This window comes from Pongo abelii, chromosome 15, assembly GCF_028885655.2.
Source record: "Pongo abelii isolate AG06213 chromosome 15, NHGRI_mPonAbe1-v2.0_pri, whole genome shotgun sequence".
Classification (NCBI taxonomy): Eukaryota; Metazoa; Chordata; class Mammalia; order Primates; family Hominidae; genus Pongo; species Pongo abelii.
The window spans coordinates 96,690,692-96,979,049 of record NC_072000.2 but is presented as its reverse complement, the minus strand read 5'-3'; the positions used below and the strand labels follow the sequence as shown (position 1 = coordinate 96,979,049).

At 47.9% G+C, this 288,358-nt stretch overlaps 2 protein-coding genes across 2 annotated transcripts in view; both read right to left on the bottom strand.

Annotated features, from left to right (window-relative positions):
* The window catches only part of RIN3 (Ras and Rab interactor 3), a 174,589-nt gene extending 87,848 nt beyond the window's left edge, over nucleotides 1-86,741 (bottom strand). Inside the window, exons 1-3 of the mRNA XM_002825039.6 lie at nucleotides 86,373-86,741; nucleotides 44,758-44,962; nucleotides 23,309-23,426 (exon numbers count right to left, since the gene is read on the bottom strand). Of these exons, the coding sequence (XP_002825085.4) occupies nucleotides 23,309-23,426; nucleotides 44,758-44,962; nucleotides 86,373-86,416 (367 nt within the window). The 5' untranslated portion in view covers nucleotides 86,417-86,741. The remainder of the gene's footprint in view (nucleotides 1-23,308; nucleotides 23,427-44,757; nucleotides 44,963-86,372) is intronic.
* A 19,889-nt stretch (nucleotides 86,742-106,630) lies between these two features.
* On the bottom strand, nucleotides 106,631-282,245 carry SLC24A4 (solute carrier family 24 member 4). The gene is made up of 17 exons (XM_002825038.6): nucleotides 281,856-282,245; nucleotides 279,821-279,931; nucleotides 170,547-170,623; nucleotides 165,256-165,330; nucleotides 162,501-162,585; nucleotides 161,850-161,953; nucleotides 161,194-161,268; nucleotides 159,349-159,374; nucleotides 157,251-157,304; nucleotides 155,462-155,604; nucleotides 150,592-150,761; nucleotides 148,004-148,208; nucleotides 121,924-122,090; nucleotides 118,064-118,178; nucleotides 113,231-113,343; nucleotides 112,769-112,834; nucleotides 106,631-111,535 (listed from the first exon to the last, which is right to left on the bottom strand). Exons 1-17 carry the CDS (start codon nucleotides 281,983-281,985, stop codon nucleotides 111,383-111,385), a joined length of 1,869 nt encoding a protein of 622 aa, XP_002825084.5. The 5' UTR covers nucleotides 281,986-282,245; the 3' UTR covers nucleotides 106,631-111,382.
* Between the last annotated feature and the right edge of the window lie 6,113 nt (nucleotides 282,246-288,358).

Genomic DNA, 288,358 nt, shown 5'->3' with positions numbered 1-288,358 from the left:
CCTGGCTACCATATTGGGTGGCACAGCCCTAGAGCCGTGGTTCTCAACCAGGAGCAAACTGATCCCCCAGGGGGACATTTGGTGATATGTAAAGATACTTTTGATGGTTACAACTCGGAGGGTGATGCTACTGGCATCTAGTGGACAGAGGCCAGGGATGCTGCTAACATTCTCCAATGCCCAAGACAGTCCACACAACAAAGAATGACCCAGCTCCAAATGCCAACAGTGCCGTGTTTCAGACACCCTGCTCTAGAGAGAGAACCAGTTTGTGCTCGAGTGAACTGGCAGGAGACCAGGAGTGCCATGGACGCCAACACCTAGCATGCTGCCCGGCACATAGTGGGTACCCGAAATCAGTGCTTGGAACTGAATTCAATGGAAGACAGCAAGGCCCATGACTCAGTCTCAGAGGAATCAGGCTCCATCCTCTTCACCAGCAGTGCAGACACCAAGAGCCAGGAAATGAGTTGTGAAATCAAGAACAAGGGATCAGTCTCAGTGCAACTGATAGTTCACTTGCTTCGAGATGCTACTGATCCATGCTTGTAAATATCCAGCCTGCTGGGGTCAGGGTGCAGCTTTCTTCCCACTCCCCTTAGGCATCGTGGGGCAGCCCCAGCCCTTGGGACAGGGAGGCCTGCAGCTCGGGGGAGCAGTCAAAGAGGGTGCGTGTTAGGGCACTAGATTGTGCCCTAACTGCATCCCACAACTACATCCCCATCTAACTGTGAGGCTTCCTCTCAATTTCCTTATTCATTTTCCTCTTTATCATGTGCCCACACTGCATCCTTCAGCTCAGCCCATTGCTAAGAAAGCTGACACTGATCTGCATTTTCCTCACCTTTGTCTATTTCCTCACTGGTTCTGAGCGCAGGTGGTGAAACAAGGGGTGTTATTTAGAGCACTGCTCCTATCCCTAAATCCACCACAGGCATAGAACTGGAGGGTCTCTGAATCACTATAAATGCCCCAGGTCAGCGATGGCGACATCACTATGGCTGCAAAGAGAAGCCTCTCAGTTGGCACGGGGACGTTCCTTGTGACTGCCCGGGGTCAGGGCTCAAAGCTCCCAGGCAATTATATCCACAGAGTCATAGATTTCTCTAGCTGGTCATCTAACTCAAATCCCATTTTAGCGACAAGATGGGAGTTGTACAGCCCCGTAGGAACAGAGTAGCCTTGTCTCTAAGAACAGAGGTGGAAACAGGTCTCTTCAGTCCAAAGGTCAAGAACACAATGGAAGGATGTGGTGTAGTTTAGCATTTCACTGCTCCAGCTGCCCTTGTGCTGGTGACGCTCAAATCTCTACCTTGCACTCTTCCTTCCCTCCAGAGACCCAGACCCAGGGGTCCATTTGATCTTCCTTGTCAAGTATTTGCTGAGCACCCACTCCATCACAGGCACCAGGGGGATGCTCTCTTTCTCCCAGGCACTGACGCTCACTGTGTCCCTTGCTGTTACCCTCTAACTGCTCTTCCCTGGGCCTGGGGTGATGCTGTCCCACAGTCCCTGACACCAGGTACCCCTGAGGCACCACTGGCTCCTCTTCCTTCATCATGCCATTTCTGTCAACCAGGCCCAAGAGTCCTCCTCCTAAATATGTCTGGGGCATGTCCCCTCCCCTCCATGCCTGCCATAACTGCCTGGTCTGGCCCCACCATGCTGTCACCAGACTGCTGCCATGGAGCTTCCTCTTGTCTTCATCCTCGGCAACCTCCCCTGCACTCCAGCCTTCACACCCCCAAGGGCAGGGGGCTTCTGTTTAGCAAGCACATCAGATCGTGTCCCCACACTTAATGTCCTTCGCTGGGGTTCCCCAGAGCCATTTAGACAGAGGCTGAGCTTCAAGGCCTGGATGCACATTGCCCTGTGAGTGGCTCCAGCTGATGCTCCTGTTCTCGGCTTTCCCTCCCTTCCACACCGGCCACACTGGACTCTCCCTGGATGCACCCCACCATTCTGCCACTCTGTGCCCTTGTGTGGACTATCTTGCCACCTCGTGTGCTCTTCCAAACAGGACACTTCTATTCATCCTTCAGGACACAACTCAAATGCCCTCACCCCTCAGAGTTGTTCCCCTGGGGTCTCACTCACCAGTCAGTGTTGTGGGGTGGTGGGGGTCCTTCCTCTGACTGCAGTAGAATCCTAACATCATTTTAATATAATCATTCCTGTATCCCTAGGGCCTAGTGTCCTTAAAGTGAATAAATGAATGTCTTCTATAATTCTCTATTTCTGCCATAACTGCTATTTCTGTAGCGTGAGTGATTCTTGCATCCCAAAGTAAACAGAAGTCTCCTTGTAAGCAGAGACATGTTTTCAACTCAAGAGCAGTACAACACAGTGTTAACAACTCATGTTGGGAACCGGGTGTCTGGGGTTTAAATCCTGTCCCCACCACTTACTAATTAATGTGCGATCTTAACTAAGCCACTTCAACTCTCTGTGCCTCTGTTTCTTCATTTGTAAAAGGAGGGTGAGCATGGTTCCAGTTATCTATTGCTTTGTAACAAATCATTTGCAAAATTTAGTGGCTTAGAATAACAGCTATCTTATTGTAGCTCACAATTTGTGGGTCAGGAATTTGGCAGGGCTCAGCTGGGTGATTCTCCTGCTCTTTTTGGCACTGACTAGGGCACTTAGTGGTATTCAGCTGTGGGCTGGTCTGATCTGGAGGGTCCAAGGCACTTTTGCTTATGCCTGGTGCCTTAGCAGGAATAGCTGGAAGGTTGGATTCACCCAGGCCTGTCTTCCTCTTGGGCCTCTCTCCCACCTTATATAGTGTCCAGGCCTCTCCACATGGTCTCTCCAGTATGGTGGTGTCAGTCATCAGATTTCTTACATGACAACTCAGAGCTCCCAGAGTCCAGGCAGAAGCTGTCAGTTCTCTTAAAAGCTACATCTGCGACTGGCATAGTGTCACTTCTGCTTTATTTTATTGATTGGTCAAAGAAGTAACAGGCTAGCCCAGATCCAAGGAGAGAGGCAATAGAATCTTGATGGGAGAATTGTCAAAGAGTGCATGATCATCTTTATTCTGCCACACTGTTCTGTTTATATCCCAGGGCTGATATGCAGATTAAATTAATTCATATAGAATGCTTAACAAGTGACTGCTATTATGATTCTACTTCCTTAAGACCTGAGCACCCAGCAAAGTCTCAATAAATATTTTGCGTCATAACTCAGTAGAGAAGAGGCACATAGAGAACATTCTAGGTTGGGCTACACAGAGCAGGCTTCTTGTACCAATCTGGAGCCACATTCTGCAAACTAGGGATCCAACTGGAGTCCTAAGACCATGATATAAGAACAGAATTCTGAGGAAGCCCAGGAGAGAGAACAGAACTAACAGAAATCCAGTAGAATCTACCCCACTCTAAGGGTCTCCCAAAACTCTATTTGGGAGGTACCATATTTTATAGATGAGGAAACTGAGATTGAAGAGGCTCAGGAATTTGCCCAAGTTCAACCAGGTAGTAAGTGAGAAAGCAGGTTTCAAATCTAGGTCTGCCTGTCTGTTGGCTTCTTTCACTACAGCCACTGCCACTGGCGTTCCTCAAAGAAAACCATGGAAAACAATGACCGATCCTCTCAATGAATGACAGGCCTTTGGTCCTCAGGACCCTGGAGCCAATGAGAAGAAGCCCCTCAGACTTGATGATTTCAAAGGTCATCCCATGATCAGCTAATAGTCTCACATTATGCATCTGATTTCTCTGGGAATCTATGCTACACGTGTCCTATCGCGCCCTGATTGAAATTTATTTCCTGTTTCTGTAAAGATACAGCTAAAAAAAGATACAGCTTTTCATGTAAGAATTATAAAAAATTATATATAAACACACATCATCCTATTGACCCACATACACGTCATGTTTTTCGCAAAATGCTCACATACGTGACACCTCTCCATGGTTCTATGAGATGGATATTACCATCCGCATTTTCTAGATGAGGAAACCGAGCAGTAGTGTGCTGGTAATTGCTTAAATCCAGCTCTCCAGGAGGGAAAAAGAAAACAAAAAAAAACCCCCTGATTTATAGCATTTGCCAGTTTCCATAAGGTATTTACCACCAAGTTGGGAAGAGATTCACACAATCAGCTGTCACCAGTTGATATGAGTTGGCTCCAGCATGCCACCAAAAACACAGTTCAGGCACAAACCCACCTCCACTCAGTTGTTACGAGGGAGAGCCAGGCCTGGAAGTTGAGTGACCCTTCCTCACCATGGCTGTCCTTGTTGAAGCCATCTAGTCCCAGCCTGCCCCCTTTCTGCACAACTCTGGCACTTTGCAATGAACACAAAGCACGTTAGTATACTCTTAGCTTAGGCTTCAGACTCCAAGGGTAATTCCAATGTTCTTTGTTAAATAAATGCCCTGCTAAAAGAGGAAAGGATAAGATACAACCACAGAGTATAAAGGATTGATTATTAACTCCTCTACTTCCTCTCTGGAGTCCTCCACCTTCCCCTGTCTTGGAGAGTCATTTGGATGAGGAATATGGGAGATAAGACAGGAAACAACCTGGCTCAGGTCAAAGAGCTGCATGTGGCATTTACAGACCCAGGTTTAATCCCAGTTACATCCTTTTGTAGGTATAAAGGGCAGCCTTGCACTGGGAACTACATTAAAGGAACATTCCAGCAGGGGAAATTCCTCTGGGGCAAGTTCCCTAAAAGTTTCCAATGTGAAAACTAAGACTGAGACAACAATAAGCACAATAAAACATGTAACAGGATCAGGACTGATGACAAAAGCAGTGTAAACTACTCATTGATCCTGGGCAGATAAGGGGAGATGGACACAAAGAGACACAGAAAACATCAGTTTATTTCTATGGAACTTTCCAGAAGGTCTCATGTCTGACCGCTTCCTTAAATAGTTTAGGCAGAAAGAAGCTGGTGAGACAGGCATAAGAATGTGGCTTCCTCTGGACCAGGTGGGCTGCCTGGACACTGAGCAACATGTATTTTCCTTTACCATCCATGTGCTTGGGACATCTGGGGTTAGGCAAAAGAAGAACGGCGCCTTCTGTCTGTGTGGGGCTTTATTTTTCCAAGGCATTTTGTATCCATCTCTTGCCAGGTGAGGTCAGGCTCAGAGATGTTGAGTGACTTGTTTAAGGCCACATAGCGAGTTACTGGGGAAGCCTGATTAGAACCAGGTTACTGACACACTCCCATGGCTTTGCACAAGCTCATCTTGGCTCTAACACTGCTCACACTTCCTAGAGATGAGGCCGCCTAGGAACTCCCAGAGCAGAGCAAATCTGGGAGGTGGGTTCAGAAGTGCTCAGAGGTAATAATCAACTTTCTCTTTTGGGAAAACCCCCTCAAAGCCAAGTTCCCCTAGAAACATCTCTTTAGAAGTCCTCTATATGATGTGATCTGTCCAGGGCAAGCTGAGCATCCACACAGGATGCTGTGAGAACAATAAAGCACTTGCAAAGGCTCTTTGTCTTGTTTCTTCCACTCTTGCCCCAATCCACTCAGCTACCCAAGTGATCGTTTTGAGAACAGAAGCTGGTCCACCTTCATCCCTTTGCCTGTAATACCATTCCTGCAACCCTCTCTTTTTTCCTTCTCCCTTGGCTGATTTTGATCACAAAAGCCCTGATTACACTGTGTTGCAATTGACAACTGGGCCTCCTTGACTAGATTTGAGCTCCTTGAGGACACAGACACTGCCTTATCATGATCCAGGGTTCAATAGATGCTAGTTACCTATATGCATGAATATGTTATCAATGAATGCAGCAGTATTCAGCTCATTCTTGGATTTCTGTCAGATTTTAGGTATGTTCACATATATTTTCTTGTCTGCTCCTCATAACAACAATATAATCCCAAGCACCTGGATTATAAAGGAAAATACATGTTGCTCAGTGTCCAGGCTAGTCCACCTGCCCCAGAGGAAGCCACATTCTTATGCCTGTCTCACCAACTTCTTTCTGCCTAAACTATTTAAGGAAGAAGTCAGACATGAGACCTGGAGGTATCATTAACCCCATCATGTGGTTGGTGAAAACAAGGATCAGAAGTCAAATAACTTGCTTTAGTTCACAGAGCTAGTTAAGTGGGAGAAGTAAATATAAAACCAGGTTTTCTTCTTTTGTAATATATGCATTCAATGCTATGAATTTCCCTCTAAGCACTGTTTTCGCTGCATCCTACAAAGTTCGGTAAGTTGTGTTTTCATTTTCATTTACATCAAAGTATTTTTAAATTTCTTTTGAGATTCCTTCTTTGACTGTATGTTGGTTAGAAGTGTGTTGTTAAATCTCCAAGTACTTCTGGATTTTCCAGCTATCTTTATGTTATTGATTTCTAGTTTAATTCCCTTGTGGTTTGAGAGAAGACATTGTATGATTACAATTCTTTGTTTTTGAGACGGAGTTTCGCTCTTGTTGCCCAGGCTGGAGTGCAATGGCATGATCTTGGCTCACTGCAACCTCTGCCTCCCAGGTTCAAGCGATTCTCCTGCTTCAGCCTCCCTAGTAGCTGGGATTACAGGCATGCACCACCATGCTCGGCTAATTTTGTATTTTTAGTAGAGACAGGGTTTCTCCATGTTAGTCAGGGTGGTCTCAAACTCCTGACCTCAGGTGATCCGCCCGCCTTGGCCTCCCAAAGTGCTGGGATTACAGGCGTGAGCCACCATGCCCGGCCTGATTGCAATTCTTTTAAATTTTTTTTAAGGTGTGTATTACGGCCCAGGATGTGGTCTATCTTGGTGAATGTTCCAGGTGAGCTTCAAAAGAATGTGCATTCTGTTATTGTTGGATAAAATAGTCTATAGATGTCCACCATCTCCAGTTGATTATGGTGCTGCTGAATTCAACTACGTTCTTATTGATTTTCCACCTGTTATATCTGCCCATGTCTGATGGAGGGGTGCTGAAGTCTCCAACTATGATAGTAGATTAATCTATTTCTCCTTGTAGTTCTAACAGCTTTTGCCTTAAGTATTTTGATGTTCTGTTGTTAGGCACACACACATAAAAGACTACTAGATCTTCTTGGAGTACTGCTCCATTTTAATGCCCCTCTTTATCCCTTACTTTCCTTGGTCTGAAGTCTACCCTGACTGAAATTAATAGTTACCTCAGCTTTTTATTATTATTATTATACTTTAAGTTCTAGGGTACATGTGCACAACGTGCAGGTTTGTTACATATGTATAAATGTGCATCATTTACATTAGGTATATCTCCTAATGTTATCCCTCCCCCCTCCCCCCACCCCACGACAGGCCCCAGTGTGTGATGTTCCCCTTCCTGTGTCCAATTTAGTGTTAGCATGGTATACCTTTCTCCATCCATTTACTGTTAATCTATATGTGTCTTCATATTTAAAGTGGATTTCTTGTAGACAGCATATAGTAGGTCTTGTTTCTCGATCTACTCTGACAACCTCTCTCTTTTAATTGGTGCATTTGGACCATTAAAATTCAAAGTGATATTGATATTGCTGGATTGACATCTACCATATTTGTTACTGTTTTCTATTTGTTGTCCTTGTTCTTTGGTCCCACTTTTGTCTTCCACTCTTTTTCTGCCTTTTGTAGTTTTAATTGGCATTTTATATGATTCTATTTTCTCTCCTTTATTATACTTCTTAAAAAATTTTTTTTTTTAGTGGTTGTCCTAGAGTTTGCAATATACATTTAAAGCCAATCCAAGTCCATTTTCAAATAACACTATACTGTTTCACAGGTTGTGAGGACAGTTGGCCCTCCATATCTGCAGTTTTCACACATGTAGATTCAACCAACCATGGATTGAAAATATTCAGGAAAAAAAATACAAATTTTGGTTGGGCATGGTGGCTCATGCCTGTAATCCCAGCACTTTGGGAGGCCGAGGCGGGTGGATCACCTGAGGTCAGGTATTCGAGACCAGCCTGGCCAACGTGGCAAAACCCCACCTCTAAAAAACACAAAAAATCAGCTGGGCATGGTGGTGCAGACCTGTCATCCCAGCTACCCAGGAAGCTGAGGCAGGAGAATCTCTTCAACCCAGGAGGCAGAGGTTGCAGTGAGCCAAGATCATGCCACTGCACTCTAGTCCGGGCGACAGAGTGAGACTCTGTCTCAAAATAATAATAATAATAATACAAAATTTAAAAGCAATACAGTATAACAACTATTTACATAGCACTTACATTGTATTGGGTATTGCAAGCAGGTGATTTAAAGTATATAGGAGGGTGTGCATAGGTTATATGCTAACACTACACCATTTTTTATCACAGACTCAAGTACCTATTGATTTTGGAATTGTGAAGGTGGTCCTGGAATCAATCCCCCACAGACACCAAGGAACAACTGTACTTTTTTTTTTTTTTTTTTTTTGAGACAGAGTCTCATTCTGTTGCCCAGGCTGGAGTGCAATGGCATAATCTTGGCTCACTGCAACCTCTGATTCCTGGGTTCAAGCAATTCTCTTGTCTCGGTCTCCCAAGTAGCTGGGATTACAGGCATGTACCACCATGCCCAGCTAATTTTTTCTGTTTTTAGTAGAGACGTGGTTTCACCATGTTGGCCAGGCTGGTCTCAAACTCCTGACCTCAGGTGATCCACCCACCTCAGCCCCCCAAAGTGTTGGGATTACAGGCGTGAGCCACTGCGCCCGGCCAACTATAACTTCTAATAACAAAACAATCTTCATTTCTTTCTCCCATTCCTTGTATCATTGCTGGGCCATCATTTTGCTTATACATAGATATACACACACACATAAGCACAAGTAATAGAATATACTGTTGCCATTATTTCCAACAAACTGTTATCTGTTAGGTCAATTAAGAATAAGAAAAGTAAACATTTTTCTTTTGCCTTCACTTATTCCTTCTCTGATGCTCTTCCTTTCTTTATATGGAACTGCGTTTCTGACCTTTATCATTTTCTTTCTCTCTAAAGAAATTTTAACATTTGCAAGGCAGGTCTAATAGCAACAAATCCCCTGACTTTTTGTTTGTTCGAGAAAGTCTTTATTTTTCCTTCACTTTTGAAGGAACAATTTCACAAGATACAGAAATCTTGGTGTTTTTTTTTCTCTCAACACTAAATATTTCACTCCACTATCTTCTTGCTTGCATGATTTCTGAGAAGTCAGATGTAATTCTTATCTTTGTTCCTCTACAGGCAAGGTGTTTTTCTCCCACCTCTGGCTTTTTTTCAAGACTTTTTCTTTGAATTTCTGTAGTTTGAAAATAGTATGCCTAGGTTAGTTGTTTTGGCATTGATCTTGCTCAGTGTTTACTGACCTTCCTAGCCTGTGGTTAGGTGTCTGATATTAATTTGAGGAAGTTCTCAGTCATTATTGTTTCAAATATTTTTTCTGTGCCTTTCTTTTTTCTCCTTCTGGAATTCCCATTGTATGTCTGTTACACCTTTTGTAGTTGTCCCACAGTTCTTAGATACTCTGTTCTGTGTTTTTGTTCCGTTTTTTTTTCTCTTTGCTTTTTCAGTTTTGGTGGTTTCTACCAAGATATTATCATGCTCAGAGATTCTTTTCTCAGCCATGTCCAGTCTATTAACAAGCCCATCTAAGGCATTCTGCATTTCTGTTACAGTGTTTTTGGTCTCTAGCATTTTTTTGGTTCTTTCTTGGAACTTCCATCTCTCCGCTTACATTCCCCATTTGTTCTTGCATGCTGTCATCTACTTTAGCCATTAGAGTCCTTAGCACCTTAATCATAGTTGCTTTAAATTACTGGTCTGACTATTCCAACCTCTCTACCATATGTGAGTCTGTTCTCATGCTTGCCATACCTCTTCAAACAGTGTTTAATGCCTTTTAATATGTCTTGTAAGTTTCTCTTGATGGCCAAACGTAATGTACTAGATAAAAGGAACTGCTATAAACAGGCCTTTAGTGATATGATGAGAAGGTGTTGGGGAGGGGGAGAGTTCTAAATCCTATGGGTAAGTCTCAGTCTTTCACTGAGCCTGTGCCTCTGGACTGTTAACTTCAAAAGTATGTCTCAGTTTTCTCCCCCTTTAAGTTGGGCAGGATGGCTAAAATGGGCTGGAGTTGGGTATTTCCCTTTCCCAGGCAGGTTAGGCTCTGGTATTAGGCCATTCTTGCATTGCTATAAAGAAATATCTGAGACTGGGTAATTTATAATGAAAAGAGGTTTAACTGGCTCATGGTTCTGCAGGCTTTACAGGAAGCACGGTGCTCGTATCAGCTCAGCTTCTGGTGAAACCTTGGGGAGCTTTGAATTATGGTGGAAGGTGAAGTGGGAGCAGGCACTTCACATGAAAAGCAGGAGCAAGTTAGGTTGAGCAGGAGGGTGTCATACACTTTTCAACAGCCAGATCTCACCAGAACTCATTATTGGGAAGATAGCACCAAGCTGTGAGGGAGCCACCCCTGTGACCGAAACACCTCCCACCAGGCCCCACCTCCAGCATTGGGGATCGCAATTCAACACGCAATTTGAGCAGAGACACAGATCCAAACTACATCAGCTCTCAAAGCATACCTTATTGAGAAGAACAGCGTGCTCTGGCATATTTCCAAACTGTTCCTTTTCCCTTCTTCCTGCAGGATGCATGAGATCTTTGATATTCACTGCAGGAACCTGGTCAAGCTACTGGTGGTAAAACTCACAAAAGTGTGGGGGTCCCTAGATGACTGGGTTCCCTGGAGTTTTAACTCAGGCCTGTCCACAGTGAACATCCACTAGTTCATCAGTTACACATTGGGTTTCTCTATCTCAGCACTGGTTCCCATGGGAGTTTGTGCCTGTGGGTTTCTGCTCTGGCAAGCTACAGTTCACTGCATTTGCCTATTAGTCTCTCCAATTTTGGGGGCAGTGACTTGACCTGTGACCCCACCTTTATGACAGATCCAAGAAGAGTTGTTGACTTTTCAGTTTGGTCAGGGTTTTACTTATTAGGACCAAGTGATGACTTCAACTTTCTAACAAGCCAGACTGGACAGAAGTCAGGTTTTCTAATCTTAAACACCCACATCACATGGAAAGGGGGACAATCAGGAAGGGAGGAGAGACAACTAACTTTTTATGAGCACCTACTGTGTGCCAGGTACTATTATTGCACAAAGTTTCAGTTAATCACCACTATGATTATGAGCCCATTTCACAGTTGAGAAAGCCAAGGCTTAGTGAGGTAGAGGTTTGAGTGGCATTGTCAAGATCTCACAACTGATGAAAGCAAAGGGGTGGGATTTTACTTTGGATCCACTGGGTTCCAAAGCCCACCCTCTCAGTCCATCCAGATCAGGCCGTCTCCCTGCACAAGTGTGAGCTGTTATTAGCCAGTCGACCAGTATTTGCTGAACACTTGCAACAGGCTCTGCCCTCTGCTGGACAATGGACCACAGATGTTGTGAGACACAAAGCTTCCAGCCCAGCTGGGGAAAGAAGATGCGACAATATGAAACAGACAATGAAGGATAGGGAACACCTGATGAGCTGAGAGGAGTGGTGAGACCAACCCAAGCAGAGGAAATGGCACAAGCAAAGGCTCAGAGGCGGGAGTGAACACAATACATGCAAAAGAGAGGAGAGAAATGAAGTAGGGTGGTTCTGGAGGGGGCTGTAGGGACTGCTACTCTTCCAGGGGGCTTTGCACTGTGATAACCTGGAGAAATCACTCTGAACAGGCAAGAACAGGCAAGAAACCAATAAACTTCACTGTGCACCTAAGTAGCCTTGCAGGGAAGTCAGAGGGTCTGGGTGAATGTGGGCTTGGGGAGGATGCTGTCAGTCAGAAAGAGCCTTACATAGAACAGGTTCCCGCTCCTTTGCTATTTCAGGATGGCCAGGACAAACTAACTCCCACACTTCATGGGCTAATGACTGACATTCCATGATAACACCAGTACAAGAGCTTTTATTCCTGCTAAGATGCACACTGCCCTGGCAGAGAGCTCTGCTTTATGGTGGTGTTAGTCTTGCACGTGCTAGTACTAGTATGGTTATTGAGTAGAGAATTTCCACAGAGGTTTTCAGGGAGGGTGGGAAAGGGAGGCAGGCACAACCTGAAAGGAAGGTGATTGCCCAGATGTTGCCTCCTTTCACGCTGCTATGATCTGAATACTGGTGTCCCCCCAAATTCCTATGATGAAACCTAACTCCTGATGCAAGAGTATTAAGGGGTAGGGTCTTTAGGATATTGATTAAGTCATGAGGGTGGAATCATGAGGGATCCACCCTCATGAATGGGATTAATGCCCTTATAAAAGAGTGCTACAGCGGCTGGGCGTGGTGGCTCACACCTGTAATCCCAGCACTTTGGGAGGCCGAGGCAGGCAGATCACCTGAGGTTGGGAATTCGAGACCAGCCTGATCAACATGGAGAAACACTGTCTCTACTAAAAATACAAGATTGCCAGGCATGGTGGCACATGCCTGTAATCCCAGCTACTCGGGAGGCTGAGGCAGGAGAATTGCTTGAACCCAGGAGGCAGAAGTTGCAGTGAGCAGACATCGCGCCACTGCACTCCAGCCTGGGCAACAAGAGTGAAACTCCATCTCAAAAAAAAAAAAAAAAAAAAAAAGAGTGCTATGGCTTGAATGGGTCCCCTCCGAAATTCACGTGTTGAAACTTAATGGCCAACATGATGGTATGAGGAGTTGAGGCCTTTAAGATGTGATTAGGCCATGAGGGCTCCTCCCTCGTGGATGGGATTAAGACTCTGACAAAAGAGCCTTCACACAGTATTCAGTTCTCTTGCCCTTCTGCCTTTGGCCAAGTGAGGACATAGCATCCCTCCTCTCCAGAGAACGCAGCTTAAAGGTGCCATCTTGGATCAGAGAGCAGCCCTCACTAGACAAGAGAATCTGCTGGTGTCCTGATCTTGGACTTCCCAGTCTCCCAAATTGTGAGAAATAAATTTCCATTCTTTATAAATTACCCAGTCTTGGTATTTTGTTAAAGCAGCACAAATAGACTAAGACATGCTGAGCCAAGATTACCCAAACCCGGTGCTCTCCTGTGACAGGAAGCCCAGGAAGCACTGTGGCCTGGGCCCTGACCCCTGACCCCTCTTGTAGTCACTTCCAAAAGCAAGGTATCTGTGCAGTGGTTTCTGGCCCCTCAAGACAGTTGAGTTGGGCTGCTTTCCCAACTTAGATGTATTTTCTAAAGCTGCAAGGCCCCTGAAGGTGGCAGCCCATGTACACTCAGGCTTGGCCACCCACAATACTAACCCATTTCCCTCATCTCTCCCTTTTCTCTTGCCTCTGAGGCCATGTGTTCTAGATCTTTCTCCATCTCTGTCAAAACTTCTTCCTGTGTCCAGTTCTCTCCTTGCAAAACAAACTCCTCCACTGTTCCTATGTTCCCGTTTCCTGGAGAGGCATTACTGTACTGCAGCCCCTCACAGGCCCCAACCTACTGAAAGGGCTTCCCTTCTGGTGGGTAATGGCTGCCCCAGGGCCTGCCCCTTATCTTAGCTCCCCAGTCCCAGTTCCTAGGCAGCCATGAAGGCCATTACCTGAGACAGGTGTCTCAAGCACCTTCCTCCTCTTCCTCTGTCCTGGCAGAGTAACTGTCTTGTTCAGGTCCCACACAGTCAAGCTCTACTCTGAAGCACCAATCTCATAGGGCTACTTCCTGCTCAAAACCTTTGCGTGGCTTCCGATAACACTACAAACCAAATCTCTAACACCCTGGGGTGGTGGCTAAGGTCTTTCATGACCTGGCCGAATCCCACCCTCTAGCCTCAACTTTGACTCTACTTCCAATCCACCTCTCCCCCAACAGAGTTCTACCCTTTCCTGATTTTTTTTTTCCTGCCTCTGAGCCCTGATGCAGGCTGTGGACTCAGCTTAACACATCTGTTCCTCAATTTCTCTTTTTCACAAATATTTTCCATCGTCCAAGGCCCAAAGTAGGCCTGGGTGGATTTCCCTGAGTGTCATTGGTTTTGATGACCCAGAGTACATGCTTACATTCTAACATTTAGGACAGTTCGAACGACTTGTATTTCTGGTTATGTATGCATGAGCCTGTCTCTCCCACTGGTTCAATGCCAAGAACCCTGTCTTGAAGCCTGTCATACTGTCTTCCTTCAGAAGCCATCCAACACATATTTAATTGGTTGCAAAGTCTTTGAAATGTTCAATAACACAGAGAAAGCTCATAATAAAATGTCTAAGTGAAAAAAAAGGAGGCTAAGAATACACCACTATGATTCAAGATCTTTTTTTTTTTTTAAAGAAATTCACCGCTGAAGTTTTACAATAAAGTTCTTGGAGTTAAATTATCTCATGATGTATTTTTTTCCTGGCCCAACTCCAGTGTTGGAGGCTGAAAAGGGGAATGCTGAAAACAGAAAGAAATAAACTGTGGTTATTTTAGCCAAAACCTCTATGAGTAATAACCAATGTGAGATAAGAAGAACGAATCAACATCTTACAGGAGTTCTCCAAGAGCAAAGTGTTGCAGGAAACGATGGGTTTTGTGGTATGAACTGCATGCTGCTCAAACTCCATAGCTAATTATAGCTGCTAGTATTTATGGTGTGCTTACTACACACAGGCTTTTTCCCATAAATGTCCCCATTTCATCCAGGAGACAAAGTTGTGGAGCACATCCCATGTGCCAGGCAACACGGTCCCAAGCCCCTACGAGTAGTCACCGATTGATTTGCTCATCACTCTTCCCAGTAGCTGTGTTGCAAATGTTCCCGTGTTGCAGATGAGGAAAGTGAAGCAGAGAAATTAAGTAACATGTCTGATGTCACAAGGTGACAGAGAATTAAAAGCCAGAACTGCCAGCCTTTCTAAAGCTTAAGCTCTCAAAAGAGGTTTGCATTAACAAGAGTGCAAGATTACCACGAGGCCATCAGTACTTCCTCATTGCTGAAATATCAAGAGGCTGCCTTCTCGACACCAATCTCTCTTTTAATAATAATCACTCCTTACTTTTTATGGACTGCAACTGCACAACATGATGAAACCCTGTCTCTACAGGAAATACAAAAATTAGCCAGGCACAGCGGCGTGTAGCTGTAGTCCTAGCAACTCAGGAGGCTAAGGTGGGAGGATTGCTTGAGCCCAGGAGGTCAAGGCTGCAGTGAGCTGTGATCACACTACTGCACTACAGAGCCTGACAGAGCGAGACCGTGAAAACAAACAAACAAACAAACAAACAAACCTGCTGGACTAGCTCAGGTAGGATTGCTTCTTGCACTGAACAAGTCTCCCACTCTAAGGCATGTGCTCTTAGGTTAAGTAGTTGAAGTTGACACATCTGTCCCTGGGAAGGGAGCCCGTCTCATGGGCAAATGTAGTGAACCCTTGTGCTAATTGGCATTGGTGGTTATCACCACTGGACTATGGGGACGTTTTAAATTCAGGAAAGGAGAAATTCTAGATGAGTCCTCCTGGGCAGTGGAGATCCATGTGCATGGATGTCAGTGTCACCCAGAATGCCTTTGAGTTCTGCTCTTAGGTTTGACCCTTTCACCAGCTGACCCATTATCCTAGAAAGAGATTTGACTTGGATTTAAATCAAAATGTAAATCCAGCACTTGGGGAGGCCAGTTTGAGACCAGACAACAAAGAGAGACCCCCATCTCTACAAAAAATAAAAAAATTATCCAGGCACAGTGGCACACACCTGTCGTCCCAGCTACTTGGGAGGCTAAGGCAGGAGGATTGTTTGAGCCCAGGGAGTTGCAGCTGCAGCTGCAGTGACCTATGATTGCGCCACTGCACTGTAGCCTGGGCAACAGAACAAGACTCTGTCTCTATAAATAAATAAATAAATAAATAAACAAATAAAGCAAGCCAGGGGAATAGACAGGGAATGAAGAGGGGCTACCTGGGAAACATGGGGCAAATGACTCAGATCGTGAGTGCTGGGCAGCTCACTTCCTGTATGGGCATTTGTCACTGTCTCATGGTTCCTCTTCTGGAGATGGGAGATGGGGCCAACTGGCCTTCTTTTTAAAGCAGCCAGCAGAAAGATACCATCACCTGAATCTGTCATTGTCACCATCTTCAAAGCCCATGAATGAAAAAGTAGCTAGTGTCCTCCTGGCCAGGTGGCTCGTTTCAGCCATAAACGGGCAGGCTGCAGCTCAGCAGCTGTGCTAGCCTCCCTTCCACCCTGAGTCTCGGCCCTTCATCCCATACATCCCCTGCCCCCATGCCTCTTCTGCTGGTCCCCTCTCTCTCCACACACATCGGGCCTCTGAGGGTCCCCAGTGAGGCCAAGTGGTGACCAAGACATCTCTTGTCACCTTTGTGCAGCAGAGAGGAGGACTGGGGATGCAGCAGATGGTTGTTCATAATAGTGCTTGTTCAAAATGGTGGCTACCCCGCCCTGTGGGTCACATGCTTGCCGGAGGATTAGACTTCCCATCCTACTGGAGGCTGGCCTGGCCATGTGACCTGTTTCAGCCAATGAGATGTGAAGGGAAGTGACACCTGCCTTCTCTGAGTGGAACCTTTGGGAACAGTCATGGATTCTGCTTTCTCTTCCCACCTGAATGCCCCAGATGGGTGCTGCTCCTTCAGCCTGCATTGCAATATACACAAGTTGTTGCAAAGAACCTCAGATGGCATGTCACCTGAGTGAGAAATACAATTGTCCCTTGGTATCTGTGGGGGGTTGGTTTCAAGACCCCCCCACCCCCTCAGAAACCAAAATCTGAGGATGCTCAAGTCCTTGATATGAAATGGTATAGTATCTGCCTATAACGTATGCACGTCCTCCTGTATACTTTAAATCAGGGGTCCCCAACTCCTGGGCCAGGGAACTGGTAGGAACTGGGGCGCACAGCAGGGGGTGAGCATTGGGAGGGCGAGCTTCACCACTGGAGCTCTGCCTCCTGCCACATCAGTGGCGGCATTAGATTCTCATAGGAGCAGGAACCCTATTGTGAACTGCGCATGGAAGGGATCTAGGTTGCAGGCTCCTTATGAGAATCTAATGCCTGAAGATCTGAAGTGGAACAGTTTCACCCAGAAACCATCCCCCATCCCATCCATGGAAAAATATGGTGCATATATACCCTGGAATACTATGCAGCCATTAAAAGGAATGAGATCATGTTCTTTGCAGGGACATGGATGAAGCTGGTGCCAAAAAGATTGGGGAGCTCTGCTTTAAATCATCTCTAGGTTACTTCTAATACCTAATACAATGTAAATGCTATATACGCAGTTGTTATACTATATTTTAATTTACATTATTTTTTATTATTGTGTTGTTATTTTTCATCTTTTTTGTTCTTTGAATATTTTTGATCCATGTTTGATTAAATCCGTGGATGTGGAAACCACAGGTTGGAGGGCCAGCTGCACACTCATTTTACTTTGTGTACACACCCATGTGTGTGCAAGCAACTGGGGTTGGGGTTGTTTGTTACCACAGCAAGACTAGCCCAAGCTGACTGCTTCAGGGAGTTTCAAGGAAACACTTAACAAGAAACTAGAGGACAATCCAGGCACATGGAAACAGAAGTGGTCAGAGCAAGTGTTTCTTCTTCAAACACAGCAGGGTCACAGATCAAGCTGGCTACCCCTTTTGGGGTATCCCCACATCTCCTTCCCTTGCCTCAGCTCTTTGTGGGGAACCCCAACACAAGGCTCCAGTTCCAGGCCTGGGCCTTTCCCTTGACCACTTCCCCCTCAGATCACCCCGCACTGCAGTCACTGTAGCCACAGTGTCTAAAGTCCTAAGCAGTGTAGACACACGAACCCTTTCCAGCGCCCTGTGATGGCGTCACCATCATTATCCCCATCTTACAGGCAAGGCAACTGAGGCCTGGAGAGGTAAAGTAACTTGCACAAGGTCACACAGGCAGGAGAAAACAGCTGGGATTCAAAAAGCTGTGTGGCTACCATGGTCTGTCTCAATTGCTGTGCCAAGGAGGAGGGCATCAAACAGCAAGAGAGCAAAGAGGCAGGAGCAGCACATTAACTTGGCAAAGAAACAAGTTACCTGCTGCTTTCTTAATGTTCTCTGGGTGCACCCGAGTGGCTCACCTCAGGGGAGTGAGGTTTGGAGAGCAATGGAGTAATACAAGGAGATGGCAGGCCAGGCAGGGTGGCTCACGCCTATAATCCCAACACTTTGGGAGGCTCAGGCAGGCAGATCACTTGAGTTCAGGAGTTCGAGACCAGCCTGGCCAACATGGTGAAACCTGGTTTCCACTAAATACACAAAAATTAGCTGGACGTGATGGCGCATGCCTGTAGTCCCAGCTACTCAGGAGGCTGAGGCTGGAGAATTGCTTGAACTCGGGAGGCAGAGGTTGCAGTAAGCCAAGATCACACCACACCACTGCACTCTGGCCTGGGCAATAGAGCAAGACTCCATCTCAGAAAAAAAAAAAAAAAAAAAGTAAAAAAGGAAACAGCAAAATCACACACACACAAACTTATGGATGACATCTGTGTATTTATAGTGAATGCACATGAACGATGATGGAAGTGTTAGGTTACACGAAAGAGTTTTGGTTTTCATCATATTTTCAGCAAATTGTGCACTGAATTTTTAAAAGTTTAAAAACGGAAAGTGAGATTTGGCCACACGGCCCTGGGTGGAAGAAAGAACCCATAGAAGTAGGCTGGCCATCTCTGTCTCTGAGTGACCCGATTTGTCCCTTAGGCTTGAAAAAATTCTTTGCTTGACCAAACTTTAGTCAGGCTCCTGAACCTTCTCCTAGGCCCATCTGTGCCTCCTAAAATCCAGTTTTAGCAAGAATCCTGCTTCACTGGTTTAGAAAAACCCCTCTCCCTTGATATCTGATCACTGTCGATATCTGATGAGTTTTCGTCCTCCACCATCCCCCGGGTGCTGTCTGATCACCCTGCCTGCCTTCAGCAAGAATCCTGTTGGGTCAGTTTTGCCAGAATCCTCCCTACCCCTGATGTTTCCCCTTAGTGATTTTCCATCCACTGCCACCCACCCTGCTCCTTGGCTATAACCCCCACTTGCCCATGCTGTATTCGGAGTTGAGCCCAGTTCTATACCGAGGTCTCTTTGTCCTTATTGCAACAGTTTTGAGCAAATCTTGTTTTTACTGCTTTAACGACCATCCAGCTCTGGTTTTTCATTGGTGCCTAATGGGAAATGAGACATGAAACCAGACACAATGTCCTGGTTTCCAGGGGTGTCATTGGGTTGGAGAGACAGTGGAGTGGTGACCCTGGAGGCTGGGTGGGGAGGTGGGGAAGGAGTATGGCGCAAAGGACGTCGGCAGAACTTTCAGACAGTCTGCTGGTCCAGCCTGATGTGCCTTTCCTCCAAGAAGCCTTCCTGGCCACCATGCCCGTGAACAGCACTCCCTCCTCAGGCTCCTAGAGCACTGGCTGATAAGCTCAGCTCATCATAACCTCCAACCTCAGCTACTTTCCCAATGTTGCTGTGGAAATTCAAGAGCACAGCCGGCTCTTGGGTTTCTGAAAGTTGTAGGTAACTGGTAGGTGGCAGCCGACTCCCCGAAAGCCTGGCTGCTCTTAGTAAGAGACAGGTCTGCACCCTCCTGGTCTCTATTATCTACTAATAGATAGGCGATGGTCCTCTCTATCTCCTGGGAGACCATAAGCACAGCCAGGGGCTGTGTGACCCCAGGGGCACCTGCTAAGAAGGCCTGGCCCTGGCCAAATGAGAAGGGACTCAGGTTCTTGGAGAGCAGTGGATGCCCCAAACAGCCCTACCTCTTCTGCTGTCATCAGAGGGTGCTGTATACTTGGTCTGGGAAAACCATAACACTCTCTTCCTTCTTTGAGAACCTCACACTTTCTTCCCTGCTGGACTTCACAAGACGGAGAGGTCAATCAAGTTTGCCATATAAATGATTTGCCCCAACCCTACACTGGCTATCCTTACTACCCATGGATCAGGCTTCTAGCAGTTCAAAACCCAGGTGCTGTTCTTTTTCCTGGGCATGTGGCTGGACCCAGTTTCCCTTGCAGTTATGTGTGATCTTGTGACCAAGTTCTAGCCAACGGAATGCGGCACAGGTGACACACCCACTCCTAGGCCTCGGCAGGAAGACCCGACCACAAGCCTTCTCCATGCTCTTTCCCCCTTCCAGCCTACTGGCTTGGAGTCAGTCCTAGGAAACTGGAGGCTGCACGCTGAAGGTGGCAGAGCCTCTTCTTCCACTGGGGTCCCTGTTCCTTCCCCACTGGCCAGGAATCTTGCCTGTGAGTGGGAAACCAGCTTCTGGGTTTAAGCCGTTATGCTGGTTCTTGCAGTAGCTAGCTAATTACCCATGTTCACACGTTCCCCATAGCACACCTCTCCATCTGCCAGTCATCCTGGATGGTTACTTGCTTATCATCCCCTCCCTCCATCTGAAGTGAGCTCTGAGAGGCAGTGAACAGTGCCTGGCACAGAGTGGGCACTCCATAACTCTCTGCTGAACACATGAATGCGTGGGTTGTGTTTTGTTTTTGTTGTTATTGTTGAGACGGAGTCTCACTCTGTCGCCAGGCTGGAGTGCAGTGGTGCAATCTCAGCTCACTGCAACCTCCGCCTCCCAGGTTCAAGTAATTCTGCCTCAGCCTCCCAAGTAGCTGGAACTACAGGTGCACGCCACCACACCCAGCTAATTTTTGTATTTTTAGTAGAGACGGGGTTTCACCACGTTGGCCAGGTCAATCTCTTGAGCTCGTGATCCGCCCACCTCGGCCTCCCAAAGTACTGGAATTACAGGCTTGAGCCACTGTGCCCAGCGAGTTGTGTTTTATCCATTCTGTGGGGCTCTGGGTCTCTGCGGAAAGACCTCCTTATAGCAGGAAAGGTAACCTGCTTCTGCATTCCCTTCCTAGTCTACTTCTAAGGCTAGAAGATTAACCTTCAATTGAACTAACATACTCACCTTCAGGACCCAGCCTGAGGCTTCTTCCTCTTTGACACCCTCCTGAATCCTTCCCACAGTGACCTGTATCCTCTGTGTCCCCAGCCAGAGGTCCCTTTGCAGTAATGCAAATGCAGTAATGCTATACTGCACAGCAAGTGATGTCTGTCTCCCATGCCAGTGTGTCCCCACCCTCCAACCAGACTTGCAGGCCTCTGAGGCCAGGAACTCTGTTTTCTTCATCTTTGCATCTTCCCAGTGCCAGGCACACATGTTTCTTGAGAAACAAACACTTGAGAATATTTAATGAATCTTAACTGTTGTCACTCTGCTGCTAGCCGAGGGTAAAAGGCTTCCATTTACAAGAGATGGATCCATTTACAAGAGATGTAAACCAGTGCTTAGAATATTCTATAGGTTCTTCTAACAGGCTGTTTGGATCTGAATGCCTGGCATGTATACACATAGCCGTTGAAACTGCTTTTGCAAAAATTATGACGAGGAAATGATGACAATGAAAGAGATCTGACCTAACCAATTCCATCTTGCCATTAACCTCCAAACTGCCCTTGTTCATTCCTGGGCAAAGGCCGAACTAACTCTGGGAGGAATTTAGTTTATTGCTTAACTTTGAAACAAAGACGGTAACAGCCTCTCCCTGAAACAAACCTCCTCCTTGCCTGGAGACCAGGCCGCCTTTGTAAAACTAACAAATTAGCCACAAGATTAGAAGTTATGGCTCAGGGTCGGGCACGGTGGCTCACGCCTGTAATCCCAGCACTTAGGGAGGCTGAGGCGGGCAGATCACCTGAGGTGGGGGGCTCGAGACCAGCCTGACCAACATGGAGAAACTCTGTCTCTACTAAAAATACAAAAATTAGCCGGGTGTGGTGGCACATGCCTGTAATCCCAGCTACTCGGGAGGCTGAGGCAGGAGAATCGCTTGAACCCGGGAGGCGGAGGTTGCAATGAGCCAAGATCACGCCATTGTACTCCAGCCTGGGCAACAAGCGTGAAACTCCATCTCAAAAAAAAAAAAGAAAAGAATAAAAGAAATTATGGCTCAGGAGTCACGTAGCCAGAGGCCACAAGATCACTAATGTCCCCAATTGCTCCTGTAGATAATGTTACTATTATAAAACCTAAGATTGGTGTTTGAGGTCTGCATTCTTTCTTATGGATCAGCTGGTGCCAGCCACCCGGACCAGTAAACTGGCTCATTTGGTCTTGTGGCCCTCACCCAGGAACTGACTCAGTGCAAGAAGACAGATTCAACTCCCTGTGATTCCATCCCCGACCCAACCAATCAGCATTCCCCCTCCATACCCCTCCTACCCGCCAAACTGTCTTTAAAAAACCCTAGCCTCCGAATTTTCAGGGAGGCTGATTTGAGTAATAATAAAACTCCATCTCCTGTTTAGTTGGCTTTATGTACATGAAACTCTTTCTCTGTTGCAATTCCTGTCTTGATAAATTAGGTCTATCTGGGCAGAGGGGGAGAAGTACCCAATGAGCGGTTACACCACATGAGGAGGAGAAAGCTGGCACAGATGGGTGCCCAGCAGTCCACAAGAGCCCCAAACCTGGTGACACTGTATTATCAGAACAAACCCACCCTAGAGAGGGGGCCCCCAAACATTTTCCCACTGAGGCCCATGCCTACTTCCAGCAGCACTACGCACACACAGGATTTTTGTCTTTTTTTTTTTTTTTTCTTTTTCTTCTTTTTTTTTTTTAGGCCAGATCTCCCTCTGTCACCCAGGATGGAATGCAGTAGCACAGTCATAGCTCACTGCAGCCTCACCCTCCCTGGCTCAAGCCAATCTTCCACCTCGGCCTCCCAAGTAGCTGGGACCACAGGTGCATGCCACCACACCTGGCTTATTTATTTTTATTTTTTGTAGAGATGGGGTCTTTCTGTGTTGCCCAGGCTAGTCTCCAGATCCCGGGCTCAAGAAATCCTCCAGCCTCTGCCTTCTAAAGTGTTGGAATTATAGGCGTGAGCCATCAAGCCTGGCCCAGATTTTTGTCTTTCAAAGTGTTTGTCCCTTTGACCCTCCCAAAAGCTCTGTGACTATTATGTCCACTTGATAGAAGAGAAAACTGAGGCTCAGAAAGATTAAGTGACTTGTCTGCAATCATGGATTGAGTGTGTGTTGAGCTGACACTAGGACTCAAGGGTGCAGACATTTCTTCTCGTTTTCTTCCCTTTCTCCAGCGTCCCTGCATCGAGCTAACAAGAGGAAACTTCAATGTGGCCATGAGAATGCAAAGCCAACCAGCTGCAATGAGGGTGAGTGGAAATTCACACTGACTTTGGATGATGAACTGAGTTCAAAACAAGTCTGGCTAAGCAACTTCAGTGACTGAAAGCTTTTCCTCCTTCTAATTTTAAACACCATCAGTGCATACAGGAGAGTCTGTGGTTAGAAGGTGCAGCCTCTCTGCTGCTGCTGCTGCCGTGTGGTCAAAGTGAAATCAGAGAAGACGGGTACTTACTCAACTTTTCTTCCTTAATGGTGTATTCGAGCACCTCTGCCGAGCTCTCGTTCAGGGAAGGAAAGTGGACACAGAGCACCAGGTGCTTCGAGCTGCTGTCCCGGCGGACCAGGAACATCTGAAACCAAAGAAGGGGATGCAGCTCTGTGAATTAAAGATTTGGGTGAAGGTGAGGAGGACAACCATGAGATGGAAGTCATCTGGAAGGTTCCTGAAATGATGAGGCAGGCTAGGGAGATCAAGGATGCCTCAGGGACACTGCCCCAAGAGCCTTGTGTCACCTTGCCCATGTCCACATTGAAGATCCTGCATGCTCCGTTTCACATTTGCCCACTGAGGGGTTCAATGAAGTCAATGTTTCTGTAGGGGTATTGGAGGCACAGAGTCCATGGTGGGGGGAGGTCTTAAAATTCCTATGCCCCCGCCCCCTGAGATGCTGGTTCTGTAAGTGGGGCTGGAATTGGCTGGCTGTTATGTGAGCGGTCCTGAGTCTACACTCAGAAAAGCTCTAAGGTACAGGAGTCAGGTTGAATTTCAACTCTCACCCCAGCACGTACGCTCTGGGGGAGGCTGCTGGAAACAATCACAGATATTAGTCAATTTACACCATTTTTTCCCCTGAAAAAATAAAAATAGCTAATACTTAATATAGAGCTCTTGCTGTGACAGGAGCTGTTATGACACTCCACATATAGTAACTTGCTCCATCCTCTCCATCACCCCATGAGTTTTATTATTATCCCCATTTTACAGATGAAGGAACTGAGGTACTCTCTGATTATAACAGGACGTCCCCTCCTCAAGCTGGTGTGATGACTGACTGAGTTAATACCCATTAGGGCTTGACCCACAGGACACGCTCTGGAAGGTGATCCTGGCCAAGGTCTCACAGCTGTAAGGGAAGAACTGGATTCGGCCCCCGGACACTGGTGTCAATGCTTGGGACCTCCATGCCACGAGGCCTCTGCATGCAGACCCCAAGTCCTGAGCAGGAAGACTTGCTTCTGCTGTGGGTTTACTCTCTTTTGATAAAACCATGGCTCTAGGCTGTGAGGACGCAGCTGTGCGCTAGAAACCAAACACTAGCCGAGGTCTCACCCAGAGCCAGCATGTTCACGGACGCTCGCTTCTCTTTCTCACGCTCTGAGCAATGCTTCTGCTCCAGTGAGGGTCCTGAGGGCAAGCATGGGGAGTGGGATTCTGCTGCCTTTCACAAACTTTGCTGTTTTGAAATGTCCTTTGAGTCTTGGCAGGTCTCAGCAAGCTCATCCCTCCTTGGCAGGTGACACCTTCTGGAATCTCCCCAGCCTCCTATGGCACAGCTTCCCCAGGAAGGGGGAGGGGACATCCCTCAATAGGGGAAGGACTTGGTCCATGTCTTCTCCTCCCTGCTCCTGTCTTGACCCCACCCCTGGAGCTTAAGCCTCTCCCACTCCAGCCCTAAGCTTCTGGGTTAGAGTTTGGAAAACTAGGTGTCTGGCCAAGTTGCTGAAGAAAGGCTGGGGAGCAGGGACACTGGGATATCTGAGTGTCCGTTTGAACCAGAGTGGCCCATCTTGAATAGGGGCTGGGTAAAATAAGGCTGAGACCTGCTGGGCTGCATTCCCAGGAGGTTAGGGCATTCTAAGTCACAGGATGAGATAGGAGGTGGGTACAAGATATAGGTCACAAAGACCCTGCTGACAAAACAGGACGTGGTAAAGAAGCCAGCCCAAATCCACCAAAACCAAGATGGTGACCAAAGTGACCTCTGGTCGTCCTCACTGCTCATTACATGCTAATTATAATGCATCAGCATGCTAAAAGACACTACCACCAGCGCCATGACAGTTTACAGCTGTCATGGCAACGTCAGGAAATTAGCCTATATCTAAAAAGGGGAGGGACCCTTAGTTCTGGGAATTGCCCGCCCCTTTCCTGGAACACTCATGAATAAACCACCCCTTGTTCAGCAAATAATCAAGAAATAACCATAAGCATAATCAGTCGAGCATGAGTATGAGACAGTGTACCAGGACAGAACAGCCATCTTTTTGCTTCTTTACTTCTCTAATAAACTTGCTTTCACTTTATTCTTTGGGCTCACCCCAAATTCTTTCTTGTGTCAGATCCAAGAACCTTCTCTTGGGGTCTGGATTGGGAGCCCTTTCTGGTAACATGAGGATACGGCCCCAAGCAAGGAGGCTCCTGAGGAGCCCTCTGTCCTGACCCTGCTCTGGTGATATCCCAAATTCTGCTGCCATTGTATTGATTACTAATATTACTATATTGCTGTATCATCATAATCATTGTTATTCTATAGTTGTTATATATAATTGTTAATAAAATACTATAACCATATTAATATTATTGATTAATGGCCTCCCTAGTCTGGCCCAAACCCAAATACTAGTGCATTAGATTCTATGATCTCACTTAATTCTCCTATTAAACCTATGGGGGAGACACTATAGTTTTCCCCATTTTATAGACGAGGAAACTGAGGCAGAGAGAGGCAAGTAATGCTCATGATCACAGGGTTGTAAGTGGTGGAGCTGAGACCTGAAACTCAGGACCTTCAACTCTAGATTCTGAGTGCTCAATTTTGCCTCCACTTGGCTTACAGAGGGTGTCCCTGTGGCTTAAGATTCTGGTCTCCGTGAGAGTGTATGGCCCTTCCAGAGCAGCAGCACAATGAATCATTAGTCACCAAACCGAGGTTGGAAATGAGTTTTTAGCAGCCCCTCTCCTCCAGCAGAGCAGGATGAAGAGAGAATTAGAAGCAGGAGCAACAGGGGGCGATGGAAGGGGTACTCCTGGTGATACAGGAGCTAAAAAGAAATTATTTAGGCAGATAGTGAGGGTAACAGAGTCCTCTGCTGAACTTCCCTTTTAACAAAAAGCAGCCCCCAAATCATTTCTTTTTTAACAAAGAACAGCCTGAAAACTCAAGCTGCAAAAATAGACAAGCAAGCTGGAAGCTTGCACGGGTGAATGCCGGCAGCTGTGCCAACAGAAAAGGGCTACCCGAAAGCCAGGTATGTTTAACATGGAGGCTCCATCTTCCCTTTTCTTTGTCACCACGTGTACAGTAGAAAAGCAGGCAACATAGCCAGGTAGAGAATCCATCTACGTAATAAAAGATTAGGGTGGGGCTGCCAGCTTCTTTGCATGCAATGCAAATGGCACACCTGTCCAGCCAATCTCTGGTACTCTATGTAAATCAGATACTGCCTCCTCAAGCTCATCTGTAAAACCTCCTGCACTTCACCATGGACCGGAAGACCCGTTCAGGACCCCCTCTCTCTGCAGGAGAGAGCTTTTCTCTTTCTTTCACCTTTTAAACCTCTGCTCTTAACTTCATTCCTTGTGTGTCCGTGTCCTTTATTTCCTTGGTGTGAGGAAACAAACCTCAGGTATTACCCCAGACAAACGACACTGCTTCACGGCAGGGGTGGGGGTGGTGCCTGCCTGGAAGGTGTTCCTGCTGGACATTGGCTTACCTCTAGATGCCTCCGCCAGGCCTGGCTCTCCGCTCAGAGGCTCAGAGACAAGCCTCGGCTCCTGCCAAATCATCACCCTACTTGGAGCTGCAGCATCCATGAACTAGTGCATTCACCTGAAATTAAACTGACACCAGGACATGGTGTCTTTCAAAGAAATGAGGTTGCTTTGCCTCTATGGAGGTTCAAGGTGGAGCTGCCTCCTTGGCCACCAGGCCCATGGGAAACAGCAGCGTGTGAGGGAATGTGAGTGTGTGTGGTATATAGTAAGACAGAAACACATAGCCAGTCTTTGTACCCAATCCTGGCACAGAGCTTCAAAAACCCTTGGAATTTCCTGAGAGATGAGTGTCTTTTATTATTCACAATGAGCCCCTTTTGACCTTACCTGAGTTTCTGCTATTAAACAGGGACTCCTGGTGGGACCTTAGATTCAAGGGAGGGGCTGGCCACAGAAAGACTAAGCACCTGCTTAGAGGGTTGGAACCTTCGGCCCCCCATGTGATCAACAGAAGGGGACTGGAGAATGAGTTCAATCACATGGCCAATGATTTAATCAATGATGCCTCTGAAATAAAACCTGTGGACTTTCTGGCTGGTGAACACACTAATGTGCTGGGAGGAAGATGCACCCAGCTTCTAGGAGTGTTAGCTACCTGGGTGTGTCACCAACCTTGGGATTTTTTGGAGCTGTCCTCACCCCTTATTTTGTTTTGACATTCTTCTAAATCTCATAACCTGATTTGTCTCCAGCTGATCCTCAGTGAGAGATGCCATCCCCTCAGTATTAAAAAGTCACCCTTCTGGCCGGGCACGGTGGCTCATGCGTGTAATCCCAGCACTTTGGGAGGCCGAGGCAGGTGGATCACTTGAGTTCAGGAGTTCGAGACCAGCCTGACCAACATTATGAAACCCCAATTCTACTAACAATACAAAAATTAGTCAGGTATAGTGGTGCGTGCCTGTGATCCCAACTACCCAGGAGGCTGAGGCAGGAGAATAGCTTCCATCTGGGAGGCAGAGGTTGCAGTGAGCCAAGATTGCACTACTGTACTCCAGCCCGGGCAACAGAGCAAGACTGCATCTCAAAAAAAAAAAAGAAAAAAAGAGAGCAAAATAAAGAGTCACCCTTCTACAGGAGACCACTAGACTTCCCATCAGTGGGACATGACAGAGGCAAAGTTCTGCCCATCTCCCTTGGACCTGGCTGGATACTCCTTTCACCAACCCACGGAGCCACACTGCACGGACAGCTAGCAGAGGCCAAGACCCACAGAACAACCACCACCGCCCCTCTCTATAACTGCAGGATGCAGTTACAAAAGACTGACCATCCATTTTCCCCAAGGAATTGGGGTCTTAGACTCTTGAGGGGAAAATGTTACAGTAGGTAGTCAGGTATGAGCAGGGCAAGAGAGTCCCCTCCCCGACCAGGAATGTCAGGCGACCATCAGATGATGGGCAGGCGGTTATTAACTGTCTCTCTAATAATTGGTTGCAGCTGGCACGCCAGGGAAACATAGTCTCCCAAGAGATAGAAAAAAATCTGAAAACTGGTGATCAGCATCTTCTCGATAACATCTCACAAATTGTGCCCGTGGGCTCAATCATGAGCACTAAGAGGCAAAATGGCGGAGTGTAACTGGTATAGGACCTTCTTCTAGAAACACCGGACTGGTAAGGGAAGAAGGCCTCAAATGAGTATGCGCACAACTCCAGTAAACACACTGCGCAGGCGGCCCCTCCCAAGTGCTGGCGGACCACTGCGCATGTGGACAGCCCACCCCAAGGGAAGAAGCCCACTCTGAGACTCAGGGGAGAAGGGACACAAGACCCTGGAAGCATGCTAACACAGAAAACCCTAAGTCAAAGGTCAAACCATGCACTTGATCTCTCGAGTCACCCATCTGGCCCTCTTCCAAGTGTACTTTCCTTCCTTTTGTTCCTGCTCTAAAGCTTTATTAATAAACTTTCACTCCTGCTCTAAAACTTGCCTCGGTCTCTCACTCTGCCTTATGCCCCCTTGGTCAAATTCTTTCTTCTGAGGAGGCAAGAACTGAGGATGCTGCAGACCCGTCTGGACTCCCTCTGCGAATAGGAGGAGAGGTGATGGGGACTATGTGGCTGCCCCGCCCCAGACCTCACCCTGTGTGCCTTATCTATTTGGTGGTTCCTGTGCTGTATCTTTTATACAAAACTGTAATTGGAAGTATAACACTTTGTGAGTCTTTGAGTTGTCCTATTGGATTATCAAACCTGAATAGGGATCATGGGAACTCCTGAACTTGAAGCCAAATTGGACAGAAGTGCAGTTGCCTGGGAAGCCCACTTGTGGCTGGCATCTGGAGGAGGAGCAGCCCGTGGAGTCTGCACTAACTCTGGGTAGTGTCCAAATTGTTGGACACCCAGCTGGTATCAGAAAATTGTGAGTGAGTGTGTGTGTGTGTGTGTGTGAGTGTGGGTGAGTGTTGTGAAATTAAATTCAAACTTAAAATAATTGGGACTTAAAGCTGTTGGAACTTCAAATTATTTAGAGCCTTGAGAGGAATGTGGCTTTGTAGCCTGAGTAACACTGCTTGCAACTGCAACTTCTGCAGCTGGTTTCTTGTAAATATTGAAGACCAAACAGCAGCAGAGATAAGACCCCGTCAGAACACTCCCCCTCTTATGGAGTATTAAAAGAAAAACCTTAGACCAATTAATTTCACAGAATTTAATTGAGCAAAGAATGATTCACAAATTGGGCAACTCCTGAGCCAGAATAGGTTGAGAGAGACTCTAATATAGCCATGCAGTGGAAGATTTATGGACAGTAAAAGGAAAGTAATGGACAGAAACTGGAAGCAAGGTACAGAAACAGCTGGATTGGTTATAGCTTGGCATTTGCCTTATTTGAACACCGTTGGACCAGTTGGCCACCTTTGACTGGCCAAGACTCAGTGATTGCCACAAGAGTATTTTACAGTCTGTTTACACCTCCAGTTAGGTTACAGTTCACTATGTCCAGAAAAACCTTTAGACAGAACTTCAAATATGTAACGAGGCAGCGTTAGGCTAAACTTCATTTAACAGGGGTAATAAAGTAATCTTCCTGGGTTGTAGCAATCTGTAACCAATCAAATCACTGGGGCATGTGGTGGTCTCATATGGAAAATGTCATCCTGCTAAAACTTCTCTGTCTCTGCCTGTATAAGTAAAACCTTAACTTCACCTTCAACGCTGGCCTTGTTCATTTGGAGTCGGTGTCTCCCAGGTGGTTACCCTCAAGCTTTGTGGTAGAATAAACTCCATAATTAATCACATTTTCTGAATGTCACTTCTTTTTTTTTTTGAGACAGAGTCTCACTTTGTTGCTGAGGCTGGAGTGCAATGGCGTGATCTCAGCTCACTGCAAGCTCTGCCTCCACAGTTCAAGTGATCCTCCTGCCTCAGCCTTCCAAGTAGCTGGGATTACAGGCGCGTGCTACCAGGCCTGGCTAATTTTTGTATTTTTGTGGAGATGGGGCTTCATCATATTGGCCAGGCTGGTCTCTAGCTCCTGATCTCAAGTGATCTGCCCACCTTGGCCTCCCAAAGTGCTGGGATTACAGGCGTGAGCCACTGCGCCTGGCCTGAATGTCATTAGTTAAGGTGGACAGTGTGTGTGAGAGTGTGTGTGTGTGTGTGTGTGTGTGTATCTGCCATGAGGGAACTCTGGGGTGCCCCCAGGGCCTCCCTGCTGAGCAGGACATGGAAAGAAAGGCAGAGCAGGAGCCAGTGGTGCCCCTGGGAAGGCAAACTTTGACCCCTGACCCCGAGCCAGGGCAGGAGCTGAGGCTGGAGCCCTCCTAAATTGCAACCAAACTGCGGATTTCTGTCCACACTGGGAAAGTGCTCCCTTTGTGGTGCACGTGTTGGGGATACACACCCTGGTCACTGGTTAGAAGCACAGGCACATGGCAGGGCTGCCCCATCTTTAGGTATCAGGGATGGCACAGGAAGGAAGGGCAGTGTTTTTCAAACTGCAGGTCATGACCCATTAGTGCGAATGCCACCCAAAATTTCTTTTTCCAGAATGAAACAGAAGAAAATAAAATAGAAGACCCTTGCCTATAATAAGGGTAGACTTCTTGTTGGAGGGCGCAGGTCTACATGGGCCACGGTCACAGTACAACATATATATTTTTACTCTACTGATGGTTACTTTCTCCCCTTACTATTTTGACACCCTTAGTCCCCACTAATCTCTCCCTAGGGTGACTGGCATGACAAATCCTGGTTGCTGGATTCAACTAGGCTGTCCTTCGATGCTGCTCTGCATTGAATCGGCTCTTTCACACCCAGCCCATAGCTATTTCTAGGTTTTCTTGCTTTGTTCAGACATGGAAGACCCTGTTCTTCATCCTCACATTCCAAGAGAGAAAGAAAAAAAAAAAAAAAGGCAGGAGTTCTCAGAGTGAGCTCCTCCAGCTGGGGACAGGCCCACAAACTGTATTTCTTTCTGGGCTCTCAGATGGCCCTGAGCAGCCAGTTACCAGCCCTGGGACCCTGCGTGATTGTATGGTTTCTCTGAGCCTCTGTGTTCTTGTCTATAAATGGGGGTGACAACACCTGCCACCATCCAGCAGAAACAAAAAATGAAACCAAGGCCCTGCCTCTCTGGTTGTAAGATGTATGGAGAAGCTGCAGAGGAAAGCACCCAACAGGACGCTCACTGAGGACCATGCTCCACTCACCCCACCCACAGCTGGTTTTGTGCTTCTGTCTCCTGGTCTCAGGTTCCACCTAGATCTGGGAGTCTGTCCACCATGTGTGTTTACTGTGAAAGAGAATCAGAAGGGATTGCCTGACCCCAGAAGAGATGAAACTTACAGATCCAGGGCAAGAGGAGGTGAATGCAAGATTATCAACTAAAGAGAGAGTGGTTCAAGTCCACAGTACGGAGGCAGAAGTTAAAACAGCAGCTGGCGTGTGCACACTGGGCCAGGCGCCTTACAGGCACCAGGACTGGTATCCCTCAGTCCTTCCTACCCAGAGCCACACAGGTGGCAACTGCCAGAGCAGGACCAGGGCCAGGCATCCCCACCACATGGTGAAGCATCTCGCTCCCCTCTCGCTGTTGGGCTGTGTTATCTACACAGCGTGTCGACAGGGCTGGAAAGTCCCCGAGGTTGGACTCTGCCAGCTCCCCAGTTCTGAACCCATCACCCACCCTTTCAGCATGGCCACAGGGCTCTCATGTGGCTCTTGTCTTCTGACTAAAAACCATGATAAGGTGCTGGCCTGGCGCAGAGGAGGCTGGAGGCTGTGAGTTCACGATGGAGAGTGGGGCAGGGAGGGACTCTGAGTTTGGCATGGCTCCAGGAGTCCTCTGACGTTTCCTGCCCAGGTGGCCATGGGTGAGGGTGACACTGACAGGTATCTGCTGTGGGCAGAGCCCAGGTCAGTGGTCTGCCCTGGCCAACTGGAATAAGAGGGTCTGTTCTGTTCCTCTCTGGAGAGGTTTAGCTGCTGAGCTAGTCATGGAGACCCTTCTAGAAGGTATTCACAGACAGCACCTCAAAAACAGTATCACAGCGCAGTGGTGCCTGAAGAACATTTTAGATTATGGTGAATTATCTCAGCTTAAACCTGGCAGAGTTTGGCCCAAGTCAGTGTCAGGCAGCAGCCATCTTCATGAGTTGTTTATATCTACAGTGCCCCCTGCCCACTCACTGATCGGGTGTCCCCAGGTCATACTCCAAGGGGATGTTGCTCATGATGGCTGTTACAAGTGAGTACATGGTGGGATGGAGAGCTGAAGGACCACCCAGAGCCCTTTCTCCAACACCTTTGGGGTTTCCATGTGAAAAGTCTCAAAGCCCACCTTACTTCTCCCTTTCTGCCCACTGTAGCCAGCTGTTTAGAGACACAGTGAAACACAAATACTACCTTTGCCCCTCACCAGCTGTGGGCAAGTTACTTTTACTTCTTGGGGTCTCAGTGTCCTCATCTGAACATGAGGACAATAATATCCATCATTCAGGGTTGCTGTGGGAATTGCTGATCATGTATATAAAATGCCTGGCACAGAAAATGTACTTAATAACTTATAATCCTAATTATTAATTATTATTATTATAGATTGCTCTCATTTACTGATCCAAATCACATGCTATGATTTTAAGTGCCTAATATCATTAGACAAATAAATGACAACTATTAATAGGATTATTACTATGCTTGCAGCTGAACCAAAGAGACAGGAAAAAGGACTCAAAGAGCATTCACCTCCACAGTAGATTAAAGACAGCCACAAAGTCTTTGCTGCTCCCCCTATCAAGAGATGGAGTCTATTTTCACCTCCTGGTGAAAAGAGCATGGCCTTGGGACCGGCACTGACCAAGAAAAAAAAAAAAAAAAAAAAATGCAGCAGAAGAGGGATGGTGGAGTTCTGAGCTTGGGCTTCAAGAGGCATGCAGCTTCCATGTCACCTTTTGGACTATGCTGTCACGTAAAGAAGCCTGAGCTAGCCAGCTGGAGTTGTGTGGCCCAGCCAACAGCCAGCACAAGACACATGAGTGAGGCCATCATAGACCATTCCCCTCTAGTCAAGCTGCTAGATGATTGCAGCTGCATGACTGACCCCAGAAAAGACCAACAGAAGAACCACTCAGCTGAACCCAGCCCAAATTGCTGAGCCATAGAATTGTGAGCAAATATAAAATAGTGACAGTTGTAAGCCACTGAATGTTGGGTTGGTTTGTTATGTAAAATAGGTAACGGTATAGCCATGAGGTATACGGACATGGGGCCTCCACCTTTGGGTATCCCCCTACTGTCTTCCATCAGGCATTGCTGATGAATACACAGAGCTCAGTGGGAAAGTTTCAAAGCCAGTGATGTGGTCCAGCCCCTCACTCTACAGCCAAAGAAACCCAGAGAAGTAAAATGACCTCCTGAGGTCACATCACTTATTAGTGTCAGAGCCAGAACAAGAATGCAAGACACGTGACCTCCAGGCCACGTTTGTGATCACTACAACACATAACCTCTAGCCCAACCAACCCACTGGTGTTAAATAAGCACATACTCCATGCCAGGCACCAGGCTAGGGATTTTAGATCCCTGCAACAGCTCCTTCCCTGAGGCTCTGAATATCACACCCTCTATGCAGATGAGAAAATAGTGTGAGGTACAGGTTGGTAAGGAGACGGGAAAGGGGATGGGCATTCAAGCAGCAGGTCCAGGGCGCTGGGCCTCGAACCCTTTCATGTAAGACCTTCTGCCCGCATGCTCTGGAGCCAAACTTTCTAAGTTTAGTCCTTAGTTAGCCACTTGGAGCTATCTGAGCTCTCTGGGCAGCTTCTTTTTCTGTGAAATGGGGTCAGAATAGTCCCTGCCTGTGACACTTACTGAGTTAGCTCCCCCAAGAACCAGTCCCCTCTCCCCTTCCTTGCTAACAGACCCTGATTCTGGCTCCAGTGGCAATGTGCCCTGACTCAGGAGATGTATCACATTTGGTCAGAGCCGATCTTGACCATCCTGCTCTCCTTGGCCATTCACCCCCTTTCCCAGCCTTCGTCACATCAGGGGTGGTCAATAAAGCATTTGGAACAACATGTGTTCCCTAACAATAATGCAGAGCCTAGGAGGAGAAAGCCATTTGCCTGTGACCTCCTGCCTTTGAATGGGTGAGGTGTCTGGAGCTGCAGCTGCCATTTTGCAACCATGAGGTGAGAAACCTGAGGACCAAAAGCCAACACCTTGAAGATGGAGGAATAGAAGGATAGAGAGAAGCCCAGGCAGAGTAGTGAGGGAACACAGTGGGAACTGAAGGCATCAAAGAGCTGCTAAACTAGCCCTGGACCCCAACTTCCAGACTTCGCACTAGATAAACAATAGCATCCTTATGTCTGAAGCTACCATAGCCGGGCTTGCTGTTACTTGAAGTTGAAAGCAGTCACCACCAACCCAGTGCCTCAAAGGATCATTGAAAAGGCTACACAGGTGATATCAGCAGAGTGCCTGCTACATAGTAAGCCGTCAATATGTGGTACTTCTGTCAGAGGTGATCCATCTTGACTTTCTTACAGCTCCAGAGCAACTTTCTTACAGCTCAAGAGCAGCTCCATCTTGAATAGGGGCTGGGGCAGCTGAGACTGGCTGGGCTGCATTCCCAGGAGGTTAGGCATTCTTAGTCACAGGATGAGACAGGAGGTCGACACAAGATACAGGTCATAAAGACCCTGCTGATAAAACAAGATGTGGTAAAGAAGCCGGCCCAAACCCACCAAAACCAATATGGCAATGAAAGTGGCTTCTGGTCATCCTCACTGCTCATTACGTGCTAATTATAATGCATTAGCAAGCTAAAAGACACTCCCACCAGCACCACGAGAGTTTACAAATGCCATGGCAGTCCAGAAGTTACCCTATATAGTCTAAAAAAAGGGGGAAACCATTAGCTCCAGGAAATGCCTACCCCTTTCCCAGAAAACTCATGAATAATCCACCCCTTGTTTGATCAAGAAATAACTCTAAGTATATTCATTCGAGCAGCCCATGCTGCTGCTCTGCCCATGGAGTAGCTATTCTTTATCCCCTTACTTTCCTAATAAACTTGCTTTTACTTTACTCTGTGGCCTTGGCTCTAATTCTTTCTTGCCTGAGGTCCAAGAACCCTTTCGTAGGGTCTGGCTTGGGACCCCTTTCTGGTAACACTTCCTTCCCCAGACACCCTCTACCTGCCTCCTGGCCCTGAGAACGAATGTCACAAAGCCCCTAGCATTACTGATGTCAGTGTTCATGGATGGCTCCATGAATCAAAAGGGCAACAGGGCAGGACATGGGGCACCCTGGACAGGGAAAGGAATGCTGATGGGCAGCTCCAGACTTCAGGGCTCAACCTCGATGGGAAGATGAGCCAGGCAGAGCAGATGAGCCAGGTGGAGCAGTGAGGGAACACAGGGAGACAAGTGCCAGTGCCAGGGAAACCTTTGTCCACCTCCAGGACACTCACAGGGGGCTGCCTGGGTTTCCTACAAACAGAACAGTTCACATTCATGCCCATGGTAGGGCCCTCCATCTGCCACTGCTCCTGAAAGCCTTCCCCGATTAGCCACTAACAAAGCTTCCTAGGCCCAGTGTCCTTACTCAACCTCTCTCCTCTCTGGGAACAAGCCTGGTCTGGTGCCTTGCTGAGTCAGCTGTTCCTTCGCGTGTGTGTGTGTGTGTGTGTGTGTGTGTTTCCTCCATTTTTCATCCCTCACTGCATTGCATTAGGGACCCTCAGAAAGCAGAAAAATACTCTTCCATCAATTGTGCAAACTGCTGGGCCCTTGCCACTGTGAGAGTCCTATTTTCTTTGAAGATTTAGGATTCCCCCATGCAACCCCCCGCCAAAAAAACAGCGGGCAGTGGTAAGAGCACCGGACTGGGGGTCAGATACTTGTGTCCTTCCTAGTTCTGACGTTGGTTTGCTCTGTGTCCTTAAGCAAGTCACTTCCCCTTTCTGAGCTGGCTTTTTCCAGTCTATAGCAAGGGAGGTAGGCTGAGCAATTCCAGGACTCCTTTCTTCTAGAAGATACTCTTCTAGCATCAGTGCCCTGGGGGTCTTTCCCAGTCCCTAAGAGGCTTGCAAGAGGGTGAGTTTCGTGGTAAATTAGCGCAATCCAGGAAATGGTACAGCCAGTCTTCAGACCCTCTTCCTGTCTATCTTCAGCCAGGGCGAGTTTTGAAAAGGCCAACTTATTTCACTAACAGCTGGGACAGAATATGCTTAGGGAGAGAATTATGCAGCCACCACACTCCCCTCTTCCTCTCCAAATAAATACATTTGGATTTTTATCCAAAGCTAAATGCACCATAAGAGGTTTTGTTTTTACTATTCATTTTTGGCCTGGACAATTCAGAGCTATCTGCTTTTCCACTTCTGTTATTTTAGGATTATTTTCCAGCTGCTTGGGGAAAATTTCCAATCATGCCCATTAGGGCAGAAACAGAAGTGTCTGGCTCTTCTGAGAGGCTACGTCCACAGGGGTTGTGCCTGCGGAAGTTGGCAGTCCAGTGGCTGGGGCCCATCCTGGACAAAGGTCCTCATATCCTCAGTCCTGACTCTGACAGCTTAGGGGTGTGTGTGTGTGTGTTTGTGTGTGTACAGAGATGTAAGAAAATCAAGCCACAAATCCTCAGAACCACTGAGGACTGGAAATGGAATAAAGGGACATACTGCCCAATATCTTTATTTTACATATGGGGAAACTGAGGCCCACCTTTCCCATTAGCATAGCACAGAGCAGCAATTCTCAATTCTGGCTACATAGCAGAATTACCCAGGAAGCTTTTAAAACATGCTGATGGCTGAGGCTCACTCCAAAACAAAAAGAGAAGCACTTCTGGGGGTGGGCCAAGACACCGTTTTTTTTAAAGCTTTTGGAGACAGTCAGTTGTGGGTTTAAATCAAGTTCCACAACTTGGTAGCCATATGACTCAGGCAGGTTTTTTACCATCTCAGAGCTGAGTTTCCTCACTTATAGAATAGAGATCACACCCCTGTTTTGCAGGGTTGTTGGAAAAATGAGAGATGGTGCTTAGTCCAAAGTAATCCTGCAATAATTGATGATTGTGCCTTTTTCCCTGGTCTCACAACAGAGGGGCTTCACTGAAGGGTTTTTTTGTTTTGTTTTTTGTTTTTTGTTTTTTCGAGACAGAGTTTTGCTCTTGTTGCCCAGGCTGGAGTGCAGTGGTGCGATCTCTTCTCACTGCAACCTCTGCCTCCCAGGTTCAAGCGATTCTCCTGCCTCAGTCTCCCAAGTAGCTGGGATTAGAGGCGCCTGCCACCACTCCTGGCTACTTTTTTCTGTTTTTAGCAGAGATGGGGTTTTACCATGTTGACCAGGCTAGCCTTGAACTCCTGACCTCAGGTGATCCACCTGCCTTGGCCTCCCAAAGTGCTGTGATTCCAGGCAGGAGCCACTTTACCTGGCCCACTGAAGGTTTTTACCAAACTAATACTGAACAGAATTGGTACTCCTTGGGCTCACACCTAGGGAGGGTGCCTTGAACCACCTAGGTGGCTGGTCTATATCACAACTCAGGTTACTACAACTTTTGACCCAACCTTTCACCTCCTTCACCACCAAAAGCAACCTTAAAAGAGGTTTCTTTTATGAAAAACCACCTTGGCCTAGAAGCAACTGACACTCCAACAGCAACAAACACCTGTGGTGCCCAGATCTTGGTTTCTAATATCATTCTCTATAAAAGGAACGAGGGCTTCTTGGAGAAATGGCTGATTCTAGGACTGGGGCAGGAAATATATAAGATGAGCATGGAGTATCTTATATTGCCAGGAAATAATGACGTGTTCCAAACAACAAAACACACACCCACATGCACAGTGAGGGTGGTGTGTCATAGGCATACAGGAGCCAACTGAAGGACTCCCAGGGGCCAAAGTTGGAACACTTTGAGCAACAAAATAATTAAAGTAGTATTGGATTATAGTCCAAAATATAAAAGTACCCCTGATTCCACAATGATATAAGTAAATGGCTTAATAAATAGATGGGAGAGAAGAGGCAAATCTCTTGTACAGACAAATTCCAAATCATTTATTAGATACCAAATCAAGGAGGCGGAACATAATTCCCCATTCCTTAAAGGTGGGCTGAGCACACCGACTGCCTTCCAAAAAGTACAGTCTAGAGAGGCAGTGGGGGAAAGAGTCACTTTGAAGTCAGAAACCCTACGAACACTACCCCAGCAGTTGATCAAGCTCAACATCACCAGTGGTTAAGTCATTCCGAGAGTCTGTTGCCTTCATATGATGTGATTAGAATATTTTACCAGTGTGGTCTTCCTTCCCAAACCCCTAACCCCAGTCTAACCATCAGACAAGTCCTGGTCGAGGAACATTCTACAAAATACCTGATCACTGTTCCTCAAAACTGCCAAGGTCATCAAAAACAAAGGAAGTCTGAGCAAATGTCACAGCCAAGAGAAGCCTAAGGAGACAAGATGACTAAATGTAACGTGGGATGGGATCCTGGAGCGGAGAAAAGACGTTAGGTAAAAGCTGGCCGGGCATGGTGGCTCACACCTGTAATCCCAGTGGTATGGGAGGCCGAGGTGGGAGGACTGCTTGAGCCCAGGAGTTCAAGACCAGCCTGGGCAACATAGGGAGAGCTCGTCTCTACAAAAAGTAAAAAATAAATTAGCTGGGCATGGTAGTGTGTGCCTGTAATCCCAGCTACTCAGGAAGCTGAGGCAGGAGAATCACTTGAGCCTAGGAGGTAGGCTGCAGTGAGCCATGATCACGCCACTGCACTCCAGCTTGGGTGACAGAGCAAGACCTGTCTCAAAAACAAAACAAAACTCAGGAAATCTGAATAAAGTATGGGTTTTAGTTAATACTAATGTATCAAGATCAGTTTCTTAATTGTGGCGAATGTACCACACTAATGCTAGATGTTAAAAATGGGGGAAACTGGTGTGGAGTATTTGGGAACTCCCTGTACCATCTTTGCAACTTTTCTGTAAATCTAAAACTATTCTAAAATAAAAAAAAAAAAATCAGCCTGAATGCAGAATAAATAAAGGTGGCTGTTTGGTTGCCTTGCTTCTGGATACACACAAATCAAAAAATGGGCCAATATGTTCCCAAAACCTTATCAGAGAAGCAGGCTGCAGGGAGGGGAGGTGGAGAGTGGGGAAGGGGTGGGATGTGGTCAAGGGCATACAGATATTTGGAACAAAGGGCCTGGATCTCCAGCCTCCTGAGCACCAGCACTAGATACAATGAAGCACTATCTCTCATCGGTGCCAGCAGGGGTAGACCCAGGTGGTCTCTGAAGACCTTTTGAGTTCTCACAGCCTGGGGACCACCTATGGTGTCTGTGTGTATATATATATATATATATATATATTTTTTTTTTTTTTTTTTTTTTTTTTTTTTTTGAGACAGAGTTTCACTCTTGTTGCCCAGGCTGGAGTGCAGTGGTGCGATCTCGGCTCACTGCAACTTCTGCCTTCCCAGGTTCAAGTGATTCTCCTGCCTCAGCCTCCTGAGTAGCTGGGATTATAGGCACCCACCACCATGCCTGGCTAATTTTTTGTATTTTTAGTAGAGACGTGGTTTCATCATGTTGACCAGGCTTGTCTCGAACTCCTGACCTCAGGTGATCCACCTGCCTTGGCCTCCCAAAGGGCTGGGATTATAGGCATGAGCCACCGCACCCGGCCAGGTGTCTGTATCTTTAGAAACAATGACATCATTGCATGGATGCCAGTTCTGTGGGAGCGCTATTGTGCAGCAAGTGCCTTGCCAGCAGAAGATCACACCACACAGACTCTGCTTTTACCAGCTGTGTGACTTCGGGCAAGTGAGTTGATTTCTCTGTGCCTCTGTTTCCTCATCTGAAAATGGGAACACTAACGCCTACCTGATAGAAATCGCTGAGGATCAAGTAAGATCATGCATATAGCAACTCTGGGTAAAAGTTGCCAATCTTTGTACCAGCACATGCACTAAAGGCCTTCCTTATGCTTGAAAATATAGAGGTGCACGAGGAGGAGTAGGGCGTAAAGGCAGAGAGCAGGGAAGGCAATAGATGGCACGGCTCCTCCACTCTGTTGTTCTCAGGGCTGACCCAGCTGCTGCGCCCTCAGAAGGGGGTGGCGAGTGGGCGGCAGTGGGAAGGGAATGGTTGACTCCTTTAGTGCAGTCACCTGCGGTATCAACATCTTTTATACTCAGCACCTGGATTGTAGCAGAGTTCTCTGGGCCTCGGCTGCCTGCGTGCCTACCCTGTTGGGGCTGAAGGAGTGTCTGGCCTTCTTGCATCACTGAAGCTGGGATTAAGGCCTAAGGCCTTGCTTTAACTTGTGCTCACCTAGAAAATGAACTAAGCCCCATGGCCTTTGCCTCTTGCCAGAGGCCCTGAGCAACCTAGCCTGGCTTTGTCAGTTTGGAAGAAGCAGACCTGCACACCTGCTGTCCTCATTCATTTGTTCCAGTGAACAGTCAGAGCCAGGTTCACTCTGTGCTCCCAGACCCGAGTCAGTCAATGGTGTCACAGGTAGATAAATGCAACATGGTCCTGCCCTCCAGGGTTCCGGTAGGCTCTATTCCGTCCACTCTCTTTCAGCCCCAAGGGCCTCAGCCAGGTTCACGTCCACCTCTGGGCCTTGGCCCTTGCTGTTATGTCACCCGCTACTCTCCAGCAGACTCTGTCAGCTCCCCCATCCCAACCTGCCCATCCATCCTTCATGGCCAGGCTTGGTGTCTGCCTCCTCCAGGAAGTCTGCCCAGATCACCCCACCTGGATGTGCTCTCTTCCTGCTCCAGGTGACTCGCTGCCCTGCCTTTCACAGAGCACTTAGCTAACCCCTCCTGGTGCCTTTATGGTTCATTTTTGTGCATAGAGTCCCCACCAGACCCTCAGAGAGGACAGTGGTAAGATTGTATCTCACCCATCTTTATAAACGTGGCTCATATCCAAACCCATCCAGCACTGGCTGATCTCAGAAAATTACTTTTATGTCTCTCCTGCTACTCTTCTGGAGGGATGGGCTTAAGCCTAGCCAGGCCTGGGCTCAAACCTCAGCCCTGTACCTCACTAGCTGTGTGATCTTTGGGAAAGTTAGCCCACTCCAGTGGTAGGTGTGGCTGGTGTCCCACCCATCCCTGTGGAGACTTATCTTTTCAGTGGACTCCAGCCCTCCTTCCACTAGCCAGCTCTGCATCTCTTCACCCAAGGACTGTTTCTGGCAAGAGTCAGATCTTACAGTCAAGGAAGACAGAAGGGGGCCGGGCGCGGTGGCTCACACCTGTAATCCCAGCACTTTGGAAGGCCAAGGTGGGCGGATCACCTGAGGTCAGGAGTTCGAGACCAGCCTGGCCAACATGGTGAAACCCTGTCTCTACTAAAGATACAAAAATTAGCCAGGCGTGGTGGCACACGCCTGTAGTCCCAGCTACTTGGGAGGCTGAGGCAGGAAAATCGCTTGAACCCAGGAGGTGGAGGTTGCAGTGAGCTGAGATTGTGCCACTGCACTCCAGCCTGGGCAACAGAGCAAGACTCTGTTTCACAAAAAAAAAAAGAAAAGAAAAAACAAAAGGAAGAGAGAAGGTGCTGGAAGATGCATCCTCACACCCCACAGCCTTTGACCCACGACTATCAGGAGTTGGTGAATAATACGCAGCTCCCTCACCCCTCGGGTGGGATAACCACGAGATGTGTGTTCCACACTGGCTCCCAGAGTTCCCCAGGAGGATTCAGCTCCAGCTGCCCCCAAGAGTAACTCTCATGACAATGTACCTTTTACTGGCATCAGTCCCTTCCCCTGGCTTGGTTCCCCTACTGGTGCTTCCTGGGGTTACTACCCAAATAATCCACTTACTCAAATCCTTGTCTCAGGGTCTGCTTCTGGGGAAACCCAAACTAAAGCACTCCTCTTAGCCTCAGTTTCATTATCTGTGAAATGGGTATAATGGCAGAGTTGACCTCACAGGATGATTGCAAGATGATATCTGCAAAGCGCAGAGCCTGGAATTACTAAGCATTCTCCAAAAGGAACCACTACAGTTATTTTTAGTTGTGCTTATTTTAAACTTTTTAATCTTTTTCTTTTTTTTTGGGGGGGGGGGAGAGTCTCACTCCATCACCTGGGCTGGAGTGCAGTGGCGTGGTCTAGGCTCACTGCAACTTCCACCTCCCCGGTTCAAGTGATTCTCCCACCTCAGCCTCCTGAGTAGCTGGGATTACAGGTGCACGCCACTGTGCCTGGCTAAGTTTTGTATTTTTTGTAGAGACAGGGTCTCGCCATGTTGCCCAGGCTGGTCTTGAATTCCTGGGCTCAAGGAATCCCCCTGCTGTGGCCTCCCAAAGTGCTGGGATTATAGGCATGGGCCACCGCGCCCAGGCTAATTTTCTGAGGAGATAATTGAATCTTTTGACAGAGCAGTCATGACTATGTCCCACCCAGCTTGCTCTGGAGAGCCAGCACCTTCTCCTGGGACCATCCCCCACTATCTGGTAATTCCCATCCACACACCTGCCCTACACATGCCCTTCTTGATGACCAAGAAAAATCCAGAACATGGCCATCCCCTGGCATCAAAAATTTTCCCCTTGGGCTGGTTTTGAGCTGCATCCTCCCAGCAAGTGTGGGAAGCTCATTCCTGAGAACCTACCAGGGGAGCTGGGGACCACAGGGGGTGCTGGCTGAACACTCACTGGCAGGAGACCCTGGTTTTATTTTCTACCCAGGCCTTGCCAGGCCAGTGGTCCCCCTAGTCTTGGCAGGACACTGCTGTGCTTCCAGGCCACCACAGTCCCCACTCCCTGTGACAGGGGCCTCTGTGGCAAGCGGAGGTCAGGACTTTGCAGAAGGCCCCATAAGTTCTAGTAATTCCGATTTTCAGGTACAACTGGCGACTTGATGCATTTTACCTTGTCCGAGGTGAACGAGTCCATTCGCCATCTGAGCCCTGTACTTATACGTCTGGACTCTTCCTGGGAGGCAGACAAGCCCTGCAACCGCAGCAGGGGACAGACCATCAAAAGTGCCCGGTGGCTGAGGGACATGAGTCCAGCTAAGCCAAATAAAGCGTGTGTGCTCAACATAGCACAGGGCACCCAGACTGCCTGGGTCCAGATTCCCACTCTGGGGGAGGGCACTCAATGTCTTTGTGTCACGGTTACCTCATCTATAGAATGGGCAAGGTGGCAACACCTACCTCCTAGGGCTGCTGTGAGGTTAAATGGGCAGATTCACATGAAGAACTTGCAAGACTGCCTGGAGCAAAGCAAGTACTCAGGGAATGCTTGCCGCTACATGAATATGCATGCAAAATGTGCGGACAGACCTACTGCATGCAACGTGACTTCGGAGGCAGATTGGTGGTTACGGGGCTGCAGGAGGGGAGAAGGGGGAGGGAGTGTAGGGCTTTGTTTTGAATGATGAGATGTTTTGGAACTAGATAGATAGAGGTGGTGGTTGTACCACATTGTGTCTGTACTAAATGCCACTGAACTGTATACTTTTAAATGGCAAATTTTGTATTATGTGAATTTCATCTCAATTAAAAAAAGAAAACACTTCTGGGGAGTGAGTTTGGTTACAGTAGGTGGAAAAGATCTTTACTTTTTACACGTCTGTCCAGCTTGGGTTTTTGTTAAATAATGAACACATATGTGTATCGCTTTCGTAATTAAACAAATTCAAGTTGTTTTTAAAAGGAAGCAGCGTATAGGAGAAAATGTGTGTGGGAGGTGAAAGGAACAAATGATGAGCTCTGACTCATATTTCATCATCTATCACCCACTTATCTGTTGTCTATCTATCTGTATGTCCATACGTCCATCCATCTATCTATCCATCTGTCTGTCTGTCCATCCATCTGTCTGTCCATCCATCCATCATCTATCTTCCCATGCAATAGGAACAAGAGCCTCAGGGGTGGTGTGAATGCCCCTATTTCAAAGCAACAAAAGTGAGGCTTAGAAAATTTAAGCCGCGTGCCCAGCTCACAGAGCCTGACCTCCAAAACATCTTTTGACTCCATCACACAGCCCCTTATTTGCATATGTAAAACAGGGAGCATAAAGCCATTTTTTTACCCTGGCTCTGATTGACACTCTCTGGACCCTGGATGCCTGGCTGAGCTCTCAAAGTCAGAGCAGGCCAGCATGGTCTTCCTGACTGCATCAGTCCTGCCTCTCAGGTGCCCAAATGCCCTGAGAGCCTGCAAGCCACCCACTCCCTGCTCTCCAGCCACAAACACCTGCTCCCCAAAGAAGAAACCAGGCCTGTCACCAGCCCCCCATGCCTGTGTTCTGGGAAAAAATTGTGGTGAAAAAGCTGACAAATGTAGGAAAGGGAAATAAACATGCAGTCATCTGCATGGTAGCTGCTTCCCTGTGGGAGCCAGGGCAGGTGTGGAGCACGCCTGAGTTCCTCACAGGTGTGTGTGCCTACCAAGTGGGAGACGCCCCCACTCACCCCGGCCACCACCCGGTGCAGGATCCTGGCCACCTCTGCCTGGCCCAGACTCAGCTGCAGCCACACTGGGCATGTTTTGATGAGCTTCTCCAGGATGCTGATGCCCCGGCGGCGAGGAAGGCAGTTCTTTGGGGTGGCTGGCAGACAAAGCCGCATGCCATCTTCCTCTTCCTCTTCCTCTCCTTTGCCAACAACTGGAACCGGACTGAAAAACAGAATTCAATGATCAGCCATCCTGCAGCCAGCCCAGAGAAGGTTTACAACACCTGGGGATTCCATTCAGCCACGCTTACTTATTCAGCATGAGGTAGTCAGTGGCCCTTTGGGGAATTAAAAAAAATCAACAAACCATGGTCTTCATCTTAGGGTGCTTGTAGGAAACACACATCAGCCCACCCGACTCAGGATGTGAGGCTCCGAGATGTTGTTCCTCCTTTTCTGGAATCAAAACCGGCCTGTGTGTGTTGGGATTGGGTAGGCAAACGTGAGGGTCTTGGGGAGGGTCTGGGATCTCTTAAACCAGACGGAACTGTCAACAGTAGGCAGTGCCCACTTCCCAGTGAACCCCTCAGTTTGATTTTGTTGTTTCTTGGGTCTGTGAGATCCAAGACTCAAGTCTGTGAGGAAATGGCAAGACACAGCTATAGTACAAGTATAAATCTAATAGAAGCACAGTACAACAGAAGCAGCTAACTGCAACCCAGGATGGGTTCAGGAAAACGAGTAGCATTTGAGCAGAGCCTTGAAGAGGCTTTTTAAAAACTTTTAAAGAGTAACACACACAGTAAAATGCACACATCTTGAGTGTACAGCTAGCCACATTTTTACATATGTCTACACCTGTGTAACTACCACCCAAATCAAGATAGAGAGATCTGTGCTGCTGTAGCCACTAGCCAGAAGTGGCTTGTCTGAATTGACAAGTGCTGTAAGCACAAAATATACACAGGATTTCAAACTTACTGTGATAAAAAGAATATAAAATAGCTTATTAATATTTTTATTGTTTACAAGTCGGTATAATTTTTTTTTGAGACAGATTCTTGCTCTGTCACCCGGGCTGGAATGCAGTGGCGTGATCTCAGCTTACTGCAGCCTCCGCCTCCTGGGTTCAAGCGATTCTCCTGCTTCAGCCTCCCGAGTAGCTGGGATTACAGGCACGCACCACCATGCCCGGCTAATTTTTGTATTTTTTTAGTAGAGAGAGGGTTTCACCATGTTGGCCAGACTGGTCTCAAACTCCTGACCTCAAGTGACCCACCCACCTCAGCCTCCCAAAGTACTGGGATTACAGGTGTGAACAATCGCGCCCAGCAAGATAATATTTTAAATGTGTCAGGTTAAATAAAATTTATTAAAATTACTTTGCCTGTTTTAATATGGCTGCTAGAATATATAAAATGACATATGTGGCTTGCATTAGATTTCCATTGGATGGTGCTGATATAGGACAGTTCTAGAAAGTTCCTTCTTACCCCTTCCCAGTCAACAGTGCCTGAGCCCCCCAGAATGAGGATGTGTCAACACAGCATGGTGGGGGAACGAGGATCACAGACCCAAGAAACAGCAAAGTCAAACTGAGGGCTTCGCTGGGAAATGGGCACTGCCTACTGTTCACAGTTCTGTCTGGTTTAAGAGATTCCAGACCCTCCCCAAGACCCTCATGTTTGCCTTCCCCATCCCAACACACACAGGCTGGTTTTGATTCCAGAAAAGGAGGAACAACATCTTGGAGCCTCACATCCTGAGTTGGGTGGGTCGGAAGGTCTGTGTGCATTCTAAGGCACCAAGTCTCTCAAGGTACCTGCAGGGGTGAAAACCTTAATCAGACAGATGAGGGTACTCAGAAAGCCACGAAGCTGTGGGTGGTGCCTTCCATCTTGCCCTGTGTCTCTGTGATGTTGCCCGGGGGTACCAGGGATCAAGGTTGGCATTGGTTCCAGAAGCATCCAGGGCATGTGCTGTAAGGAGCCCCTTAGGGGAGGCGGGGGACGAGGCCAGGGTAAGCCCTGTAAAAGGGCACAGGAAAGTGGAACCACCCCTGAAGGCAGTGCTGTGGGGGTCCTGGGGGTTCTTAGGGTGGTGGAGGGGTCAGGCAGCGCTGGATTAAACAGGGGCAGCAGTGTTGTGAATTTTGAGTGGTGGTTTTCGAGAGAACTGACTGGGACTGCCTGTCATGAGGAGGGGTGTGTGAAGGTCAGTGTGAAGTCTGTACCCAGGGAGAAAATTCCCTCCCACATCCTCCGGGGAGCCCTGACTCTCACGAATGTTGTGTGTGCTCCCGGCTGCCTGTGGATTTCCCCTTTCGGCCCACAGCCTGCAGCCTACCTAGAAGAAGGAGCCACGTCACCAGGAAAATATGAGTGTCCCGGGGAATGGCAGGAATCCTGGGGCTGGTAGGGGCGGGGTAGGATGGCTCTGTGGAAGTCCACAGGCTATGGAATTGGGGCCGAACAGTCTCATTTAGAGCTCAAGGCCAGGGCGGCCTGGCTGATACTGATGTAACCACTTCCCAGGCCCTGAGTGTGGTCCCAGCATCTCGTCTGGGAAAAGTTAAAATGATGGAGGTCTGAATTTCCCAGAAAAGAAAAGAAACCCCTGGGCTGCAGGCTCCTCCAACCCCACTTGGAAACACAAAGATATGTTCTGGCACCAAAAGACGCTATAATCATCCTTAAACATCCCTGCTTGGGCCCCAGCCTCCCCCAGGCCAATTAGGACTTTCAATAGCAGGGAGTGAGGGCAATCGCCTTCATTTCTTCTTTGCCACAAACTATGGCTTAGCACTTGGCCAAGTCCTTTCCCTCTCAAGGTCTGTTTCCTCATCTGTGCAATAGGGACTGGGAGAAGGAAGCTTCCTCCATTTGCTGGGTGGCCCTAGGCGTGACCTGGGCTCATCCCCATTTTTTTTTTTTTTTTTTTTTACCTGCAGAACCAAAGCTGTGATCAAACAGAGAGGTTCTGGGAGTAAGAAGGGAGTGGGCCTCTCATTCACTCGGGCAGTGCTTAGTTTCTGTAGACCTGCCAGTGTCAAATGCTGTTCCAGGCACAGGTTAGAGCAGTGAACAAAAGAGTTTAAAAAAAAACCCAAAACCTTCATGGTATTTATATTCTAGGGGAAGAGAGGGGCAATAAACAAGGCAAATGGGTGACTAGAGGATGTTAGATGGTTATACCGCCAAAGAGGAAGAGGAAAGGGTCCCCGGGATGGGGGACAGTTCCAAACTGGGTGGCCAGGGAAGATACCCAGAAAAGGTGACTGTGAAATAAATGCCTGGCTGCAGGTATCTGGTGAAGAGATTTCCTGGCAGAAGGAAGAGCAAACTCCCAAGCCTCCAATTCCTGCTCCCGGAGCAAGTGCAAGGAGGGACAATGAGAGAAGGGTGAGAGTGGCAGGAGGTGAGGGCAGAGGGGGTCGGGGGAGGGCCCCATGAGCATCTGGAGCCATGGGGAACATCGGCCCTAAATCCACATGTATAAGCACTCCCCAGGGCTGGGGGAAGGGGCTGGGCTTCCAGCTAGCTACATGCTTAGCCCAGCACTCAGGCTTCCTTGGCAAGAATAAATGGGCCCATGAAGATCTGGGGGGACCTGGGTGGTCTCAGGGCCCAGGAGGGTCTGCAGGAATCCACAGAGATAAACCTGCTTCCCAGCCCGGCAGCCCCACCTGCATCCTGAAGCACCAGGCTGCTGCTCTCAGGGTGACTGACTGAGTGGAAACTCTGCCCCAGCTCCAACATCACGAGGACTGTACATTTCACTGTCTTGTGATCACATCCCTTCATGCTCTAAAACTTGCAATGGATTCCACTGCCTAAAGAATCCAGTCCAGTCCCCTCATGTTTAAGGCATTCCCTTTCTGGGCCTCTGCCCCTCAACCCCAGACACCCCCTACAAAGGGCTCCTCTCCATCACCCAACAGAACATGCACTTCTCCACCCGAAGCCCACGCTCATGCTGCTCTGTCCACCTACACCTCCTTCAGGGTCTATTTCTTCCTCCCAAGATTCTTTCCAACTGGTAGGCAAAAGTATTAGACCAGACACAGAAAGCAATGATCATAAAAGAAAAAATAGATAAGTTAGACTGCATCACAATTTAAAACTTCTGCCCATCAGGCTGGGGGAAAAATATCTGGAAAACATATATCCAACAGAGAGCAAGCAAATCAATTTTTAAAATGGGCAAGAGATTTGAACAGATACTTCAAAGAAGAAGACATACAAATGGACAACAAGCAGATGAAAAAATGCTCAAAGTCATTAGTCATTAGGGAAATGCAAATTAAAACCACAATGTGATACCACGGCACAACCACTAGAATGGCTAAAATTAAAATGACTGACAACATCACATAGTGGTGAGAATGGGAAATAATCAGAATGCTAGTGTACTCTTGGGGAGAACGTACATTAGAACGAGCACTTTAGACAAAGATATGGCACTTTTAAATAAATCTAAACATATACCTACCCTACGGCCCGGCGACTCCACTCCTAGGTATATACCCGAGGGAAATGACAGTATACGTCCAGAAAGACTTGCACACAAATGTCAAAGCAGCTCTCCTCCTAATAGCTCAATACCACCTGGTTCCAGTGTCCATCAGCAGCAGAATGGATAAACAAACTGTGGCATGTCCACACAACGGGCCACTAGTCAGCAATAAAAAGGAATTACCCACACGCACAACCACGTGAATGAATCTCAGAAGCATTATGCTGAGTCAAGGAAGCCAAATGCAAAAAAGTACATATGGCATGAATCCATTTATATGAAGTTCAAACAGTACACTTAGATGCATGCATTCACTTTTACCACATGCAAATTTTATACCAAAACTATAAAAGCTAATCCTAACTAAATACTGAACTCTAGTTAACTCTAGTCATGCTAACATTCAGGGGGTGGTCTGCAAATTCCTATGAAATACATTAAAAAGTAAGGTGCATTCATGGATATGTAAAGATATGTAACAAAACAGATAGAGAAAAACATTGAGGGTTACTGGTGGGTGTATGGGTGTTTACTGCAAAGTTCTTTCAAGTCTTCTGTATCTTGTAAATTTTTAATAGTGAACTACTGGGAAAACAGTTCTCCCCATCCCTTAAGTCCCCTTCAGATGAAGCCTGCCTGCTGTATTAGAAGTCTTGGGTTTGAATGCAGGCTGTATGACCTCTGGCCAGTTATTAATACTTCACCTCTCTGGGCTTCAGTTTAATCACCTGTGAAAACATAATAAGCTGGGTGCTGTGGCTCACGCCTGTAATCCAAACATTTTGGGATTAAGGCTAAGGCAGGAAGGTTGTTTGAGCCCAGGAGTTTGAGACCAGCCTGGGAAATATAGTGAGACCACATCTCTACAAAAAATTTTTGAAAAATTAGCCAGGCATGATGACGTGTGCCCCATGTAGTCCCAGATACTCAGGAGGCTAAGGTAGGAGGATTGCTTGAGCCTGGAGGCGGAGGCTGCAGTGAGCTGAGATCACCTCATTGCATTCCAACCTGGGTAACAGAACAAGACCCTGTCTCAAAATGAATAAATAAATAAATAAAACTAAACAAAAATAAAAATAAGTAAAAACAACATAATTGTCTTTATTTAAGAGGGTTACTGGGAAAATTTCATGAGTTGTCAACTACTTAGCACAGTGCCTGACACACTATTCAGTAAATGTTACAGTTTTTCCAACCCTCCAACCCGAGTTATAACGCTTCTCTTCCTCTTCCTGCTACAGTTCTCTCACTTTAAAACCTTGATTTTGGGACTAAGCACATTTGATTGACGTGACTTGAGGCAAGATGGCAAAGATGGAAGTGCCCAGAGTGGGTGACACGCAGGCTTTGTTTTACAGCTGTGATGGCGCCTATCAACTGGACTGGCCACAGCAGCTCCAACTGCCAGGAACCGTCGCTAAGCCCACCCAGCATCGGATCAGCCGTCTGTTGGCAGAGCCAGCCACTCTGACACCCACGCCCTCCCTCTCACCAGCTGAACTCCCACTCCGCTAAGGACCCTGCAAAGGCAGAACCAGGGACCTTGGACAATGAAAGGCATTGTTAGAGCCTTGGAAGCTTTGGAGCTGCTCCACCAGAAAGAGAAATTGCTCCACAACAGGTTGTTCTCCCACTCACGGGGAACAGAGCAATGAGCTCAGAGCAGCAGGCCCACAGGCTTCTGATCCTATGGCTGCCGCCGACACCCACCCAGACCGCCCTGCCAGACGCAGTGCCAGCAGACACTCAGGAAAACCCAGCCCCTAGGCTGCAGGACTTAACCTCTCAGCTTCTATGGGGATTTTCTCACCCAGCTCCCTAAAGGGGGGCGGGAATTGGCCTTGAGTGTGCCCAGCTCCTGGGCATGGTGCCTGTGTCTACATTCAGGCCTATTCAGCCTGGGGGGTAGAAGAGGGAAGCTCCGCTCCAGGGTGGATAGCTAGCCCAAGGGGCTGACCAAGTGTGGGGACACAGCGATGAGTATGGCAGCTTGGGGTGTGGGGCCCCGGCTAGATGCTGCCTATTAGGGGTAGAGGAAAGGCGCAGAAGTTTCCCAGCTCCACAGGGTGCCGGCTTTGGGCTGCCTATGTCAGCCCCAGGAAGCAGCTCAGAGAGTTCCAATGCAGCCTCACGGTGGGAACCGAGGCCTTCCTGTATAGACTTGGCCAGAACACGCCAGGGGGCGGGAGGTGGGAGAGTGTGACGGAAAGGGAGGACCGGAAAAGGCCGTCACTACCCCACCTACTATCCTGACCCAAGGCAGCGTGGCCTCCCAGCTTCAACAAGACAAAGGGGGTCTACAGGAATGGAGAGGCCTGGTCCCTGGCCTTAGAGGGCTTTCGGGCCAGTAGAAGCCAGTGTGGCTCTGGTGATAAATGTTACAGGATGGCACAGTCCCTCCAGACAAAGCACCATGAGTACACAGAGGGAGTGCGGGGCCGGCGTGGGAGGGAAGGAGCCCTGGTGATGTCAGCCAGGGCAGCAACTTGCCTGTTTCATGTACTCATAGTCCACACCATACAGTGCCCACTGTGGGCCCCCAAGTCCTGTTAATTCAGTCATCCTCACACCTGCCTGATTCAACCTCAGATGTTGAATTGTGTCCCAGGAGAAGATCTGTCCAAATCCTAACCCAGTACTTGTACATGTGACCTTATTTGGAAAAAGGATCTTTTTCTTTGCAGATATAATTTAGGGCTACTGAGATGAGATCATCCTAAATTTAGAGTGGGCCCTAACTCCAATGAGAGGTGTCCCTATAAGAAGGAGAGACACAGGTGAGGTCCGTGTGAAGGCAGAGGCAGAGACTGGAGTTATGATGCCCCAAGCCAAGGAGTGCCAGAGGTAGACAGCCACTACCAGGAGCCAGGGAAGACGCATGGGACGGATCCTCCCTTAGAGCCTCCAAATGGAACCTGCCCAGCTGAAACCTTGGTTTTGGATTTCTGGCCTTGAGAATCGCAAGAAAATAAATTTCTGCTGCTTTAAGCTGCAAAATTAGTGGTAACTTGCTACTGCAGCCCTAGGAACCAAATATACCTACCCTACCCCTAGTGGTCTCATGTAAAGATGAAGACACAGAGGCACAGAGAGGTTAAATAATTCACCAAAGGTCACATGCCAATAAGTGGCAGAACTGGGATTCAAACCCTGGCAATCTGGCTCCAGAGTCTATGCTTCTAACCACTCTACTCTTCCAGCTCTTGAAAGTTTAAAAAAAAATTTCATGTTTACGTATCCTGGCAAAGAAAGGGTATTCAATAATGTTCATTATTCCACTTGGGAATACACACAAACATACACAGTGACATAGAAATATACATAGAAATAATTTCCAGAAGGCTATGTAAGATGTCATTAGAGTTATTTCAGAGAAGTTAAGGGGGTTTGTTTCAAATTTTTATAATAATTATGCATTGCTAACATGATTTAAAATCATCTTAATAGGTCAGGTGCAGTGACTCATGCCTGTAATCCCAGCACTTTGGTAGGCCGAGGCGGGCAGATCACCTGAGGTCAGGAGTTTGAGACTAGCCTGGCCAACATGGTGAAACCCCGTCTCTACTAAAAATAAAAAAATTAGCTGGGTACGGCTGCACATGCCTGTAATCCCAGCTACCTGGAAGGCTGAGGCAGGAGAAACGCTTGAACCAGGGAGGCAGAGGTTGCAGTGAGTTGAGACTGTGCCACTGCACTCCAGCCTGGGTGACACAGCAAGACTCTGTCACAAAAAAAGAAAACAATCATCTTAAATAGGCCAGGCACAGTGACTCACGCCTGTAATCTCAGCACTTTGGGAGGCTAAGGTGGGAGGACTGCTAGAGTTGAGGAGTTTGAGACCAGCTTGGGCAACATGGTGAGACACTAACTCTACAAAAAATTAAAATAATCAGCTGGGCACAGTGGTGTGCACCTATGGTCCCATCTACTCGGAAGGCTGAGGCAGGAGGATCGCTTGAACCTAGGAGGTTGAGGCTGCAGTGAGCTGTGTTCACACCACTGCACTCCAGCCTGGGTGACAGAGCAAGACCCTGTCTCAGTAGTAATAATAATAAAATAAATAAAAATCATCTTAAATAAACAGTTTTCTTATCTGTACAATGGAGCTGGTAATACCTGGCCCATGTTAACACTTCTAATAGGTCACGTTTTTCTGGATGTAGCAACCACACATGTGGTCGTGCCCTGTCTCTCCCAGGGACACCTGTTGCTTTGGGGATGCTGGCCAACCTAGTCCACCGGGGACATCTCATTCCCCCAAACAGGTCCTACTCACCCCAACTGCTTCTCACTTGTTACCGCAGGAGGAATGGTCTGAGGCCGGGGGCGGGGGGCAAAGCTCCCCAGAGAATGAAAACAGTTGCGCCCACTATCATAACAATCTATCAAAATTTAAAAGAGAAGAAATGCTGGAGCCCAGATTCCAGCAGCCCCACTCCCTGAACACCCGCGTTTACATGTTTACAGATGGCCACTGCTGCTGCAGCATTTACTACATGGAGAAAATGGGGAAAGCCAATGGTACCACGGGAGAATGGATAAATAAAGCTGTGACTCAGTCCACCCTGGACAATCACACAGCTGTTAAAGGGCAGGAAATGCAGTAAATCAGTGGAGTGGCTATAGTAAACATTAATCTATTGTATACTTCAAAACAGCAAGTAGAGAATAGTTCAAATGTTCCCAGCATAAAGATAAACATTTAAGGTGATGGATATCCCAATCCCCCTGATTTGATTCTGATACATTATATGAATGTGTCAGAAGATCCTATGTTCCCCCAAAATATGTACACCTATTATTTATCAATAAAAGAAAAGGGCCAGGGGCCAGGTGCAGTGGCTTAAGCCTGTAATCCCAGCACTTTGGGAAGCCGAGGTAGGTGGATCATTTGAGGTCAGGAGTTCGAGACCAGCTTGGCCAACATGGTGAAACCCCGTCTCTACTAAAAATATAAAAATTAGCCAGGTGTGGTGGCGGGTGCCTGTAATCCCAGCTACTAGGGAGGCTGAGGCAGGAGAATCACTTAAACCCGGGAAGCAGAGGCTGCAGTGAGCCGAGATCATGCCACTGCACTCTGGCCTGGGGAACAAAGCAAGACTACATCTCAAAAAAACAAAAAAACAAAAAAAAGAAAAAAAGAAAAAGAAAAAAAAAGGGCCAGAATCAATGCTACACAGATGGTTAAATCTCAAAATTCTGTTTATTGCATGAATGTTAATTTCCTGATTTTGATCCTTGTCCTTGAGAAATACCCACTGAAGTATGTGGGGTAAAGAGATAAAATGTCTGCAACTTACTCTCAAATCGTTTAGAAAAAAATTAGAAGCCAGGTGTGGTGGTGCATGCCTGTAGTCCCAGCTACTCAGGAAGCTGAGTTGGGAGGATCACCTGAGCCTGGGGAGATTGAGGCTGCAGTGAGCAGTGATCGTACCACTGCACTCCAGCCTCAGTGACAGAGTGAGACCCCATTTCAAAAAACAAAAAGAAAAAGAAGAAAAAAAATAGGGAGAAAGAAAGAGTGCAAACAAGCAAAAGTGACAAAATGTTAATAATTGATGAATCTGGCGAAAGGAGTGTACAGACAAGAATTCACTGTACTATTCCTGTAACTGTTCTGCAAGTCTGAAATCATGTCAAAACAGAAAGTTAGGCCGGGCGCGGTGGCTCACGCCTGTAATCTCAACACTTTGGGAGGCCGAGGCCGGTGGATCATGAGGTCAGGAGATCAAGACCATCCTAGCTAACACAGTGAAACCCCGTCTCAACTAAAAATACAAAAAAATTAGCCAGGCATGGTGGCAGGCGCCTGTAGTCCCACCTACTCGGGAGGCTGAGGCAGGAGAATGGCGTGAACCCGGGAAGCAGAGCTTGCAGTGAGTGGAGATTGTGCCACTGCACTCCAGCCTGAGTGACAGAGAAAGACTCCGTCTCAAAAAAAAAAAAAAACAAAAAACAAAAAACAGAAAGTTAAAAGAAAACGTTTTAAAAAGCAATCAAACAAAAAAATCAACCCTAATGAGTGAAATAAGCAAATTATGGAAGGAATGATAACATTTATGTAAAGTATAAAAAAACACACACCACAGTTCTGTATCCTGTTTGTGGATACATGCACACACCAAACTCAGGAAGATGGCTGCCCTTGAACTGAGGAGAAAAATAGGATCAGGGAGGGGTGCGAAGGAGGTTTCAACCAGTTCTGCAATGATTTATTTATTAAACCAAACAAAAAGATCTGAAGCAAACATGGCAAAGTGATAGGAATTAACAAAGCTGAATTATGGGTGCACAGGGCATTGCAATGTTGTTCTCTAGACTTCTCTACACTTGATATTTAATTTAAACAAAAAAAAAGCTCACATGTATACACACACATACCCCCCGGGTCCCAGAGCATGCCACAAGTCGAGGAAATGTGGAGTGGAGCACAGCCCAGGCACCCAGGCCTGTTCCTTCTGCCAGTGCCCTGTCCCCATGAACACTCCAGCTGTTTTTTCTTGGTATTTTAAAGTCAGTTCAGAAGCCGGAGAGTCCCATGCCGGAAGGTCATCAAGATGAGTCTAGCCCCGGGAATAGATTCAACTGGCCATCCAAAGAATCAGCCCCAGGGGACTTTTTGGGACCACCCCCCCTCCGCCCACAGCTGTCACAAGCCACCAGAGCAGAAGCCAGAGAAGGTCATTGGAGCCAAAGAACAGCTGATGCCAGAGGACATCTTACTCTGAATTTCCTGGTTCCAGGTGTAGATGTAGGCGGGAAGAGTGCGGTGTGGCCTGCAGGCATTTGGGGCTGGGAGAACTCCTCACTCCTCATTCCATAGTGTGATAAACAGGTACAGGCTTCAGGCTAGATAGGGCCTGTGATCCTCCTGAGCTCCTCTACCTCTTTGAGCCTCAGAGTCCTCTTGTGTAAAGCAGGGAGACTCTGCCACTCAACTCAAGGATTGCGTGAGGATTGAATGGGACAGTGTAACTAAAGAACCCAGCCCACAGCTGACTTTTAGCAAATGGTAACTACCAAATGAGATGGGGGGGTGGGGAGGCTTCACGAACAGTTCATGGAGGAAGCTAGGGCTGAATTAGACATGGGACAGAGTGGAGAAGGAATTCCCACTGGGCAGGGAGGTGGATCTGAGACTGTTAGGAGGCAGGTGAGCACGCAGAGATACCTGTTGGAGTATCTGGTTTGGATCAGAGGTGTGCCAATAAAACACCTGTCTAGGACAATGAATAAGTAAATAAAGAGCAAAAGCCTTCCAGCCTGGCCAACATAGTGAAATCCCGTCTCTACTAAAAATTAAAAAATTAGCTGGGTGTGGTGGCTGGCGCCTGTAATCCCAGCTACTTGAGAGGCTGAGGGAGAAAAATTTCTTGAACCCCGGAATTGGAGGTTGCAGCGAGCCAAGATTTTTTTTAAAAAAGCAAAAGCCTTGATGTGTAGCAATTGCCAGTTTCCAGGGTGTGGGGTGTAAATGCTCCCACCAGTGCTAAGGTCAAGCTCTCTAAAGGTTTGCACCTCGCTAGCAAAATTTCTGGATAGTTAACAATAGGCTTTTGAGAGCCTAACCCTAACACTTCAGTTCCCTCTCCACCATCCCTAGCAAGCAGCAGTTGTATCTGTTTGAAGACCTTTAATCACGTGAGCTAGCTACCTCACCAGGCAACCCATTCTGAGAAGCAATTCTCAATTTCTATTGAGATGAAATCCGTTCCCCTGAAGTGTTTCCTCTTGTTGCTTTTTCTACATTTTATAGGTCCATGAGGACTACTTCCCCCCACCCCCTATAAAGCCTCTAAACTATGTGAAGATGGCTTGTGCATCTACCGCCCTAGAGTCTTCTGTTTTGCAGCTGGAACAGCCCCAGGCTTCCACACAGCAACCCAGAGGGAAGGTTCGTCAACTGTGGTTGATGCTGAGCTGGGTGTCTCCAAGAATTTCCAGATAGGGCGGTTCGTTTTTTAACAGCATTTAAAGAATCCAATTCAGTGGTTTTTAACACAGTCACAGAGTTGTGCAACCACCACCACAATCAGTTTTAGTACATATTCATCACCCCACAAAGAAACCCCTTACTCATGAGCAGTCACTCCTCCCCGGCCCTGCCCCCTTCCCTCTAGCCCGAGGCAACCACTAATCTTTCTGTCTTTATAGATTTGCCTATTCTGGACATTTCCTACAAACACAGGCATACACTATGTCGTCTTTTGTGTCTGGCTTTCACTTGGCATCATGTTTTCAAGGTTCATCCATGTAGTAGCAGCTAGTGGAATTTATCAGTACTTCTACATCAATGTTTCATTTCTTTTTATTGCCAAGCAATATCCCATTGTATGGAGATACCACATTTGACTTTTCCATTCATCAGCTAACATTTGAGTAGTTTCCAATTTGGAGACATTACGAATAATGCTGCTAATATTCATGTGCAAGTTTTTGTATGGAACCTATGTTTTCAGTTGTCTTGGGTGTGTATCTAGGTGTGGAATTGCTGGATTATATGGTAATTCTGTGTTTAGTATTTTGAGGAGCTACCAGACTGTGTTCCAAAGTGGCTACATCATTTTACATTCCCACCAGCAGCATATGAGGGTTCTAATTTCTCCAGCACCTTTCCAACGCTTGTTATTGTCTGTCTTTTTGATTACAGCCATCCTATTGGTTGTGAAGTAGTATCTCATTGTGGTTTTGATTTGCAGTTCTATGGTGGCTATTGACGTTGAGCATCTGTTCAGTTTTGGCCTTTTTTTTTTTTTTTTGAGACAGGGTCTCGCTCTGTCAACTAGGCTGGAGTGCAGTGGTGTGATCGTGGCTCACTACAGCCTTGACCTCCCAGGCTCAAGTGATCCTCCCACCTTAGCCTCCCAAGTAGCTGGGACCACAGGCATGTGCCACCACACCTGGCTAATTTTTTATTTTTTGTACAGACAGGGTCTATGTTGCCCAGGCTGGTCTCAAACTCCTAGACTCAAGCAATTCTCCTGCCTCAGCTTTCCAAAATGTTGGGATTACAGGCATAAGCCACCATGCCTGGCCCATTATTGGCCATTCGTATATCTTCCCTGGAGAAATGTTTATTCAGATCCTTTACCTATTTTTGAATTGGGTCTTCTATTACTGAGTTGTAAATTTTTAATATGTTCTGGATATAAGTCCCTTATCAGATATATGATTTGCAAATATTTTCTCCCATTCTATGGACTGCATTTCTACTTTCTTGAGGGTGTCCTTTGAAACATAAAAGTTTTAATCTAAGAAGTCCAATTTGTCTAGTTTTTCTTTTGTTGCTTGTGGTTTTGGTGTCATACCTAAGAAACCATTACCTAGTCTTAGATCATGAAAATTTGCCCATCATTTCAGTTCTTACATTTAGGTCTTTGTCCTATTTTGAGTTAGTTTTTATGTATGGCATGAGGTAGGGGTCTGACTTTATTCTTTTGCACGTGGATATCCCACATTGTTCCAGCACCATTTGTTGAAAGATGATTCTTTCTCCATTGAATTGTTTTGGCAGCCTTGTCAAAAATCAATTGACCATAAAATAAGGAGTGGTTCTGAGCCTCCTCATCATACTGCTTTTATCCTTCTGAGTATAATGAGTATCCTTTCTTTGCACTTCTGAAATGTGGAGTCCCAAATAGAAACAATACCCAGGTGTGCCCTGAGCAGCACAGAAAGAAGTGTGACCATCACCTCTCTAAAACTAGATACTCTACTTGTATTAACATGACCTAACATCAGTTTTTCCGTAGCTCCACAATGCTTTTGGGAAATTAATTTGGATTTGGAGGGTGGAATCACATTGTGGAGATGAATGGAGATAACAAGGGTTTATGAGATGGGTAGTAACATGGCAAATGCTGTAACCATTACAAGAATGGGCATGATATAAAGGAAATGACACTGTCTGGTTCTGTTGTTTACTATGTGACTTTGGGCAACTCACTTTCCTTCTCCAGGTTCAGCAGCCTCTTAATACAAACAGTAGGTTGGATCAGATCTGGGATGGCAAGTAGGTGGAACTTCCCATGTGAACCCCAGTTGACTGACAGCAGCTGCCTAGACTGTTATGTTGAGGGCTCGACTGAAAGAATGCAGGGATCTACTAGTGATGTCTGCCACGGGCTCTGCCTGGGAGAGCAGCAGCAGCTGTGCTAGGTATTTCCTGAGCATGGACCAGACCAAGGACTAAGGTTCCTTCCAGCATTATGAATTCTGCAGTTCTGTGACTCAACCAACCCTTGGCTAGCTGCCACCTGAAGGTTTCTCTTCCAAGCCAGGCTGGCCCTGCCCCAGTGAACAGCCTGGGAGAAGGCAGGCGGCCAGGCTGGCTTCTCCATGGCTTTGTGTCTGCCAGATCCTTCTTCCTAGACGTGTGTGAAGCTGAGCCACAGCTGCTTCCTAGTTCCACCTCTGGCCCAGGCTTTGGTGCATACAGAAACAAAAACACAGTTCCAGGCTGACCATGGAGGTCCCGTGGGGATGGAAGAGAAGTAGCAGTTTCAGAACTAGGATCTCTCACACATGCACAAAGCACAAACACTCAACAAATGCCTCCAGCCTATTTCCAGGGGCTAAATAACTGTATAGGGCCCTGGCAGGTTCTCACAGATGCTTGTGGCTCCAAGAACAGTGTCTGGAAAATCTTGTGAGAAAGTTCCCTGGGTTTCTTCTCCTCCCTTGGGAAACCAAAAGACCTTCCATTAGGAGGTGGGGAATAGAGTGTAGCCTAAGGCCCCTGACCCTCGGTGGGTCAGCCCCAGGAACAGGGGACAGGCTCTATGGGCCCCTGCCCACAGCCTCTAGCAGGGGAAGTCAGTTTAGGCAGGTCTTCCGGACCTCGGAAGCGCTGAGAGCAGGCCAGACTGCCTCAGCTCACACATCACAGCCCACATCAAGGGGTCTGGCAGGTCAGAGGCCTTCAAACTTTCCACATCTGTGTGCGCTGCAGGCCTTCTGTCACTTAGTGTGTGCCCAGCACTCTCCAGCTACCAGTCTTGCCTTCCTGACTCCAGCTAGGTGCCCCGCTGTCCCTACTGGGCTCCACCTGCCCACGCTGACCGCAAAGTGTGGAGACCTGGTAGAGCCGGCAGAGGCAGCCAGATTCAGCCCCAGGCCCTTCTGGTGGTGGCTCCCATCACGCCAGGCCCATCCCAGGCCCGTGCTCAGCCACTGTGGTTGACGGCTCATGGCTTTGCTTTGTTGGGCCTCTAGTCCCAGCTGCTCTGTCTTCTCCTTGGGCTCTGCTCTTGCGAACCCTGTACACCTCCAGCCTCCTAGGAACCTGGACTGAGTTCCTCCACCCTCCCTGCCTCTGGAATCTTCTTTGGTTCAAAGGTCCTAGCCACTCTGCCTATCTGGGTCATCCAGGTCTCAGCTGAATCAGCCTGCCTGTCCTGCTGACCCCACCACCTGTCATGGGCAGGTCTGTCCACTCCCGCTAGGCCCGAGCTCACAGGTGACGGTACCAATCCTGTCCTGGTACTGCATGCAATTTGGCCTTCAGTCATCAACCAGAGCTATGCAGCCTCGTGGTTTAAGCAAGGGCTTGAGAACCAGGCAGCCTGGGTTAGAATCCCAGCTCGGTGGCTTCACAAGTGACTCAGCCTCTCTTTGCCTCAACTTGCCTATATTTAAAATGGGAAAGATAAGCATGACTACCTGATGAGTTTGCTATAAAGAGTTCAGGATAGTGCCTGGAGTCCAGCAAGCATTCAGTGATGTTAGTATCCACCATTCATTCGCCCAGTAAGTATTTATTCAGCACTTACTATGGGCCCAGACCCCACTCTGGGCTTAACGTAATAATAATTACAATAACAGTCATATGAAAGAGCAGCTGACATTCCCCCACCCCAAGATCCCCAGAAACTTCACTGAACATGGAGATAGTTACTGGAGAAGACAGGATTTAGGGGCCAATATCTTGGCTGGGACTGAAGCTGGGGGCAGCAAGGACACAAGAACCAGGTCACCAAGGGCAACGGGCAGGCCCTGAGCATACCTGTCACATATACTGGGAGGAGCTGAGGCCATCTCTGCAAGGACAGACCCCTGGGAGGGGGCCTGGGAGGCTGGGGGACAGGGTGGGAAGGGGGCCCTCCCCTGCACAGGGGAGCATTGTCTGTAATGGAGAAAAGAAGAAACCGAGACATAATCACTAGGGCTACAGAATTAGCAAGTGGCAGAGCTGGGATATGAACCCTTTTGTACCTTTGGAATTTGAACCGTGTGACTATATCGCCTACTCAAAAAACAATTAAAACAACTTGAAACTTTGAAAAATAAAGTTTCCCTTAAGAGTATTCATATGTGGCACTGAGCTGGGCTGTGTGCAGGCATATTTAGAGAACTCTGCGCTCTTGTTCTGGCTAAGACCGCACAGTGTAGGCCATTTCCCTTCTAGAATAGATCTCAAAGAGATACTTTTAAAATGCAAATGAAGCTTAACAGACAAAGATGTTCACTGCCACGTGACTTGCAGTTGTGGAAAACTAGAAACAATCAAACAATATTGCCTGTAACATGCTGGTCTCCCCCAAACTCAAGCTTTGTGTTCCAGTGTCTGGGGCATCTACCACTGTGTGCCCAAGCCCGGCATAGAATAAGGGCTCAAGAAAAAGTGTTCAACAATGGAGTGGTTAAGGAAATATTAGTACCATATGAAACTGGCAACATCCAACCATTTTTGACCTATAAAGAAAGCAATTTGGGATGTTCAGCCTCATACAAACTATGGAATAATATACAGCCATTAAAAATAGTCCCTAAGGGCCAGGCATGGTGGCTCACGCCTGTAATCCCAGCACTTTGGGAGGTCAAGGCAGGCGGATCACCTAGGTCAGGAGTTTGAGACCAGCCTGGCCAACCCGGCAAAACCCTGTCTCTACTAAAAATACAAAAATTAGCCAGGTGTGGCCGGGTGTGGTGGCTCACGCCTGTAATCCCAGCACTTTGGGAGGCCGAGGCAGGTGGATCACGAGGTCAAGAGACTGAGACCATCCTGGCCAACATGGTGAAACCCCGTCTCTACTAAAAATACAAAAAAGCTAGGTGTGGTGGCTGGCGCCTGTAGTCCCAGCTACTTGGGGGGCTGAGGCAGGGGAATCACTTGAACCCAGGAGTCGGAGGCTGCAGTGGGCCAAGGTTGCACCACTGTGCTCCAGCCTGGGTGACAGAGCAAGTCTCTGTCTCAAAAAAAAAAAAAATTAGCCAGGTGTGGTGGCGTGCACCTGTAATCCCAGCTACCCAGGAGGCTGAGGCAGGAGAATCTCTGGAACCTGGTGGCGGAGGGGCAGAGGCTGCAGTGAGCCGAGATTGTGCCACTGCACTTCAGCCTGGGCGACAGAGGAAGACTCTGTCTCCAAAAAAAAAGTCCCTAAGGCACTCACTTATAGCTGGTGGAAGCATAAATTAGTACAGCCTTCATGGAGGGCAATTCAGTAACTTCTATCACAATTGCAAACGCATAGGCCCCTTGACCCAGCAATCGTGGGAACTTATACGTACAGTTGCGTATATGCAAAATGATGCACAGACAAAAGTACTCACTGGATTCAGGGGAGCATTGTCTGTAATGGAGAAAAGACTGGAAACAACCTAAATGTCCATCAATAAGGGACCAGGGAAATGAATGGAATACTATACAACTGTAAGAAGAATCATGAGAATGCCTTCTGTGTACTGACATGGAAAGATTCCTAGGGTGGGTGTGTGGTTGAAGGACAAAAGCAATGTAGGAAATATTAGTACCATATGAAACAACCCAACCACTAAGTGGTTAAGGAGATATTAACCACTTACATACATATAAACCAGTATGTATACTGTACTCCCTTGTTGGAAAGAAAAAGAATAATTATTTGTATTTGCATAAAGAAACTCTGGAAGAAGACACAGGAAACTAGTTTCAGGAAGGGGTATAAACAGGGACATGAAGGGACCAGGTGGGAAGACCTCTTCACTGTACATCTTTTTCGTTATATATATATATTTTAAATCCTATGAGCATATTACCTACTCAGAAATAAATTATGTTTCCAGAGTTTACCATTTACTGTGTGCCATGCATTGCTGTTGCTGGTTAACATACATGAACCAATTTAATCCTTTGAAAGAATGCTATAAGGTTACTCTGGTTATCATTCTCATTTTAGAGAGGAAGAAACCGAGACATAATCACTAGGGCTACAGAATTAGCAAGTGGCAGAGCTGGGATATGAACCCTGGCAGTTTCTTTTTTTTTTTTTCTGAGATGGAGTCTTGCTCTGTCGCCAGGCTGGAGTGCAGTGGCGCGATCTCAGCTCACTGCAACCTCCACCTCCCGGGTTCAAGTGATTCTCCTGCTTCAGCCTCCTGAGTAGCTGGGACTACAGGTGCCCACCACCATGCCTAGCTAATTTTTGTAGTTTTAGTAGAGACAGGGTTTCACCATGTTGGCCAGGATGATCTCGATCTCTTGACCTCGTGATCTGCCCACCTCAGCCTCCCAAAGTGCTGGGATTACAGATGTGAGCCACTGCTCCCGGCTGAACCCTGGCAGTTTTTTGAGTCAATAGTCTATGTTTCTAATCACTGCCAAATGCCTACTGATGAGTGCTTATGATATAAACATTACACATCACAGATACACAATAGACGAATGGAGAGATGGAAGGACAGATCTTGTCCATGGCATGGAAGACAACACTGTCAAGCTATCAGTTCTACACAAACGGTCTACAGAATCAATGCGATCCCCGTTAGAATCCCAAAGGTGTCGTGTGAAAAGGCAGAGGGAGATGAAAGGGGCTGAGAAGATCCAGGCTGCACCTGAAGAGGGGTTATTAGTTGTTCTGCAGGATATCAAGGCTTATGATAAAGCCGAAGTGATTAAGATGGCGTGGCATTAGTGCAGGGACAGACACACAGGTCAGTGGAACAGAAAAGTCCAGAAATAGAGCCGCGCACACATTTACAGTCACCTGATTTCCGCACAGCTGCAATAGTAGCACATGAGGAAAAGACAGTCTTGTCAATAAAGGGTGTTGAACAACTGGGTATCCAACTGAGGGAAAAATGAAGCCTGGTCCCTTCTTCACAACTTAAAAAATCAGTTCCAGCCTGACCAACATGGTAAAACCCGGTCTCTACTAAAAAATACAAAAAAAAGTAGCCAGGTGTGGTGGCACGTGCCTGTAATCCCAGCTACTCAGAAGGCTCAGGCAGGAGAATCGCTTGAACCCAGGAGACGGAGGTTGCGGTGAGCCGAGGTCACGCCACTGAAATCCAGCCTGGGCGACAGAGCGAGACCCTGTCTTAAAAAAAAAAAAAAAAAAAAAAACAACTCAGTTCCAGGTAGACTGTGTCCTAATTTAAAGGTGGACGGTAAAACAAAAAAGCTTCTAGAAGAAAGTAAAGAATGTCTTCATAATCTGATAGTAGAGAGACTTCTTAAACAGTATGCACGTGCATGCACGCACATACCCACACCCGCCAATCTTAAAAGAAAGGACTGATAAAATTGAATGCAGTAAAACAAAGACTTCCTGTTCATTAAGACATCATTAGGAGAATGAAAGCTCGCCCAGGAGGCGGAGGCTGCAGTGAGCCAAGATCATACCACTGCACTCCAGTCTGGGCGACAGAGCGAGATCCTGTCTCAAAACAAAAGAAAAAAAAGAATGAAAGCACAAGCCCTGAGTGGGAGAAGATATTTTCACACACACACCCAACAAAGGGCTCATAACCACATTGTACACACCGATAAAGACAAGACAAGACAATGAATAGGGAAATAAGCAAGAGGCTTGACCTAGCGCTTCTTACAGTGAATCTCCACATGGCTGTGAGCATGTGAAAAGATTCTCAACAGCATAAGGATCAGGGAATCGTAAATTGAACAGCAAGAGCCCATCCCATGGGTGTCACGATGGAGGCTGACACTACCAAGGCCTGGGGAGGATGCGGAAGAACCAGAGCTCTCCTATTCTGCAGGTGTGAGTGGAAACTGACACAGCTGTGGTGGTTCATCCTGAGATGAAGTGATTTCTTTCTCCTTCTTTGCACTTTTCTGTACACTCCAAATTTTGCAATAAATGTGTATTACAATGACAATAAAAAAATAACAGGTGAAGACTTCGGGGGAACAATAAAAATGGGAGAATAGACACCCAGGCATGAGTCTTCCCAGATCAATGTGCTTGTCAGAGCCTCTCACACACAAGATAGTAGAAGGTGTAGGGATTTGAGAGGATCACCAAAGACCCCCTGCCTGGCTGCCCCTTGGCTGCCCTGGACAAACTCAGGGGAAGGACCTCTGTCCCTAAGGAACAAACTCATTCCAACCTCTCCTCACTTGTCCATATACTTTCTTTCTTTCTTCTTTTTTTGAGATGGAGTCTCACTCTCTCACCCAGGCTGGAGTGCAGTGGCACAGTCTTGGCTCACTGCAACACTGCAACCTCTGCCTCCCAGGTTGAAGCGATTCTCCTGCCTCAGCCACCCGAGTAGCTGGGATTACAGGTGCCTGACACCATGCCCAGCTAATTTTTGTATTTTTAGTAGAGACGGGGTTTCACCGTGATGGCCAGGCTGGTTTCGAACTACTGACCTTAAGTGATCCGCCCACCTCAGCCTCCCAAAGTTTTAGGATTATAGGCATGAGCTGCTGCGCCCAGCCCCATTTACTTTCTATGAGCCTAAGTTTCCTCATCTTTAAAAAAAAAAAAAAGAAAAAAAAAAAGATGACATGACTCAAAGGATATAATTTTTTTTTGATGGGGAACATCATTCTCATACCCATAGGGCTGAGATGCTGGGCAGATCAGATACAATCGTTTTGTGGAGGGGTTTTAATAAACTCAAGAAGGCTATCTCTATGGATAGCCACACATACGTAAATATATATAAAACAAGTCCAAAAGAACCAAACTGATTCCAAACAGTATTTTTTGGCTGGTGGGGTTTTCCCAGCTTCTGGTCTAGCCAGCGCTATCCAATAGAATTTTGTCATTGCTGGAAATTCTCTTTACCTGTATCATCCAGTATGGTCACCACAAGCCATATGTGGTTATTAAGCACTTGAAATGAGGCTACTGCCACATTTTAAAACAAAATTTTTATTTCTGTAAGTTTTTGGGGAACAAGTGGTATTTGGTTACCTGAGTAAGTTCTTTAGTGGTGATTTCTGAGATTTTGGTACACCCATCACCTGAGCAGTATACACTGTACCCAATTTGTAGCCTTTTATTCCTCACTCCCCTCCCACCCTTTTCTCCAAGTCCCCAGAGTCCGCTGTATTATTCTTACGCCTTTGCATCCTCATAGCTTAGTTCCCACTTAGGAGTGAGAACATACAATGTTTGGTTTTCTATTCCTGAGTTACTTCACTCAGAATAACGGTCTCCAGTTCCATCCAGGTTGCTGCAAACGCCATTAATTCACTCCTTTTTATAGCTGAGTAGTATTCCATCATATATAGAGAGAGAGACCACAATTTCTTTATCTACTTGTTGACTGATGGGCATTTGGGCTGGTTCCATACTTTTGCAATTGTGAATTGTGCTGCTATAAACATGCGTGTGCAAGTATCTTTTTTGTATAATGACTTCTCTTCCTCTGGGTAGATACCCAGTAGTGGAATTGCTGGATCAAACGGTAGTTCTATTTCTAGTTCTTTAAGGAATCTGCACACTGTTTTCCATAATTGTTGTGCTACTGCCACATTTTAATTAATTTAGCTTGTAAAATAGCTACATGTGACTAGTGGCTATCACACTGGACAATGCTGATTTAGACTTTTCTAAAGTTTACATCTTTTCAGTGTATATGTGAATTCATGTGTTATTTGTGGGATTTGTTTTCAAATAGAAGGAAAAAGGAAGTAAAGAGGAAAACTATATGCGCGTTGAGTGTTAGTACCTTTGGCCACCACCCTGTTTGGAAAGTTCTTCCGGAAAGCAAATCCACTCCTATGCCATCTGTTGCAGTGTTTGCTGGCCCCTCCTCCTGGGAGCTTCCACGGAAGGCTGGTACATGTCAAGGCCACTTCCTGGACCAGGTCTTTGCCTGAGATGAGCCTCCTGAGTCTCGTCCCCTCCAAGCTCCCTGGCCTTCAAGAGCCTCCCAGCTCCCATGCCCACTTCCCTTCGGCTGCCTTCTCCTGCCCAGGGATGGACCAGGCTGGGAAAATGAGCAAGAGGGCAGGAGGCTCAGACGGCTCTGAGGAGACCACCCCTCCTCTAAGAGTACCTGCAACTGTGGCAGCCCACACATTCCACCGTGGTCCCGTGACCCCTGTCTCTGTCCTGCCTGCTGCTTACTCAGCAGTTCCTCATCATCTGGGGTTCAGTGGGGGACATTAGGGAGGAGACGGCAGCCTCCCCCTCCCCTGCTAGCTGAGAAGGGAGAGGGAGAGGGGAGGAGTTGCACCATGGTAGACAGGACTTCCCCCCAGAAGGGGAGACAAGGAGCCTGGGTGCCCTGCCTTTCACTCTGAGGCTGGCCTTTCAGCGTCTAAAATGAGATGACCCCATAGGATTAGTTGTGAGGACCAGAAGGACTAAGGCATCTAGAGCTTAACAATGGCTCAATAAAGAGTGGCTGTGGACATTACTCATCCTGGGCAGCTCTGGGTGGTGCAGAAAACACTGTATCCTGGAAAGTTAGCTGGGGTCTATTCTAGCCTGTTGCTGTTAGCTTGCTGTGTGACCTTAAGCAAGTCTCCCTCCCTCTCTAAGCCTAGGTTCTCTTAGCAGTAAGATAAGAGAAGGGAGTCAAGCCTGTAATCCCGGCAATTTGGGAGGCCAAAGCAGGTGGATCACTTGAGGTCAAGAGTTCAAGAATAGCCCGGCCAACATGGTGAAGCCTCGTCTCTACTAAAAATACAAAAATGAGCCTGGCATGCTGGCATGGGCCTGTAATCCCAGCTACTCAGGAGGCCGAGGCAGGAGAATCGCTTGAACCCAGGAGGTGGAGGTTGCAGTGAGCTGAGATCACACCACTGCACTCCAGCCTGGGCAACAGAGTGAGACTCAGTCTCGAAAAAAAAAAAAAAAAAGATAAGAGATGGGAGATTTGCCTCCACTTACTTCATGGGCTTACTGGGGGGAGGGGTTTAAAATAACTAGGGCGGGGTGGGAGTTGTGCTTTGGCAGAGTGAACCACTGTTTCTACGCTAGGGAGGAGGTCAGAACGCACTGCAGGTTCTCCATAGCTGCCCTTCCACGGGCACTGCCAGTGTCGTGAGGGTGCAGGCCAAGGATAGCAGCCCTGACACGCCCATTGCAGGAAACTACATCAGCGTCACATTGTTCCCACCCCCTGGTGACACTGAGTCACCCTGCAACCCACCTAACAGTTGCTGTGACCACATTTCCTCTGCTGGGGAATAAGTGTATCATGTGCCCACCCCAGGCCGACTACAGTCCTGACACTTCTTGACAGGGGCCACCTGCCAGGCCCAGGTGCCCTTGCAAAGCCAAGTGGATTCCGCACCCCCAGCTAGAAATTCCACCACCAGGTTTTTGTTCCCTGTTAACATTTGTGTCCACCTGCCCCCATCAGATTTTAAAGCATGCAAAGTCCCTTGTGCTAAGGCATGAAGTCACTGTGGGTGAGTTTTCAAGAGTGAGAGGTTAGAGGAAGCTGAGGACACTGGCTGTCATAGACTGAATGTTCGTGTCCCCTGAGAGGATCGGATTTCAACACATACATTTTGCGGGGACACAGACATTCCATCTACCACAGGGTTTGGTGTCTAGTGACTGGACCTCGCCAGACACAAAATCTGCTGCTGCCTTCATCTTGGACTTCCCAGCCTCCAGAGCCACTGTTTGTAAGCCACCCCATCTGTGCTATTTTGTTACAGTAGCCCAAGCTGACAAAGACACTGGTGAATTTACTTTGGGGACAATAGGGAGGCAATGAGGAGGTAAGATGCTGTAAGGAGGAGTCCTGAGGCATGACAGGCACACCCATCCCACCCAGGTTACAATGACCCCCAAAGACTCCAAGGACAGTGACTATAGGGTGGGACTTTGCCAGCAGATGACAGGAGAGAGACTGCTGGGTGGGGCTGGATGCACCCTTCTGCGCCTCCCAGGTTCTTCACCTGGGTTGTCCACATAGAACCAACTTGGGGAGAGGACGGGGAGGTCATCCCCTCAGTGGGGCTTGGAAGGTTGCAGAGGTTCCGGCAGCATCCCTTCCAGAATCCAGGCACACGTGGATGTAGAAAAGGCAGTAGAGCCCTAGAACCTTGGGATAAAGCACAGAGATGCAGGGAGTTCAGGGGCTAGGGCAGAGGCTCTGGACTCAGAGAAATCTGGGTTCAGGTGGCTGAATCCACTGAGAAGTGGCCACAGCTCTGCTATTGCTAAGAGCTTTGATCAAGTCATTTGCTGTGCCTCAGTTTCCTCACCTGTAAACTGGGCATTGTAGTCTCAGCCTCAGGGGGCTATGACTATTAACTGATAAGCAAAACAAAACAAAACAAAACAAAACAAAAACTCGACCCTGAGTAAATGCTCGACATAATCACTGCGATTAGTAGTGTCAAATCTGTGAAAGTCAAAAATTCCTGCTTTTTATTTGCCTTGATTGATACACTACTCCCTACAAGAGTCTTTCTGTTAGAAGCACAGAAAATAAAATATTAGCATTGACCACTACCTTTCTTGGGAACTGTCCTTTCCAACCCTTCAATGTCACTGAAGGTGAGAGGGGACCAAGGCCCCAAGACTGGAGGGATAGTGCATATCCCAAGGATTTGTGCATTTTCAGGAAAGACCATAGCTAAGACAGGGCACTTCTTAACCCAGAGGCATGAGCTGCTGATGGTGGAAGTGTGCACAGTGCAGGGAAGAGGTTAGGGGCAGATTTACCTACACAAGGTAGATATAGTTGATTCTCGTCATTCATTGTGGTTTTGTTTTGTAAAGTCACCATGAACACTGAGCAAATACTGAGTCGTTGCTCCTAGGGGAAATACAAAGTTAGGTTCCTGCAAGCCTCTGGTCACAACATTTTTATCAATCAATCAATACATAACCTTGTTTTATGTGTGTCTCTGTTGAAGGGCACCTTATTAAATATATAATCTTGATTCATTGACACTGAACTCACAGCAACAGAACTAACTCATGCCTGAATAAAGCTTATCTAACACACATATTTTCTCTGGAAGGCACATCACAGCCTTCTTGCACTTAGGAACACAAGGCAGCCCTTGAACACTACGCTTTGGAGCCTAAAAAGTGAAACCACCAAAAAAAGCATGAAAATGAGAAAACGTGACACAAAATAGACCTCAACAAGGACACTTGTTTGCAGCACGGGAACTGAAGGAAAACAGAATGTCGCCCTGTTCAACCTCAGCTGGGAATGTGCCCGTCGGACAACTGGAATATTTCATCACTCTGCCTATGTCCTTGAATGGCTTCAAAAGTGATGATCTGGGCTGGGTGCAGTGGCTCACGCCTGTAATCCCAGCACTTTGGGAGGCCGAGGTGGGTGGATCACGAGGTCAGGAGTTCAAGACCAGTCTGGCCAGCATAGTGAAACCCCGTCTCTACTAAAAATACAAAAAATTAGCCTGGCGTGGTGGCACGCGCCTGTAAACCCAGCTACTTGGGAGGCTGAGGCAGGAGAATCGTGTGAAATGGGGAGGTGGAGGTTGCAGTGAGCCGAGATCACACCACTGCACTCCAGCCCAGGTGACAGTGCGAGACTCCATCTCAAAAAAAAAAAAAAAAAAATTGCTCTGGGGCTTACAAATGCATTTTAGCAAGTAGGCTGATTTGCAAACACAGAATCTGTGAACAATGAGAATTGACTGTAAGTATCCCTTTGATAGGCTGGTATCAATCATAGCCAAACGGGATATGAACTCTATCTCAGAGCAGGGGGATCTCCACCAGCCGGCCTGGATTCTGGGGGCTGCTGTAGCATTTGAACCAGGACCCACTACACCTCCCTCCTTGGAACCCAGGCCAGGCACCAGCTCAGGCCAGGCACCAGCTCACCATGGGCCGTGTAGCTCAGAGGCTGCTGGGCCACCACCTCTGTCAGCTTCCATCAGAGGCAGAGGACAAATCTGGGAGGAAAAGGGGCTACTTGTGGCAGCAGCATGGGGAGTCTCTGCCAGCCCCAAAACTGGAGTGTGTCCTGTGAACTGCTCACCGAGGCCTCTCCCCATCATGTCATGCACACATCATGAAGCTGCACATTTTCATGCCTCCTGCAAAGTGCCTACTGTGCGGGGTTGCTGTGCTACACACTGCTCACACTCCACCCGGGACACGGTGCAGCCCTGTATCTCCACACTGCGTGAAGGGAAGAAGCAATGATTGGAGAGGTCTCACAGTAAGCAAGGGCAGACCTGGCACTGGGGACCTGCCCCCCAGTTCCCAGATGATCATGCCGTCCACACCCCCACGGGGTCACAAGAGGCAGTGTAAACTGTAAGTGGAGTGGACAAGGGGGCGTGGAACCGGGGCCCTTCAGAAGAGCATGGAAACAATGCCTTCTACATTCTTGACTCTGTTCTAGGTCCTTACATACGTCCACTCATGTGATACACAGCAACTCTGAATTAGAGGCTGCCATTTTACAGATAAGAAAACTGAGGCAGAGAGTAGAGCGTGAACCCCAGCAGTTTGCTCCAGGGCTCACAGCCCTGACCACCACACCATACTGTTCTACCACTCAATGTCCACATGTCTAGACAGCTACACTCAGCCACGATGGCCATCTCCCTGGGAGGGAGGAGGTGGGAGAGAACAAAGGCGGCCTCCCCGCCCCCACGGGGCACACCCAACTCCCGCCAGGCTCCATTCACTCAGCCTCCTCAATACACTCCAGTGAGCCCTCCTGTCTCTGAGCCCACCTTTCCCCTCCTTGATGCCGAGGCCTTAGTCCAGGCACCAGCCCTTACCTGGACCCTCCAGCAGCCCCCTTCCACGCCCCCCTCCCTGAGCTGCCCCCACATCCTTCTTCACATAGCAGCCCAAATGCAAGCCTGCCCGCGTGGCTCCACTATGAAAAAATCTACATGCAAACATTTGTTAGTGCCTGTGTTTGTCATCGCCCGAAACTGGAAACCACCCAAACAGGCCTGAGCGGGGAAGGGATAAACACACTGGTAGATCCACACAACGAAATATTCTCAGCAACAAAGACGAATGGACTCTCGAGTCACACGACAACCCAGGCAGACCTCAAATGCATGTGGGCTGAGAAAAAGCCAGGCACATGGTAACACACTGTGATTCCATTCACAGGACGTTCTCGAAACGGCAGAACACAGGGACGAAGCAGAAACGAGGGGGTCTGGGGAGGAACAGGCCCTGACTACAAAACGGCCCAGGGGGCTTTTGGAGGGTGATGGAATTTTCTGTCTTGACTGCAGTGGCAGTTGCATGGCTGTTTGTCAAAACGTGCAGAAATGTACACTAAAGAGAGTGACTTTTACTCCGTGTAAATTATAGTTTGTTATAGGTCCCATCACATCCCCCCAAAAGATATAGTCCTATAGCACCCCAGAAAGTGACCTTATTTGGAAATAGGTTTGTTGCAGATGTAACACTAAGACGAGGTCCTATTGGAGTAAGCTGGGCCCTAAATTCAAAGCGACTGATGTCCTTATAAGAAAGGGAGAAACGGCCAGGTGCGGTGGCTCACACCTGTAATCCCAGCACTTTGGGAGGCTGAGACGGGCGGATCAATGAGGTCAGGAGATCGAGACCATCGTGGCTAACACGGTGAAACCCCGTCTCTACTAAAAATACAAAAAAAATTAGCTGGGCATGGTGGCAGGCGCCTGTAGTCCCAGCTACTCAGAAGGCTAAGGCAGGAGAATGGCGTGAACCCAGGAGGCGGAGCTTGCAGTGAGCTGAGATCGCACCACTGCACTCCAGCCTGGGCGACACAGCAAGACTCTGCCTCAAAAAAAAAAAAAGATGGGGAGATACACAGACAGACACAGAGAGAACACAGCCAAGTGACAATGGAGGCCGAGAATGGAGAGGTACAGCTGTGAGCCAAGGGACCCCAGGGATTGCCTGGGCCACCAGAAGCTTGAAGGATCCTCCCAGAAGGCCTTTGGAGGGAGAATGGCTGTAACTTGATTTCAGACTTATGGCCTCCAGGGCTTTGAGAGAATAAATTTATATTGTTTTAAGCCACCCAGTTTGTGGCACTTTGCTACGGTAGTCCCAGGAAACTGAGACACAGCTCAGTTTTAATTAATTAATTTATTTATTTATGAGACAGAGTCTTGCTCTGTCGCCAGCCTGGAGTGCAGTGGCACGATCTTGGCTCACTGCAACCTCTGCCTCCCAGGTTCAAGCGATCCTCCTGCCTTAGCCTCCCGAGTAGCTGGAACTACAGGCACACGCCACCACGCCCAGCTAATTTTTGTATTTTTAGTAGAGACAGGGTTTCACCATGTTGGTCAGGATGGTCTCCATCTCTTGACCTCAAGATCCACCTGTCTTGGCCTCCCAAAGTGCTGGAATTACAGGCTTGAGCCACTGCGCCCGGCCCATTTATTTTTTTTTGAGACAGGGTCTCACTCTGTCACTCAGGCTGGAGTGCAGTGGTGTGATCTCAGCTCACTGAAACCTCTGCCTCCCGAGCTCAACTGATCCTCCCGCATCAGCCTCCCAAGTAGCTGGGACTACAGGCATGCACCACCACGCCCAGCTAATTTTAAAAAAATTTTTAGTAGAGATGGGGTTTCACCATGTTGCCCAGGCTGGTCTCAAACTCCTGAGCTCAAGTGATCCACCTACCTCGGCTTCCCAAAGTGCTGGGATTACAGGCATGAACCACCTCGCCCGGGCAATAGCTCAGTTTTTTAAACGGGGGAAAAATTCCTGCCTATAGTCTCCATTGCCCTCAGGATATGGCCCTAGAGCCTCTGCTATCTGATCACCTCTCCTGTCTGTCCAGCAGATTGTCAATGACAGGCACATGAAGCTTGCAGCAGCCCCTCCACCCCCACCACGAGTTTACCTGGGAAACTCCCAAGCATGCCTTTGTGTGGCTCTCATGCCGCAGGAAAAGTTTCCCCAGATGCCACCCCAGTCTGAGCAGGATGCCCTTCAGCCAGCCGGGGACCCCTGGCACTCCACAGCACCATCCTGCACCCTGCGGCCACAGCACTGCATATCACTCCTGCGTCCCCACAAGACTGAGGGCCCCTGGGACAAGGACGGGTGATCACATCCTGGCTGGCGCAGTGCCGTGCAGGCCACAGCGGGGCTCCAGGGCATGACACTGCCTGAGAGTCTATGGCTGAGGGGAATGTGGGGGGGCTTTGGCACCTCCCCAACACTGTGGCCGACCCTGCCCTGTTCCTGTGGCTGGATCCTCTCCATTGGCTGCCCACCCTGTTTCTCAGATGTTCACAGCTCACAGTCCCCTCCACCCTGGCAGGCCTCCCAGCAGGCCCCATTCCCTCTCCCAGAGGCCCTCTGCCCTGGGCAATTCCCCTCTTTGGCATCAACCCACCATATATTAACTCAGCAAACACTTACCGAGCCCTGCACTAGATCCTCCTTCCCTCCCCTTAAACTCTCGCTCAGCACCAGTGTTCTTGGTGGAGCATTCTGTGTGCTATATGGTGCTGACCTGGCAATACCATCCCCCCACACCCTGCCAGGAAGAGCCACTGTCCCTGCTGGTGGGAGCTTACAGTCTAGTGGGGCTACACACAGAACGAGCTGCCACAGGCATCAGGGGCGAGCGCCCAGCGTGCTGCCGGCTCTTCTGTGGCTGGGGTCCTAGGTAGCCTGTAGGGTGCCTCTGCATAAATTAGAAGAGGGTGCTCCTTGCTGCCCATGGGTGCAGGCCAACCCCCACCCCAACCCCATACATACCTACCATGATACAAAGCTTGGCAAGGGAATGAAATTGCAGCCCCTACCCAGCTTTGCCTCAGCCAGGAACACGTGAGCAGTAAACAACCTGCGCAACGGTGTACAGCGGCCCTGCAGGCCTCACACAGCCTGGGAGGCTTCTTGCAAGAGGTAGAGGTGGGACACTTGCACTTAGGCACAGAGGCAGGAAAGAGCTCAGCCCCTTCCAGGGGCTAGAGAGGGAGGCGGCTAGTGAAGGCAGATGTGCCCACATTCCATCTCTGGGGCCTCGTGCCATGGATCGGCCTGGGTGCTGCACAGAGCCTTGGAGACAGCCTTGGTTGGAGACACCCACAGGTCTGGAGACCTTGGGGAAACCACTTCCCCTCTCTGAGCCACCAATTCATCTGTAAGCAGGGGCTGGATGAAGAGTTTCCAGAGTGACACGAAGCTCTGACGCCTGAGGACTGCAGAGCTAGGGCTGGGGCAGCCTTGCCCAGCGGAAACAAGACCCTCACTGTCCTTCAGGCCACTTCAACGGGCTCTGGCCCAGCTAGCTAAATCCCAGGCCATTCTTGGGGCCTCTTATGTCCCAGGAGTGGTCTTAGGCTGTTGTTGAGCAGCTCCGGGCAGGCTTTTACAGGCTCAGAACAGGCCTGTGCTGTCTCTGGAAAGGGGAATTCAAGTCCCAGCCGTTTCAGGACAAACCTTTCCCAAGGCTAGGCAAAGAGGTGAAGTGGCCGCTGAAGACTCCCAGTGGCCAGTGGTCAGCACAAACCCAGCTTGACACTCAGCAAGTGCCAAGATACGGCCCAAGAGACCCCAAGACTGTCTCAGCGAAGAGATGGTGAATGAATGAGTGACGGCAGCATCCAGCAAGAACGCAGGCATTGTTGAGACTGGGCCCCGGGTCTTTATTTTCGTTTAGTTTTTTGGATACAGACAGGATCTCACTCTGTCACCCAGGCCGAAGTGCAGTGGTGTGATCACAGCTCACTGTAACCTCGAACTCCAGGGCTTGAGTGATCCCCCTGCCTCAGCCTCCCAAGCAGCTGTGACTACAAGTGCACACCACCATGCCCAGCTCATTTATAAAATTTTTTGTAGAGACGGGGTCTTGCTGTGTTGCCTAGTCTGGTGTTGAATTCCTGGCCTCAACAGATCCTTCCACCTCAGCCTCCCAAAGCACTGGGATTACAGGCATGAGCCACTGCACCCGGTCTCCAGGCCTTTCTTGTGCTGGTGTGGTGGGGACACCAACTCTCAGGAGGAGCTGGAGAACACTGGCACAGGGAGGGTTAACCTAGGCGAGTTCTCAGCCTAAAGCACAGAACTGAGGCTGGGGGAAGAGGCATGGCTGCCTTGATCAGCAAACCTAGCCCTGTCAAAGCACAAGGATTTGAGAGTCAGAATAAACAGTCCAAAGCTTCTGGCAAAATCTAAAACTCATAAACACTTAATATGAAAAAAAAATGTTTGCAATCTAGTCCTTGAAACAAGAGCCTTAGTGGGTGCAAAGCTGCCTCTCCTCTCTCCCCTCTCTTCCTCCTCCTTGCCTCCACTAGGAAATGCGGACTTGCAGGTCGCCCTGCAAAGCAGCTGAGTACTTTGGACATATAATCTGGTGCTACATGACAGAGACAGAAAGCTCTGTGTGTTCATTAGAACTGAGCTTATAAGTGACAGAAAATCTAAAATAAAAAAATTAAAACAAGATAGTATGGCCGGGTACGGTGGCTCACGCCTGTAATCCCAGCACTTTGGGAGGCCGGGATGGGTGGATCATCTGAGGATAGGAGTTCAAGACCAGCCTGGCCAACATGGTGAAACCCCTGTCTCTACTAAAAATACAAAAACTAGCCAAGAGTGGTGGCAGGCACCTGTAATCCCAGCTACTCGGGAAGTTGAGGAAGGAGAATTGCTTGAATCCAGGAGGCGGAGGTTGCAGTGCGCCAAGATCGCCACTGCACTCCAGCCTGGATGACAAGAGCAAAACTACATCTAAAAAATAAAATAAAATAAAACAAACAAACAAGATAGTATGTATTCCTCTCATAAAAAACTGGTAAGCAGTCTGTAGCTGGGATGATGGTCTAACATGTTTGGGACCCTTACTATAATATATTGTTGTTCTATCCTGCATAGCTTCTATGCTTAAGTTTGCCTCAGAGTCCAAGATGGCTGCTTCAACTCCAGCCATCACATCTGTATTTCAGGCAACAGGAGAGAGGTAAGGAGAGAAGGACACCCCCCTTAAGGGGTTCTCCAAGCAAATTATACTCCCCACTTATATCTCACTGTCCTGAACTTAGTCATATGGCCACACCTAGCTGCAAGAAAATTGGGAAATGTTCAGCTAAAACTTACACCCAGCAAAAATTCAGGGGCCAATCAGCAGGTTCTGCTTCACTCTTGGACTCAAAGGCTCCAGGATGGTGACAGATCTCAAGGAAATGGTCCCTAAACCCTAGACCCACAGAAGTTTTCAGGAGCTTCATTTAAAACAGAGGGGACTTGGAAAGAAGTCGAGATAGGCACATGAAATAACTCTGACCATTAAAATCATCATAATATGATGACACCATCGAAGATGGCAGGTAGGCAACATAGGTCCACAACACAGCACATAGGAATGTGTACCAGAGGTAACACTCAGTGAAAAAAGAACACAAGTTAACAGGTACTTGCACCGGGTGACAAAAATGTTTGCTGCTTTAAATTTCCCTATTTTGGGTGTGTCTGTGTGTGCACTTTTAAAGTCTATAATACATTTTTTGGGAAATCAATAGCACGTGCATACACACACACACACACACACCACATACATACAGGTAAGAGCCCCCCACCGGTCTCACAACCCAAAGAGACAAGAACATCATCATCTCAGGTAACCCTGGCAACAACAGCGGGCGATAGAGATTGACTTTTGCCTAACAGAGAAGGGGAAGAAGGTGCTCTGGCAGGTTCCGTTTCAGTGTCTTGCCCGGAAGAACAGAACTGTGGTCTTCACCACAATGGTAAAAGTCAAACTTGCCCACCCATAGCCAAGGGGGCCCCAACCACCTTTCCAGGCCCATCACACATGGAATCTTCTCCCTGCCCCCACCCCAGATTCTTAGGGCTCCCACACACAACTTGTCCTTTCCCACTCAGTGCGTTTCTCCTATCTGCAATACGCTTCTCTGCATATGCTTGATTTCAGTGGTTAAAATCCTACATATCTTTCAAGATCCAATTCAAATGCCACCTCTGTCAGGGAGTCCTCCCTACTCACTCTGCACAGCCAACTGTAACAGAATTTCGGCAGCTTTTTATCTAGTACCCTGTGCTTTAAATACGCACATATTTCTCTTATTTTCTGTGTTAGTCCATTTTGCCTCACTATAAAGGAATACCTGAGGCTGGGTAATTTATAAAGAAAAGAGGTTTATTTTGGCTCATGATTCTGCAGGCTGTATGAGAAGTATGGTGCCAGCATCTACTCCTGGTGAGGCCTCAGGAAACCTCCAATCATGGTGGAAGGGGAAGGGGGAGCAGGTATGTCTCATGGCGAGAAAGGCAGCAAGAGGGAGAGAGCAGGGAGGTGCCAGGCTCTTGTAAACAACCAGATCTCATGTGAACTGAGAACTCACTCATCACTGTGAGGATGGCACCAAGTCATTCATGATGGATCTGCCCCCATGACCGTAACACCTCCCACCAGGCCCTACCTCCAACACTGGGGATCACATTTCAACATGAGATTTGGAGGGGACAAACATCCAAATCAAATCATTTTCCTTAGTAGATAAACTGGAAACTCCTAGATGTTCAGGTGCTCAGTAAATAGATGGATTGATGGATGGAAGGATGGAAGGGTAGGTGGGTGGGTGGATGGATAGATGGATGGATGGATAGATAAATGGATGGATAGAAGGGTGGGAGGGTGGATAGGTCGATGGGTGGATAGGTAGATGGATGGATGGATGAAGGGTGGGTTGGTGGGTGGGTTGGTGGGTGGGTGGGTGGATGGATGGAAGGGTGGGTGGGTGGATAGGTGGATGGGTGGGTAGGTGGATGGGTGGATAAGCAGATGGATAGATGGATGGATGGTGAATGGAATCGATAGGTGGATGTCTGGATGATGATTAGGAGGATGGGTGAAGATAAATGAGAAGATATCCATTGCGAGAAGAGTCCTTGAATATAGTTTAGATGGATGCTCTGTCAAAAATGTCAAGAACAGAAAGCAGCAGCAATAATAAATGCTGTCACCAGGTGCCATCGGTAGAGAGATAAGTCCTTGCTTTGAACTGCAACATCCCTAGAGAAATTTACATTACCAATCTCTGACATTGACTGAGATTAAGGAAGCTGGAAACACGGAGGTTAGGGGAAAAGGTCCCTGGTGACTTCTTTCTTGACAGCTTGTTCTCTTTAGCCAGAGATCATCAGATTGTGAATTTCAGATGCAGAGCCCTTTATTTCTTCAGTCCGTGAAGATGGGTGAAGAAGCACACTTATTGACTCACAGAACAATTTAGTTCTGGGAAACTTTGGAGGAGGGGAAGGCTTCCCTGCTACTGTTGGGGTGCCCTCTGTCCACCCCTCTCTCCAGCTTATCTTTCAGAAAACAGGCTTTCGCATCAGTCCCTGACACCCCGTGTTAAATGTCAGTCGGGAGGTAGGGTGGCGCATCTGTTAACTAGGGAATAAAAAGTTCTCAGCTTTGATAAAGATCCCAGAGTCAGTAGCAAAATGGGGGGCACCTTCACAGGGGAGTATCCTCTAGGAGAGCCCCCCTAGGGCAGCCCCTCGAGGATGGGCTCAAAGGCCCCACTCCCACCCCCCTCTACTGGAATCCTTGCTTCCCCACGGCTCCAGGCCTGTGTGTAGAGCCAGGCTCTGGGGCTCTCTTAGTTCCAGAAGGTGGGGATGCAAGCGCCATTACCCCATAGGATGTGGCCTGAGTGTGTGCCGTCACATCACATACAGACAACAGGCCTTGACCACAACCACGGCCTAGGCCATTTCTGCTAAAAAGAGAACCGACATTTCATTGCAGGCTTGTTCATTCCATTAAACATGTACTGGTTGAGGTGGGGGCACCCCTGGGTATTACTGAGGTCAAATTGGGGCACGGGGTTCTGCAGCCATGTTCAAAGCTTCTGACCATCAGCACTGTTTCTGCTTTGGGGGCAGTCCTTCCAACCCCTACCCCTGTGGAGAGGAGACATGCCACGGCTGCACAGAGGCCCTACTGGCAGGAGAGTAGAGGAGAGCACACAGTGGTGGCTTCCAGACTCTTGTATAAACGCTGACACCACACAGACGGTAATGCCTTCCCACTGCCCTGTGGATGCCAGGCTGAGGGAAGGCCTCCCATGTACCCATCACTCCTCTCTTCTCCATCAAGGCCACGCTGGCAGGAGGGAGGGACTGGCTTCACTGTACTACACTGTGTGTGGGGAGGGAGGCACACAGCGTCACTGCCGCCCCCACCTGCACAGGGACGCGTTGGCTATCTCTGGGCAGCCCCGGGCAGGGAGACCGAGGCCTGGCAGAGAGCACCCTCCCTCAGCCTGGACACCTGTCTCATCCTCCCTTGGTAGGGCCGCCCCTCAGACTCCAACCCTGACAGGGGCAGGCTTCACAAACGACCTCTAAACAGCCACGCCCCCTACCCCCGGCTGCCCGCCATCTCCTCAGCACCTCCACAGCTCCCACAGTTGATGGCCAGGCAGGCTCCACCTCACCAGCCCAGCCACCCTCCAGAGGCTACTCCAGCCACGCCAGGGCTCCCCACCTGAGAAACCTTCCCAGCTCACTGTCCACTTGGCAAGAAGCCATGGGTCCTGCCCCAAAGTGGGCTCCCAAAACCAAACGTACTTTTTTCAAGACTAGGTTTTTCAAAATAAAACCACAGCAATAACAAAAAGAAAAAGAAAAACCATTTCCTTCCAGGTAGCTTGGTCAGGGTAATGAGCCAAAAGTCTCCTGGATGGGTCTTTGTTTCTTGTGAAAGTGCCTGCATGTTCTAGACTGTTCCATGGGCCACTTCAGCTCCAATGCGCATTTTGATCCCCCGAACGCTATTACTCTAGGACACCAGCTTCCACTGCCTGCCAGCTGGTAACTCGGGGAGCCGACTGTCAGAGCGAGCACGGACCTTGAGAACATGGAGCTCTTTTCTCAGATGGGAAAATGGGGTCCAGAGAGAAGGGAGCGGCTTCCTAGAATAAAATCCTAAAATACTAGAGGAGACAGGACCCCAGATTCTCTAGCCCTACCGATGACCTGCAACATGCAAGTCCCCAGGCCTCTTCCAAACCAGCAAAGGACAGTTCTGCCTAAGAAAAGACACGCTGGCAGCCATGGCTGACACTGATGCTGACATACACAAACACACACACACACACACACACACACACACACACACACAGAGGCCACCGTTATTTTCCTAGTTTTTCAGTGGTCTAGAGACCCGCATTTGGGACCCACTGATGCCCCAGGGCTCCCTCAAGTCTGTACACCAAGCTATTCTCCATTCTTCTGGCTGAGACACAGTATCCAAGGCTGGCCTCTCCTTCCCCCATCCTTTCTCCCTGACAAGTATCAGGAGCACAGCTGGGGAGGATAAAATTAGGGGAGTTGGGGCCAAGCAGGGTCCCTACTCAATTGCCTGGGTGGCCTCCACTTTCCAGACTTGGAGAGGAGTGTGGTAGCCTTGTGGTGGGGGTCACCAGCTGCTGCAGAATGGAGTTGGTCTCCTAGACCCCCAAGCCCTGGGTCTCCCCCTACTTAGCCCCACCCTGTGATCTGGGCCACCTTGTAAACACCTCCAGAAATTCAGGGGCTCCAGGGACACAAAATAGGCTGTGCAGCCTTCAATCAGTGTATCATTGGCCTCAAGCATTTATTGAGTGCCAAGTGCATGCAGGACACAAGGATATGGAACTAAAAGACCTGACCCCTTTTTTTTGGAAGTTTGTAACTGAAGTAGGAAGTCATGATATTAAAGAGGTTTTGGCTTCTTTCAAATTGCTAGACAAACAAGTGGTTCATGTGAAAAAGGCTATGAATATTCAAAAAGGAGGAATCTCTGTGAGCTGGCACGGATAGAAGGCTACATGGAAGAGGTGAGCCCTGTAAAAAGGGCAGAAAGAACCTCATGGGCAAAGGTACAAGACCACAGACAAGCTCTGCATGTTGGGGAGGACAGAAGACGTGAAGCTGTGCATTGGCTTCCAGCAGGGCTGGGCTGGGGTACGGAGGGCAGGACTTTCTTGAGGGACCTTTTAAATAGGACAGCATGTCACCTGAGGGTAATTAGGGGGTTGTTGGGGGACACACCACTTTCCCTGCCTGGCCTGAGAGTCCCTCTAGCTTGATTGGCAACAACCAAACCACCAGAAGGGCCCACTGTGGGGTAGGATGGAGGGGAGATCCAGTTTGGAAAAGTCATTAAAGTTGTGATTTTCATCTTTGGCTCCATTCTTGGGGGAAAACATTCATGTTTCAGACACTCCTGGTGGGCAGGAGAAGTTCGACTTCCTGGTTCTCAGAATAAATGCTGGTTTGGGGCAATAGTTGTATCAACAGGACATTCTGGAGTTGGCCATCAGAGCAGCACCAACAAATTACCCAATAACAAGATGATAACGCACAGCCCCCTACTCTCTTCTAAAGGTTACTCCCTAATGGGATCAGATAGGTGGGGGCCAACAGGAAGTTAAGGGGCCTTGGGTGTCATTTACCCCATGTTAAGGCTCTTTCTGAACACACAGATGCCCCCAATGCCCTAGATGACCCAGGCCCCGAGGATGGGGTTCTGTGGGCAGCCCCCTTTATACTTTTGCCCCTCTTCTGTAATTCTCTCCCCAGCCAAAATTTGTCTTCTGTTTCCTCAACCCGTTATCTGATAACAGTCACTTTGTAAAGCAATGTGTGTCATGTACTTGTGGGTTTTGAAGGGTGCACTCCCTGCCCCACAAGCCCTTCCACTACACTTTCCCACCTCCCAAGCCTTTGCTCAGGCACTCCCCTCCTCCGAGCTGCCTCCCCTCTTCCTTGCTGCCCACCCAACTGTGCTCACTCATCACTGCCTAGATGACACAGCTTGCCATGTCTTGCCATGACAGGTGGAATCTTCCAGCGGGTCACAGAGACAGGGTTTGTGGTCATCTGTCACCTGTTCTTGCCCTGTCTCTGCTCTGGCAAGGGACTGGGAGGCACCACAGACCACCTCAGACTCCTGTCTCCAAAATGGAGCTCTAGGGAGGCCTAAGGGGATGGTGAAGGGTCTGGGTGTCCTCCTTCAAATATCATGCCTCTCTCTGCTTCCAGCTGAGATCAATTCCTGGCAGGTTTCCAGTTTTGATTTCTGCATCTCCTGGGTTAAAATGCGGGTGCCCTGTGGCATTTCAAGCTTTTCACACTTGCTGCTTCCGTGAAGATCATGGATCAGGGACCCAGGGCCAGGATAGAGGTGCACCAAGGGGTAGGGGAGATGAGGAGGGCCTCAGGTATAAATGTGCTGCGACTCCTTCATCCCAAGGGGACCCTGCACCCCCAGCCCCTTGCACTCCTAGCTGCTTCTCAGAGGATGTACTGGGGCTTCTCGGGGTGGGGGGGCAGGAGTGCAGGCTGGAGCTGGTGAGGTGACCCTTTGCTCCTGTGCATCAGAGCCTCTGTTAGGATCTGGAAAGGGCTAGGTCTCCTAGCTAAGTGCCAGTCAGGACCTCCAGGGAACATTAGCTCCTTGAATCCAGGAAGCCAAGGTCAAGGGACAGAGCTGGAGCTGCGAGTTCACACCCTGAATCCATCATTGGCCCTGCTCTAGGTGGGCCCCACCCAGAAAAGCCCCGTCTCAGCCTGGAGTGGTTAAGGGGCTCCTCTTCAGGGCTCCAGCAGGACCCTTGTATTAGATCAGGCCAAGGCTCAGGAGACATGAGTTCCACCACCACCTCCCCCAATACCAGGGAACCCATTTCCCCTTTCTGGGTTTCTGGTTCCTCATTGTTAAATTAGGGGATTGATTAGGTCAATGACAGCCACATTTTTTCCGTCAGTGGAATCCTTTTCCAAATGAAATCTTAAGCAGACCTTTAATATAGCAAAGATGTGAAAAGGTGACTGGTCTACTTGCCATGGTGGGGCTGCATGGGGGTGCCTGCTAGGTCTCTCCCTACCCCCTGAAAGCTACTGGCCTGAGTGGACTCTGAGAACCCACTCTCAGCAGAGTCCGCAGTTTGGCATCTGTCCCTGACGCACTGGACCCTAGGCAGACAGAGCCCCACCAGAGTCATCCTCCACTCCTCTCTCCCTCTAATCCATCGGCAAATCCTCTACCCTTCAAAGTCCTTCCAACCCAAAAGGTCCTCCAAAACAAAGCCATGTTTTAGCAACAAACCAATATTAATACAGTGCTAGAATGTACCAAGCACAGTTCTAAGCAGGCCTGAACGGATGTGTTTCCCCTAAGCTGCCTGGGGGCAGCTACTCAGCTATGAACTCAGCCAATCAACGAAACAATTCTATGTGGTGTGTGTTGCTAGTACCCCCAGTTTACAGGTGAGGCAGGGGCCGGGTCATTTGTCTAAGGTTACACAGTTGGCAAATGGAGGGATCATACCCAACAAATGATAATAATGGTGATAATTATGATTAAGGGTTTACCATATAGTCTAATGTATTCAACTCTATGTATTTAGTCCTCAAAACAACTCTAAGGGGTAGTTACTATTATTTATCATTTTATCGATAAGTGAACTGAGATACAGAGAGTTTAAATAACCGACCCAGTAATGAACAAAGACAAGAGGAAGTGGGTCACACTAGGTCATCTCTGGGGAAAATGAGAAGCCGGTGAGGCCAGCGCCCTGGCACCTCACCTCCCCTTCCTCCCTGAGAAACTCCTCTCCGGCTTCACCCTGCCATCTTGGGTGTGGCAGATACTTGCAAGTGGGTGTGAGGGTGGGGGGGCTCTTCCCCAACGAATTCCCAGTTCCTCCCACCGGATGGCATTTGTCTTTGCAGAGGTCGCTTTCGAGAGAAACAAACCAGCATCCAGAATTTCCGGGCTGGCAGGAGGGAGGGAGAAGAAAGGAAGGGAGACGTTCAGATCTAGATGAGCTTAAGGCCCCCTCCCAGTCCCTCCCAGCTGAGTGAGAGCCAGTCACCTCCAGCTGTCCCCCAGTTCAGGACTGCACAAGATGGGCCCAACTCTCCTGTTTCACAGAGCAGAGAACTGAGGGCCTGGGAGATGAGGGCACACCGCCAAGCCAGGGAGCGGCAGGGTGTCCATCAGAGAAGTAGGCCCGGGACTTTTAAACCAAAAAGCTGAGAATGGCCTCCCCAGACGCGCTCTTGGGCACCCAGAAACAGGCTTTCCCCGGGAATCCGCCTCCGACCGGGCGTCTCTACAACACCTGAAGCTTCTCAGGACGCCCTCTGAGCTGGGCAAGGCGAGAGGACTTTCTCCCAGAGCCCAGCCCCGAGCAATGCCCGAGCTCGCGAGGTGGGGCTGGGGGCGACAAGGAGGCGGAGCGGGGACTTAGCCACCGGGGACTCCTCTCCAAGTCAGTTCCCAAACCATTCGGCGTCATGCATTCCACGCTGCGCCTTCTCCCTCGGGATCCCACAGCCGGCGCGCAGCCCGTGCGCCCTGGATCCTACCCAAGCACCAGGCTCGGCCAGGGCCGGTCCGAAGGTCACCGTCTACGGCCAGGACAGAGGGGCGGGGGGAAAAGGGACCAGTGGACCCTCGTCCTGGAGGGCCGGTCAGCTGTTGGGCCGCGGGCACCCAAAGTTGCGGGGGTCCGGGTCTCCGACCCCACGCCCGGCGAGGCTCCAGTGCCCGAGGGCGCGCGCTGGGACTCGCAGAGCAGCGGGTGCAGCAGGCTGGCGGGGCTGGGACCGCGAGTTTGTTTGCAAAGTTCAGGCGGGGCAGAAGCTGGGGAGGGGGCCGCGTCCACGCGGGCAGCCCCGGCTCTGACAGGTAGAGACGCACCACTCCCTCGTAATCCGTCCGCCAGCAGCCTAAAGTGTGCACTGGGTTCGCAGCGAAATGCCTGGCCTTGAAAGTTTAGCCAACGTCGGGTCCAGCGGAGTCACCAGGGCCGCCCCCTGCCCGGCAGAACCGGGATCTGGCCTCGGCCACGGTGGGGGTCCCGTCTCAGCCCGACAACCCCGTGGTCACGCGTCCGGAGGACTCTCGGGGACAAGAAGTGGAGTGGGGCGACCAGGACGGGGGCCGTGGGGATCGCGAGGGAGGAGCGGGCGGCCGCCCGGACTTACCCCGTGGGGTCCCCGCGCGCGGGCGCCCCGGCGTGTCGGATCATGCCGCCGGCAGCTCCGGGACGGGGAACGGAGGCGCTCAGGCGCCGGGCCGCGCGGAACGCGGAGTCCCGGGCGCCCGCATGTCCCTGGCTCTGGCCCTCGGGAAGGGCCGGGCCGCCGCTGCCGCCGCTGCCGCCGCGCTCTGGGGCGCTCGCTCCCTTCTACTTCCTGTATCGGAGCGAGCGGGGCTTTCAGGAAGAGGCTGGCCTTGGTGGTCAAGGGTTTTTTTGTCAAAAGCCATTCGGCAGCGGCTCGCGGCCCGGAGCCCCCTGGGGCACACTGAGGCCCGGGCGGCCGCGCCCCCGGGGCCGGGCCTGGGGGTGGGGGGTGCTGGGGCCAAGGCGCCGCACGGGCGCCCAACCTCGGGGTGCCGCCTCCGCAGGCTGGGGCTGGGGCTGGGGCGCGGGAGGCCCGCGGGGCTTCGGAGAGGGAAACTTAGAGAAAAGTCTTCCACTTGGCTTGGGGCCGCAGGGGAAGGAAGACGCCCTCCGCTTGTGCCGGCGCCGACCGCGGGCCGGCAGGTGGGGAGGCCCAGAGCTGGCGGGGAGTTCGTCCCACTCGGAGCCACAGCCTTGCCCGAGGGAGCCTCGAAATCGTTCAAGGGCACCCTCAGACCAGAGCCAGGGCGCCTCCTCCACATTCCTGACAGATGTGCACGCCGCCTTCTCTTGGCTGCTTCCCGTGACAAGGAGCTCACTCCTCAACAAGGCGGACTGCTCGTCCATCAAGCCTGGCATCTAATTCACCTGTGCCGGGTACCGCAGATGGAGAACGCCAGACAGCTTACACAAATACAAGACCCACAGCAACCCCAGGTGGGACCGTGAGGCCTCTCTTCTAAGTGCCTGGGTGTTCAAAAATGCCTCCCGAGCCTAGTCTTTTCCCAGAGCATTTCCCAGAGTGACTGAGCAGGACTGGACCCTATTAGGTCACCTCAGTCTCATGCAGGATTTCTTTACCTGGCCACTACTGACATTTGGGGCCTGCTAATGCTTTGTTATTGGGGCTGCCTTCAAAACTGCAGGAGGTTTAACGCTATCCATGGCCTCTCCATGATCCATAAATACCCATAGCATCAGCCTCTCTCTGTAACGACCAGAAATGTCTCTAGATATCACAAGTGTCCTCCGGGGGCAAAATCGTCCAGGTCTAATACCATCATTTTAGAGATAAGGAAACTGAGGCCTAGAGAGTGGAGGTGACTTGCTCAAGGCCATATGGCAAGTGAGGACCAGACAGGACTGAGCCCAGGGCTCTGGTGAAAGGATCCCCAGGCCTCTCTGCCCTGCTGCTCTCTCCTCACACCCTCCTCCTCCATCTTCCCTGGATTTCCACCAAATCAGCCTGTCAGAAGTTAGAAAGAAAAGAATTCACATCTGAGCATACACGAAAAGTCCAGCCTCCCCCCAGGATATAAAATGGTGCAGCCACTTTGGAAAAGAGTCTAGCAGTTCCTCAAAAAGTTAAACATCCAGTTAAGCATATGGCCCAGTAATTGCATTCCTAGTTATGTAGCCAAGAAAAATGAAAACATATTCAGGCAAAAACTTATACGTGAGTGTTCATGTATAAGTTTATAAGAGTAGTATTGTTCATACTAGCCAAAAGGTGGAAACAATCTAATGTCATCAGTTGACAAATGGATAAACACAATGTGATACATCCACACAGTGGAATATTATTAGGCCATGAAAAGGAATGAAGTACTGGCACATGCTACACTATGCATAAACCTCAAAAGCATTATGCTCAGTGAAAGAAGCTAGTCACGATGGACCACATTCCATTTATATGAAATGTCCAGTATACGCAAGTCCAGAGAGACAGAAAGTACTCTAGTGGTTGTCAGAATCTTGGGGAAGAGAAGAAAATGAGGAATGACTGCTAAGAGTTATGGGGTGATGAAAATGTTCTAAAATTCATTGTAGTGATGGTTGTACAACTCTGGCTACAGTAAAAACCATTGAATTGTATGCTGTAAGTGGGTGAATTGTACAGTATACGAATTATACCTCAATAAAGCTGTTATTTTTTTTAAGGGGGGGAAAAAGTACAGCCTCCAGGAGGCCACCCTGACTACTCCAGCTCACATCCCTTCCCCCTCTGCCCAGATTCCTACAGGTTCTCTTCGTTAGGTCATAACCACCCCCCACTGACTTTTTCTCTCCTCCAGAGGCTAAATTATTTCCTCCTGGATGGGAATGAGTCATCTTCTCCACCATCTCCCTCAACAGGGCTGTAACATGTTTCCAAGGGTTTCAAAGCCCTGTTTGAAAACATGGGCTTTGAGGACAGACCCATGTTCAACTTCAACCCCAGCGGCTTCTGGCTGGGTGGCCTTGAGCAAGTCTCTTCCCAAAGGCTCATCTTGCTCATCTATAAACACAGTGAGTACGAATGAGATGGACAAGAAGACCCATGCCTCCAGGGCCCCATTAATATTCCTTAGTGGTTTCTAAAACAAGTCTGCAGGTCACTCTCAGGCCTCCCTGGACCCCAGGGAAGTGGTCTATATAACTACTGCACCTAGAACAGTCCTTCAGCCCCTCCCAGACTGATCTGAAAGGTTTCCTTCAGCTCCCTGGACCACTGCTGAGAAACACAGGACAAGTCTCTCAAAGCCTGGCTTCCATGGGCCTAGCCCCAGTGCTCACCTGCTCTGAGAAGCCAGAATTCCTCAGATGGACACCAGATGGAGCCCCGCTGTGACCCTGTTGCTGATAAATGACCATAGAGGAGACGGTCACAATTCCAAGAATCTGAACAGCCCCTTTTGGCTGTGGCCCATGGTGCACCTTGGCCAAGCTTGCCCTCTGCTCTCTTCCTGGGTCCTCTTTTCATTCCCGAGTCCTCATGCTCTGAATTCCTGACCAATAAAATAGTTGCTGTTTGGGATATTTTGTTTGGCAAAAGTAGATCATCAGAAAACAGCTCATCTTGCGAGGGTTCCATCTTCTTCTGACCCCCAACAAGGTTCTACATGTCCATTTCCTCCATTTTAAAGATTTGGAGAAATCTTTAAAAGAGAGACGGACAGAGACAAGCTCTATTATTGCAAAATCAATTAGTGTCCTCGGGCCAGATGCAAATAAAACTGTCTGCACCGACAGGGTAGAGTTGGGGTCAACTGGGAACCAGGCAAAAGGGAAAGCCTCTTCTCTGTTCTCACCAACAGCTGTCCAACAGGAATGAGGGCCTGAGCACCCTAGCCCTTACAGTTTAAAAAATGCTGAAAATCTGGAATTTTTAATAGGAAAGTTTCCGATTTCTAAACTTTTTTTTTTTGAGACGGAGTTTCACTCTGTTGCCCAGGCTGGAGTGCAGTGGCACCATCTCGGCTCACTGCAACCTCTGCCTCCCAGGTTCAAGTGATTCTCCTGCCTCAGCCTCCTGAGTAGCTGGGATTACAGGCACCTGCCACCAGGCCCAGCTAATTTTTGTATTTTTAGTAGAGACGGGGTTTCGCTCTCTTGGCTAGGATGGTCTCAAGCTCCTGACCTCAGGTGATCGACCCGCCTCTGCCTCCCAAAGTGCTGGGATTACAGATGTGAGCCACTGCACCACTGTGCCTGGCCCCAATTTCTAAACATTGTACTGGCTAAAGAAGCACCTCTGAGAGCCAGGTTGCCCCATGGGGGCTGGCCTGGCATCTGCCCAGATCTCTTACCTCTGCCTGTTCTGAGATTCTGTGTGGCAGGAAGGTGAATCTGACACAGGTGTAGGTGTGCCTTGTGGTCCCCATGGGTGGTCAGGGATTCCCCCAGTTCTGGAAGGGAGGGGGCCCAGACAGACATGCTGGGGGTCTCTCCCATGGGACGATAGAGACCTTCTTTTGTATGGCTGTCTGGGATTCTGCCTCATTGTCCCTCCTTTGCAGGTCCCAGGCCTCTTTCCCTCCTCTACTGAGAGACCATCCGGTAACTCCCAAGAGTACATGTCTCCATTGCAGCTGTACTGAAACTGACCAGCACTTCACAGTCCCAATTCCCAATTCTCAGGAGGAGTAATCTCATGGACCCATCTTGGCTGTGAGGGGTGGGCAAACTCAGAGAGAGGGTACTAAGTTGCTGAGAAGACAAACAGCTTTCCAAGCAGCCCCCAAACTGTATTATTGGGGAAGCTCCTTGTCTGGTGTCCCGGCGTCCCATTCCTCCTTGGCTAGCCCTACCCATCACTGGAGGCAGAAACTGGAGGCTTCCAAGTTCTTTCTCAGGGAACTTCTCCCTGCCCAGACAACCAGCTGCATTTGTTCATCTGACTCCAGGTTCTGTCCCTGAAGCCTGTCTGCTCCCAACTGAAGTGCCCTATTAACCTGCATGTGTTACACACTGCTAGACACTGTAGGGTTCTCATACTTCAATTGTCCTTAGCATGGGTGCAAGCTCCTTGGGGGCAGGGAATACATTTCTCACCCCTCTCCAATATCAAGTAGAGGGCTCTGTAAACAGTAATAAACTCTTGCTGGCTAAATAAAAATGACTTGTAACCAAGGACAAAGGCTTCTCCATTTCTCAGTTTTGTTCCATTCCAATTGTTGCTGGATTGTGCTGTCAGAAGAGAAGCTAAAATCAGGGCCAACAGTGTTCTTAATTCAAACAGTCTACAAAGTTACCGATGCCACTGAGACATTAGGAGGTCATGAAGTCCTGCTTTTGAGCAGCTTAGATGCTAGTGGGATGAATATGCCATAGGAAGATGCTCTTGGGTATTAAGTGACAGAAAACCCTAACTAAGTGGATTGAGTACATAGGAAATGGATTATCTCATTTAACTCAAAGCCTAGAGATAGAGTGGTATATTCATTATCTATTGCTGTGTAACAAATTAACCTCAACTTTCGTAGCTTACAATAACACACTTTTTTTTTTTTTGAGACAGAATCTCACTCTGTTGCCTAGGCTGGAGTGCAGTGGTATAATCTCAGCTCACTGCAACCTCCACCAGGAGAATTCAAGCAATGCTCCTGCCTCAGCCTCCCAAGTATCTGGGACTACAGGTGTATGCCACCACACACAGCTAATTTTTGTATCTTCTAAGTAGAGATGAGGTTTCACCATGTTGGCCAGGCTGGTCTCGAACTCTTGACCTCAAGTGATCCTCCCACCTTGGCCTCCCAAAGTGCTGAGATTACAGGTGTAAGCCATGGCACCTGGCCTTAACACACATTTATTATCTCACAGTCTCTGTAAGTTAGGAGACTTGGCACATGTTGATGTTTGCCACTGCTTCAGGCTGTCTCACACGGCTGCAATCAAGTTGCTAGCAAGGGCTGGGGTCTCATCTGAATGCTCAGCTGGGGAAAGATCTGCTTCCAAACTCACACGGTTGTTGGAAGGATTCAGTTGCTTGAGGGCTGCTGGACTGAGGGCCTCAGTTCCTTGCTGGCTATTGTCTTGAGGCCACCCTCACCTCCTTGCCATGTGGAAATCTCCAACATGGAGATTTCCTTCAAAAAACTGTGCAGGCTGAGAAGGCAAAAGAGAGAGTGCAACATGCAAGTCTCAGTCTATATAACCATATCACGGACATGACATCCCAGTTCTATTGGTTAGGAGCAAGTCACAGGTGCTGCCCACACTCAAGGAAAGGGGATTGTCAAAGTCCTGAAGACCAGGAGGCAGGAATAATTGGCAACCCTCTTAGAAGCTGCCTACAGCTGCCTGCTATAGGCAGGCTCCAGGTGCAAAACAATCAGAGACTTAATGTTGCCATCAATCACTCAGTGATTGATTTAGTCTCTCTTTCTATTCTGACCCCTTCAGTGTTGACTTCATCCTAAGGCCAGTTCTCCTATGGTTCCAAGATAACTTTCAGTGACAACGGGGATCATGTTCCCTGGGTCCATCCTGTAGGAAGTCAGGAAAAGCCTCTCTCCTAAGCAGTCCTTCAGCCCCTCTCAGGCTGATCTGAAAGGTTTCCTTCAGCTCCCTGGACCACTGCTGAGAAACACAGGACAAGTCTCTCAAAGCCTGGCTTCCATGGGCCTAGCCCCAGTGCTCACCTGCTCTGAGAAGCCAGAATTCCTCAGGTGGACACCAGATGGAGCCCTGCTGTGACCCTGTTGCTGATAAACGACCATAGAGGAGACGGTCACAATTCCAAGAATCTGAGGAGCCCCTTTTGGTTGTGGCCCATGGTGCACCTTGGCCAAGCTTGCCCTCTGCTCTCTTCCTGGGTCTTCTTTTCCTTCCCAAGTCCTCATGCTCTGAATTCCTGACCAATAAAATAGTTGCTGTTTGGGATATTTTGTTTTATTCCTACGGAATAAAATTCCGTTCAGTGTGATTGGTCAACATAGGTCACATCCCTGCCCCAGTCTCACTAAGAGAATGTCATGCACTGGTTAGGTTAATTAGGATCTATGCCTGGTCCTGGGGTAAGAGTAACCTTCTCAGATCATGCTGTGGAGGAGTTGAAACCTCATCAAAATTAAGATTCTATTGGGAAGGATGAAAAAAAATGGATATTGGCATTAGAATAGAACATTGCCCACTACATTCGTGTAGAAATGAAAAAAAAAAAATCAAGGCCACTGCGCATGAGGAAACTTTTGGGGCTGACTGATATGTTCATTATCTTGATCATGGTAATGGTTTCATGCGTCTATACATAGATCAAGACGTAGCAGACTGTACACTTTAAACTTGGACAATTATCATGTGTCAATTATACTTCAAAGAAGCTGATTTTTTAAAAGTACGTCATGTCTTTAGTCATTATGTTGCGAAAAGCATAAAAAACTAAGAACATTTTCTTCCAGTTTTCAAAAACTATTGTCTTATTCTGCAGTGAAGTCATTCATGTTGTTGATGAATGAGTGAAGTTCTGACTTATATCTTTATTGTCTCCCTTGGATTGTACCCAGTTAGTATAAACAAAAATGTCTTCATTTACAACATTCAGGTTATTCATCAATTGCAACCATAGATTGGTTAGAGATACAAGAGTTTGGCAAAAATCAGTGAAAGCATTCTGTGAAAACCAGTCAGCTATGTGGAATTTATAGTAAAGAGTATTACATATTTTATTATTTAAAAAAACGAGGCCATGAGTTATAGAGATAATTTAAGTTGCTCTGATGATACGGTTCATAAAGGTTCAGCATAAGAGAATCATTTTTCACGGTTTTCTTTGCTTCCTACCATTCTGTGAAGGACAGTCAGGGAGTCCTGAAGGAGGGAGGAGGTGGCCCTTGAGCGGGCCTTGAAGGACTCAGCCCCTTCAAGCACTGGCTGCGGGCAATGGAAAGGCAGTTGGCTCAGGAAGGCCTTCACTTGCTTGGTTACCATGTTCTTTTCCCTGGCAGTGCTTGCAAGGAGAGAATGAAAATGGACTTTGAAACAATGACCTCTGGGAAACAAAGTCATTGTTTTTTTGTTTTTTTGTTTTTTTTGAGACAGAGTCTCCCTCTGTCGTCCAGGCTGGAGTGCACTGTTGCGATCTCAGCTCACTGCAACCTCTGTCTCCCAGGTTCAAGCAATTCTCATGCTTCAGCCTCCCGAGTAGCCGGAATTACAGGCATGTGCCACCACGCCTGGCTAATTTTTGTATTTTGAATAGAGATGGGGTTTCTCCGTGTTGGCCAGGCTTGTCTTGAACTCCTGGCCTCAAACGATCTGCCCACCTTGGCCTCCCAAAGTGCTGGGATTATAGGCGTGAGCCACTGCACCCAGCCCCAGAGTCACATTTTTGACCAAGAGCCAGATGATTAAGCATTAGCAGCTCATCATCTTTAAGTCGGCTCATCTACCAGAAAGCAAACCAGGAGGTTGGGGCTTTCTTCTGGGAAGCAGAGCTCCTACTGTGTGCCAGGCACTGCAATCCTACTGTGTGCCAAGGTTGGGGGAGGACACCAAGGGCAAGAACACAGATGTGATTTCTGCCCTCCCTCAGGAACTTGTGTTCTGAAAGGCAACCTTTAACCATGTCTGATTCACTCACATATGCCTTGGATGGAGGCTCAGGATAGTGAATAAATGGGGAAAAAACCTGTATACACAGTATTAGTTACTCCTTGATGCATAAGAAATTACCCCCTAACTTAACAGCTTTAAATAACAATGAGCATTTAAAAAATCTTACCTGGTTTCCGTGGGTCAAGAATTCAGGTGCAGCTTAACTGGTTGGTCTGGCTCAGGCTCTCTCATGAGGTTACAGTCAAGATGACGTCAGGCAGCCGTTGTGGGCTATGAGGCAGAAGCTATATGCTAAGGAGTGCAGAGCAACAATACAGAAGGAGTCTGGGTTGCTGGCACCACGGAGTGCCACATCAGCCCTGCACTGAGCGCCTTCATCTTCTACAAGAGGGAGAAATAGAGCCCTATCCTGTTTAAATCACTGTACTTTGGAGTTTTCTGGAATAGGATTTCAACAGGTAGAAATTAGGGAAGGGCATCCTAATGAGATGAGACGGTATACAGAAAGGTCTAGAAGCAAGACCCCTTTTACCTCTCAAGATAGTGATGAGGGAAAGAACCGCAGGCCTACCTTGATTTACAGTGCTTCATTTTACAGCACTTTGCAGATACTGCATTTTTTATAAGTTGAAGGTTTGTGGCAACCCTATGTCAAGTCTATCAGAGCCACTTTTCCAAAAGCATGTGCACACTTCATGTCTCTGTGTCACATTTTGGTAATTTTCACAATATTAAATCTTTTTCATCATTACCATATCTGTTACGGTGATCTCTAATCCATGATCTTTGATGTTTCTATTGTAATTGTTTTTAGGGTGCCATAAACTGCACGCATAAATGTGGTGTTCTGACTGGTCCACCAACCAGACATTACTCCATTACTCTCTCTCTCTCCTCGGACCTCCTTATTCCCTGAGACACAACAATATTGAAATTAGGCCAGTTAATAACCCTGCAATGGTCCCTCTCTTGCAATGGAAGCCTGCAAGTGTTCAAGTGAAAGGAAGCGTCACACATCTCTCACTTACATCAAAAGCTAGAAATGATTAAGCTTAGTGAGAAAGGCATGTTGAAAGCCAAGATAGGCCAAAAGCTAGGGCTCTTTGACCAAACGGTTGGTCAAGTTGTGAATGCAAAGGAAAAGTTCTTGGAGGAAATTAAAGTGCTAATTCAGGGAACACACAAATGATAAGAAAGCAAAACAGCCTTATTGCTGAGTTGGAAAAAGTTTGAGTGGTCTGGATAGAAGATCAAACCAGCCATAACAATCCCTTCAGCCAAAGCCTAGTCCAGAGCAAGGTCTTCACTCTCTTTTATTCTCTGAAGCGTGAGAGAGGTGAGGAAGCTGCAGAAGAGAAGTTTGAAGCTAGAAGAGGTTAGTTCATGAGGTTTAAGGGAAGAAGTCATCTCTATAACATAGAAGTACAAGGTGTGCAGATCACCAAGGGGTATTTAAAAAAATAAAAATAAAAAATAAAGTACAAGGTGAAGGAGCATGTGCTGATAGAGAAGTTGCAGCAAGTTATCCAGAAGATCTAGCTAAGATCACTGAGGAAGGCAGCTACACTAAACAACAGATTTTCAATGGAGACACAACAGCTTTCTAGTGAAAGAAAATGCCATCTAGGACTTTCACAGCTGAAGAGGAGAAGTCAATGCCTGGTTTCAAGGCTTCAGAGGACAGGCTGAACTCTCTTGTTAAGGGCTAATGCAACTGGTGACTTTAAGTTGAAGCCAATGCTCATTTACCATTTTGAAAATCCTCAGGCTCTTAAGAATTATGCTAAATCAACTCTTCCTATAAATGAAATAACATTTCATTATTTCTATAAATGAAATAACAAGGCTTGAATGACAGCACATCTGTTTACTGGTTTACAGTAAATAGCACATCTGGTTTACTGAAAATTTAAACCCACTGTTAAGACCTACTGCAAAGAAAAAAAAAGATTCTTCTCAAAATATGACTGCTCATTGACAATGCACCTGATCACCCATGAGCTCTGATGAAGATGTACAAGGAGATTAACACTGTTTTCATGCCTGCCAACACGAACATTCATTCTGCAGCCCATGGGCCAAGGAGTAATTTAGACTTTCAAGTCTTATAATTTAAGAAATACATTTTCTAAGGCTATTGCTGCCACATATAGTGATTCCTCTGATGGATCTGGGCAAAGTAAATTGAAAACCTTCTGGAAAGGACTCACCATTCTAGATGCCATTAAGAACATTTGTGATTTAGGGGAGAAGGTCAAAATATCAATACTAACAGGAGTATGAAAGAAGTTGATACCAACCCTCGTAGATGACTTTGAGGGGTTCAGGACTTCAGTGGAGGAAGTCATTGCAGATGTGGGAATAGCAAGAGAACTAGAATTCCATGGGCTTCCTGAGGATGTGACCGAATTGCTGCAATCTCATAAAACGAATGGATGAGGAGTTGCTTCTTATGGATGAGCAAAGAAAGTGGTTTCTTGAGATAGAATCTACTCCTGGTGAAGACACTGTAAACATTGTTGAAATGACGACAAAAGATTTATAATATTCCGTAAACTTAGTTGATAAAGCAGCAGCTGGGTTTGAGAGAATGGACTCTAATTTTGATACAAGTTCTACAGTGGGTAAAATGCTATCAAGCAGCGTTGCACGCTACAGAGAAATCTTTTACTAAAGGAAGAGTCCTTCAATGCAGCAAATGTTATTCTTGTCTCATTTTAGGAAATTGCCGTAGCCATTCTGACCTTTAGCAACCACCACCCTGATCTGTTAGCGGCCATCAACATCAAGGCAAGACCCTCCACCAGCAAAAAGGCTCAGATGATTGTCAGCATTTTTTAGCAATAAAGCATATTTTAATTAAGGTATGCACATTGGTTTCTCATAATAGATATACTGCTATCGCACACTTAATAGACTACAGTATAAATATAACTTTTATATGTACTGGGAAACCAAAAAAATACATATGACTTGCACAATAAAGTGATATTTGCTGTATTGAATTGGTCTGGAACTGAACCACCAATGAACCTGCAATGTCTCCGAGGTATGCCTGTACTGCCTAGGAAAACTTAAGTGCCCACCATTGAGAGGTGCTGCAATTGCTAATCATTACTAATCCTGCTCGCCTGTCTTTTGCTTGGAGGACCAGGACCGCCTCTGACACTTCCTTGTATAGTGTGCTTAGCAAAAAAGATGTTCCATAACTACTTGGGGGTAAGGATGTGATTTGTTTATGTTTCGCTTCTCCTTTTTGGGGATATTTACTTCCTCTGAAAATCAAATGTGTTCTCAAGTGTCCTTCAGTGTAATAAACCAGGGTGGTTCATTTGAAATGATGGTGTGGCAACAAGCCAGTCAGTTTGAGGGGAAATCTGATCCCACACTGGTCTTCTCAGCCACAGTCCCAGCCTGGGCTTCTGCTGTCATCCCAGGTGACAGTCTGCAGACAGGTGTGCACTCAGCAGGAGGCTTCTGGGACTTCAGATAAGAAGATTCCCAAATGGGGACTCACTTCTTTAAAGAGCTGTTGAGGTTGGCTGGGTGCCGGGGTGGGGCACGGAGGGGCAGAAGCTCTGGCTGCTTTGGAACCACACAGCCCAGGTTCCTGTCTCAGCCCCACTGTTGCTGGCTGTGTGACCTTGGGCAAGTTTCTTCTTACCCTCTCTGGGCCCAAGTTTTCTCTTCTGGAAGATGGGTAGAGGTATACGTACCCCACGGCTGCTTGTGAGGATTATATGGAAAGTGGCTAACAGTGTCTCTCACATTGTAAGTTCATGACACATGTCAGTTTCCCTTTATCGATTTATTTTTAATTTTTTTCCTTTATTGATTTTTATTAGAACAGATGTCTAGTTGGCTGGGCTCTTCAATGCCTTCTGCCTGGTGCCCTTCCCCTGACAGGGGTGCCAAGAGGCATGTTTGGAGAAGTCTGGGTTCAATTCAGCTGCCACTAATTAGTGAAGCCTTGGACAAGGACCAGATAGGGAGACTCAATGTCCCCACCGCCCAAGGGTCTCATTGACAGAAGCTGCAGATTCTGACATGCAGGGCGTGGTCCTCATGGGTGACCTTGGCCTATGGGAAGATGTGCTACGAAATGTTTGGGACCCAGTGCAAAATAAAAACACTCACCCCCTCCTGAAAAAAAAAGTACAGATTTCAAGAATTACAGATTGCAAGAGCAGAGCATTAAGCCTAGCGCAGGACACTTCTAAGTGTGGGCTCCCTCTAAGCACAAGCTCTGTGCAACTGCATGGATCACATCCCCAAGAAGCTGACCCTGGCCTGGGGTGACTGACTATTTTAGTTTGCCCCAGGCTGAGGGGTTGCCGGGGACACAAGAAGTTCAGTCCCAGCTTGATCACAGCCCAGTGGCTGCACTGTGCCGGCTCAGCCTCCAGCAACTCACTGGACCTATAGACCCCTCTGCCACATCCAGCTCTCTGGCCCAGAAGGCCCAAGTCAGCCCCTGCTTGCAGGTCAGCAGCACCACACATGGGAAGCTGGCTCCCTGCATGCATGGCCATGCTGCCCTCCCTTGGACTCTGCGGGCCAGCCCAGCTGGCTTTGACCAGCACGCCCAGCGCTTCTTCCAGAGGCCCAAGGGGGAGCATGGCAAAAGCTCTAGGCCCCCTTTGCTTCCCACAGCTGTTCTCTCACACATTCTTCCTTCCACAGCCGAAATCCCGGAGAAGGCAGTTTGAGAGGCTCCCATCCCATCTCCTCTTCCATCCCTAAGCCCCATGGCCGTGCCTCAGGTGAGCGGCCATCTCCCACATTGTAGGAGAAACCTTCATCCCAGGCACCCAGGCTTGAGGCACTCACGAGGCTCCAGAATCCCCTTCACGCCCAAGCCCAGTGTTCAAACTTTAAGAGGTCCAGATCATGCCCTCCTTTGTCCTGGGGAGACCAGCCTTCTGGAGAGAAGGCAGCAAGGGAACAAGCGTGGAAGCTTTGAGGGGAGCAGTTACTCTTTGTTGCACGGTGTCTGCATTCTGCCTGCCATCATGGCGGCCACGCATAGGTGTTGGCTAAGCTGGAGGCACCAGGCCAGGCGACAGGGATGCATTATCTCATATAATGGGCTCAACAACCCTTTGCAGGAAGTTCACCATCCTAGTTTTGCAGGGGATGAGATGAGGGTCTCTGAGAGACCAAATTACGCAGCCCAAATCCCAAAGACTTCCCAGATGCCACGTTTCCAAATGGGACTCATCATCTCCCATGCCCCAAACCTGCTCCTCCCCTGGGCTTCCCTGTCAGAGGGCTGGGAGCTTTGCTCTCCTCCTCTCTCCCCCTTCTCAGTAATCAGTTCCCAAATTCTGTGGGTGACAGCACCTCCACATGCACCTACAAGTCACCCTGCAAACACTGAACATCTGCCCTGAGACCACCTCTCCTCTCTGCAAACGGCCTCACCTCATTTCTGGGCTTCTGACTCCTGGCTGATGGCTGTTGTTCTGGTCTTGTTACCATTCCCTCATCCCAGCCATTCTCCACACTGAATCTAGTGGCCCTTCAGAAACTGGAATCCAGAGCAGCTGCTGCTCTGGGAAGCCGCCTTCAGTGGCTCCCCACTGGCTGCCCCTCAAGGCCCTCCCACTCTCAGACGTACCCTCACCTGCATCTCTCTCTTCCCACTCTCACTCCTGGGTCCTGTGCTATGTCCTATGGCTGATCTAACAATCACCATAAATTTAGTGGCTTAAAACATCACACATTTATAATCTTACAGCTCGGAAGGTCAAAAATCCAAAAATGAGTTTCCCTGGGCTAAAAGCAAGGTGTCAGCAGGGGTGCTTTCCTTCTGGAGACTTGGAGAGAATCCATTTCCTGCCTTTCCCAGCTTCTAGAAGCTTCCTGCATTCCTTGGCACGTGGACCCCACATTCTTCTGACCTCTGCTTCCATCAGCTCATCTCCTCTCTCTGACCCTCCTGGCCACCTCTTATGAGCACAGTGTGATGACCTCGAACCCACCCATATAATCCTAAATTATCTCCCCATCTCAACATCCTTCACTTAATCACACCCGCAAATTCCCCTCTGCCATGTAAGAAAACATACTCACAGCTTCTGAGGATTAGGATGTGGACATCTTTGGCGCGCGTTATTCAGCCCACTGTAGCCCCCATGAAGTTTCCGGTTTGAGCTACTTGGAATTCTTTCATAATCTCTATGTCGTACTTTTTCCTGGTTATTCATTGCCTCCTTTTAAATCACAAAATGTTTGCTGTGATTTAAATGTATGTCTGTGTGCGTGACTCCCCTTCATCACCCTTGACACCCTTCATTCTTTAAGCCTTGGCTTGAGTCCATGTCTTCCTTGACTGCTGAGATGGCTGGGTGCCCCTTCTCTGGGCTCCTGCAGCCCCCGAGTTCACCTCCTCCCAGAATTGGGGGACACTTAGCTCCATCTCTGCAGCCAGCACTTGGCATGATGCTTGGGACGGAGTAGGCCCTCAGCACGTTTGTTGAATGAATCAATGTGTGAAAAAGAACCTTTGTGCTGCTTCTAGGTTTCAAAGGCCAGTATGAGAGATGAGTTTAGACATCCCCAGATTGGTACCCATGTTTGGTGGGGGCCACAGGTGAGAATATTTTAGATTGAGTTTGTTCAAGAACATTCCAAATGAATGATTACCAAATAACAATAGAAACAAGCTTACAAACAAAAGATCATAAAAACCAGAGGCAGGTGATTCATCCTGGCCTGGGAGTCTGGGAAGGCCTTGAAGGAAGTATGGTCTCTCCTCTGCAGGACAGAGAACTGGGGAAGCTGTTTCAAGCAGAGGGAGTAGCAGGAGGACAGGCACAGAGTCATGCAAGATAAAGAGGGAGAAGGGACATTCCTGGGTGATGATGTTAGAAATATGAGACAGGTCACCTCAGGTCACCCACTGAGGCCATCGGAAGTCAACGAATGTTTCTGTGTCTGTGTGTTTTCAAGTCCAGAGATGACTCCAGTGGACAGGCAGGATGGAGAACCACTGGGCAGAAGAAAGAGGCTCCAGGTTGGAATGCAGGGAAACACTTTCATATAAGGAGCAGGTAGAGGAGAAGCCAGGTGAGGAGATGAGAAATGATGAAGCAAAGGAGGCCGGGCACCGTGGCTCACTCCTGTAATCCTAGCACTTTGGGAGGCCGAGGTGGGCAGATCTCTTGAGCCCAGGGGTTTGAGACCAGCCTGGGCAACATGGCAAAACCCCATCTCTACAAAATAATACAAAAATTAGCCAGGCTTGGTGGTATGCGCCTGTAGTCCCAACTACTCAAGAGGCTGAGATAGGAGGATCACTTGAGCCTGGGAGGTCAAGGCTGCAATGAGCTATGATCGTGCTACTGCATTCCAGCCTGGGTGACAGACCAAGAACCTGTCTCAAAAAAAAAAAAAAAAAAAAGAAGCAGCAGCAGAGGAGAATCAGAAGAGAGAATCTGTTTATTCAGGAGGACACTATCTACATTAAAACCTGCAGAATGACCAAGGAGAGCAAAAGCCCAGGGTTATCATGATCTGACATTCAAGGCAGAGGACAGGATATTCAGACCTCACAGGCAGTGAGTGGAGACTGAGTCGTGGAAGAGAGTCCATTGGTGGGGACAGAGAGGGGTCAGAACCCACTCCCATGTCTCCTCCCCACTCTACCACTTTGCTCTTCCTGGTGGACACCAGCCAGCAAATGCAGGTGACAGAAGCCTGGGAGAGGCCTGCTCCTGGAACCAGAGGACCAGCAGACCACCTGCACCAGGACCTGTGTGAACTTGCAATTGCCTGGAGCAACTTTCAGGAAACATCAAAAACAACCTGAGAAAGCCTGGTGTGGTAGCTGAGGCCTGTCATCCCAGGTCCTTGGGAGGCTAAGACAGGAGGATCCCTCGAGCCCAGGAGTTCAAGTCTAGCCTGGGCAACACAGCAAGACCCTGTCTCTGAAACAAACAAACAAACAAACAGAAAATCCAAAACAAAAAACAAACCAAGCTGATAGAGACTGAGCTGTGGCTGTGAAGGCAGCTGAGGGGGCGAGCTCCCAGGCAGATTGGATTCTGCCAAACCGCTGCTCCCTCATCTGTTCTGGGCAGCCCTGGGCAACGGAAGGGGCCGTGGCTTCTCAGGCTGGTTCTCACAGTCACTAGCCTAGAGACCCCTTTGTAAAGGGGGGATGACACCCATTCTGTTTCATTGGCTTTGTAAGCGATGAAGTGCCAGATACCACGAGGGACACTGGGATGCCCAGAGCCTTGAGTACGAGGCCTGCAGAATCCACAAAGCCCACGCACTGGAATGACTAAGACAGGGTCCTTCCTACTTCGTAATTGACTTCCTATCTCGTAGATGTACTGGAATGAGTTAAAATGAAAGGGGTTTCTAGCCCATCTAAAGCAGAACTTCTTGAACTATCTGTGGGCAAGATTCAAACAATATTTTAAAACAATTTTAATCCATTGTGGACAGATATTTTTGTGATGCAATATAAAGAAATTACTGGAAAGATGCAACCAGATTCCAAAAAACCAGATTCCAACAAAATTACTCATCACATTTCCATCAATGTTTATATTCTCTCTTGATTTCTGTACTCATCTTGCTGCAGACTGATAAGAAGCTCCGTCTGTGAGCAGGCTTGGGTGTGAGTAGCGTTGATCTATCTTCTCACTGCTCAATGTCGACAGGTGGCATGGACATCACCTGGGAACTTGCTAGAACTCTAGCCTCTTGGGTCTCATCCCATTTCTACTAAACCAGAATCTGCTTTTTTGACAAGATACCCAGCTGATTCGTGTGTATGTTAAAGTCTGTGGTGACACCCATGGCAGCTAGGACTCAGGAATGTTTTGCAGAATGAATTAACCAAAACCTCTACTCCCGAACCTCAATTTCCCATGACGTAAGAGCTGGTGACATAGACCTTCTTTGTGATGAGCAGGACCAGCTATGTAATTTGCAGAGCCCACTGCAAAAGGAAGAGGTGGGGGCTCCTTTTTAAAAAATCATTGAGGATTTCTAAGGTGGTGACAACCAAGCTGGGTCCTTCCAATGTGGGGCCACCTAAAGGTCCCACCTTGGGAGGCTGCTGAGGTATGACTGGGTCATTCTGGAGCCACTCATGCTAGCCAAGGTAAATGATGAGAATTCTGCTCTGTTTCCATCTATTACTGACCATTGTCATTAAAAAGCTGCAACCCTTATCCTTTTTGAAGTTTATTTTTTCTTCATATGCAAATAGAAATGGTATCAAATGGCTGTTATTCCAGTGTATAGAATTCTTTCAAAAATACAAATATGTGTGTGTCTATTAAAGCGTGAATAGAAGCTCTATTTAGGGAAAGACAACTTGTGCTCATTTATTTTATTGACAGTGTACAGATTTTGATATATTGCATTACAATACTGACTGCTAGATTTCTTAGAAAGGTTTAGATTTGCTGTAGATTTTTTTCTTCACAATAAAAATAAACTCATGCCAGTGTTCAGTAACCAATAATATCAATTCATTCAAATTTAATGACAGTTTTATTAAACTAAGAATCTCATGTCACACAGCATTCGCAGTGCAGGAGGTCACAGTTATTGAAAAAATAAATAGCGGGATAAATATACTCATTATTTACAACTTTTCAACTCGATGATCCTGCTTTGCCCATTAGAGAGAGAATGAACAAAGATGGCGGTGTTCAGCTCAGCGTGCCAGAACGATCTTGGGGTGACTTGAACAATGTGTGAACAGCCCCAGAAGTTCTTGGTGTTAGCTGTTTTTAAGGAGGTTCTTTCAGGACACAAGAGTCCTCTGATTCCATCTACCTGCTATTTTGTAGGTTCCCTCAGAAACCACACCCAGCCTGCATCCCCTTGGGCTTTGTGGATCTGCCTGGCCTCTCCTGGCTCGGCCCCTTCCTTATAGCAACTCCTGCATCTACCCCTGGGCCTGGCTGCATCTGGCTGACAGCCTTTTTCCTCTCTAGATAATCAAAGCTCTCTTTGTGCTCAGACACCAGCAACTATTCCCTGCTGGCGGCTGCTGGGCAGGAGACACAGGCAGAGGCGCCCTGCCAGGGAGTGTGTGCTCTGGTAAATGGAGACTCAGCCTCACAGACCAGCAACCCCCACTGTGGAGCTCCCCAAGAGTTGGCCACAGTGGCTCAGCCACAGTTCTGTCCGCAGGGTCTCCAGGTCCCCCAGGTCCAAGCCTCGTGCAGGAAGCTCAAGGAAGCAGACAGTGTGGTCATGGGGTCTGTGGCTTAGAGGGCAGGGATGAAAGGTGAGGGCAGAGATGCCCAGTGGCCAGAAAAAACTCACAAGAACAACTTATTTGGAAAAACAGAGCTGCCTTGTTCACACTCCAGTCATTTTTCAGGAGGGGAAAAGTCCTCTCTTCTTCCATTGAAAGAGGACTGCGTGTCTGTCCTGAATGGACTTGGGAAATTCTGTGTAGAGAATTCTGGAGTGACAGCAAAGAAGGCTCTGTTGTTTGGGACATTCCCTTTAGGCACAAAGGCAGATCACACCAAACCATGCATCTAGAAACCAAAAGCTGCACATTCCCTCTCTTGATAGCTTAAAACATTTGTTTTCCAGTGATGGGGTGATGAGGGTACTGACTCTCTGCAGGATTAAGAATTTTATTGGCCTCGTCCATGGACAAGTCCCAACCAACATATTGCATAAGAAGCAACTGCTTGGCCAGACGCGGTGGCTCACGCTTGTAATCCAGCACTTTGGGAGGCCGAGGTGGACGGATCACGAGGTCAGGAGATCGAGACCATCCTGGCTAACACGGTGAAACCCTGTCTCTACTGAAAATACAAAAAATTAGCTGGGCGTGGTGGCGGGTGCCTGTAGTCCCAGCTACTCGGGAGGCTGAGGCAGGAGAATGGCATGAGCCTGGGAGGCGGAGCCTGCAGTGAGCTGAGATCGTGCCACTGCACTCCAGCCTGGGCGACAGAGTGAGGCTCCATCTCAAAAAAAAAAAAAAAAAAAAGAAACAACTGCTTGGGCTGGGTGCAGGGGCTCACGCTTGTAATCCAGCACTTTGGGAGTTCAAGGCAGGAGGATCACTTGAGGCCAGGAGTTCAAGACCTACCTGGGCAACATAGAGAGATCCTGTCTCTAAAAAAAAATGAAAACAAATTAGCTGGATGTGGTGGCATGTGCCTGTAGTCCTACCTACTTTTCAGGAGGATCACTTGAGCCTAGGAGTTTGAGGCTTTCGTGAGCTGTGATCGAGCCACTGCACTCCAGCCTGGGCAACGGAGTGAGTCCCTTTCTCAAAAAGAAAAAAAAAAAAGCAACTGTTTGAATTCTAGCAACAGTGGGCATAGGTGTGGCTTAAGCCGGCATTTGTCACTGGGGTTATAACTAAGGAGCAGCCAATTCCCAGACCTGTAAATCCAAGGGATAGAAAAGCAACACAGCCAAGGGCTTGACTTTCCCACAGGCACAGTGTGGATTTTCAGCTCTCAGAGATGCCGCCCGTGGCCCTCAAATCCTGGTACCAGGGTAGGCCAGCAGCAGACATGTTCCTAGACTAGACAAAAGTATACTGTCAGCCCTGTTAAGAAGCAGGAGGAAGATTAATAACTTTGACAACTGGACACTGACACCGTGAGATTGAATAAAGAGCCTTAGAAACATGTAGGCGAAAGACAACCCGTGCCCCTGGCAGTGTGTGCTTGTGAATGTTTGAGGATTTAACAGAGACAATGGCACCTGGGAGCCATTTGTCATTGAAAAGTTAGGAGGTTTAAAACCCCTATAAAATAACCAAAGCCCTAAAACCTCTCAGCTGGCTTCCCTGGAAAGATAGCTCCACCCTGGTTGCAGAACGGGAGGGAAAAGCCTCCTCCTGATTCCGGGTGGGCACCCATTTCCTTGCGCTGGGAGCACAGTGACAGGCTGGACATCCTCCCATTAGCTACCCAGCCTAAAGCTGAGCACAAAACTAGTGTCCCAATTGAGTTTTCTTTATCAACAAGCAAACACAGCAACCTAAATCAAAATGCCTTTTTTTGGCCAGGTGTGGTGGCTCACGCCTGTAATCTCAGCACTCTGGGAGGCCCAGGCGGGAGGATCACTTGAGGTCAGGAGTTCAAAAACAGCCTGGCCAGCATGGTGAAACTCCTTCTCTACTAAAAATCCAAAAATTAGCTGGGCATGGTGGCGCATGCCTGTAGTCCCAGCTACCAGAGAGGCTGAGGTGGGAGAATCACTTGAACCCAGGAGGTGGAGGTTGCAACGAGCCAAGATGGCACCACTGCACTCGAGCCTAGGTGACAGAGCGAGACCCTGTCTCAAAAAAAAAAAAAAAAAAAAGCCTTTTTAAAACCTGTTCCGTGTGGATATGCCCTTTGGGGAACAGCTCTTTGCAGCAAGGCGAAGGGGCCCCCCACACAAGCCGGGCTGGTAAAGGCTGTGGCTCAAAGCGAACAGCAGAATCCCGTGTTCTCTGTCCTGTGGCACAGGCCTAGAGAAAGACCCCCTCACTCTTGTTCCCATATAACTGACACAGTGGGGAAGATTTTCCCAAAGGACAGGAAGGGCCCCTCTCCATGCTTTGAGAAGCCCCAAGGGAGGCTTTGTGCTTGAGGGGCTCACAGGATGAGCTGCAGAGACCAGGAAATCCTTCAGGTGCACACACATAAAGAGAGAGCAAGGGCAGCGCTTCAGGCTCAGGGGTAGGTGGGGGTTGATGGACTTACTGCCACCCAAGAGCTGCCCACAGAGCATTTTCAGAAATTTCTAGAAGTTTCTATGGGCACGGTGTGCTGAGAGGAGGACCACCTCACGTGCCCCACGTACTCCTGCTAACTGCCCCCAGCGGAGGATGGTTCCCATGGAAATCACATCTGGAGGGCATTAGAGAGACCATGAATATTTAAAGCATGGCATTTGGGTACAATCTCCTGAGGATTTTCACTCTAACAGGTAAGTTCTTTGTTTATTTGAGTCACACGCATTTGCTGAGAGTGGATCACAGGGACAGCACAGCCACCTTTTTCCAGCCAGGGAGAAGCATGGCCCAGAAGGAAAGGAAAGATGGGGATGTGAGACAAAAGACCAACCCCTCCCCAAAGGACCCATTCACCCAGGGCAGAAAGGTCTCTGCTTCTCAACTGCTGAATCCCAGGGGGAAAGTTCCAAAGTGTGGCAACAGAACCTTCCCAGTTCCAGTTTCCTAAGCCCCACTCGCCTGATCCCCATGGAGGGAAGGCACGGAAGGCAGCCTCAGCCGCTGGCGCTGGAATTCATTCGCTCTTGCTTTTTCCCAGGGGGGATGAACTCTGATCCTTTCCTGTCCCTCTCCCGCCCCTCTGTCCACCCCAGCTTTAAGGAGGGAGAGGGGCCCCAGGATTCAGAGAGGAGAAAGGACAGGCAGAAAGACGGGTATCCAGCAACGACACCCCCCACACCCTTCCCGAAATCCCGGTCTGCTTGGGGAGTCGGGCTTCTCTGAGAGATGGGCTCCTGCTGATGCGATTAGGCTTGCAAATCCCCATTAACAGGGAAGAGCAGGTGGAAGAAACCTGGACCCTGGGCCACCCAGGAACGGGCTTTGGTCAGGGTCTGCAGGACTGCCCTTGGGTGATACACACACCCCACCTGGTCAGGGAAGCTTGGTGCATTATCAGCTGCTTGGGTCTGTTAAGGCAGGGGACCGACAGGGGCAAAAGCAAGAAACAGTCCTAACAGGTGAGGGGTAAGGAGCAGGTGGAAATTCACAAGGGCAGGCTGGGTGCGGTGGCTCACACCTGTAATCCCAGTACTTTGGGAAACCAAGGTGGGTGGATCACCTGAGGTCGGGAGTTTGAGACCAGCCTGGCCAACATGGTGAAAACCCATCTCTACTAAAAATACAAAAATTAGCTGGGTGTGGCAGCGCACGCCTGTAATCCTAGCTACAGCCTCGGGAGGCTGAGGCACGAGAATTGCTTGAACCCAGGAGGCGGAGGTTGCAGTGAGCCAAGATGGCGTCGCTGCACTCCAGCCTGGGTGACAGAGTGAGATGCTGTCTCAAAAAAAAAAAAAAAGAGAAAAGAAAATTCAGAAGGGCAGCCAGCTCTGTGCATAAGGAGGAGACACAGGTGACAAGGGGAAGAGGCATGAAGGCCAGCAGACTGTGGGTAATAGGAAGGATGGGGTGGTTAAGGCGAGGACTGTGTCCTGCCCATCGTGCCCTTTATCACCAGTCTCTCATTGCAGCTGACCCAGAACCTTCCTCTAGGGCCAGGTTCTCAAGATACTGGACACCTTCCACCCTAACCACACTTGACCTGGTGAGGCAAAATTCCAAACCAGAAGTCCACAGGAACCACCTGCTCCTGTGTCTATAGGCATTTTCCATCTGAGTGCAATGGTTTGTGTTTTTTTTTTCTTTTCTGCCCCCAATGAGAAGAGCTAAATTCATTTTTTTAAACTGCCTATTTCTGTAGCAGAGTAATTATCCCATGCTAATGAGCTTTGGGAATAAAATAAAGTAATCCTGCGTAGTGATGAAAGCATAATTTAAAAATGAAAGCCTAATTAATCATGCAATTCTTTAAACTTGTGATGGAAAAATATTTAGTTAAAAAAGAGAATTTTCCACCTACAGTGTACATATAGTTTTCTAGATTTAATAAATGCATAGATCCTTTAAAGGAAGTTACATTGGCACGTTAAAGTCAAAAGAAAATTAGCCAAGAGGAGCATATTACATATTAAAAAACATTATTTTAGTTTCTAACTGCAACTTTAGAGACTAACAGTATCCATTTAGAATCTCAAATGTGTTCTGCTGAGGAAGAGGAGGGTAATTAGGATACGTGTGCTCTGAAAGCTACACAAGGCTTCAGAGAATTGAAAACCAGCAGGGACACCATCAAGGGCCACGTGGCCTGTGCCTTGTCATAGCTAAAAATAATTTTTGGTCCTTTTTTCAAGAAAAAATAGAGGCATTGGATAGGGACAGATATTAGGAAATGACCTGAGGAACCCAGGAGTCAATGATATATTGATGAGGTTTTGACTCAAACAGTAAGAACTAACCAGGAAGGTAAAGTCATACCCACACTCACTCCCCAAGTATGGCCAACTTACAGAGGCTGGCCTGGGAGGGGTGATGGACTGGGGCTTGGCCTCCCTTCTGCTATGACTGGCCATTGAACTAGAGACCCTTGACCTCTCCAAGACACTACTTTCTGTTAAGTGGGGAGAATAATCCCTACGTACATCACAGAGCAGTTTGGAGAATCAAAACAGAGACAGAAGCACTTTGGAACCTGGATGAGCCTGTAAGATCGGAGGAACCAGGAGAACTTAGCTATTAAGGGGACAGAGTGGTCCCAAGGGCTCTGAAATCCCTGCAGCTAGTTTATATTGGTGAATCTGCAGGGTCCCTGCCTTCCCTCTTTGCTGATTTCTTAGGAAAATCACCCTCATCCTCAAGTTGAAGACCACTGAGCCCAATTTCTAGGTAAAAAAACAAAAAGAGAAGCCTGAACTTGGTGTAGCTACGATACTAATACTGACGTGAATCCCAAATAGAAGCCTGGTGGTGGGGGTGAGGTCCTGTCGCAGGCTCATGCAACAGGGAACTTAAGGGACACAAGCACGAACACTTCCTCCTTTTGAAACTCAGGAGGCCCTAAAGAGCACAGTCAGAAATTCCAACCAGGGTCACGATCTTTGAGTCTCAGGAAGGGATTAGCTACTGGATTTAAACTCATCACCAAGTTTAAAGTGATGTCTGGTGAATCACAAAAAAATGTTCTTTCCTCTTACATCATCATGGGTAGTTCCCATACATTCATCCGTGCAAAATATCTCAATATTCAAAGTGCATCAAATCGGATAGACTTTTGCAATAGAAATATTAAAAAAATAAAAAACCTCTCTATAAAATTAATTGTGCTTTCTTTTTTAGAAACCATAAACCATAAATGGTTTGTATTCATAAATCTTTTAAATATATATTTGAGAGCTATCAAGTGGTCGAAAATTATTTTATATTTTTCTATCTAGTTTTGAGTCAGCCTCCCATTCTTGGCCTGTCACGTGTAGTAAACTACGTGGTTCCAGAAGCTTAGCTCTAAATATTCTAAATTATGATTTTCACACTTGCCTTCAGCTAACCAGAAAGCAGTTTGTTGTTTTTCAGGCAATCTCTCTTCTCGTCATTAACCAGCACTTCTGACACACTCAGTCCAGTTCAGCAGGCTATGAAATTTGTTGGGCATATAAATAACTGGAACTTTCAACAGGGTGGTTTTGAAACTAGAGCATTAACAAATAATTGACAAACCCACAAGGACAGTGCATTGTGTCACATAGAAGATCTGGAAAGTACAGCTGTAAACTATAATCTCCAGTCTCTGAGTTAGCACCTTTCCACGTCAGTCTCTTACCTTTTTCCCTATTCCAAACCAAACACCTCAGTGCCAATGCAAGACGGCGTACAGAGGATTTGTGTCTTTACGATCATTGCTTTTTTGGTGTGTATCATGATCCTTTCATATGGAATGATAGTTTTCAAGTATGATGACCTATATGATGTTTCATTTTTTAATATTTCATTGCTTATTCTCTGAATGCATCAATAAAAGTGAGAAGAATATTCACTCATTTTCTCTCTTCCACAGAAAAAAATTATTTTCATTCTTCCAGTTTTTCCAGGAAAAGGGCCCTATGAGATCTTGTGCTCACAAATGACCTCATTTCTGAGGCTGCCTGCAGAACAGAAAGACAAACTGCATGCAGAAGTCCTTCTGACTAAAGTGTGCAGGAGAGATGAGATGCTTGGCACATCTCCGTAGTTGGCAGCTCAGGGGTCTTCGAAGCTGCTCAGATAATGGCCCCCAAATCCAGCCTTGCAGGGGCGGAACTCCAAGGAGGAGGAGGATGCCCAGCAGCCTGGCCTGTGACCAGACAAAGACCACGATGGCTCTTCCTTCCGGTGTGTGAAAGAACGGACAGTGGCTGCCTATGCAGGAGAGACCTGTGGTGGGGGAAGGAGGGGAGAGGAGGACGCCAGTGTCACAGAGTGTCCAGATCAGCTCCCAGGGGCGCGACTCAGTGCTAATCGTCTTCCCGGCACATCGGCAAGTTGACGAAGGTAAAGACGTTAAACTCTATCATTATGGAGAAGCACAAGAAGATGGCGTAGAGAACCAGCACGTAGACACCCAGCTTCCGGTCCAGTCGCCACTTGTTTAGGTGGATGCCGAGGACCTGGGAGGACAGAGTGCGGAACTGGGCTTGCAGGGCAAAGAAATACAAGAGGCATTTCTACTGGAAAGCGACACCTGTGTGGGGAAGCCTAGAACATTCTGCAGAATGTGGGCAAGTACAGCGGGGTGCTGTAGGATGATCCTCAGTTTGACCAGAATAAGCCCTAGAGGGCTTAGACTTGCCCCATGAAAGGGCGAGTCTGTCCTAGCCGCATTGACTCAGGGACACACAGCAGCCGCCCTCATGGGACCGGCCCTCCCCAGGCAGGCACGTCATTTCCTCCCGGCTGGTCGTAGGCATGTTGTCCTCCTTGCCCAGGCCTTCTCTAGAGACAAACGCGGGCTTTAGCTGGATGACCCCTGTGCTTCAGAGCGTGGAACCATGGTCTTTTCCCTTGTCTCCTTAGCACAATTTCCAAGGCTCCTATGGACCCCTGGCTGGGCAAATGTCTGCTTGAGCCATCTTTCTGTCTCTGTGTGTGTGTGTGTGTGTGTGTGTGTGTGTGTGTGTGTGTTTGGGGTAGAGGGTTAAAGCACAGAATTATCTTACATTCCTCCCTGATCCTTCTACCTTTCCTTCCACTCCCTTCCTCCTTGTCCCTCAATCAAGGCTTCCTGGGACTGGATCCCAGGAACCTCACTGGAGCATTGCGGGTAAAAAGTCAGAGTTCCCTAAGGACAGACCAACCTGGGTTCAAATCCTAGCTTTGCCATTGCCCAATTCTGTGACCTTGGGAAAGTTAACCCCTGAGCTCCGATTTCTTCTGCAATGGGAATGACAGCACCTCCCTCATCGGGTGGTTGTAAGGATAGAATAAAGTGACGCTGAAGTCAAGTGCTCAGCACAGACCTGGGCACATGGGGTAGGGAGGCCTCGATTATTCCGACGTGCCATCCTGAGGGATGTCATGCCTCCCATTTGTCAGCTCAGATGCGCAGGGGAGGATCTCTGTCCTACTGGCACTAGAGAGGAACTGGAACAGGCAGCAAGAAAGGAAATGCAATTCGCTTCCTCTGGGGACCTCTTATGTACTCAGGAAAAGCACAGCGAGGGTGCCAATGCTCCTGGCAAAGACTGGACTTGGGTGTGTCTATGAACGTTTACATTTTCTTGCCTTTATCCTTCATTACCAAGGGAAGTGACAGGGGTGTTCAGAGTCACGTAAGTGACGAGGCGGAATCAGATGACATCAAGTATGCATGAGGCATCTGTTTTGGAATTGTAAAGACTCACGGTGAGAGCAACAGAGCCCAGCAACAGGACCACGGAATAGACCAGCCCCCGGCTGTTGATCTTCACCTGGAAAATCAAACACACGTGCCCTGAGTCTCTTGACTGCTCAGAGCCAATCCATCCAGAAATCCTAGTGTGCCTGGGCCAATGCATTCCCTCATCAGGAAAACACAGGTGTTTACAGGTGACCACATGGTCGTGGAGGGTCAGGAAAATATAGATTCAAGTCACGACCCTGCTCAACTGAGGAGACGGCCTGGGATGGGGAGAGGCACGCCAGCGGGCTGAGGTGAGGAGTGGAAGTGCAGACATCCCTAAGGTGCTCTAGAAGCCGCTATGGAAAATGGGTGTCTGAGTGCCAAGGAGAAGAGGAGGTCATCTCCCAGAGCCTCTGGCTGGAACTGGGCCAACACCACTATCATTCTGGGTAAAACACATCTGTTCAAGGTGAGAGGAACTTACTGTTGATCCGTAATTAACAACCATGGTCTGCAGGCCCCACGGTACGCCAAGTCCTACCAGGATGTCAAACACGTTGCTTCCTATGGTGTTGGAGACTGCCATGTCCCCAAGGCCTGCAGGGGACAACAACACATTTATTTTATAAGAGCAGATCACCAGAAGCCTGTATTCTTTCTCCTAACTGTTCTATCAGTGCCATTCCTTGGAAAGGAATTCCTTCTGCAAGGACCTTACATTTCTAAACCTTTTCATAAGGCCTCAGATCCATGCCCTTCCTGAAGCCTAAAGGGGACTATTATGGGTTGACTGTGACCCTCCAAATTCATATGTTGAAGTTCTAACCCTCAGTACCTAAGAATGTGGCTTTATTTGGAGATAGGGTCTTTATAGAAGTAACAGGTTAAAATGAGGTCTTTAGGGTCTTAATCCAATATGACTGGATTTTTTCTTCACAATAAAAATAAACTCATGCCAGTGTTCAGTAACCAATAACATCAATTCATTCAAATTTAATGACAGTTTTATTAAGCTAAGAATCTCATGTCACACAGCATTTGCAGTGCAGGAGGTCACAGTTATTAAAAAAATAAATAGCGGAATAAATATACTCATTATTTACAACTTTTCAACTCGATGATCCTGCTTTGCCCGTTAGAGAGAGAATGAACAAAGATGGCGGTGTTCAGCTCAGCGTGCCAGAACGATCTTGGGGTGACTTGAACAATGTGTGAACAGCCCCAGAAGTTCTTGGTTTTAGTTGTTTTTAAGGAGGTTCTTTCAGGACACAAGAGTCCTTATAAAAAGGAGAAATTTGGACACACAGGGAGAACCTGGGCAAAGATGAAGATAGCCAAGGACAGAGAGGCAAGAGGGGCCTGGGACAGATTCTCCTTCAGGCTTCTGGCCTTCGGAACCACGAGACAATACACTTCCGTTGTTTACGGCACCCCGTTTGTGGGAACAACAGCCTAGCAGATGCACGCGGGCCCTTCACGATCTCTCCTGCCAGGCTCGTCAGCTGATGTTCTATGAGGACTCCCAGCCACTGCACCTCACTTCATGTACCCAGCTACCCTGGGCTGGAGGCCGGAGTGGGGCATAACCTCACGTGACAGAAGATGAAACTGAGGCTTGGGATGTGCCCAAGGGCACAGTTTGCAGGCGGCCCAAGGTCACCTGGTACAGCATCCTTTTTACCAAGCCTTGAAGCATATTTGGGACCCAGGCAACAGCACCCACGACCCTGCCTGGGAATCATAGGATATTGGATTTTATGCCCTGGTAGTTTCTAAGGGTGAGCTCTCTTTCCCCAACCAGGCTAGAAGCACATCAGAGGCTGGGGCCCATGTCCTCGTCCTTCCCCTTCCTGTCCAGCTGTCCAGTATCCAGCTAGCCACACAATCAGGAAGTCAGTAACTGGAGAGGCATATAATTAAGAAAGCAAACTTTTATAAGTAAGACTTGTACTGGCTGGAATCTGCCCTAACCCGGCCACTTAGCCATACTTCCACACCACTGTCCTAACCTGGCACACATACGCATGTTTTTGGAATGAACAAACCTGAAACGCAAATGCCTAGAACCACAACATTGCTTTGGTAGCTGGCACACACGGCAGCCAGCGCAGATCGGCACCCACACAGGTGGCCCATCTCTGTTCGACTGCCAGCCCACCTATGTTGCATAGCTAGGTCACCTCTTCGTCCCCTGCTTGTTGCTGTCATCTGTTGACCCCTTATACTCCTCCTCCCAGCCTGCCCCAGGCACTTCTCTGAGTGACTTCAAAATCTCTTAGCTTAGTCCTGTTAGGAGTGGCGTCTCTGGGAACCCGGCCTTCTGGTCTCTCAGTGTCTGGTAAGATGCGGGAACATGCAGCAACTATTGTGGCCCAGTTAGTTGCACCTGGTGAAACGGCAGGCAGTCCGGCAGGTCAGGCGGGTAGGAAGGTGCCTGAGTTTGCAGAGGAGGGGATGAGCGGGTCTCAGGTTTGGTGGACTTCCCGCTCTGCACAAACGGGGCTGCCGGCAGCTGTGTGAGCCTTTGAGGACTTCTAGGGCAGTGCAACTCAAATTTTAGTGAGAACAGGAATCACCTGGGGGTCTTGTGAAAATGCAGATTCTGATTCAGTGGGTCTGGGGCAGGGCTTGGGAGTCTGCATTTCATCAGCTCCCAGGTCAAGCCGATGCTTGGGGCTAGGACCATGCTTTGTGCCGGGGGTCTGGAGGGAGGCCCGGATATGGTGCCTCTGGTTAGAGCACATGCTGCACAGCCTCCTGGTTTGTGCAGCAGGCTCTGAACAGGGGTTCCTGGATCTTTTGTCATCAGGAAGCTATTTTTTTTTTCTTTTTGAGATGAAGTCTCCCTCTTTTGCCTAGGCTGGAGTGCAGTAGTTCACTGCAACATCTGCCTCCTGGGTTAAAGTGATTCTCCTGCCTCAGCCTCCTGAGTAGCTGGGATTACAGGTGTGCGCCACCATGCCTGGCTAATTTTTTTTATTTTTAGTAGAGACGGGGTTTCACCATGTTGGCCAGGCTGGTCTTGATCTCCTGACCTCAGGTGATCCGCCCACCTCGGCCTCCCAAAGTGCTGGGATTACAGGCACGAGCCACCGCACCCAGCCAGGAAGCTATTTTTAACCACGTTTGTTGGAGTCCCTCTCAATCATATCAATGTTACCCTGAGGACAATTACGCACCCTCCACCCCGGCCTCACCCTTCCTCAGTTTCTGTACTTCCACATTTCGCTGTACCCACTCTGAGATGATGTGCTGCTTGAGAGCCCCATCTGTCCCTTGGTCCTAAAAGAGACCCTTTGTTGATCTTATTGGGACACTCCCCACTCCTGCAAGCCCTTAAACTTCCAGCACCCTAACACCCCTCCCTAGCCTGAACTCCAGGGCCAGTTGTTTAAACTGCACATTCCCTTGTCCCTTGACCTTCCACTGTGTCCACCCAGCTGACTCTGGGTAGGGATGAACTTGTCATCTGTGCACCGCTGGAGCCGGCATGACTGAATCCCACCAAGTTCATGTCGCTGAACATCGGCCAGGACCCCGGTGCTCACCAGCTTTCCTTGTACTCACTGTACTGGGCTGAGTACCCTGCCCCCATTCATGTCCATCTGGAACCTGTGAATGTGACTTTATTTGGAAATAGGGTCTCTGAGGAGGTACTCAAATTAAGGTAAGGTCATACTGAATTAGGGTGGGTTCTAATCTGATGACTGGTCTCCTTATAAGAAGGAGGAAGTCTGCCAGGTGCAGTGGCTCATGCTTGTAATCCCAGCACTTTGGGAGGCTGAGACAGGTGGATCACTTGAGGCCAGGAGTTTGAGACCAGCCTGGCCAACATGGTGAAACCCTGTCTCTACTAAAAATACAAAAATTAGCTGGGTGTGATGGCGAGTGCCTGTAGTCCTGGCTACTCGGGAGGGTGAGGCAAGAGAACTGCTTGAACCCGGGAGGCAGAGGCTGCAGTAAGCCGAGATCACGCCACTGTACTCCAGCCTGGGTGACAGAGTGAGACTCCATCACAAAAAAAAAAAGAAAAAAAGAGGAAGAAGGAGAAGGAGGAGGAGGAGGAGGAAAGGAAGGGAGGAAGGAGAGGAGGAGGAAGAGGAGGAGGAGGAGGAGCAGGAGGAGGAAGTCGACACAGACATACCAAGGGAAGAATGCGGTGTGAAGGCAGAGGCAGAGATTGGAGTGATGCAGCTACAAGCCAGGGAGACCCAAGGATTGCGCGACCACTGGAAGCTACGAAGGGGCAAGGAAGGGTCCTCTCCTAGAGCCTTCAAGGGACCATGGCCCTGCTGACACCTGACTTTCAGACTTCTAGCTGCCAGAGCTGTGAGACAATGAACTTCTGTCATTTTAAGGCACCCCGTTGTGGCACTTTGTTATGACTCCCCTAGGGAACTAACATGCTCACATCAAAGGTCACTCAGTTAAATTCCATTCCTCCCTCAGCTGCTGTCCCTAACTGTCCCCATTCTCTGTCAGGGCCCTGCCGACCAGCAAACGTACTCCCACTCTTCCTTTCCCTCACCTCATGGTTTCTCAGGTGCAACTCTCTAACCAACCAATCAACCCTTTATCTTGGAGGAATAACACGTCCTGTCCCTCTTCCCAAAGCCAACCTTTCTCTTTGGGCACTGTTCTCTTCTCCTGTCTCCTGTGAGATTTTACGCCATTATTCACCCATCCCCATCCCTACACTTTCAAACTCTGTGCTGTGAGGAAGATCTGTGGGTGTCCATGCTGGGATGCTACCTTGCTAGCAGAAAAGGAGAAGTCAGTAAAACCTGCACTTGTTACAGCTCTTTTGTTCCACCATCAAAGCTCATACACTCACTCCTTGTGTTGCTCAGCCCATGCCACGTAGTAAGCCCAAAACAAACACCACCAAACAAACCAAAACATTACATACGTTCTAGAGGTCAGAAGAAGAATGGGGGAGTTGGATGTATAGGATGCCAGTGCTTTGCCTTTCTGGGACCAGAATGTTTCTTGTTATTAGCTCATTTGCTGTATAAAGTCTGGGTTTGGCCTCTGTTCAATCTCACATTGACTGCTGACCTCAGAACATTTTTGTTTTTATACAACCACTCTAGCAAAAGCATCTAGATAGAGGTCTGGAGGAGTTCATCTTGGTAGCATTCTCTCCGTGAATGGAATCTAATAAATGATGCTTTCTAGATGTTGCAGTTTTTCTCCATAGCAGGACTTGACAACTGCCAGTCATAAGAGCCACAACTTGGTCAACTATAAGTCAGGCAGGGATGAGGACACAGCGGCCTGCACTGCATGACTATGAGGGCTGAGGCATAATCCATACCTTGTCTCGCCACAATTAAGCTGGCCATGCAGTCTGGAACACTTGTCCCTGCTGCCAGGAAAGTAATGCCCATGATGACATCCGGGATCCCAAGTGTGTATCCGATAATAGTCACCTGCAGAATGCGGGGTGGAGACATGAACTCTCAACCAACAATGTGTGGACTAAAGAAATATTCCTAGTATTAGAGACACTGTAAGCATAGGAAACAGTTATTTTAGAATTACTGGGGCTGCCTCTTTTAAAACAAAACAAAACAAAACAAAACCCACTGAACTATAAGGCTAAGAAGCCAAAGCATGGAAGGATGGAAGGAAGGAAGGTCTGGAGTGTGCACATACCAGAGTGCTCAGGACCAGGGATGCCACATGAACCCTGCTTTACCCTGGACTCCATGCCCAGGCCCGCTGAGCCCTCCAACACTCAGGCTTCAGACAGGGAAGCAGATTCAAGTCCAGGGCCCTGGCGGCTGGTCTTGGCTCTGCCCTGACTATCTGCGTGACTTTACAGAAGTCATTTCTTCTCTTTGGTCCTCAGTTTCCCCAACTGCACAAGCGTTCTGGGGAAATGGACAATCCACTTCCAAAGCCTCTCCCTTTTGACACTGATATTCAAGAATCATTCTTCCAAAGTCTTGGGGGTGAGAGATGTATTAATAAAAGGGGGGGGTGTAGAGGATGGACAGGTGGGGCTTCACTGCTTGCTGGAGCCTCACCAGGACATAGGGAAAGTAAGCACAGGGTGCTTAGGTGGGCACATCTTGCATAAGCAGAGATCAAGGCTACCATGGGCACTGTCTTCTTTACAGAATTTTACCGTCAAGGCCATTCTACTCCCCCAAACTGAGGCTATCTGAAGTTCAAACCCATAGGTAAGAGTGCCCCAGTAAAGTGGTTCCGGTGACCCCATGATCCTGGTTTAAGAAACAAGGGTGGGGTTTATACATCAAGGTGGTGGGGGTTGGAGTGTCCTGTCTCACTGATAATTAGCAGAACTAATTTAATCATATGGTTATTTTCTGTAACTAAAGAAGAATTTCACATATTCATTAATTTGATCTTCCTGATTCTCACACCCACTCAAATGTCATGAAATACTTTTTTTTTTTTACTTGTAATGTTGTTTTGGGAATATACTTCAGTAAGAGAAATCACTGGATCCTTTCTTTAAAATGTAAAGATGAACTGGCCTTTAATTTTATTCAGAAAAATTAAAAATTGCAAATCCAATTCACTCAAGGCACAGTTTTCATTATCTCTGATTGTCATCTTTTTCTAGGGAGGTTTTTTTGTTTTTTGTTTTTTTTTTGTGAGACAGGATCTTGCTCTGTTCCACAGCCCAGGCTGGAGTGCAATGGATTGACCATGGCTCACTGTGGCCTCAACCTCTCAGGTTTAAGCAATCCTCCCACTTCAGCCTCCTGAGTAGCTGCAACTACAGGTGCATGCCACCCTGCCTGGCTAATTTTTTAATTTTTTGTAGACACAGGGTCTCACTATGTTGCCCAGGCTGGTCTTGAACTCCTGGGCTCAAGTGATCCTCCTGTCTTGGCCTCCCGAAGTGCTGGGATTACAGGTGTAAGCCACCACACCCAGTCTCTAGGGAGTTTAGACAGTAACTAATTCCAGATCTTCCCCATCCCCCATATGGAGTGGGCTGTGGGGACTTTAATCTTCATCATGGAAGCATGGAAACGGCATTGCTGCATCTCATGGTGAAAATGGCTAATATTTACTGTCATGAGCAACCAGCCGTGCTGCAAACTCAAATCACAATGCTTCAACAAGATGAAGCAAGATTAGGTTGAAACTGGGTATAATGCACACAACACTAATTCAACACAAGAAGGGCACTATAAGAAATCACACTACTCAGTGGCCAAACTGTGTATTATTCAGCAATGCTCATGATCATCTGACTGTTACCAGGTAATCACCCTTAATTGGCTGTTGGTTTCAATAAGTGGCTAACTACTGGATGCTTCTGACACGGTCTAACCAAACTGTTTTGGGCTGGGAGTAGGGTATGAAAGGGAGTGGTCAGGAGGGACATGCATGAGGTCCTGGGGGACTTGAATGTTCAAGTGTCCCCATGTCCCCCATTCAGCTGAACCAAGGCCAGGGTGTTCTAAGTGTGAGTGCCTGGGGCTGGGGCAGATGCTGGAGTCCTGGAGGCTTGGAGTGGTTCCGTCCCTCCTGAGTTACATGACTTGTTTCATTCACTAAAACACAATCACAGAGTCCCTCCTGAGCTTCCTTTTGGGATACAGAGCTCTAAGCAGGTACCAGGAGAAAGGGAGAAAGGGAGCAGGCTGGGGGCAGCGCCTTCCACCAGCTGGTGTCTTGGGGAGGCTCTGCCACAGGGACAGGAAGGCTGCTGCATGAGTAAGGACACTCACAGAGGCTAGGGCAGGTCTCTGATCAGCCTGAGGAAGCATTTGAGGTGAGGGAGCCGGCCAAAGGGTGGGATTTCAGGAAAGCACAGGCAAAATGGCTCCCATACACTGTTTAGAATTCCAGCAATGCGCTGGGAGGGATGGGGGGAGGTGTGATTGGGTTGGGAGAGGGAAGAGACAGGATTGGCCAAGTGCCTAGAATGTGCTTTTCATTCTCCCAATGGCCTTGTAAGAGAGCGATGATCACCCCCACTTCATAGAGGGAGTCACCAGCTTCCGTGGTTTGCAAGGGGTAGGACTAGGATTCAGTGCTGTTCTCATGTGATCCAGGATCCTTTGTTCCCCACCAAACGACACAGTTTCTCTGGAGTTAAGAGAAAGGTGGCCCCTGGGCCAGCATGGAATGTTTACTGACCCTGCTGTCTCTCATGTCAAGATCGCTTGCCTTCTCTGCTGCTGGTGTCAGGCATTAGGAGGAGAATAAAGGGACTCGATGCTAACCACTAGGGTGTAAGGGGCCGAGAGTGAGTTTCACAATCAACAGAACTGCAGCCATGCTGGAACCGCTTCCCCTCTCTTTGCTCCTGGGAATGAGGAGGAGAAGCAGGGACCCCATTAGGTGGTACACAGAGAGTGGGAAAGGAGGCTCCTGTGTGGCCTGATCCAGCCCAGCCCAGCCGATGAAAGGTTTATATGGGGACTTGTCCTGTATGGCTATAGGAGCTTATGAGGAGCTACACCAATGCCTCTCTGCCTGCAAAACTCCCATCCAACGAAATCTGAAAAGTCCAGTAGCAAACTGAGAGGCAGCTTACGGTAGTAGTTGAGATCATGGGCTTAGGAGATCAATACCTGGGTCCTAATCCTAACTCTAGCACTCACTAACTATGTAACCTTGGGGAAATTACTCAATTTCTCTATGCCTCGATTTCCCCCATTCGTTAGATGGAGATAATAGCACCCATCCCATGGGGTTGTTATGAGGATAAGAAAGAGTTTATATGAAGTGATTAAACCAGCACCAGCGCATCGGTGGGGGGAGGAGCATTCCTGGGCAGCAGCATGGAACAAGCTGCCTTATGTTCAACCTCATCTCCTTTGACTCCAGTCTCCTTCCTTCACATTCCCTTGGGACCCTGGAAACCAAGGGGGCTTGGTGATCATCCACCTGTCATATTGCTCTGCCTATAACACCAGAACAGTGTGATTTAGGCTACCTGTGCAAAGGTTGGTCTCCTTCCCTCACACTCAAAGGCAGGCACTGTGCTGTGTCTCTGCAATCCGGGTACCTGGCACAAAGTCATGCACCTCATTCAAACCCTTTTCTACTGAGAAATACGCTGTGGTCAGTGAGGCCAGTGACTTGCCCAAAGGTGGCACAGCAGTACCTGTGGTTAGCCTTGAACCCAGCTCCCCACCTCTCCCTGTCTGTGCACACAGTCCACCCCCTGCTCCCCCCACTCACCAGCCACACCATGATGTAGGAGAACACAGCGATCCACAGCGTGGCGGTGATGAAGGTGACCATGAAGAACTTCTCCCAGCGGGGCTTGCTGCAGTTGGGAATGGTGACGCACAGGAGGAAGATGAGGGGCCAGGTGAACACCCACTTGACCTTGTCCCCTCTGGCCTCTGCAGGGTGAAGGGGCAGAGCGAGAAAGGAGGGGGAGAGAAAGACACTGGGTAACACACCTGCCAGTCTACCTGTCGGTTTAGTCTTCAAGCTAAATAAGAGAATGCCACCGATGTGACTCTAGGCAACTGACCTTGCAGAATCACAGAACTCCATAATGTCACCCTGGAAGTGGCAAGACAATTCAGTAAGTGTTTGTTGCTTGAATAACTTAAGTCATTCCAAATCCTTCATTTGACAGGATAAGGAAAGTGAGGCTGAGTGGGAACAGACTCACCCAGAGGAGCTGGAATGGGGATGTGAGTTATGGTTGGGCTTTGGAGACAGACAGCCCTGGGCTGGAAGCCAAAGGACCTTGAGAATCCCAGCTCTACTTCCTCCTCTGACAATAATAGCTTAGATGTAACAACAACAGGGCAGCAATAATCAACACATCCAGCATTTGCCATGTGCTGCAGGCACAGTGCTAAGTGCTTTGCATCTTACTGGTTTCCTCATCTGTTATATGAGAAAGTTATCTCCTTCTTGGTTGTTGCAAGAATGATGTGACAGAGTGTACATAAAACACCCAGCACACGGGGCCTGGCACACAGCAGGTGCTTTGGAAATCTCAGCTCCTTTGTCCCAAGGTCATGTAGTCAAGACTGGTGCAAGACTAAATGTGTGCCCTGGCTGGCAGTCCAGATCTCACTGGCCCCTAACAAGGGAATCCAGAAACAATTCAATGGAGGAAAAGAGGCCTCATAAGCCATTGAGTGTAAGCATAGTTTCCTTAATAAGCCACTGAATATAGGTGTGCACAAGCAGGTTAAAAATTGGCCTGCTCGTCAATGAAATGGTGGAGGAAGGACTTCTGCAATTTTTATTTTTTGTAGAAGCATTGAGAACAACAGCAAAAAACTGTCAGAATCAACATTTTCAGGGCTCTGGAATTAACCTAAGGTTTGCAGCAATCCAGGGAATGTCTATTTAAAAAAATCAGTTAGACCTTAGTAAGAACAGTGAACTCTGTGGAGTTTTAACTTTCCCTATTTTTATTCCTTCTTGCCAGGTCTGGAGTAGCCTTGAAATCTAGCAGCATGCAACCACATTGAAAAACAGCAGGCTAGCAGCCACAAGAGGGGGCAGAACAAGGTTGGAGGACCTCCCAAGTTCATTCCCATAGAATTGTTATTATTTGACCTGTCTGGTGGTTTCTTAGAAGACTCCACTTTCAAGGCTGTCTTTATTTTACCAGAATCTGAGCTTACCCATTGTGAATGGCTTTTTTCTTGGAGGTGTTTGTCAAAAACAATTAGAGGCAATTATTAAATCATGTTGCTGGGAGTGGCATATGACAGCTGGGACAAATAGGTTAACCAAAAAGCATAAAAGGAAAAGCTGGGAAATGAGACATCCACAGTGGGCTTTGAAAAGCTCCTAGATATCTCTGAGAATCTAACAGACCATAAGCATGCACAGGGCTGTGCCCAGGGTTCTTCACATGCTCAGGAAAGACTCGAGACTGCTGTAAGCTTTCACCTCTGCCTAACTTTGAGGCTCTGTGCAAATAAGAAGGAAAGGCTACTGCGGAGTTGTGAACTACCCGCCCAAGTGTTGGAGGCATGCCCCAAAACACATACAGAGTCCCTTGGCAAAGACTGGGAGATCGATTGGATCCAGGAACCTAGGGAATTCTCTGTCTAATCATTAGCTGACCTCTAGGCTAACCTAGCAGAGACTTCAGTGGCCACACACAACAAAGAATATGAATTTTACAGAATTAGTTTAGAAAAGTCACTAAACAAGCAACAATAATAAAGAGTAACAACCACAAACCCTAGAACAGGAGATAATCTCCTGTTCTCCAACCACAATGGAACAGAATTAAAAACCAATAACAGAAGAAAAACTGGAAAATTCACCAATACATGGGAAATGAAATAACATACTCCTAAATAAAGGGTCAAATAAGAAAGCACAAAAAAATAGAAAATACTTTGAGATGAATCAAAAAAATGTAACATACTAAAACTTGAGATATACTGAAAACAGTACTTAGAGAGGAATGTATAGCTGTAAAATACCTATATTAAAAAAGGGAAAGATCTCAAATCAATGACCAAACCTTTCTCCTTACAAAAAATAAAAGAAGAAGAGCAAATAAAGTCCAAAGAAAGCAGAGGGAAGGAAAAGAATCAAGGTTAGAGTGAAAATAAATGAAATAGAAAATTAAAAAAATACAAAGAATCAAAGAAATTGAAAGTTGCCTCTTTGAAAAGATCAATAAAATTGACAAACCTTTAGCTAGACTGACCAAGAAAAAAAGAGAGAAGATTCAAATTACTAAAATCAGGAATAAAACAGGGACATCACTATGAACATTACAAAAATAAAACAAATTATTAGGGAATACTACAAACAATCCTAACAGACAAAATTCTACAAAGGTACAAACTACCAAAACTGACTAAGAAAGGAATAGAAAATCTGAATAGATTTAAAAGAAGATTGAAACAGCAATTTAAAATTTTCCCTTAAAGTAAAGCCAGGACCATATGGCTTCATGGTGACTTCTACCAAATGTTTAAAGAAGAATTAACATGACTCCTTTGCCAACTCTTTCAAAAAATAGAACAGTAGGGAACACTTCCCAATTTATTCTATGAAGCCAGTATTACTTTGATACCAAAAGCAGACAAAGACATCAAGAGTAAAGAAAACTACAGACCAATATCCCTTATGAATACTGATGCAAAAATCCTTAACAAAATTCTAGCAAACTGGAATCCAGTAACATATAGATAGGATTATACACCACCACCAAGTGGGATTTATCCCAGGAATGAAAACTTGATTTAACATACACAATTCAATCAACGTAAAACATTACGTTAACAAAATAAAGGGTAAAACTACACAATCCTCTAAACTGCCACAGAAAAGACATTTGACAAAATTCAACACTCTTTTATGATGAAAATACTCAACAAACTAGGAACTGAGGGAACCTTCTCAACTGGGTAAAGGGCATCTATGGAAAACCCACAGCTAGCACTTACACTTAACGATTAAGATTGAAAGCTATTACAACCCTCCCTTCCCCATCTCACTGCAAAATCAGGGACAAGATGAAGATGTCTGCTCTTACTCCTTCAACACTGAACTAGAGATTATAGCCAAGAAAATTAGGCAAGAAAAATAAATAAAAGTGATTCAGATTGGAATGGAAGAAGTAAAACTATCCCTATTTGTAGATGACATGATCTTGTATATAGAAAACTCTAAGGAACCCATTAAAAACTATTAGAACTAATAAACAAGTTTGGCCAGTTTGTAAGATATGTAATAAATTTACAAAATTCAGTTGTGTTTTTATACATTAACAATTCAAAAATAAAATTAAGAAAAAATTTCCATGTACAATGCCATCAAAAAATTTAAAAACCTAACATTTATGCGACAAAAGTAGTAGAGGATTTGTATGCTGAAAACTACCAAACATCATTGGAAGAAATTAAAGAAGACCTAAATAAATGAGAAGAAATCCTGTTTATGAATTGGAAGGCTTAAAATGGTTAAGATGGTAATATTCCCCAAACTTATGTATACATTCAGTGCAATCCCTATCAAAATCCCAGGTAGCTGAGCAGAAATTGACAAGCTGAGACTAAAATTCATATGAAAATATAAGGAACCCCCAAATAGCCAAAACAATCTTGGAAAAAAAAAAAAAAACAAAGCTGGGAAATTTACACACTGTGATTTTAAAACTTAGGACAAAGCTACAGTAATCAGGAGAGACTGCTACTGGAAGAATGGAATAAAATTCTGAGTCCAGAAATAAACCCAGATATTTAAGGGTTTATTTATGGACTCGACATTTACTGGCATAAGAATGGAATAAAATTTTGAGTCCAGAAATAAACCCAGGCATTTAATATGTTGATATTTGACAAGAGTATCAAGACAATTCAACAGGAAAACAGTAATCTTTTCAACAAATGGTGCAGAGACAGCTGGATGCCCATAGGCAAAAGAATGAAACTGGTGCTCTATCTTATACCATACACAAAAATTGAATTAAAAAATGATTAAGACCTAAATATAAGAGCTACAACTATAAAATAACATGAGCACAACTCTTTATGACCTTGGATTGGGCAATGATTTCTTAAATGACACCAAAATCACAAGCAACAAAAGAATAAGTAAATTATATTTTATCAAAATTAAAAACTTTTGTGATTCATAGAATACTATTAAGAAAGTGAGGCTGGGGCTGGGCACAGCGGCTCATGCCTGTAATCTCAGCACTTTGGAAGGCCAAGATGGGCAGATCACCTCAGGTTGGGAGTTCAAGACCAGCCTGGCCAACATGGTGAAACTCTGTCTCTACTAAAAATACAAAAATTAGCCGGGTGTGGTGGCGCATGCCTGTAATCCCAGCTACTTGGGAGGCTGAGGCAGGAGAATCACTTGAACCCAGAAGGCAGAGATTGCAGTGAGCTAAGATCACACCACTGCACTCCAGCCTGGGAGACAATGCAAGGCTCTGTCTCAAAAAAAAAAAAAAAAAAAAAAGAAAAAAAAAAAAAGAAAGAAAGGCTGGGCACAGTGGCTCATGCCTATGATCCTGCACTTTGGGAGGCCAAGGTGGGAGGACTGGTTGAGGCCAGGAGTTCAAGACTAGCCTGGGCAACATAGTGAGACCTCATCTCTACAAAAAATACAAAAACTAGCTGGGCATGATGGCCTTTTAGTCTCTACTACTTGGGAGGTTGAGGTGGGAGGATTGCTGTAGCCTAGGAGTTAGAGGCTGCAGTGAGCTATGATTGCCATTGCACTGGGCAACAGAGTGAGGTCTTGTCTGGAAAAACAAAACAACAACAACAAAAACAACAACAACAAAAGGAAAAGATAGACTGTGAAAATACTACCTATTGAATGGAAAAAAATCATTTTGCAAATAATATATCTGATAAGGGTCTATTGTCCAAACTATATAAAGCACTCTTACTACTCAACAATTTAAAAAACCCAATTTTCTTAAAAAAGGCAAAGTGTTTGAATAGACAGTTCTCCAAAGAAAATGGTCATTAGGAAAATCTAATTCAAGACGATTTCACAGCCACAAGTATTACTAGAATAAAAAACATAAATAACAAGTATTGGTGAGGGTGTGGGAAAATAGGAACCTTCATACATTGCTGATAGGAATGTAAAGTGGTACACCTGCTTTGGAAAACAGTCTGACGCTTTCTCAAAGAGTTTGACCCAGAAATTCTACACCTAGTTTTACCCAAAAGGAATAAAAACATATGTCCACACAAAAACTTTTACTCAAATGTTCACAGCAGCACTATTTATAACAGCAAAAAATGAAAACAATCCAAATATTAACCAAGTGATGAATGGATAAACAAAATGTGGCATATAAATACAAAGGAATATTATTCAGCCATAAAAAGGAATGAAGTACTGATACATGGCACCACATGGACAAATCTTGTAAACATTATGCAAACTGAAAGAAATCAGACACAAAAGGCTATATATTGATAGATTCCATTTATATAAAATGTCAAGAATAGGAAATTCATAGAGATGGAAAGTAGATTAGTGGTTGCCAGGGGATGGAAGAGAAGAGGAATGGGCAGTGATGCTCATGGGACTATGAAAGTGGGATAATAAAAATATTCTAGAATTATATATTGGTGATGGCTGCACAGCTCTGTGAATATAGCAAAAACCACAAATTAGTTTATAAGGGCAAATTTTATGGCATATAAATTATATCTCAATTTTAAAAATTGCAAAGTAGACTGGCACTAGCTGTGTTTGCTCTGTATTATTTGTGCTAGAATCTTCTTAAATCATTACAAGTATTTTTACTAAAAAAAAAATCAGCTGCTTATAATAATTAGCCAAGAGAATACGGTTAGCTTGAAGTAAGCAAATCCATATGTCTCTTTCTGGATCTTTCTCTAAATACACCTTTCTGTAGCTTGTAGTCCCTGTACAAATGGCCAAAAGTTTTCCTGCCTTGATTGGTTTGTCCAAAATTCTAGGTTCTTCTCTGGTGAGTCCACATCCCAACTCATCTAGGTTGCTGAGGAAGGCCTAAGGCATTTCTAGAATTGACAGAAAACTCCGTATGTAGAGGAAGAATTCGCTTTGGGGAACTGTAACCCTGGACGCTTAAATGCCCAGGAACGTCTTTGCGGGTATATACAAATGCCACAGTAGGAGGATAATTTTCACATGTTCCCAGACACCAAATTGTATGAGGTATTTGTCTTTTTCTTGCCTGCTATGGGTTTTGCATCCGGTTTCAACATCCACCCCATCTGGCCCCACCCACGTGGCCAGTGTCACGGCCCACCATTGTTTCCTAACAAACAGTGCTTCAACTGACCTGTTCCATTGCTATGTTTTTCAACTGTTGGGTGAGATCCAGGAGAGGATGGTGAAATCAATTTAGTGAAGGGCAACCAGCATTTTCTTTTTTAAAAAAGTAGAAAATAGAGTTCCTGTACATAGTGAGAGTTCAGTATTATTCCAGGAAACTGGTTTCCTTTTTATATTTCCAGGTATGTGTATAAAATATTCCTGTAGGTCATGGTCACGGCATGGAAACCTTCCATGGTGCTCGTGCTGGTTTCTGTTCGATTAGGCAATGATTTCTTAAATGACACCATTGCTAGTGCTGTGCAACCCTCTCAACTCCCAGCCTTCCATCTATTTGGCCTCTCTTCAGCCTCCCCAATGTTCTGACTCTTCTGAAAAGCCGTTAACCCCACCAGCCCATGGTGATCTCTCCCTTGTGTAACTGCTTTGGTTTTGAAGAATTTATGAATTATTGAAACTCTACCAAAGTTGACCCACAGCCTTACTACTTGAATCCACCATCTCTACCTCTCCTGGCTGGGTTGCAAACACAGCTGGTAACAGCTCCTGGTGCCTTCTGCACCAGTGTGGACCATACAATTAGCAGGTGGTGGTACACCGTCTTATTCTAACAGCCTGCTCTGCACAATTGGGCATTTTGGTTACTGCCTTGTTACCTAATTGCTCTGCATTCTGAAGCGCAGTGCCCAAAGGTCAAAGACAAGGCAAGCAACATTAAAGGTCTGGCATCTGACCTGGTTCAAATCCAGTTTACTAGCTCATCAGCTGTGGGTCACTGGGGGAGCAGTCCTCATGAGCCTTATTTCCTTACTGTAAAATGGGGGTGACAACAGTACACTGGGGACTTGGGAACATGATACTATTTGTCAATAGAAGAGTCTCAGTAAATGGCACATCTCACCATTACTACCAGGGTATATCAATACAGACACAGTTTCAAATATAGGCCGGGCACGGTGGCTCACGCCTGTAATCCCAGTGCTTTGGGAGGCCAAGGTGGGTGGATCACTTGAGGTCAGGAGTTCGAGACCAGCCTGGCCAACATGGTGAAACCCCGTCTCTACTATATATATACACAAAAATTAGACAGGCGTTGTGGCGGGTGCCTATAAACCCAGCTACTTGGGAGGCTGAGGCAGGAGAATCGCTTGAACCCGGGAGGTGGACGTTGCAGTGAGCAGAGATCACACCATTGCACTCCAGCCTGGGCAATAGAGCAAGACTCTATCTCAAAAGAAAACACCACCACCACCAACAGCAAAACAAATGTGGCATGGAGCTGTCAGCCCAAAGCTTTCAATGTCTGGCTTGGAAGAAAGTCACTTGTATGAGTTCTGAAGCTAGACTGGAAGCCCCTTGCAGGCAGGGGCCTGCTGGATTCTTGCATGGCTGTGGAAGACAGCAGAGCCCCCAGCCCAGCCCCTGACTCATGGCAGAACTCAACACATATTAAATGTATGGGAGGCTACAAGTGCCCCCTCAGAATCAGGAAAAGATAATGTGAACATAACATATTTTTAAAATCCCACATAATGAATGTGATCATCACCATCTGAAAGCTCATTAGCAGCAAAGAAGCCCCACATATTATGCTGATGAAGTTAGATATTTCCTGAACTTATGCCAAGAGACCAGATCACCAGGAAACATTACTGGAATGGAAAAGTTAAGAGAACCCAGTTGCACTTGATCAAGGTGAAGAGGCTTGGACAGCCTTGAAAACTGTCCCGGGCTTTGATGGTGCCTACAGAGGTGCCTGGGTACAACAGTTCTGATTCAGTAAGAATCCCGGGACACCTCTGGCAGAACCAGCCCAGCTCCCCTGATGAGATGGGATCATTTCTCCCAGGCACATTTGTGCTCCTGCCTGTGACTAGCCCAAGGGTAGTTCTAATCAGACTGAGTCAATCAGAGCTTGTCCCTGAGGATGCTGAAATTGGAACCAATTTCGGCGTGCATGTGGCTAAAACTGTGAAATCAAGAGGAGAGGCAGAAGCAGCAGAGCAGCTCTGAAGGTCAGGAGATGAATCAGGGACAGAGGCGAGCATGGGGAGATAGGAGCTGCCCGATCATGTTTCCTGGTTCCAGCTGTCCTGAGACTCATCCGCACCTCTGCCCTGGCTCCAGGAAACACCTCTGTATCTTTCTCATAAAGTCCCCTTTCCTGCTGAAACCAAGATCTAGCTAGTTTTGATACTTGTAACCACAGAATCCTAAGCAATAGAGTTACGAAGACAGAAACAGCAGGGAGGAGCTTTTCAATCCACGCTAGCCAAGAGCATCTCGCTCCTTGGTTTAATTCTGAGCTCATCATGCAATCTCCTGCCCCAGGATTTGGTCTCCCGAGCAGACTTGCCCACCAGGCTGGGCTTGGCCTCCTCATCCTCCAAATAAGAGACTGAGACTAAACCAGTTGTTCTCAAAACCAACTGAACAGCCACATTACCTGGGGTGCTTGTTCACACACAGATTTCTGAGTCCTAGCAATATCCTGAAGGTTCTGCTTTCAAGTCCTTGAGTCCTAAGTTTATGCTCAAATGCACACTGTTTGCCAAACCCACATCGAATGTGTTTTTAAATGTAGCCAGAATTTGTTTTAATCAGGTGTGATAAGATACAGAGGTACAGAAATGATGGTCATGAAAAAAAAGTTTTTGTACTCACAAAAACTAGAAACAGGAGGCAGGGTGTGCCGCATGGGGCCACACAAGGAAGCACCAGTGCTGGTGAGGAGGAACAAGGAGTGAGAGGCAAGCATGGGCAAAAGCCTTTATTGTGGCTTCCATGGGGCAAGGGAGGGTGAGTATGCAGCCTTAGAACTGAGTAACTTCTGCAGGCTGGTGGGAGTGTCAACTAGGACAACCACTATGGAAAACAGTGTGGAGATTCCTTAAAGAACTAAAGGTAGATCTACCATTTCATCCAGCAATCCCACTCCTGGGTAGCTACCCAGAGGAAAAGAAGTCATTATGTGAAAAAGCTACTTGCATACACGTTTATGGCAGCACAATTCGCAATTGCAAAAATGTGGAACCAGCCCAAATGCTCATCAATGAGTGGATAAAGAAACTGTGGTATATACATATGCACATACACACACACACACACACACACACACACACACATATATATGATGGAATACTACTCAGCTATAAAAAGGAATGAATTAATGGCATTCGCAGCAACCTGGATGGGCTTGGGGACTATTATTCTAAGTGAAGTAACTCAAGAATGGAAAACCAAACATCGTATGTTCTCACTCATAAGTGGGAGCTAAGCTATGAGGATCCAAAGGCATAAGAACGATACAGTGGACTTTGGGAACTCGGGGGAAAGGGTGGGAAGGGGTGAGGGATAAAAGATGACAAATTGGGTTCAGTATATACTGCTTGGGTGATGGGTGCACCAAAATCTCACAAATCACCACTAAAGAACTTTCTCATGTAACCAAATACCACCTGTTTCCCCAAAACTTATGGAAATGAAAAATTTAAAAAAAGAGAACTGAATAACTTCAGAGAGCTCTGGGGCTGGAACCTGGTTGTCTGTACCTTGCCCTGGGATGACTAAGGCAGAGAGGAATGTTGCCTCCTGGAGTATAAGAGCCAGATGGAGGAGGCAGTTCAGAGTAGGGCTTTGGATTGATTGCTTTGCACATGAAAGTCATGCTCCCAGCAGGCAGCTGTTTGCTACCTATAAGAACTGAAGGGCCCTGGGAAGGGCAGTTTCTCCCCAGGCAGGGAGGCCTCAGATGCCAGAACACCAAGAATACAGAAAATAAGAACATAGACTTAATACATACTGTTAACTTCATAAAGTGACTTTCACTTTTTGCTAATGTGAATTGGTCTCTCAAGATTTTGGGCAATTCTAGGTTGTAGAGGGCATTCATTGTTCTCATCTGGCTAGCATCCATTCCCCTTTAATGGTAACAGCACGCCAATTTTCCTTTAGGGAACCAACCCTCTATTCCACATTAAATTCATGTAGCTTAGACAGGGGCTGACTCCTTTCCTTGATGTCTGGGTGGGTATGAGAGTCAAGCTTGGCTAATCATGTATTCCATAATATTTAGTGTGTTCATTCCCCATGCTAGGAACTATCCTAGGTACTGGGAATCCAACACAGGACTTCTAGACCTCCTGGTATTATGGGGTTACATAGGCCCTGGGTTGGGTGTGTAATATAACAAGAGTCAACCTTGGGAATTCTGCCAAGAATCACTGCCTCTAATACCCATTGCCCTTTCCTCCTTACTAACAGAACTCTCTTTTCCTTGAGACAGTAGGTTCCCAGCTAAAAATCTTAATTTCCTAGGCTTCCTTGCAGGTAGGGGTGGCTATGGACAGGTCTGGACCACAACATGCAAATTAAAGTCTATTTGGCGGAGCTTCCAGGAAAGTCATTCTCTTCTGGATAAGGAGAAGCAGGCTCCGTAGTATGAGCCTCCTGCTCTTTGTCCTCCTTGTCCCTGCTAGGAGTAGGGAGTCACTGGAGTTGCAGAGGCCAGTGGGCAACCTTGAGGACAAAAGCCACCAGCTGAATATGGACAACAGTAATGGGATACTGATGCTAGAGCTTCAGGATTCCCTACTCTCAGGACTTCTTGTTACATGAGAAAAATAAAATTCTTGAGTTTAAGGCTCTGTCACTTGAGCTTTCTGTTACATGCAGCTGAATGCAATCCTTAACTTAAGAGACAGAGGCACCATCTGTGCATGGGGCTAACCCAGTGGGATGTAAGCTTTGGTGGAGGAAAGCCAACACAGGGATAAAGCCAACCCAGGGGAAAGCAATGCTGAGAGATGGATGGTGTCTTGTCGTTTCCTCTGAACCCTGGGTCCAGCCTTGCCAGAAGGCAGACTTTCTCAGGGAACCTGCCACCACGTGAACTTTTTGGCTTAAACCAGCCTGAATAGAGGTTCTTTAACATTAGGAGTCTGGACTAATTCATGTGTGAAATAATAGAGTTTTGGGGGCCGCAGAGGTGATGGGACAATGCCTATACTGATGGACATTCCCCCCTACACTATTGGGAACCCCTCCTGGCCCCCCACTTCCATCTCGTTGGGTGCAATATTGGAGTGGAATGTTCATCACGGACTCCGATTGACACGCAAACATCAACAAGAGAAAGGAGGGCTGCCGTCATTCCTTTCACTAAGCTCTCAGATTTCTCTTTTGAAGTAGAAAATTACAATTTAATTATGTGAAAAAAAAGTCTTGAAAATGAACTGTAACAAAACAGATGGCTAATCAGGCTGGAGAAAAAAATTAATAACAGATGCAGCTGCTGATGAAAAACCTCAAGCAAATTAATGTGGACAGTGAATGAATTCCACATTCCAATTAAGGGAGTGGTTAACCTGTGGTTTGCGTGGATGCGTGCATCACTGGATGATGTAGAGTAGATTTGCGTGGACCTGGGAGCTCAGAGCACTTATATGACCTGGAGAGCATAGATTCTGAAGCAATGGTTCTCAACTTTGAGTGTAAGTCAGAATCTCCGGAAAGCCTGTTAGATCACCACACTCACAATGATTTGGCAGGACTAGAGAAGAAGGGAGTTCCAAGAATTTGTGTTTCTAACAAGTTCCCAGGTGCTGCTGATGCTGACAGTCCCAGGACCACACTTTGAGGACTACCACTCTAGAATAACTCCAGTTAAAAGCAATTGAGATATAATTAACGTATCATAAAATTCACCCATTTAGAATGTGCAAGCAGGCAGGTTTTAGCATATTCGAAAGTTGTGTAACTATGACCACTATATAATTTCAGAAGATTTTCATCGCTCCAGTGGAAACCCCTAGCCATTAGCGGTCATTCCCATTCCTCATTTCCTCCAGCCTCTGGTAAGCACTAATTAACTTTCTGTCTCTATAGATTTGACTATTCTGGGCGTTCCATATAAATGGAATTGTAACATGGGAGCTTTTGTGTCTGGCTGTCACTGAGCATGTATTTCCTAGGCTCATCCATATTATAGCATCTATCAGTATGCCATTCCTTTTTAGGGCTGAATAATATTCTATTATATGGATATACCACATTTCGTTTATCCATTCTTCACTTTATGGATATTCGAATTGTTCTACTTTTTGGCAATTATGAATAATGCTGCTATGAACTCTTGTGTATAAGTTTGCGTGTGGACATATATTTTCATCCCTCTTAAATACAGAACTAAGAGGGGAATTGTTGGGTCACATGGTGACTCTATGTTTAACTTTTTTTTTTTTTTTTTTGAGATGGAGTCTTGCTCTGTTGCCCAGGCTGGAGTGCAGTGGCGTGATCTAGGCTCACTGCGAGCTCTGCCTCCCGGGTTCACGCCATTCTCCTGCCTCAGCCTCCCGAGTAGCTGGGACTACAGGTGCCCACCACCACGCCCAGCTAATTTTTTTGTATTTTCAGTTGAGACAGGGTTTCACTGTGTTAGCCAGCATGGTCTCGATCTCCTGATCTCGTGATCCGCCCCCCTCGGCCTCCCAAAGTGCTGGGATTACGGGTGTGAGCCACCGCACCTGGCCTATGTTTAACTTTTTGAGGAACTGTCAGGCTGTTTTCCAAAGCAGCAGCACTATTTACATTTCCACCAGCAATGTATGAAGGCTCCAATTTTCCCATCCCCTCACCAGTACTTGTTATTGTCTAACTTTTCTGGATTATACCCATTCTAGTGGGTGTGAAATGGCATCTCATCATGATATCTCATTTAGATTTGCATTTCTCTAACGACTAATGATGTGAGCATCTTTGCATACCGTTATTAGCCATTTGTATAATCTGCTTTGGAGAAATGTCTATTCAAATCTTTTGTCCATTTTCAAATTGGATTGTCTTTTATTGTTGAGTTTTAAGTCACACACACACACACACACACACACACACACACAGAGATACATGATTTGCAAATGTTTTCTCCCATTCTATGGTTAGAAACTGTTGGCTAACACAAGGTCACAAATATGTATACCTATGTTTTCCTCTAAGAGCTTTATATTTTTAGCTACTATATTTAGGTTTTTGTTTCATATTGAGTTCACTTTTGTATATGGTGAGCAGTAGGGATCAGACTTCTTTTCAATGTGGTTATCCAGTTGTCCTAGCACCATTTGTTGAAAAGACTATTATTTCCCCTAGTGAATTATCATTACCCTTGTCAAAAGCTAACTGGCCTGAAATGTAAAGGTGCATTTCAGGACTTCCATTTGTATTTCATTAATCTATATGTCTATCCTTATGCCAGTGCCAGACAATCTTGATTACTCTATCTTTGTAGTAAGTTTTGAAGGCAGAAGTTTGAGTTCTCCAACTTTGTTCTTTTTAAAGACTGTTTTGACTATTCTGGGTCCCCTGCATTTCCATATGAATTTTAGGATCAGCTTGTTTGTCGGTTTCTGCAAAAAAGTCAGCTGGGGTTTTGATAAGGATTGCATTAAATCTGATCAATCTGAGGACTATCATCATTTTTAAAACGTTAAGTCTTCTAACCCTTGAACACAGGACATCTTTCCATTTATTTGATTGTCTTTAATTCTTTCTACAATGTTTTGTAATTCAGTATACAAGTCTTGTACTGCTTTTGCTAAATTTACTCCTAAGTATTTTATTCTTTTAAATCCTATTGTAAATGGTATTACTTAATATCATTTTCAGATTGTTAATGACTAAGGTGTTAAAATACAACTGAATTGTATATATTGATCTCATATCCTGCATGTTTATTAACTCTAATAGTGTTATTTTTGTGTGGGTTCCTTAGGATTTTCTATACACAAGATTATGTCATCCATGAATTCAGAAAGTTTTACTGCTTCCTTTCTCATCTGGGTGCCTGTTTGTTTTTCCTGCCTATTTGCCCTGGCTAGAGCCCTCAGCATAATGTTGAATAGAAGTGGCAAGGCACTACGTCCAGCAGGGCTGGGGGATACTGGGTTTTGCTGCAGCATCAGGACATCCCTGTAAACGTATTTTTAAAAGCCCCCCTTGTAGCATAAGGAAGCTTGTGTGGGCTTCTGTGCTGGCCTGTGAAGATCTGTTGGGTGGGCTTCTGTGCTGGCATGTGAAGATCCACTGGGTGGGCTTCTGTTGCTGGTATTCTGTTCAGGACCCGGATACATGGCCCTACGCAGGCCTTTACCTCCTACTTTTCCTCCCAGCACATGCTGCACTGGCCTGGCTGGAGGGGCAGCATGGAGTGAATTTCTAGGGCCTGGATGGTTCTGTTTGGTCAACACTGTCCCTTGGGCAAGCCACTGCCCCTCTCTGTCCCTCAGCTTCCCACCTTGGACTATAAGAAAACTAGTCTAAAAATTCCCAAGACCCACTTTTAACTCTTGTTTTGCTCCTGATCTTAGGGGAAAGCTTTTAGTCTTTCACCATTAAGTATGATGTTAGCTTTGGGGTTTTTGTTGAGGCCATTAGTCAGGTTGATGAAGTTTCCTTCCATTTCTAAATTTGTGAGTGTTTTTTCATCAAGAAAATGTGTTGGATTTTGTCAAGTGCTTTTTCTGTGTCTATTGGGATGATCATGTGGTTTTATCCTTTACTCTAATAATGTGGTATATATCACATTGATTGGTCTTTGTATGTTGAACCGACCTTGCATTCTTGGAATAAATCCCACTTGGTGAACTCCATTTTATAAAGAGGAAAACCAAGTCCCATGAAGGTTAATGAACTACCCAAAATCTCACATAAGATTAGTGGCAGAGCCACAAACAGACCCTGCTTCCTCAGTCAGTGGCCTCTGTCCTGGCCTTTGTGGGGAGGGACAGAGATGCAGGTGGATGTTGGAGTACCATCAAGGCTGGATTATGAATGACCACCTCACCATTGACCAACATTTGTGTTGTGCCTTACACCTCAGAGGCTGTTTTCACAAATACTCTCTTTGTTCCTCATATGAGCATTGGGGAGTATTTTTCCTATTTCACAGGTAAATAAACTGAAGTTTGGTGAAATTCAGTGACTGACTGAAGCATCATAGACAATGGGAGATAGTATCAGGTCTCAAATGCAGGTCTTCAGAGTCTAAATCCTGGTCCTATGTACTGTACAGCTTGCCCGCCCTCTGAATCCTATTATTTCAGGGCCCATGGAAGTCCCTCTGCTACTTACCAGTGGGCAGGTGTCAACTTTCAGATTAGAGACCCATACTTTTAGCTCATAGATTTGATCTAAACAGAAAAATCCTCCTATGTTTATGTGAAGCACTGAAGTTTTTCCAGTCTCTTCTTCCCTGGGGTGAATAAGCTTTAGAATCTAATTTTAGGTATTTTTATTATTTTTTTGTACCATTAAATTTAGACTTATTAAATTGATTGCCTAAAGGGTACTGCAGCTTTGTGGTAAACAGTAAGCTAGGTACCCAGGTTCAAATCCCAGCTCTGACATATGCCAGCATTAGGATGCTTAGGAAAGCATTTAGCCTCTCTGTATCTCAGTTTTCTCATTTATAAAATGGGGATAACAAGAATCTCCACCCCTCTGTGCTACTGTGAGACTGAAAATGAGCCAACAAACATGACGTGTTTAGAACAGTGCTTGGTGCAGAGTCAGCACTCTAATTCCAGCTACTGCTGATATTAACCATGTTAGCTTCCACTTGCTGAGTACCTACTATTGTCAGCACTGGGACGGGTTGTTTTACAGAGACTAGAACAAGCTCAGAGAGGTCAGGTAACTTGTCCAAGGTCACAAAGCTAGAAGTGGCAGACTCAGGACTCAATTCCATGGATGTCCAGTGCTAAGGCCTCTTAGCGACACTGTCCTACCTCCTGCAGGGCGGGTTTTGATGACCCTCAGGGCGTTAGAGGGGCAAAGAGAAGCCCAATAGAAAGCAGAAGAGGTCAAGACCTGCTGTTGAACTGAGCTGTCACACTAAGGTTTGTGGGGAAGGGGAAGAATGAAAGGGACAATGTGAGGAAAAACATCAGGTATCAGCAAAGTCAGAGGCAGGCCCAGCTGAGTGCCACTCACAGGTGTAGGTTGTCTGGGCTGGGGGTGGTGCAGAGATACCAAAGGCCCAGGAAGAGATGCCTCCCTGGCAGCACTGCATAAAGGCCTGGAAAGCTCTCAGGCGTCGGGCGGGGGGGCCTTCCCAAGGGAGGCAGCCTTGGCTTGGTCTCCCTCTCACACAGGCACAGTCAAGTGACACGGGGACCCTGTGTATGCTTCCTCACCGAAGCAGCTGCCCTCATGGGGAGGGAAGGAGCGGAGCTGCAGACCAGGCTCTGTCAGTCAAGGGAGAAGCCAGGCCCAGAGTTCCCTGGGCTGGTGCCAATCCCAGGGACCCCATTCCAGGGACCCTGGGCCCAGCACTGCAGACACTCCCACAGCCCCCACCCTGAGGCTCTGTGGCTGCTTTGCAACTGGATGTAAATGGGTCCCAGAGCTGGAAGGATGTCAGGGTTGGTGCACCAGCTCCCTCATTCTAAAGATGACCTGACGTTACAGCCCGCTTTGCATCTCACCGCAGGGATCTCAAGGCTTCTGACAAAGTTGTCCTGTCCCATTACTCTTGATGGTGTGGCACTAAGGGCGGCATTAATCTCTCTGGGCCTCCATGTCCTCACCTGTGAGACAGTGATAACTGTCCCTGCCCATCCACTTCAAGGACCCCTGGGCAGATGAAAGAAATGCAAAAAGCACCAAGCATATTGCCCTGCCTCTGAAGGCCTCACCTTGAATTTGGAGGCCCTGGGGAGCATTAAATTGAGGCTGCATCAGACAGACACCAACAGAATCAGGGAACACGTTGTTGGCGCTCCACCCTGCTGGCAAGGCCTTCTCTGCTAAGCCTTCAGGAAAACCACCAATGGCAGGGTGAAGCCGTCCCGGTTCTCCGTATTTGCACACCATACGGCCCCAGCAGCCGGCCTCCTCCCTTCCTTTCCTTCCGGCTGCCCCATGCATTCCAGCACAGACGCTGCAACTCAGGACTGGGCCCTTCTGGCTAAAGTCAACAGAGGAAGCAGTCAGAGGACAGCTCCTTGGGGTCTGGCAGAACTAGGGTGCCAGCCCTGATCGTGGTACCGATTCACCTTTGGGAGGCTTCCTGAGCCCGTTTTCTCTTCCGGGAAATGGGGATACCATAAATACCAGCTACCCAGCAGGGCTGCCATGGACACTCTAAGTACTGAATAGAAGATGTCAGGCACGGTGCTGGGGCTAGAGCAGGTGCTTGCTGGGGGACACTCTGCTGTGTAGCTGTTGGCTGGGGCCTTGCCCTCCTTCGCCTCCCCTAGAAGGCTCTAAAAGCTGCACAGGTGTCTTGGCAGCTCTTGGGTCTGGTCCATGTGAAGACATCGTTAAGATGGCTTCACTGCTTTTCTTCAGCTTCACTACAATGTCCGTGTAAGGGGACGTGTGGAGCGTGACATCCTCGGCAGCCCCCATATTCCAGCCTCCTTCCAGTGTATCTGCAGAGGCTGGAAAGCTAAAGGTGACATCTCCCAGAAGTTAAAGTTCTGGATTCAAATTAGGTCTCTGATTTGAAAAGCAGAATTGCGGTGAGGCTGGACTGACCACCTTCCTGCTACTGTCCAGCAGGGCTGAGGGATGCTGGGTTTTGCTACAGCATCAGCACACCCCTGTAAACTTATTTTTAAAAATCCCCCTTTTAGCATAAGGAGGCTTGTGTGGGCTTCTGTTGCTGGCATGTGCAGATCTGCTGGGTGGGCTTTCGTTGCTGGCATTCTTGTTCAGGACCCTGACACGTGGTCCCCGGCAGGTCTTTATCTCCCCACTCCCAGCATGTACTATATTGGCCCGGCTGGAGGGGTGGCACGGAGTGGATTTTCAGGGCAGGTGGCCTGGATGCCTGGATCTGTCTGGTCAAGACTGTCCCTTGGGCAAGCCGCTGGTCCTCTCCGGTTCTCAGTTTCCCACTTTGGAATATAAGAAGGCCAGTCTAAAAATTCCCAAGATCCCTCTAGTATTCAGAGTCTGTTTACTGCTAACCACAGAAAACTTAAAAGAATATTGCTTTCATTTCGATAAAAAATACTGAGCTTTCTTTTCTACGAGGCTCTATTTGGTCTTTTAAAAAACCCACTCATAGCCAAAAAGTGGAAACCACTCAAATGCCTATCAACTGATGAATGGATAAAATGTGGTATTCATGATCCATACAATGGAATATTCAGCCATAAAAAGGAATGAAGTACCAACACATAGTACAGTGTGGACGGACCTTGAAAACATCATGTTAGGTGAAGGAAGCCAGTCACAAAAAGCCACAAACTGCATGATCCTCTTTATATGAAATATTCAGAATCGATAAGTCCAAAGACATAAGAAGTCGGTTAGTGTTTGCTAGGGGGTCGGGGGAGGTGGGAAGGGCAGTTATGGGTAAGGGGTGCCTTTTGGGGTGTTGGAAATGTTCAGAAACTGATGTTGATGATGATCCCACAATTTTGTGACTATACTAAAAGCCACTGAATTGTACACTTTAAAGGAATGAATATTATGGTAAGTGAAAAAGACCTGTTATATGAAAAAATAAGGACGCTCAGCCAGGTTTGGTTCTAATTTGTCTGAGAATTGATACCTCTGTGCGCACAGAGTGACTGAAAAGGAAGCTCCTTTAAAATTCTGACCTTGACTTATGAGACAGTCAATCGAATGTGCAATTTCTCTGGTAGCTTCCGAGACCAAGGTAAGAACAAAATCATTTTCGCTATAAAGTGCTGTGTGTCTCTGGGGGCCTGGAACAGACTAGAACTGTGTATGGAACTGCACATGTAAATGAGCCCACAGCATCTCCAGTTCCTGCACTGCTGTCACCAACGTGCCGAGACGCTAAGAGGAAAGGACAGGAAGGCGGAGTGTTAGAGAGTTCCATTTCTGCAGTGCCGCCTTCTGAGCTTAAAAGGACCACAAAGACCTCTCTCCTCCCCACCAGTAGAGCCCTCTCAAGAGCTATTTAAAACTGAAGAAGATGGGGGTGGATGGGGAGAAAAGCTCTAAAAGCTTCCAGAAATCTTCCGATTGCCTGTTCTGGGTTTTGCTATAATAACAGAAGAGAAGGCTGGGTGGTACCATCTGAGCCCTGAAAAGAGCATGTGAGATTCCAAAGGCCCTTAATTCAACCCAATTCAACACAGTTTACTCAACACACACACAAATTATTTGGCACCCTGCACACACACTAGAAAACTAGCATCCCAGACACAGGAAACCAATTCCCTTACGAGCTCCCAAGAAAAGGAGAGCAAAGAGTCCCTTGGTTGGGTGGTAGTGTTGTCCCCTAAGCACCTCTGGGGTCTGGGGTCAGAAGGCCATTGTGTAAATCCCAGCTCCGCCCCTTCATCCTGTATGACCCTGGGCAACTCAGCCTCTCTGTGCCTCAGTTTCTTCACCTGTGAAATGGGAACAATAACATTATCCACCTCCCTAGGGTTTTAATGGGTTTAATGACTTAATATGTATAAAGCACCCTGTCTCGGCTGGGCATGGTGGCTCACGCCTATAATCCCAGCACTATGGGAGGCCGAGGTGGGTGGATCACTTGAGGTCAGGAGTTCGAGACCAGCCTGGCCAACATGGTGAAACCTTGTCTACTAAAAATACAAAAATTAGCCAGGCATGGTGGTATGCGTCTGTAATCCCAGTACTTGGGAGGCTGAGGCAGGAGAATTGCTTGAACCCAGGAAGTGGAGGTTGCAGTGAGCGGAGATCGTGCCACTGCACTCCAGCCTGGAAGACAGGGTGAGAGTCTGTCTCAAAAAATAAATAAATAAATGAAAATAAAATAAAGCACCCTGTCTGGCCCAGAGTAAGTACTTAGTGCGTTTTACCTCCTGTTACTGTTCTAAGAACTTCCAAGGGCCTGGACGTTTGTGAAACACACACTTATCCCGTGGTTTCTTCACTGAGAGGAGCCAAATTGCATCGCAGGCCGAGGGTACATACCTAAGGCCATGTGCTGGCTTCATGACAGCTCTGAGCTGGTGCTTTGGGACTCTGCTCCCGGCTGGACCAGATCTTGAGGGTATTCACAGCTCGGGAAGCACAGAGTAGAAAAGTGACTCCCTACACAATGGCTGTGTGACTCAGGAAGCCCCACAGCCTCTCTGAGCCTGTTTCCGCCTCTATAAATGAGGATAATATTCCTCCCTCACAAAGCAGCTGTGAAGATTAAATGAAAGTGCCTGGAATGAAGAGGCAGTACTCAGTGGATAGTGTCTGGTGCTCGGGGTAGAAAGCCGGCTCATTGCACCTGCAGAGCTGCTGGGTGACCATGGGCAATCACTTACCTCTCTGTGCTTCCCCTTCCTTCTCTGTAAAGTGGAGATAAGAAGCATCCCTACCTCGTTCTGTGGCAAGGCATGAATGAGGGGATACATGTAAAGCTCTTAGAAAAGGGCATGGCACACAGATGCCCCATGAGATCCTGCCATGAACTGAATTATTCCTCCCCCTACCTGCCTCCATATTCATATGTTGCAGTGTATTCGTGACTGTATTCGGAGATAGAGCTTTTAGGAGGTAATTAAGGTCCTAAGAGTGGGGTCCTAATTCAATAGTGGCCTCAGAAGAAGAGGAAGAGAGAGATCTCCCTCCACATGCATGCACCAAACAAACAAACAAACAAGGCCACGTGAACAAAAAGGCAGCTGTCTCCAAGTCAGGAAGAGGGACACAGAACCCAACCATGCTGGCACCCTGATCTCAGACTTGCAGCCTCTAGAAATGTGAGAAAATACATTTCCGTTGTTTAAGCTGCTTCGTCGGTGACATTCTGTTAGGACGGCCCGAGCTGACTAATATAAGAATTACAGAGCAATAGAATTCCCCATCTCCTGCTTAGTGCCTGACATACGGCAAGTCCCCAGTAGCTGTTTGTTGGCTGCTATAATAAAAGTGGCCACGAAGGCCAGCGTCCTGGTAAGAACAATGTGATTTCCTTGCCGTTATGGGGGCAGGAGAGTCCTGTTGGCGGGCCAGGGAGCAGCCTCAGCAGGCTTGCAAGATCCCCCAGACTATGCGCCAGAACAAGCAAACAAGCTGCACCAGGAGACTTTCCCAGCTGGGCTGCGGCTCAGGGTCATTGCCAGCCGTTTCGGGGCAGTGCCAGCACTGCAGACCATGGTTTCCATGGGAGAAAGCGCCTCTTCCTCTTCTTCCCCTGACCCACACCCACTCCTGGGAGGCCTAATTACCCGGCTCCGTGGTCTAAAATGGGAAGAGTTTGCCTGTATTGGGTGTCCACCTGTAAATCCACCATCAGGCCAGGTGGGCACCAAAGCCGGGTCCTGCTGATGCTGCTGGGCTCCACCCCGGCAGTCCCAGTGACCCCTCATCTGGGGTCAGTGAGGAGGGAGCAGGCTGTGGCCTCCCACCCCCCCACCCCCCCCACTTATCAGCTGTATGCTAGGGGTGTGAGACAATGTATAAAGAACATCGTGTGGTCATCTGCTCAGATGTGCTCTGCAAGCCTGGAAGCTCTCAGAGGGCAGGGACCATGGCTGTCCTGTTCCTACCCGATCCACAAAGCCCAGAACAGAGCCTAGGCCCTAACTATTTACTAACTGAGAGGATCATCTTGTCTGCAAAGTGCCTGAAGCCCAGACCTGGCACATAACGGATGCCTGGTACACGATAATTCCCTCTCCTTGAGCCCTGGAATGACCAATCGTCCCAGGCCCCCAGGGATTCTGGAACCTATGATCTTTCTAGAACACTGTAGTCCCAAAAGGAGAGGGTAACAGAAGCCACATGGTTAAAGCACACTAGGATTCACACTAATATTTGCTGAGCACCTGCTGTGTGCCAGACACAGTGCACAGACCTTGACTAAAGTATCTGATTTGCTACTCAGATCAATCCTGGGAGGTAGGTACCGTCACCTGCCACTTTGTGGATGAGGAATGGAGGTTTAGGGAGGTGAAGGAGCTTGCCCAGACTCACCCTGCTGGTGAGTGGCAGAACTGAGATTTGAACCCAGGACTCCTGGACTCCAGAGCCGGCCTCCCAGCTTGTCCTTCACAACACATAACAGCTGCACATCGGCACGGGGCTAGACTCATTCCTTGACACCCGAAGCTATGCTGGTTCCGAGCTCACCAGCAGGGTGACTTCTCCCTCTTCCCGTGGCCCCTGGCCCTGTGATTCCTCCCCTGGTCCTGTGATTCCTTCCAGCGCCCCAGCTTTGGAAAACGCCAGCTGCATCCACCCCTAAGAAACACCCTCAAAGCCATCCTGCAGCCCCAGGCCACTGTGAAACCTGAACAAGGGGTGGGTGGGGTGAGGTGGGTGGTGGCAGGGCCAGGAGCTGGATACAGGGCTTTTCTGTCGGGGGAGGAGTCTCACTGACTTGTTCCAATTTCCTGTTAACCTCTGCCTACCCCAGGCCTCAATTTTCCTAGGCAGCTGTACACACCTAAACGAGCAGCAGCTGTACAACTCCGTTCCCACCGCCTGCTCCTCACAGGGGAAAGGGAGGAAGGAGAAAAGGAAGCCATTTGTGGTTTCCAGGGACAACACCTGGAAACACATCCGCAGACGCACAAAGGAGGTTTCCCCTAGGATGCAGGAAGCTGAGGCCCGTTCCTGAGGGCAGGGAGGACACTCGCACAGAGGAAGCGTGTGGAACTTGGCTCAGGGATACACGGAGCCCAGGGGAACAGCCTGGAGCCTCTGGCTTGAGGAAGAAGGCAGGCCGCTATCTAGCAGGAAGTCCTGCCCCCAAGCAAGGGCAGAGCCCCTCAGAGGAGGACTCAGGGGTGCAGAGAACCTGGGAGCCGGGAGGACCCAGGAACTATCTGGTTCCAGCCCTTGCAAGACAGCTGCATTCTAAGCCTCTGACCCTGGGAAGTGACCTGTCCAGAGGCCGCACAGCCACTTCTCCATGGAACAGCAGCTCCCAGTACAAGGACAAGGCGAAGGTGTGGCTGGTCCAGGGTCCTCCCTGCACAATCCTGTCAAACTCTGGGCTTAAGGAATGGGAAGATGAGGCATCCTCACCTATAGCTGACTTGCTTAGGTAAGGATGACCAAAACGGGCACATCCCTTCCCCTGGTTTTCCTGCAGTGCCTGGACAGTGGACAGCCTTGATACCAGGATTCAGGCGAAGTGGCCAGTGCAGGGCAGTGGTGGCTCTGGCCCCCTCAGGCCCCACATCTGCAAAATGGGGATTCTTCCACCCACTTCAAGGGGTGGAGAAGGGGCACATAGAACTCTCCAGACGGCAAGTCGCTCCTCCTCGCCCTAACCCTCATAAGCTAGGCTGTTTCCTGGACTGTGGTTGCATCTCCCTCAATGCAGCCTGCTCTGGCACTCTGGCCCTCCCTGGCATCTGGTCTCCAGGCCCCAAAGAACCAAAATTCCTTCAGTGACTGCAACTCTGACCTTTCCCCAGTCCCACGTGGACACAGGAGGGAAAGTGAGCTGGGGGTGCGATAACTTGGGGCTGTAAGGGCTGGCCAGGGCTCGAATCATGGCCTGTGCCTGGACCTTCTGTGAATACGGGGCCCATCCTGGTTCATCACTGTGAGCTGGTTCTCTGGGTGGACACACTGCCCTCCCAGCACCCTGCCACGTAGAAATCTTCCCTCACTTGGCACGTCCAAACAGGTAATCTAGGAAGGAGACCTAGGATCTGGAGACCACCCCTCCTGCTCTTCATGTCCCATACACAGCCCTGGTGGCTGAGTTGACCCAAGCATGGCGTGACCTCTCTCCCCACCAGCCAGACTGGCCGAGCAGGGCCCCTGTTCCCCACAGAGCAGGTGGGCAGGTGTGTGGGCATGCCAGGGAAGCGTTTGAGACGGGCCAAGACACCAATCCCCTCGGCCTTCTGGTCAGCAGAAGAGACCTGGGAGGCCTGAACCCCTGGGCTGGGCTCCTCTATGACCCCAGTCAGGGAACACATTTCATTTCTGAGTCTGCCCTTAATGTGAAGAAAGCCTGGGAGGTGTTGGCCAGCAATTCTGAACCCAGCCAGCTCCCAGGAAGCAAAGGGAGAGGGTTTGAAAATGCAGATCCCCAGGCCCTGCTCCAGGCTCTGGAATGTTCAGGTTCAGAACCAGGCCTGGCATTTTGGGAGGAGCCCCTGGATAGCTGCAATGAGCATGCCCTGGAATCTCTCTAACCCAGAAACTCCAGGGAAGCTCCGTGATCCTAAATGAAGCCTGCATCTTCATGCCGAAGCATGAAAGCAGAGGGCAGGGCACCCCAGCCTGCCAGGCCCACACCACCTACTGCAGGCAGGTATTCCCATCAAGACGGAACAAGAGGCAGGACAGCCTCTGGCCCTCCAGAGTCACCTCCCAAGTCAGGTGCTCAGTGAGCCTGATGTTAAACACAGAATTCTTTTCAGAAAACATCAAGTTCTGGACTTGAAAGTTCTGGAATCTTGCCTCCTTTCAGGATGGTGGACACCAGGAAAAATGCCTCCAAGAATGGGGCCAAACAGCTTAGCTCGGGCCTTGGTTTTCCACTGAGGACTCCAGAGGACCTCACGGAAGGCTTAGTTAAAGACGAAGACAGGTGGGGTGGGTCCTGGGATCCTCTCACACACGAACGCCTAGATTCATTCATTTGACAGAAGCCTACTAAGCCCCTACTATGTGGCCAGTCCTGGGTACTGGGGATGCAGATAAATGCAGTATACAAAAGTATCTGCTTTGTGGAGCTGACAGTTTAGGCAGGGCAAGAGACACAAGAAAAAGATAAAATATTTTAAATGCAGTAGTCAGGGAAGGTCACAACGAAAAGGTGACATTTAAGCAGAGACCTGAAGAAGGTGAGGAAGTGGCCATGTGGATACCTGGGGAAACTGCATTCCAGCAAAAGGCAGGTGCAAAGGTCCTGGGGCAGGTGCGCACCTGGTGTGTTCTAGGAATGACAGTGAGGAGGCCGCTGTGGCTGGAGCAGGGGCCAGGAGAGGGAGAAGAACAGGAGCTGAGGTCAGTAGGAGTCAGCAGTCAGATGACATGGGGCCTCGCAGGTCAGACTCCAAGTGAGATGGGAGGACCCTGGAGGGCTTGCTGCAGAGCCTCAGTCTGATCAGACTTATTTATAGGTAGGAGATATCTTCAAATACACAAGGTATGACTGTCTAAGGATCATTTGTGGCCTTAGAATCTCCTGTCCCAGCAAATAAAGAGATGCATAGGCAAAATGGCCTGCTGCAAGGGCCAAGAGAGTGCAGGAATGTCCCTAAAAATAACACTGTAGACTGATTTTCCTTAGCACAAAAGATCGACTGCCCTGAACATTTAAGTGTGGTCACTAGGGGTCACTGGTGCTCCCCAGGCCTCCAGCCACCCTGCTCTCTGGCCCAAGACTCTTGCTGCACTTGGTAGTGCCCACATCCCACTGCAGCTCTAACCCAAAGTTCAGTACTGAGGACAGATTCGCCTCCTAAGCATTCCAGTGACCTAATATCGACCCTTTGCACCAGCCCTCTGCCGCCCTTACAGGTCCACGCCTCCATCCTGAAGACCTGGGCTTGGTCCTAATGGAGCCCCCAAAAATGTAGCCCGAGAATCCAGTACCCCCAGAACTCACCCGGCATGGAGAAGGGGGACAGGAAGTCGGCCTCCACTGGCTCTGGCTCCGGCGGTGGTGGCTGTGGCGGTGGCTGCTGCTCCTGATTCTGCTGAGGGTCTTCGGGGTTTTCCACAGGAACATTCCCGTTCTCAATGTTCTCGTGTCTCCCGTTTTGAAGCGGCTTGCTGCTCACACCGTTGGCCGAGTTGATCAGTCTCTGCCGCTATGTGGACAGGAGGCAAGATGGACACCAAGGCGTGTGATAAAGCATCGTGCTATTGCTATACGCTGGGTTCCTCACACGCACCCTGCTCTTACAGGTGCCTAGAACAACATCCCTGGGGACAGGTTTGCCTGAGAATCAGCCCCAGGACCTTGGAATCCTTCTATGTTTGGTCACTTACATTTGCATGGTTACCAGGAAGCCTTTGAGGATTTATCAGAGAGCCTGAGCCACCCCTTCCTACTGCCAGCTCGACAACCCAGCCCATGGCCCTGGTGGCAGCCATCATTCAGGGCTCTCCCTGGTGACATTCACAGCTGCCTGAAGACGGCCACAGGAAACGCCCTGCATGCATTTTGTAATTTTTAAGTTTTTAGGTACATTATACAAAATGTACACTCACTGCTGGGCGCGGTGGCTCATGCCTGTAATCCCAGCACTTTGGGAGGCCAAGGCGGGTGGATCACTTGAGGTCAGGAGTTCAAGATCAGCCTGGCCAACATGGTGAAACCCTGTCTCTACTAAAAATACAAAAACTAGCCAGGCGTGGTGGCACACTCCTGTAATCCCAGCTACTCAGGAGGCTGAGGCAGGAGAATCGCTTGAACCTGGGAGACGGAGGTTGCAGTGAGCTGAGATCATGCCACCGTACTCCAGCCTGGGCAACAAGAGCAAGACTCTGTCCTAAAAAAAAAAAAAAAAAGTACACTTCCACTAAGTGCACAGATTAATGATGTTTCACATCAAGATGTACAACATTTCCAGCCTCTTCAAAGACTCCCCTCAGGCACTTTCCTAGTCTACATACCCCTACTCCAGAGGTAACCAAGGCAACCACTATGCTGACTTTTGTAAACACTGATTAGTTTTTCCTGAACTTGAACTTCATATAAATGGATTCAAGTATTCATGTATATTTTACGACTGGCTTCTTTCAGGCAACCAATAGCCATGAGATTCACCCAGCTTGTCGCATGAGTCAGCAGTTTGTTATTTTTCATGGGTGTGTAGTATTCTATTATATTGAATAACCCACAATATGGCTTTGCCTATTGATGGGCATTCAGATAGTTTTCCCTTTTTGGTTGTTATGAAGACTGCAGCTATGCACATTTGTGTACATGTCTTTTGTGGACATACAGCCTTTCAGTGTGTGTCACTGAAATTTTTAGAGCTGAAAGCATCCTGTTCAATATCCTCACATTAAGTGGGCTAGTGGCTGATGTGAGATTGAAGCTCAGAATTCCTTCCTTCTGGACCCGGTTTCTCCAGCTCTCCATGCTGCCTTCCAGGTAGTTCAATCACAACATGGTGGAAGATAAAGTCTTCCCAGTAGCTTAGAACATTTAGGGCATAATAACCAGTATCTCAGCAACTTACCAAAACCTATTCCTTTCCCGGCTATATATGCCATGAAAAATATACTATAAACCCCAATCTCTAAATCCTTAAAAGTTATTCAACCCTCCCCACCCTCAGCATCCAGTGGGTACAATTAATGCATGCATGAAAGACGGCCTGGATTCAGTCAGATTTCGTTGATTCAAATTTCACTGAATTGGACCGAAATGATTCACAATGATTCAAAGCTTTGGAAAGGTGTTTCCTTTTCTTAATATACTTTCTACAGAGGGCACAGTACACATTAAATCAAAGAGAAATGTTTACAATATAGAATCTGTAGGCACTGTGAAATATCGTTCTTGCATACAATCTATGTGTTAACTACTAGTTCTTGCATACAATCTATGTGTTAACTACTAATTATCAGCGATCACAGTTTGAAGTCTACCGACCCATCTGCTTCTCAGAGTAAGGACTTAAAATTCCAAAATGTACACATGCAACAAAGACTGGAAAAGTTGGTGAGCAATGAACCTATCTTTGCTATACTGTTTACACATTAAATAATATTAAAATCATTATCTCTGCAAATGAGAAAAAAAAGCACCCCATTTAAACACAGCAAGAGTGAAAAGGAAGCCCCAGAGGTCACTGCTGCTCATTAGTGTCTTAGATTTCCTTCTGGAGTTGTTCTGTCCACAGAGAACAGGTATGAACTCATCTTTTTTGTTTTGCCTTAAATAACATTTTAAAGAAATAATCCATACTTCAGGCTGGCCTTTCTCCAATTAGTTCTGCTCTAGTGCCTGACAAAATACTTAGTGAAATATCTCAGGCAAGGTATTCGATTGCTGCAGGCTTTAAAATATCTCTTCAAAGGACAATTTGCTGCCTGTGGCTGATGGGCAGGCTTCTGGAGGCCCCAGGGCATCCTTCCTTAAACAGGTGCAGTGATCAATGGCACCAGGAAGAGCCCTAACAAGCCAAGGCCTCCTGCATCCAAGGCTGCTCACTTTTATGGTCCTTCAAGAAAACTCACCTCATTAATGATGATCCTGCTGGCCATCCGTAGTCGGGTCCTGGGTCCAAACTTATTGGTGATCATGATTCGTAAGCCTGCTTCAGGGAAGGTGAACTTGGGAGGGCTGGAGCTCATGATCTCGTCCACCATCACCACAGGGTTCTTGCCATACTGTGGCGTCTCCTTCACTATTGAGTGCAACACCGTGATTAGTGCTGATCTCTCTGAGGAGAACACCCAAGTGCTGGGGCCACTGACTTCCCCTCGCCTTGTGAGCTGCCCTAGGCTGTGGTCCTGGCAGCTGGCAGCTACCGGGAAGTCTGGATGCCTGGCTTCAACTCCTCATGTCAGGCAAAGTGGGTCACTAGCTTTGAAACACCTGCTGACCTAGCATGGAAGCCCAGTAGGTCCCCTTGCTCCAGGACCACTCATGGGCAATTGATGCTCTTTTCCCCTCTCTTCTAGGGCCCAGTCTTGGCTAATTACAAGGGTCTTTCAGTTCCTTATCTAAGCCTTACCAGGGCAGCCAACCTACGATACAGACAGGGGCCTACCACTTTTCACCCATGACTATGAGGGGACCTTTCTTTCCCCCATTTACAGAGGCTCAGATGAAATTTTGCAAATTGACAAGGGTCCCCAGGGTGGAAAATGTTGCAGAGCAGCGGGCACTGGCTCTGAACTTCCTACGAGGCCACCTGCTCTGTCTGCAGGAGGGAATGCTTGTAACTTTGTTCTTTATAAGGGCAAGTAGTGAGGTCAAAGATTTAGATCATGGGACCTAGACAGGCAACTGAGACCCAGGAGAGGAGTCTGCTTGTTTGAGGGTGCACGGTGAGCCGCTGGCTGAGCCCAGTGACTATAAACCTTGACACCCTCCAGAGGGAGGCTGGTCTCTCTGACCCTTTCCTTCCCCTCACAATGGGGAGGAACAAAATTCCCTGTCCCCAGACCTCTTTCTTGCCATCCTCATAAACCTGCACTGTGCCGGTATCCTTGGGAATTTCACATTTGACTCCAGATCCCTAGGAGGGTCTAGTTACAAAACTGCTCATGAACACAGCATCCAGAAGCAGGCAGACTGTTCCCCTCCAAAGGGCTATAAAAATGGATACGACTGTCCCTCTGCACTGGTTACCAGCTCCTGGTGTGTCCTTTATGGGTCATAGGGTAACCAGGGAATAGGTCCGGAGAGCAAACCCGTGTAAGAGTTAATAGCACAAAAATGCACAAATGCACACCAGACACACACACTCCTCACCAAACAGGCACCAAGGCTCAGCAGACAGGAGGCGCGTGGGTTAGAAAACAAAGCCAGGAGAACATGCATTTGTCAGAGATGGACGCTAGCCTCTAACGAGGCGCGCAGCGCGTCGGTGGGCCGGGCTTATGGTTGGTTGTTTTGCTTGAAGTGCATGTGTTATCTATCGCATGGATGAAAGCGACTACTTACAATTTAGAAGAGGAGGAGAGTTAAGGAGACAAAGGCCAACAGAAACTGCCAGAGACGATTAGCGTGCGGTGGGTGCCGAGAGTCTGGGGCAGCACTCTTGGTGGTGGCGAAGACGCCAGGGGTTATGTGCTGGAGAGTGTTAGTAGCGGGCTCCTTCTATGGGGAGCTTCAACCCTCGGGGCCTCTGGCCTTCGGGACGACTCCTGTCCTGGCTGATTCGATGGCTCTGCTTCCACTCTGAGGAGCAGGAGCCCCCCCACAGCTCATGCCCTCAGCCCCTCACTGCTGCATAAAAGCTCAAATCCCTCCCTGCTCAGAAGCCTCCATCCCAGAGGGAGGTGGAACCCACAGAAACCACAGCTTCAGGCTCCATCCTACAGAACCAGTCCCATGCCAGGTACTGCTGGGAGAACAACTGGGCTCAGAAGGAGGGAGCCTGGAGTCTGTGAGACAAGAGCCAGGCCTCCCCCTTCTCCAATTCCAGGAGTCCCACTTCCTTCCGCACTCTCTAGGTAGTTTTCTCCCTTGGCCCTTATCTAAATGCGTTTACTCTGATAAAAGCTACAGGAAGGTGGGATTCTCCTTCCTTCCTCAGGATGCCTGGCTCCCGGGACACCTTGTCCTGGTGTCCCCTGACCAATGACAGAACCAGGGGGTGTGCCCATGCCCGGAGTGGCTGCCCAGAAAAGAACTCAATGACAGCACATTCTCTCAGCAGTCCAGCCCAAGGCCAGGCATCACCCCCAACTCTCCCCACTCCAAACCAAGGCTATGCCCAGGGCCAGGGCAGCCTGGAAGGGTCCACAGTGTGCCTCCTGGGCGAGGCCGGCAGACAGGTGGCCCAGGCTGTGTTCAAGGCCACCTGAGAAGCACCAGGAGGCTGCTTTGGTGAGCTGAGCCACACAGCTTTTAAGAACGTTTCAGTACTCAAATGCCTTTTATCAGTGTGGTGGGGAAAAGGCTTTCTCCCCACTTTTCCCGTCAAGAAGTTGGAAGACAAAACTTTGGATTTTCTATGGGAAACACAAAAACTGAGAACAGCTTGATCGGGCCTGAGAGAGAGTGTGTGCTCTTGAAGAATCTCCCAGCCAGCAACCCATGCATTCCTTTGGGTGGGGTGGCCACACAGCGACCTGCTTGGAGCTGGGCACAGAGAAAGAAACCCCGATGTCATCTCCAGCCAAAAGATTCCATGGCACCGCCCTTAGGAAAGGAAAAGCCCCAAAGCCCTGGCCTCCCCAGTCCCGCCCAGGGTGTTACCGGGGGCTCCTTCCTCCTGCTTCAGTCGAGTCTACACAGGGGACAGTGCAGAACAGTCACTCACATAGGGCCCTCTGGGAGCCTCTTATGATGGGGCAGTAAAAGTGGGGTGAAGAAATCCCCACGTCTGCCTCTCCAAGTCTCCCCTTTCTCCAATTCCAGGCGTCCAGGCCTGCACCCCACTTCCCTCCACACTCTCTGAGGACTGTTTTATCCCTTGGCCCTTATGTAAATGCATTCCCTCTGATAAAAGCAGCAGGAAGATGGGATTCTCCCTCCTTCCCCAGTGCTTGGGGGCAGTCCCGTGTCCAGTCTTCCAGTCTTCCAGAAAATGTCCTGGACTTAAAAAGATTTGGGAGAAAATAAACTTGCAAGGAAGTGCTACTGTCACAGGCACAGAGTGATGGAGACAGTCACAGCAGTGCCGGAAAAGGCACCGTGAGGCGGCGGCCTCTGGGAGCCTGGGTTGCTCTGGGAAGGTGAGGAGCTGAGGCCCCCATGCTGTGAATGAGGAATGTTTCCTGCAGGGTCCTGGGAGGTCTCCTGGGTCGGCCGCAGGGTGGTGGGTGGCTCTTGGATGGGCATCTCCCACTGGCCTGAGTGACTCAGCACACAATACTTCTCTTCTTCACCATGAAGGCCCAGAGGACCCAGAAGCACCATGTATACGACAGGGCAGCAACCAGCCTCTGTCCTGCCAGCCTGTGTGTGGAGACCAGGCTGTGTGTGGGGACCGTCTCGGGGCCACTGCATCCATAGAGCTAACATCCGACACAGCAGCCCTCATGGCTCCTTCCCCTTCTGAGGTTGTCCTGGAAACGGGCTTCCCCTGGGGTAGCCTGCTCAGCATTTATGAAACACGACACACGAACCAAACTCCGTGCTCATCAGCTCCTCAGCTCTATCCTTCGTGGGTGGGCCTCAGCAGCCAGTCTGTGGCCTGGACCCCACCCCGCCACCCTAGCAGGTTACCCCCTTCTATATGGAGAGACTCCTTCCTCTTGGGGGTTACCTGAGACAGGGCAGAACAGACTCCCAAAATGCACATGGGAGGAAGCCCCTGCCCTCATCGGCTCCAGGATGATGACTGGAGAAGGGGCCCAGAAATACAGATTCTGCCCCCAAGATGTCCCAGACACCTCTGAGACCACTTGATCCCACCACTGACATCACAGAAGAGTTCACCTAAAAGAGGAGGTGATTAGCCCCAGGCCATGGAGAATGGGGGGGAAAGAGCCCCCAGACACCAGTGCAAGGCGCTCACCTGGTGAAGGCCTGGCCCAACACTGTAGGTGGAGGTCAGACCTGTTTTTCCATACCGATTGCAAGAACCAGCCCCTGCTCTCCCACTGGTCTGGGCTAGAGTGAATGCCCTCTCCTTCCTGGCAGCTGCCTCCACAAAGGGAGCCGCCTGGTCCTTGGCCTTGGATTATTCAGGTTTCCAAGGAAGCTATCAGTCAGGCCCAGATGATTCCGAGAATTCAGTAAGACACGACAGGAGATGGCTCTGGAGGCCCAGATCCCCAGTTCCCGGACAAAGGGGCCAAAGAGCTGTGGGGGGGATGAGGCTGCTGCCCCAGGGGAAGGGGCTCCCCGGCGGGGCTGTCTGAAGCTGGCCTGGGGATGCCTGCTCAGCTTCGTGTCTGCCTTTCCTGGCCTTGTTCTTCCTCCGGGCAACAGTTCCCAGCCCAAGAACCGGTGCTTTGTCCAGAACCGTTCTCCATCCAGGACTGGGTCTGGCATTTGAGAAACCGCAGGGAGGCCCAGGCTGGCTCTGCTGCCCCAGCTCCTCAGCTGCCTGTCATGGGTCCTTACATGGGTCAGGGACACCACTGCATTCTGAAGAGCCAAGCAGGCCTTACGCCTTCCCCAGAAGGTGTGGGAAAGCGCCCAGAAACGTGGCTGTGGTTTTTCTCTTTCCTAGTGTACTTTCCCTCCACCCCTGCCCCACCTAAGCAAACCCCATCTCTCATACTGACTCTCCCTCCTCACTTAGGGCACCTGCGGTCAAAGGTAAGAGAGTGACAATTTAGAAGGGAGACATTGTGAGAGGGGGGCTGTGTATGTGTATGTGTGTGTGTGTGTGTGTGTGTGTGTGTGTGTGTGTACACAAAAGAGAAGGAGAGAGTGGCTCCCAGGACACATTTCTGCCCACTCCTGTCTGCTCAGCCTTACCTTGCCCCAGCAATGGCACGGAAGGGTCATCATAGCTACCGTCATAGAAATCATTACCAGCCTCCAGCTCACTGTTGACCGGGTTGCCGTTTGCAATGCTCTTTTGTTTGACTGTGAAAAAGGCTTGCATCTTCACATTGTACCTGGAAGTGAGGGGAGGCAGGAGGTCAGGGCAATGGAAAGGAGTCCCACCAACTGGGCAGGGGGCGGATCACACCCCATCCCTGCACACAGTCAGCACAGCCCAGGAGTGGTGGGTGGCAGGGGAGGTGTGGAGCCTCAGCTTTTCAACTGGGCTGACAGTTTCCTGACAGGGACCTGGGAACATTGTGTTGTCTGGTGGCACCTGCTCCTATTGAGCTGGTGATGGGCTTCCTGGAGGCATTAGAGACCTTTCACCCAAGAAAATGACTGAGGCCTACTTACTGTAGCCTGTCCTAATAAAGGAAGCTCAGCCTCGCCTCTGGGAAGGCTCGCAGCAGGCATTACCAGTCCTCTCTCCCCCAGCAGCAGATCTTGCTCCTGGGATGCTCACGAGCACCCCCTGCACCACTCACAGCCAGCACTGCCATCGCCCCTGAGGGAAGAGTCTCTCCATCTCAAAGAACCTCAGGCGGGCTCTCGCTGAAAGGCACTCAGAGTGGAGATCATTCAAGGACAATGCTCTTGCAGTCTGACAGTTTATCACCCATCTTTATAACATTATAAATGTTTTATATAAATGTGTTATTTATATCCTCATAAAACCCAGAGTGTTGTCTTTCTTTTTAATCACGTATCGAGGTATGAGGAGGAAGATAAACCTGAACGTGGCTCAGCTCATGAGTAGGGATGTGTGTGTGTGTGTGTGTGTGTGTGTGTGTGTGTGTGTGTGTGTAGTGGGAAAAAATATATGTCATAACATTGACCATTCTAACTACTTTCCCTTTTAAGGGCACAATACAGTGGCATTAATTACATTCACATTGTTCTACAACCATCAGCACGGTTCCCAAAACATTTGTATCATCCCAAACAACACTATTCCCACTAATCATTAATTCCTCCTTCTTTGCTCCCCAGCCGCCTGCACTGACCTCTGATCCACCTCTATGAATCTGGCTCTTCTAGATCCCTCATGTTAAGTGCAATCAGACAATATTTGTCCTGTTGTGACTGGTTTCTTCCACTTAGCATGTTTTCCAGGTTCATCCATGTTGTAGCCTGTCAGAACGTTATTCCTTTTTTGGCTGCATAGTATTCCTCATGGGTAGTTTTGAGATGGTCCTGACCTGGGTAGCTTCTCGAGGGGCTCAAGGTGGCATAGCCTGAGTTTGCATCCTCAGTACTATCAGTAGTGCTGCAGTTGTGCAAAGCACTGGCCCCGAGAAGCGGCATTTTATGAAGCCTGGGGCAGACCTGCCTGGCTTTTTGAAAAAAGTGGTATTAAATTATCAGAAGGCTTCTAGAGACAGCACAAGTGAGTGGTTACCCTGGGGCATGGAGAAGCTGCCCAGAGCAGGACGGGAAGGAGGCCCTTGCATGCTACTTGTTTGGAGAGCAGCCTTGTGGTCCACACATCAGCCACCAGCGTGACTCCCCTGGCCTCAGTGTGGATGGCACCCCCGGAACAGCATCTGACACCCTTCCCCTACTCCAGCTGTCCCCCAGCAGGGTGTCTACCAGAGAGCTGGGGCTGGCCTAAAAGGACAAAGATCTGACAGATGTTTTTCTCCCTGCTGTCACAAAAGGCTATAGCAGGCAGGGCGGCAAGGCATCGGCAGCCCCGGGGAGGAGAAAGGGCACTTACTTCATGATCAGAATATAAAACACATACAAGATGATGAGCACCAGGCCTTCCCACCTCAAAGAGAGAAAGGAGATTGCGGTTAGAGCTCGGGGCCCGGGGCAGGTGAAGGCTGGGACTGAGGGGTCCAGAAGTGGGGAAGGGCGGGATGTCTTTACCTCCCCCGCCCCTAGTGCCAGGCCCAGAACCCGGGCATGTGAGAGAGATCCCCCAGCCTGTGGCTGTCTTGCCATCAGCAGCCCTCTTGATGATCAAGCGAGAAAAGCTGAGGGGTCTCTTCTCAACTATAGAGGTCTGCAGGACAGAGGTGGGGTTCCCCCAGCTTCCTAGAAAAAGGAGGGACTAGGGCTACCATGTCCCAGGATTCACAGAGGCTAGTGGCCTGAAGTCACACAAACTGGACCCTGAGAGACCCTGTGGTCACCCAAGATTCCGGGCAGGAGCCAGAGAAGCTGTGGGTGTGGGAGGAAAGGGGCCCAAGTCCTGGAAGTAGGGCCTGAGAGCTGACTGAATATGCAGCAGGTGGCACAAGAGCCTCCCAGGCCTTATGCTGGGCATGGAAGGGTTGGGGTCCTCCTGGGATGCAACCATTACTACCCTCTGGTGCACCCCACCCAATCCCATTAGCAGTGGGGATTTTTCTAGCTCTGACCACAAGCCCCTGGGGGAGCACACAAGCTTTAGCTTGTTCATTCACTTGACACGTATAAACCAAAGCCCCCTATGTGCCCAGCATGGGCTACAGTTGTTTTGGGAGCTCTTCCTTTGCTGACCTCCAGATCATGGAACCACTGCCATCCCAACCCTGTCTACAGATGACGAAAATGAGACCCAGGAGTTCAGAGGCTTTCCTGGGGCCACACAGCAGGTTGGGGGCCAGGAGAGGACCAGAACCAGGTTTCTGGGGGCCCATAGCACACAGCTGCTCAGGGCAGGTGGCTGATGTCCTCGGCCTGATTGTCTGCCTCTATTTCCATAAATAATCGTACAGGATGCAGCCTGTAATCCAGACACTTTGGGAGGCCAAGGCAGGTGGATCACTTGAGCCCAGGAGTTCGAGACCAGCCTGGCCAACATGGTGAAACCCCATCTCTACAAAAAATTTAAAAATTAGACAGGTGTGGTGGGATGCACCTGTAGTCCCAGCTACTTGGGAGGCTGAGGCACATGAATCGCTTGAACCCAGGAGGTTGCAGTGAGCCGAGATGGCACCACTGCACTCTAGCCTGGGCGACAGAGTAAGACTGGGTCTCGAAAAAAAAATCATACAGAATGCATGCAGATTCTGAATCATTGGCAATCAAAAGAAAATTTTTATGAGTTATGAATGTAAGATGCATTCCCATGCAATCAAATAGAGTGGAAACATCAACCTGTTCCTCAGAAGTTTGTGATTTATGTATCTGTTTTGGGGGACAGGGTGTCACTATGTTGCTCAGGCTGGTCTCGAACTCCTGGGCTCAAGCCATCCTCCCACCTCAGCCTCCTTAGTAGCTGAAATTACAGGTGTGAGCCACCATGCCCGGCTATGTATCTTAATTAGGAAATCAATTCCTACCTCAGTGTCTTAAAGATGAGTCCCTACATTTTCTTTGACATCTTCTAAAAAGTCTCAGTTTTACAGTGATATCTTTAAATCACCTGGAGTATACTCTTGTATAAGGTGTGAGGTAGGGATCTGATGTTGTGTCGTTCTGTGTGGATTCCCAGTTGTCCCTGAAACATTCAAGATTCTATTCCTAACTCACTGCCTTATCATGACATCTCTGCAATCTCCCCCATTCCAGAAATAGACCCATTACTGCATTCCATATTGGCCTATGCTTACACCTTTGCAAAATACCATACTTTTTTTCAGAATTTTTGCTTTATAATATATCCTGATACCTAGCAGGACGGGACTATTAAGGGAAACAATTTTTCTCACTTTGACAGGATAAAGAAAGGCATTTTTGCTTAGAATGATATCTTTTTTTTACTTTCACAAGTTAATAAGCTTAAGTTTATAAAAATAATTTTTAAAAAGATTCAGGGAACCCAACAAATAAGGATACTGGAAACAACAAAAAAGAACAATGAAAAATACACTTGAAAAACTTACCACACAATTTGTTCATCATATATGAACTGTAAGGCAAAATAAACAGAGTTGAGGTGGGTGGGACATACTTATTTCCAAACAAGAACAAGCACAGACACCCAAGCACCTAGAGCCAATTTATACTGGCCTTGTTATATGTGTTATGGGTCCATTTCTGAGCTGCTCACCTACAGGCCTTTCCTTAGTGTAGCCTAGGCCAGCAGTGTACTGTATCACATGGCCCCAGCTTAGCATGTCCACCCCCAGAGATATGTCCTGTGCTTTATAACAGTCCAAGTAGCTACTGGGGGCTAACCTGGCAGAAGCTTCCCCTTATTCATGGAGTAGAGTTGCTATAATCAAGAAATCTCAAAGACAGAAACATAGCTAAGTGTGTGTGCATATGTGTATGTGTGTGTGTGTATGGGGTGTGTGTGTATATATATGGTGTGCAAGTGTTGTTGGAGGGTGTATCTTTTTTGTTTTTGAGATGTAGTCTTGCTCTGTCACCCAGGCTGAACTGCAGTGGTGCGATTTTGGCTCACCGCAACCTCCGTCTCCCAGGTTCAAGCAATTCTCCTGCCTCAGGCTCCCAAGTAGCTGGAATTACAGGCATGCACCACCAAACCCGGCTAATTTTTGTACTTTTAGTAGAGACAACGTTTCACCATGTTGGCCAGGCTGGTCTCAAACTCTTGACCTCAAGTGATCTGCCCACCTCGGCCTTCCAAAGTGCTAGGATTACAGGCGTGAGTCACCATGCCCAGCCTTCACTTCATTTTATAAATCAAAGAGTTTTTACATTGTTTTAGTGAATCCTTAATTTTCTAGTAAGATAACTGTCATGCAAATTAAGGAACGATTATACTTTGCTCTGTTTGGAATTTTATCAGGAGTCCTTCATTAGTGTGGAAAATCACATCATCGACATCGGCATCACCCACGGGGCTTAGGTGCCAGCCCATCACTTGGGCATCAGTCTGCATTTGTACTAGACGGTCTCAGAGATTGTTTTTGTGTGGGAGGGAACCAATCCCTTCATTGGATCTCCTGGCATCTCCGTGCCAAAACATTTATATACTGAAATATGTATTCTTTTATTATAGATTACATTTCTCCTTTATATTATAGTTAGGGCATATGTTGACCTTTTTGAAATCATGTATCCGTAGATTGTTTTATCTGTAGAATCATCACAGACATCTATTTTTTGGGGGGTGTGGTAGGCAGCCGGTAGGGGGGTCCCCATGCTCCCACTGCCTGACATTCATGCTTCCCTAGCATGTGGGCTGCACCTGGTGACTTGCTTCTAACAAACAGAATACGGCATACATGGCAGGTATCACTCCCGAGAGCAAGTTAGGAAAAGGCTGTGGCTTCCATCTTGGTGCCTCTGGCTGTCGCTCTGAGGGAAGCCCGCCACCCAGCTGAGAGCTGCCCTGTGGAACAGCCAGTGGCCCAAGGCCTGCCCACAGCCACGTGAATGACCCTGCAAGTGTAGCCCTGCCCGCCAAGCTCTGCGATGATTCCACCCTGGCTAAGGCCTTAACTGCAGCCCAGCAGAGGACCTGGCCTACAGGACCCAGCTGTACCATTTCTGACCGGTTTCTCAGCAGTTTGAGACACAGATTTATTATCTCCTGCTTTCTGTGGGAGAGGTTTTGGGTCTGAGGTTTTGGGGAAAGGGAGGCACAGTGCTGGGGGTCGGGGGGCTGGTCACTGTGACCGCAGTGAGTGGCTGGCACACCCCACTATTGCGTGCTGTGAGTCCTCTCTGGTCACAGTGCCGGGGCAGAGATGGGCAGAGGTCCTGTGCCTTCGCAGGGTCCCAGCCAACCTGACCTTGGGGGCAGAGGGGCAACTCACCACGATGAGCACGATGACAGAGATGGTGTAGTACACGGAGTCTCGGCACACGGCCCACCACGTCAGACGGACCACCTGCCAGCAGAGCCCTGTTGTTGGCTGCTATGAGTGCGGAAGCGGGGAGGGGGTGCAGCTGCCCAGGCCTCCTCCCCCCGCAGTGCAGGGCATGCCCACAGAGCTCCTCCTCCTAACTCCAGGCCACACTTGCTCTTTGTTATATTTGGGGAACAGAATGAAACCAAGTAATGTTCTCAAGCCATGGCAAAGCTGCCCTCTATTCCTCTGAGGTCTGAACAGTGTGTGTTTCACAGAAGAGGCCAGAGGCTCTTGCTCTCCACTGGACCCTGGCACTTTCAGGCACAGTCGGCTGCCCACTTCCAGCTCCCTCTGCAAGGCAGGGCCTCACTCATGAGCCCGCCTCTCTGAGGTCAAGTCCAACATTCCCCCTGGGGCTCTGAGGATATCTAATGGGGTATCAACGACAATCCAGCTTCATGCTCCCTGTTGGGGAGGCCAAAACCAGGCCCCAAATGTATCCGGAATCCAGCTCAGCTGTCCTGTGGGTGTCCCCACTGCTACCCCAACCTCTTGTCATAGAGGCTCATCCCCCACACTTCAGGGCATGCATCTGCCGGGCCCAGAGAGAAACCACTGACCTGGCCAGCAAACAGTCCACACACTCCAATTATGCACAGGATGTTGAACACAGCGGAGCCCACGATGGTGCCCACCCCGACGTCCCCGTGGGTGATGAACACCCCTGGAAAGGAAACACACAGACCCTGGGCCTCAGCTACGTGTCCCCAGCCTGCCCCTTCCTCAGTGTCCCCCTTTCACAGGAAAGTGGGTTGCTTTACTAACAAACAGAACACCTGTGAAGCGGAAGAGAATGGCAGAAGCAGTGGCAGAACTAGGGAGGTGGAAATGCCACCAGGGACCAGCTACTCCAATCTTCCCTTTTTCTCTGAGCAGCTTTATTCAGATATAATGTGCATGCTATAAAATTTACCCATTTAAATATACAATTCGGTGGTTTTAGTATATTCACAGAATTGTGCAACCAAAACCACAATCTAATTTTAGAATATTTTTATCACCTTAAAAAGAACATTTTTATCACCCCTCAGCACCCTACTCTACCACATGCCCCAAGAAACCACCAGTCTACTTACTGCCTCTCCAATTCTCCCATTTTACAGATGAGAAAACTGAGGCTCAGAGCTGACAAATGCCCCCACTGCTCTGGGCACCAAATGAGACACAGGACTCTCTAGATCCTGTGTCTCAGGCTGGAGGGGATTTCTTACCAATAACAGACGCAAACAGCTCTGGCGTTGAGCTTCCTGCAGCCATGAAAGTGGCTCCAGCCACGTCTTCGCTCAGATGGAGTCTCTGAAACAGAAGTGACCACAGACCCTCAGGGTGTGACGTGGGGGCACTGGACATCACTGGACGCTCCACAGCCAAGGAGCACGCAGGAGAGCAGTGCTGCAGCCAGAGCCAAACTCGTCTGCCCGCAGCCTCTCACCCCTGGGCACATGCTGTCTGCCCTCTGCCATCTGCCTTCCAGCCTTCACCAGGCATTCCACTCAGAGCCCCTTCCCCACCCCCAACTATCTCCTTTATGTTTGTCCTCCAAGCCCGTGACCAAATAATGTCTCCCTGATGAAGTCTTCCTATGCATTCACTCAGAGATAGCCACTTCCCTCAGATACATGATGTGTTTTATCTGCTGTTACTGAAACGTGAATTTCACATGACGGTTTGTGGTCCACACGCTTGCCTTCCCTCACCAGCTGATGAGGGCAGCAGCTGGTCTTTCCCAGCTTTGCATCCCTGGTGCCTAGAACAGCGTCTGGCACAGAGTGGTGCTCCACAGACGCACACTAGTCTAGTGACCATCCCCTTCCATGCCGGTTTTGGGTACTGGGGGCCTCAATGAGAATGTCAGCATTGTGGATCTGGAGGTCTCTGACCCGCAGCTGGGCCTTGCATTCTGGAAGTCCTTCTCTATGGCAGGCCTGACATCCAGTGGCTCACAAAGACCCAGAGGTACTGGTTCCAGGGTTAAGCTGGCACGGGACAGGGTGGGAACTCATGGTTGGGGCCCGTTCTGCCTGTCCAGGTCATGTCTGGCCACAGAGCCCATCCTCTGACCTGAAATGCAGTGCTGGAGGCTTTGGACGTTTGGTGAAACCATGGAGACTGAGGGTCTGCCTGAAAACCAATCTGGAGGCGCCCACTCTGTGGTTCTCAGAAGGCCCCTCAGGACAGGGCTCACCTCCACCAGCCCCAACTCCCAAAGTATCTCTGAGCAGCCCTGGGTTCTGGGGCCACCAAGGAACCCACTGGTCAGTTAGCCTTAGAGGGGTCCTCAGAAGGGTTAGAGCTCTGGGCTTGACGGAGTCTGGGGTGGGGGCACAGCACTGATCTCCAGGGCAGAAGCTGGCCACCTTAACCCTGCCAAAAAGCAGGGTTCCACAGAAGAGGCTCTGCCCCCAAAGGACCTCCAAAACTCTCAGCAGAACCCAAACCATGCTGCCGCCTGTCCTCCCTCCTCCCTGCCTTTGCCTGGGCCACTCCTTCCGCCTGGAATGCCCTTCCCTTCCCTTCCCTCTCTGCTTGCTAAACTCCTTCCCACTTCTGAAACCTGGACCCAATGCCACCTCCTCCGTGAAGCCTTCCCAGATTTCTCCCCCGAGAAAGACGCTTCCCCTCTCCCTTTGGCTCCTCTGTTCTTTAATGTCTCTCACTGAGCCCTTGATATTGGTCTTACCTACAGGGCTAAGACCACCACCCTTGCTCACCTCTATCCTTAGGGATACAGGTAACCCTAGGGGGTGCATGCACCTCCACTGTATGTGGCCCTACACTGTAGTCACCCACCTTTCACCTTCCATAGGCTTCCATCAACCCCATTGCTATGGCCTCCCCAAGCTCTCAGCCTAGTGGGTGGGTCCTAGGTGTGTATTCAGTAAGGATCAGCTGACTGTATCCTTCCCAAGGGCCCCCTCTGGAAGGCAGAAGCAACAACACTTTTCATAACCGCCATCACTGCAGCGCACACTCCACAGGGGCCCTGGGTGGACCCTCCCGCACGATCATCCCAGTGGGCATTTCCGGACTCTGTTCCTCGCCCTCCTCCCCTGACTCCATTCCCTCACTGACAAGTGTCTGGATGGAGGCGAGCACATGGCTCCATCTGAGGGGATGTGGGGTAAGGCGAGGCCTTTGCACACGTTTGCCAGGTCACTGCTTGGGGGGCCCAGGTCCAAAGCAGCCAGTCCCAATTCTGCAAGGACACTGAGCTCCCCAAGCTGGGCCCAGCAGGGGGAAAGTCACGGGGAAGCACCTGCCCTGAACAACCCACCCTCCCAGCTGCAAATATCACCATGAAGACATGGCCTCAAACACGCGGGAGATTTCACAGGGATGAAGGGTGGCAAAGCCCTGGGCACTCCACATGCAGGAGGTGCTGCAAACGGAAGTCAATTTCCTTCCTTGACTAGAAGCCAAGAATAAGGTGGAGCAATGAGATACACTGGGATCTTGTGTATGAGGAGAAATAAGGAAAGAAAGTCAAAAACTAACAAAATAATTGTGGGGAGAAAACACCAGCCTGCAAAGGTCAGGATAGAGGGGAATTCCCTGCCACTGCAGCTTGGCGTCCCCCTGGAGGGGTGAGGGTGGGCCCACCTATCACCTGCCACTTGCAGCTGGTGACAGGCAATGCTCCACTGCAGCTGGCAGGCCTGCCCGGGCTTTCTACTTAGCCAGGTTGGACACACATGCCAACAGCCTGCTGTGGACCCAGTGGTTCTGGGTAGTGATCTCACACCGGGAGCGTTTTCTTCTGCCAAGTTCTGGGAGAGGCTGCCATCCACCAAGACCAATTTGAGGGTTTCCGGCGAGGCTTCACCATGGGGCAGACACTAAGTGCTTGGTGTGACAGCCGTTACCACCAGCATGTTCCCCACGCCAGCCCTGGCCTTCTTGGCCTGGCATTTATGTCCCACATGTCTTCAAGGCTTCACCAAGGTGTCCCAAGTCCCTTCCACGTACCTCACAGATCTTCTCCAGAGATGGAACAAAGAAGTCATCGCACACTATGGCCAAGGCATAGAACATATACAGAGCCTGCAAAGGAGAGAGGAGACAGGCAGGGTTGGTGAGGGTCCCTGCTGCAGCTGCGAAGGGCCCACCGCACCCCAAACCAGGCTGTCAGGGCAGAGGCCAGGCAGACAGAGCGGGGCACACAGGAAAACTCCAGCACCATAGATTTCGTTCCCTCAATCCCCTTACTGGCAAATGGGGAAACTGAGGCCCAGAGAGGCAATAACATGCTGAACAGTAGAGGGGACGAAAACTCAGGGCACTGGGGCTCATGCCTCTTGTGATCTAATAAGAAACATATATTTGGTCTCTGCCCTTGGTTTCTGGCACACAATTCCCGAAACCCCTGGAACCTCGGGCATAATAGGAATGTCTTCTGCAGGTTAGTGAGGTGACTGGTGGCTGGGGGCACCTAGGTAGCTTCAGGATGGGGGCAGGTCACCAGAAAGACCAAGGCAGGATGAGCGGGTTGAGACTTTAAGCCCCAGCCCCCAACCTCCAGGTAGGAGAGAGGGGCTGGAGGTTGAATTGATCACCAGTGGCCAATGATGTAATCAGTCACGTCTATGTAATGAAGCCTCCATAGAAACCCTAAAGGATAGGGCTTAAGGAGTTTCCCTGATAGCTGAACACACGGAGGCTCCTGGAGGGTCGTATGCTTAGGGAAGGCGTGGAAGCGCTGCACCTCTTCCCCCGATACCTTGCCCTACGCATCCCTTCATCTGTATCCTTTTTTGTTTGAGACGGGGTCTCACTCTGCCACCCAGGCTGGAGTGCAGTGGTGCCATCTTGGCTCACTGCGGCCTCTACCTCATGGGTTCATCATCCTCCCACCTGAGCCTCCCAAGTAGCTGGGACTACAGGTGCACACCACCACACCCAGCTAATTCTGTTTATTATTATTATTATTTTTTTTTTGTAGAGATGGGGGTCTCACTATGTTTTCCAGGCTGGTTTTGAACTCCTGGACTCAAGTACTCCTCTGACCTCAGCCTCCCAAAGTGCTGGGATTACAGGAGTGAGCCAAAGCATCTGGCCCTGTATCCTTGGTAATATCCTTTATAATAAATTGGTAAATGGAAGTCAAAGTGTTTCCCTGAATTCTCTGAGCCGCTCTAGCAAATTAATTGAGCGCAAAGAGGGGGTCATGGGAACCCTGATTTATAGCAGGTTGTTCAGAAGCACAGGTAAAACAACTTGAGGTTTGCAACTGCCGTCTAAAGAAGCAGCAGTCTTGTGTGACTGAGCCCTTGGCGGGTGGGAGCTGCCGCTGTCTCTAGGTACGGTGTCAGAACCGAATTGAGTTAGAGGACACCCAGCTGGTGTCTGCTGAATTCTTGGCATGTGGGGAAAAAACCCACACGCATTTTGTTGTGTGTTTGTTGAAGCAGAATGTGGTGAGCAAATTTGAGAGCAGGAAAAACACTTTTTTTCTACTCTCTCAAGCATCTCTTCTTAAAGCAGCAGCTCTCTGTCCTAGCACCAGAGTCTGCCCTCAACAGGCAAGATCTAACCCTAACAGCCAAGAAGGAAAGCACTCAGAACTACCATTTTAAGAATTTAGAATAATAATAACAATTCCGATTTGCTCCCTTTATTTTTAGGGAAGGCACTAAAGTGACGAACTGCTCATCCACTGCCAAAACAAACGGCAACTTGAGATCCAGCATTTCCTGGGATAGTACTTAATAATGTTGGCACCATTAAAACGCACAGGCCATTGACATTCGGAGGTTCATGGAGTAAAGAACCCAGATTCTAAGGCTGGTTCTGGAACTGACTTGCCATGTGACTTTGGATAAGAAACTCTTCTAGGTTTTGGTTTCAGCATCTGTCTCATGATGAAGTAAGAACAGATCAGCAGTTTTAAAATGGTTTTATATCTGGAGCCTCTCTCTGGCCCATCCCTCTGTCAGCAGCCAGCACGGCTTCACTGAGCTCATCCTATGTGCCAGGAACTACCGAGGGGATCAGACATACAGCGGTGAGGAAGCCAGGAAAACCTCTCCTATAACTTACCTTAGTGGGGAACAAAGAAGCAAATTGGCCAGTAAAATATCTACCAGGAAACAGCAGTGCAAAGGCCCTGAGGTAGGAGTGTGTTCGATGCATTTGAGGAACAACAGGTAGAATAGAGAGAGTGGAAAACAGAATGTGAGGTTGGAAGGAGAGGCAAGGACCAGGACCCACGGAAAAAGAGATGGGTTTTGCTCTAAGCACTGGGGGAAGCCATTTCTTTCTTCAAAGAAAAAGTGCTATGGATATCCTGTTCGCAAAAGAGAAAGTCTGGGCTACTTCAGCTAAAACAGTGATACTCATCAATTTCCCCATTCATTCATTGGGATTAATAAAGTAGAAGATATATTAGCTGCATCTAGGACATCTGAGGCAGGTATCTACTGGATTTGACTCATTGTCAACATTTGGGGAAGAGGAATAAAAAGAAACAAATAGCAGGGGTGTGGGTAAAGGGGAGAAGGCAGGTGGGGGAGACCCTGATACAAAGCTTAGGATTCTGACTTGAATTCACACTCACAGCAATACCCACCAACATCACCTCCCGAGAGGCCAAAAGGCCTCTCTCTCTTCTGAGCCCTGAGAAACAATGAGGAGAGAAGATGAGCCAAGATGGCACCCCGATTTCCATCTCTTGGGTCACAGAGCACTGCAGGCAAAACTGGCCCCTTACTAAGCTAGGTTCTTTTTGTGCTCTAAAGAGGTCAGCATTCATCTACCCATTCAAATCAAAAAAAGAAAAAACGAGAGGTCAGCAAATTTTTTCTGTAAAGGGTCAGATAGTAATATTTTAGGCTTTGCTGGCCAAATAGTCACTTGCACAACTACTCTGCTGTTCTGAAACAAAAATGGGTGTGGCAGTGTTCCAATAAAACTTTATTTATAAAAACGATTGGTGGTATAGGGGTGATTTTCCTATGCTGTTCTCGTGATAGTGAGTGAATTCGCACGAGATCTGATGGTTTTAGAAGGCAGTTTTCCCTGCTCTTGCATGATCTCTCTTCCCTGCCACCGTGTGAAATGTGCCTCCTCCCCTTCCACCATAATTGTAAGTTTCCTGAGGCCTCCCCATCTCCATCCGTGCGGAACTGTGAGTCAGTTAAACCTCTTTTCTTTATTTAAAAAAACAAACAAACAGTTGGTGAGCTGGATTTGGCTCTCCAGCCACAGCTTGGTAACCCCTCCTCTAAAGGGTTCCTGTGAAATTCCCATGGTGCACTCAGGTTCAGCAGAAACCTGAGGTTTTATTTCAGCTATGCCAAGACTTTCACGAGGCAGGACCACAGAACTATGGGACCAATTAGCCACATCCACAGTCCCTTAGTGAAAGGGGAGGGAGCGTAAAGCCAGAGAAACTAGAAAGATAATAACTATTATAGAAATAATAAACAGGTCTGTCATTCAAAATGTGCCAACAACCCTCATTCTAGTCTTCATTTTCATTAATGGCTTACCCTGTTAATTAAAACTTCACCCATTCTTTGTTTTCTGGTTGTTACTACCTATGTGGGAATTCCAGGTTTCACTTTCTTAATGATCTCTTGCAAAGAGTAATACTGGGTTGGGTTTAAATATACAAGCAGATGGTGCTGGATGGTCAGGGAAGCTGATCAGGAGGAAAATTTGCTGTGGTTGATCCAAAGCAGAGAAGCAAACCTTGACCAGCTACGTTTCTCCACACCACACAATAGAGTCAGCAAACCTTTTCTGTAAAGGGGCAGATAATAAATATGTTTGGCTTTGTGGGCCAGGCAGTCTCTGATGCATGGACTCAGCTCTGCCTCTGAAGTGCAAAAATAGCCACAGATATTATAGAAATGAATAGGAGTGTCTGTGTTCCAATAAAACTTTATTTACAAAAATAGGCATTGAGCCAGACTTGGCTAGGGTTGTAGTTTGCCTATTCCAGCACAGAGAGTGACTTGTAACTTAGGTTTGAACCCCTATTTCTTTTCGAACTACTACTTGACCCCCCTTCCACCATTTGTCATCAAGGTCCATCTGAATAGGGAGGGAAGTTTAAGAAGTACAACAAAGTTTTAAACTACAGATGCTCCTAGACTTACAATGAGGTTATAGCTTGTTAAGCCCATTTTAAGTTTAAAATACTTTAAGTGGGCCGGGGGCGGTGGCTCACACCTGTAGTCCCAGCACTTTGGGAGGCTGAGGCAGGTGGATCACCTGAGGTCAGGAGTTCGAGACCAGCCTGGCCAACATGGTTAAACCCCGTCTCTACTAAAAATACAAAAATTAACCGGGTGTGGCAGCACATGCTTGTAATACCAGCTACTTGGGAGGCTGAGGCAGGAGAATCGTTTGAACCCAGGAGGCAGAGGTTGCAGTGAGCCAAGATTGCGCCACTGTACTCCAGCCTGGGCGACAAAGCGAGACTCCATCTCAAAAATAAATAAATAAATAAATAAATAAATAAATAAATAAAATACTTTAAGTGGAAAATGCATTTAACCCAGTTAACCTACTGAACATCATCGCTTAGCCTGGCCTACCTTAAACGTGCTTCAGAATACTTAATTAGCCTACAGCTAGGCAAATTCGTCTGGCGACACAGTACCCTGTAAAGTACTGGTTGTTTTGTTTATGCTCATGCCCACGTGACTGACTGGGAGCTGCAATTGGTGCTACTGCCCAGCATGAGGAGACAGTATCACAGGCCCAGAAAAAGATAAAACTTCAAAATTCACAGTATAGTTTCTTTATACTTTCAGAACAGTGATACTGAATATGTCTCACTTTTGTAACATCATAACACTGAAAAATAGTAAGTGGAACCATCCTAACTCGGGGACCATCTATGTAGTGATGTAAAGGTATTAAAATTTAGGGGTAGTCATGGGAATCAGGACAGCAAGCATTTGTAGGAGTTATCATGTGCCACGCAACACTGATGCCCTTGACCCATATTCACTCATATTCACACTCTGTAATAGGTACCATCATCCCTGTTTTACAAAAGCAGAAAATGGGGTACAGGAAAAACTTGCATTCCTGTGTTGGTCCTGGGGCCACTAGCTGTGTGACACCAGGTAAGTCACCTAACACGTTTGAGACACCATTTCTTTGTGCGTAAAACATGCCCAGTTTCCGCTTTCCTCACTGGGCTGTTACAAGAATAAAAGATCTCAGACACGCCACAGCTCTGCCCCGCTGTGCAGAGAGGCTTCACATGCCAGAAGTTTTGTGACCACTCTGGGAAGACGACTTACACCAAGGATGTGCAGCAGGACGGCTCCGTGCTGTCGCTCCTTATTGGAGAACAGGTCTGTGGGGAACTCGTGAATCGCTGGAAGACAGGAAGAGATGGCAGAGTGTTAGTTATCTTTGGGCCTTCCAACAAACCTCACTTGACATCTGAGAGTTCACTAAGGAACTGCAGAGCCCACCTGGCTTTGGACTGATCAGAGAGAAGGCCAGCCATTTCTCAGTCCAGGGGCAGACCAGTGCTCTCAGGAAATAGTTGCTGGATACTGGATTATGCAAAGATACTCCAGCCCCTTAGAGTGATCATGTTTTAGATATGTCTTGCATTTTAAAAAACAGTATGAAACACTTCACACATAATAGGATGGCTAGAACCCAGAACAGACAGTAGTAAGTGTTGGCAAGGATATGGAGGTACTGGAATCTCAAACACTGCTGGTGGAAATGGAAAATGGTACAGCCCTGGGAGGCAGTCTGGCAGTTCCTCAAAAGATTAAGCATAGACCATATGACCCAGCAATTCCACTCACAAGTATAGACCCAAGAGAAATGCAAGCTTATGTCCACACTAAAACTTACACATCAATGTTCATAGCCATATTGCTCATAACAGCCAAGATGTGGAAACAATCTAAATCAAATGCTTGGGGTTTGAGTATCATTCCTGCATGCCCAGGCAGCTCTGAGCAACTCATCTGCTCAGTAATAGAGGAATAATCCCTTCTCACCTGCCACTGCCACATTCAAAATCATCAGTGGATAAGCACGCTCATGAACGGAGGTATACACAAATGAATTCCATTGTCACAGATCCCGTTTAGGGCACTCTCAGATCTCTACCCACCCTCACCACACCAGTTAAACTGGAATATTCTGGAAGGCAAGTATCCACACTTCCCAGGTCACCATTGAACCCTCAGTACCTACGCCAGGCCTGGTACACAGTAGGTTCTCAATCAACCTTAGCAATCGACTGAATAAACAAAGGTTAAAATATTAACAAAAATAACAAAATGTATCATCTCATCTTTTTAGAATACTTTTATTACCCTTGTAAACCCCTTAAACACGTGGAATGACACCTAGTTCATTGTGGGTGCTTGATAAATGCTTGTTAAATAAACTTCCAGGACAGAAATCCCTTCTCTGCAAATATAATTTGGCCCTAAGCTCTGAAAATGATGCTTTCTCCCTTATATGGAAATTTTTCTGATTTTTCAGATCTGATTCTCTCGGCAAGCCACAGAAAACATCAGCTCCCCAGACACCCAGAAAATGTTCCCACTTTGAAACAAGCAGCATTTAACGAAAAATAGATTCTTTCGCTTCCCTCACATCTCTCTCTTTTCTTGTAATCAAACTTCTTTAATAGAGTTGCTGCTGTCAGTTCAAGGGCATGGATTGGCTTCAAGGTTTGTCAGCTCAGAGATGGAGAATTACATAGGGAGAGACTCGGCATTGTTGAGGCCAAGATCTTACTTCCAGGAGAAATGCAGCTGCTGGGATATTTCGGTGTAGATCAATAGACATTTCTGCCATGAAAATTCGAGACATTTCTTGATTCTCCAAACCAGGGTTTTGAGAGCTGATTGATTTACCCAATCCTGGGAATTATAATAACATCTTTAAAAATTTTTGAAAAATGGGAAGTTTTGAAAATTAGAATAATGTCATGTCAACTTTCTGCTGCTGGGGACATATCACCTGACCTCCAGCAGGGAGGGTGCGTTGGTTCTAAATGGCTTTGCCCTTGGTAGGAACAGACTCCTACTCAGCCACACACCTTGCTCTGTACACCCATGTATATCCTGGAGGGCTGTGGAGGAGAATGAATGGCATCTATGGCCTTAATTTTGCTAGCAAAGACAGTGGTCACTGGCAGAGTTCCCGGCTGCCTGTGACCCACCATCCTCTGTACCCATCCACATCTTCCTGGCACATCTTGAACCCACAAGGCAGGCACTAGAGCCATCAACGTTCCTGTTTTCAGATGAGGCTCAGAGAGGGAAGTAAGCAGCTCAGAGCACCCAGGCATCTACGCCAGCACTCACAGTGGGACCTGATGTTCCTCGTCCAAGGTTAAGCCGCACCTCTAACACTGAGACGGTCTGACCAAGTGGAAATCATGCCACACTGTCGACTGGAGTCCTAGCTCGACTACGCATAAGCTTGTGTGACCCTGGTCACATCATGAAACCTCTCTGACCCTCTGTCTCTTCAGTGGCAATTTGCTGCTACTTCTACTTGTTCAGCCTCAAGCCTTGCTTTGCACCCCTGTGTGCATGCTGGGGGGCTATGGAGGAGAACGAATGGCTTCTATGGTGACGAATCAGTCATCCTTATTATGTGCGGTATGCCCTGGCATGGACATTAAAGGCTGCGAGCAGGCAGATATCCACCCCACCCTCCCCAGTTGGCTGCTGATAGCTGGGATCAGTCTGCTGCACAGTTCAGGATTAAAATCCTCCAGACACTGGCATGGTGAAGGGGGTGGGTATAGACCAGGACTCTGTGGCCTCCCACCTTTGTCACTGACAGCAACGACTTGGAACTGCAGATGTCCCACACAGCTGTTTCGTGCACTGTCTCTAGCAGCCGATGGACTTAGATTTCAGGAAGTACCTCTGCTCCTAATGACCTGTGGGACCTGGGCAAGCTGCCTAACACCTCGGGGGCTGTTCCCTCACCTACGAATGGAGATCACAGCAGAACCTGGGCCGTAAGAAGTGATACTACTGAGCTCAGCCAGGCTGCCAGTCACTCAGCATCAACTTACAGACTCATTCCTTGACATCTATTGTGTCCCCACGGCTCCACAGAACACACAGCCTTGGTGTATGAAAGCTAAAGAGAAGACAAAGGCTTCTTGGAGAAAGAGAGAAAGAGCAAGAAACAAGAAAGTAAGAGATGATTTGGGCTACATGAGAATCTGAAGCCTGGAGCAGTGTAATCCCAGGTTCCTGAGAAAGCCTTCCTTCTCCCATGGGCTTCCTGGGATCAGGAGCCACTGGACCACGTTCAAGGGCGGGATGCTTGTGTGTCTGAGGGGGGCTGAGCCTGCTCTGTCTGCTCAAATCCCCACCAGGGAGGAGGGAGGGATCAGCAGGGAACATACACATGGCTTTTGAGGTCATGCTTAAGCCTTTAAGCTGCAGAAATCTGAAGGTGGAGGGAGGAGGGAAGGGAGAAATGTATCTGCAGGTGGAGCTGGGCTCAAGGAACCAGGGATGATCCCAGCACTCCCCTGCCCTGGGGACATGGGGTGAAGGGAAAGGAGGGACAGGAGGGAAGGCAGCTGCTCCCCACTCCCCTTTGGACCTCGGTGCCCAGAAGTGGCTTCCATCACTCTTGGTCCTGGACACACCCAGGTGTCCTCACACCCCAGGCATCTGCCTCCCTCCCGTGCACCCATCCTCGACTGTGAGCAGGGCCCAGGGAAGCTGGAGGAGGTCCTTCCTGCCAGTTGCCTTCCCGAACACTGGATGGGAAACTCCAAAATCCTTGGAGACAGAAGCACCTCCAGTGCCCTCAGCACCCTACAATCCGCCATTCGGAGGCCTCCAGGCACACCTGAGCTGTTTTCTTTACACACAAAAAGCTCCACGGGTGACACTCTGAATTAGTGCTGCCTGTTCAGGGACCCAAACTTTCACCAACATTGCTCCTGCTTCTCAAAATGGATGGATTTATTCGACAGCATGTACAGAGCACCCGCTTGGTAGCCACTAGACTGTCTAGGAATGGCTGGATGAGACCTTGACGGACCCTGAGCACCCTCAGACATGGCAGCTCTTCCTCTCGGAGGATGGCTTGACTTTCCGGGAAAGCAAAGTTACTCAGAAGGTGGAAGGTTATTGAGGTGGGAAATCCCCTGATCCAGAAAGAATGTGAATCGATGCATATTTCTTGAGCGTTTACTATGTGCCAGGCACTGGATTAGGCACAGAGCGTCATGGACGTGCCTGGTCTGTAGGACAAGTAAACAAAAGACCAAGAGACAGTTAGAAGCTTACTGCAGTGGTGCAGAGTAGAATAAGTTAGGGGTCACTGACCTGGGAGAGTTGTTGGGGAACGTGCAGCCAGCCCCAGGAGAGGGTGATGCCCACATCAAGCCTTGAAGCCTGTTTCCAGTCAATTCTGAGAAACTCATTATTCTCATTTTATTGAGAGGAAGTGGAGGCTCTGACAGACTAAAGTCACCTACAGTCACACCAACACAGTCTGGCACAGATAAGGGGAGAACCCAGCTTGGGAGCCCAACTAATACCAGGCTCTCTTTATTGGAGCATGTTACCCCCAGCAGATGCACATCTCAGGACTAAGGTCTCCTCCATCCCAGGAGCAGGCCCTCTGTTCTTGTAAGCTCTAAGGGCCATGCCAAGAGGCCATGCTCTGAAACGTACATTGGATTTTGTAGGTCAATTCTGCCTGCAGCCCAGAATTCACCCATACAGAGGTCTAGGCCATTATTAAATGGATCCAGAGAAAACCTGTCACTTACATTCCTTGATCTTGAAACATTTAATACAAGCGACTGCTTCCTATTTGTATATGAATGAACGTATGTGTATATAAGTGAACAGATCAATCTATTTATCTATCTCACATACACTAAAATTCATTCTTCGTGGTTTGAAGTTCAATGGGTTTTGAGAAACGCCTACAGTGGTGTATCTACCACCATACCTCAGACAGAATAGTTCCATCACCCCTAAAATTCCCTTTTGCTGCCTTTTTGTAATCACCCCTCCCTGCACCCCCACTCCTGGTTGTTTAAGCTGCCCAGTTTACCATATTTTGTTATAGGAGCCTGAATGGACTGAGACACATGGGAAATGGAATAATCAAATCCGATAACATCTTGTGCAGAAATAAGAAAGTGGACACGATTGCCAGGACAGCCTCTCGACACTTAGGTCTCTATAACCTTGACTGCCGGTGGAAACACATCCCTATCTGGTGCACCATACCACTGACGTTTCCTTTCCCTATATTGCCTTTTCCGGAGCACCGTATCAATGGAATCATGTAATATGTAGCCTTCTTAGTCTGGCTTCTTTCACTTAACAAAATGGTTTAAGATTCGTCCATATTGTCGGGTGATCCCACCTTTTGGAAACATTCTTACTTAGCTTCTTTGGCCTCCTCTCTCCTCACTCAACTCAGTCTCCTCTAGAGGGTCCCCTCCCCCCAAGGGACCCTGAACTGAACGCTGGTGGTCTTGGGGCTTCATCCTGGGCCCTCTTCTGCCCATGTGACCATTCCCTGGCTTTGACTTTTTAATCTCCACATCCAGCTCCCAAATTTCAGTCTTTCCTGAGCTCAAGACCTAACATGTCCAGCAGACAACTGAACATCACTCCTTGGCCATCTTATAGGCACCTTCAACTTGCCCTCAGTGCATGGCCTCCCATCCATCCAGGTCTGCATCAAACAAATCCTGACGTTGTCCTTGATACCGCCTCCTTCCTCATATGTTGTGACAGGTAGACAGGCCAATAGGCACTCAGCGTCCTTTTCTATTTCCTTCCATGAACCTTCACTTCAGGGACCCTAGATATGGGTGCGCAGGCTGCGCACGCAGGATCATACAGCCCAGTCCTACTTCCCATTCTGAGGAGCCTGGCTCCCTTGCAGCTAGGGTTCTGCATGTGAAGTAGGTTCTGCCAACCTAGGGGACTCAGAGGGCAGAAAAAAGGCAGTGTGTTCTTCCTGCTGCCATTTCCACTGGCAACCAAGGTTACACAGACCTAAGCGTCAAGAGGCTCTCCTGGCAATCATGTCCCCTTCCTTATTCCTGCACAGGATGTTACTGAACACTTGATCAGTCCGTTTCCCACTTGTCTCAGTTCATTCAGGCTGCTATAACAAAATATCATAAACTGGGGTAGCTTAAAAACAACAGAAATTTATTTCTCACAGTTTTGGAGGCTGGAGGGTCCAAGACGAAGGCACTGGCAGATTCAGTGTCTGGTGAGGGCCAGTGTCCTGGTTCATACATGGCACCTTATCTCTGCATCTTCACACAGTGGAAGGGACCAGGTAGCTCTCTGGGATCTCTTTTATAAGGGCGCTAAGCCCAACCATGAAGACTCCACCCCCATGACCCAGTCACCTCCAAAGGTCCCGCCTCCTAATACATCACCTTGGAAATTAGGTTTCCACGTAATGCTGGGGACATACAAACATGCAGACCGTAGCACTGCTCCTTCAGCCTTCCCTGTAATTTTATAAGCATCTCATTCCCTGAATTAAATTCCTTTCTGTTGAAAATATTAAAGGTGGCCTCTATTTCCTGCAGGGAACACTCACTGATACACCCACCTCCTTTTCGGCCAATCCTGCACAAGCCCTGGCAGTCCTACTCCTGATCTGCTCTCGAGTCCCTCTGCCCCCATCCTCTCTTGCTGGACCACTGCACTGCCCCGTAACTGGTGTCTCCAGGTCCTCTCTCAATCTGCTCCTTCCTGTTTTCCACAGGGCAGCCAGACAAGCTTTTCAACAAGCACTTACGATAGATGCCAAAGACCGCATTTTGGCCTTCAAGGCCCTGCACGGTCTGGCCCTGCCAACCCTTCCAGCCTCACTCATGCCACCTTCCCTGTGGTGCCCACTCTACTCAGGCCACACTGGTCATGCCTGTGCTGCCAGGTCCTGGCACAAAACTGGAATGAAGTAGGTGTTCATGAAATGCCTATGGAGTGAATGTACTTCGGGCGCCTCCCTTCTGACACAAACTCAGGAGCCCCCAGTGTGACCTCTGCCTGGATGCCTCCCCAGGAGACGGTGCACTGGCCCTGCCTCCTCAGCCCTTGTCTTCTCAAACTGCTTCTTGGATGCTGCACGCCAAGTCTTACCAGGCAGAACATTTTTGACAGAGATGTGCTTTCTGTGAGCTGCTCGTTTTTCTTAAACCTTTCAATTAGTCAATTCTCTTTAGGGAATGTAAACTGTGAATTGAATTTTTTTAAAGGAAAAAAAAACTGCCTCAAACATGCCACTCTCTCTTTGCTTTCTACCCTTGTTAAAAATAACCCCACCTTCTAAGCCTTGACGTTTATTCTGAAACGATGAAAACCAGACTGGAAGGCTGGGAAGTAATTTAAATAGCCTCAAATTTTTATTGTTTCAACTTATATAAGGTATATGTTTTAGAAACCATCCCAGTGCCAGAAACCAAAAGAAAAAAATTGTGATTTCCCCCCCAATTGTACAGTTTAAAATAACTTTGCTAAGAATTTTATGCCTTTCATGGGCAACAGTTGGAACATCTAGGATTTTCTACCATCACCCTCGTGTCCCAAACAGGAGTAAAAATAATTAGATTAAGTCACTGACTTAACTAGCATGAGAAGGAGTTTAAAATCCTATCTTTCTTTCAGTACATTCCAAAAGAGATTCAGTGCCATGAAAAAGAATATATGCCTGGAAGACTCGGCAACAGGAATGTTCTTTCCAGGAGCAACCACTATAGAATTTCTACAGCTGGACAAGGGCCCAGGCACTATGTGGTTCAGCTGTTCTCCACCCAGGAAGGGAAGTGGATTTGTTAATGTCACAGGGCAATGTTTCCTCAGGTGGTTTTCAAAAGCGCCTGGTACTTCTCCCCCTTCTCTCTTGCTTCCTCTGTCACCATGTGATCTCCACACACGCTGTCTCCTCTTCACCTTCCACCATGAGTGGAAGCAGCCTGAGGTCTCATTAGATGCAAATATCTACTCCTGAACTTTTCCAGACATCAGAATCATGAGCCATATAAACCTTTATTTATTACCCAGCCTCAGGTATTCCTTTATAGTAACACTAAACGGACTGAGACAAATCCTTGTTGATTTAGGGCCCCACACTTATGACCTCATCCTTGCCAACCCCACCTCTCTCCCTGCCCTGATGCTGAAGATCCTGTCCCACCTCACTGAGAGTCACTTAACCCTCCATTTTTATTGATTGATTGATTGACCGATTGATTGATTGATTGATTGATTGAAACAGGGTCTCGCTCTGTCACCCAGGCTGGAGTGCAGTGGTGCAATCACAGCTCACTGCAGCCTCAACCTCCCAGGCTCGGGTGATCCCCCACATCACATCTTCCCAAGCAGCTGGGACTACAGGTGTGCACTATCATACCCAGCTAATTATTGTATCTTTTTGGTAGAGACTGGGTATCACTATGTTTCCCAAGCTGGTCTTGAACTCCAGGGCTCAAGTGATCTGCCTGCCTCAGCCTCCCAAAGGTGCTGGGATTACAGGTGTGAGCCACAGCATACAGCTGTAACCCCCCCCATTTTAAAGAGGAGAACCCTGAAGTCCAGAGAGGTCAAGTGCTTTGTTCAGCATCACAGCTAGTTAACAACAGAATTGCCAGAGCCTGAATTAATACGAACAGACAATGGCTGGTCGATACAGGACAACAGGACTCTGACCCACAGCTCCAAAGCAACTAGCCTGGGATGTCAGACCACAGCCTCTGCAGCAATTGGCCCAAAATGGTCATGTTTTGCCAATGACAACCACCTTCTCTACTGTTTTCTCCTGCTTCCAACTCAAGACCAACCAGAGAAAAACAAATAGGCTCCCTGTAGTGAGTTGAATAGTGTCCCTCCAATAACTCATGTCCACAGGAATCCTTAGCATTGACCTTATTTGGAAATAAGATGTATTAGTCAGCAGGGGCTGTCATAACAAAATACCATGGCCTAGATGACATCAACAATGGAAATTTACTCTCTCCCAGTTCTGGAGGCTGGAAGATCAAAGTGCCTGCGGGGTTGGTTTCTGGTGAAGATTCTCTTCCTAGCTTGTAGATAGCCACCTTCTCCCTGTGTCCTCACACCGCCTCTTCTCTGCACATACACTGCTGGTGTCTCTTCCTCCTCTTATAAGACATCAATTGCTATAGTTTGATGTTTGTTCCCTCCGAATCTCATGTTGAAATGTGATCCCCAATCTTGGAGGTAGTGCCTAATGGGAGGTGTTTGGGTCATGGGGGCAGGTCCCTCATGAGTAGATTAATGCCCTGGGTGCAAGTGGTGAGTGACTTCTCATTCTATTAGTTCCCGCAAGAGCTGGGTTTTGTTTTTGTTTTTTTTGAGATGGAGTCTCGCTCTGTCGCCCAGGCTGAAGTGCAGTGACATAATCATAGCTCTCTGCAGCCTTGACCTGCTGGGCTCAAACGATCCTCCTGCCTAATCTTCCTGAGTAACTGAAACTATAAGCATGTGCCACCATACCCACATCCAGCTTATATATATTTCTGGTATTTTTTTTTTGGTAGAGATGGGGTCTCGCTATGTTGCCCAGGCTGGTCTCAAACTCCTGGCCTCAAGCAACCCTCCCAACCTTGGCCTTCCAAAGTGCTAGGATTATAAACATCAGCCACTATGCCCGTCCAGAGCTGGTTGTTAAACAGAGCATCTCTCTTCTCCCGCTCTCTTGCTTCCTTTCTCACCATGTAATCTCTGCACAGGTTGGATCCCCTTCACCTTCTGCCATCAGTGAGAACAGCCTGAAGCCCTCACCAGAGGCAGATGCCCGCTCTTGAACTTTCCCAGACATCAGAATCATTAGCTAAAGAAACCTTTTTTCTTCATGCATTATGCAGCCTCAGGTGTTACTTCATAGCAACACTAAAAGGACTAAAGACTCCAATCCTATTTGATTAGGGCCCTACTCTTATGACCTTATTTAACCTTTATTACCTCTCTAAAGGCACTATCTCCAAATACCATCACTTCACACGAACTTAGACACAATTCAGTCTTTAACATAAGGTCTTTGCAGAGGTAGGTAGTTAAGTTGAAATGTGATCACACTGCATTACAGGGGACCCCGAATCCAATGACTGGTGGTCTTAGAAGAAGAGGAGGAGACACACAGAGATACCGAGAACAAGGCATGGGATGACGAAGGCAGAGGTTGGAGTGCTATGTCTACAAGCCAAGGAGTGCTGGCAGCCAGAGGAGAGGCCTGCAACAGATTTTCTCAGAGACTCCAGGAGGAATCAATCCTGCTGATATCTTGATATCAGACTTTTGGCCTCCTGAACTGTAGGAGAATAAATTTCTGTTGTTTTAGGTCACCCAGTGTGTTCTACTTTGTTATGGCAGCCCTGGGAAGGCAAAACCTTCCCTAAACCAATGCACACAATGCCCTGCTTCCAGTTAGCTGCCTCACACCAACAGCTTCTACCCAGGGCACGCCTGAAGCCTGCCCTTTCTTTCCTGCTGTGAAGCCTCCCCGCTCCCTTGCCTTTGAGTCTTTACCAAACGCAAGTGATGACAGCTGACTCCCTTGCTATAGTAAACTCTGAGTAAATATCTTGGGTTGTTTTCATTTGTGTGGTCTTTGTTTATTTCCACAATTAGCAGCAATCTTTAGTTGTGTCTATGCTGTCTTTCTCCTGCACGAGGCTAAGTGTGCTGTGGTGACAATTTGTTTGTTCCTGTATTGTCTTTACCTCTACTAGACAAGGCATATACTTAATACCTAAAGTAAATTAGGCTGGGTGTGGTAGCTCACACCTATAATCCCAGCACTTTAGGAGGCTGCACTTTGAAAGGCCGAGGCAGGCAGATTGCTTGAGTCCAGGGGTTCGAGACCAGCCTGGCCAACATGGCAAAACCCCGTCTCTACTAAAAATACAAAAATTAACCAGGCATGGTCACACATGCCTGTAATCCCAGCTACTCAAGAGACTGAGACAGGAGAATTGCTTGAACCCGGGAGGCAGAGATTGCAGTGAGCCGAGATCGTGCCACTGCACTCCAGCCTGGGCAACAGAGCAAGTGAGACTCTGTCTCAAAAAAAATGAAATGAAATGAAATGAAATAAAGTAAATTAGGGGCTGGGTGCGGCAGCTCACACCTGTAAGCCTAGCACTTTGGGAGGCTGAGGTGGGAGGATTGCTTGAGTCCAAGAGTTCCAGACCGGACTGGACAACATGGCAAAACCCTGTCTCTTAAAAAAATACAAAAATTATCTGGGCATGGTGGTGCATGCCTGTGAGCTAAACTCAGGAGGCTGAGGTGGGAAGATCACTTGAGCCCAGGAAGTCAAGGCTGCAGTGAGCAGTGATGGCACCAATGCACTCCAGCCTGGATGACAGTGAGACCCTGTTCCAATAAATGAATACATAAAATAAAAGTAAATTCAGAACCTAGGTTCCTACGTACTGCACAACCAAACTCTGAGCTAGTGACCAGTCGGCAACACAAGCACCACTGAGTTTATCAAAAGGACAGGCATCATTAAGGGAAACCATTTCTTTTTGGAAAAATAGCTTCAATTTTTTAGCATGATATAATGTTCTACATATGAAACATACATAGCAATACACATACAATGCTTACTACATGTCAAGTACTTTCTACATTTCAAGGTCACAATGAGCCTAGGAAATACTGTCATTAGCCCCATTTCAAACACGGGCAAACTAGGGCACAGAAACGTTAAGTAATTTGCCCAAGGTGCAGCCAGTAAGTGGCAGAGCCAAAACTCAAATCTGGATAATCCAGCTCTCAACAGCACTTGACTGTCTATCAAAAGCCAAAAATATGTTTCTTCCCTTTGACATAACTGTTTCTCATGTGAAATTTCTTCTAAGGGTGACATTCAGAACATCAGGGTGAAAGTCATACGTGTGAAGATGCTTGTTACCTCCACTAGCGAGGCACTGGAAGCCACTGACGGCCCAGGAATAGGATAATGGTTATGGAGTTGGACACTTTACTCTAGTCTTCCCACAAATATTTACTGTTACCCATCAGGTCCCAGCACTGTTCTAGATTCTGGAAATACATTTGTGAATAAGACAGGCAAAAGTGTCTGCCCTCACAGGGCATTTTAGACAGAGTACTACCCAGAAGGATAATTAAAGACACTGGATGTGGAAAAAATGTTTATCATAAATGAAAAAAGCAACACACGAAATCACTCGTGGTTTGTTTGCAGCTATACACAAACCAGCAAATGAAAAGAACTGGATGGAAGTATACCAAAACCATTATAGTGGTTATGGCAGGTGGAGGAATTCTAAACGGCTTCCCTTTCCAGGGCCCCTTTCCAAATGCTTTATCGTAAAAATGTTTTAGTCAATTTGCTATGATTTATTTTTTTAAAAAGAATGAAGTTTAAAAACATGATGAATGGGCCTGGCATGGTGGCTCATGTCTGTAATTCTAGCACTTTGGGAGGCAGAGGCAGGCAGGTCACCTAGGTCAGGAGTTCGAGACCACCCTGGCTAACATGGTGAAACCTCGTCTCTACTAAAAATATAAAAATTAGCTGGGCATGGTGGTGGGTGCCTGCAGTCCTAGCTACTTGGGAGGCTGAAGCATGAGAATCGCTTGAACCTGGGAGGCGGAGGTTTCAGTGAGCCGAGATCGCACCACTGCACTCCAGCCTGGGCAACAGAGTAAAACCGTGTCTCAAAAAAAACAAAAACAAAAAAACGGTGGTGTATGAAAGAATCCAGCACAAAAGAGTACCAATGGTTTGATGCCATTTATGTGGTGCCCAAGCACAGTCAAAACCAAGGTCAGTGATAGAAATCAGAACCACTGGGGGTAGGGGAGGGACTAATCAGCAAACAGCACAAGGAACTTTCTAGGGTGATGAAAATGTCCTACATCTTGATTGAAGTGGTAGTTACACTTAAAAAGCTGTGTATTTTATTGTACTCAAGTTATACTTCATTGAAGAGAGACCTATTGAACGTCTGACGCACTCTAGGAAAAGGAAAGCATATTACCACTGAAAAACTTTAAGAGCTCCCCACTGGTTTTCTCGTTGTTGCACCGTTCATGGCAAGGGTGAACAAGTAACAAGCCCCTAGGTTCATGCACTTGAACACAGCACACATCAGCCAACACCGTGCCTCCCCTGGAGGAAACTTTGGGATGAGGCCGAATCTGGTTCCTGCCACTGCTTGAAGCTGAGCTCATCTCCAGAGGCTGGAGTTCAACCACAGAAGCCTGAGGAGCAGTGAGGGCTCTGATGCCAGGACTCATTCTCAGGTAGGCTCATGACAACAGGCACTCAGCATCCCAGGAAACAAGACCTGAGCCAGCTCACTGTATCACCTGAGCCAGCTTACTGTTGCCGATGACAAGAACAGAAACCAATTTACTCAGGGACAGGCCCCCCCGTGAAAAAATGCCCACACCCACTGTGGGTATTCTCAGCTGGTAGAGGTGGACTCTAGACTTAATTTGAGCTGCAAGTACGTTTGAGTCGTTTGATCCATCTGCAGAAACAATTCTTCATTGTCTAACTAGACCATATGGCCAGTAGCCTGTGAAAGGTCCCAGGGACGCACCTTGACATTGTAAGAATGAGCTGCTACTGCTGTTGATCATGATGTATCTCCAACACTCTGATCAAAGCCTGGCACATAGTAGGTACTTATATTGAAGCTTTTACAATAGAGTTTCTTAGGACTGTCTTAACAAAGTAGCATATACTTAAAACAACAGAATTTTTTTTTTTTTTTTTTGAGACAGAGTCTCGCTCTGTCGCCAGGCTGGAGTGCAGTGGCGCGATCTTGGCTCACTGCAACCTCCGCCCCCAGGTTCAAGCAATTCTTCTGCCTCAGCCTCCCGAGTAGCTGGGACTACAGGCACATGCCACTGCACCCCGCTAATTTTTGTATTTTTAGTAGAGACAGGGTTTCACCATATTGGCCAGGCTGGTGTCTAGCTCCTGACCTCATGATCCACCTGCCTTGGCCTCCCAAAGTGCTAGGATTATAGGTGTGAGCCACCGTGCCCAGCCCAGAAGTGTATTTTATCACAGTTCTGTAGGCTGGAAATTCAATATCAAAGTGTCGACAGGGTTGGTTCCTTCTGGAGACTTAGGGGCAATCAGCTCCACGTCTTCCTCCCAGCGTCTGTGACAGCTGGCAGTCCCTGGCATTCCTTGGCTTGTGGGCCCAGATCACCCCAATGTCTGCCCCTGTCTTTATCTGGCCTTCCCCTCTTTGTCCCTGTGTCTTCACATGGACTTTTTATAAGGACACCAGTGACTGAATTCAGGGCCCACCTTCATCCAGCATAACCTCTTCTTGACCAAGTACATCTGCAGAGACCCTATTTCCAATGAAGGTCGCATTTACAAATACCAGGTTAGGACTTCACCATATCTTTTGGGGAAAAACAACTCAGCCCTCATATTTGTTGACTTGACTGACCCTTTATTCATGAAACACAAGCATGAAAACAACTGTATAAATGAACTCTTATGAATAACATAGCAGTTGTCATTATTGGATCTTTTATATCCTCTGATTTCTCTAGGACAGTCCTGATTCACATCTGCTGTCCAATATAATGAATAGTATCCCCCTCTCTCAAAAGTGTCACAGTTTGGATGATAAATTTCATGTTCACTCTCCTCATTAGGAGTACAAGGACCTGGAATAAAAATGAACATCAATTAGCCAGGAGATGTCAAAGTAGCCCGTGGCAACATGCCAGGAGAGACTTCCATCATTGCCAACATGGGCACCAGGTACTTCCTCGTTCTAGACAGCCTCAAGTTCAACAAGAGAGAACACCTGCGGGAAGGTAACTGCTACAGCATGGTGCCTGGATTCAGAGGCACCTCCACCCAAAGCCAAAGGAGGGTGGATGATTTGCCAGAGCGAGCGGTTCGTGCCTGCCACTAACTGGGAAGGGACCTGGAGGAAGGCTGGAATGACGCCTCCCTTCACCTCTGGCATGCTCCAAGTTCTGAGGTCAGGCCAGGTTGCCAGCCACATGTGATAGTGAGTTCTATGTGCCAACTTGGCCGGGCAGTCATAGTCATACCCAGTTATTTAATCAAATATAAATCTAGGGGTTGCTGTGAAGGTATTTTATAGATGTGGTTAACATCTGCAATCAATGGACTTTAAGTGATGATTACCCTCAACAACGTGGGTGTGAATTCAACTCCACCCCAATTAGTTGAAGGCCTAAAGAACACAAAAACTGACTGGGTGCGGTGGCTCACACCTGTAATCCTAGCACTTTGGGAGGCCAAGGCGGGTGGATCACCTGAGGTCAGGAGTTTGAGACCAGCCTGGCCAACATGGCGAAACCCCGCCTCTACTAAAAACACAAAAATTAGCCAGGCGTGGTGGCAGGTGCCTGTAATCCCAGCTACTCAGGAGGCTGAGGCAGGAGAATCGCTTGAACGCAAGAGGTAGAGGTTGCAGTGAGCTGAGATCATGTCACTGCACTCCAGCCTGGGGGATACAGTGAGACTCCGTTTCCAAAAAAAAAAAAAAAAGAACACAAAACTGAGGTTTCTTGGGGAAGAAGAAATTTGTCCTCAAGAGCATTAGCTCTTGCCTGGGAGTTTCGAATCTGCTGGCCTGGCCTATAGATTTTGGACTTGCCAGCCCCTATAATTATATGAATTAATTCTTTAAAATAAATCTCTTTATGAACACACACAACACACGCACATATAGGATAGATACAGGGCATGTTTGTGTATGTGTGCACCTCCTGTGGGTTCTGCTTCTCTGGAGAACCCTGACCAGTACACTGGACTATGGTGAATTGGGGTTGGGATGGGAAGAGTGAGGAGCCACAGCTGCCCCCATATGGGCAGAACCAGGAGGCCAGGCTGGCAGCAGGAAGAGCACATAGAGTTCAAGGAGGAGCCTGACAGCCGTGAGCCAGGGACCCCCTCAGCACTCTTGCCTCCTGCCCCGTCTCCCACCCCTGCTCCCAGGCTTCCCTGTCTGTTGAGCAGTCTTTCTCTTTGGCATAATCCTTCCTCTCTTCCTAGACCAAATCCCTGCTGTTCCCTGAGTAGGCTCAAGGCAAGAAGTCTCAGGCCAGGATTTAGTGATAGGGCCTGAGTCCATTCATTATATTTGGGAGGACACAGGGCGATCTCCCTGGAAAGGAAGGAACAGCTTCTCCTTCTGTAAAGTAGCTTGCACACAGCAGACAGTTCCTCAGTGGGTGCTGGTTGAGCAACCGTAGTCCTGTGTTACTTAATGATGGGTATACATTCTGAGAAATGTGGTGTTAGGCAGTTTCACTGCTGCACGAGCATCCTAGAGTACACTTACACAATCCTAGATGGTCTAGCCTATGACGCACCTAAGCTATCCCATAAAGCCTGCTGCTCCAGAGCCACACACCTGTGCAGCATTTAACTGTACCGAATACCGCAGGCAGTTGTAACACAGTGGTAAGCATTTGTGTATCTAAACATAGAAAAGCTACGGAAAAAATACGGTTTAAAAGATAAAAAATGGTGCACTTGTTTAGGGCACTTACCACGAATGGAGCTTGCAGGACCGGATGTTGCTCTGGGTGAGCGAGTGAGTGTGTGGTTAGTGAACGGGAAGGCCCAGGATGTTACTGTTCACTACTATAGACAAAAGTCTATCAATACTGGACACTTAGGCTACACTAATTTTAAAAATATGCTTCATCAATAATAACCTTCGCTTACTGTAACTTTTTTTCTTTATAAACTTTTAAATTTTTTAAGCTTTTTGACTCTTTTAATAACACTTAGTTTAAAACACAAGACCATTCTACAGTCCTGCAAAAATATTTTATGTTCTTATTCTATAAGCTATTTTTCTTTTTAAATTTTTTTTAACTTCTTAAACTTTTAAATCAAAAATAAAGACATGAGCACACACATTAGCCTAGACCTACAGAGGGTCAGGACTAGCAAGACGTCACTAGGTGATAGGGACTCTTCAGCTCCCTATCTGTATAATCTTATGGGGCCATGTAGAAAATGCAGTTTGTTGTTGAAATGAATGTTGTTATATGGTGCATGACTGTACATGGTCCTTGTAAATATTTACAATTCTAACAAGCCCATCCAAGCACTATAGTTCAAGCAATAGGATGAAGAAAGACTATAGGTAGAAAAAAAGAAACTGACAGGCTTAATGTATTTCCAGGTCTGCCTTACATATAAGTGCTTAATATGTGTAGAATGACTGACAGTTGTAACTTGGACGTATGACCTCTTTTTCCTCAAATCTCAGAACAAGAAAAGTCTGCCTCATTCCCTCTAGGCTTGGTGCTTATTCTTATCCTTGGCTCTGTCAGAAACATTTCCACTAAAGAGTCACCAGGGTCTGGATTTTATTCTTGGCTTTCCTTTGTGAGCTTGTGGAAAATTACATCGTTCCTTAGTTTCCACAAAAGCTCCGTGAGGTTTGAGGAGGTTCTTAGTCTGTTACAAACCAGAGCTTCATCAGGATCACAGAACAAAATACCAGCTGAGCCAGATGAGTTCACTGAACCTCCAGCCTGTGGCCTTTTCCTTCCTTAGGCATCTCTTTGGACCCATCACCTCTCTTCAAAAACACCAACAAAATGAATGAGGCAGTAAAGAATCTGACAATGTGCACTGGATTAAAAGTCTGGAAAGTTCAGTCCTGCCATTGTTATTTTGGCAGTGCTGGCCTCAGTTTCCTCCTCAGGAAGAGGACAGCATAAAGTGACCCAAAGCTACCTGATCACCATTTCCTTTGGTGCCACCAGCTCAATTTCCTTTGCACCGAGTCCCCTTGGGGTAGAGCACACAGAGTGTGACAGGAAAGACCCTGATCGCCAACACAGAGAAACGTGTCTCTGCTTCCCACCAGCCTCCCCCTCACCCTGCTTACCTATAGTGGATTCTTCAACTGGCATGTTAGGCCTCACATCTAAGCTGAAGGCTAGAAATTCTGACACCACAAAAGTCACTGGCCGACACACACACACACACACACACACACACACGCACACGCACACACACACACAAATACATACACTTTCCTTTCCTGGAATGGGTGGTGGGGATGTCTCTACATCTCCACAGAGTTTCCAGCTTAGAATTTAAAATCCGTGCATTGGAAAACAAACATCATATGTTTTCACTTACAAGTGGGAGTTAAACCATGAGGATGCAAAGGCATAAGGATGACTTTGGGGACTCGGGGAAAAAGTGGGAAAGAAGTGAGGGATAAAAGGTTACAAATCGGGTTCAGTGTATACTGCTTGGGTGATGGGTGCACCCAACCTCACAAATCACCACTAAACAACTTACTTGCGTAATCAAATACCACCTGTTCCCCAAAACCCTATGGAAATTAAAAAAATTAAAAAAAAATAAAAACAGAGGCCGGGCGCAGTGGTTCATGCCTGTAATCCCAGCACTTTGGGAGGCCAAGGTGGGCGGATCACCTGAGGTCAGGAGTTAGAGACCAGCCTGGCCAATATGGTGAAACCCCATCTCTAATAAAAATACAAAAATTAGCTGGATGTGGTGGTGGGCGCTTATAATCCCAGCTATTCTGGAGGCTGAGGCAGGAGAATCACTTGAACACAGGAGGCAGAGGTTGCAGTGAGCTGAGATCACACCATTGCACTCCAGCATGGGTGACAAGAGTGAAACTCTGTCTCAAAAATAAATAAATAATAAATAAATAAAAATAAAAACATAAAAAATAAAATCCATGCATTCTTCCCAGTGCATCTCCCACCATTTGTGAGTCTATTCCAGCTCATGACCAAAGGCAAGGCCCCAGGACCAGAGGCAAGAGGTCAAACTTCCCACGCTGACCACTCACCATGGAGAAGCCTCGGAACATCATCCACCCTGTTTCGCAGGAGAGCCTGGCCGAGGAATGCACTGGCAGGAGGCCTGACCTCCAGTTTCAAGGCACCCAGCTTTGGAAAATGATCAGGGAGTGACACAACTCATGAGAAGATCAATGGAAAAGAACAAGTCCAGACCTTCCACAGGAGAATTCTCAACAAGGCCAGGCCTCCATGGAGGTGCGTCAAAGAGTGGCCATTAAACACCTGCCAGCACGAGGTGAATCATCGCCTTTCAACCATGAGTCCAACACCATCCCCCCACCTGCAGGTGCACACCCAAAGGAAAGGCCACTGGACCAAGACAATGCACCACGCATTGTGGCAAGGGCCTCACAGCGACACAATCCCAGAGCACATGGTGACCTCCACCCACGCAGAGAATGTTCTCTAACATGATTCTGGGTCTACGGCTGTGATAAAGTGTGGCCTGTGAACTCTCTGTCACCCACTCATGACAGAACAGGAACAGAGAGTGAGAATGAGCATCCAAACACTTGTGAAGCAATTTGAGATTGTGGCAACCACGTGATTGTTTTCCTTTTTTCTGTTTTTGAGACAGATTCTTGCTCTGTCACCCAAGCTGGAGTGTGGTGGTGCGATCACAGCTCACTGCAGCCTCAACCTCCTGGGATCAAGCAATCCTCCCACCTCAGCCTCCCAAGAAGCTGGGACTACACGCATGCATCTTCATGCCCAGCTAATTTTGTTTGTTTGTTTTTGTAGAGCTGGGGTCTCACTGTGTCACCCAGGCTGGTCTCGTACTCCTGGACTTAACGGATCCTCCCACTTTGGCCTCCCAATATACTGGGATTACAGGAGTGAGCCACCATGCCAGTTTTTTCTAGGGATTTCTTTTTCTAGTATTTGACAAGCATATTGGTCAAATAAAGTTAACAAGTCTTTCACCACAGGTAGTGTGAGAAACCCTCATGTGGGGAAGCAGTTCTCAGCCAGGGGTGATTGTCCCCCTCACCCCCTGCCCCTGCCTATGACACTGGTGACATTTTTGGTTGTCACAACCGGGGGAGGGGTGCTACCGGCATTTAGTGGGTAGAGCCAGAGATGTAGCTAAACATCCTTCAAAGTGCAGGACAGCCCCCTACAACAAAGAATTATCCAGCCCCCAATGCCAATAGTGTCCAGGTGATAAACTGTAGTCTATGGTTAAAATGATGGCTGCTGTCTTTGCCCACTGAACACTGACGCCTGCCTGCTTGTAATGAAGCCATTCACACTCTCCCTTCACACACCATTTATCTACTGGTCCATATGCTGTCAAAGCACATGTTCTCCTCCTCAAAAAACTCTCTATCAAAACTGGGTGGCTGGGAACATGCAAGAAAATTATCTGCTTCTCACCCCTTCTCCTCTGTCCCTACCTCTCCTTAAAGTCTCATTCAGTCGATTCAAATACACCACTTCCAACAATGACACATCTTTTGCCTATCTACCCACAAACTACAGGATGACAGCAAATCCCTGTTCGTTCTGCCTTAGTTTAATATTTGTCTTCCACCAGCTGTGGTTCTGCAGTGCTGTGTTCCTATACAACCAGCAGGTCTGTCCCTGGAACGGAAGCTGCTCCCAGCCCAGATTTTGACTTTCAATCTTTCCAACAAGCACTGAGCGTGTGGCATCTACTGGGAGGATTTGTGCTGAGGGATGCAAGGGAATACGGATAAATCAGGCAACATTTGCAACCTATGGAGGAGGGGGAAACAGATGTGCAGCTAATGGTGACTGTAACAAGACACATGCCGTGGGGAGAGGTTTAAATGGAGCTTTAGTGGAACGCAGAAGAGGGAACAATTAATTTCTAACTCAGCAAAGATGACTCAGGGAAGAGCTAGGAGATGGGAGAGCTGGGCTCAGGATTTCCTGGGAGACATTCAGGTGGAAAGAGAGACACTTTCTAGGCAAAGGAATGAACTGGATGCTAAGGCAGGGGGGCGGGAGGGAGCCCAGGAGACTGGGAATTCTGGGCAGGCGCTCTGGGAGGTGGGAAGGCCGCAATGGGAAGACTGGAACATGGGATTGGAAGGATTGGAGGACACCAAGCTTCAGGATAAGGACTCTCCTTATTGGAGAGCAGCAGCAGATCGCTGAGCACAGGAACGACAGGATGAGAGTATCTTAAACCAACAGTTGGCAAACGTCTTCCTGGAAAGAACCAGACAGACAGTAAATATTTCAGGCTTTGCGGGCCATATGGTCTCTGCCGCAACTATTCAACGCTGCCGCTGTAGCATGAAAGCAGCCGCAGATGAGACATAAACAAATCGGCATGGCTGTGTTCCAATAAAACTTTATTTATGTTCACTAAAATCTGAATTCCCTGTCATTCTCATGTGTCATAAAGTAGTATTCCTTTTTAACTTTGTCCAATCATTGAAAAACGTAGAGACCATTTTTGGCTTGCAGGATGTATTCCAAACAGGTGGGGAGCTGAATTTGGCCTGCAGGCTATAGTTCGTTGGCCCTTATTTTAGAAACATCAGGCAGGGTTGTGAGGCGGTGGGAAGGAGCAGGACAGAAGCTTCAGGTAGAAGCTGTTGAAGTAACTGGAAATAGAGAGGAGGGGACGATGTAGAGATGCTACGGCCCCCTGACCCGCAGGATGGAGGATGGGCGTGGTGTGGAGGGAGAAACCTGTGGTCTCCAGCGAGGGGGATGAGGGCATGGTGACACCATGAACTGAGATGGGGACAGGACATTAGAGGGGACAGGAGGGCTGTGGGCTGTGGCCACACACCCTGTGCCCAAGAGGACAGAAGCGTCCCACCAAATGCAGATCAGAGCCAGATCACACCAGTCGGCTACTCAGAGTGCGGGGCGTTGACAGGGTTAACATCAATACCTACTGTTTTTGCCTGTCTGGCACCCTAAAACCCTGGTTCTCCTGGGGGGAATTGCCCTTCCCCTGTTCTCATCCATATGATTTGAGTGGGGCTGGTCTCGCACAAACAACCAAGACAGCTCCAGCTGAGAGATAGCAGGCTCTTGGGGCCACCAACTACAGATTCATTTCGGGTAAGAGCCTGGGTGCCTGGCCCCAGGTTCAGCCACAGACAAATGGTCCAATGTGAGTCAATCCCAGGAATTTTGCTAGACCTTTTCGAACAGGTGAGGCTTTCTTTCTGCCAAACCCCAAAGTAGTAAACTGCAGGCTTGTACATCTGCAGGGAGACTGGCTGGGGAGGAAGCCAGCAGGGAAGAGAGATGAGCCGATCCTGATCTGGCCACGCCCATAGCTGGCCCCGGACTTCTCAGTTCAGGAGCTGATCACCTCTCATCTTTTGCTCAGTCCAGGTTGGTTTTTTTTTTTTTTTTTTTTTTCTGTCACTTGCAACCAGAAGTCCAAACACGCTCAGCCACTGTTAGAACATGCCCCAGAGGGCAGAGGTCTTAACCCTGGAATCATGTGTGACCCAGTTCCTATCTTAGAAGATTATTTGACAGTCTTGTCCAAAGCATTTGCATCTGCTTTATTTATCTCTAGACAGTGCCCCTTATGTAGAGTAGGTGCTCAATCATCGTTGGTGTGGGAAGGAAGGCACGTAATCCTAGGGAGCCTCACACACTGAGCTACAGGAAACTCTAAAAAGAAACTTCGGGAGACCATACGGATTTCTCTTCCTCCTCCACCAGCCAAGGGGTCAGGGAAACGATGAACTACAGGGACTTGGTTCTGTCTCATACAAACAACCAAGACAGCTCTGGCCGAGAGACAGTGGGCTCTTGGGGCCACCAACTATAGATGCGTTTCAGTAAGAACCTAAATGAAAGAAGGGAATTACCTGGTCTCAGAGATGGTTAGGAAAGGGGCAGGTCTCACGCTGGGCATGGAAAAATGTTTGCTATTAGCAGTAACTCACTGGGAGAGAGAGAAAATGAGCACTGGAGCTCTGGCTGGGCTTCTCAATCCTAATCATGGGGTGGGTGGGAGGATCTGGGGAAGTAGATGGACAGCTTGGGATTCCAGGCCAGTGTCCTCAACAGAGGCTCCAGGATATTCAACTCAACGGTGAGTTTCCATGCACTATGAGCACAGAGATGCTGATTAATGGGGGGCTTGCTGGCAGACTGAAGGGAGCACTGCATGGGAAGTCAACACGGGGGATCTGAGTCCCAGCCCCCATCCTCACCAAATGCCTGTACTCCCTCTCTGGGACCTGATTTCCTCATTTGTAACTGAGAGGGCTGGGCCAGAGGCATGATTGTCAGTCTGAGGGGAGAACTCAGAGTGTGTCCAAGAGGTGCTCAAATCCATGCTAATGGAAAGAACATGACATGAACACACTTCCCACGGGTATACGCATCAGGCAGGTGTAGAAACTTGTCTTTGGATGAATTTCTATGTTATCAATCAAATACTAAACTTGCAATAATGCTTGGTTATTCTGCTTTATCTATGCACAATTCACCACATCCAGATGAGAGGCACTCCATACCTTCATCCAGAGACTGCAGAGGCAAGGCAGACCTTCCCTGCCTGGGTTCAAATTCTTGCTCTACACTTACTAGTGGTGTGGCCTTGGGCAAGGTTTTTCACTGTGCCATGTCTGTTTTCTCTTTGTAAAACAGGCATTGTATTAGTATCTACCTCTTAGAATTGTTCAGAAGATGAGGTGAGCGGATTATGTAAAGGGCGTGGGAGAGGGCCTGGCACACAGTGAGGGCTCAGTACAAGTTTGCTATTCCATGTGATCAATGATACCAAAACTATGACACTCTCTCATGGGCGTCCATGGTAATTTTTGCTTTTAAAAGGTACCTTATAAATCTAGGCTCTGGGAAAGTATGGTGGTTCATGCCTGTAAACCCAGTGCTTTGGGAGGCCAAGGTGAGAGGATCGCCTGAAGCCAGAATATTGAGACCAACCTGGGCAACATAATAAGACTCCATCTCTACAAAAAATTTAAAAATTAGTCAGGCATGGTGGCACACCTGTAGTCCCAGTTACTCAGGAGGCTGAGGCAGGAGGATCACTTGAGCCCAGGAGTTTGAAGCTGCAGTGAGCTATGATTGTACCACTGCACTCCAGCCTGGGTGACAGAGTGGAGACAGAGTGAGACCTCATCTCTCTTTTTTTAAACATTTAATTTAGGTTCAGGGGTACGTGTGAAGCTTTGTTACACAGGTAAACTTGCATCACAGGGATTTGTTGTACAGACTATTTCATCACCCAGGTATTAAGCCCAGTACCCAATAGTTACCTTTTCTGCTCTTCCCACCTTCCGCCCTCAAGTAGACCCCAGTGTCTGTTCCCTTCTTTGTGTTCATGAGTTCTCATCATTTAGCTCTCACTTATAAGCGAAAACGTGGTATTTGGTTTTCTGTTCCTGCGTTAGTTTATTAAGGATAATGGCCTCCAGCTCCATCCATGTTCCCACAAAAGACATGATCTCTTTATTTTTTCATAGACATGGCTGCACAGTATTCCATGGTGTATGTGTACCACATTTTCTTTATCTAGTCTGTGACTGATGTACATTTAGGTTGATTCCATGTCTTTGCTATTGTGAATAGTGCTGCAATGAAGACTTGTGTGCATGTGAGACCTCATCTCTTAAAAAAAACAAACAATCCCAAAACTAGTCTGTGTTGTGACCAGTCAGGAGAGTGGTTGCCCTATCCTGGGGAGCATGTTAGGGAAGACTGGGGATACTCCCAGTCTGGTAATATTTTGTTTCTTGACCTGGATGCTGGTGACATGGGCACGTCCACTTTGTGAAAATGTACTGTGTTCTTTCCTGTAGGTATGTTATCCTTCAATAAAAAGCTCTAAGAACAAAGGAACTCTTGAACACAAAAGACAGAACATCAGCAGCAGCTGCATAGCTCCAAATGGAAATAACACTGAATGCGCTGCCTTTTCCATCCCTCGCTCCCAGGCAGCTCCACCATCACTGTGCTTCAGAGACTCAAATAGCCTCCAGCTTTGCCCAGCTTTTCAGGAAGCATGGTCACTGGGACTTGGCCCTGACACTCCCCTCCGCACCCCCTTCCCTAGGTCCATTCTCTATCCAGTTGCTCAATATCTCTTCCTCTCTGGAGTTGTGACATCAACTTCCTGGACCCCTTCCTGGCCTCAGAGACCCAGAGCAACTGGAATGACTGAGCTTGGAAAGGTCTAAGGAGACTGAACTTGACTCCGTGTTGGCTGAGGAGCTATTTTCCACAGGCCGTCCTGACCCAGTCCCACCTCTGTCTATAGAAACCCCAGCCAAAGCCCAGCTCAATATATATGGCTCCCTCCCTTCATCCTGCAGACTCAGCCAGGCAGTCCTCAGGCCAGATTTCCTTTCCCACACCTTTTCTCTTTCAGAAAACTCCAGCCTCTAGGATGTTCTGTGTAGTCTGGACAATCATAACTTGTAATTCACAGATACTGAAATGAAAGTTCCCCATGACCACTGAGGAAAGGACATTCATAAATAAATCTGCCCTACCTCAATTTTCCACCAGGGAAACTTCCTGTTGGGGGAAGAAGTATAGATTAATCTGCTTCAGAACAATGGAAAAAGTAAAACAAATACTGGTGAACTCCAGTAGAGAAATAAAATAAATCCACATTTGTAAGTCATTATCTTATTTAATCCTAATTACTACCTAGAGGGTAGATCTCATTATGTCTATTTTGCAAATGAGAAAACTGAAGCCGCAAAAAGCTAACTGACTTGCCTGAGGCTATTCAGCCTGTAAACAGGACAGCCAGAACCCATCCCCAAGCCACATAGACCTGGCTCCAATCCACGGCAGATTTTCTACATTGGCTCACTCCTCACAGCCATCATTAAAACAATCAGCCCACCTATGAAGGCTTCCAAGGTAAAATAAACTCACATGCTTGCAGAGATAGGAGAGCTTTAGCTGCAGTTGCCAACACACAGGCACTTATTGCTTTGCTATGCTGGGACGGTCAAGTAAATAATGAAGTAAGCCATTTCCTTAAACAGATAGGCCCAGAAGACTCAATTTAACCACAACAAACACAATAACAGATTCAAATTCCAGATCAATTTAGTCACCCCCTTTTTTCCCTTCTATCCTGACTTATTCTCCCTTGTGGATGTGAAACACACACACACACACACACACACACACACACACACACACACTGCTGTAGCAACAAGCATACATATAACCATATGAGCATCCCATGACAATTCAACACTTTGGGTTATTGGAAATAATTTCTATCTGAATCCATACTGGAAACACACCTGGCCAAAAAATAAATACACACACACACACACACACACACACACACACACACACACACACACACAATCACTCTGTAGGCAGTGTATCTGATCACCCTGTGATATGGTTTGGATTTGTGTCCCTGCCCAAATCTCATGCCACATTGGAGGAAGGGGCTTAGTGGGAGGTGACTGGATCACAGGGGCAGATTTCCCCCTTGCTGTTCTCATGATAGTGAGTGAGTTCTCATGAAATCTGATCATTTGATAGTCTGTGGAACCTCCCTCTTCTCTCTCTCTCTCTCCTGCTTCACCATGGTAAGAGGTACTTGCTTCCCCTTCGCCTTCTGCCATGATTGTAAGTTTCTTCAGGCCCCCTAGTCATGCTTCCTGTTAAGCCGCAGAACTGTGAGTCAATTAAACCTCTTTTCTTCATAAATTACCCAGTCTCAGGTGGTTCTTTATAGCAGTATAAGGATGGACTAATATAGAAAATTGGCACCAAGAGTGGGGTACTACTATAAAGATACCTGAAAATGTGGAAACAAGTTTGGAATTGGGTAATGGGCAGACATTGGAACAGTTAGGAGGGCTTAGAAAAAGACAAGAAGATGTGGGGAAGTTTGGAATTTCCAAGAGACTTGTTGAATGGTTTTGACCAAAATGCTGATAGTGACATGCACAGTGAAATTCAGGCTGAGGTGGTCTCAGATGGAGATGAGGAACTTACTGGGAACTGGAGTAAAATTCACTCTTGCTATGCTTTAGTAAAGAGACTGGCAGCATTTTGCCCTTACTCTAGGGATCTGTGGGACTTTGAACTTGAGATAGATGATTTAGGGTATCTAGCAAAAGAAAGTCCTAAGAGCAAAGTGTTCAAGATGTGGCCTGGCTGCCCCTAACAGCATACAGTCATATGTGTTCACAAAGAGATTATCTGAAATTGGAACTTACGTTTAAAAGGGAAGCAGAGCATAAAAGTTTGGAAAATTTGCAGCCTGACCATGTGGTAGAAAAGAAAAACCCATTTTCTCAGGAGAAGTTTAAGCCAGCTGCAGAAATCTGCATAGTAAAGAGGAGCTGAATGTTAATAGCCAAGACAATGGGGAAAATGTCTCCAGGGCATTTCAGAGACCCCCCCCATCACAAGCCTGGAGGCCTAGGAGGGAAAAATGGTTTCATGGGCAGGGCCCAGGGCTCCCACTGCTCTGTGCAGCCTCAGGACACGGCACCCAGAGTCCCAGCAGCTCCAGCTCCAGCTGTGGCTAAAAGGGCCAAGGCACAGCTCAAGTCCCTGTTTCAGAGGATACAATCCCCAAGCCTTGGCAGCTTCCACATGGTGTTGGGCCTGTAGGTGTGCAGAAGACAAGAGTTGAGCTTTTGGAGCCTCCGCCTAGATTTTAGAGGATGTATGGAAATGCCTGGATGTCCAGGCAGAAGTCTGCTACAGGGGTAGAGTCCCCATGGAGAACCTCTACTAGGGCCATGCAGAGAAGAAACATTGGGTTGGAGCCCCCATACAGAGTCCAAACTGGAGCACTACCTAGTGGAGCTGTGAGAAGAGGGTCACCATCCTCCAGACCCCAGAATGGCAGATTCACAGACAGTGTGCACCGTGCACCTGGAAAAGCCACAGGTATTCAACACCAGCCGTGAAAACTGCCATGGGGGCTGTACCCTGCAAAGCCAGAGGGACAGAGCTGCCCAAGGCCATGGGAGCCCACCCCTTGCATTAGTGTGCCCTAGATGTGAGACACAGAGTCAAAGGAGATTATTTTGGAGCTTCAAGATTTAATGACTGCCCTGCTGAGTTTTGGACATGCATGGAGTCTGTAGCCCCTTTGTTTTGGCCAATTCCTCCCTTTTGGAATGGGAACATTTACCTAATGCCTGTACCCCCATTGTATCTTGGAAATAACTAATTTGTTTTTTATTTTACAGGCTCATAGGCAGAAGGGACTTACCTTGTTTCAGATGAGACTTTGGACTTGGACTTTTCAGTTAATACTGAAATGAGTTAAGACTTTGGGGGACTGTTGGGAAGGCATGATTGGTTTTGAAATGTGAGAAAGACATGAGATTTGGGAGGGGTCAAGGGTGGGATGATATGGTTTGGATTTGTGTCCATGCCCAAATCTCCAGTCAAATTGGAGGAGGGGCCTGGTAGGAGGGGATTACATCATGGAGGCAGATTTCCCCCTTACTGTTCTCATGATAGTTCTCATGAGATCTGATCGTTTAAAACTGTGTGGAAGCTCCCCCTTCTCTCTCTCTCTCTCCTGCTCTACCATGGTGAGATGTGCTTCCTTCTCCTTCACCTTCTGCCACGATTGTAAGTTTCCTTAGGCCTCCCAGTCATGCTTCCTGTTAAGCCTGTGGAACTGTGTGTCAACTAAACCTCTTTTCTTCATAAATTACCCAGTCTCAGGTGGTTCGTTATAGCCGTGTGAGAATAGACTAATACACCCTGAAAACTAGTTCTAATTCTATAATCAACCTTTGCTACTGTATGCCACTACTGGAGTGAGGCTTGTACCAGGTAACCCCTGCCTTGCTATCCTAATGACTCAGAGTCAGGAGCTAATGGGAAAGTTTCTACTTGATTGTTCAGTTTTACCTCTTTTTTACAAACAGCTCCTATGGCCTGTTCTTAAATTTACCCATCATTTCTCTGGTGGAGATAGACTCCCAGTTGGAGGGCTAACCAATCAACCTGGTCTGCCTGGCTGGGCAGACACCACTCCTGGGACAGTGAAGAAAGGTCTGCAACAGATGAGTCAAGGGCACAGAGAGGTTAGGTAACTTACCCAAAGTTGCACGGCAAGTGGCAAAGTTGGGGTTTGTACACAGGCAGTCAGCAAGTACTTCATCACTACGCTGTGTGGCCTCTCTTTTCAGGAAGGCAGATATGTACCCGCCTATAACACCAGGAATAGTATCTTTTTAAAATCTATTTCTTTTTGATTTACATTTAAATGTATAAGACTTACTCTTTTCTTTTCTTTTTATTTTCATTTAGTAGGTATTTACTGAGAACCTATTATGTGCCAGGACTAGATGATAGGAATAAAGGAGAGGACAAGAGAGATGTGATCCCTGCTGTTACAAAAATTACATAATGAAGTAAGGGGTGGGAGTGGAGAGAACATACAAATATTTAAGATCCATTCTGATAGTTTCCAGAGCTTATGAAAAAAGTAAAGTTGGCATTGAGATACATATGTGTGGCAGGAGAGTGAAGGGGAGTGAAGGGATGCATGCTTTAGATGGGGGTGGTTAGGAAGTGCCTCACTAGGAGGTGTTATTTGCACAGGGACCTGAATGACCAGAAAAAGAAATCCATGCAGAAGTCTGTAGGTGGAGGATATCAGGGACACGGAACAGCCAGGGCTGACATGCTGCTGTGTTGGAGAAAAGGAAGAGGCCCAGCAGTCTACATCTCCTGCCAGTGTGCTGGAGCACTGTGATGGATGGGGACTGTGGGCTCAGGGAGGCAGGAGAGGTAGACTGCTGGGCCTTCATGCATGGGGGATGGTTGGTCATGAAGAGGAGTTTGAAATTTTGTTCTATTTGCACTATAAAAGGTCTGGACAGTTTAAGCAAAAGAAGTTGTGTGATTTGATTCCTCTTTTAGAAAGATCACTCTGGCTGTCATAAGAAGAGGCTATAGTGAGGGGACAGCAAAAGAAAGCAAGACCAGCTGGGCTATGCTATAGTCCAGCCAGAGACGATGGTAGCATTAGATCATAGCGACAGATGCCAGAGAGATTTAGGGTAGATTTGGAGTCAGAGCTGTAGCTTCTTACCAGTAGGGAGGTGAGGTTATGTATGCCACTGTTAATTCAGTAAGACTTACTCTTTTCTAACACAGTCTGTAAATTGAGGCGCTGGCAAGCCCAGAGTGAAGCCTGTTCAAAAATCTTCTTTAAAAATGCAATTTTTCTCAGAGAAAAAGAGCTGTCAATCAATTACATGTGAGTATAAACTAGCCCCATCAGCTTTACCTCTTAACACTGGGCATCAGCAGCACTGAAGTGAGTGACTGGGCAGAAGAGATGTAAAATACGTAATGTAGGAACACAGCATATGTGCCGGGGCCAGGGGGAGGGGCAGTGCCCAAGGAGAGGTTTTTAGCAGAATCTGTAGGGAAGGGCATTAGAAAGATGTAGAAGAAAGAATAAATAGATGAGAGATGCCTACTTTGAAATATGGTTAAAGGCTGGCCCTAACTGTATCTAGAAGAGGGGAAGGCAATTCTCCCTGATTTCTGAGGTCCGGGTTACAGACCTCAAGCCTCAGCCAGTCCTCTCAGAGCTTTTTTTTTTAGATGGAGTCTCGCTCTGTCGCCCAGGCTGGAGTGCAGTGGCGCAATCTCGGCTCACTGCAACCTCCACCTCCTGGGTTCACGCAATTCTCCTGCCTCAGCCTCCTGAGTAGCTGGGATTACAGGTGCCCGCCACCATGCCCAACTAATTTTTTTGTATTTTTAGTAGAGATGGGGTTTCACCATGTTAGCCAGGATGGTCTCGATCTTCTGACCTCGTGATCTGCCCACCTCGGCCTCCCAAAGTGCTAGGATTACAGGCATGAGCCACCACACCTGGCCAGTCCTCTCAGAGCTTTAAGTCTGTCATCTTGAACTAATTCTGTGTGCAGGGATGCATGACTCTATCATGGCCAAGAAGGTAGGCTGTTCCCCAAAGATTCACGCTGCCCTTCCTCACTTACTGCTGAGAAGGGGCTGCTCACCCAGGGGACTTCATCAACCAGACCACAAGTGCCATGCATCACCTCTGCCTCAGTGCTTCAGAAGCAGGCATGTCTTCTCAACTCCCCGTCCCCTTCTGCAGGAACTGGAAGCCACCTGTTGAAGATGGCAGAGCCCCAAGACAGAAGAAGCATGGGTCCCTGGGTCCCTGGTCCCCACCTGGGAGGATCTCTGCTAAACATGCAAGCTGGATGGCTGTGGGAGTGAAAAATAAACTCCTACTGGGTGAAGCTACTGAGATTTCAGGGTTTCTCTGCTTCTGTTGGGATGTGATATGGTTTGGCTGTGTCTTCACCCAAATCTCATCTTGAATTCCCATGTGTTGTAGGAGGGACCCAGTGGGAGGTGACTGAATTACTGGGGTGGGTCTTTCCTGCACAGTTCTCATGATTGTGAATAATTATAAGGTGGAGTTTCCCTCCACAAGCTCTGTATTTGCCTGCTGCCATCCATGTAAGAAGTGCCTTGCTCCTCCTTGTCTTCCGCCATGATTGTGAGGCTTCCCCAGCCATGTGGAACTGTAAGTCCAATTAAACCTCTTTTCTTTGTAAATTGCCCAGTCTTGGGTATGTCTTTATCAGCACCATGAAAATTGACTAATATAGGATGGTTATTCTAACTCATCTCCAAAGGAATAACATTTTCTGATTTTTCAAGCTCTCAGAATGGTCTTGAAGCAGCTGCCTATATTATCTGGCTGGAAGTTTTGATCATAGTATGTGGACCACTCTAGGTCACTTGAAAGAGCTGGGACAATCTCCATGGCTGTCACCAAAAATATATACCCAAGAAAAGGAAAAACTTTCGGCTATTGATATATAAATCAATGTATTTCAGGACAATCACAATTAGAAAGTGGATGGCTTTCCTAAATTAAGTTGTAATCCCACTTAGCACTCAATAATCCTGCCTGCCTCATGGAGGTATTTTTAGAAGCCACAGGAACCAAGTTTATGTCTTGCTTTTGACCTGAGGCTTACTTCTTCCAGCAAATATTAATATTGTTCAGCTTTGCCCTTGTACTTGAAACAAGAGTAGAAGTTGATAAATGTTATCTGAGGACTGCAATCAGCAAGCTAGAAAGTGCAAACTAATATATTCCATCACTTTTATGAGCCTATCATCAAGGAAATCAAGTAACGGGCTTAGATACATTTGAATATGTTTGTCTCATATTTCTTTCACTCTTACAGACACTGGTGTTCAGAGGAAAACAAAGAATGAATTTGGCTATTGGTGGGTTTATTTGGTCTTTATCTGGTCTGGACACCAAGAAAAGGCTGGAGCATTTGGTAGGGTAGGGCAGTGAGTGTATTAGGACTGAGATGCCTCCCTGCCCCCAACACTACATTCCTAAACTACAGCCTGGCTGGGCAGACACACCTCAGGGTATTGCAGAAACAGCAGCAACTCATGTAGGGCACAGAGAGGTTAGATAACTCGCCCAAGGTCACATGTGAAGGAGCACATTAGCGATTTGAACCCAGGCAGTCTGGGTGTAAAACACAATCTCATTGCCACTCCACAACACTGCCTCTCTCTGCTCAGGGGACTAGTCTTCCAAAGAGGGGCCCTTTGTGAACCACTGCATGACTCTTAGGCACATGGAGGGTTCCTTCTAAGTCCTTCTGTGCTTTGCACACATGTGCACTCTGGCCATTATCATGTTGTACTACGGTTGTTTCTCTGTTCATCTCCACATTTAGGCCATACTAGCCCACAGGGTGCCAAGAAATAGAAAAAGTCTTCCTCAAGAAATTTTGCTTCCATTTGCTGGAATATTATCATACTAAAGAGACAAATAAACAATGTCTATGGTTTGAACAGCACCTTCTAGGATTGTGCAGTGCACAACCTGCACGGTTTTTCCATTTGGTGCCCTCCCCTATCTACCAGCACAGCAGCAGGCACACAATGGGATGCAAAAAATTCTTATCGACTTGATTTGCAAGTGTTGCTGGCTAAGTCAACTCTAAGAAGCAGGGGTTTTCAGACTCTTCCTTATGAGACAGGGGGATGAGCTGTAGTCTTTTCTCTTTTTTGTGTCCTCCTGCCTTGCTGGTGGAGAAGCAAGGACTGCCAGATACTGGGTGCCTTGTGTGTATTCTCCCCTCTCCATGAAATGAAGACACTTTCAAAAGAATCTCTTTCACTTCAGCTTTCACTCTCATTTCCTGATTTTTCCTCTCAAGCAAAAGCACATGTTGAAATTTATCTTCTGCCTTTCGTCAGTAACTCTTCAAACATGCTTGTTTACACCAGGCATCAACAGTGTTGACAAAAGCTCTATCTTGCATATGCAAAGTATGCATCTCCCACAAAACACCAATGCTTACAGAAATAAACAAGAAAAGGCAAAGATAACAGGGGACCCACGTGCTTAGGCTAGTTTCAGACCTGTCAGAGGGAACCAAATGAATTAACTTCCTATCACTGCAGCTAATTATGATGTGGTCTCATCTGAAGGAGGATTACATTATCAGTTATAATTACTCAATACTTTCCCAGACAGGGATGGGCATGCCTAACTGGGGTTCAAAGTCAAAGGTAAAAAGAACCGTAGTCCTGCATGCCCCAAAGAAGGCGACTGTGTCCAGAGCTTCTTAGTCAATCCCCTATAGATCTCTCCCTTGTTTCACTGCACTCTGGCTGTGTGTATGTATTTTCCCCCAACTCATTTTTTTTTTTTTTTTTGAAATGGAGTGTCACTCTGTCACCAGGCTGGAGTGTAGTGGCACAATCTCGGCTCACTGCAACCTCTGCCTCCCATGTTCAAGCAATTCTCCTGCCTCAGCCTCCCGAGTAGCTGGGACTACAGGCGCATGCCACCATGCCCAGCTAGTTTTTGTATTTTTAGTAGAGACGGGGTTTCACCACATTGGCCAGGATGGTCTTGATCTCCTGACCTCATGATCTGCCCACCTCGGCCTCCCAAAGTGCCGGGATTACAGGCGTGAGCCACCGCGCTCGGCCTCCAACTCTGATTTTTTCCAGTTTATCAAGGTACTGTAATTACAGATGATTAACAGAACACCACCAATTCTAACATACTGGTACTTTATTTAAAACTGTGCCCTGGCTAGGCATGGTTGCTCACGCCTGTAATCTCGGCACTTTGGGAGGCTGAGGTGGGAGGATTGCCTGAGTCCAGAAAGTCGAGGCTGCTGTGAGCTATGAGCATTCCAGCCTGGATGACAGAGTAAAACTCTGTCTCAAAAAACCCCCCAAGAAACAAAAACTGTATCCCACCTGCCATCGACTCCTCCCTAACCCCACCCTCCGATGCTCAAACAAGGTTAAGTTCTTCTTCTCTGCAAAGGTCATAGTCAACTCTCTTCTCTAACTACCTTTGCAATTAATACATTTCACGGCAATTGTCTTAATTATCCAATCTGACAAAAACTCTCATTGGGACAATGTGCTGGTTACCAGAGAAGTAAATGATCAGCCCCTTCATAGCGCAAAGTCAGCTGAAGTTCAGCCCCAATAAATCACCAATGTGAAGGCAAATAGAAGACACTTCAAGATTTCACAGCCATAACCAGAAAGCAATAAAGTAGCTTTTTATCAAACCATGGGACAACATTTAATCTAGAAGTCAACAGCAGGAAATACAGATTTCTCCCTTAGGTAACACCTTGCAAATGGAAAGTAACAGTGATATGAAGTTATTTCCTACCCAAGTTTGGTGAAAATCCCACAGCTTTTCCTCGTTTCTTCTAGATATATTTGACTCACCCCTTACCGGAAAAAAATAAAAATCTGATCTTGGAGCTGCTAATCTGAACTGTTTCCACTCATCATGCCAAATGGAAAATCTTTATCCCTATGTAGTAGGTGCCAAAATCAAGGTGAGACTCAGCCGCATAAGCAAGTTTATAGCAATTCAGACCCCACAGAGTGACATTTTTAACTCGGTGTGCATGAAATTAACAACATGTTCTTTTCTGAGAACCCAGGGTCCAGAGAACTCTATATCCTACTGAAAATGCATTTTAAGATCAATTGAGGCCTGAATAAATTAGCAGGGCTCTCCCCAGGTACCGCTTGAGAGTGCCGCCACTTAAATGTTGTCTAACAAGGCTTAATAGGGTTAAGCAGTTAAGATTGTTAATTAAGATCCTAAATCTCACTAGAATCCTCCTGAAGTAGGATACTTGATCATCCTCAAATACTGGAGAGTTACAGAGTGTGTCATCAGATTTAAACCAACACGGTCCTTGTCCTTGAAGATCCAATCCTGGGAAAGAAGCAGGCATTGAGTTGATGATTTAAGGAAGGGTGCCACCCCAAAGGGAAGACGAATGTCCCTTCTGTAGAGACTCCATCTAGTGCAGCCATCTCTCCGGGGTTTCCACTGAGGGCAGGAGGTGTTTGAGAGGACATGCTGGTAATTCCATGGCCTGTGCAGCCCAGTGTGCTCAAGCAACTACAGTAACCCCCCTTCTCGCTTTGGCTAACACCAGGAAGGGGTATGTCCTGAGCCATGCCAGGTGGGACAGATGCGAGGAAAGCTGTCCCAGTAGCCCTGGCCAGGTGTGGTCCTGGGAGCAAGGGGCTGAGGCTAACAGGCTTTTTCTTAGGGCATGGAAAACTTCAGGAGAGAGAAGGAGATGTCAATAACATCAGATGTTGGAGGCTGACCTGTTCTGTACTCTTTCCCTTCTCTCTTTCCCACCTCCAATAGTCTTACCCATTCTTCCTCTCAAACAATTTTCCCACGTCTACTTCTCCAGCACTCTGTGTGGATGCTTGCTCTGCCCACCAGCCTGCTGCCAGCCTCCTCCCTTTCCAAACCTGCTGCAGTTCTGCCAGGCCATCCCTCGGAAGCCCTCGGTGACCTCTACTGCTCCGAAGATAAGGGCATCCTTAGTCTAGCACTCAACTGTCCTGTTGCTAAATGGCTTCTGACTACCAATTTACCAACCACGAGAGCATGTTTCAACCAACTTAGGCATGCACACACCAGGCATATCTTAAAAATGAAAACAAGGCCTCTTTTGGTGTGTGGACCTAAAGGGATGGCAGCCACGGCCCCAGATCCTCACTGCCCAATGGCCAGGCAGAGGATGAAGGGCTATGACAGGAAGGTCACAGGTGCTCAGGGCCTGGCATAGGGGAGAGTTCTCGTTATTGGTTGCATGGCTTGTGCTCAGTGAGGACACTGGGAGGGGTCAGGCTAGGCTCCCGCTGACCCGTGTAATTCAGGACTGATTTGAAGCCAAATCCTGCTTATTCTATGAATGCTAAATATCAATATGTCATTTGCTTCTGTTTTTAGAGTGAGAAAAATAATATAGGTAGGAAAAGCCCCTCTGCCAGGTGGGCTCTTACTTTACTTTTATTAATCCCCAACTTGCAGCACTAGATAATGACAAACAGAACTTGCAGGAATCTTATTCGTTCCTTCCAAAACTTGGCTATGGCCAGCAATTCCAACCTTGTCTGTCACTCTCCTCCAGAGCTGCCCTCACACTGGCCACATCACCAGCCCACACACCATCCCTGTCCACTCTGACCTCTACACAGTTGCACCCACTGCCCCTCCCGCTGTGTGCCAATTTAAATCTCCCTGGAACCCAGACAGGATGCCCCCTCCTCCAGGATGCTTTGGCAACTATTTTCATGCAAAAAGCTCCTTCCTCCTTCTGTAACAGGGGAAAGAGCACTGGGCTAGGGGTTAAGAAAGCTGCACTTGGCTCATCACAGATTCATTTTCAAGCCAAAGACACAAACCCAAATAACTCAAGGCCGTGATCATTCAATTAGTCACAGATGGTCGCTCCACATGGTGACTCAGGGACTCCTCCCAGTGCTGCCCAGCCAGATGCCAAGCCACAGCAGAAGGAGCTGGGGACAGAAGGAGGCTAATTTTCCGTGGGATCCTGAGAACAGATACTTCTGCATTCCAAATGCAAATTTCGGATTATCCACCGTGATAGATTTCACACCACCCTCCAACGTCAGAGCAACTGAGAACCAATTGCATGAATTACCACAGCCAAAGGGGTGAAGCTTTTTCTCTTCTACACAATGCTTCTTTATACTAAGACTTTATAAGCAGTCAAAACCCAGAAATAAATAGAAGAAAATGTACACTTTCTATCTTACAAAGTTGCTTGCCAGATTAAGAGAAAATGCTGTCAGTGTTTTGAAGGCAGGAACCAAAGTGTTGTCCATATCAGAATCTCCGGGGTAGCACTGTGTCCAGCATAGAGGTGGTGCCCTATAATCCCACATGTATAGCAAGTCTTGTGGGAGCGAGTGCAGCGTGCAGAGCAGGTGACAAGGAGCTTCAATTAGCTCTGTCAACGTGACATCGCCACTCAACAGACTGCCACACAAACACAAAAAGAATGCGGACTACCAAAGAGATATAGAAAAGAAGAGAGTAGATAAATGGAAAAGTAGAGTATAAAATTGGGCACGCTGGGCATCAAACCTACCCAATCCCAGATAATAGAGCTACGGATGCTCTAGAAGTAAACTGTTGCGGGAAAGCAGCAGCAGGTGTATTTTGAAATATGGTATGAAGTTGTGGGTGACGCAGAAAGTCACAGTCGTAGGTTCCATCCCCATTCCCTTTCATGCTGATTCCCACGCTCTGGTCTTTGATCAGAAACAAGGGTTCCCAAACCTTTTATATATTTTTTAAATTTATCTTTTTACACTGTGGTCCACAAAGGAGGAACAAAAGCACCTTGGGCTCACCCAACCTCATCTGTTTCTACTTCCCAGGTATCAAAGGAGTCCACGATGAAAAGAAGCATCACTCCGCAGCAAATTGCAGGGAGTAGGGGCAGGACAGACTGTGATTTACTTAAATTAAAATATACACAAGCCTCAGTCTATTTTCTAGCAAAATGATAAGCCTAAATATGCAAATATGGTTTGCTTTACCCTGTGATGCAAACAACCCACACCAAACTAGACTGGCAATGCAGCTAAACTATTCGTGATTTGCTTATAAGTGAAAGGCAAGAAGAGCAGCAATTAAAAACCATGAGTGGTGAGGCGCGGTGGCTCACACCTATAATCCCAGCATTTTGGGAGGCCTAGGCGGGTGGATCACAAGGTCAGGAGTTCAAGACCAGCCTGGCCAACATGGGGAAACCCTGTTTCTACTAAAAATACAAAAATTAGCTAAGTGTGGTGGCACATGTCTGTAATCCCAGCTACTCGGGAGGCTGAGGCAGGAGAATCGCTTGAACCTAGGAGGCGGAGGTTGCCGTGAGCTGAGATTGTGCCACTGCACTCCAGCCTGGGCGACAAAGCAAGACTCTGTCTCAAAAATAAATAAATAAATAAATAAATATAAAACTATGACCATCTCATGACAAAAACCAGAAGGTACACCCCTAAAGCATGCTTCCTCCAAGTCAAGCAAATTCCAGCTCTCTGCATGGACACATGTGCGCTTGGAACTGGGCAGTGTTGTCCTTGACTGAGTGCAGGCCAGGCTTCTTACGGAATCCTGAATTAGGGCCCTCACACTCTAGAAACTCCCTGATTTTAGTTTACAAGCAAAAAGTATTAGCAAAGCAGCTCTTATTGCTTAGTTTTTAGGAACTCTTGATTGTTTTTGCAAATGAAGTTTTTGGAGCTAGCCTTAGGTACATAATTTGCCCATAAAACTAGAGGGGCTTGGGGGATAGTTGTGTGTGTGTGTGTGTGTGTGTGTGTGTGTTTTGTTTTGAATCATCCCTGGCCTGGGGGATAGTTGTGTGTGTGTGTGTGTGTGTGTGTGTGTGTGTGTTTTGTTTTGTTTTGTTTTGAATCATCCCTGGCCTGTAAGGAGGCTCCTTAAGGCTTCTGATTAAGCCCCAGACACTGCTCTGAGAATGGCTGCTAGAGAGGCTTTCTGTAACACTGCAGTGCTCCAGGCAACGGGGCTAGGGAGCTTGGCTTCCACACACCAAGTGTGGGTACATCCCAGATTAACTCTTAACCCGAGGCACCTGAGCCCCTACTGTGGGTCAGGCAGAAAGGCTGGATGTAAAAGTCAGGCAAAAAAGATGGGCCCAGGCTGACTTACCACTTCTAAAGAAAATAAGATGACAATTTACAAACCTCTCTCGGGGCACGTTCTGAGCCAAGACCCTTATCCGTCCAGAGGCCACTCCGACCCTTTCCCATCTCCCCGAATCCCCTTGTTTTCCTGCTCCCATGCCACTCACGCCGTCCCATCACATTCCACTCTGGCTGGTGAGTTATCCAACAGCCGGGGTCTCACTGCTCCTTAACTGGTGTCCTTTGGTTGGAGGAAGTGGGAAACATGCTGGGAAGCAGAAGAGCCAGGGCCGATTAAATATCATTTACTTCCTCTCCTACTCTACCCACCATTAAGAATTTAACATTGACAGAGAACGCATAAATGGTACTGCTGACAGCCTATACGATGTGTAGTTTTAAAAGTCATTTCAGAGTACTTTCCAAAGTTATTTGGAGAATAACCTGAGTTTCTGCTGAAATAGCAGAACCCAGTCCTAGGCTCCTTTTTGGTTGTTTCGGACAAAATTTTATGTAAGATTAAGTATTACAATACAAACAGTAATATGACAATTTCAGAAATTTCCCATCTGGATGGCCATTTAACAGCTGGCAGAAGTCTATACATATATTTTTGAGCTGGGGGTCTCACTCTATTGTCCAGGCTATAACCATAGCTCATTGCAGTCTCAAACTCTCCTGGGTGGCTGGGACTACAGGTGGCTACCACCACACCCAGCTAATTTTTTTAACTTGTAATTATTTTTTAGAGATGGGGTCTTGCTATGTTGCCCAGGCTGGTCTTCAACTCTTGGCCTCAAGTAATCCTCCTACCTCAGCCTCCCAAAGCACTAGAATTATAGGCATGAACCATCATGCCTGGCCTGTATTTCTTCTGCGTTTTAAAAACATTATAAATGAATGCGATTTCCCTAAACCAAGAAAAGCATTCTAATTTATAAGGAGAGAGAAAACAATGATAAAAACAGAACTGTGAGAATAAAAGATGGGGGAAAAATCAGAGGTCACAACACTGTTCCTATTAACAGTATGTCATCTGGAATGGTGGGTCATACCTGTAATCCCAGCATTTTGGGAGGCAGAGGTGGGAGGATCACTTGAGCCCAGGAGTTCAAGACCAGCCTGGGCAACATAGCAAAACCTCATTCTATAATTTTTTTTTCTTTTGAGACCAAATCTCGCTCTGTCACACAGGCTGGAGTGCAGTGGTGCAATCTTAGCTCACCGCAACCTCCACCTCCTGGGTTCAAGTGATTCTCCTGCCTCAGCCTCACAAGTAGCTGGGATTACAGGTGCCCGCCACCATACCTGGCTAATTTTTGTATTTTTAGTAGAGACGGGGTTTCACCAGGCTGGCCAGGCTGGTCTTGTACCCCTGACCTCAGGTGATCTGCCCACCTCGGCATCCTAAAGTGCTGGGATTACAGGTGTGAGCCACCATGCCCAGCCTAAAAAAAAATTCTTTTTAATTAGCTGCATGTGATGGCCTGTGCCTATAGTCCCAGCTACTCAGAAGGCAGAGGTGGGAGGATCACTTGAGTCTGGGAGATTGAGGCTGCAGTAAGCTGTGATCACCACTGTACTCCATCCTGGGAAACAGAGCTAGACTCCGTCAAAAAAAAAAAAGTGTGTCTTCTTGGATGGAACTGGAAACCATGGCCATTTCCCTGGATGTGTGACCAGGCCTGTTCAGGTGGCCGCCATCCACTCACGGCCAGCTCCCCTGCACCGTTCATGCTGCGGGAGACAGCTGGTAACCACGCTAAGGACAATGAAGGGACCAGGACCTCCAGGCAGCAACTGTGCCTTAGAAACCTCCAGAAGAGGAGCTGCTCACTGATAGCTTGGTTTCTACAAATGAAGGAAAGTCAATCCAACCTGACCGTTTCATGATTCCATCACTGAGGTATGTCTGGTCTGTTCCCACTGCTTTAACCAAATACCTTAGGCTGGGTGATTTACAAACAGAAATTTCTTGTTCACGGTTCTGAAGGTGGGGAAGTCTAAGATCGAAGCCCCAGCAGATTCGATGGCTGGTGAGAGTGTGTTCCTCATAGATGACACCTCCCATGTGACCTCACACAGTGGAAGAGGCGTCCCTCATAGATGGCGCCTCCCAGGTGACCTCACACAGAGGAAGAGGTGTCCCTCATAGATGGCGCCTCCCAGGTGACCTCACACAGAGGAAGAGGCAAACGGGCTTCCTCGGGACTTCTTTTATAAGGGCACTAATCCCTCACTTCCCCAAAGGCCCCACTCTCAACACTGTCACACTGGAGATGAAGATTCAACATTTGGATTTGGGGGACACCGACATTCAGACCATAGCAAGGCATCTGGACACCCGCCCCACACTCCAAGACCCCCTTGGCAGAGCATTTCCTAAAATAAACATGCACAGCAATCGACTGGCCGCTACAGCCCTCATCAGAAACAAGGCTGATTCTGGCTGCCACGATGCAGAGATGAGAAGCTGTCACCCCGAAACATACCTCGAGGAGAACGACCCCAGAATACAACCGAGCAATCAGGGCCTGGACCTCCACGAGGCAAGTGACAGGTAGAGGGGACACCAGATAAAAACCCTGAGGCTCCCACCAGGCTGAAACCAAGTAAGGCTGACAAAATCCGGGGACCCAGGAGAAAAGAAAACACATTTTTTGCTATCGTCTTTTCTTTCAATGATTCTAAAATGATATATGAGAAGATAACCACCCAATACGTTTTTCAGCTCAGGACATACTAGATTTCTCCACACTAACCTTTAAATCCAGAAGTCTTGCCTTACCCCAGACACCTATAGTCTACAACGAGTTTCCAATAACGTGGAAAGACATGGGTCAATAACATCAACAGGGCCCCGGGAAGGAGGAAGGAGTTGTTTGAGAAAGGTGCCTCCCGGAGTGTCCTTAAGCAACCAGGGCTGATGGTGATGTTGCTGTCTGGGCTGGGGGCTCCAAGGGAAGTGGTGGGGGGAGGAGGGAGAACGTGGAGCTGGGGTCAGGAAGCGTGGTTCTCACTTGGAGTCTCTCACGCAGCTGCAGTCAGGTGCTGGCTGAGGTCGCCATCATCTGAACGCCCACTATGGCACACTCACATGGCCAGCAGCTGGTGCTGGCGGTGGGCTGGGAACCCAGCTGGGGTTGCAGACCAGGACACCTCCACATGACCTGGGCTGCTCAGAGCATGGCCGCTGGGTTCCCAGGGGGAGAGTCCCCAAGACACAGATGGGAGCTGCAAAGCTTCTCATGATCTATTCACAAAGGTCCAAAATGTCTCTTCTGCCACATTCTGCTAACCAAGAAAGTCACTAAGAGCATTCCAGGCAGGGACTCGATGGGGGAGTGGCAAGGTCACACTGCAGAAGAGCACGTGGGATGGGACATACTATGTTTTCCAAGCATGACCACTGCAATCAACTGCACCTACCCTGCAGCAAACACTACTTTAGGCACATGGGGTAAGGGAGTGTGGACGGTGGCAAGTAAGACAGGTTGTTTTCCTGGAGCTTACCTCCCAGTAGCAATGCATGATGGGTGCTGGGGCAGACTTTAGGGAAACCCAGTGTTTAGCGTGGTAACAACCCACCCCGGAGACCCTGGGGTTGGCACAAGGGTTGGGCTGGACACACAAAACCTGGAGATCCAATCCAAGGAAAGATGCCGAGCGGAAGGTCAGAGCTCAATGAAATGGCCAGTATCTCTTCCACTCACACCTTCCCTGCACTCCATGCCCACAGATGGCAGGTGTGGCTAGCTGCCCTCCAGGATCTGTGGCTCTCTCTTCCCATGGAGAGTGATGTCTGAGGAACTACTGTCCAGCCAGGGGCATTTTCCAGACCCCCTTGCATGTAGGTGGGGCCCGTGACCAGCTCTCACCAGTGGAAGTGACATGTTCCCTTGCAGACCCAGAGAGCCCAGCAGCAGGTGCCTTTATTCCACCTCTTCCTCTCCATCCATTGGATGCACGTCCAAGACCCCGGGCCTGAGAGGAGACAAGCTGCAAGACGGAAGAAGCCTGGATCCCTGAATGACCACATGGAAGACCAGGAACACATGCTGCAGTGTTGCATAAATGAGGCGTAAACCTTTATTGTGCTAACAGCCTGAACCATGAGGGCCTACTGCACCAGCTGGCATTATCCTGTTCAATACTACATCACCTTCCTGGTCACATTCAACTCAAGATTCCTAAAATAGGAATCGTAATGTTCCCTGGTAGGCCTGGTGCCTGTGCCACTTTGGTAAAGAGCTGCCAGCCGGCCTGTTTGGTGACAAGTAAGTTCAATAGCATAGAAAGGCCCCAGAAGGCTTACAGGGTTGGTGGAGGAGCCCCCAGCCCATTCTGGGGCAGGGGACAGAGTACAGTCACAGAGGATGTTTTCCCATTCTTGTGACTACTCTCATTTCAAATTCGGGGCTTTGAAGGAATAAAATTTCAGAAAGCATTTTAATAAAATATATTGTCAGCTCTTAACTCGGGGAATAATTAACTGGAAGGAGAGCCATGCTTTAACTAGGGGAGGGGTTAAAATTGTGGCAAAAGTGTTCAGAGTGTTTAAAAATATCTTAAATATAACAAGGGCTGACAGGCTGATGAAACAAAGAGGGAGGCAGGGAATTCGGGTCCTGTTGGGGAGTAGCTGTGCCCTCTGCTTGGGGGAAGGCTTGATGCAGGCGAGATGGCGTGGCATGCCTCATCGTGATGGACAGAAATGTTCTCCCTTTGCGAGGGAGAAAGAAAACCATCAGCCCTGGCGGGGAGACACCAGGAGACAGCAGCAGGGACGACTGGGCTCTGGAGGGGACACAGGCCTGGGGACTTCAGGGATGACCCGGACTGGGAAGCCGGGCCCGGGGGTAGCCGGGAAGACCTGAGACAAGGAAGGAGAGAAGGGGCAGGAGTGATGTGAGGCAGGGTTTCTACAAAGCAGATGGGGGAAGAGAAAACACTGCTGCCCTGCAGAGGGACCGGCTGGCATCAGAACTGAGCAGAAGAGGCGCAAGTCAAGAAACCAAACAAGACGGAAGAGAACAAGCTGCAGAGGATGCTTGGGAATAAGACTTGGCAGGGAACACAGGAGCCCAAGGGTGGGAGAAGGTCTGAGCTGCAAAGTGTAGGAGCCCAGAGAAGACACAGGAAATGAGACCTGCTAATGAGGCCAGGCAGGCCCCCAGGGCTTGGGGACAGGGACAAGGCCAGGCTTCTGGGGAGACAGAAAGGGTGGAGAATGGGGGAAAGTGCACTGGCTTAGCACAGGGGATGTGGCTTTGCCACCGAGGAGCCAGGTGACCTGGGCCAGGTGACAGACCTTTCACCCTAGGCCTGTGTCCCCTTCCATATAATGACTGCTAGGTCCTTGCGGGCAGGACTTAATGGGGGACAGGAAAGGGAGAACAGCAAAGCCCCAGGGAGAGGTTCAGGACCTCCCTCCATTCCTTAGAAAGGGCTGGGTTTCCAGGGGCTGAGCCCCGGGCCAGGCTGCACAGACCCCTGGCTGACAAGGCAGGGCTGGGAGAATCTGTTCATGGGGAAGAACAGTGGTTTGGGAATCAGATCTGGTTCATTTTCCAGCTAAGCTAATTTCTAGCAGAAATGTCAATGAGCCTCAGTTTACTCACCTGTGAAATGGGGATAACAACACCCACTGCACGTGTGTTGTGAGCACTTAGTAAGAAAACAGAGGGGAGGCACCCACACACAAGAGGTAGATTCAGGAAAGATTCACTTCCTTCCAAGAGTGGGGTGGAGACGAAGGCTTTTAAAATGGAGAATGTCAAACATACATAGGAATAGACACAGCACACAATGAACTTCCCTGCATCCATCATCCAAGTTCAACAATGATCAGTCCTAGGCTGACGGGGTTCATCCTCACTCACTCACCTGCCAGCTCTGCTGCCCCCCCACCCAGTTTACTCTGAAGAAAATCCCAGTTGTCATATTAGTTCTTCCTTAAGTGGTCTAGTGCACATACCCAAAGTGAGCTTGTTTGTTTGTTTGTTCTTAGAGCAAACTCAACGCGAAGTCTGGACTGGGGTTCTAGGGCCCCAGAGGCCCTCTCTGCTCTGCATGCAGGCTGCCCAGAGGCAGGAGCAAGATGTCTCTTGGGCCCCAGTTTTGGTCTGGGGGCCACTCTGGAGTCTGAAGCCCTTGCCCCAAATACCTGCATACCTGCTAGTCTCAACATCCCTTAGGGTTGATAACGCAAGTCCTGCAGTCATCACCTAGAACTGGCACCACCCGCCCTGAACAAACAGATGGGTGAGGACATCTCTGGTGTCCCCTTCCCTCCTACTCATTTGGTACTCAGAGGGGAACAGGAGGCACGGCCTCCTGCCCCACAACTGCACAAGTGCACAGCTGCAGAGTCCACTCCAACAGAGACAGTGAGAGCCAGGAGGCAGCGGTGAACCAGGCCATGGGCAGCTAAGTCCAGACCCAAGGAGGCTGTCAATGCCTGTGGGTCTTCATTAACCAAAAAGAAGATTGAGAGTCAGCCACTGGGAGCTTTGGAGAACCACAGAGGATGTGGCAAGGAACCCAGCCTGAGCACCGGCAGCCACAGAACCACAGACCTCACTCCTGGGTCCTGGGGAAGACCCACCCTGAGTCCCACCACCGGGAATCCGTCTCGAGGTGCCAAGGGACAGCCCTTGGGCAACTCCTTTATGCGTCACACCTTAAATCTCACACACAGGTCCTTGTGTGGTCTCTCCAGCTTTAACCGGCCCTAAGAGAGGAAAACAGTACAACGCAGATGCCAAGGGGAGGCTGGGAGTGTCCACCCCAGGTTCAGACAATAAAGGGGTAATCTGTGTTTCGCGAGTTTAAAAACAGTATGGAGGTTCCACAAAAAATTAAATACAGAATTACCATGTGATCTAGCAATTTTATTTCTGAGCATATGCCCCAAAGAACCACAAGCAGCGACCTGAACAGACATTTGCACACTCACATTCATAGCAATTATTCACAATTGCCAAAAGGTGGAAACAGTGTGAATGTCCATGGATGGATGAACGGATCAACAGAATGTGGTACACACATACAGTGGAATTATTCAGCCTTTAAAAGGTAGGACATTCTAACACAGGCTACAACATGGGTGACTCATGCTAAGTGAAATACGCTGGTCACGAAAGAAGAAATATTGTCTGAGTCCACTTCTTTGAGGTACCTGGAGCAGCCAAGTTCATAGAAACAGAAAGCAGACTGGGGATCGCCAGGGGCTGGATTGAGGAGGGGATGTGGAGTTACTGTTCATGGGTAGAGGTTCAGCTTGGGATGGTGAGAAAGTTCTGGAGAACAACAATGGTGATGGTTGCACAACCATGTGAATGTACTTAATGCTGCTGAACTGCATATTTACAATGATTAAAATGATGCATTTTATGTTATATATATCTTACCACAATAAAAGTAGATGACTTATGGTCACTATTGGCCAGCAATTTTAAACATCAGTGATAAAAATACTCCTGGCCAGGCGTGGTGGCTCATGCCTGTAATCCTAGCATTTGGGAAGGCCGAGGTGGGCAAATCATAGGAAGCCAAGAGTTCGAGGCCAGCCTAGCCAACATGGCAAAACCCCGTCTCCACTAAAAATATTAAATTAGCCAGGCGTGGTGGTGGGTGCCTGTAATCCCAGCTACTTGAGAGGCTGAGGCAGGAGAATCGCTTGAACCTGGGAGGCAGAGGCTGCAGTGAGCCGAGATCACGCCACTGCTCTCCAGCCTGGGTGACACAGCGAGACTCCATCTCAAAAAAAAAAAAATACTTCTCTCCAGGGTCAGGCCACCCCCACTGTATCCCCTGCCCAGTTGCCCCCTTGGCACCCCCACTCCACCCCTACTGTACTGTTTCCTTTCTTTAGGGGAGTGGAGGGCTGGCAGAGGTGGGTCTACAGGACTGAAGACAGATTCTCCCGGAAGCCAGGGTGCAAAGCTACAAGGGGTGGGGGTGAGAGCAGGGCACCCTGACGGGGCCTCTGGAAGGTCAAGGTTGAAGTGCATTTGTGCATGAACCGGCCTCGAGAACACATTTCCACAGCTACAGGAGCCTCCTCCCTTGACCCAAAATTTCACCACCTGCAATTTCAACACAAAGAATGAACCCCGCCTCAAGGTTAGCGTCACAGGCCAGCAGCCCAGGCCACAGCCGGGCAAATCATCCTGCACAAAATCCTAGTTCTGCTCAGATAATCTGCTTACACATTAAACACGGATTAGCAGAAACGTCAAACAAACTCCTTTAGCAGGATGGGCTCACGTCGTGAACTACATGCTTCTCTGATTTTTGCTGGTTTAACTGCCTTTTAGGATGAGAGGAGAGAATGAGATTGGCTTTAAATAATAATTCTGGTTAACAGCAGGTAGTTTATCATTTGAGAACTTATCATGTGTCAGGCACTGTGATAACACGCCATCACCCAGAAGAAAGGAGACTCCGCGGGGCAGGGTCTTTCTTGCTCCTGGCTGGATCCCCCGGCACCCTGCAGATTGTAGGCACTCCAGGGAAACTGGAGAATGCAGGAATGTCAAGCACTTTATGTGCATTCTAATAAGTTGATCTGCACTGTGACCTCAGAAAGTAGGTCTGTTATGGTCCCATTTTACAGCTGAGAAAACTGAGGCACAGAGAATGTGGGTGACTTGCTCAGGGTTGCAGGAGTCAAAAGCCCAGGTCCCCCTCTTACCAACATCACTCCCACGCTTGTCACAACATTCTATGCCACAAACTCTCCTCCCAAAGCATCCCCTCCCACAGAGCTAGAACCACCTACCGAAAGGGGAAAAAAACTAAACCATGAAGGGAAACACACCTAATAAACTCTTAAGAATGAGGTCTTGGAGTCTGAAAATCATGCCTCTGAGGGATCTTACAGTTGCTTTGGATGGCCCTCCAAACAGGGACAGGACCCAGCTCCCTGCCAGGGGCAAGCTGCCTTGAAGCCCCCAGAACCTGCGATCAAGCCATCCATCCAGAAACTCTTCCTCCTCCATAACTGCTGGCCTGGCCTGCCACAGAGGCAGACATGGTGCCGCCCACTCACCTTACCTCTCTCCTCGCATCCCAGGAGGTGCGACATCAAATTCAAGAAAAGCATTAAGGTCCGGGATGGGGGGCTGGGAGGAAGGATCCTGAAAGGAGCAGATGCTGTCCTTGCGACACCCAGCTCAGCCTCATGGGACAAGGGATCATCACTCTTCCCAGGCAGCTGGGGGAGATAGCCGGTGCTCAGAAGCCCTGGTGTGCATCTAAATGGGGCCCCGCAGCTGTGTGATCTTGACCATGCCACCTCCTGCTGAGCCTGCCTCTCCTCTTCAGCAATAGGAACTATCTGGCAGCCCCTCTCCCGGGTATGTTATGAATAATAATGGGTGAAATGGTCTCCGGGTGACATGTTAAATCTTTGTACGTAATTAAAAATAACATCGCTTTTTTTTTTTTTTTTAAAGACGGAGTCAGACTGCACCACTGCACTCTGTCACCAGGCTGGAGTGCAGTGGTGCAGTCTGGGCTCACTGCAACCTCCAACTCCCTGGTTCAAGCGATTCTCCTGCCTCAGCCTCCCGAGTAGCTGAGATTACAGGCACACGCCACCACACCCAGTTAATTTTTGCATTTTTAGTAGAGACAGGGTTTCACCATGTTGGCCAGGATGGTATCGATCTCCTGACCTCGTGATCCGCCCACCTCGGCCTCCCAGAGTGCTGGGATTACAGGCATGAGCCACCGCGCCTGGCCGGCATGAGTTTTGCAAAAAGATAATCTACAGAAGGCACGGGTAGGCACTGTGTCTTAGCAGAGGTGCTAAGAGTTAAGGCGAGATCCAAACTGGGCAAGATCAATCAGCTGGTAACTGCGGCAACTGTAGCGGCAACAGATGCTTGTTAAGCGCTTGCTGTTTGTTAGGCATAGTTCTAGTTCTTATACGTTGCTCCATTTATTCCTCAGAACTCCCTTATCTCTTAGGTAACCTTATCCCACTTCATTACAGATACGGGAATGGGGGCTCAGAGAGGTTAAGTCACTCATCTGAAATCACACAGCTAGTGTGAGCAAGGGCCAGAATTCAGATTCAGGTCGTATGCCTCACAGAGCTCCATTTCTTAAATCTTATGCTCTGCTTAGCAGCGGCCAGCCTGAGCAAGACTTTAAGTCAGGGGAAGAGGAGGAGGGCAGTAGAGAGAAGCCAGATCCCTCCTTTCTTTGCATCCTGCCAGTGGGTCACTTAGTAACCCTTACAAACAGCCTTCTGACAGCTCCACTGTAATGCTCGTTTAAAGCCTCAGTATCTTCCAAGGCCTGCTTAAAATGCCACCTCCATGAAGCCAGCCAGGATTGATCTGTTGGGACTCTGAACTTGCCGCCTTTTCCTAGAGCCGCGAGACATTTCTACCTGTCCTTACACTGAATGTATAGCTACCTGCTTGAGGGCAGCCTTCTTAGCCAATTCAACTTCAAATTCCCCCACCCCACCCCCCATCTCAAGCACAGGCCCAGAGCAGGCCCCCATGCACACACTGATAATGTTTCTAGAAATCAGAATTGATCTTAAACCCCTGCTCCATTAAACATCCCTGAAAAAACATCTGGGCATTACATAAATCATAAAATATGATTTATGCTGTAATGCACAACACCCCCTCCCCTTCGGTCTTGATCAACGCAGCCTGAAATTTAAAGTAAATTTTAATTACAGAAAGAGGCTAAAACCTCTGCCCGAGGAGGCCTGTCATTTTCCTTTCTTATGCCGATAATTTCCAACATTACTTTACCCCAAAGACCCTGTTCGCCGCGCTCTTCTGCGGAGCTGTGGAGTGTACTTCATGCTTGAGTTGGGGGGAAAAAAACCACCGGGCAAGGCAGACAGAAATATTCACAATGCCCAAGTGGTAATCAAAAATTCATTTCGCTCAGTGTTTATACTCGGTTCATATCTCATTTGAGTCAAGCTGGAGTCATTAAGTGGTTTGCTCCAGACTAATTCTGGCTTACATTTCAGACCCGCTCTGCTCCTCTGAAAGCATGCTGTCTTGCCACGGCGAGTGCGGTCCAGCCGGGCATGGCTCGAGACCCACTAAAGATCTTCCCAGGGAAATGCTGGGTCCTTGGGGTGGATAAGAAGGTGCAACTGTAGCTAGAGGCCCCAGGGGGTGTACAGGGGCTCAGAGGAGGAGGCTGACAAGGGCGTGTAGATGTCTAGGAAGCATCTCTCATCTTCTGCATGAACATTCCTACGCTCACGGTCAAGCCCATTCCGTGCCGGTCACCTTGCTGGGGTAGGGAGGGCCACTCAGAGGGTTGATACAGTCTCTCTCTACCCTCAGCAAGTTCCCAGTCTAGCAAGAGGGGCTGCATGGGAAGCAAGCACGTTGGCACTAGCTTGAGCTGCAGCCGGGGGGATTTAAGTGCAGTAGTGTGCAGACAGGCAATATTCCAAAGGAGGGGAGGTTCCGTTGCACCTCACAGGCTAGGCAGGTATGCATCCTGAGGCAGAGAGAGGAAGGGCACTCCAGGCAGGGGCGCAGCACATGCAAAGCCTCTGTGACATTCAGGTGTTTTGTCTTCCATCTGTGGCGCTTGTGTGGCCTGTGAATTCCACATTTGAACCTCCTGCCTCCTGGTCCCCTCCAGGGTCCACTGAGGGGTGTGCAGGAGGGGAGGGTACAGAATGAAGACAGACAGCAGAGTGGGGGTGCCCCATATCTCACTTCCGGCTGCGCCTAGACTTTAATAAACATCAGGTCTCCTTCTCTGCCATGAGGACCCCGGGGTCTTTAGATGTGACTGTGAGAAGAACGCATCTACTCTTATGAAGACGAATGGGAAGCCATATAAACGATGGGCTGGGGAGTCGGGCGAGCGGGCAGTCGGCCAGCTACTCAGGGGTCCACATGTGGCCAGTGGGGGCCTGGCCCCAGGCAGGGGCATCAGGAAGTGAAGCTGAGAGATACTAGCTAGCCAACAGCCTCACTGCTGGAGAGGGAAGAGGCAGGTCCCGTGGTGCAGGTTTTCTGACTGTAAATCCGGGTCTCTTTATACCACAATAAGAAACCCCATGGCCTAGAAGAGCTATATTCCTGTGCCTGCCACTGGAGGGCAGGGTGCCCAGGGCAGGACCTGGCAGAACCCCAGCATCAAAAAACAGTCCTGGTCCACTTTTCCTGGCAGTTTTCTCCAAGAATTTCTCTAGGATGGATTTCCAGGACTGATCAATTCCTTTGTTTCCAGGTAGGGTTAGGTGGTCAAGACATGACCTGTGGAGGGGGCAGCTTGGACATAGGTTCCAGTTCCTGCTCTGATGACCACCAATGGCAAGTGACCTTTCTTCCCTTCATTTCTGCTTCTACCGACCTCATAGGGTGGGGACATTAAATGATTAAGGAAGATACAGTAACCAAAAGAGCCTAACCTGGTACTTTTGTTAGTAGTAAAAAGATCAGCTGACACAAACTGAGCACTCACTATGTGTAAGGCACTGTTCTAACAGCCTTACGTGTACTAAACACATTTAATCCTCACAGTAACTATGAGACAGAGACTACCATTATCCCCATGGAACAGATGGGAAAACTGAGGCTCACGGAGGTGAACTGATTTGCCTAAGGCAGAGATGGAAGTTGTGGAGCAAGGCTGTTCTGACTTCAGAGGCAGAGAAACATATATATATAGTTTGATAATTGATAATTATCAAATGATAATGATAATTTCCAACATTATTTTCCCCAAAGGCCAACATGAACCCAGGCGCATGTATACATATGTATATATGTATAGATATATATGTGTATATATGTATATACACACACTTATGTATATATTTATACGTGTGTGTGTGTATGTTTATATATATATACAGGAATGCAGATTGTCACTAGGGAGTTGACCAACACTTTAAATAGCAGGAAAGATGGTGGGTTTGAATCGCCACAATAAGGCAAAATTTATTTTAAGAACTTACATACATTTTTTAAATACCCTATCTTGGGTTTCCTACAGATTTCTGAAAGGTGGTGAATTAAACAACATACATGACTGCCTAAAACAGGGCTCTCCACCTTACAATCACATGGGGAGCTTTAAACAATCCTGGTGTCTAGGCCACACCCCAAGTGTGGGTGTCAAGTGACTCTATCAATAATGGGAGAGGAGGGGGAGCTGACAGCTTTTACCATATTTTTTTTTTTAAAGCTCGGCAGGTGATTCCAATGTGCAGGCATGGCTGGGAATAACCAGCCTAAAAGGATACAAACAAAGCAAAATATCACTCAATAATTGAAGAACTTAAAACTACTGTGCAAAGGCAATTGAAAATTCTTTTTTTTCCTTAATTTTTTTTTAAATTTTACTTTAAGTTCTAGGATACATAGAACTTAATATGCTGAATGTGCAGGTTTGTTACGTAGGTAGACACGTGCCATGGTGGTTTGCTGCACCCGTCAACCCATCATCTAGTCTTTAAGCCCCACATGCATTAGGTATTTGTCCTAACGCTCTCCCTCCTCTTTCCCCACCATCCTGACAGGCCCCAGGGTTTGATGTCCCCCTCCCTGTGTCCATGTGTTCTCATTGTTCAGCTCCCACTTATGAGTGAGAACATGCAGTGTTTGGTTTTCTGTTCCTGTGTTAGTTTGCTGAGGATGATGGCTTCCAGCTTCATCCATGTCCCTGCAACGAACATGAACTCACTCATTTTTATGGCTGCATAGTATTCCATGGTGTATATGTGCCACATTTTCTTTATCCAGCCTATAATTGATGGACATTTGGGTTGGTTCCAAGTCTTTGCTATTGTAAATAGTGTTGCAATAAACATATGTGTGCATGTGTCTTCATAGCAGAATGATTTATAATCCTTTTGGCATACACCTAATAATGGGATTGCTGGGTCAGATGGTATTTCTGGTTCTAGACCAGTGTTGTGTGGGCCAGTGGGCATCTTTGCTATTCCACCTCACACTATGTGCACACCCTCCCAGGGCTGTTCACTCCTGAACCCTCACAGCAGGCCCAAAAGGAAGAGTACATTCCCTTCTACACAAGATGCCACTGGGGCTCACGGCAGTCACCTCCCTGGTCCATGGTCACTCAGCTCATGAGCGGCAGCACCTTGTGTCCAGCCTGAGCCGCTTGCACCTCCAGAGCCTCTCCCCTGCCCCCCTGGGCCTCCCCACGCAGCCTGGCACCCTCCATGCCATGGGGCACAGAGGAACAGCCCTTGCTTGCACACTGAGAGTCCTGGTGCTGGCTGGCCCGGTGTTGTGTGACCCTGGGTGGGAGCCACAAGTTCCTTCCCGGAGTCGATAAATTACATCTGCCTCAAAAGCAGGGTCCCATGAAGGCAGTGATGCCACAGTTGTTGCCGGGAAGGTCTAGGTTTTCAGGAGTGCATCACCTCTTTCTCTGGCCTTTGAGAGATGTCCCATTTAGTGTGGGCTGAGGCAATGAGACCAAATCACAGATTCTCACTAGATGATCAGCCATCTTGTACTACTGAACCCAGTATGGATCTGAGGGGGCAAAAACTGGCCTTCTTCAAGCAGGATCCTGCCCGAAGCTAGGAATGCGGCCACGTGCCAGCCCCTCCTTCCTAACTGACCAAACCCCAAGGATTACGAGGGATCAGGAAGGAAGGCTGGCCACCTCCTAGGAGACTCAATCTGCTCCTTAGAGCTTAACATTCCCCTCGTGGTTCTCTGTTTAATGAGGACAGAGGGCTCCAAGGGAATGTGGGTGCTCTACCTCAGGCCCTTGGATCTGCTCTCGGTCACTGCCAGCCTGTTCTGCCTTCGGATGCAGAGCACCCTGTCTTTGCTTCAAGCGCCATGTCCTCCTGCCTTCAGTGTCTGTGGCCCTCCCCTGTGCCAGGTGCAGCAGGCACAGGCACGCAGGCAGTGAATGAGTGAAATCCTGTCCTGGAGGATTGGCTGTGCTGGTGGGAGGGAGGGGGACACTACCCTAGTACCCCAATGATACCATGTGACCCAACGTCAGGGAGTATTGAGTGCTACGAAGACAACACGGCAGGTGAGGGTGGAGATGGGGAGGGAGGCCTGGATGACGGAAAGTCTGGGGAAGACTCTTCAGCCCAGGGTGTGGTAGGAAGTACGGGTGTGCTGGCGGGGCAGAAAGGTCAGTGTGCGATGGGGAGGCGGTGGGAGAGCGGGGTGAGCAGGAGGCATGTGAGTTTCAAGCATGACTGTTGGCCCTCGTGGGAATGAGCTCCGAGCTCCATCAGACTGGGCACCACTCAAGATGGCACAAATGGAATCCAGGCCAGTCAGTGTCCTGGAAGTCACCTCTCTCCAGCACTCCCATGCCCTTCAGGCAAGGGCTCACCAGGCCTTGAATGGGGAGGGATAGGAAAGGGGAGACGCCAGAGAGGAGGAGGGGGCAGGGGCGCTTCCTGCCATGCCTCTGGTGCCATGGTTCCCCCCAACCAACTCAAGCTGAAGCCGGGTCCTTTCCCTCCTAGATTATTCCAGCAGCCCCTGCCAGGCCTGTCTCAGACCCGCCCCTGCAACCAGGGAGGAGCAGGGATTGGGGCCTTTGAGTTCTGAGCAGAACCACTGAGAATGCCAACATCCTTCTTCAGAGCTTTCTCATCTTGGTGAACTCAGGGGATCCTGTGGAGGCCCTGAGAATTTGGGCAGAAAGCACCTTCCTTTCACAGACAGAGAACTGGGGACCTGCCCAATAAACAGAAGATCCAAGACTCAAGATCCATTTCCAGGTCATCCCCCACCTCTCACTAAACCAGAGAGATTTCCTTCATTCCCTTAAAAAGCACACTAGCCAAAGCACTGGGCTTCCAAGATACCTCTCTCGCATTCCAAGGTATCATTTTGCTATCTATCTAGCTAGCTAGCTAGCTATTTATTGATTTTAGAGACCGGGTCTCCTGCTGTTGTCCAGACTGGAGTGCAGTGGTCCTACCACAGTTCATTGCAGCCTTGAACTCCTGGGCTCAAGCGATCCTCCCATCTCAGCCTCCCAAGTAGCTGAGACTACAGGTATGCACCACCACACTCAGCTAATTTTTTACTTTTACTTTCATTTTTATTTAGAGACAGGGTCTCACTACGTTGCCCAGGCTGGCCTCAAACTCCTGGCCTCAAGTGATCCTCCTACCTCAGTCTCCTGAGTAGCTAGGACTACAGGTGCATGCCACCGTGCCTGGCTCATTTTGTTTCACTTTTAATAAAAACATTTGCTTCACTGCTGTTATCATTAACTTTAATATACTGATTGAAAACTTTCATTCAAAAGATATCAGTAAGAGAGTGAAAATGAAATGCACAGTGGATAAGGAGACACTGGCAGTCCACATATCTGACAAAGGACTTGGATACAAATCAATCAGAAAAAGACAATCTAACAGAAAGCTGGACAAAGACTTGGACACATTACGGGTGTGGAGAAGATGTTAAGCAGCCCAAAAACACACAAAGATGCTCGGAGCCATTATTCCCCAAGGAAATGCCTATTAAAACCACAAGAGACAACAACAGAAATGTTGGTCAGGATGCAAAGTGATGAGAACCCCATACATTCTGGTGGGAGTGTAAAGTGGTCCACTTTGGAAAACCATTTGGCCCTGTCTACGAAGTACGGCAGGCATGTATCCACAGTCCAGTAATTCTATTCTCATGAACCCAACAAAAATAATGCACATGGCCCTCAGAAGGCACGGACAAGCATGCTCACAGCAGCATTATTCATAATAGCTGCAAACAACCTCAATGTTCAATAGTTGAGCTGACAAGCCAATCACATCTGTATTTGTGCCATGGAATTCTACAGAGCAATAGAAAAGAGTGAACTATTGCCACTCGCAACATGGATGACTCCCATGATAAGAGAAGGCAGCCGGCTGCAAGCAGACCCATTTCCTGAGGTCAGAACCAACCCTGTGCTAGACAAACCCTCCTGCTTGTCTCACAGGCAGCTCAGACTCCACGCCTCATCTCTCCTCCCACCCCCAGACCTTCATCGTCCCCCCTTTCTGTTAGGTATCAACACCCTGCTTCCCCAAGCTGGTGGCCAGAATCAGCCCCCGCCCTTCTTCCTCACCTTCATTCAGCAAACCAGTCACTGAGTCCTTCCTGTTTCATCTGCTGCCTCTTCCACAGATCTATCCCCTTCTGCATCCCTGTTGCTTCAGCCATTGGACCCTCATCATCTCATTTTTGCCCAAGGCCTCCTGACAGCCTAGCCCACTGGCACATTCAGATCCATCTTCCAAACAGCAGCCAGCATGTCTGATCTAGAACGTACCCTGACCCTGTCGCTCTCCATCTCACCCTCAAGATAGGCCCAAGACCTTCTGCATGGCATATGAGGTCCCTCTGAGTGGACCCTCCCTGGCATTGGAGCCACGCCTATCTCCTCCTGCCTCCTGTTCCTGCTGTTCCATGTTCTTAGAAAACCCTTCCCACCTCTGTCCTACATGGGTACTGCATGTCATCTTCAACACTCAGCTCAGGTGTCATCTCCTTAGTTTGGGCAAACAGTTCACCCTCCAGCTTTTAGTCTTTGGCATAGTATATTTCATCTACCTGCTCAAGGTCTGCCTCCCTCATGCTCTAGGCACTTTATGAGCAAGGACCATGCCACACGGCTCTCAGGCAACACTGGAACTGGGTAAATGTGGGTTCATCTAAATAAAACATATCTTCTACCATTTGGTCTTCATAAGGTGGCCTTGACATGTATAATTCTCCCTGTTTTACTGATCGGTAGTTAAGGAAACAGGCTCTCCAGTGAGGCAGATCCAAGTTCAAATCCCAGCTCTGCCATGAGGCAGCTGGGGTCCCTGGACAGGTTACTTATCCCTCTTGGGTCTCACCTTTCTCATCCATGAGATGGGGAGACACCTACCAGGCTACTGGGATAACTGGTGAGATGCATATGGCACTGGCAGCAATTATGCCCTCACAAGGAGCTTCCAGGGCAACAGTTTCACTCAGACGAGTGTTCCCAGCCTCAGCACTGCTGACATTTTGAGCCAGATAGTTCTTGGTCCTGGGGTGTGGCCTGTGCATTGTGGGATGTTTAAAAGACTCCTTGGCCTCTACCCACTAGATAACCACTAGCAACCCACCCTGCCTCACCCCAGGTTGTGACAACCAAAAATGTCTCCAGACATTGCCAATTGTTCCCAATGAGGTGACTGAGAACCAATCACTGCCTTGGAGTTTGATCCCAGGAACCTAAAAACCCCAGGCACCTGAGCTAAAGGAGGTTTAAGCAGCTGACCTTGGAGCTGGGAGGATAATCCCTGCATGGAAAAACCTGTCTGCCCCAGCTGGGCTCAGAGCACACTTGCCACCTCTCAGCAGGGGCTGGACAGGTATGGGCCAGCCAGTCAGCTGGTGAAGGGCCTCAGGGGCCCTGGCCAGCCCCAGCCCAGACTTCTGTATGCAAAATACCATGGACGGATAACAGAGGAAAGAAAGGCCAGTCGTCTCCCACGCTGCCCCCAGCTGCCTCCACGTGGCCTGGGAACATGCGTGGGCTTGGAGTACATTCCTGCCCATTAGCTCCTGCACCCACATGACAAGGGGGCACCAGGCAGGGGCTCCACTCTTCCTTTTGCAGAAGAGGCAACTACAGTTGACTCAGGCTGACAGCCTGAATCCATTCATGGCTGACCTTAAGAGCTTTGTCTCCTCACCAACCCTGTAAGGTAGGTTCTATCGGCAGCTCCATTTTACAGATAAGGAAAATGAGGCTCAGAGAGGCCAAGTAACTTGCCCAGCATCACAAAGCTTGCCAGGATTTGAATCCTCGTCTGCCTTGCTCTAGAGCTCATTCTGCCACTGCACCATATGGCTCTGTTGGAACACCCACTTGTAGATCCTCCCCAACTCACTTATTTGACCTCACAGCAAACAGAAGAAATATTGAGTGTGTTACGAGATTTCAAATGGTCTCTCTTTTTGATTGAGGTGAAATTTATATAACATGAAATTAGTCATTTTATAGTGTCCAATTCAGTAGCATTTTGTACATTTACAGTGTTGTGCAACCATCACCATCATTTTTTTTAAGCACACACCACCTTTGGGAAGAACCATCTTGTTGCAAATATTTTCCTCATCACAAAATAAAACTCTGTACCCATTAACCAGTTACTCCCCAACTATAGCCCCGCACCCCTCCCCCACAGCCCGTGACAACCACCAATCTGCTTTCTGTCAGCATGGATTTACCTATTCTGGGCATTTCATAGAAATTAAATCATACAATATGCGGCCTTTCTCCTCTGGCTTCTTTCACTTAGTGTAATGTGTTCCAAGTTCATCCATGTTGTGGCATGTAGCAGTACTTCCTTCCTTTTAAGGCTGAATAATATTCCATTATATGGACATAGCACATTTTATTTATCCATTCATCAGCTGATAGACATTTGGACATTGTTTCTACCTTTTGGTTTTAGGAATAATCCTGCAATGAATATTTGTTTACAAGTTTTTGTTTAAGCACCTGTTTTCAATTCTTTGGGGTAGATACTTAGGAGTGGAATTGCTGGGTCATATGGTAATTCCATGTTTAGCTTATTAAGGAACCTCCAAAACGTTCTTCACAGGAGCTGTGCCATTTTACATTCTCACCAGCACTGTCCGAGGGTCTTAATTTCTCCACATCCTTCCCAACACTTGTTATTTTCCTTTGTTGTTGTTGCTGTTTTTTAAGTCAAGGCCATTCTAGTAGATATGAATGATATCTTCCAAACTGTCTCTTAATAAAACACTCAATGAACTTCATTCTAAAAGGTCCTTAGCTTACTCATGGGAGTAAAGGGTTGAACTATACTTCATCCTAGCAGGCTCAATCCCCAGAGAACTGGGTAAAAAGTTGGAACTGTTTGAGAGGAATCCAGTCTTTGGTTTAATTTTTCATGTTTCCCTGGTCTTGCTATCAGAAGTTCCGGAGTGAAGACAGAGGGCATAGCCTCGTTTCTAATCAGATCTAGGTTATTGTTATAATTTTGCAGGCTGCCAGGCAATGAAAAAATGGCCTCTTTAATCTGTTGACATTTTGTTACCCAGAGGACTCAAAAACACATATGCATTTCAAAATTTAATAAAACCAAAAGATAGGAGTAAATGTTTAAAGAGAATTAAAGACCTATCAAGAAAAATAGGTCAAGTGAGCAAATTGCAAAACATTGCACCCAACATTTAAAGGTCCCTTAACTTTATAGTTGTATAATAGGATGCTGAAACGTTCTGTTTTTTAAGCCTTAATATACCAAGGGCACAAATATAAAATTCAGACTCCGATCTCCAACGCGGAGCATCATGAGAAAATGCAGCAAGAGCTGGTGGTACTGACAGTTAAGGAAGGGAAGGTGGAGTGGGAGTGGTTGCAAGAGACTTCTCTGGAATCCCTGAGCCCTCTGCAAATCGTGGAGGAGGTGCTCAGCGCCCGTCTGACAGGCACCCAGCTCTGGGAGTAACATGGACATGGAAGAGCAACTGCAGAGAAGCTTCCATTTACAACCAGCTTTGTGACTTTACTCCACCTTCCAAGGGACTGACTGTTCGCATACCCTTGACCAGACAGCTGGGTCCTTCAAGGTGATGTTGGGTTGGATCTGGCCTTGTCCCTCACTGCCTGGAGGACCTAGGGACAAGTCGCTTCTTGGTCTGAGCCTTGGTCTTCTCGACTGAGTGGGAACCACACCACCTCCTCTAGCTGATGGAGAAAGGCACCATGGGGGCCTGCCTCAGGAATGGTGAGTTAACAGTCACAAAAATCATGCAGTGCCAAAATCTTTCCTAATGGTCCCCAGAACCACGCTTCGATCTCTAGGACCTGGACACAGAGAAGCACAAAAGCAAAGAACTTTCTGGGGTTTTCTGCATTTTGGCTGGGACCTCCCTTGCAAAGGTAAACGGGTGCAATAATAGTATGCAATATGATGGTTATATCATTTGAAAAAGAGTCTCTTAGAGATATGCACTGACTGACATATTTATGAATAAAATATGATATATGATATTTGCTTCAAAATAATAATATGAGAAGGGGGTGAGTAGATGGGGCATGGATGAAAGAGGACTGGCCACAAGTTGACAACTGTGAAAACTGGGTGATTGATAGACAGTGGGGAGGGGCATCACATTATTACCTCTAATTTTATACTTGTTTGAAATTATCCATAATAAAATGTGTTTTTTTAACAAAAAGGAAAAAAAGGCTAAAATGGTTAAGCACACACACAACTAAGTGAAGAGTGTTCTTTCAAATTAGGAAAGTCTGATGTGCGGTCGTCCAAACCCACAGGGTTCACCGTCCCCCGTCCTCAGAGTCCACTGGGTATGAAGACAGATCATTTCCAAAACTTTCCCCTCAGTCCTGAGTTGTTCGGATGTGTAAAAGAAAGGAAAATCATTATCTCAGAGTCTAAAAATGCTCACACTCAGAGGACATTTTATAAAACTCTTCTGGGTGAATGAGGCACAGTAGGGGCCGTAGCCCATCACAAGGAGGGGGTCAGACACTGGCTGGAGCCTGATGCCTCAGGTGCCTGTCTCAGCTCACTCTAACTCAGGCTGGACCTGGTCAAAGCTATTCTCCTCCCGGGGCCTCCATTTTTCTTAGAAATGACAGCAACTGGCCAGCCGTGGTGGCTCACGCCTGTAATCCCAGCACTTTGGGAGGCCGAGGCGGGTGGATCACTTGAGGCCAGGAGTTCGAGACCAGACTGTCCAACATGGTGAAACCCTGTTTCTACTAAAAAAAAAAAAAAAATATATATATATATATATATATATAAATTAGCTGGGCATGGTGGCGGGCACCTGTAATCCCAGCTACTCTGGAGGCTGAGGCAGGAATTGCTTGACCCAGGAGGTGGAGGTTGTAGTGAGCCGAGATCTCACCACTGCACTCTAGCCTGGGCAACAGAGCAAGACTCCATCTCAAAAGAAAGAAAGAGAAAGAAAGGAAGGAAGGAAGGAAGGGAGTAAGAAAGTAAGGAAGGGACAGTGACCCTTTCTGTTCTAGAAGCCTAGCAAGGTGCAAATATAATGTGACGTACAATGTCCTATCCACGTCTTCAAAACCTGGAGGTCAACATCATCTCCACTTGACACATGAGGGACAAGTTCAGCAAGGCTGAGAGGCTTGATGAAGGCCCAGGGGAGACAGCCAAGGGGCCAAACTCGAGCTAGATCCTCCGATTCTGGAAACGCAGGTAGATTTTGCTAGAAAACATGGACCTGGATTATGTGATGCTGTTCCATCCTAGCTCTGCAACCCATACTCTCTGAGAGAGTCAGATGTGTGCTCAGGCCCTAACACACCAGTACATACAGGATAATTGATGGGAGAAGTCCCTGCCCATTCTCTGCCTGCCTCTCAGACACCCCAGGGGCTGAGCACACACCCACCACACCCAGCCCAGGGACCACTCATGCATGTTCTTCTCTCCTGGGTCAGGTTCAGGCCACCAGCTGCAAATGTCTGTGGGCAGCAGCTGGTCAACACCAGAGCCAGCCACGCCATGGACTCCCACACCCTCCTGTTCCCATTTATTCAGTCTGTGGCAGGGAAGTGGCGTGGAAGGTGAGTCTGTCTGGTGAGACTCAAGTGATCTGAGACCCAGGTCCCAGGGGCTGGGAGAAAACCTAAGCACATTGGAACCCCCAACTCTGACCTCAGTCTGGTTCATGCCTCCCTGCATTTGAGCAGGCTGGCTCCTCTCCCAACAACCCCTTCAAAATGCAGGCCAGAGATCCAAGAGTTTTTCCTTGCTGCAGCTGGCTGGAATCACATCAGCACCTGTGTTTCCCTCTATCCCACATCCATACTAGGTCAGGAGTCCCCCAAGGGGAGGAACCAGAGCCCAGCACAGGGTGGTGGTCAGTAAGAGTCTGATGAATGGCCCAGACAAGAGAGAGGCCATTGGGAGAGAAGATGGGAGGCTGCGCCCAGGCTCCCAGCCACAGCCCCTGCCTTGGTGTTTGAGAAAGGGCCAGCACTATCACAGAAGTTTAGCCCCAAGGCCACCCATGGATCAGACCTAATGAGTGTTTGCTATGCTCAAAATGTCTTTATTCTGCCATCATACTGAAGTGGTTTCATTGTCTGGGGTGACATTTAAGGTTCTTTGTCTCACGGCCATGGAGATCAAGGATGTGGACACACAACGGGTGAGGTTAGAGTAGAAGTTTAATAGGTGGAAGAAAAGAAACAGTTCTGTGTTGTAGAGAGGGGTCCCGAATGGGGTGGCAAAATGTAGCAAAATGTAAGGGTTTTTATAAATGTGTTAGTGGAAAGGGGATATCTTATTTATATACAGTGTGAAAAACTGATTAGGACCAGGTGTGTCATCTGTATAGAGTGGAATCTCTGGCCATCTCTACTCCACTTTTTTATTATGTTGGTGGGTTTTAGCCTGAGTTATTTTATGTTGCTTATCTCTCTCCTGCCATGTATGTGTTGAAAAGGGGAGGGGGAGTTTCCACAATGGACGTGTCTGGCCCCAGGTATCTTTTTGTAGTTATAGGTATCCCCACTGCTCTGTGTATTTAGTTTCTTTATTTTACTGTGTTTATAAAAGGAAAGGGATGTGTTTATTAAGGCCCACTGTTTTTATTGGGACCCACTGTATGTATGTGAAATTTGGTTATCCAGGAAGCTCTCTTTCTGTGTCAGAGCTGTTTATGTTTACAACCCAATTTTTTAGGCTGTTCTTTTTCAGAAGAGAAGTGATTTCTTTGAGTTGCTTGTGGTCAGAAAGGAAGTAATTTCTCGAGCTGCTTTTTATTAGAAGGAAAGTTTTGCCAGGGACTTTTTGTCCTTACCATCTGTCTAAATAATTTCTTTCTATCTCTTGTATCAATACTTGATCAGAGGTTCAGCTGGACAGGGAATTCCAGGCTGGAACACCTATTTTTGAGGAATTCCAGGGAGTCACCACAGCCTCTTAGCATCCAGTACTGCTGCTGAGAAGTCTGGTGCCACTCTGGTTCTAGATCCTTTGTATGTGACCTCTTTCTACCCACTCAGAAAACTTCTAGACACTTTTTTAAACATTGGGGACACTCTCACAAGAGGCCTTAATGAGGCCTATTTTCATCCAATTTGCTGAGGACTTAATGGGCTTGTCACTTGGAAATCCAGTTCTAAGAATTATTCTTGAATTTTTTTATGACTGCCCCCTCCAGTTTTTCCTGTCTTCTCTTTCTAGAATATTCTTATTATGCTTATGTTGAACCTTCCTATCTCACCCTCAAATTTTCTCATCCTTTCTCTCCTTCTTTTGTTTTAATAAAAGCATGTTTAATTTATATACATATTTTTAAATAATGTTTCTCAAATGAGTAAATGAATGAGTGAGTGAATAAATGCAGTTAGTTGACAAGCACATGAACACCATTCACGGATAGCAGGTATCTCCCAAGAGTCAGCAAAATGCAATAATAATAATAATAGCAATGCCTTTTACATTTGTTTGGGAAGCAGAACAGAAATTATGATCTCCATCTTCCCAACAAAGAAACTGAAATCCACAGGGGCCAGACTCGAAAGTCACACAGTTCATGTGTGGCAGGTTCAGGCATCTCCTGTTCCTAAATCTTTGTCTTTTTGCTCTATGTTCTGGAAGACTTTCTCAATTTTATCTCAATCCTTTTTTGGGTTCTTCAACTGTGTTTAAATTCTATGGGTTCTCTTTTGCAATTTTTTAAAAGCTATCTCTTACCAGAAGGATACAATTTTTTAGTATCAACTTATTTTGAGACTTCTCAGTCCTAAAGAAGAGTTTAAAGAATACAATGAATACCCTTTGCCTAGGCTCATCAATTAATACTTACCATAGTTACTTTCTCTATATTATACATTTCTTTTGCGAAACCATTTTGAAAGTAAATTGCTGACATTATGTAATTCAACCCTAAATCCTTCAGTATCTTTTCCTCCTTAGGACAAGAATATTCTCCTCTGTACCAATGAGTCAACCAAGGACAAATATGCAACCCCTTCTTCCAAAGGAGACATTTGACAATGTGTGGAGATATTTTTATTCAAGACTTTGGGGTGAGTATGCTATTGGCATCTAGTAGGTAGGAGCCAGGGACGCTGCTAAACATCCTATAATGTACAGGACAGCCCCCACCACGACGAATGACCCAGCCTAAACTGTCAGTGGTGCCCAAGTCAAGAAACTGTGCTTGTACCTTATAGTCACACTATTATGACTGTCGAGGAATTCATTCTTGATTCAACACTATCTAACGTACAGCACATATTAAGATTTCTCCAATTATTCCAAAAACACATTTTACAAACACATTATTTTTTCCAGTTCTGGATCTAACCATTACATTTGGTGGTCCTGTCTCCATAGTCTCCTTTCTTCTAGAGTCGATCCAACCTTTTTCTTCTTCTCATTGACACCTTTGAAGTCTCCAGGCCAGTTTCTTGTAGATCGCCCCACATGTGGATTCATCTGCTGATGTCCTCATGGTTACATCCATGCTGAACACCTTGGCATAAATACTACATAAATAATGCAAATTCTACTTTCATACTGGGAATCATGACTGCCCCTACATTTCACCTCCCTCCCTGTATAGTCAGTTGCCTCCCAGTTGCTTTCCTTCAGATTGTCTTGTACTCACCAAGTCAGACCTTTCCTGGGACGTCTGCCTGTCTGCCTGGGGGATTTTGACCACCTGGTTTCAAATAAGAGGCAGGAAGAGCTGCCTGGGCACTGTGGGCATGCGGGTGGGCTTAGGGCTGACGGCCTCATTGTGGGGTGATCAGGCTGTTTCAGGGGGCAGCTCTGGAGGCAGGGTCTTTAGAGCCCTCCCTCAGGATGATGGGGCTCCCTAGAGAAGAACATTCTGGTCTCCTTGTATGTGGGTCCAGTACTGGCTGCCAGCTCTTCCACCTTAGGAGTGGGGAGGGAGCTGAGCAGAGGGAGGGAGCTGGAAGGGGTGCACTTGCCGTTAATCCCCTCTTCCACAGACCCTCAGTTTCCTTCTCTCCAGGGTAAACCCTCTTTTTCTGCCAAAGTTGGGTGAGGCAGGGTATTCTGGTTGTGCTGCCTAGATGAGGGGAAGGAGACCTCAACCTTGACCTTCCACCAGCCCTCCTGTTTTTGGCTCCCCCTGCCCCACCCTCAGAGCCCCTGCAGCAGCTGTCTCGGGGTGACTTACTGCCCATACTTCTGCTTTCCAGCTTCCAAAATTCTTGATATTTTATCTTTCTTGTCTTTCTGGATTTTAGCTTTTCAAAAAAATCCTTTCACTGTTCCTGTAATGGGCTTCTGAGAAAGAACGAAGATGAGGGTGAATTTCAATCCATTACCTTCAGCGGTGAGCCTGTGTTCTTCAATATTTAAATAACAGCTAGGGCCCCAAACCCATTTACTATAGGAAATTCAGAGGGACCTCTCCGTCCAGATGTCTCCAAAGACTGATAGGAAAAAAAAAATTATCCAAATCTCCAAAACGAGGCAGATGGATGTCTCCTGTCCTTTCAACATCATACTGGAGCCCCCGTCTTATAAACCCAGTGAAGGGTCATGAAGCTCTCCTGGGAACGTAGCTTTGATGATTTTTTCCTGATAGTGACTCAGACTGCGTAAAGGCAGGCATTAACTCGTTGGAAATTAATGAATTGCCCATTGTTTCTGTCTGGAGGGATAAAAGATAATCCCAAAGGTTATGGTTTCATTGCCCTGGGATTTGAGGATGTTAGCAGTTTTGTATCAAACGTAGGAATCTCACTCCAACATTTTTTCACTAATAAGATATGTCTGCTTCCTGTATCTTTCCTAGAACCAGCTTTGTCATCCTGCTGCTTCCCTCATTAATGACTTAAATAAGCCTTTGACATATGCTCACTATTTATATAAGAATTATGTGTTTAACTTTTTAAAAAATATGCTTTGACAATTCTCCAAGTGCTTCTGTTTCTCCATGTTGCCTCTCTTGAACGCTCATTCTCCACTCTGCAACTCACAGGCAGCAAATACTGGCTTCTCCCTTTCTCTACTATGCCCTCCATGCTGTGATGTTGCCTCCTCTGTTTTTCATCCCTCCAAAGCACTCCAACCCACAAAGCCCCTCACGGGCAGACAGTGACTGAAGGTTTGGAGTCGTTACGTTACGGCGTATGGGCACCACCTGAATCCAGACATCAACCAGCCACGCTGAGCCACCCCGATTCTTTCCTGTAGGAAGGGCAGTCTCTCTCCTTGAGAGGCTTGCTACCCTCTTTTTCCAGCTCTGTTTCTCCTACGGAGGGCCAACTCCTCCCTCTTGATACCCCTTCACTTCTCAGGCAGAGCATGTCAGCTCACAACCTCAAATCTCATCTTCCCAGCTAGGCCGGGGACCAACCTTGGGATAAACAAAACTTGACTCCATGGCTCTGCCAACAGTGTGGGATAAGGTATGTGCATTGGAACAAGCTCTGCAGCTTACTAACCGGGCAACCTTGGCCTCCCTCTGCCTTGGTTTGCTTGTCATGTCATTTCATATCGGTCAACTTAGCATGAGTTAAGTGAGTTAATACACGGTTATACACACAGTTAGGATAGAAGCTGGCACCCAGTGCTCAAGAACTACTGGATGCATAAGCCCCAGTCTCTAGCCTCAAACAGCGCAGAGCTCAGGCCGGCAGGTTGGACACACTCTGGTTTTAGGTGATCAGTATTAAAGGACATTTCCCAGCCTCTGAACGGGCAAGGCACTTTTTCCTATCTTGCTGCACCAGAAGGTGGTAAAGTGATAAATGAGGACTCCAAGAATTGCTGGATGGTACCCGGGGCGTCCACCTGCTCCCTCACTCCGCTTCTGGAACGTCCCACCCCAAAGCTGTGCAGAAAGCACACTCCTCAACCTGAGCCAGGAGGTCCAGGAAGGCACTGACCCCAGAACAAGACACCCCGTTCTAGTCCTGGCATGCCCTTACTAGTTGTACGACCTTGGGCAAGTCACTCGAGCTCTCTAAGCCGTGAGCTGAAAAGAAATGGACGTAATCACCCCTTCCCTGCCTATTCCAGAGTTATTTTAAAAATCTAAAAAGAAAACACTTGCAAAAACCCACAGAAAAACATGAAGTGCGAATTATCCCCATGCTCCTCATTATCCAGCTGACAGAAGGTTAGGCCATATCGGTGTGGATTTTGTCATCCAAGCAATTCCTGAAGACATTCCAAAGTGGTTCTGGCCCCATTGTTTTATTTCTGGGCTCCAAACCTCAGCGGAGGATATTCAAAGCGAAGGGTATTATTTCAGGGCAGGGAGATTCCACCCTCAGCAATGAACTGGCAGGGTAGCCCTGTGCATGACACTCCAGTAAAATCTGACACCAATCAATATCTTCCCTTCTGCTGCAGGATGCAAGGTCATCCCTGTTTCCAACAACCGCTCAGCCACCTGCAAACCCGCCTGGCTGAACGAGGCTACCGTGACCTTGTCCCTCTGGCCGGGGACCAGAGCTGTTTATCCCGAGCATCTGGCTGTCAAATTCCTCTGCCCGAGGGGATGGACTCCAACCCCGTCACCTCAGGACCATCTGCCCACCAGAGGGGTCTTGGTACACCAGCAAGACCATGCCCCCGAAAACGCTGCCTCACCATTTTCCCAGAGGCTTGGACTTCGGTTCACATGCTCCCAGGGGAAGGCCAGGGTGTCCGGCACCCGGGCAGCACATCCAGCAGGAAAAGCAAGCATCCCTTCCCACTCCAGCCAGCCTTTGTCACAATGACTTGGCTTCCCGGCGCCACAATTTTCTCATCTGAAAAATGGAAATATAATGGTGCCTATCCCACAAAAGGCTGTGCAGATTAACCCAGTTTACACGCATGAAGGATTTGTAACCGTGCCTGCCACACAGTAAGCTCTCAGCTCTAAGATATTGCTCTCATCACCTGGAATATGGCAGATGCTTAGCACATACAGCATGGAGTGGTGTTTGAGGGCGGGCTCTGGGGCCAGACAGCCTAGTTCAAATCCTGCCTCTGCTACTTACACCGTGCGACCTTGGGCAACTACATTACTCTCTCACTCTCTGCCTCGGTCTTCTCAAGTCTTGTAAGAATTCATAGTTAGCATACAGGACATTCCAAGAACTGTAGCCAACACACACAGTAGGTCAAAAATGAACACGAGTGGCCAATATAGTCACCTGCTTGGGGACCTCAGTGTCCCAGCACACACACCCCAAGTGACTCTCAGGCCCTGGGGAAAAGGCTGGCTGGTCGTCACCAACATGTCACACTGTAAGATAAGCCACCATGGGTCCCCACAGAGGGGGAGGGTCTGAGGGAAGGCAGCACAGACCAGCACCCGGGGCTCCTCCTGGTCTTCCTTGTAAATGCAAAGGCTCAGGCAGTAGAGACCTTGAGGTCAGTCCCCGGGGATTGGGGTGTCCATCTAAGCCCTCCTGGGCTGGCCCCACCAGATATAAAGGCCTGTATGTGACCCAAAGAGCCCATCCAGAAGGCTCTGCTCTAAAACAAGGACCAGGACCACAGCAAGGCTTGGAATGGCTGTGTTTTAAGAGGACCAGCTGCCCTGCAGACCCAGTCTCACCAATGCTCCAATCGCCTGGTGAGGTGAATTCAGGTTTAACTCAAACTCTTCCCCAGTGAATGCCAGTGTGTGCCAGGCAATATAAGCCAATGACTGCACACAGTCCTTGCCCTCAGGGAGCTCTGGAGACAGGGCTGAGGCAGCCGGGCAGTGGGAGCTGGGCAGACTTTAAGGATGGTGGTGCCAGTGGCCTGAATGTGCCAAGGGAGGAGAACCTGCTTCAGACCAGGGGTAGCCAGGAGGGCTTCAAGGGCGGGGGGCACCACATAAGCTCGGCCAGAAGGATAGGGAGGGAGAAGTCCTGGGCAGTGGAAAGGGCAGGGGCAAGGCAGGAGGAAGGGGCTCCCACAGCACCTTTGGGACCACAAGCAGGTTGCTGGGGTGCAGGGAGGAGGGCAAGTGACGAGCTTCCTTTAGCAAACACTAATGAGGCACCCAGTCCGTGCCGGACATGCTTGAGATTCTGTTGGCTACACTGGAGCAGGAGCCACCTGCCTTGGTTACCCAATCAGTTTGTCGTCCAGAAGTGACTGATAGAGAGGCTCTGAGATCCTCTGGGTGATCAGACAGGTGAGGCCTGAAGGAAGAAGAGGACCCAGCCATGCACAGATGAGGGATGAGTGCAGCAGGCAGAGGGACAGAGGCTGTGCCTCCCTCCCACCCACCATGGGGCTCTCAGGGTGAAGGAAAGGCCATTTTCCACTGGGCTGTGTGTTCCAAAGTCACCCCTGGTCCCCACAGTCACCATCCTCCCGTCTCCTCCCTCTGCCCTGCACAGCTGCTGCTGACTGTGAATACACCTATTTCATCTGGTGTGTTTATAAGTAACTATTTGTACCTTCTCTGCCTTTTCCTTTTCATGGCCCTCAAGGACAGCCATCCCACCTCCCTTCCCTCTGTAGCTTTCAGCTGCCCCGCTTCCTCCTGTCTTTCCCACCCTGCTCTGCCCCCAGGAGTCTGGCAGAGAGGATGGGGGGTCACCCAAAGAGGTAGCCATGATCCCATTCGAACCATTCTATAAAGGTCTGCAACCATCCCATGCCAGCTACTGGCTGGGTGGTGAGCTGAGGCATTCACAGTGTGTCTGGAAAGACAGCTAATTATGATAAGTTAATTATCCAACACACTAATAATGATAATCTAATTATGTCATGAAAGCAGTAGTAGAAAAACAGAATAACTAACTGCCTGAGAGTGGGGGGAATGCTTCTGGAGGGGAGCTGCCATGTACCCTGCAAGCAGAAGGAGGAGCAAGAGTCACCTACAGAGGATGCTGGGACAGACGAGACAGCCAACCCTGCAAGCATCCAGAGGTGACAGCCAACCCTGCAAGCATCTGGAGGTGCCACAGTCAGAAGGCATTGTGTGGGTCGGCGTGGCCGGGACGTCTGAGGGCAGAGTGATGGGGGCCAGGCAGCAGGGACCAGGCGAGGGGCAGTACAGATGCCAGGCTGAGATTGTTTTCTTTTTCTTTTCTTTTCTTTTTTTTTTTTTTAGACGGAGTCTCGCTGTGTCGTCAGGCTGGAGTACAGTGGTGCGATCTCAGCTCACTGCAACCTCCACCTCCCGGGTTCAAGTGATTCTCCTGCCTCAGCCTCCCAAGTAGCTGAGACCACAGATGCATGCCACCATGCCCCACTAATTTTTGTATTTTTAGTAGAGACGAGGTTTCACCATGTTGGCCAGGATGGTCTTGATCTCTTGACCTTGTGATCCACCCGCCTCAGCCTCCCAAAATGCTTGGATTACAGGCGTGAGCCTGTAAAGGGAGGGACGTGGAAAGCAAGACCTTTCAGAAGATCAATCTGGTGGCTACACGCAATGCTTGGCAAACCCCTGGCTGCTGTTCACCTGGACGTTAACATGGTGTGAAATCGTCAAGCACCTTAAAGGTCTGAGGCGTGCCAGGCAAGGGGCAGCCATTGGCCATCTGCTGGTAGCCAGTGGACCATGGCACACAGGCTGGCCTGGGACAGCATGGGGGTGAATTCACTTCTGGCTGCAGGTGGGTACCCCGCACAGTATTAGCCCCAACTGTACCCCGACTCCATGTCCAGCCCCAAGCTGACCTGGTTGGTCTTCATGTCCTAAAAGTGTGACCTCTGTGACTTGGTGGGAAAGGCTGGTCCTCGAGGCACGGGCTGGAACCAAGCAGTCGGTCTGAGTCATGCTCTCCATGTCACAGTGTGGCACCCACCCAAGAGGGAAGCAGTCAAATGACTGGAAAGTGTAAGGAATTTTCCCTTCTTCTTGGTCATTAGTTTTTAAAACCCACTGGCGTGCTCCAAGCTGCATTAACTAGGGCTTGGCACAAGCAGGGAGGAGGCAAGCTGAGAGAAGTCGGGCAGGCTGAGCTCTTCTTCTCAGGTGCTCCCTGCAGCATACCACCTGCCGGCACGGCATCTGCATCCAGCAGGCATCCAGTGCTGGCTGACTGAGTTTGAAGAGCATGCCTGATCCCGCCTGGAGCTGCTGCGTCTCTCTGAGCACTCATTCTGCAAAACTTTTTGAGCAAAATGTGTTGACCCAGCACAAGCCCAAGCACCAGAAAAGCACTGTAGACATTCAGAGAGGAGGAGCGCATGGTGACACGGGAGACTTGGGACGTGGCACACTGGTGCCGCCTCAGGGGGATCACTGTGACAGGGTGAGTGGACTTCAGAAAACACATCCCTTGTTTTTAACCAAAATGTCCATCCCCCTGGCAGCTCCTAAGCTAGAAGCCATCTCTTCCATGACCCTCCAAATCCCTTCTATGGATGCCCATCTGTGTCAGCTGCCAAGCAGACGTATTAGCTCAATGGCTTGATATGAATCTCAGGGTTCAGTTCAACCCACACCTGCCCAACTGGTCCATCTACCCAGCTCCCAGCCCACTGGAGAGTGGCAAGAGGTGAACATTGTGGGGACTGACAGGAGAGGAACTGGAGAGGGGGGAAGGGTGGGGTGAGAGCGGGAGCAGCACAGGAGTTAGAGCAACAAGAAGGGGCCAGAAGCTGCAGGTGCCAAGGTTCTTCCACTCAGGCATCTTGGAAATGGAGCTCCAAGGCTCTCTCCGGAGACCCCAAAGAGCCGGGGAGGAAAAGGCTGGACAGCAGTACAGAGTCTAGGGACCTGAGAGGCCCCTGAGGTCAGCAAGGATTCAGGCCGGGGTTAGACAGAGAAGCTGGGGTCCGGGGTTTGCATTTTAGTGCAACCAAGCAAGAAAGGAAAATTCCAGTACTCATCCCCAAGATGCTCAGTCAGGGGATCGCACCTATTCTGACCTCCCTGTGCTCCAGACCACCATCGGCATTCATTATTTCAACAAATACTTCTCAAGCACCACCTGGGAGCCAGGAATCACTCAAGGGTCCTCCTCTGGGCACCAGAATAGGGTGTTTCCCAAGGTGCTGTCTTTGCCTCCCCTTCGAGATGCCATATCCAGGCTCCGTTCCTCTGATGTCCTCAGCTCCATTTCCAACCACCAGCTGGACACATGTTCCTCTCTGGAGGATTCATGGAGACCTCAAAATCAACACCATTCAAGTCAAGTGCATCATCGGACCCCACACCAGCGCCCACCATCCTGCCCCACCCAAACACCCCCACTCAAAGTCGAGGCATCGCACCTCTCTGTTCCCGACACTCTGTAATTATCACCCTGCTTTGTTTGTCCCACCAAACAGTACGCTTGTGCACTATTTCTCTCCTGTAACACCACGAGGGCAAGGACTCTGTTTTACATTATTGCTGTCTCTAGCACCTAGCAAAAGTCAACTTTTAATGTGTTGGTGGAACAAATCTAGTCAGGCTGTCTTTGCCCTCAATCTCTTCATTTTTTTCCTTTCCATTTCAACCTTCAGTTGCTTTATTTTCACAAGGTGACTTAGGTGGCTACCAGAAACTCATGTCACTGAGACCTTATGGTTCAAAGTAGTTCATCAAGCTGCCCCCTCCTTTGCACTTTCCCAAGCCCCTCCCTTCGCAACCTTGCTTCTCTACCCCCAGAACACTTTCCAAGGAGAATACCTGAATCCAAGATTATTCAAAAAAAAAAAAAAAAGTTGTTAGCTAGGACAGGGAACATTTTTGCACTTTCAAATGCTATCTTCAGCAAAAAAAAAAAAAAAAAAAAAAAAGTTATGTTACATAATCGGTCAACATCCTCGAGATGAGAAATGTGGGGAATGATGCCAACTGCAGGAAAGCCTTCTGCAATGCTCCACAACCAGGGGCACAGTCGGCATAGTTTAGCCCTGAACATCCTCCTGTTGTCTACCTGAAAGCAGAGGCTCCGGGTGCTCGCTGAGAGCATGGCAACACCCTCTCCTTTTTAAAGATTAAACTGTTCCCTTTCATTTCAAACGTGCATTTAAAAGGCTTGACTGCTTATTGTAATTACTTCTGCACATGGAGTGTCTTGTTCTCTGAAATGCAAGGATAAACGCTGTGCAGCCGAATTAGGCATTCAAGATTTTGGTTTTGTAGAAACCCTGAGAGGAGCCTCCGTGGTAACGTGGCTATGTGGTGGGTAGAAAGGGAGACAGCAGATCCAGGGACTAAGTTTGTTGCTTGCTAGCTGGGCCAACCTGGCAAATGACTCCAACCAGATGGAGGATGTGCAATGCGTCATTAAGCCTCTCTTCTTTGTGCAATTAAGAGGGAATGTAAATTGATACAAATGCTTGGAAAACTGGTTGGCAGTATGATCGGGCAATTCTATTTCTAGGTATTACCCAACAGAAATGGACGCATGTATACAGGCAACATGTACAGGATGTTTGTAAGAGCATTATTGGTATCAGCCCCAGAGAGGACATAACCCAAATATCTAACTGCAAATGGATAAATAATACAGTATCCCATTGTATGAAATAATCACAGTGAACATGAACTATAGCTACAATGAAAACTGGACAAAACTAATAGTGCTGAGTAGAGAAAACACAGGGCTAGGCACAGTGGCACATGCCTGTAATCCCAGCACTTTGGGAGGCTTAGGAGGGAGGATTGCTTGAGCCTAGGAGTTGGAGGCTGCAGTGAGCTATGATGGTGCACTGCACTTCAGCCTGGGGGACAGAATGAGATCCTGTCCCTAAAATAATAATAATTTTAAAAGCTAAAACACAGGCTAGGCGCAGTGGCTCATGCCTGTAATCTCAGCACTTTGGGAGGCCGAGGTGGGCAGATCATGAGGTCAAGAGATCAAGACCATCCTGGCCAATATGGTGAACTGCTAAATAGCCTCTGCTAAAAATACAAAAATTAGCCAGGCATGGTGGTACACGCCTGTAATCCCAGCTACTCAGGAGGCTGAGGCAGGAGAATCTCTTGAACCTGGGAGGCGGAGGTTGCAGTGAGGCAAGATCGCACCACTGCACTCCAGCCTGGTGACACAGTGAGACTCCGGCTCAAAAAATAAATAAAACACAAAAATGTAAGTGTGTGTGTATGTGTGTATGTGTGTGTGTTACTATAACTCCATTTACATAAAGAGTTTTTCTTAAGGCAAAATTAAAATGGTTATACCTAGTTTAGGAAATGCAAGGCAGAGATAACGTCTAGGTCAGGATGGTATTACTGGAGGAAGCAGAGGGGTGTGGTTGGCAGGAGGCCTGCAGGAAAGCTCCTGGGGGCCTGGCAATGCTCTGCTTCTTGACTTGAGTGATCATGACATGAGTTTTTACTTTATAATTACTTGTTATACTTAACGTTTATGTTTTATGTATGTTTCTGCATGTGTGGTAATGCTTGATCTTTTTTTTTTCTTTTGAAATGGAGTCTCACAGTCCCCCGGGATGGAGTGTAATGGTGCGATCTCAGCTCACTGCAACCTCCGTCTCCCAGGTTCATGAGATTCTCCTGCCTCAGCCTCCCGAGTAGCTGGGATTATAGGCACACACCACCACACCCGGCTAATTCTTTTTTCATTATTTTTATTTCTATTTTTTATTTTTAGTAGAGATAGGGTTTCACTGTGTTGGCCAGACTGGTCTCGAACTCTTGACCTCGTGATCCACCTGCCTTGGCCTCCCAAAGTGCTGGGATTATAGGCAAGAGCCACCGTGCCCAGCCTTGATCATTTTTAAAAAGGTCTTAACAAGTCACCCTGGCTGTGTTAAGAGTGGATTGGGGCTGGGGGAGAGGAAAACAGGGAGCTCACAAAGATGCTTTTCCACTAGACTAGGTAAGCCTGCTAGGCTAGGCTGGAGAAGACCAGGCAAGCCCCCTGGGCTAGGCTAGGATAGAGGACTTCCTTAGACTAGACTGGCCTCCTAGACTAGATTTTAGCCACCTTGACTAGATGATCACCCTAGAATCCATTAGAAATGATGGTGGCTGGGCCTGGAGACCTGATAATGGAGACAGAAAAGAGTAGATTTGGCTGGGCGTGGTGGCTCACACCTGTAATCCCAGTACTTTGGGAGGCCAAGGTGGGTGGATCACTTGAGGTCAGGAGTTCAAGACCAGCCTGGCCAACATGGTGAAATCCCATCTCTACTAAAAAACACAAAAATTAAATGACGTCGTGGTGAGCACCTGTAATCCCAGCCACTTGGGAGGCTGAGGCAGGGGAATCACTTGAACCTGGGAGGCAGAGGTTGCAGTGAGCACTGCATTCCAGCCTAGGTGACAAAGCGAGACTACATCTCAAAAAAAAAAAAAAGAGTAGATGTGGGATCTGTTCCAGCAGTAGATGAGTCAGATAGGTGGTGAAGGAAAGAAGATGGCAGGTATGGAGAGGGGTACAGGAAGACATCGAGGGTTCCTCATTGATCATGTTAAGTTGGGGGTGCCTACTGGATTCCCAGGAGGAGGTGTCTGGGAGGCCAGCGGATATTTGAGCCTGGAGTTCACCACATTATGATGAGTACGGACAAGCGGAGTGAGTGGTCATCACCCAGTAGCCCTGCCAGCACCCCAGCACCTGCAGATGGTGTGTAGTTCAGCAAATAATAGATTATTCGACGTAATGGGATTTCCACTTGTGCTCTCAAACAGCCAAATCTACACGCATGACATCCATCACTGCCCAGGGTCAACATAATTAAAATAAACATGTTTCAAAATGGGTCACCATTTGCTCTTTAGATGGATGGAGAAGAAGGACCTATCCTAGTTGCATGCATTTAACTGGCCTATCTGAACAGCCCAGCTTTTCCTTTTCCAATTCCCTACACGGTATTTCCACTTTGTGTCCCCTCTAGGTAGAACTGAAGCAAGCAATTTTAGGAAGAAAAGAATTTTGGAGTAGAAAAGAACCAACTTTAATTTCCCTGTCTGCTCCATACTTTATAACAAAGCAGCCTCAAACAGTGAGCCTGCCAGGAGCACTTTCTCGAAAGTTAACTTATTGAAAACAAACATTCACTCAGACCAAGTTTTGTGCTTCAAGGAGTTCTGTCTGCAAGACTTCCATCTTTTTCATCCCACCAAAGGCAGTCTAAGACAAACTTCCTTCGCTTGTCACAATTTTGAAATGCAATATATTTTAAGTTGCAGACATTGTGGTGAAATACACATAAGATTTACCATTGCAACCGTTTTTAAGTATACAGTTCAGAGGCTGTAAGTGCATTCACGTTGTTGTGCAACCATCACCCCCGTCCAGCACCAGAACTCTTTCCATCTTCCCAAACCAAAACTCTGTGCCCATTAAATGATAACTCCCCCATCGCCCCAGTCCCTGGCAACCACCATTCTACTTTCTGACTCTCAGAATTTGACTGCTCTAGATACCTCATATCAGTGGAGTCATACATTATTTGTCCTTTTGTGACTGGCTTAGTTCACTTAACATAATGTCTTCAAGGTTCATCCACATTGCAGCAAGTGTCAGAATTTCCTTCCTTTTTAAGGCTGAATAACATTCCATTGCATGTATATTCCACATTTTATGTAGCCATTCATCCACTGATAGACACATAGGCTGTTTTTACCTCTTGGCTATTGTGAATAATGCTGCCACGTGCCTGGGTGTACAAATATCTCAAGTCCCAAAATGCAACATATATTCTTCCTAGTTACGTTTCCTGAGTTAAATTTAATCAAGCTGATCAATTTCTGTTTTTATTCCAGGAGATCTGATTCTTTCTTGCAATCAGTCTTTCTGTCTGGGTCTGTGCTGACTTTGGAAGTTGTTCTCCCTGAATCTGAATTGTGCCAATCGGCCACAGATGATCCTAATCCTAGTCCTCCAAGGAAGGCTGAAACATCAAGTTGCCCCTCGTTGGTGACACAGCTCGAGTAAGTCTCAAGAAACGGGGAAATAAGGTTCCAATCCTTGGGGGAATAATGTAATAATCCGACTGATACTCATTAAAGCTAGAAATGTGATTGAGTCAAACACAGAGGAAGCTGCTCCACTCAGTCCCAACATAAGCCAATGCCCCACCTGTAACTATCAGAGAAATCTGCTATACTGAGATCATTTGTATAAGATTCATTCAGCGTTTAAAGCACATCCTCTGTCCTGCACGTGCCATGAGGGGGTCTGGCTTAGTGTTAGATCCTCAGGGACAGGAAGCTGTCACATGTGTGTGAGGGTTACCAGTGCATGGATAACAGGGGCCAGATCCCAGAGAGAACTGAATGGTGTCCTACTGCAGGATCTGGATGTCATTATGTGTCCATAGGGGCCCACTGAAGCTTTGTCCAGGAGAAGGGCAAGGTCTATACCACGCCAATGTATCGAGCAAGTGCTCTGTTCCAGGCACTGTGCTGTGTGACTTACACGTATTAATTCCTCTAATCCTTACAACAACTTAGGCATTGTCATCACCATCTCCATTTCACAGTTGGAGAAACTAAGGCACAGAAAGGTCAAATGACTCACCCAAGGTCACACAGCTAATGGCTGATAGATCCAGGGTTCAAATTCAGGAGTTCTGGCTTCAGAGCTTATGGTCATACCACAAAGTGGTACCACCTTGTGACAGTCCTCATGGTGGCACACTCATTCTAGTTTTCAAGAAAGAAAAACATTTCACAAGGAAAAATGTCACATTAATTTAATCAGAATGCCATGTTTCCTGTCTGGACTAGAGATGTGCAAGCCAAGTATAGATGCTCTTCAACTTAGGATGGGGTCACATCTCGATAAACACATTGTAAATGGAAACTACTGTAAATCAACAATGCATTGAATCTACCTAACCTACAGAACATCCTAGCTTAGCCTTGCCCATCTTAAGCATGCTCAGAACACTTACACTACCCTATGATTGGACAAAATCCTCTTACACAAAATCTATTCTATGATAAAATGTTGACTCTCTCATGTGATTCATTGAATAATACTATACTGAAAGTGAAAAACAGAATAGTTGATGGGTTCTCAAAGTATGGTTTCTACTGAATGCAAATTGCTTTCATGCCATCGTAAAGTCAAAAAAATCCTAAGTCTAACCATTGTAAGTCAGGAACTGTCTGTATTCTGTGCAGCTCAGCCCTCAGACCTTCCAGTGGTATAAACACACCCATAAGCAAATAAACACACGATGTCAGAAAGCAACGAGGGGGAGCACGAGCTCTAACAGGAACCCACTTGCCAAGCTACCATGCTCAGGGTACCTCACCTGGCCGACTCTCAGGGCCAGTGTCACTCATGACAGCTTTATGTCACCTCCAGCTACAGAATGCAGGCAGATCCTCAAAGGTATGATAACAGGGTCTCAGCCAGATTCTCCTGAAACTGGAGCAGGCAGCACCCCAGGCCCAGCAAACCCAAGCTTTGCCTTTCTGTCCTTTGCTCATCCCCAGGCAGCACTCCAGGCCCGGCAAACCCAAGCTTTGCCTTTCCGTCCTTTGCTCGTCCCCAGACAAGTCTTGGCTTCTAGTATTTAGGCAAAGAGGTATTTCGAAACACCAGATCCATGTCTGCATGAACTGAAAAAGTTCCTACACTCAAAATCTTCAAGTAAAAACCTAGGGTCCAAGGACCTGGGTTTGAGAGCTAGCTTTTGAGCTTTTGGGTAAGTCAGCTCATCTCTCTAGCCTTGGCGTCTACCTGAGACTGAGACCTCACTGGGCTGTTGTCAGTATCCATACAGTGTCCATGTGTGTCTCCATGACCTGCAGACCCTGTGCCACCATCTGCCCTCTTCCCAATCTCTATAGGCTACTCTCCTACTGCCCCCACCCCGCTCCAGCCACACTCACCTCCTTGTCCCCACGTCTACAGGCCCACCTTGTCACCTCCTTCACATCTTGGCTCACACATCACCTCTCAGCGAATTGAGGCCTCTGCAGGACAACCTAGATGATATTTCAACCACCCCACCCCAACAAGTACTCTAGGGCCCCTGGCCCCATTGCATCTGACATTTGTGTTGTTGTTGTTGTTTGTTTTGTTTTGTTGAGACAGAGTCTTTCTCTGTCACACAGGTTGGAGTGCAGTGGCCCCATCTCAGCTCATTCCAACCTCTGCCTCCTGGGTTCAAGCGATTCTCCTGCCTCAGCCTCTCAAGTAGCTGAGATCACAGATGTGCACCACCATCCGTGGCCAATTTTTGTATTTTTAGTAGAGATGGGGTTTTGCCATGTTGGCTGGGCTGGTCTCGAACTCTTGGCCTCATTCGATCCGCCCACCTCAGCCTCCCAAAGTGCTGGGATTACAGGCATGAGCCACCACGCCTAGCCAGCACCTAACGTTTTTTAGGGCCCTGGTACTCCAAGTGTGCTCCAGGAGCCAAAATCATCAGTCTCACCTGGGAGCTTGTTAGAAGTGCAGAATCTCAGGCCCCACCCCAGATCTACTGAATCAGAATCTGCATTTTCACAAGATTCCCCAAGTGATTTGTGTGCACATTAATTCTACTCTATTAAAAATGTAAATAATGAGCCAGAAATTCTATTCTAGCACATCAAATACTTTGCCTACTTGCTGTTTCGTCTCCATGAGACTGTAAACTACATAACAGCAGGCATTTGTCCATTCTAATCTTCACTGTGGTCCCAAAACTATAAAAGTAGCTGCTACAGGCCAGGCACAGTGGCTCACGCCTGTAATCCCAGCACTTTGGGAGGCCGAGGTGGGCAGATCACGAGGTCAGGAGATCGAGACCATCCTGACTAATACAGTGAAACCCCGTCTCTACAGAAAACACACCAAAAAAATAGCCGGGCATGGTGGCAGGTGCCTGTAGTCCCAGCTACTCGGGAGGCTGAGGCAGGAGAATGGCGTGAACCTGGGAGGCAGAGCTTGCAGTGAGCCCAGATCGTGCCACTGCACTCCAGCCCGGGCGACAGAGCGAGACTCCATCTCAAAAAAAAAAAAAAGTAGTCGGGTAAAATAATATAGGGTACGATCACTTGGCAAGGCTTGCCAGGAGGCTAAACACGCCTTCCTCAGGGGCAGGTGAGCTCACCAAGGGCCCAGACCTGGCTCCAGGTTTCCACAGGCAGTTCTCTTTGGCCAAACTCATGGGAGGGACACAAAACCAGGAGGCAATTTACCTTAATTTCTCTTAGCAAGTGACTGTGGGGTGACTCCAGCACAGGGTCAGCCCATCAACCCTCCTGCTCTCTGGGCCGGCTGTGCGGGAAGCTCACTTGGGACTGTGGCACAGGCAGGTGAGACGGGGGAGCCGAAGCTATGCTCTGCTACAGGTTTACAGCTGCTTCAGGGAACTGAACTCTCAAGGTGCCTCCCCCGGCCATGCTAGATTTATCTTTGGGGAACCTGACCACGACAGTCCCTTTTCTAACAACACAGCCCAAGTAGGGTGCAACTGATTAAATGCCTACATAGAAAAGGACACGAAGAGCAAGCAGAAAGGGAACACAAATGACTCTAATAGGAAAAATGCTCAACCTCACTCATGACTGAAACAGAAACTGAGATACCATGATTCACCCTCCAGACTGGCAAACTCAACAGGTCTGATAACACCATGGGGTGGGGAGAACCGGCCCTCTCATCCATGTCTGGTGGGACAAAGGCTGCCAATGGGTACAGACTTGATGGAGGACCCTCTGGCACCATCTGTCAAAATGACAAATTCACCCACCCTCTGACCCAGCAATTCCACTTCTAAGCCACTCATCGCAACAATGCTTTTTGTCCTCTTGTGCTACAACAATAAACTAAATGCATATACGTCATTAGGGAATGAGTTAAATAGATCGTAGCACATCCACACAATGGAATACTATGTAGATGATTAAAGGATGGGAAAAGAAACATTTAATTATTAATGACTTGGGTTAGCCTTCAATATTGAGCAAAGATAGGTACGGATCAAAGAGTACATCATGCTCCTGATGAGAGCTTGAAATATTTGAGCTATCACATAGGCCCATATTCTATACATGTACAAACTGCTAAAGGGTTGCCTTTGAGGAGGGGGTTTGGGCAGCTGTGGGACAGAGACGGGAGACAGAGGTTTTATTTTATCATCTCCAGTGCTTTTTGAATTTTGAATCATATGAAAACATTATCTATTCAAAGACTTTAAGTTTTTAAATGCCCCATACTGAACTGCACAGTTACTCTCCAGGGGCATCTTCTGAAAAGCAGAATATTGGGGGTTCCCAACTAGAATGACATTCTCGGACAACTGGACTTATTCCATAGATGGATGATGGCATTTCCTACTCGATTAACTCAGAAACAACCTCAATTCCTTTCCTGAATGTCCTCAAGGGGGCGCCCTGCTCTCACCCCGATATAAGTCCCCTTGCAACTCTAACTTGCTCTAATTTAAGCTGGATCAAACCTCCGACATCAGCCACCACCCTCACTTTTAGCAGATGGAGAAACAAGAGCCAGAGAATAAATGAGTCTTGGGGCCACCTCTGGCTTCCGATGTATTTCGGGGCCCTGGGCTTTGACTCCTCAGCAGCAAAATGAGGAGGATGCCACACATCTAACAATCATAGTCTGAAAACAGAACCTAATCTAATGGCAATGCAAAACCACAGAAGGGGAGTGCCCACTATCAAAGCCCATATTCCAACCCTTTGCCTGTAAGGTCCTTCTCAGCACAGCTCCTGCAACCTTATGGCCTCATCTCCCAGCTTCTTCCTCCTGTCATTTTAGTCCAAGCATTCTAAATTCACCTGTATGGCGATAGCATATTCATAAGCTTCCCTGCCTCAGGGCCTTTGCACCTGCCATTCCCCTCATCCATCCCTCTCTGCTTAGGTAGCTCCTACTTGTCTAATGCATCTCAAGTTAAACATTCTTCCTTTGGGGTAGCTCTCTCTCACTAGGTCAAACCTCCATTCTAGGCTGATTGCCTCCCAGACTTGTTCGTGGTGCCTCTCATTCATAGCTCCTTGTTCAAGGTCTCTCTTCCCTGGCAAACCGCCTACTTTTCCCTAGTGGTCAGGACTCTTTTTCATTGCCACCTACAACAGTATTGATGGAACAGCAGGGGCTCAAATGGGAGTTCCCTTCCTTCCTCCTTTCTGCTTACTACCAACAGCTCCCATTGTTACTCCCATCTCCCTCACTAAAACTAAGCCTACACCTACCTTTCTTTCTCTCTTACTCTCTTTCTCTTTCCTTTCCTTCCTTCTTTCTTTTTTTCTTTCTTTTTTAGACAAAATCTCACTCTGTCACCCAGGCTGGAGTACAGTGGTGCAGTCTCGGCTCACTGCAACCTCTGCTTCCTGGGTTAAAGCAATTCTCATGCCTCAGCTTCCTGAGTAGCTGGGATTACAAGTGCGCGCTACCACACCTGGGTAATTTTTTTTTTCAGTATTTTTAGTAGAGATGGGGTTTCACCATGTCGGCCAGGCTGGTCTCAAACTCCTGGCTTCAAGTGATCCACCCGCCTTGGCCTCCCAAAGTTCTGGGATTACATGCATGAGCCACAGCGCCCAGCCTGCCTGCACCTTTCAAGTAAGAGAAGAAACACTTAAGAAAAGCTCTAATAGGCACGTGTCTTGCTCATTTAGTGGAGGCAGAAGAAAGTTCAGAAATATTTTTTTTCATGTAACAATAGCTGCTAATTTTTGTTGAGTTCTATTCACAAGCCCTAAGGTAGATCTTATTATCCTCATTTTATGGGTGTGAAAATAGCAGTTTTAAAAAAATAATCCCAGGGTTCCACAGCTTGTGTTAGAGATGGCATTCTGAAGCCCAGCCTGCCCTGCTAACCACCTTTAGGACGCCTATAATTTATTCTGAGTTTTCAGCATAGGCAGTGTGGGGTGTTTTGTGTGTGTGTGTGTGTGTGTGTGTGTGTGTGAAAGAGACAGAGAGGGAGATTTCAGCTAAGCCTAGGTGACCACTGGTTGCCCTAATTAGGAATCTGTACCCAAGGGTTATGTCTTAGTTTAGGCTGCTGTAACAAAGTACCATAGATTGAGTGGCTTATGAACAACAGAAATTTATTTTCCGCAGTTCTGGAGGCTTGGAAGTCCAAGCTCAACATGCCAATATAGTTGGGTTCTGGTAAGGACCCTCTTCTAGGTTGCAGACTGCTAACTTCTTACTGTATCCTCACAAGGCAGAAAGAGAGGAAGCTAGCTCCTGGGCCTCTTTTAATAAGGGCACTAATCCCATTCATGAGGTCTCCCACTTTGATGACCCAATCACCTCCTGCCTCCTAACACCATCAAATGGGGGCTCAGGATTTCAACATATGAATTTTGGGGGAACACAAGCATTCAGTCCATTGCAGGTGGCAAGTGAGCATATCTGGCCAAGCTCCAAAGTCCTGCAGCTATATCTATTTCCCATTAACATCAGGTACTCTGCTAATCTCCATAATGAATTGAGTTTACTGGTAACTTAGTGACTTGGTCATTAACATGCTGGATGTTAGAAACGGACTCTCATGGATGAAATCAATGGCGTTTGAGATGTGTGGATAAACTGAGAGAGTTTGGAGATCATCCCCACCCTCAGATGATTAGGGAGGGGATTCTGTATCCTGGGGTCCTTAGGGATGACACCCAAGGCCTGATCCCAAATGGTCCTCAGTCTGGCCACCAATTTGGAAGGGTCCTGTTTGCTTGATCTTGACTATAAGTTTAACTGAATCCTGACACTTGAATATTATTGATTCTACCTGGAGTCACTCTTTCCTGCAAATGTAGTCAGAAATACCTGAAAGGACAGAGTGTTAGGTTATCATCTATCTTACTGAGGGTTGTACATCTGTATACAGCAGGATTTGACTGGCAACTTACTTTCTTTATAACCTGGTGGCAAGGTTGCTGAGGGGCAGCTGGCTCTAACCCACCATGCTTAGCAGCTCCCAAAAAAAAGAACTGCGCATGACCCAATTGGCATAGGTCAGTTTGCAACAAGAAGTACTCTGCATTGTCTTTCTAGACAGAGAGACTTCAACAGGGCTCAACACATTCATAACCCTGCAGCTATTGAGCACAAGTGCATTCTTCTGGGCTTTGGCAAGTTTGCCCAAAGTAACAAGACTTCCATGGTCAGCCCCAAATGATTCCTTCTGGTGAAATATCTGCCAGGTAGGTGGTGAGTGTCTGCCCCACAGTGCTGGTGAGGTGGCACATCCTCAAACCCACAGGAACGGCCTCTTAGGAAAACAAACAACCACAAAGCTCCTTTATCCATACTTCAAAAAGGAGACATCTGCTATTGGAATCAAGACTCTCAGCCACAGACAGGATTTGAAAAAGCAAGTCATTAAAACAACTGAACCACACTGCTGACATGCCCTCCTATTGGAATCCCCCAAAATTCAGAGCTTATATTATAAAGAGCTTATATTTTTAAATGCCTACAGCAACGTGAGGGGTCCTTGAGGTGTTGGGAATCTGTATCAATGTCAGTATCCTTGTTGTGATACTGCACTATAGTTTCTCAAATATTATGACTGGGGAAAGAAAACAAGGTGAAGGGCATATAAAATCCGTCTGTGTTATTTCTGACAACTTCCTGCCAATCTACAATCATCTCAAAAACTGTAGTCTAAAAACAGAAATGTCCTAACACTTAAGAAACATCTTCAAGGCTGGGCGCAGTAGCTCACACCTGTAATCCCAGCACTTTGGGAGGCCAAGGCGGATGGATCACTTGAGTTCAGGAGTTCGAGACCAGCCTGGTGAACATGGCGAAACCCTGTCTCTATTGAAAATACAAAAATTACCCGGGTGTGGTGGTGTGCACCTGTAATCCCAGCTACTCAGGAGGCTGAGGAAGGGGAATTGCTTGAACTCAGGAGGTGGAGTTTGCAGTGAGCTGAGATCGCGCCACTGCACTCCAGCCTTGGTGACAGAGCAAGACTGTATCAAAAAAAAAAAAAAAAAATCTTCCAGTCACTTTTATTATTTAAGACATTGAAGACATTGGAAATCTGGGGAGAAATTCAACAGCAATCCTTACACAGGCCTTTTTTTTACCTGGAAGAGGAGGGTTATCCCATTTTCCCCTTTTTGTTTGTGAAGGTTTATCTTATGAGATTTCCAGAGCCTGCAGCGTGACTTGGTGCCTCCCTGTGAGCTGGTAATTCCAGATTACAAGCCATGGTCATTGGCTAAACCTTAGGCAAATTCGAGTTTCCCTCCTGAGTTTAGGCTTTCTCTCCTGTTAACATTCTGAGTAATCAATGCTCCAACATTTATGAGAGCCTGGCTCTACCCCTTGGTGGCCATGGGCTCCAAAAAACCTTCACCAAAGGGGACTCCTTAGAACGCTTTGCTTCAAAGGGATTTTCCCCATGAACATCAGAAGATTAGGCACAGAGAAAAGAACACTCCATGCTCATGGGTAGGAAGAATCAATATCATGAAAATGGCCATACTGCCCAAGGTAATTTACAGATTCAATGCCATCCCCATCAAGCTACCAATGACTTTCTTCACAGAATTGGAAAAAACTACTTTAAAGTTCATATGGAACTAAAAAAGAGCCCGCATCGCCAAGTCAATCCTAAGCCAAAAGAACAAAGCTGGAGGCATCACACTACCTGACTTCAAACTATACTACAAGGCTACAGTAACCAAAACAGCATGGTACTGGTACCAAAACAGAGATATAGATCAATGGAACAGAACAGAGCCCTCAGAAATAACGCCGCATATCTACAACTATCTGATCTTTGACAAACCTGGGAAAAACAAGCAATGGGGAAAGGATTCCCTATTTAATAAATGGTGCTGGGAAAACTGGCTAGCCATATGTAGAAAGCTGAAACTGGATCCCTTCCTTACACCTTATACAAAAATCAATTCAAGATGGATTAAAGACTTAAATGTTAGACCTAAAACCATAAAAACCCTAGAAGAAAACCTAGGCATTACCATTCAGGACATAGGCATGGGCAAGGACTGCATGTCTAAAACACCAAAAGCAATGGCAACAAAAGCCAAAATTGACAAATGAGATCTAATTAAACTCAAGAGCTTCTGCACAGCAAAAGAAACTACCATCAGAGTGAACAGGCAACCTACAAAATGGGAGAAAATTTTCGCAACCTACTTATCTGACAAAGGGCTAATATCCAGAATCTACAATGAACTCAAACAAATTTACAAGAAAAAAACAAACAACCCCATCAAAAAGTGGGCAAAGGACATGAACAGACACTTTTCAAAAGAAGACATTTATGCAGCCAAAAAACACATGAAAAAATGCTCACCATCAATGGCCACCAGAGAAATGCAAATCAAAACCACAATGAGATACCACCTCACACCAGTTAGAATGGCAATCATTAAAAAGTCAGGAAACAACAGGTGCTGGAGTGGATGTGGAGAAATAGGAACATTTTTACACTGTTGGTGGGACTGTAAACTAGTTCAACCATTGTGGAAGTCAGTGTGGCGATTCCTCAGGGATCTAGAACTAGAAATACCATTTGACCCAGCCATCCCATTACTGGGTATATACCCAAAGGACTATAAATCATGCTGCTATAAAGACACATGCACATGTATGTTTATTGCAGCATTATTCACAATAGCAAAGACTTGGAACCAACCCAAATGTCCAACAATGATAGACTGGATTAAGAAAATGTGGCACATATACACCATGGAATACTATGCAGCCATAAAAAGTGATGAGTTCATGTCCTTTGTAGGGACATGGATGAAATTGGAAATCATCATTCTCAGTAAACTATCGCAAGAACAAAAAACCAAACACCGCATATTCTCACTCATAGATGGGAATTGAACAATGAGAACACATGGACACAGGAAGGGGAACATCACGCTTCGGGGACTGTTGTGGGGTGGGGGGAGGGGGGAGGGATAGCATTGGGAGATATACCTAATGCTAGATGACGAGTTAGTGGGTGCAGCGCACCAGCATGGCACATGTATACATATGTAACTAACCTGCACGTTGCACACATGCACCCTAAAACCTAAAGTATAATAATAATAATAATAATAAAAAGAAAGGTTAATTGAGTGTTAAAAAAAAAAAAGAAAAATCATGAGCATACTGATTCTGTTTCAGATTTCTCAAGTGGCAATCTTGTCTTAGTATGAATCTTAGAAAAAAAAAATCCCAGAAAATGAATCAACGGGCAGAGTAAGAGTAATTACTGTGCGTCTCCATTTCTGATGGTGGGCAGTGTGGATTCAGCGGAAGGGGCCCCAGGGATTGGGAATCGGGAAACCACCAACCAACTTTGTGACCTAGAACAGGATCAGCAGACTATGGCCCAGGGTTGATAAAGTTTTATTGCAACACATTCATTGGTGGAGTCACCCTGTATCGGCAGAGTAGAGCAGTTGCTATAGAAACTGTATGGCCCACAAAGCCTAAAATGTTTACTATCTGGCTCTTTACACAAAGAGTTTGTTGACCTCTGACTTAGAACAACTGTCATGATAAAAATACTACTGTGTCAATGTTTAAGTACCAGGCACTTAATGTTAAAGTACCAAGTTAATGTTAAAGTACAATGTTAAAGTACAATGTTAAAGTACCAAGTGCTTTAGATGCCTTCGCTCATCCAATCTACACAATGAATCTGCAAAGCTCAGATCATCACCATCTCATAAACAGGGAAATGAGATTTAAGGAAGTTAAAACCTGCTGAGTTCACACACTTAGTAAATGGAGCACCTTAGTAACTCTCTCACCTCCTGAGAACGTCCTTCTTCTCCCTAGGCCTGGGTCTTCATCTGTGGGGATGTCAGAGTTGCAAAGGAAGCTCTAACATCTCAACTGTTCTTTTGAATATGATGAGAACAACCTTTTTCCAATCAAATATCTAGGCACAAGGCACAGGTATTTTCTTTAAAAGTTTTTTGTTTGTTTGTTTGTTTTTGTTTTTTTTAGATGGAGTCTCGCTCTGTCACCCAGGCTGGAGTGCAGTGGCACGATCTCAGCTCACTGCAACCTCTCCTTCCAGGGTTTAAGCAATTCTCTGCCTCAGCCTCCTGAGTAGCTGGGATTACAGATGCCCACCACCAAGCCTGGCTAATTTTTGTATTTTTAGTAGAGACGGGGTTTCACCATCTTGGCCAGGCTGGTCTTGAACTCCTGACCTCGTGATTCACCCACCTCGCCCTCCCAAAGTGCTGAGATTGCAGGCGTGAGCCACCGCACCCGGCCTTGAAAGTATTTTTATAACCCAAATACTTCCAAAAAGGCTTGAGATCAGAGTAAAAGGTTGAAAGCCAAGTAACAATGTTGGGAAGTAACAGTAAGATGGGAATGGATTTTGCAAACATTTTAAGGGAATCTAAAGCAATTGAGCATAAAACACGTTTGAGCTTCCTGGCAGCCAAAGCAATAAGGGAAACAATGTGAAAATGAGAATCTCACTACCTAATAAAATGCATCATCCCTTCCTCACTGTTATTTTGCCTTGAATCTTCAGTGTCTTCGACTCTGCCTTTGGCCATTAGTAAGGTCTTATACCACGAATGGACACACCAGTCTCCTAATGACTTTGGCTCCTTGAAAAGTTCAGCACATCCTAGTACAAACTGAAATAAGCCAATGTGGGGCACTGAATGGGATCAAGATTGTATTACACCAGTTCCTTTGACCACACTGGCTAAGGCATATCACTGACTCCCCAGGAGGAAGAAATAGGAGACTGACATCAGAACCCGCTGAAGAGCCTCTACTTTTAAAATAAGAATACAGAGTCAATTGTAAAGCATTCCTACGTTTTATGACACTTTTTTAGAAGGTTAAAGATAAAGTTATGTTTGGTGGCGTAAATGAACCATACTAGAAGCGGGGGCTACAAAGGAGGTAGCTCAGCCGAATCCTGACTCTTGGGGTCATTCTCACCCCAGCCCCATAGCACATGGGTAGTGATTATGGACCCTGGCACACACAGAATCTTCGAGAGCAAGAGGCCACATCCCCACCCAACCCAACTCAGTGCTTTTTAACCATGGCCACACATTTGATCACTGGGGGAAATTTAAAAACCACTGCAGACCAGGTCCACACCCAGAGATTACAATTTAATCTGTCTGGGTCATGGCCTCAGCATCAGCATTTTTTAAAGTTGCCCAGGTCACCCTAATGAGCAGCCAAAGTTGAGAACCACAGCCCTAGTTCAAAACACTGATTTGCAGACATCATCATCATTTTCCCTTTTCACAAGTAAAACTACCACTGCAAGCAGCTATTACTGCAATATAAATAACAGCTTGAACATAAGGCCTTTTTAATTTGTTTAAGTAGATGGTTACAACAATGATCTATCCCTCGCTTATGACCTCAGATCTCATCCCAACGTGTTATATTGGAGAGATTTTTTCATCCTTGACCTCAGGTCACTCTCTCCCAAGACTTAGGGTAATTAGTGTTTACTGAATGCCTCCTGTGTAAGAGACTGAGGACAGGTGACCTCATGCCTTCTCCACGGCCATCCTGAGAGGTAGGGAAGAGCACTTCCAGTTTACAGATGGAAAAACTGAGGCTCCAAAACAATGCAGAGTCTGAGAGTGACAGGCTTTCATATTCCTGCACTGCTTCCTACAGCACTGCATCTGCTATCAAATCTGAACTTGTCATGAAAGCAGAGTGGGTTAATTTCCTTAAAGAGAAAAGGAAATGTTTCAATGAGTTCAGTCTGTCCCAGTCACACCAGCCTCCTCGCTGTTCACAGGACAGACAAGCATGTGACCTCCTCAGGGCCTCGGCGCTTCCTGCCCCCTTAGCTGGAAATGCTCCTTCCACATCCCCTTTCCCTTACCTTTCCCCTGAGTGGTCCTGTCCACTCAGAGATCTCCCCAAACACCTGATTTTAGGTCCCCAAGCCCATCCCAGTCACTATCTCCTGATCACTATTTATTTTCCTCACAATACTTATCACCTGACATTATACATCTGCTCATTTACAAATTTACTTTCTGTCTGCTCCACTAAACCGTAAGCTCCACCAGGGCATGGCCCTTCTGTTCACTGCTGTCTCCCAGTGCCTGGCATACAGGTGGTGGGTGCCCTATGAACATCCCCCTTTCACCCTCTCAGAACGCCAGCCCTCATTCTGCAGCAAATCCTGCTATAAGTGTTATGCATTTTTTTTTTTTTTTTTTTAGATGGAGGCTTGCTTTGTCACCCAGGCTGCAGTGCAGTGGCACCATCTCGGCTCACTGCAACCTCTGCCTCCCGGGTTCAAGTGATTCTCCTGCCTCAGCCTCCTGAGTAGCTGGGATAAAAGGCACATGCCACCACACCTGGCTAATTTTTTGTATTTTTAGTAGAGATACAGTTTCAACACGTTGACCAGGCTGGTCTCGAACTCCTGACCTCAAGTGATCTGCCTGCCTTGGCCTCCCAAAGTGCTGGGATTACAGGCATGAGCCACTACACTTGGCCTGTAAGTGCTATGCTTTTGTTAATGCATTTAACCCTAAGACAACCCACCTCAGTGCTGTCATCACCATGCTACAGACAGTGAAACAGAGGCTCAGAAGGGTTCAGAAGTAACTTGCCCCAGGTTGCTGCCAGTAAGCAGCAAAGCCAGGATTCAAGCTCCACAGTCCAACTTCAGAGCTTACGCTCTTAACCGCTTTGTTGAATGAATGATGAACGAATGGTGGATGCCACTCCACTGGTTGATGAGCAAGGCAGGCCAAATGTAGCCCTCACCCAGCTAAAGATCCTGCATCTCGGGGGTTGTCCTGAATTTTACATTAGGGCACAAAGCACCCTAACTGGGCCAACCCTGCACTCTATCTGCCCCTCAGCCAAGCCCCTGATACCTTCACACTTCAACAATTTGTACAGTGGCAGAATTTCAGGAGGTTTCCAAGCAGAGAGAGAATCTGAAGTCTACCCAAACCTAGTGTGTCTCTCCAGACATCTCACATTTACACAGTAAAATGCAGCATTTTGGAAACAGGTAGTGCTTAGACACTTGGCAAGCTGGCTAGATGGAGCACACTGGGTTCATCCCACTCTCCCTGTTTCTGGAGGGCCCAACAGAACAAAGCTCCCTCCCTGGAAAGAAAGTGGCCCCTCTCCCTCACTCATCTTCAGGCAGTTGCCATGTCTTCATAAATCTCATCAAAACTCAGTCTCTGAAATCAAACCCTCTCTCCACTTTCACTGTCTCAGCCCTCCTCCCTCATTCCTGGACATCCTAAACAGCCTCAAACACCTCCCCAGGACTAGTTCCATTCTCTGTCCTAAGATTGGAGTCATATTCCCAAAGCACACTCCTCAGCATATCAATCCTTGGCTCAGAAACTCTCCCCAGCTCCAACTGCCTCGATAAAAAATGCAAACTCCCTAGCTATCATCTGATTCAAGATGACCACCATTTTAAATGTCCCCTCACTTAACACTACACATTAACCCACTACTGAGAAACTCTCCCCAGCTCCAACTGCCTCGATAAAAAATGCAAACTCCCTAGCTATCATCTGATTCAAGATGACCGCCCTTTTAAATGTCCCCTCACTTAACACTACACATTAACCCACTACTGAGAAACTGTATCAGTCAGCTTTCACTAGGTTATGTTGCATAACAAACAATCCCCAAATATCAGTGGCGTATAACACACATTGTTTCTCATTTGCATCAGTAGTTGGCAATGAAGGGACGGCTTCTCTTGTCTTCCATTCTAGAATCCAGGCAGAAGGAGAAGTTCCATCTAGAACACACCATCCTCATGGGAAAAGGAAAAGGGCAAGAGCTGGCAGAAACACACAGCTTTTAAAGCTTCTGCTCAGACATCACGTAAGTAGTGTCTGCTCACATCCATTAGCCAAAGCAAGTCACATGTCCATGTCTGAAGTCAACGGATTGAATATCCTATAATGCAAGTCACATCCCCATCTATACAGGAAGATCTGGAAGTTAAGTAAATGCAAACAATAACATAAGCCATCACAAAAAAGTTCTGCCTTGGTTGGGTGTGGTGGCTCACACCTGTAATACCAGCACTTTGGGAGGCCGAAGGTGAGGTGAAACCTCACCTGCACAAAAAATACAAAAATTAGCTGGGTGTAGTGGTGCACACCTGTAGTCCCAGCTACTCAGGAGACTGAGGCAGGAGAATCCCTTGAACCTGGTAGGCGGAGGATGCAGTGAGCCAAGATCGTGCCACTGCACTCCAGCCTGGGTAACAGAGTGAGACTCTGTCTCAAAAAAAAAAAAAAAAGAAAGAAAAAAGAAAGAAAGAAAGAAAACAGTAAATAAATGAGTGAGCAGCTTGTCTGAGCAGACTTCAACCCCAGAGGCAGCAGAAGAGGAACAAATGGAGAACCCAATCGGTCTGGGAGGCGGAGAGAAGCTGGCTGGAAAAATCTGGCTTGAAGGATTGGCTAAACTCAAAAGTAACCACGACTGAGTCATGTGGAGGGTGATGGGGAATCTCTGGTACGTCTGCAAACTGCTTCTTCCTTTGTCTGCCAGCTACTCCTGAAAGAGACATCGGGGTACTATAATTTTACAACACAGGTTACATCCAAAAGTCAACTCTTAGGATATGATTACAGAAGAGGAAAAGGAGGCGAATGAACAGAAGAGCTGCAGCAAAACCCTATCAAGCAAACAATGGGGAATTGGGTCTGCTATGTCATTTCAGGGTTGCATGTGTCACTTGTTGCTGATATTGACATTGTCATATATAAAAACAGGGAAGAAGTGGAAGGGGCAGCTGCAGAGTTCCCAGGCGGACAGCTGTCTCAGACAGGCGGCTGCACAACCAAAGGTGCAAGCTGCGCAGGGACGTGTGTGATGGGGCAACAGCTTGCAAAGATCCATCTCCAGTCCCTACAGCTCTACACAGGCCAGTGGTCCATTTGCCCTTGTGGGACCCTGAACTGACTCACTCAGATCCAGACTGGAAAACACCCCTGCTTCATGGCCTACTCTTTATGACAGATTTTTACACCCAATTCAAGGGAATGCTTCCAAGAAGATAGACACGGACGAGCCTGATCCAAAAAGTGGGAGAAGCAGCCTTTATCCTCTGCCTGCATAGCAGGTGGAGTCCAAGGGCACCAAAAAGCCATGGAAACTCTTTAAATGGGGGATGTGATCACGAATCAAAATTGTTATCCTTGCTGTTGTTTAATCATTACCTCCAGGCCGGGCGCAGTGGCTCACGCCTGTAATCTCAGCACTTGGGAGGCCGAGGCGGATGGATCACCTGAGGTCAGGAGTTCGAGACCAACCTGGCCAACATGGCGAAAGTCCATCTCTACTAAAAATACAAAATTAGCTGGGCGTGGTGGCACACGCCTGTAATCCCAGCTACTCGGGAGGCTGAGGCAGGAGAATCGCTTGAACCCGGGAGGTGGAGGTTGCAGTGAGCTGGGATCACGCCATTGCACTCCAGCCTGGGTGACAAGAGCAAAAGTCCATCTCAAAATAAATAAATAAATAAATAAGTAAATGGGGGAAAAAAAAAAGAATCTGGGAGCATGCCAGAAATGGAGACTCCCCCAGCCCCACCCCAGACCTCCTGCCTCTGCATTTTAACTAGGTCCCTAGGTGACCATGTGCACATAAAAGATGGGGAGGCACGGCTCTGAGCTACAATACATACTGCTTCCCTCCAGGATCTCCTCCGTGATCTCTTGGATCCCTTCTGAGACCCCTCTGACTTCATTGTGTGATTCTCAGTATTGGTGATGAGCTTGGAGCTCGGGGACTGTGGAAGAGGCAGCAACATCCTCCCAGTGTGTGGTGTGGTCTGCAAATTAGTTACCAACTTCCCCACCTTTCCTTTCTTCCTCCTACGCATATGGGTCACCCAAAGCCCACAAGTCATTGAGTCACTTTTCACACAGGGCTATATCAGATCTTTGCTGGCTAAGGAAAAAACAAGCAAGGTTTAAATGATCAAAGGGATTTCAAAGCAATTCTTTCAAGGGCTTGCCCCCTCTGAGGCCCAGAGAAGAATCACTCAGAAATTAGAGAATGAAAAGATGCAACCACACAGCTATTCTGTTCTGCTGCCAGCACGGAATCAACTCTAATAAACCCTCCAACACGTGGCCCCATCTAATTGAAACATCCCAGGGGATGGAATTTTCCCCCGTTTTCCTGGGGAGACTGTTTGAGGCAAAGGTTTCCTTTAAGAAGCACTTTAGGGGAGGCAAGCTGCCCGTCGACGGTTCTTCTCACGGGTCTGACAATTCCCCAGGTGGAGCCCCTGCAGCCAGGTGAGTTGCTGCAACACCATCTCAAGTGCTCTTGTTCACACAGCTCTTTGCTGACGCTTAGCTAATAAGCCAGAACCACTTAGCTGCTCCGATCTTTGTTTATAAGTCATTCTATCTACTCCATTAATCGCCTTTATCGACACTTCTGCAGGTCTCTGGGGAGTTTCCACCTCTTTCTGGGCACCGGGCTTCTCCAGGCTGAAGGTCTTTCGGGGCAGTGACCCTCATGTCCTGTTCTCAATCACCGCTGGCCGATCAGCATGTCCTGCCTTCCCTGAGCATCCTCTCAGAGTGTTGTTCATGTACCCAAGGTCAGGCAAGGTCAGCAACCTTCATGAGGACAGCTTATTCAGCAACCAGAGGGCATTTCACAGAAGGCACCAGTGGCCCCTCCCTCCCAGGTGTTCATCTACACATGAAGCAAGACACAAAGGCCACCAGGCCACCAAAGAAGGCGGGGCCGCTGCCACTTTGCCTGCTGCTTGTGTGGTGTGATGCATCCTCTTTCGGGATGAGCACTAGCCGGCCTCCCTGCATACTCATCTGAGGAGGCACGGAGAGACAGAAAAGGAAACCAGGATGACTCTAAGAACTGGTTGTCCGCCTGAGAAAGGCCTCGACTCTTCCCTTTTGCATGTTACATTCAGGGCCCTACATTTCTTCAGCTCTCCCCTATCATTTTGTTTACATGCCTCCAATGTTGCTTAGAACAAATGCATCTGCTTTGGGGCCTTGGCAAAATCCTGCTGGGATTAAGCCCTACTGATCTAAAAAATGTCATAAACTGTGTGTCCTGACATGTGAGGCCACGTGTGGAGGGAGCACAGAATTAGGGGGATCCGTGCCCCCTCTCGGTTGGGCTTCTGATGGTGAATATCACACTCTTGCCATCCCTTGGCTCCAGGTGCCCAGAGGTGAAAAGGTAAGCAGTTCTTAGGGTGGGGAGAGGAATCTTTCCCACTCTTAAACCCTCACGTGAGACAGAGGAAAGCCCAGCCGCCTGCAGGGCTTGGCATGATGCAGCCTCAGGAGCCACCACACCCAAGGACCTGACCCCTGCAAGTCCAGCTGAAAACATCTCCCTTGCCCCGATTTAGTCAAGTTCTCTCTCACTACCCTATTTCTGCAATCACCAAGTCCACTGCCAGCAATGTCCCACCCTCCCCATCTGTCCAGCAAATACCCTCTTGCGTCAAAGCACAGCTCAAATGCTGCATGCTCTGTGAAGGCTTCCAGCCATGCTGGGCATGCGAGTGTGTCACCCCAGGTCACATGCAGTGACTACAAGTTTACCTTGTCCTCTAACCTGTGGGGTCACTGAGGACTGGGATTTCTCTCCTTTGTCCCAGCCTCATTAGTGCCCCACCCATGGGTACCCAGTAAGTGCCTGCTGGGTGCATACTTTGGAACACAGAATATACAATATAAGCCAGGCACTGTATTTACACTACATGGCTCTTCTTGAACTAGTATCCTGTAGAGGGGTCTAAATCAAGGAAGGAAAAGTACTTCTCTTGCTCCCATCTTGGAAAATGGGGATGCCATTTATCTGTATCTGCAATCAGGGTTGATGACCCCCACCTGCCATATTGCACCTCCAGCGTCTGCTAAGACGTACAGATCCTGCCTCTCTCAACCTATTCCTTGACACCCTAAGTAAGACTATCACTTCTGCCTAAGTCTCTTCACAATAACTTCTCATGATTCTCCCTATCTTCATTTTCTTTTGCCCTAAAAAGCTAATTAAGCATAATGCTAAGGACTTTCACATATTATTTCAATCTCAGTTATTCTCCACGTTGCCAGCAGATCTAACTTCCTAAAACCCAGAACTGCTCAGAAACCATCCCTGGGTCCCAAAGCCTACAAAAGAGCATGAAGGTCTTTGGGTGTTTAAGACTGGTTGGTTCCAACGTACATTACAGGATGACTCCCCACCCATACCCACCCGTGCCCACCGTTCCCTCAGCCAGGGGGACCCTCCACCTACCCCGGCAAAGAGCACAGGCTCCGGAGCCAGGCTGCCCATGTTCAGATCCTCACACTGCCAATTCCGAGCTGGGAGACCTTGGGCAAGTTATTGAACCTCTCTGTGCCTTACTCATATCTTTTGTATAATGGGGATGATAATAATAACACACTACCACCATCTACCCTCAGGACTGTCACAAGGATCAAGGAAGTGATGTGTGCAAAGCACTTAGAACGCTGCTACCCAAGTGCCTATTCCATTGTTAGCTTACAGCAGCCACACTTTCCCATCTTCAATGCTACCTTTGCTGGGACGCCCTCTTTGATTTTGATATTGGGGACTTAACTCGTCCCTCCTCTACTTACCACCAGGATCACAGCCCTGTGTACTCCCCCTCATATTACAGGTTAGCGTTGTGGATTCCTATCCTGTCAACTCAAATGGAAGCTCCCTGGAGGCCGGGTCCGCATCTAGGACAGTTTTTATTTCCCCATGGGACCAGCAGACAGGGTTGCTCCATCAACATGCATCTAGCACCTCGATCTTTGAGCTCTAACACTTAACTCCTTCTGGGTGTCCTGATCTTCCCCAAGGCACCAACAGGCTAGAGGGGCCAGCCAGGGAGAGAGTAGCCGCTTTTGTGGGGGCACAGCTCCCTGAGGGGTACAATGAGGGACTCCCATCCAGTCATTGTTCGCTATAAGCAGAGTCTATGTCCGACTCCTGTCTCACTTCTAAGCCAAGGACAAAGAGGACATAGTCCCTGCCCTCAAGGAGCTCAAAAGCAAGAATGGAAAGAATGGCAAATACCTACATTCTTATCACTGCAATCTGCCACGAGCTAAACCCAAGGATGGCTTTCCACCTGAGGTCAGGAAGACTGCCCCCAATAGGCCTCCTAAGTAGGGTGATTTTTTTCATAAATGCATTTATTTTAATAAACAGATATCTTAGGTACAGAGCTGAACAAGCTGCCGTGCAATCTGCCCAGCCATCCCTGAACTTGGCATATACAGTGGAATCCAAAGTCAGACATCTGTAGTGTGAAATGAGATAAACCAACGGCGGGGTCATACAAGCTGGTATGTTGGCGGGGTGGTGTGAATGGTCTTTCTCTTTCTATTCTAGGCAGGCACTGCATCAACCACATTAGCCAAGCACCATGCTTTCACCAAATCCTATTCATGATTTTATAGATCAATTCTGAAAAGCCCAAACAACTGATGTCTTCTATTTCACAAAGGTGAGATGTATTCAAAGGGTTGAGCATCTATTACAGTCAGGCAAACAATAGTAATCGTATTTGCACAGCACTTTGCACTTAATCCTTAAAAGCCTGTAGGGCAAACCACATCATCATTACACCCATTTCACAGACAGGAATTAAGGCTCAGATGGGCAGCATAACTTGGACAAAATCAGGTTGTGTCAGGGCCAGAATGCAAGCTCTCCAAATTCCAGCTCTCATTCATCAGGTCCCACATCACTAACAGAAAGGACTATCTGGAACAATCACAGTGAGTACCTCTGTGCCCCATGTGATTTAGGTCATCTCTTGGTGTCAGCCATGCGAAGGGTCAACAGCTTCTTGTCCTCAAAGAATTAATAACAAGCAAATATAAGCTCTGATATTCATTTTTAACTTTAACTCAAAATCAAGCAAGTGCTGCACTTATAAAATTCAGCCTCCAGTCTTTATCAGAGGACAGCTCCGAAAATTTATACTGTGAAGTTATACTTCAATTTAAGTTCTCTTTAAGAGGTAATTGCAGCTGCAAAAAAAAACTTGTATAGTGCTCACTCTCATGCCAAGCACTCCTGTAAGCACCTTACGGAGATTAACACAAGTCAGTGCTCAGGACCCTGAGATAATGGTGCTATCTGACTTCCAGGAGCACATACGCATGTACAAGCACTCACATGCACACACTCTTATTGAGTGGCAGGCAGATATATCAGTGAATGAAACACACCCTGCCCCTTTAATTGGGTTAAAAGGCAAGATCACTAGTTCAAGGTCACAGAAATACAGCAAGGGCAGCAGCAGGATGGGAAACCAGATGGTTTGGCTCCAGGATCCATGTTCTTTGAGCTCTAACACTTAACTCCTTCTGGGTGTCCTGATCTTCCCCAAGGCACCGACAGGCTAGAGGGGCCAGCCAGGGAGAGAGGTGTCACTTTTGTGGGAGCACAACTTCCCAATGGGTATGATGAGGGACTCTGTCCATCCAGTCACCATTCGCTGTAAGCTGAGTCTATGCCTGACTCTGGTCTCACCTCTAGAGACAAGGACAAAGAGGACATAGTCCCTGCCCTCAAGGAGCTCAAAGGTAAGAAGGGAAAGAATGGCAAATACCTACATTCTTATCATTGCAATCTGCCATGAGCTAATACTGAGCCAAGCACAGCCTGTTAATTGGGGAGACCGCCCCAACTGTGGATTACTAAGAACCAGTTTGCCAACTTCCCCATGGGCCAGCGCAGGTAGCTGGCATCTCCCAGGCATCACTGCCACCCCCTCCCCATGCTTTAAAAAAAAATCCAAGTAATCTGATCCAGCCCTAGCCCTAGTTGAGCACTGACTCCTAGATAAATCCCCAAAGCCTAATTACTTACTATTGTGCCTGGTAATCTTAGGAGGTGTTTGTTTTCTCTTTCCCCTTGGACAACCAATGAGCAAGACACAGTGGTTGCTAGCAAGCGTTCCTCCAGGTACGGGAGGTGATGCTGCGATTTCTCAGGGAGCAGTTTCAGGTGCACACTGCTGTCTGCCTAAATGCCCTTCCACAGCCTCCACCTACCCTTTGAGGCCAGGCTCAGACATGGTCTGCTCCAGGGAGGGCACCCTTGCCCTGAACCACCACACTGTTTCCTCTGTGGCACCCTCCCTAGGAAGATCCCCCACCGTGGTATTTGCAGCAGGTGGCTTGGTCTGGTTTTTGAGCCCTGGCCTGTCTTCTCCATGCTCACTGACAGCAGGGCCTGGGTCCCTTCCAGCTTCAGAGCCTAGTACAGTACAGGGTGTGTGGACATTCAAGAAGTATACATTGAATTTAATTTCTTGCACAATTACTAGGAGACTCAGGGCTGGAGCCACGCACTGTGCTGAATTAGCAAAGGAAGCTGTAGGTCCAGAAACCAGGCAGCCATGCATTCCCACCTCCAACGGGAAGAACCCCTGGGCAGGCAGTGCTTTTGTTTCTCAGCCACACAGTGACCTCTGTTCCTTTCCCAAGGAGGATATCCACTGCTTTTTCAGAAGGAGCAGTAAATTATTCCAGCACATTTATTTGTATTCCTTTTTAGTAAAATGCCATGTTCTAAAGGCCTCTTCCATAATGGACAATGTTAAATTTTAAAAATCCATTTTCAAGTATTCAACTTTTCTGTTACGTCCAACGGCTGGATCTCTTTCACCCGAGACAACAAATGGCAATGCTTTATAATTTCCATTTTTAACTCAGGAAAGAACGTTCCTCAGGGTTCAAGAGGAAGCCAAGTGGGCGCTCTCTGGATTGTGGTAGACCAGGCCACATCAAGAGCGGAGAATCTGCAAGTCGGTGGTAGCAGATGGCCCAGCAAAGAGGAGAGATGGCAAGCAGATAGCCCCAATCATTTGGATGAGGCCAAAAAACCTTCTGATTGCAAACAAATTGGTATTAGAAACCTACCAAGAAGCACAGCCCACATAGGTGTTTGCTGCTCCCGTGGACAGGGCATTCTCTGTTTCTCAGATGGGCACTCAGACAGTGACAGGCTGGAATCTGCTACAGAAGTTCCCATCTCTAGTTTGTCTTTTTCTACCCCACTTATTAATAGTTATGAGTAAGGAATATAGGAATCACAATTCAGACCACCTGAATTAAAAGTCTTGCTCCACAGAGGATTTTGGGGGTGGTGAAACTATTCTGTACGATACCATAATGGTAGAAAGGGGACATTACACATTTATCAAAACCCACGGCATGAGGGCTGGGCGCAGTGGCTCACGCCTGTAATCCCAGCCCTTTGGGAGGCCAAGGCAGATGGATCACCTGAGGTCAGGAGTTCGAGACCAGCCTGACTAACATGGTGAAACCCCATCTCTACTTTAAAAAAAAAAAAAAATACAAAAATTAGCTGGGCGTTGTGGCACATGCCTGTAATTCCAGCTACTTGGGAGGCTGAGGGAGAAGAATTGCTTGAATCCAGGAGGCAGAGGTTGCAAAGAGCTGAGATCCTGCCATTGCACTCCAACCTGGGCAACAAGAGTGAAACTTAGTTTCAAAAAAACAAAAACAAAAACAAAAAAACATGGCATGTATCACACAAGGAGGAAGCCCTAATATAAAAGGTGGACATTAGTTAATAACAATGTATCAATATTGACTCATTATTGTAACAAATACACCCACTAATACAAAGTATCAATAATAGGGGAAATTGTGAGGATGGAGGGGTAACAGAGGAACTCTGTATTTTCTGCTCAGTTTTTCTGTAAACCTACAACTGCTCTGAAAATAAAGCTATTAATTAAAAACACATAAACCACTAAATCTGCTTTTTGTTGGCTGTGTGACTTGGACTAGTTTGGGTTTCTTTCACTTCATCGGCAAGCTGAGGACAGCACCCGCCTTCAGAGTTGTTACGAGAAGCAAGTAACACCTGAAAAGTGCTTAGAATAGCACAACACAGGGTACCCTGGACTTCGCCTTTGATGATGATGATGATGATGATGATGATGATGATGATGATGATGATGATGATGGCAGCTACCACGGGCTCCGTATGGTTCAAATACTTCCATACAGCATGTGGTGTCACACAGCAGCACTGTGAGACAGGTAAGAAGAGCTACTATCCTCATTTTACAAAAGAGAAATCCTGATGCTTAGCAAGATTGTGTAACTTGTCCAGGGTCACATGGCCAGTAAGGGGTGAGCTGGGACTCAAACCCTCACGTCTGCCTTCACCATGTCCAACTACCATCTCCAAGACAGACAGACAGACAGAAAGGAGCCTTTTCTGGCTGCTGAAAGTCTTTGTACCTATCCAGCGCAACTTCCTTTTGTTAAGAGAGAGAGGGAGGGAGAATAGCCACTAAATGCCAGCAGGCAGGATCTGAGCACAACTGATACTAGAACGCAGACCTTCAGCTCCCAATCCACTGATCCACTATAAACATCCCACTCCACCCCTGAAACAGGCATGAGTGGGCACAGCGATGCCGGGTGCCGTCTTCCTCAGCCTTTTTTTGTAATCAGATTGGTGGCTGTGCCAGCCTATGGCTGTCCAGTATGGTTGGTGACAGTTTCCCCAAGAAGCTGCCTGGCCCTCCGGAGGCTGCCCTTCTCAGGAAAGGCCCTCTCCAGGCTGGACATCCTGCCCCTGCTGTCTGGGAAATGAATAGAACTGTGATTTCCTTGCCCACGGTAGTAAATCCAATTCTTGCTTTTCTAACTCAAAATTTGCTTTTACATAACGACTTTAAAATTTGGATGTGTGACTTGTCTCCCAAGTCCACTGAGGCATCATCCCAACAGACGTTTGTTCAGAATCCAGACACTTCTTGCCGCCAGTGCCATTGCACCTCCTCACCCACTTTTCCTGATGTCCTTTCCGCAGCTCTAGGCCCCTCGTCCTTCTCTTGATTTCTCATGCTTTCTCCACCTCTGCTCCCCGCACAGGGGAGTCTACAGAGGCCCACCCCTGAGGGCACCTGCTTGGTGATCTCATCTCCTCCTAGCCCAGCCACAGTGCCAGCTCCCGTGCCCAGGGTCCCACCCCCACCAGACTCTACCACCCTCTCCCCTCCCACAACTGCCTTTACACCGGCATCATACAGAATAAAAAGTAAGGGTGGATCAGAAGCAAGCTGATCACAGAAGATTCTCCATCTAGTGCCTGCATCCATCTCCTCTGCTCCCCTGAAATGCTACGAAGCACCTTTCTCTGCAGACCCTCCTTAGCAGCCTGCATCAGCCCGCTTCTCCCAGCCTTTCTTCTGTGGACACACAGCTCAGGCATCTCAGAAGATGTATTTGGAAGAAGGAAAACCACACACAATAAAGCAAATTCTAAAGGAGGATTTAAATCCCTCCCACAACAACAAGGGGAAATCAAGCCCCGCTCCGTCCTTCTTTTTTAACATGGGGCACAGGACATTGGAAACCCAAACCAACAGGGGTCACATAGTGGAGAATGAAAAAAAACTTTCAATCTCAGAAGTGGGGCCAGGTGCAATGGCTCACGCCTGTAATCCCAGCACTTTGGGAGGCAGAGGCAAGCGGATTGCTTGAGGCCAGGAGTTTGAGACCAGCCTGGCCAACATGGCAAAACCCCCGTCTCTACTAAAAATACAAAAATTAGCCAGGTGTGGTGGTGGGCGCCTGTAATCCCAGCTACTTGGGAGGCTGAGGCAAGAAAACCGCTTGAACCTGGGAGGCAGAGGTTGCAGTGAGCCTAGATCACACCAGCGCACTCTAGCCTGGGTGAGGGGGTGAGACTCTGTCCAAAAAAATTTTTTTAAACCCAGAAGTTGGGGATAAAGGCAGTGTTAGAGAGGGGGAAATCATGCCTATCCCAGTTACACAGGCAAATGTAAAATAACGCCTGTCAAGACACAAGAAAGTTCTTCTATTTAGAAGCACGTTCTACAAGGTAGTCCATCCTCCAGCATCCTAAATCCTTCAAAGATGAATAAAATCAAACAAATTTGTTTCCAGAAGAGAAAAGAATAAATGTGTGGCAAGATGTTTACTTGTTAACTTGCCCTCAGAAAATTCCACTGACAAATCGTTTTTCAGTACCTACTACACACAGGCATTATATCATCTTTGGGGTGAGCAGATTAAAAAGTGATAACAAAGAGAGAAGCTAGTGTCTGAGCACGTATTCTGGGCCAAACACTGTTTTAAGTGCTGATGGGTATTTAGATTCATTTCATTCCAACAGTCCTCTGAGGTGGAGGTACCTTTGACCCTTGAATAAATCAGGCATTAGTGGTGCCAATCCCCCACTCAGTTGAAAATCTATGAATATGTATAACTTTTAGACAGGATCTCACTCTGTTGCTCAGGATCTCAAGTGCTCCCCACAATGCCCAGCTAATTTTTTAATTATTTGAAAGACAGGGTCTCCCTCTGTTGCTCTGGGCTGAAGCAATCCTCCCGCCTTAGCCTCCCAAAGTGCTGGGATCACAGGCATGAGTCACTGTGCCTGGCCTGCATATAACTTTTGACTCCCCAATAACTTCACTACCAATAGCCTACTGTTGACCGGAAGCCTTACTGATTACATAAACTGTCGATTAACACATATTAGTTTTTTGTTTTTTGTCTTTTTGAGATGGAGTCTCACTCTGTCACCCAGGCTGGAGTGCAGTGGTGCGATCTCAGCTCACTGCAACCTCCACTTCCGGGGTTCAAGCGATTCACCTGCCTCAACCTCCTGAGTAGCTGGGATTACAGGTGTGCCCCATGATGCCTGGCTAATTTTTTTTGTATTTTTAGTAAAGAGGGGGTTTCAGCATGTTGGCCAGGCTGTTCTCGAACTCCTGACCTCAAGTGATCTGCCTGCCTCAGCCTCTCAAAGTGCTAGGATTACAAGCGTGAGCCACCACACCCGGCCTGTTTAACACATATTATATATGTCACATGTATTATACACTGTATCACTGTGTTCTTATATAGAGTAAGCTAGAGGAAGAATTTTATTAAGAAAATCATAAGGAAGAGAAAATATATTTATTCAGTAAGTGGAAGCAGATCATCTAATGGTCTTCATCCGCATGATCTTCACATTGAAAGGAAAAAGAGAAGGGGTTGGTCTTTCTGCCTCAGGAGTGGCAGAGGCAGAAAAAAATCCACATATGAGTGACCCATGCAGGTTTGTTCAAGAGTTAACTGTAACTATCACCCTCATTTTACAGATGGAAAAAGTGAAGCACGTACTATGGTTTTAAAATGCAAACAAGGCTTTCACCCTTTATGGTCTAGTTACGGGAGGCAGATAATACAATAATGGATAGAATTAGTGCCTGCAGGCCAGGTGTGGTGGCTCACGCCTGTAATCCCAGCACTTTGGGAGGCCAAGGCAGACAGATCGCTGGAGCACAGGAGTTTGAAACCACCCTGGGTAACAACATGGTGAAACCCCGTCTCTACTAAAAATACAAAAATTAGCCAGGCATGGTGGCGTGTGCCTATAGTCCCAGTTATTCAGGAGGCTGAGGCGGGCGATGGCTTGAGCCTGGAAGGTGGAGACGGCAGTAAGCTGAGATCATACCACTGCACTCCAGCCTGGGTGACACAGTGAGACCCTATCTCATTTTTTAAAAATAAATAAATAAACTTAAGAATTAGCACCTGCAAGGAGCTAAAAACAAGATGCCATGACAGCCAGGGACTCAGAGGGCTACTTTGAACCGGGTGACCAGGGAAAGCCTGTGAAGGTGGCGATGACAAGCAAGAGCCCATCCTGGAAGATCTGGACAGAAACGGTATGGTTCCCAGATACTCCAAAAGTCAGTCACAGAACGCAACTGTCACTGCTTCTGGTTTCACAGGTCGGGGCTGGGCCCAGGCATCTTGTGTTTTTCAAGTCCCCCTGGTGTCTCTCATTTACAGGCCAAGGTTGAGAAGCACCAGGTTCCATTCTCAGCTGTCTTCAAAGACTCCAGGACATGTGTGGAAACTCATTGGTTCCTTATATAGACTGAATGTTTGAGTCCCCTGCAAATTCAGTTTGAAGCCTGAACTCACAATATGATGGTATTCGGAGGCAGGGCTTTTGGGAGGTAATTAAGGTTAGACAAGTTCATGAGGGTATGGCCCCCATGATGGGATGAGCACCCTTATAAGAGGAGAAAGAGAGACTGTGTGCTGTCTCTCTCTGCCACTCTGAGCACACAGCAAGAAGGTAGCCATCTGCAAGCCAAGTAGAGAGCCCTCACCAGTCACTTTGACCTTGGATTTGCCAGCCTCCACAACCATGAGAAAGAAATGTCTGTTGTTTGAGCTATCCTGTCTATGATATTTTGCTAAAGCAGCCTGAGCTCAGATAGTCCTCTAGGGACTCAGAGTCACTGCCACTCGTGCCTACATCATACATGTGGCATGGAGAGACCTACTTCCCTTTTTCAGTGCTTGCTCTGTACAGGCCATGAAAATAAACATCTAAGGCCTAGAGGCCCATGTTTTGCCTTCAGATCTCTAGGGAAAATTTAATTATAAATTTTCCATAGACATCACTGAACAAAAATAAAGCAGATTTTTTAAAGCTTTCCTACATTAAAAAAATGGTTTTTAGGAAAATGGCTGAATTAAATAAGTGTTAACATTCAAATTTTTGTTTGAATTGCTTTCGTTCAACATTCAAATATTTATTGAACACCGACCAAGTGTCCAGCAGTGCTCTAGCCCAGAGAGCCACCTGGGCATCTCTTCAGGATACCAATTCTGATTTGAGGGGCCTGAGACTCTGCATTTCTGACATGCTCCCACATGATGCTCCCGTGCTGAGCACTAGGTCTCCAGCCCAGTGAGCACCACCTCTGACTTCATCCTGAAATTGCCTGAGAGCTCTTAAAAAGTATTGACTCCTGGGCCCTACCCCAAACCAGTGAAATCAGACACTCTGGGAGTGGGGCCTGGCCATTTCAAAATATTCCTATAAAGCTCTTGAGGTGATCTTAATATGCAGCCAGGATTAAGAACAGCTCTTCTGGCCACAACAGAGGTAGCCCTCAAGGATAGACACCCAGCAATGAAGTGAGTTATGTTAGTGATATATGTCATAAAAACATAAAAACAACATAGGGAGGAGGGCACAGTTGCCCACGCCTGTAATCCTGGGAGGCCGAGGCAGAAGAATTGCTTGAGCCTAGAAGTTTGAGACCACCCTGGGCCACATGGCAAAACCCTGCCTCTACAAAACAGATAGAAAAAAATAGCCTGTGGTCCCAGCTACTCGGGAGGCTGAGGCAGGAGAATCACTTAAGCCAGGGTGGCAGAGGCTGCCATGAGACATGATCACACCACTGCATTCCAGCCTAGGTGACACAGTGACAAAACAAAACAAAAACAAACAAAAAACACAGAGTAATAAAGGGGGAAGGGAAGGGAGGGGTGGTGGCTGGTACTTAGGCTGAAACTCAGATAATGAGATCAAAACACTGACACCAAGATCTGGGGATACAACCCAGGCAGAGCCCATTTTCCATGTAGAATCTTCAGGAAAGACTAGAGCAGGGTCCCATTCATGTTTTTGGAAAACAAAGTTCTTCCTCTCACAGGTGAAGATGAGCATGAGAAGGCACAGGCAATAAAGACACACACCGGAGGTTCTTAAGGAGACGTGGGCTCACGTTGTGGGACACCCACTCCAAGTGGTGCCTTAGCATAGGAGGGAGCTCTTAAAGCTCCACCTTCTGACATCCCTGAAAGGCCTCATCCAGCAGAGCTGGACAAGGCGCCCTCCAACTCATGGGGGCGAGCTTAAAGCAGAAGCCTGAAGAGGAGGCAAGACACCCCGCAATTCTTTATGAGGAAACCCCATCAGCTGTGCAGAAGGGAGGCAGCCATCAGATGGCAGTGTCTGTCACACCCCTGAAACTCTCACTTGAAGCTCTAACCCACCCTTCCTTATCACAGCAAGCCCCAGGATGGGAGCCCAGGGTGAAGAGGTGTAAGAATTGAGTGTTTGCTCTCCAGGTGCCCAACTTCACTGACTCCCAGGTAGCGTTCTGGTGGTGGGCATGGCAGCTTCAGTCCCCTCCCTCCAGAGGTGGAATGTATGACCGAGGTCTAAGCCAGTCCTGGGCCCAGCACTCCCTTGGCCAGATCAATCTGCAAGGGTGGTCATGGGGCCCAAGCCAACCCAACCCAACAGAACTTCCCGGCTTCTGCAGAAGCTGCTCAGCCTCAGCATATTTGAGTCTGGGAAGACATAAGGTTGGGCCAGTGGTAACCACCTTCCCGTGCTAGAAGATAAGTGCGCCCAGAGATGGAGAAACACAGCCATGGACACCTCGTAACCTTTGATTTCACACTGCCAGTTACTGAGCCACTAAATTTCTATTTCTGCTAAACCCAGTTCTGTCATGGCAACTCTAAATGGCCCTGCCTCATCTAGTCCCCCAGACTACACAGAAGGACACTGGGCCAGCGTATCCTCCTCTGTGTACCTGCAGTGCCTCCTGCAGGGCTGCTCACTGGGGAGCCTCTGGAGTCCCTCAATGTTACCTAGCTTTCCCTGTGTTGAGATCTTGTCCTCTCTACTCTAGTATAAGCTACTCAATGACAGGGGCTTGCATCTTAAACTCCCCACTACGTGTCCACAATAGAGCTGGACACACACGAGCAGGTGCTTGCTACACAGACTTGTGAAACGAAAAGGGGGCAGAGATTCCCATAGGCCAGGGAGGAAGATGCTGGAAGGGAAGGCCGGACACAGCTCCCGCCTGGCCTGAGAGGAGAGCCAGGGACTGTGCAGTACAAGGGAGAGGCCTGGCACCTGGATCCAGGTGACCCCCCCAGTATGTTCCAGCTGCCCAAGAGATCTTAGGAAGCCACTAAACTTCTGAACTTCGTGTATCTTGTCTTGGCAAAAACGTGATAAGGATTAAAATGTGAGATACATCAAAATGCACTTTCATTCCATCATTCGACCCATATCTACGGAGTCCTTTCTATGGGCCAGGCTGTATTCTGGAAACAGTCAATACAAAGCATAACGGAAAAGTTAACTATTTTTAAAGATATTATCGAGTTCCCTCCACTTCCCTTTCCACAAAAGGGACAAGGTAAGTCCTTCCTGTCAAATAGAACGGACGCTTTATATGTTAATTGAATGCTTTTTAATCGGACAGCTGAAGACAGAAACAGAGCCCACGGTGTGGCAAAGAACTCTATCATAAGAAAGGGATCGGGGAAGTCAACATACTCAGGCTATGTACGACAGAAGTCACGGAGGAGGGCATGGCCAGCCCAAGATGAGGGCACCAGCAAGCTTGAAACCACCCAAACATTCCCAAACCCTGATTCTTTATCCAGAGTAGCAAAGTGTTCCCATGGGGATGGTGCCAATTCCAGCATTTCTGGTCCCTGGAATGGGTGGGAACGGCCCCCAGCATTAACCATCCTTGGCCTCACGCATGTTTTTCAATGTAGAGCCAATGACCCTTGCCATATGTCAGTCGGCCCACATGTCCACCAGCCTGGCTGATGAGAGGAGACACCCTGGGGGAGGGAATAACAGGATGAGCACCCCCACCTGCTGGGTCACCCGGACAGGAAGAACCACCCAGGTGACAAGCTAATCCCAGCACTTCTCTGCAAGCCTGAGCTTGTCCACCACCATGTCCCTCCCGGTGGACTTCTCAGAAGGCATCTGAGGGCAGGGAAGCTGATAGCGTAAAAAACAGTATGAAAACTTTGACAGAAGGTCGCCCCCTCCTAAGCACAGGGAACCAACCGAAGGTTTTAGTTTCACAGGCCTAGGTTCTCAAACCAGCTTCACCACTTACGAGTTCTGTGACTTTGAGCAACTTGTGCCTTCTCCCTAGATCTTTCCTGACCTGTAAAATGGGGATGAGACTTGCCTCACAGAGTATGACAATTAAACACATGGGGACTGCCATCCAACCCTGCTCCTTTGCCCTGGAGCTCCATCTCCTTTTATACCCAGTCCCCAACACAGCCTTCCCAGTTTCTCCCAACAACCCTACAACAGGCAACTATTCTGCCCATTTACAGGTGAGAAAACAGAGATCCAAAAAGATGATGTGATCTGCCCAGCAACTCAGTGGCAAAGCCATCTATATTAAAACCTCACAGTTCCCTAAGGGCTTGTGAATGTATCATCCCCCCAGATCCTCCTCACAAAGACCTTAAGGGTTGCAGCCAGAGCTCAAGCATAGAAGTGCCCAGCCTGCGGTCTGGGCAGTGGCTGTGAGTTCTGCTCTCTGCCAATACGCAATCTTCTCCTGATAATCTTCTTCACTCATTTAAGCAAAGCCTGTCTGTGGCAGGAGAACAGACAAGATGTCACCTCTGGGTCTCTACTGCCTCGGACCCCCAAGAAAAATCTGAAGAAGAACATCAAAACGGGGCAAGCAGAATCAGTCTCCAGGGCTGAATGACACCGTGCCGACTCGCATTTGAGAGAAACAGCCGCAGCACCCCAGAGCGTCCCACCCCTGCAGCTGCCCGGGCATGGTGAGAGACCCTGGTGGGCCATCTCAAAGCACCGTTGCCACAGCAGCTGGATCTGCCACTGTGAGAGCTCCAGTAATGGACATAGTGAGCAAAAGGGAAGAAAACAAAGACATCTCGAGCCGCAAACAAAATCAAGAGAGCAGGGAAAATACTTAGCCTTCAGGAACACTGTGAGAACAAAAAATAACATTTTTAAACTCTTAAATGTGACCTTTTCAGTTGCTGGATAAAGAAAGCACTTGGGTTGCTTAGCAGCACCATTGACGAATGTCTTTATGTTACCTTTCAACACCTCATGGCCACCCTTTCCCACTCAGGTCCATAAACCGCCTTTCTCAGCTCTGGCTGTAACCACCCACATAAGCACCATCTCCAGGTCAGGCCAAACGTCTTAGTAGACTGGGTGGAGAAGAATCGATTTCTTACCAGGATCTGTGCAGTTCTTGGCTGTCTGTGTCCCATTCACTGGAGCCATCAACTTTCTATTTCTCCACGTGTCTGGCAGGACACGTTTGCTAGCAGAAGCTGTTTTGTGCCCTGGAATGGAAAATAAGTCACAGATACCATTAGGTCAGTGTGATGACTGCATTTCCAAAATGACCTCACATTTGTGTATCTATGTCACCAACAGCTCTGTTTGCCTATTCAGAGCCATCTTTAGGGACTAATAGGATGATTGGAAGTATAATATCACCTGCTTACATACAATGGCCTGTTTCCTGGATCTAGTTCACTGTTTCCAGTCCCAGATGGGTCAGCATGTGACCTGACCTTGGCCAAGACTGAGGTGGTCTCAGCACCTCATAGGTGCAACAAACGGTTTAGATAGGTGACCTTTTAAGTGTTCTTCCAGTAAAAGACACTCTCAGACGGCCCCTGCCCTGGAGGAACTTCACGAATGAATAGCAAGTCAGCAAGCAGGTGGGCAAGGCTGATGCGGTCTGGCCCAGTGCTCCTCACACTTGAATGTGCACTCAGATCACCTGGGGATCTTGTTAGAATTCAGATTCTGATTCAGCAGGTCTGGGGTGGGACCTGGGATTCTGCACTAACAAGCTCCCAGGTGGTGCTGATTCTGCTAGTCCAGGGGCCATACTGGGGCAAGAGAGAATTTGCGGATGCCCGCAACCAAGCACACTTAAACTCCTAAAGGTAATTCCTGATCCAGCAAATAAAAATGATTCTCACTTTAAGACCTTCAGAGTATTCATTTACCTCTCCTGATGCACACTGCTTCAGCTGGGTAATAATACCTCTTCTATAATGCTGACGTCTAAGAGCCTCTAGGTATGTTGTTATTTCTGGTGTGTAATTGAGGGGGAAAAAACCCAAACACTGACTTGCCCAATTGCAAAGCACCAGGTACTAAGATATTCAAAATAACCTTCCTGGGTCTCATTGGAAAGAGCCACTTTTTAACCCTGAATCCTCAAATCACAAAGTTTAGGTTTCGAAAGGGAGTTATTTTGAAAACTTTAATCAAGTTCCACTTGATTTTTACGTATCAGCGTACACCTCTCTAAATGGTCTCCGGATGTTGACGGCCTTTCTAATTGCTCAAGAAGGTACCACCCGCTTTACCTCCATGTCTTGGTGTTTAAACCACCAGCATTTCTTTTGTCTTTTTACATTTAAAAAAAATGAAATTAAAAGGTTCACAGCATCCAACTCAAAATGAGACGATTAGGGAAGTGAATGTCTCCTGAGTTAGGGAAGTGAGTGTTTCCTGAATTAGGGAAGTGAATGTCTCCCGAAGGTTACACTTGGGGTCACATCCCCCTAAACACATTTCTTTGGTTAGTTCCTTCTCTCTTCCCGCTCCACGTGAAATCTGCATAGCCTAAGCTACTCCCAAATCCCTCTTCTTGGAGGAGGGGGCATGGGTCGAGGCTCCACACACCCGCCTTCTCCCTCCTTGGGAGTTAAGGGGAGTTGAGAGACGCGATGCTGAAACATGGCAGCAACCCCCCGCGGCAGACTGCCCCAACGCCTTTAGGGTTTGGGAAGAACACCTCAGGGCACCCAGGGGACCCCTTTGAACCAGGGCAGGGGCGAGACGCAGTGGCAGTTCCTGCGGCTCTGCAGAATAGGAAAGCGGGCCACTCAGTTTCTCCCACCCCAGACCAAGAGAATCCTGCCTGAACCCCGCAGTTGCGCTGCCCATTCCGGGCGCACTCCCGGGACGGAAGTGGTTCTTGCTTTCGTCTTAGTAACACACACCTGCAGCCGCGTCCTGAGCCCCCCCAGGGGCCGCGCGTAGCTCAGGGGAACCGGCGCCACAGCCCAGAGCGTCCATCAGCCCCTTCTGGGCGCGCTCTACCTGCCCGGCGGGGAGGGGACTGGATGAACCCTTGGGACCAACCTGACGAGGAAGGAGGGGGAAACATCTCGGAGCCGCCCCGACACTCCCCAGCCAAAGCCCCCAACTCCCCAGGAAGAGGGGACCCGTACCAGCACCCACCCAAGCTGCCGAAGAGGCCGGACGCACAGCACACCAGGGCCAGCACCGCGCACACGAAGCCGACTTGCTGCGGCAGCATCTCTCGCCTCCTGCGAACTTTGAGCGGCCGGAGGGTCCGGCGGAGCGCCATCCCGGAGCGCCTGGGTGCCGTCCCTGGGAGAGGATGGGGAGCTTCAGCGGCCAGAGTGCAATCAGTGGCCGAGCGGCGCTGGGGCTGGAGCAGGCGGTGCGCGACTCAGAGGCGAGGAGCTCCGGGCCAAAGCCTCATGGCCCGAGGGCGAGGTCGGCGGGGGAGCCCCTTGGGAAGGTGGGGACGCGCGACGCGGCCGGAGCTCAGAGTCCCGCGCGCCGCGTGCGCGCTCCGCGCACCACGGCTCCGTGGCGAGGAGGCGACGCCGGCACGGTGGCGCTGGCGGCCCGGGCTCGCAGGGCTGGCGCAGTCCCGGCGCTAGAGCCGCTACCTGCCCGCTCCGCTTCGGCCGGCTAGCCCGGCCACAGCCCTGGCAGCAGCGCCGTGGGAGCACTCAGTGCGCCCCCGCGCCCCGCGCCGCCGTGCCCACTAGCAGCATCCTCCTCCTCCAAGTTTGGCGGCGGCCGCCCCGGCTGCCAGCCGGCGATGCTCCCCTGCTTCCCGGCGAGCCGAGCCCGGGCGGCCGAGTGCGCGCAGCGGGAAGGCTGGCTGGACGCGCGGGACCTGAGACCCTCGCGGCGAGCAGGCTCGACGTCGGCCCTCCCAGGGGCGAGCTCTCCCCGGGAACTTTCTCTCTGGCTTCTCGGCTGCGGGCGCCTGCGTCTGCGAGGCCGTGGCGCCTCCCGCCCGCTGCTCTCGCCTCCCTACTCCCCGCCTCCTGCCCGCCTCTCACGCCCCCGCCCTTCCCAGCACGTGTACTCCTCCGGTAGGGCGCACTCCCCCGTGCGCTCTTCTCTTCCCCCGAGAGGTCCAACTACTGACCAACATAATCCCCTTCCTTCTCCCTTTTTCTCTCCTTTCTTCCATATGGAGCTGCAACGAGCCCTTCCTTTACCCTCTGAGGCTGCTGCAGAGAGAAACGGGTTATGGCACCGCTGGGGACTCTTAGAACAAGGGTTTCTGCAGAGTAGTCGCTCCTGTCCGGGCTCCCCGACCCCCGAGGCGACCCGAGGCCCCGCCACACACCCCCTCTCCACCCCGCCATCCGCCACGGGCGGAAGATGCAGGAGAAAATTAACTGGTCGTGCAGAGCTAACAAACAGGCTTGCACCAAGCCAACAGGAGCCTGGACCCGCTGGGACCAGCTCCTTCAGGGCTCTTGGGGCTGTTGGGGATCTGCGAGGCCGCGACGCCGACCTGCAAAAAAGCTGGAGACGGGGCAGAGAGGGGAACCAGAGAGATCTGCGGGCCCCACAACCGACGGTTGAGCTTTCCATGTTCCTAAGCCTACCGCTTCCCAGGGCTTTCTTTTTTGGTTTTGTATCTCTCCTTTCTGGTCGGCTCTCTGGTGTAAACCGCTTTAAAAATGGGGCGGGAGGGAAAATTTCAGAACAGCAGCTGAGGGGTGATACAGGTGCAGGCAGGTGGAGGGGACCCCAGCCCAGGGGGTCTGTGACTACCCCTAGGACCGACTTCCTTCCCGGCCAATTCATCGCCACCTGTTTAGTGCCGCTAGGGGTTAAAATCCTTCTTGGAACAAGGCCAACTCTTTAATTAAATAAATACATACCCACCGTGTGTAGGCCCTGTGCCAACCGGAGAACAAAACAATAACAAATGTATGAGACCCAGTCTCTGCTTTCAAGGAACTCTAAATCAAAAGGGAGCAAGGCCCTTAGATAAATGCTCCGTTAAGGAGGGTCCTAAAAGTCACTGTTGTGCAGAATGTGCGTTGTTCCCTCACAGCTCACTACACTACTGTGTGGTCCTCAGCAGCATGAGAATTGCCTAAGAGCTTATGCGACGCACAGACTCTTAAGATTCCACCCCAGACCTACTGAGTCAGAATGTACATTTTTAACGAGATCCCTTGGAAATTTGTGTGCACCTTCACGTGTGAGAAGTGCTCCCTTTTCAAGCCTGCTCCAATGCCTCTAGCCAGTCACCACCCACACGGTTCCCTCTGGACTGAGTAAGCAGGGATCATTTTGCTTGTGTTAGCCTGGAATAGTGACACAGGTTAGAGGTGCCAGAGGGCCGGGAAGGGAGAAGCCTCACTGATTATTTTCAGCAGCTCTGTTTCAATCCCAACAAAGATAGTGAAGGCATGAACACAAAACTAATTGCAGTGAAAACCCCTAGAGGAAACGAAATGGAAAAGGCCAGGGTTCTGTTTTTGTCTGCAGAGATGCCTTAACACTGAGGCTCACTCTCCGTACTGGTGACCTCAACCAAGCATGCCTGCCTGTGACAGAAAAGACACTTTTCATACGTTTGCAGAATTTTCTTCTCATTGACTAGACTGTACGAGGATGCATTCAGCAGTAGCAAATAGAAGACTATAAAACATTGTTAAATATGACACTTAGAGAGCTAGCCAGGGGCTCTTGGCATCAAATTTAAGCCAAAGGAAAAAGTTAAAGTGATAATATGCTGTTGTCCTGTCCATAAAACAGTGTCAGGGCCACATTGGTTAAAGCAATGCTGATGAACAAAATGGCATCTTGCTACTAGCATTTAATATTTTCTTAAAACTTTTGTCCATGGAGCTCACCTAGGGCTGGTGAAAATACATGTTTTTGAATCCAAAACAGGTCAAAGGAGTCATTAAGTGTCTGTCTTTAGACATTTAGTCAGCTCTTTAGTAGGACGTTTTCTTTGACATTTTTCACCTGCTTTCAGTTAATAGTTAGAACCCTTGGAATAATTTCTCATGCACAAATGGATTCCTTTTATTTGACAGTTTAGAAAGCAATTCATTTGAAATTGTACTTTTCACTTTATTTAAATAGTGCCCATTACCAAATAGCCTCAGCTCCAGCTCTAATGACTCATTCTGCAGAAGAGAGAATTGGGTTTTCTGTACCTTTCGGATTCAAAGCATTCAGGAGCATTTTCTAAATCAGCAAACGCCATGGGACAAAGGGAAAATGCATTGCTGGGTTTATCCTGGTCCTGGCTTCAATGCCTTTGGATTCAGAATATCTCCTCTGCAATTGTGTCTTCTGATATGACACTGCAGGGAATTGTCTACGTGGCCAGAGTTTAGGCCACTTTGTTCAGAAGTCTCAGCCCAGGGGAGGTGGGTACCATGATATTTTTCCTTAACAATCCTTTCCTGTGACATGATGAGCCTTACCATTTAATTTGTATCTTACTTCATTTTAAAAAGTTTTCTTTGCTAGAATGACCTTCTCCATGACTTCTAATTTCCACTTTGCCTTGAAGATGACTGTCCATTGGCCCTGGATAGGCAGCGGTTCTCAAACTTCAACATGCTTTGGAATCCCCTGGAGTTCGTTAAAACTCAGGTTGCTGGACCGCCCCCTCCCCAACCCCACAGAGTTTCTGCTTCAGTAAATTCAGATTCAGAGTAGGGCCTGAGAATGTGCATTTACAACAAGTTCCCAAGTGAAGCTGATGGCTGCTGGTCCAGGGGCCACACTTGGAGGAGCACTGGGCCAAGGGATGCTATGATGACAGTGACAGCACTAAAATAGCAGAAATTTGTTTCCGGCTCAGGCTTCTGGTCTACCAAGAGGTGTGTGTCTTGAGGAGGGGTCAGTCAGGTACCTGGAAGCACCACAGTCTCAACGTGGCTGTTTGCAGTGCCCGAAGGACCTCTGGCGCCTCCTGTGCTGACCGTTAGATGCTCTGGCTGGAACATGACTGCTCTCACCTCTACTCACCACTCATGGCCCCAGGCTGGTCACATGGCCCCACCAATCCATGAGGAGGTCCAGAAGTACCATTCTTCCACTGCAGGCTAAGATCTGAACTCTACAATGGGCAGCCTTCATGATGACCACATCAGTGCAAACTTTGTCCCTCTTCCTTGCTTTCTAAGATCTTCCTTGCCTGCCCCTTCCTCTTCTCTAGTAGAGTTGATTCTGCTATGTCCTAAAGCCCGTGAACTACATCTCCATTCTAGCTTTTTTTTTTTTTCTTTTGGAGACAGAGTCTTGCTCTGTCGCCCAGGCTGGAGTGCAGTGGTGTGATCTCAGCTCACTGCAATCTCCACCTCCCGAGCTCAAGCAATTCTCATGCCTCAGCCTCCTGAGTACCTGGGACTACAGGCATGTGCCACCATGCCTGCTAATTGTTTGCATTTTAGTAGAGACAGGGTTTCACCACCTTGCCCAGACTCATCTTGAACTCCTGAGCTCAGGCAATCCACCTGCCTCGGCCTCCCAAAGTGCTGGGATTACAGGCGTGAGCCACCGCACCCAGCCTCATTCTAGCATTTATATCTCATCGTTTTGTGATGTGGGCGAGATTATCTGTCTCCTTTTAGTGGGTGAAGGCCTCCGGAGTTGGCCTCTTATCCACAGCTCTGAACACAGCACCCTGTTTTATGTATAAAGTATTTACTGAATGAGCAAACAAATAGATAAAGAATAGTTGCCCCTGTTAGATGGTATCTGCTCTTACCACCACTTCAGCCCCACCCCAGGCACTGACCCCATCTTCCCTGCCAAGGTTACCAGTGGCCTGTGACTACATCTCCCAGGATTTGACCCTCTTACACATGTTGACTCTTACTAGCCACCATTCTTTACGTTCTTGACAATGTGCGCTTCTGGTTTTTCTCTTCCTTCTCTGACCAGCTCTTCTTGGTCCTTTTGGGGCACAGCTCTCCCTGGTCCTCTGGGGTTCTGTTCCAGTCCCTCTTTTCTTCTCACCGTTTACCCCTCTTCCTGGGAGAGTGCATCGGTTCTCTCTGCTGCCGACTCACAAGTCTGTATCTCTAGCTAGAAACTTCTTGGTCATTTCAACCTGCATGTTCAAGGGATGACCTTTATCTCCCCACATCTCCCACATCTTTCCTCGCAGCCCATCATCAGCCAGGCCTCGAATCTGTCCACTTCTTGCTATCCCTGTTGACAGCTCTGGGTCCATTTCCCACCTGGACCACTGCAGCAGCCTCCTTAACCAGCTTCTCTAAGCCCAGTCTTTCTGTCTCATTCCCTTCTTCACCCAGCATCTGGAGAAAGAAAAATCTGATTACAACCCTTCCTTCCATAAAACCATCAGAGGCTTTCTGGATAAACTTCCATCTCTTTCACTTGGCTTTTAAGATCCCGCGTGGTCTAAGCAGTACTTCCAACGTGGGCTGCACATTTGAATCACCTGGGGAGCTTCTCAACCACCAGAGGTGGAGGTGACTTGAGCATCAGTATTTTCTCCAAGCTGCAGCCGGGGTGGAGAACCCCTGCTCCAGACCCTTCTGGCCCCTCCAGCCCAGTGTGTCATCATTCGCCTCCTTCAACTCCAAGCTCCAGCCATTCTAAGCCTCTCTGTGGCTCTTTCTTGTTCTTCAAGGGTGACCCTTATCTCATTTGCCTAGAACATGCTTCCCACCTCCAAAGCCCCCTTACCCTTGATAACTCTTCCTTTGCTTCCAATCTTGGAGGAGAGATCATTTCCTCTGAAAAGCATTCCAGGAGCCCTGAAGCCTGAGTTAGGAGCCCTCTTCTGTATATTTATGGTGCCTTGCATTTCTATCAATAATTCATCATGCTGTACGGTAATTGCCTACTTCCTTGTATAATATATAGTGTCCACCAGACTCTAAGCTCTGTGAGGACAGGAACTACCATGCTCACTATGTGACCTAGTAGGTGCTCAATAAATATTCATGGAAGAAAGAGACAAGCACACCCAGCCCACACTCAGCAAATGTGACTTGACTTGTCATGTCTCTCCCATTGGCATCGGCCATATGCAGTGTTTTCACCATTGTTGGATCTCTTGAGCATGACTTGTAGCCCTAGGGAGTAAGCAGAGCCAGAATTAGCATCCCCATTTTACAGACACTCAGGAAGCCAAGGTCCTTCACAATTAAGTGGCCTGCTCCAATTTGCATGAGGAGTCAGAGAGACAGCTGGATTTGAACCCAGTCTTCTGCCCTTTAAATACCCTCCACCTACTACCCCATGCCACAGATGCTCACCCTGACAGGCAAGCTGATTAGCTTGTGGGATAAGTTAGTTCCTGTAGAGACATAAGGCTGTGTGCCACAGCTGTCTCCTGCGTGGGTCATCTCATGGTCACTGACTCATGGTGGGAACGTCCAGCCAAGGGGGAAAGATGCTTAAACAGACAAGGCCTGGGGTTCCCTGAAGTCACCGTGTGTAGCTGCTACATATGTTGTAAGGCTGCTTCTCAACATTCTTGGGATTTACTGTTTTTGCTGTTTTTGCTCAGGCTGGTCTCAAACTCTTGGGCTCAAGCGATCATCTCGCCTCCATCTCTTGAGTAGCTGGGATTACAGGCGTGAGCAACCATGCCCAGCAGATTCTCGGAATTTAAACATGGAAATAACCAGTCCCTTTGCTCACCACTCATTCAGAAGGCATTTATGGAGCACCTA

Excerpts from the sequence above, each read along its gene's own strand:
- SLC24A4 (XM_002825038.6), bottom strand. The coding sequence starts at position 281,985 with ATGGCGCTCCGCCGGACCCTCCGGCCGCTCAAAGTTCGCAGGAGGCGA. Across the intron at positions 165,331-170,546 it reads TCCTGCTGCACATCCTTGGT|GCTCTGTATATGTTCTATGC; the intron begins GTAAGTCGTCTT and ends TCTCCTTTGCAG. Across the intron at positions 159,375-161,193 it reads CTGTCATCGTGCTCATCGTG|TTCATATATGATGAACAAAT; the intron begins GTGAGTTGCCCC and ends TTTGCCTTACAG.